This window comes from Zosterops lateralis (assembly GCF_965231275.1).
Source record: "Zosterops lateralis genome assembly, chromosome: 4".
Lineage (NCBI taxonomy): Eukaryota > Metazoa > Chordata > Aves > Passeriformes > Zosteropidae > Zosterops > Zosterops lateralis.
In genome coordinates this window covers 12,061,653-12,347,252 of record NC_139765.1, presented here as the reverse complement: position 1 = coordinate 12,347,252, position 285,600 = coordinate 12,061,653, and the positions used below count along the sequence as shown (strand labels likewise).

The 285,600-nt window shown below is 44.7% G+C and overlaps 9 protein-coding genes and 1 long non-coding RNA gene across 18 annotated transcripts; 4 read left to right on the top strand and 6 right to left on the bottom strand.

The window, feature by feature from the left end:
• The first annotated feature begins 32 nt into the window (after positions 1-32).
• Positions 33-45,436, top strand: STK38L (serine/threonine kinase 38 like). Of its 2 annotated transcripts, none has more exons than XM_083858837.1 (14): positions 33-85; positions 27,085-27,229; positions 28,981-29,032; positions 30,316-30,438; positions 30,999-31,082; positions 32,700-32,823; positions 33,366-33,520; positions 34,384-34,486; positions 35,097-35,158; positions 36,463-36,580; positions 36,758-36,881; positions 39,138-39,233; positions 40,140-40,231; positions 41,384-45,436. In XM_083858837.1, the coding sequence occupies exons 2-14, from the start codon at positions 27,096-27,098 to the stop codon at positions 41,509-41,511; spliced, it is 1,395 nt and encodes a 464-aa protein (XP_083714963.1). In that variant the 5' UTR covers positions 33-85; positions 27,085-27,095; the 3' UTR covers positions 41,512-45,436. The 2 variants fall into 2 exon arrangements, with proteins under 2 accessions (XP_083714963.1, XP_083714964.1); XM_083858838.1 differs by lacking the exon at positions 33-85 and adding an exon at positions 578-760.
• Positions 45,437-53,837: 8,401 nt separating this feature from the next.
• On the top strand, positions 53,838-84,112 carry BMAL2 (basic helix-loop-helix ARNT like 2). The gene is made up of 17 exons (XM_083859873.1): positions 53,838-53,908; positions 61,952-62,099; positions 63,340-63,381; positions 66,184-66,222; positions 68,661-68,818; positions 70,474-70,553; positions 71,524-71,616; positions 73,452-73,569; positions 74,388-74,531; positions 76,138-76,378; positions 77,299-77,405; positions 77,949-78,099; positions 79,281-79,336; positions 80,132-80,240; positions 80,695-80,782; positions 82,074-82,182; positions 83,175-84,112. The coding sequence occupies exons 1-17, from the start codon at positions 53,848-53,850 to the stop codon at positions 83,309-83,311; spliced, it is 1,881 nt and encodes a 626-aa protein (XP_083715999.1). The 5' UTR covers positions 53,838-53,847; the 3' UTR covers positions 83,312-84,112.
• Positions 84,113-87,113: 3,001 nt separating this feature from the next.
• On the top strand, positions 87,114-92,322 carry LOC310908640. Of its 2 annotated transcripts, none has more exons than XR_014589922.1 (3): positions 87,114-87,169; positions 87,777-87,840; positions 91,871-92,322. It is a non-coding gene; the product is annotated as an uncharacterized lncRNA (long non-coding RNA). The 2 variants fall into 2 exon arrangements; XR_014589923.1 differs by having other exon boundaries at positions 87,777-87,849.
• Positions 92,323-102,156: 9,834 nt separating this feature from the next.
• Positions 102,157-104,877, bottom strand: REP15 (RAB15 effector protein). The gene is given in 5 exon segments (XM_083858836.1): positions 102,157-103,709; positions 103,712-103,769; positions 103,773-103,957; positions 103,960-104,257; positions 104,259-104,877. Coding segments are annotated over 5 exon segments (732 nt in total). The 5' UTR covers positions 104,370-104,877; the 3' UTR covers positions 102,157-103,629.
• A 274-nt stretch (positions 104,878-105,151) lies between these two features.
• PPFIBP1 (PPFIA binding protein 1) lies at positions 105,152-209,253 on the bottom strand. 6 transcript variants are annotated; one of them, XM_083858832.1, is made up of 30 exons: positions 209,165-209,253; positions 178,647-178,722; positions 152,487-152,647; positions 150,319-150,524; positions 139,482-139,568; positions 138,188-138,301; positions 137,510-137,641; positions 132,963-133,055; positions 130,471-130,585; positions 129,245-129,277; positions 127,860-127,921; positions 127,066-127,141; positions 125,827-125,981; positions 124,769-124,899; positions 123,423-123,476; positions 122,732-122,792; positions 121,650-121,679; positions 119,669-119,843; positions 118,161-118,193; positions 115,853-115,994; positions 115,448-115,576; positions 114,716-114,866; positions 113,391-113,502; positions 113,161-113,249; positions 111,249-111,371; positions 110,362-110,487; positions 109,362-109,550; positions 108,655-108,834; positions 107,961-108,026; positions 105,152-107,492 (listed from the first exon to the last, which is right to left on the bottom strand). In XM_083858832.1, exons 3-30 carry the CDS (start codon positions 152,548-152,550, stop codon positions 107,406-107,408), a joined length of 3,015 nt encoding a protein of 1,004 aa, XP_083714958.1. In that variant the 5' UTR covers positions 152,551-152,647; positions 178,647-178,722; positions 209,165-209,253; the 3' UTR covers positions 105,152-107,405. The 6 variants fall into 6 exon arrangements, with proteins under 6 accessions (XP_083714958.1, XP_083714956.1, XP_083714957.1 ...); XM_083858830.1 differs by having other exon boundaries at positions 105,155-107,492; positions 127,057-127,141; positions 209,165-209,252; XM_083858831.1 differs by having other exon boundaries at positions 105,155-107,492; positions 119,669-119,840; positions 127,057-127,141; positions 209,165-209,251.
• Positions 209,254-231,377: 22,124 nt separating this feature from the next.
• CYB5R3 (cytochrome b5 reductase 3) lies at positions 231,378-243,629 on the bottom strand. Its single transcript, XM_083858961.1, has 9 exons — positions 243,523-243,629; positions 240,041-240,172; positions 239,475-239,547; positions 237,142-237,248; positions 236,216-236,345; positions 235,243-235,326; positions 235,033-235,118; positions 232,638-232,737; positions 231,378-231,602 (listed from the first exon to the last, which is right to left on the bottom strand). The coding sequence occupies exons 1-9, from the start codon at positions 243,541-243,543 to the stop codon at positions 231,430-231,432; spliced, it is 906 nt and encodes a 301-aa protein (XP_083715087.1). The 5' UTR covers positions 243,544-243,629; the 3' UTR covers positions 231,378-231,429.
• Positions 243,630-246,827: 3,198 nt separating this feature from the next.
• LOC310908990 (poly(U)-specific endoribonuclease-like) lies at positions 246,828-257,297 on the top strand. The gene is made up of 7 exons (XM_083860489.1): positions 246,828-247,460; positions 252,422-252,521; positions 254,075-254,186; positions 255,737-255,858; positions 255,943-256,055; positions 256,448-256,601; positions 257,025-257,297. The coding sequence occupies exons 1-7, from the start codon at positions 247,450-247,452 to the stop codon at positions 257,274-257,276; spliced, it is 864 nt and encodes a 287-aa protein (XP_083716615.1). The 5' UTR covers positions 246,828-247,449; the 3' UTR covers positions 257,277-257,297.
• Positions 257,298-260,548: 3,251 nt separating this feature from the next.
• On the bottom strand, positions 260,549-283,544 carry LOC310908988 (lactosylceramide 4-alpha-galactosyltransferase-like). Its single transcript, XM_083860486.1, has 3 exons — positions 283,449-283,544; positions 263,215-263,325; positions 260,549-261,695 (listed from the first exon to the last, which is right to left on the bottom strand). Exon 3 carries the CDS (start codon positions 261,690-261,692, stop codon positions 260,559-260,561), a length of 1,134 nt encoding a protein of 377 aa, XP_083716612.1. The 5' UTR covers positions 261,693-261,695; positions 263,215-263,325; positions 283,449-283,544; the 3' UTR covers positions 260,549-260,558.
• Positions 266,507-269,279, bottom strand: LOC310908047 (lactosylceramide 4-alpha-galactosyltransferase-like; the record flags this gene model as incomplete). Its single annotated transcript, XM_083858710.1, has 1 exon — positions 266,507-269,279. The coding sequence occupies one exon, from the start codon at positions 269,277-269,279 to the stop codon at positions 268,146-268,148; it is 1,134 nt and encodes a 377-aa protein (XP_083714836.1). The 3' UTR covers positions 266,507-268,145.
• Positions 272,363-283,554, bottom strand: LOC310908989 (lactosylceramide 4-alpha-galactosyltransferase-like). 2 transcript variants are annotated; one of them, XM_083860487.1, is made up of 2 exons: positions 283,449-283,554; positions 272,363-277,183 (listed from the first exon to the last, which is right to left on the bottom strand). In XM_083860487.1, exon 2 carries the CDS (start codon positions 277,145-277,147, stop codon positions 276,056-276,058), a length of 1,092 nt encoding a protein of 363 aa, XP_083716613.1. In that variant the 5' UTR covers positions 277,148-277,183; positions 283,449-283,554; the 3' UTR covers positions 272,363-276,055. The 2 variants fall into 2 exon arrangements, with proteins under 2 accessions (XP_083716613.1, XP_083716614.1); XM_083860488.1 differs by lacking the exon at positions 283,449-283,554 and adding an exon at positions 277,807-278,942.
• Between the last annotated feature and the right edge of the window lie 2,046 nt (positions 283,555-285,600).

The window sequence follows — 285,600 nt, the reverse complement described above, 5'->3', positions numbered from 1 at the left end:
GCCGGCGGGTAAACATCGGCCCCCGCCGCGGGCCCGCCCGCTGCCATTAGCGCGGGGGCGGCGCCGCGCTCGGACCGGGCGGGAGGTGAGTCCTGAGGGGAGCCGGGTCCCGAGGGCAGGCGGGCGCCCTCCGCCCCGGCGCTGCCCGCGGAAACGGCTCCGGCACGCTGCCGCCGGGGACTAGGAATTTCCCCCTGCCTTCCCTCTTTCCTCCCCCCGCACCGTGAGGCAGCAGGAGCAGCCATCGCCGTGGAGGCTACGGGAGCGCAGCCTCAGCCCCGGCTGCGGGGAGCATCGGGGGTGGCACCGGCTGCGGGCTGGTTCGCCCGCCTGTCCCTCGGGTGGCTCGTCCCCCTGCCCCCGGGGCGACCTGTGAGTCGTCCCGCAGCCCCTGGGGTGGCTCGTCCCCCTGCCCCCGGGGTGCCGTGTCCCCTTGGCGCCGGGTGTCGGTGCGGGGACAGAGCGGGGCCGGGCTGTGCCGAGACCCCGCCGGCTGCTCAGGGCTGGGCTGTGCTCGTGCTACAGAACGTGCCTCTGGGCTTAAGACTGTCCTGCCTTCTTTAGAAATAAATAAATAAACAAAGGGACGAAATTATCTCCCTAATGCGCTTAGAAAAGCAAACAACCTTCGCAAGTTTCCCCTCGCGGGAGGAGCAAATCTCAAACCTTGTGCCGAGCCGGAGGACTTCGGGATTGAGGCCCCCGTGGTTTGTCTGTCCGGCTCATGCTCTGCGTCTTTAGACGGTTCTCATTGACTCGGGTAAAAGTTAAATGCTAAGAACTTAGAGAGGTCTCGCGGTTGTTTGGTTTTACTTGATCTGTAACGCCTTGGGATAGAATAGCAGAGCTCACACGCTGCCTCCGCTGGTGTACCTGCCTTCCTCCTGCAAAATCCACACTGGGAATAAGGAGCCTTGCTGTAGCCTCTCAATCAAAAGCAATGCCGACATTTGATTTTTTTTTTTTTTTTTTTTGAGAGACATTCCCTGTAAGATATTTGGTGGGATGTATTGGTTTTGCTTTTACCTTCTTTTTGGAGAGCCGTGGGGGTTTTGTTGACTGTAGATCTTGGGATTTGTCAGGTGTGCTGATTCAGTGTTTTGATTACAGTTTTTTAAAGTCACTTAAAGGAGAGGCATCTTTTTTATGAGTGTTTATAAGGCTAATAAATCTCACTAAGTTGTTGTGCCGGCTCCATAAAAGACGCCTGAATATATACAGGAATCTGAAAAAATGTTTTCATTCCTTATGCTTCAGGAATGAAAGAATATCAGCTTTAATTTTACTCTGAAAAATGAAAAGAAATAGGAGCCCACAGGCTACTGACCTGAGAGGTGATGATCGGTGGGCTCCTTCATTGCATGTGAGAACTCTGTTACTGTATCCGATAGAATTGCTGCAGTTTTACCTTCTGTGCCGTATGTAGACATGTTTTCCTGGCTTTGTTGAGAAATGTCTTGGATAGGAAAAGTCAAATTTGCATAGCTCTGTCAACTCATTTGTTTTTCATAATGTACATGGCATACTGTATGTTCAATTTAAATACTTTTGCTTAACAGAGCTTAAAATTCTAAACATTTATTACTCAAACATTTCAGGGGAAGACAAATGCCAAGGCACTAGCTAAGCAGAATTCAGAAGCAAATATTTACAAAGGACAGGTATCATGCTTTATTTCCTTCTGCCGTTTTTTTTCTCTCAAGAAGTTATCCTGTCTTACCAAACAGCAAACCCACACCCCAATGTTGACTTGCAGTGGGCTTGGAGCAGGCCCGTGCTCTTGGTGAGGGAATGTTCCCAGGAGAACAGAAATGTTGGGTTTCTGTCAGATGATGTGTTGTGGAGCTGCTTGTGTGAGTTTTTTGGGGCTGACCTCAGAGGGTCTGCTCTGCAGTGGAGTCCCCGGTGGGACTCTCCTGGATTGTGGGACAATGTGGGATGTCACACTGGAGTTCAGTGCATGCACAGTGCCTGGAGTTCTGTGTAGCCTCCCTTGGCTCCTCTGTCTTTTTGTCCCCAAAGTTTGAATGGTGGGTAGAAGTTTTTTAATCATTTGGGTTACTGCTGTGGTTTGGGATGGCTCTTGAATCCTGTGGTGACCGCAAGGAGCTTAGTCACTGTCTGTGTCCACTGGGTTTGTCTTGCTTCCAAAGCTTATCTTCTCCCTACAGATTCAATTTTTGCTCAGGCCGTGTTTATTCCAATAGAAATGTTGTTCTTCCCACCAAGTTTAAACTGAGCATTAGTTAAAATGTGAAGCCAGTTGATAAACTTTGATATTTGTATTCCAGGAGGTGCAGGGTAGACATGGAAATTGCAATGAAAAGAATTGCTTCTCTGAATGCAGTATTCATCAGCACAAAGCCTGCTAAGCTGATATTATATGGTAAATGGTTTGCTTTTAGTCTCCCAGAAAGAGGCTTTGTGTCTTAGGGTAATGGCAGTTGACATAAATCAAACATACAATTGTCCACAAAATCATTTAATCTTCTCTTGTTGCTCATTTGAACATATAGCTGCACTTAGAGCAGACCTGCCACCAGCAGTAATTGCATTGCTGTGCCTTGAAAATATGGGTTTGATAAATAACTGGAGTCTAATTTTTGAGATTGGTTGGTGCAGAATTTTTCAAAGTCTGGTGGTTAAATAACAGCTTTTGTTGTGCAAAAAAATTGTTACACTGGGGTAAGCCAATTTAATATTGTGGGGTAGGAACTCAGGGAACAGTTATTTCCTATTATGAATTTAAATAGTGAACTGTATTCAAGGTGGCAGAGTCGTCTTGAAGACTCAGAAATTAGTTGTCAAATGCAGCAGAGCAGACTTTATAATTCGATTGGTACAGAAAATGCTGTAAGTCTGTAGCATAAAACTACAAAATAACTTCTGGCAGTCCCACTGCTCCTGTATTTGCATGGGGAAGTAGTAGAACATTTTCATCTTAACCATATAGAACAAAACAGGAAGTAGGAGAAGAAATAAAGAAAAGCTCAGTTTCCTTGTCATAAATTATTTGATCAGTAGGGGAAGCATTAAAATGGGCTTAATAGTAATAGTTAATAGTAAAATGTAAAATGTAGTTATTAGTGCCTTACTTGTGAAGTCAGGTAATCTTGTAAGGCATGCACTGATAGCTCATTAAATACTTTTTACAGATTAAAAAAGCAAATGAAAACAGATCAAGAATGAATATTAATTTTTATGCTTCAAATATCTGACTTTCTGATTTCTTGGTAATTTAGGTTTTTTTGGATTTTATATTCTGGTTTGAACTGTAGACTTGAAACTTAGTTTGTGCTGTATGCCTTTAATATTTATACCTACAAACTTGCAAATGTGTAGCTGACCCATGGTTTTATGAGGGTTACACTGATCAGACTGTGAAGAAAAGAGATACCTAGAATTTGGAAGACTACTTTTAGGGGATTTTGATTGTCTAAGGAACAGTTGTCTTCGTGTTTTCACTAGTAAAAGGAGCAGTTTTGGTTAAAGTGGTAGCCTGGGTTTATGGGATTTCCCAAGAGTGAGAATGTCCTGAAGGAGTAAAAAGGGAATCAACTCTTCACCTTTTAGTAACATGGAACAGCCAAGATGAAGCAATAGTTTGGTGTGTGCAGGTTGTGCAAACAGATGGAGTTTATCAGAGGTGGCAGAATGAATGGGAGGGAGAAGTAAAGGGATAAATCAAATCTATATGGGACAGGAAGAGTGTTCACTGTATTGCAACTTATATTAGCTATGTTTCTTATATTCCAGAGTGTGAGCCTGTGATCACTGACATGCTGTAGAGGAGCTCCAGTCTTAGCAAAGACCTTGGTATATTGGGTTGTGTTAAATTTCCTTCCACAGAAGGGGAAACAAAAAAATCTTATCTTTGACCAGATGAAAAGTTGTGAGACCTTTTTCTACTCTGTGTAATAAAGAGAGCTGTTTACAATTCTGAGAGCACTGTGTGTAATGTCACATTAAGTACTGCATTCAGAAAATGTGCCAAGGTATTTTAGCAATTAAATCTCCTGGTAGGAAAACAAAACCCAGCTGACCATCCCCCAGACAAAGACTTGGAAAACTTGGCCTTCCCAGAAAGTTGTACTTGGTTGAAGGCCCTTTTTATGAGCCACTGTAGTAGAATAATGCTTACAAGAAGCACAGTTGTGCATCAGTTGGTTGCAATTGAAAAGGAGATATTGGGTTGTGCCAAACCATAGGAGCTGCCAAGATTCTCAGCTTCTGTACACAGGAGTGTAGGGGAGGGGCAGGAGCCGTAACCTCCATTCTCATACCCAAGGCAGGAGGAGGGCAGGAGACTCATCACCAGTACACACCTGACTGCCCTGAGTGGCTGCTGAGGGCAGGAACAACAAAGGAGAGCGGCTTGTCACACGTGGGGAGCTGTGTGTGCTTAGGGGGCTCTGCTGGTGCTACAGCTCCATATCCCTGTCCCCAGTGGAACAGAGTGAGACTGCTTCCCTGGCATGGTTGTGCTTTGCCATGAGATTCCCTCAGGATCACTGAGAGCCCCCCAAAGGACACATGGGGGCTCTTCCTGCCAGATCACTGCCCCTGTAGAGATTCTCAAGTCTGTTCTGTGGGTAGGAAGTCTCAGTGTTTTTATGACTTCACTAGTAAACACCTACTTACAGCTGAACTGATAGGTAAATTCCAAAGGATATTTCCTTGTCTGCAGGAGGGCTGTTGTGTACAAACCAGCCAAGATCTGGATGACCTCACCACAGAGCCTCTTTACCCTTGTTTGAAGCTGAACTTGGAATTAGATGTCTTAGATTTCCATGGATCACAGCTGTGCACAGAGGAGGGGGCAGGATGCAGGGGTGCCGGTATTGCCCCTTTATTACTCAGTGCAGAGCTGCCTCTTTGGCTGATTAGGTAGATTTGAACCAGACTGGAGAGGGCAGGGGCAGTTCAAAGGCTTCAGTGTTCCACTCTTTCCTATAAAAACTGAGGAAAACCTTTCCTTTCAGGAGAAATTCCCTTTTCCCAGATTAGCCCAGTAAAAACGGCAGACCTTAGACCAATGGCATGTGGCTCCTTTGGCTTTTGCATATTGGAAAAGTGTTTATTACAGACTTTTCTTAAAATTTGTTTTAATTACTTTTTACAATGAACAGTTGCATAATGTGTTCCCTGCCCTTCCCTCTTGCTGGTGCCTTATAAGGGAGGTAACCAGAACGGCAGCCAAATATCAGCCTGATGATGAAAGAATTGTTCCACTTAAAATGTCACTAATTTTTAGCCTGCTGAGTCCTGTATGAGGAGGAGAGCTTATATTAGTAGCTCCCCAGACAAAAGCATTTCACTGCATTGTTTAAAGACAGCTGTTGTTTCTTGAAGTTTAAGATTCCTCTGTTCTGTGCTCTGTGGTGTTTGCAGAGCAGGAGAGGAGAACAAATTTAATCACAAGGTAAAGATATAGTGGGAGTACCTGTTTCTTCAAACAGTAGCAACTGGATATGTAGAATGAAGCAAGCCTGTTTAACAGTAATTAAAAGTACAATTTAACAAGCTGTAAAATCTGGAACTATAAGGGAATTTGTGTTCTGCATATGAGGTTCTCTGTGGGACTCAGTTATTCAGCCATGGCTGGTACAGACAGGTAACAGGCAGCTGTTAAAGCACATTCCTGTTTAGTGGAGTAATGGCTGTTGCTTATCAGACACTGGTGTAGCAAATGCTGTTGGTGAGACTTAGCAAAGCAGTTTAAAAGGCTGAGGGAATTGGGATTGTTCAGCCTGGAGAGGAGAAGGCTTTGGGGTGACCTCATTGTGGCCTTGCAGTGCCTGAAGGGAACCCACAGGAAAGATGGAGAGAGACTCTTGACAAGAGCCTGGAGTGACAGGACTAGGGGCAATGGCTTCACACTGACAGAGAAGAGGTTTTGATTGGATATTGGGAAAAAAGTTCTTTGTGAAGGTGGTGGGGCCCTGGCAAAGGGTGCCCAGAGCAGCTGTGGCTGCCCCTGGATCCCTGGCAGTGTCCAAGGCCAGGCTGGATGGGCTCTGGGCAAGCTGGGGTAGTGGAAGGTGTCCCTGCCCATGGCAGGGGGCTGGAACTGGGTGATCTTTCAGGTCCCTTCCAACCGCAGCCAGTCTGTGATCCTCTGAAGTAAGGGTTGCCTGTGGTGCAGATCCTATAGTTGCCTGTCTTGGAAGGCAGTCAGGTGCATCACAGCAAATCTGACTCTCAAGATAAGGTGAAAAAGGAATTTTATCTTTTCTGGTGTCATTAACATGCACCTTTCTCACTGGTTTTTATTGGTTTTGTTTGTGCTTGGTTGGTTCCACTAACGTGAAAACCAGCTCTGGTTGAACAGGTGAGTGGCTGTTCTTTGACTGACTTGCTGTATTGCACTTGTGTAAATCAGAAGTTTTATTGTGGCTAAAGAAAATTTCTCTTGCTAGACTAATCTGTCTGCTGATAGTTTAATTCATTTCCTTCACTTCATGAAATTAGTTATAGCATGTACCTCCATTTCCATTAATGCTGTAGGAAAGGAAATATTAATATTCAGGTTTATTGGGGGGCAGAGGAGAGAAACAAACCAACCAAACCTGATGATATTGTAAGCACAATTTCTAGTAAAGTCTTATTTTTTAGTCCTTCCCCCATCTTCACAGTCACAGGTAGTTTTAGGAAGTAGTGACTAAGGGCAGAGAATCCAGGTTTATTAAAACGGGAGTTCTTCATCAATTCATCTCTCAGATCTCCTCTTTGCAAAGAATATAAAAGGCCTCTTTATATTGAAGTGTATTAACTGGTTCCTCTTATGGTTAATTATTGTATGGACACTCCTGCTCTGTGTTTAATTTAACAGAGAAGGAGAGATTATATAAAGTCTTCATCACTTGAGCATCTTAGCACACTTGTAGTCTGGATGTGGTGACCTCACTGCACAATTGCCTAGCAATTAGAAACTTTTCTGTGGGTTTGGGATGTTTTTCCCTTCTTTAAAAAAAAATCAGATGAAAAACCACAACAGTTAATGTTAAGAACACCTGGAATAATCACCTGTAAGTTGCTCATTCTTTGTGAAATCAAAATGAAGTTGAAGTTGGACAAACTGACAATAAGCAACAGAGGTTGAGGCTGTTGTCTCCAGGTCTGGTGAAGCCCAGGCTGCTGTCAAGGCACATTCTTAGCCCATCACACACCTCCCAGCCCTCTGCACCACGGGTTGGAAACCACTAACTTTTGGTGAGCTGTGGTAGTAGGAACAAGCACCTTCAGAAATAGTTTCAGGTAAATGATTGAATTGCAAGAATTGCATTTTGAGAAGGAGATCTGGAAAAACAATTCCAGTTGTGTGGAAAATGAAGGGAATACAGAAGGAGATTCTTCTGACTGTTAAATCTTTTTCCTCTCTTTTCTCCTTGTCTTTTTTTTTCCCCATGAGCCAGTGATAAAGGGAAACAAACAAAGTGGAATGCTTTAAATTGTCAAGCTTTGCTGGCAAATCTTCAAAGAAATTGGATTTTTTTTTACCTTTCTTACATTGCACCAGTTGTTGACTGCTCTAGTTCTCAATAATTAACAGTGTTTACAGGCAACATTCATCCATTCCTTCAACAGAAAGCTATGGTAGTGTTACAGGAGAACAAATCTGTGAGATGAATCCTTGGATTCCAGCTGTGCTGGTGTGGTAGTCATATATAGAATGATGGAGGTGTCTGATGAGGATTATAATGTGTTTACCAGCTAATCAGTTTGAGCAGGTAAATCCTGGCACTTCCAAAGGGTTGGTTATACCTGGCATGTAACTTAGCTGCAAGTGGACTTGTGTAAAAGTTTCTGTGACAGGAATGAGATATGTTCTCTTGTCCTCCCAGCCTTGCTCTGGGCTTGTCACGATGAGGAGTGTGAAATGAATGCCATACTGATGTGATCAGTGCAGAGAATTTCAGGCCATGGATGTGTCAGTGGGACTGACCAATATGTGGATATTTAAGTTAATGTATTTCTGGTCTAATCCCAGCTCCTTCAGTGGGGATTGGTGGTGCTGATGCTGCTGTAGATGACCTAAAGGAACTTTCCACTGGGTTTTTCAGGAGGCATCTGAGTACAACCTGCCCTGTTCTCTCCTCCCAGGCCAGGCTGAAAGCATTGTAAGCATTGTCTCTGGCAGCTGGGGTTCATTCATAACTCCAGAGTCTTAGGCTCACACTTGGATACTTCTAAGCCCTATTTAATCCCAGAGGGCACCTGATTCATGTGAACTGCTTGCTTTTGCTCACAGACACGTAAGCCCCTTTTGTAGTGACACATGAAAAAAGAAATAACAAAATCCCTTTCAGAGTTCAGGAGAAAGAGATGAACGTTGTATCACCAAAACCAGGGAAGAGAGAGTTTCTCCTACACTGGCCTACAGCACTGGCTGGAGCTGCTGCTCACAGCTTGTGCTGCAGCCTGGCTGCTGACAGAATAATTTTGCTGAGCACCTCTGCTGCAAAGAGGTTCCTTGGAGCCTGCCAAAAATACTGCTATTTTACCTTTGGTCCTCAGTAAGATGCAAAACTCTGGCCTTTGTGAAGGTGCAAAGAAGAAATATGCTTGGCCTTTTTATGTTCAAATAAGCAAAATAACATTCTGCTCTGTAAAATAAATGTTCCTTTACAGTCGAAAGGGACATTTGGGGAATTGACCAATGGATACACTTTTTTAATGTGTTCTTTGGATCACTGCATTTGAAAGGATTTGAAATCATAGTGGAAAGTCAAAAAAGAAAAAGGAAGTAATTACGAAGTAATTGGGGGATGAAATTGTTATACTCTAATAAAGAGAAGTAGTTTTAGCTAATTTTCTCATGCATTTTTTTGTTAAACAAACAACAATATTTAGAAAGCCAGTTTCAGTTTTGTTTATGGTTCAGTCCAGTTCCAGGTGTTGAACCCCAGGCACGGAATGAGCTTGTGCCGCTCTAGGGAGCGAGGGCTGCAAGAGAAGAATTATAATGACAATTTTGCTTATAATGTTTTGCTTTAAGAGAAAAAAAAAAAAAAAAAAAAACCAAGAAACTGAAAGTTGTTAGTGTTATTTGTATTTTTTCCTTGTAGAACCTAATTTTTGAAATTAGTCCTGACAGTGTCTTTCTTATTTCTCTATCCCTGTAATTTTCTCAGTCTGAGAACCAGAGCATAAATGCATTTTCCTGGTCCTTTTGCTGAAGTGCTCCTCATCGGCCGTGTCATCTTTAAAGATGTACAGGCTGAGAAGATAAAAGCTTCTGTATCCATACTCAGGATATTAGGGAGAGTGAATCTGCATCTGCCTGTGTGCAGCTGGGGAATGCAGTGGCAGGATGAGATTTTCTTATGTCAGTGTGGAATCCAAGTGTTTTCCCTCCCTCACTTGCATGCCAAGGCCAGGCTGGGTTTTGCCACCCAGTTAAGGGCCACCCACCCGCCTTCTCCCTGAATCCTGAAGTAAATCCTCCTCAGATATTGCAAACTGATAAATCCCAAGTAGGAGCAATGCAGCTCAAGCTCCGTATTTGTCTTGGATAGAAGGCCAGACTTCTGTCTGGAACATGTGAATTGGTGCTTCAGGTGCAGCTTCCTTCTGTTCAGGAGTGGGGATGATCCTGTCAACAAAGCACCTGTTTTACAAGATGAAGTCACTGACACAAGTGGGTTGCCAGTATTTGTGTACATCAGGGCAGGGAAACGGGATTTTTGTCCTGTGCTATAGCAAGCACCTGCCTTTGCTTTTCCCTACAGTTTTCCCTTCCTTGGATAGCTCAGGAATGTAGTTTGTGTTTGACCTTGACTGTAGGGTCTTTAATGAAATAAAATTTAGCTAAGGACGCTTTACTGAATGCATTCCAATGGCTTTCCAGATTAACGGCATTGACTAATGTGCGAGTAAAATAAACACCTAAGAATTTCTTGTAATTCTTTAATTTCCTTTGGTACCTCCGTCAATACTAATTCTAACCAAGAAACCTCTTTTTTAAAAAATAAATCTACTACCCACATTGAGTTTGGTGGTATAATTCTTTGAGGGAGAATTTGAGCTTTGAGGGAGAGGACAAAGAATAATCCCGCCTCTGTTGTGGATACTTAGGACATTTTTTGAAGTGCTAGGCAGATAGAAGTGTACTGAGATGTTTTTCACGAGTGCTTTTTCAATATTGAAACATGGTACTCTTTGAGGTACTGACCGCATTTGACCCTGTGTACTTCACAGGCATCCTTCAATCAGTTTAGCAGCTGTTTACAAAGCACCAAAATTCAGAAGGCTTTCATCTGTGAATGAAACACATTCTTTTTGCTCAACTTGGCATCTCTGAATTTACTGAGCAGCCCCAATCCCCTAATATTGTGTGATTAGATTCAGTTACCTCGTGCCATCCCAATGCAAAAAGTTCCAGTTATTAATGGACTCGACTGCCCCTTTCAAAGCTATTGCTCTGTGACACATCCAGTTAAAATTACTTGGTTTTCTTAAAGCAGAGTCTAAAATATTGTTACTTAGTTCTCTAAATTTGTATCACTTGCTTCGTGCCCTTTTCCTGGCAAGATACAAAGCAAATACAACTAATTATTGATTTCTTTGAAATGATGTGGTTGGTTCAAGGTGTACCTCTGTTTCTGTGCTAAATTTTCTTAAAGATAAGTGCTTGAGAGCTCTGAAACTTCTGTTGGCTCCAGAAAGAAATGCAGTTAGAATGTGGGCTAGGAATATTCCTGCTCTCCTTTTGCATGGCTCTAGCATGTTGGAGGCCTGCAGGTCATGGGCTTTACTACTTGTAAAGTGTTGGGTTTCAGGTATTACTTAAAGGAATACTTAGATTAGTTCATATTTAGTACGAATGCAGTGGGATGCTTCCACAGAAGATGCTGGAAAAAAGCAGTTTGTGTTTTGAAGGAGAGTGCTATTTTGAGGGAGGATAATTCTTTCTCCCTACCTTATTCAGTCCTTGCCCTTTAGAATGGTATCAGCAAAGGAAGTGACTCTCACAGATGCTTTTGTGGTTCCTAATTTGCTGAGAGCTGGACTGAGATCCCTTGATTCATTTCACGGAAGGCACCAAAGAGCTATTTCCAGTCACTGCCTGGACCAGGTCTTGGAGCTGAAAGATGCTGCCAGCCATGCCTCACAAGAATCATAACAACTTGCATTTCAAATATTTCAACATGATAATTCAGCCTTTGAAGTTTTGGCACCTATTTGGCAAGGGATGTCTCCAAAGAGGTATTTTTAGCAAACACTATATATAGAGCTTCAGATCTTCATCTTCTTTATGTGGAGAATATTTTTACTGTCTGTGAGGTGCCCATGTAAAAATGACAAGATGTTCAAGCCACAGTTGGATTCAAATTGTCTTAAATTTGGTGGAAGCTGTGCCTATCCACATTACAGACTTGCCTGGCCCTCTTCTGCTGGAGAGTCCAGTGTCCTGTGGTGCAAATGAGGATGAGGGGAGGAGGGATGCCACCTTTTTGTTTGCTTCATTGGGCTTTTGGAACGTAATTTAACTGAAAGTGGGATCTGTTTGCTAGAGGACTGTTTGCCGAGGATGGGTCTCTTAAAGTGCTTGAGAAACTTTGAGAAACTGTAGGCATAGCCAACAGTTAGAGGCTTTGGAGATTATGAGGAGAAGCAACCTGCTAGATCCAAAGACTTGTTCCAGATATCCTCATCACAATGAGGGTTGGCATTGTGTCAGATGCCAGGCAGAATTCATCTACCTGTCCTTGGGTGTTTAAAAGTTGCACATCCAAGGTAGCTTGACTTCTTTACCATGCTGGGTAGTCAGTGGACTTGGAAAAGCACTGGCAGGAGATGTTTGCTTCTTCCTCCTGCAAGGGTGACTACAGATGGAGAAAAATCCAGGTGCAGGGAAGGCCTGAGTGGACTTGCAGTCAGGCTGCCTCCAATGAACACCCTGATACTGCTGTGTGACTTCTGAGTAGCTCCCTGTGGCAGATGAAATGTCAACAGTAACAGGATCTATTGGCTTTACTTTTGTCAAATATCCCTGCATGTGCATGCAGGAACTTGTGAATTCCCAGCCTCCTTTTGTTTTGCCAGCAGCGTGGTCAGGATCTGTTTGTTTTTCTCCAGAAGAGCGTGAAGAATGTGCTCCCTCAACAGCAGCTGTGAGAGCCCCAGGGCTCCTGTGATCCTCTGCAGTTGCACATCTGAAAAATCCCCAGGCTCGGGTCAACTGAGCTTTTTCTTCTGTTTCCTGCTGTCATTCTAGATTTTCCCATAGTTCATTGTGGCATTTAGTGTTAAACATAGGATTCCATAAAGCATTTTTATGTTCCTGAAGTGCACACACTTTATTTTTCAAACGTGTGTCTGTGAAGCATTGCCAGAGCAGCAGTGTGTCTTTGCCCAGCACTAACCTGATCTGACTGTAATACTAAACTCAAGGTGAGAATCAGGACTGATGCACTGATTCTGGGTCTCAACTCTTCCTTCAGGTTTTTGGCAGCTTCTGCAAGTTACTCTTTGTGCCTCAGATGCTGGTGCTGCATAGTTAACTTTTGATTTAATATATGTTTTGGTGTCTCTGATAAATTTTGTTACACCTTGTTTTCTGCATTTCTGAAATCAGGCTGAAATTGTCTGCATGGTTTGAGAACTGTGTATGGAGGGTGCTATGTCAGCATGTGTGGCTCAACATCCCTGGAAGTGTTCAAGAAATGATTTTAGGTGGCACTTAATGCTGTGGATGAGTTGATGTGGTGGTGTTTGGTCAAGGACTAGACTTGATCTTGCAGATGTTTTCCAACCATGATGACTCAAGGATTCTTTGCTATCTTGGATATATTTCTGTTGCTGAATGAAGGGGTCTGTTCCCTGGGAGCTGCTGTGGATTCTTGTTACCAGTCAGGAATCTTCCCTTGCTCATACACCTTCAAAATCCTGCTGGGTCTGAAGGCTGGGTTTACTTAATTTCCTTCTCAGGTGATACAGTTGCTGACTTGCATTATCAAGATCATGTGTTTCTATGTTTCAGTTTTGGGAAGTACCTCCAGATCTAGTCGGAAAATATTTTAAAGGGGCAAAACATAATTTGCTTGAAGGGTGGTAGGAAGGTACATGACACAGGGAAGCAGAATAAAGCTGGCAGCTCCAGTTCATTGCAAGATGGAGATCCTTTGTGGCATTATTAACATGAGGGATAACCCAGAGGAGAGGAAAGCAGCTTGAGGCTTGCTAGCAACCCCAAGAGACCTTTGCAGCTTTGGGCATGCTGGGAAGAGGGAGGGCACACCTTCCCTCCTGGAGGCTGCCAGCAGAGCAGCTTCCCTGTCTTTCAGGATTTGCTGAATTTCCATAATTTATTTTGCAAAATTTTACTCAAGGGGATGCAAAAAAAAAAAAAAAAAAAAAAAAAAGGTCAACTTGCCTCCAGATCTTGCTTCCAACCCTGAGTTACCATCTTAGATCTGGGGAGAGCAATGAATTTTTTATTATGAATCTAGGCTAGGGAGGTAGGGCTCAGTATCAATGGAGCATAATCTGTGGAGTAAAAAGTGTTAGTTTTTCCCAGATCTTTTCTGACTGCCAGGGGTAGTCCTAAAATAAGGGATTTCACTTGCTTTTCATTTTGTAAATGAATGCAAGTTAAAAAATATTTTAAGGGTCAATTGAAGCAATAATTAATCATCTGAGGAATCACAGATGTAAATGTTTTTGATTCTATGCCAATACTACTTTATTAGACTACTTTGTCTTTATTTTTTGGTGCTCCTTACATTTTCAGAAGTGAAGAGAATAGAGCAGAGCTGACGCTTCCTTGTGATTTGTGAAATTGGGACATATTCTCTCTTACCCTGTGCTATATCAATGTGACTAACCACATTCCTGATACTGCATGTGGCTTTACTGGGAAGCTGTAAAACTTTCCAAAGGTTACCTATTTATCAGTGCTTTAAAAGGCAGCTGAATAATGTTATTTGCATATGAGCAACAGAAAATGTAAACACTGACTGGGGAGTCAGTGGAGGAATGCTCTCAGCTGGACTCACAAAAGCAGCATTTCTCCAAGGCTGTTGTAGCTCAGCTTGGGAATGCTGTCACCAAATTTGGCCTCTTGCAGAGCATTGATGGCCAGTGGTCCTTCCTGTTGCTCTTTCCCATATATTTCCCCCGTGTTTCTGAATTCACAGTGAGATTTCAGCCCGGTCTTGGAGCAGTGCAAGCCGCCTCAGGTGCTTATCTTGCCACACACCCTTCCAAACCTGCAATACACAGATCCATGCTTGACTGCAGCCTTCAAATGGGCAGCTCACACAAGTGCACTTACAAAGGAGGGCCCACATGTTATTACTAGGTTAAATAATGAATTTTCAGAATGAATTAATAACTTTTTAGTACTTGAGAACCCAGCCCTTTATGCTTGTGAACTCCTAACATGATCTGCTGGCTACAGGAATGATGTTTGCTTTCTTTTAGGGTAACTGGGGCACACCCTAAGTACATGTTTTCTTTTTTCTTTCTGTATGGTTTGTTTTTGCACATAGGAAATAAAACAGAATCCAGATCATCTGTTACTTAATGCAGTTTCCTGTGTTGTAGCCACAAGAGCGTCCTTCTTTTGTGCATACATCATCTGCAATTAGAAACAGAAAACTCCAGATATTCATGACTTCAATGCTTGCATCACTGGCAAATGACAGGAATTTAATGTGGTTTTATTTTGCAGGATTTGTCCACTTGAAGTCACCTTTAGAGGTTTTATTGGGGCTGAGCTGATAACTCTTCTGGGAGAGTGGTTGAGTGGACTGAGAGGAGATGCATTAAGGAATGAGTGAGAGATTAGGATGGGCCTTTCGGTGGATGTTCCTGATGTGTTCCCATAGATCAAGTGCCGGGCATTGCTGTAAGTCTTAGAGTGACCATACAACTATTCAGATTCAAGTACAGGTTGTGTCTGTGTCTGCTGCAGAGTGGGCTTCTGCTGCAGCTCAGCATTGCTCTTGGAGCTTGCTGTCCATGCTGGGCTTTGCAGGAATCAAGCAGTGCCCCAGGAGGAGAATCTGGGAGAGCTCATGAGACAAACGAGAGCAGCACATGGTACCAACCTTTCCTGGGCTTTGTAAATGTGGCTGGGGTGATCCATGGAGAGTGCAGCACATGGATGGGTGCTCAGCTCTTCATCATGGTTAGCCTCACCTTGACCATTTCCATCAGAGTCAAATGGATTGTGTTCTGTACTGTTGCAGCCTGAAGTAAAGGGAATGTCAGAAAGTAGATACAGCCTGTGTTTTGAGAGCTTTGCACAGCTCTGCTCTCCACCAGCCCATTTCCAAACTGAGCCAGCCAAAGTGGGGGCAAGAGGGATGTGACTCATTGGTGAGAGTCAATGTTTGTGTAACAGTTGCCACCATTGGGCTCTGGGGTTTCTGTTGCACCCAATCTGACATAAATGGCCTCTGTCCAAAGGGACAGCCCTGTCCTCCCACTGCTACAAGTGTATCCAAATTTTACTGGGATGTAATCCAAGTCTGGCTGCCTGCAAAAGGGACAGTGCTGTTCTCCCCCTTGTCCTCTGTGCCTGTCCCTATTTAATTGCTCCTCTTTCACCAAATTTGTGGAGTTGGAGGATGGGACAAACCAATTTGCTGATCTTATGGAAGAGTGGTCTCGTTTTCACAAGAGCATGGGCTGGTTGGCAGCTTAATTTTGTCAGGCTGCTGAGTTGCCCTAACTGGCCTGTGGCTGCATTATTAGGAAAACTATGGGAATGTGTGGCTGAGACTTGAGGGTTCAGCCCAGTGGAGAGGAAGGGACTTTTCTTTCTAAGAACCAATTGTAGACCTGCACTGACAAGTCCTTGAAGCAGGGCTTGGCAGCAATGTCTGTCCTTTCTGTGTAAGGGCCTTGAGCATAGGGCCCATCCCCATAAGGAAATGTTAGCATTAAATAATATTTCAAAAGTGGAAATGATCTCATTCTTCCTACGGCTTATTTGGGTTTTTCTCTGGTTACTATTTATGGGAAATAGCTGCTTGTATGCAACTTATCAAGCAATTCAGATCACTGCCTGAAAGTCGTCTTTATTTGCCACTCCACCAGTCTCCATCTTGACACATTGTTTGTACAAAACTGGTATTTCCGTTCAGATTTCCTGCAGGTAACTCCACTTGTATTTATCTGCACTTGACAGATAAAGAAATGGAGGCACAATGACACTTGGTCACTTTACAGGGCAGTAGAGACTTTCACCTTGAAAAGGAACCATGAGAACCATTCTGTGGGAACACAAGTGTTTCTTCTCCTTTGCTTGAGGTGACCCCTGTTCCATGAAGAGTCCTCCTTTTACTGATGAGTCCTGCTCCTTTTCTCAGTCAAGAGAGTGCTTAGCCCTCAGGACATGCTCCAAGGCTTTCTGTTCTGAAGGCTTCCTTGGTGGGAAAGGTTTGCTCCTAGAGACTTTGTCATCTTTTTCTGCTTTTCTTGCCATAATCTATTTCATCTTGAAAGCATAGGAAACTGGGCTCTTTAAATTTTATTTATTTTTTTTAATCTGGAAATTTACCCTTTCATGCATGTTTAACATACAGCCTTAATATCTTATAGAAACTTAAGCAGATGTCTTCTGTTCCTTTTCCCTCTTCCTCCCTTGCAGCTGGATATAGCCAGAGCTTTTATCCCTGGTTTGTTTCTCTTTTCCTTTAACTTGGAAACCAGATATGGAATCAAATATCTGAGATTAATTTAAAGGAAAACAGCACCCATTCTGAGTGAACTTTCCCAGGCCAAGGCTGGAGAATTACTACTCAGACGAACCTAATCCTCATCACAAACCTTATCATCATCTATGTGCAATTCCTTCTTTGCCTTTCTCTTCTCATCCTAGAAGGGTGAATATGCAGTTATGTAGGAAGGATCATGTGGACATACAGACTGTCATAACAAAGCATTCCTGGTGCCCTTCAGCCCTGGAGGAGATGGGCAGTTGGGACGGGAAAGAAAGGCTGCAGGAAGACTCCTGCATTTCACAAGGCAGTCTGCCTCTGCAAGAGCTGTTTCCTCTCTACCTAAACCTCTAAGTCTCAGAAGGATGAGCCCCAGCTACCTACTTGCTGTGTTTTTGTCATATATACATTCTCAGTGTGATGGAAATGTTGAAATACAAGACCACAGTTGTATTGACTGTTCTCCCCTAAACCAGTCTGATAATAAGGCATAAGGATAAAGCTTTCTCTTCTCAGTTACCCTTATTGTCACTGTGGGGGTTAGGTGTTGTCCTTATGGTTCCTTTATGAGATAATGCTGCATTCTCCACCTCTGGTGCTGGTGATTTGGTGGTAAGAGCATGGCTCAGCTCCATCCCCACCATGCCAAATCTGTTTCCCAGCTTCAGGCGCCTCTCTTACGTCAAGAAACCACACACATCTCTCTATCTCTGGGCCCTCACCAAGTTAGTCTGCTCTGTGTGCCAACAGCTGTCTGCTGCTCCAAATATCCCAGCTAAAGGAATGAAGTGCTGTAGGGGAATTTGAATGGGCAAACATCTGTTCTTCAGTGTTGTGTACACTGACAACAGACACTACCTGCATTTACAGTTTTGCAGGGCCAGAGGGATCTGTCGTGCTCATTGACCCTGACTGGAGGCACTGCACAGGCCATGGCCGGGCACTCATGTTCTGCATCTCATTTAGCACTCGGCTCCTTTGCTGGCACAGACTTGCCACGTGTAATTACTTAATTTGATTGATGTGATCTAAAAAGAGCCTGGCAAGAGTCAGGGATTTGAATATACATCAGTGAAAAAGGAAAGCAAACTTGGTGCCTTCTTCTCCAGCATTCTTCAGTGCCGGAGTCCCTCCTAATTCCCAAAGGTCCTGCTTCCCTAGGCTCCTTAGGAAGTAAAAGGGCTTAACAAAATACCTAAAATCCAAGAGCAGAGCATCTTGGATGACATCTGAAAAAGTTTCAAGGAAACTTGTACTGGTGCTGTGTTAAAAGCTTCTTTGCTTATTCTTTGCTTCTGTCCTAACTTTTGCCTTTTGGCCACAAAAGATGTAGAGAAATTCTCTGTGACTGAATGTTACCTTTGGGCAGTTGTACATGTTTTAGAGTCGGACGTATTTTTCATTGGACATGAGTAGGACTTTATCTAGAAAACCAATAACTCAGGAGGAAGCAGATTTATGATTGTTGACCTTGCCCTGTTTATAATTATTTCATGATCCAAAACATTGCAGTGAGATATTTAGCACGGGGGTTTTTTATGTCAGTTAATTTAACAGGTCTTAAAACAATGTTTTCTTATGCCTGGATGCAAGTACCTCCTAAAAGCTGTGAAAATGCTTAAGTGCACAGGAATGCAATTACTCTAGTAAATAGAAGAGCTTCCTGTTTTTAGATACTTCTGAGAGAACAAAGATTTACAGCACTGTGAAACTTGGGGAGAGCCAGGAGAAAGGACAGATACAAGTGAGTTGAAGCAAGGTATGAATTGCTATTTCACTGCAGAGCACTGTTGGCTTTCCAGCAAGCTACTGATTTCTCTTGTCCCCAGGAAATTAAAATGCACCCAGTGGTAAACACTGGAAGAAAGGAGTGGCTGCTTGGGACTGCAGGTCTGGTTCCCTCATCAGGTCTCATGCTTCATTTAGTCATCCAGAGTGCTGTCCTGAGCTGACCTCCCCCCTGGAGTGCTTCTTGGAAGATAGCAGTGAGTGGAGACACCAGCACCTCTGTTCCCTCCCTGTTCCTGGCTCCAGCCCTCCATCCTCGCTGGGGGAGCAGAAGTACAACCCTGTGTGTCCCCTCTCTGTGAGGCTGGGGTGGGTGGGGGAGTCCTGCCCACAGCCACACACACATGAGGAGTGCACAGTGAGGCAGTTTGAGTGGGTACTGCTAAACCCCAATGGCTGGATTGTCTTAAGAGGTTAAGAAAATAAAATTAGTTATTTGAAAGAACCGAGCTCTGGAAGGTTTTGGTAAGTCCTTGCGTGTCCTTCAGTGCTGAGTGCTTTAAGTACAGAATGTCTCAGAATGTGCTCCTCACTTTGGGACAGAGCTATTGACAGTAGAGCTTAAAGAATGTAATTGTATCACCAAAGGCTGAGGCAAGTGGAGCTGAGATGGAAGTGACCTTATTAGTGGATTTGCTTTTCTAAACTTCAGGTGGCCAGTCTCCCATTGTTTGTGAAAGCCAAGATCGTGACGTTTGGATCAAAAGTTTCTTTGCTACTTGAAATGGACAAAAGATTAACTCTCAAGGGACATAAACATAGTTTATGGTTCTTACATAGGTGTAGGTAGACTTAGTTTATGCATATATTCCCCTGCATTTTCTTGTATACTCATACATAGTTTCAGCCTGTACCTTTTCCTGTCAGGGAAATGAATTTGCGTTCGCTGCTCGTCGAAAGCAGCAGAGAGCTGGATCTCGGCCGCTGTTCATGGGAGACTTCTGCTGCTCAGCTGTGTTGAATAGCAGGAAATCCTGGAGTGCAGCACAACTCCAATATTCAGTTTTTATTCCATATTAGGAAATATTTCCTTATCATTACTGCGGGTGTGTTGGAATGATTTCTGAGATTAATTTTTGCGAGCCAAATTAAAAGACAAGGAGGCCTTGCCCGTTTATTTCCCGCTTTCAGGCTGACTCCATGGGAAGGACCAAGCAGGCTCAGCCTGGGCAGAGCGGCCCTTGTCAATCCCTGTGGGTGAAACCAGCCTCACCCAAACTATTTTTAAGATTATTTTTTTCAGCCTGGTAATGGTTCCTCAGTGTGGGTCGTGCAGCTTCTTGTCCTGGCACAAAGCATGGAGCAGCAGCGGGAGGGAAACAAACAGATGGTTGGATGGAAAATGGGATGGCTCCTTTCAGAGACAGTCCTGGCTCATGCCAGCCTACAGCACACACAGCCCTGGCCTGGGCTGGGAGATGTTCCTGCTGTTTGGCAGAGGGATTTTTTGCCTGCTCTAATCAGAGCCCCACACTGCTATTTTTGAATGTTTTTAGGTTTAGGAATCTACCTCAAGGCAGGAAAGCACCTTCCTTCATCTTGAAAACATCTCTTTTGGGTACATTAAGATCTTCAGGGGTTTAGGGATTATGTTGGAGCTGGCTGCTGACACCTCAAAATGCTCTCTGAGTCTCGCTGTCCCCGGGTTTCCCTGGTGTCATCATCATTGCCACCATCACCACAGTGGCTGCAGAACTCGTGCAGTGTTTGCATCCCGAGTCCTGTGTGCCTGGCAGTGTCTCCCAGGGTTTTCTCACAGCCCTGGGGATCAGGGACTGGGAGTGTCGAGTCATGGAGCACTTTCTGCTTTTAGCTGGGGCTGTAACAGGCGCCTCACACAGATGCCCCATGGGGAAAGAATGACTGAAAATGGCTAAAACATTTGAGCATCTTTGGCTTTTAAATAGCAAAGCCTGTTCCAATGGGGCTAATTTTACCTGGTTTCTTAGTGGTGCTTTAAATAGAACAAATATAACTAATTCTGTAACTTTAAAGTAACAAAACTTACTCAACGTTGGGGAAGGAAAGCTGAAGGAGATGAAGTAAATAAACAAGATAAATGAAATGCTCAAGTGTCGGTGATGCCATGTTGCAGACTTATTTCATTTTCCCTTCCCAAAGGGAGACTTGTAAAAACTGAAGGATGTCAGAAGGATCTGGTCATGGCAATAATGTTGAAGAAGAATCTGCACGTGAAATATCTGATTTGTTTTATTTGGCAGGGAATGTTGCTACCTTTAGGTAACAAATTAAATAAACAGGGACTTTTGAATGGTGATATTACTGAAAACATGAATTATGGAGGAATGAAATATTTATTTTTCTGTCTGAAACATACCCCAGAGCAGTGCTTGGCAAACATGCTGATCTGATAATTATGAACCTCAGTAAGAGCAGCTAGCATCATCCTGAGGCTGGAATGGGATTATTAGGTCAAAACCTATTGAGCTGAAGGGTTTTTTTGTTGACATGAGTGAACTTTAGACAAGGTTCTGTTCTAAGCACAGAAAGCTGCATTTCTGCAAAAAATACTAAGATCACACCCCAAGAGTTAAAAAATACCAGCCCGTGATTGACATAGATGGGACTAGTGGGGTTTTCTTGTCAGCTTGCTGCTCAGAGACTTCAGGGTCCTGTCAAGTTTTAGGTGTTTCTGGAGGTTAATTGAGGAAAAAAAAAATTGGATTTAAAGTGGTTTATAGAAGACAGAACCACCCTCCCTGCCCTGCCCCACCCTGTGCTGGGCTGCACCTAGGGCAGTAGAGGAGGGGGGATTCTGCCCCTCTGTCCCGCTCTGCTGAGATTCCCCCCTGCAGGGCTGCATCCAGCCCTGGGCCCAGCACAGGAAGGACAGGGAGCTGCTGGAGCCAGGCCAGAGCAGGGACACCAAGGGCATCAGAGGGATGGAGCAGCTCTGCTGGGAGGAAAGGCTCAGGGAATTGGGATTGTTCAGCCTGGAGAGGAGAAGGCCTTGGGGTGACCACATTGTGGCCTTGCAGTGCCTGAAGGGAACCCACAGGAAAGATGGAGAGAGACTCTTGACAAGGGGCTGGAGTGACAGGACAAGGGGAAAGGGCTTCACACTGACAGAGAGGAGGTTTAGATGGGATGTGAGGATGAAATTCTTTACTCTGAGGGTGGTGAGGCCCTGGCACAGGTTGCCCAGGGAAGCTGTGGCTGCCCCATCCCTGGCAGTGTTCATGGCTGGATGGGGCTCTGAGCAACCTGAGATAGTGGCAGGTGTCCCTGCCCATGGCAGGGGGCTGTAACTGGATGATTTTCAAGGTCCCTTCCAGCCCAGGCCATTCTGTGATCCTCAGTATAAACTGGCTGGTGGAAATATGCACAGCACAGGTGCCAAACCTGTGCTAGCAGAAACTGTAGTACAGAAAGTCATTTTCCCTCTGGGCTGATGGTACTTTCTCCTTCTGTTCCCTCACTGGAACTATCAGCTGTTGTACAGCACGTTTATCTTTGTTCTCTGTTTGCTTGCCCCACATATGGGTGCTTGTCTCAGTAGCTGCTCAGAATATGTCCCACCACATCATCCTGCTGAGCCTTGGGCTGTGTTTTTCATTTGTCTGGCCCTGCCCACTGCCCCTTGGTGTGAATCATGCTGTTATTTGTGTATGGTGGGATGGTTTTTTTCAGTTTTATATATATCCTGTTTCTCTTTAGGAGAATCCAAACAATTTGGAGACGGCAGGGCTGGCGCTTGTGCTCGAAGCTTTGCCGTGTCTGTGCTGCTTTCCTAGATAGCACCTCATTTTAAAAATATAATCCTTGACATTTTTTGAATATAATCCTTGTCAGCCGTGGGTTTTAGTGCCCAGCTTGGTGGAGCTGCTGGGCTGTGTTGTCTGGAAGGAGCCAAGCAGAATCTGCTCTCACTTCTCACCCAGAAGAACCCAGCTCTGGGCACAGTGGTGAAAGCTAGAATTTCTGAAGGTACCCACTTTATTGTGCTCTATTGTGTTTGCTTCATCTCTCTTCTCTTTTACTTCCTAATTCTTGAAAAATGCCCTTCGTATACTTCATTTCAGGAGCAAGTTCAATGTCATGCTCAAACAGTGGGAATTTTGAAAGGCAGAAATATGTTTTGGTATCTGTCTTATCCAGAGGCTTCGATTCAAGAGGCAAATTCTCTTGGAATGTTAATAAATGGAAACTTCATAAAACTTGGCAGTTTTTACTGTAATAGCAAACTGCCTTCCTAACTGCTGGGCTTTAGGGGTATGCTTGGGTGGATAAATTAAAATTATTATCAGTCTTTCTGTGAATTGGTGTCATTTTGGAGGGACGATTGCTCTTCCCTATCCTGCTGAACGTGTGTGTAGCTTGATATTGTAAATCCAAATTGGAGACCCCGCAGCATCCTTTTGTCATGTGGGAAAAGGATGTTTTTCTCTGGCAGAATTGGATGTGGGGTTTGCTCCCTAACTTAAATACTCACTGAGTCCTGATTAAATTTATTCTAGGGCTACTGTATAGCTACTACACACATAGCTTCAAAAAGAAAAATGATGGTTCCATTGTGTGACTCAGGTTCAGATTAGTTTGATAGTATAGAACCAGCCTGATTTGGTATATCCTGTGGCTTTTCTTACTGACCCAGCTGTGCCAGAGACTTGCCTGTGTAGGGGGGTTGGATTCTATCTTCTTATCCCTTCCTGATTAGAAAGTGATCCCACAAAGGGCTGTGTTTAAGGGTAGAGCAAAGTGCTGTGTTTCAGTTCTCCATTTGCTTTGATTCCTTCCATCTCTCCTCTTTGGAGTTGCTGCAGCAGGTGGGATTGGATGCTTCAGTGATTTTTGCACTCATTAAGAAGAGATGTAATCCAATAGTTTAATGAAAACATTAATAACAGGCTGTGGGAGCTGCCAAGAGGTGCCCCAGAGAGGATGTGGGGTTTGGAGTTACCAGTGGTGTAGCAGAATCTGGGTGTGGGAGTTTAAATGGTAGAAACTCCAGGCAAACAGATGCAGAGTTTGATTTAGAGCTATTGTGACAAATGGGAGTGCAGACTGAAGTTGTAGTCAATGCTGCTTGGCCTTTCTCTGCTTCCCAGTCAGGAAAGATCTAGGAACAAAAAGGTCAAATGTATATTTTGATTAGGCAACATTTTTCTCCTAGGAGGGAGAGGACCCTTCCAAATGACATATTCTATTCAGTGATGGATCAGGAGAGACTTGCTTCCAGACATCTCTTGAAAACTCCAGTTCAGTAGCATTTGGTTGCTCTCCCCCTTCTGTAGCTGGTTCCTGCTCTCCCTCATCCTTCAGGGACATCCCTCTTCTCCTCCTGTCTGTGCTGTTCTCCCTCCTGCCTCTGGTGGCAAGATTTTCCCTGGCTGCTGCACATCCATAACTCCTTATCCCTGTGCTGCAGGTGCCGAGCTGGCATCAGGAGAGCTCAGGCTGGGATTTGAGCCATCCCTGCGGGAGGCAGGGGCTCATTTCCTGGGCCAGGCAGCACATATGGCATCTCTGGTCCCGCGGGCTCAGCGCCTCCTGTCGATTCCATCCGTTTGATGTCTTTCTTCCTCACGCTTGGGGATGTTCCAGGCCCTTCAGAAAGATCCCACAATGCCGGAGGAGTTCTGGCTCAACATGGCCAGCTGGTTAAATATGACCTTCTTCATGGTCCAGGGAGCCTAAAGTAATTCCGGTGATGCAGCAGGAGTGGAATGGTTCCACTATGGAAGTGGCACGAATTTGGGTGAACTGTAGGCTTGTGAGGGCATTTCCAAGAATTATGGGTGGCACCTTTTCAAAGCATTCCCGTTAATGTGGTGAGGTCAGAATAAGGAGTGTGCTGTCAATAAAAGGTCCTATTTTGGAGCTCCTTCCTTCCTGCCCCCATCCCTCTGCATCATTTGTTTTTAAAGGTCATGCTTAAGGACTATACTTGGTGACTCCAAGCTGAATATTTTGTCTGGGATGTGGATTTGTGCTGTGTGTGGAGGCTCCTTAGTGGAAGCAGAGACACAGGAGGAAAAAGGCTGAAGAGGTTTTCTTGGCTGTGAGTTCACGTAGGATTTTGTGGGATATCTCTCGCCTCCTGCCAGGTCTGTGCTATTTTTCATTCGCTTTGGGGACTCTGGAGAGCTTGAGGCTTGTCGTGGTTTTACAAATATTTTCTTTGTGGTGGTTTTGGGTGGTTTTTTTCCCCACAGTGGCAGAGTTACCTGGGCACACTCATCTGTATTTCCCTCCTGTGAAGTATGTGAGGGCCAGCCCTGCGGTTCTTAGTCTGGGGTGCCAGTGCTGGAATTGGGATCTCCTTTTTACAAGTTTCATGGAGCTCAATGACTTGGATTTGCTGGCTGGCAGTGCCTGCATTTGTGAGTGTAGAGCATGGGGAAAACAAATGAAGAGGAAATCAAGTTGCAGCATTGTTTTATCCTACCAGGAAAACAAGACGTGCAAAGGAGAAATATCCAGTGTGAGAGTGTGCCCGCCCTACCTTAAGTAAAGGTTAATCCATTTCAAGCCTGGGTTAATGCTGCTCTATCCTGATGTTCCAAAATTATCAGAAGGCAGGTTTTTGCTCTGTTAGGTCATTTCTTGAAATAACTTATCACAGATGCCAATGTGTGGTCAGCAGTTGCTCTGTTTGATTTGCTCTTATCAACTGTTTTGTGTTTATCGTTTCCCTCCTATTGAGGGAAAAAGTGTAAAGTAAATTGTACAACAAACACAACAGTGAGATCAGTGCTAAGTTCTCCCAGCCTTTGGAGACGCATCCAGCACGAGGGATGTCTCTGTGTGAAAAACAGAACTGCCTAATTTTTAGTAAACACTAGCAGAAATTGACAGGTCTCATCTTTCTTTAGTAGAAAACTGTAGGGGATAAAAGATTAATTAAAAAATAGAAATATTGGCATACTTTGAAGCAGCTGTAGTGCTATTAAAACCTCTTTGTGCCTTTATTGAGAGATATATTTTTATTCTCATAATTCTGGTGTCTTGTGCACTTTAAACAGCTAAAATAATATCTACATGATGCTATAAAACGCCTTTATTTGCAACACAGCAGCTGCGTTTCTGGCAACAAATATCCTATTGTCACATCAGATCCCATGAAAAATCCACAGGCTAAAATCCCACCCTCTCAGAGTGCAGCAGGCAGAATAAAAATCAAGAGCCTGGAGCAGAGTTCAGCAATCCTCCTACCCCAGTGTGGACGTGCGAGTTTTCTTCTGTTTGAAACCCCTAATCAGTTCACCTTAAAAGCTATTAGGATCTGCTTAAATTAAGCCTAATGTGGGATTTGTCTTCTGCACAAGCCTCTGGTGAAATGGAAGGATTAAGTAAATAATAAAAAGGAAGCCCAGTGCCTGAAGGGAACCCACAGGAAAGATGCAGAAAGACTCTTGACAAGGGCCTGGAGTGACAGGACAAGGGGGAAAGGCTTCACACTGACAAAGAGATTTAGATTGGATATAAGAAGGAATTCTTTACTCTGAGGGTGGTGAGGCCCTGGCACAGGTTGCCCAGAGAAGCTGTGGCTGCCCCATCCCTGGCAGTGTCCAAGGCCAGAAGGGGCCCTGAGCAACCTGAGATAGTGGAATGTGTCCCTGCCCATGGCAGGGGAGTGGAGAACACGGTATTTGAGGTCCCTTCCAACCCAGGCCATTCCATGGTTCTGTGATGTATACTTCTGTGTAATTTTTCAAAACTAACCTCAAAACAACCTGACCAAATGAGAGTGGGGCTGAGGTGCTGCTTTTCATGCTTTTCTTCCACGAGGCTCTCCTAAAGTGCCTCAACCCACTTCCAGGCAGGGCATGCATCTTAGAACAAACTGTACTGTAGTTCTGGTTTTTTTTATTCTTCCCTGGCTTTCCTGGATCAGCTGCAGAGCACTCAGAGCTGCCCTGAGATGTCTTTTTTCCAGCATTAAAAAGTGTTCCAGTACATCCAGGTTTTTTGGGTTCAGGATGAAAGCTCCCAAGGAGAGCAACCTTTCTTCTTGCTTTCTCTCTTCATTCTTCCCAGTTTTTAGGTGCCCAGTGACCATGTACCCTGAGCCATAAGTACCACCTGGCCACGTGTAACTTTGTGGAGCAGCTCTAAAATTCAAATATATTTGATGGTTATCTTATCCTTGAAATAACTTCTCCTCTGGACTGGGGTTAGGGGTTGGTCCATTTGATGTCTCATTTTATCCCATCCTTTTTTTAAAACACTTAGAATTTTTGGAGAAATTGTCACAGAGTTGTGACAAGTCCACCTCTGGGAGCTGCCTGATCCTTCTCTCTCCTTCCCCTTTTCCTTTTCCCTCCCCTAGGCTGGGCCCAGGTCTGCCAGAGGGACATTTTCCTTATTTGTGGACAAGCACAGCTGGGTTAGCTGCCCGGAGCATGCAGTGCTCTTTGCTATGATTCACTCTCTGTTTTGCCAACATGTTGTTATTTTAGAGTGGGTAGCACATTCTCCTGCTATCTTGGGATGATTTTATAAGGCAGCTTTAATAGGGTTTCTTATATCTAAAGAGCAGTGCTTTTACTCTGAATTCTGGAGAGCCTAAGAATTTGGAGATGGAGGGTGGGAAAGAGGAATATATATTTCTCTAATTTTCTTTTTGAAGTGAGTAATGATTTGACCTGCTCTGTTCCAGTACATGTTACCATGGCGATGACTGCAGGGACTACAACATCCTTTCCCATGAGTAACCACACCCGGGAGAGAGTGACGGTGGCCAAACTCACGCTGGAGAACTTCTACAGCAACCTAATTATACAGCACGAGGAGAGGGAAACCAGGTACTGCCTCTGCTTCCTCTCTCCCCTCTGCAGCTTTTCAGGCTGTTTGTTCAAGGGCACTTCAATCCCCAGGGATGGGGCAGCTCTGGAAAGTTTCTCTTTATGTGATGGCAGGGAATGAATTCCTAGAGGGCACAGGCTGTCTTTGGGGGGACCTGTGAACATCCCAGTCACTGAGTGATCAAGGAGCTCCGCTTCTGATTTTTTTCATGCAATTTACCTCCTCATCATTCACGCTGGGAAGCTGCTCTGTGCAGGGTGTTATTTTGCAGTACATGGGAGGTTTCTCCTTCTGTGTGAGGTTGGTGACCTCTGATCCCTCTGGATGTGCCCCAGGGAATGAACTCTGCAGAGCTGTGGAGGGGTGGGAGCTTGGTCTGGGGTAAGGCACTGGCTTGTGTTGTCTGTTCCTGCTCTGCACCATGGAGCCCATGATAAGACTCCCAAACCCTGCAGGAGGGAGTGTATAGGACATAGGGAACAGGACTGAGAGGTGTTTGATGGAGTAAGGAAAGGAGGAAAAGAGCTGGCATGGAAATAAGGGGCAGCAAAGAAATAAGGGGTTCATGGTGGAGGGTTTGAGAGGCTCTCAGGTGGGCAGGATGACTTTTGGGGATAATGTAATCCCCATCTGTAAATTCTGCTTGGGTGGTGCTGCCTTGTACTCCTTGCATGGTGTAGGGGATGGTCATCACCACTCAGCTTCTCCCAGCAGTGCCCAGTCCTGTCTCTGAGGTGGTGAAGTGCCACTTGAATTAGGTGTCAAAGCACCAAGTGTTTGATTATAATGAATGTTGTGTTGGATAGTCATTAGTGTGTGAAATTATCATTTGCCTGGTAATATGTTTTTAATTGAAGAGTTTTCAGTCAAGCAGCAGGGTTTCTCTCTTCATCATATTTAGTCATTATTCCATGTAATGAAGTTGCTTCTAGTTAGGAGAATTGACTGTCTATCAGGGGCCTGTAATTTAGAGCATGCTGCTGTACTTCCCAAAGTGCAGAAAGGCACCAGCAGCTTGGCTTCAAGTCTTTGAGTTCTTGCCTGCTGCAAGGGGGTAACCAGCCTTCAGAAAGCTGCACCCTGGCAGCTGTAAAAGAGCATTCTTTGGGTGGACAGAAAGGAGTCCTGCGGCCACATTGCCATGTGCTGACTCCCTGCCACATGTGGGGTATTCCTAAGCTTTGCTCCCCACTCAGAGCCTCCCAGCCTGGCATGGCACCAGTGGAAGAGTTGGATGGAGCTGTGAGCCCTGGCCTGGGCAGGACACTGGAAGGGAGAGGATGGTGAATCCACCATCAGAGTTTAGTTGGCAGGGGAGGAAGGGGGACAAGATGAGGGGGAGGTGGTCACACAGAGGGGATGGAAGCTGGAGCTGACTGACATGTGGGAGATGAAGCTGAGATAGAAATGGTGAAAAAATCCATTTTTATTCTGGTTTGTAATCCTAACTGATAAAAACAGCCTTAATTCAACAAGATATAATCACTCTAATGACATACTTTGTCATGTATGTTTAATGCCTGATTCTGCAAGTACACAAGCATATGCTTAAATTTGCTTCTGCATTTTCCTCAGCTTTGTTCACAAATGAGTAACTGGGTGGAGCAGGGCTGTCTGCCTTTAAATTTCCATTTGAGGCAAATTCTTCAGTATTTGGAGGATGTGAAGCAAAGGTGTTGACTTGCTGTGGTGTTACGTTTGGTTTTAATAAATAATAAAAGGTGCAATCCCCTCTTTCTCTCCTTGGCAGGCAGAAGAAGCTGGAAGTGGCTATGGAAGAGGAAGGCCTTGCAGATGAGGAGGTAAATACTGCTTAAGTAACCTTACAAACTGCTTTGCTTTTGTCCCAGTGCTTCAAATGGGCATTTGAAGAACTCACAGAAACATCAGCCAGCACGACTGAAGGTTTTAGTTTGCACATGAATGTTGCCCCTGTTAATAACCTGTTTATTAGAGAAGCTGGGAATATGCTTGACTGATACTTGCAACAGCTATCCAAGGCTTTTCATGCTACCTGTAGTTCTTAAGAGACATGGCCACAGCAAGTATCTAGCAAGCTTTCCAAAGATTAAAACTGTTTGCTGTTGTATTTGGCAAGAAAAAAGCAGTGGCCTGGCATTAGAAGTGGGTAGAAAGCAAAATGCTGAACCATTTTTTCTTGATTTAAACAATAAGCCATCACACCTTTGTTCTGTTTGGATACAGATGAGGAGGGATCTCAGTCTGGTTGCCACCTCTCAGAGTTTTGGTCAATAAGTTGCTTTACTGAGGTCCATTATACCATGTCTGCCTTCAGCATAGGCTGGGAAATAAGTAGGAAGAGTGTCTCATTCCTTTTGGAGATTTTGTGGCTGCTGTAACTCCTGAGAAGTGGGAAAATGTGGGTGTGTATTGCCATCTTGTGGCGTTAAAGGATGCTGTAATCCCAGTATGGAGTCTGGCAGGTGCCTGATCTGGGAACCTCCTCAGCCGTCTTCGAGATCTCAGCATCTTTGGGAGCAGCATTTGTCTTCTCTCGGGGTGAATCCCGGTGACATTTCCATCAGACCAAATAGATGATGGAATTTGGACAGATGTTTATTTCAGAATTGAGTGCTTGCCTGCCATGAACCAAATGGATTTTGTGGTAGATCTGTAACCAGGGCCTCTGCTGCTTGCTAAGCTCCTTGTTGCCTGTCATCACTCTTTTTGATGGGGTACAAGTTTCAGCTTTTATTGATCCTTCACACTGCCCAAAATGAAGAGTCCTTCCCTCATGCAGTGACATTGGCCTTGGGACTGATACACTTTGTTTGAACCAGTATGATAGTTTTTCTTCATTATTTTCCTCTTTTTTTTTTTTTTAAATAACTAAGTAATAAAAATAAAATACCACCACCCACCAAAAAAAGATGAAACTGTGCCTGAGGCTTCTATAGAAAAGACCATACTTGAGGATCACACTTGGAGAAATTCAGAAAGAAATGTAAAAGGAGAAGTCTTTCTCCTGTTGGGATTGCAGAGACGAACTTCCCAGGGAGGGAGGGTGCATGTCCTGACTCTCTACTGCCAAACAAGTGACAGATTGCTGTGCCTGTGTCCCCAGAAAAAGCTGCGCCGGTCACAGCACGCTCGCAAGGAAACAGAGTTCCTGCGCCTCAAGAGGACCAGGCTTGGCTTGGATGACTTCGAGTCTTTGAAAGTCATAGGAAGAGGAGCATTTGGAGAGGTTTGTGGCATTATTGCTTGAACAGGAGATTGAAATGGAATTGACCACTGTAAGGAAACATTCTAATTACAGTTTAATGAATTGTTTTATTGCAGAATGGCAGCTATTTGGGCCATTCTCCAAGTGTGATAACTCTACTGATTAATCACATGCATTGATTTCCCAAGGCTTCTGGAAAGATGCTTAGTTTTCCATGGCTGCCCACACTGATGTTGCCCACATGGCCCTCTAAATTACGGATTTGCAGTGGCACAGCTCCTCTTGATAAAACCCCCTTTCCGCCCTGTGTCGCATCAGTTATTTCTCCTGCTGAATTTTAACCTACGTAGTCCAGCCTACCTGGAATTCACTGTGCCTGCTGGCTTTTCCTAAAACAAAAACTCTTCCTCACTAATGTTAGTGTTGTACATGGTGCAGAATAATTCTTTTTTCAATGTTTAACATATGTAAGTGTGCTTTTAAATATTTAACGAGAGAACTTTTCCATGTCTGACAATTGGGAGCTTTCCAGTGGATTCCTGAGACAGAGAAGGCTGACTGGGTTCTTTCTCTTGGTAAAGGTTCGCCTCGTTCAGAAGAAGGATACAGGTCACATTTATGCGATGAAGATACTGAGAAAAGCAGATATGCTGGAGAAAGAGCAGGTTTGTGATCTATACAACCCCTAAATCTCAAATTTGCCCTGTCTAGAAAATGCTTTCCACCTCTGAAAGCCGCTGCAATGGTCTGGCAGTCCAGAGGGCCTGTGGCATTGCTACCACAGCACAAAAGCAGCAGAAGTTAGAAAATAAGGTCATGTAACTTCATTGACAACCCATTTAGAATAGTGACAAAGATTTTATTTTTCTCCCCTTATCGACACGGACCTTATAGTATTGAATGTGTAGAACTGCATTTGAAGGAAAAGTTCTGGAAAATAATCCTGTCCCAAAGTAAAAATGGAGGTATTCAATGTTTTCTTTTAAAGAAAACCAGCAGAAATCACATTGTTCATCAGCTTTGTATTCCTTGGATTTGCCTTATAGTTGGGTCTAATCTTGCTGGGGAGGTTTTTGCTTTGATTTTGTTAGTTTGGTTTGGTTTTTGCTTTTACCTTTTAGCTATCAATTCACTGTCAGGACACAGCAAGTACTTTAGCAACACAAAGCAAAGAAATCAAGAGTAGGTGTCTCAAGAGATGAAAGAGGACTTTTTTCATACTAGTTAAAACCTTACCCATCATTTGCACAGCATTTCCCTGCAGTAGTGGTATTTTTTTTTTCCTGGCACAGATTATTATGTCTCTTGCAGCCCATGCCCTGAATTTATGGAACCAGAGGAGCAGCAGGGTGTGCAGAGCAGCCAGGATTTGTGTGGTGCTGCCCCCATTTCAGAACCTGATGTGGGAAGGAGTCTGAGCTGATGCTCTACATTCAGTTTGGGACAGTGATCTTCCCTGGAGAGTGTTTGTCTGCTGGAATTGTCATTGCATGGCTTGTTCCATGGAGAGCAAGAGGACACACATGAAAAAAAGAGAAATCTTCTAGTATTTTTTTTTCCCCCAAGCCTGGTAGCACCTGGGAGAAATCCTGGCTATTTTTAAGCAAGGTTTTCATGTTGTATTTTAGAGCTGGATTGAGGAGTGGAGGGTGGAAAGAAATACTTTCTAATGAGACCAAATAAAGCCAGATAAAGATAAATCCCAGTTGGAGTGTCCCCTGCAGAGGGAGAACCTTTGCCCTATGCAACCCCCTGACAAGATTCATGTGAAGATGTTCCTCACCAGTACAACTGGGGAACAGATGCAGAAGAACTGTTTGCTGCTTCTCTTACAGCAGTCAGGAAATATTTTTACATGCATATGTCTTTAATTTTTCCTCCAGGATAAGAATGCATTGTAGTGAAAACACACACCACTTCTCCAATCTCCCTTATTCTTCATTTCCAGCAAATTATGGGGTAACTGCTTTCCATATATTTTCCAGAGCCTTAGCTGGAACTGGAATATCCTGAGCAAGGTCAGATATTCCTGAACTCACTTGCACTTTTTCCACCAGCTTTGTCAGTTCTTTCAAACAAACAGAACCAGCTTAACAAGCTGTGCTTTGTGTTTCTAGAGAAACCCTAGGATCTTAAAAAAAACAAAAAGGAAAATATGAGTATGGAAAGAGCTAGAAAAATATTTCCTTTGCTAAAAGTCATGAAAATATGCTGTAGGGCTGTGATGTACTTTGTTGAAATATTTCAATATTTGCCCAATAAAAATATTTTAAAAATTTTAGGTGGCCCATATCAGAGCAGAAAGAGATATTTTGGTTGAAGCAGATGGAGCCTGGGTAGTGAAAATGTTTTACAGTTTCCAGGATAAGAGGAACCTTTACCTGATCATGGAGTTTTTACCTGGAGGTAAGCTGGGTGCTGTGGCATCAGGTGATGCAGGTACTTCTTCCTTAGCTTTTGCTGGCAGCTGTATAAAATATTAGAAACAAACACGTTGTATAATTTGTGAAAATAAAACTGTTAACGCTCTTTTAAATTAAGTTCCAATCATGTGACCATTCCTGATTTTTAGGGGAAGGAAAAAGGTTGAAGGGGTATTAAATAGGCTTGAATTAAATAATTATTCTAATAGAAATTTCTGCTTTTACAACTGAAGCTGTTAACAGTAATAACAAAACAGAAGAAAAGCCCTTTTGCAAACAGTTTGTGCAATAAATTTAACGTGTGTAAAAATCCACTCTGTTTTCCTGGGCCGTTCAATTAAAAGTCCTGCTTAGGATTTTCAGCTAAAAAAGTAAGTTGGGTTTGTAGGTCCTTGCAGTAATAGTTTTATGATTAGTAACTGTAAGGCCATTACAAGGTTAAATTTAGATTCTACTGAGGTTTCTTACAGTTTTATGATTTAAAATGTGCTGATCCCTAAGGTGTATTTTCTTTTCTTTGATGAGGTGACATGATGACCTTACTAATGAAGAAGGACACTTTATCAGAGGAGGAGACCCAGTTTTACATTTCTGAGACAGTGTTGGCCATTGATGCCATTCACCAGCTGGGATTTATCCACAGGGACATCAAGCCAGACAATCTCCTGCTGGATGCCAAGGCATGTACTGGGCTCACCAACTGCTGATGCTTCCAAGATCCCAGGCACATCCTGCTGCTGAGCACTGGGAGCCACTGGTGCCACCCCAGAGGTTTAGATTGGCTGGAGGGAAGGCAGAGGGTGGCCACTGTATTTTCCTTAAAGCCAAATCTTAATCAAAAGTCTTTTAACCATTTTAAGGCAAGGCTTTTAAGGGAGAAAACCCACTCAGAGTGACCAGCTGATGATATTCATACACAATAAAAGGTGGTACCCTTCCTTTCCTGCATCTTGAAGTAGCTGTGGACAATTCAGACAATGCTAAGTGCTCAATTCCTACAGTTACATTTATTTCATCACCCACTCACCTGTGGAAACTCCCTCAGTTAGACTGACCATTCTGGCCACGAAATGCACCCAGTAAGCATCACCAAATCAGGGAATTATCTAGGCTGGAGAAGATCTTTAAGATCATGGAGGCCAGGCATTATCACAGCATGCACAGGTCTGTCAGGTTTGATGGGTTCTGTCTGCACTGATGTCTGGAAACCTGATTAAAGCCAAGGTTACCATCAAAACAAAGCAAAGGAATTTTGTCCTGGAGGCTTTCTCAGTCACAGTGGTATCCAGTTAAAACAAAACCAGCCAAAGTAGCTGCTGCCCTCAACTGTTGAGAAATTGTAGATACAACCATTCCTGGGAGGCCATAGCCTGTTGGAGAGAAAATAGACCCTTCCAGTACACCAACGTTTCTCTGTTTCCCTGCTTGTCCTGTGCCAGTCCATCATGGCCTGAGAGGGCATGTGAAGTGATTGAAACTCTTTTCTTTTACCAAGCACTACCTATCTAAATAATGGTTTCATGTTCTCTGATTATTTTTTTAGGGTCATGTAAAGCTGTCTGATTTTGGGCTCTGCACAGGTTTAAAGAAAGCCCACAGAACAGAGTTCTACAGGAACCTCACACACAACCCACCAAGTGACTTCTGTGAGTATGAGCTGTCCTAGTTTAACATGTAAATGGTCTTGAGCTGCAGCTGTACCTTGTACCTGTGTTTCTGCTGGGATAAGCAAGATGGGGCAGGCTGATTGCATTTAACTGGAAAACTGGAAATGCTTGTTCCCTGGGTCATGGAAGCATTTCAGAGACAAGAAATGATGATTTCTGCATTGGTCATGTATTTTTGCACATTCATACACAGATATGAATACACATTACATAATGTATTTATATTTTAATGTATTTTTCATAATGTCAGTGAAGTTACAGAACTGCTCTTTCAGGAGGGACATGGGTTCCATGTGCTAAAGGACTGAAGTCAGTGACAGTCTCATTAAACTTTTCAGAAGATGATCTAAAAATTTTAGCAAGTTCTAATTTTGAATTGCTGGTATATGTCCTACTTACACGAATTTCAGCTGTGCATTGGACAGTAGTTATCTTCATGTTCCCATTTTCAGTTATAGTAAAGTATTTGTTTCTAGACTAAAGGATTCTAAATACACAAAACAGTTATTTAAAACTGAAGCCTTATAAATCTTTTTTCTCTTCATTCTCACACATGCATTTGTTATTTAATAACTACTTTGTAAATTAGCATTTCAGAATATGAACTCAAAGAGGAAAGCAGAAACATGGAAGAAGAACAGGCGACAGCTGGTGAGTTAATTAAATAATGTATAATTCTTGTTTTGCTTTTAAACTATTTACAGAAAGTATTAAATTAAAACTCCTGGTTTGTAAAACCTGCAAGGCCCTCATATGTGGCTCTCTACAAGCTCTCAAAATCACAAATAGAAGGGAGTCCAGATTGGAATAGCAAGACTCTGCTCTTCTCTGTGCCTTTGTTTGCCTTGTGAGCATCTGGCCCAACCCCGTGGCCAAGGTGTGTCTGGAGCCCTCTGAGCACAGAGCTGGTGTGGGCATTGTGGACTCCTGGCTCTGGTTCCTGCAGCTCAGGCACAAGCAGATGTGTGGTTGCAGCATTCCTGTTCAGAGAATTGTGGGGAGCTCCCATTCTGCTCCAAACCCAGCCTGGGTTTGTGATGAGGAGTGGTCATAGAACAGGGGGACTTGTGGCACGAACTGAACCAAAGCAAAGTGTCTGTCAGCCATGGGATTTCAAACTTCTATCCCTGCCCATGATTTTCACCAAAAAACTTTGGCTGTCAAATTTTGCAACCTTTTATTTTTCCACACCTTCTTTAAAAACTGATCTACTGCAGTATTCCCCAAAAGTTTTAGGGTGGTCTCTTCTTTCCTCATGAGACAAAATGAGGTTAAATTGCAGCCACCATGGTGCCTCATGGGGCTGTATTTCACAGCCTTATTCCAGCCTGGAATTAGATCCCTAAAAAGACTTTATCTCAAGTCCAGTAAAGGCTGGTGTGGCAGAAGTGTGTGTTGAAGAACAGTCCCACAGAGAGAATAAAAGGCCAAAATGACAACTTGCATCAACACTGTTGGAAAAGGAGCCATGTTTTTGTTTTCCATTGGTTCTATCCTAAATCTTTTGGGTCTGTTTGATCAAACAAAGTGTTTCTTTATGGTCAGACAAATAAAAGTAAAATATTTTTGTGGAAAAACTGTTTTTGGGGGACTTTTTAGGCCTTTAAGGGTTTTTTTTTGTTGGATTTTGGGTTTTTTCCTCTGCCCAGAACTTCTTGGGTATTTTTGTAATGCAGCTACCTGAAACTTTAACTAAGATGACCTTCTGATATTGCAGTTGCAATAGTCTATGATTTCATCACATTTAAGAGGATAATTTCCTTATTTTTTAGGTCCTCTATGTTTATTAATATAAAAGAAAAATAATCTTGATATTTCACTTCCTGTGAATTCTCAAATTAAGCATTCTTGCTCACCCAAACAACAAGATTCTGTGTGTAAATCCCCAGGAAAAGGTATTGCAAAGTGTAAAACCACTGTATTTCTCTTTTAAAGAGATGATTTCTTTTTTCCAGGCATATTCTACTGTGGGAACCCCAGACTATATTGCTCCAGAAGTGTTTATGCAGACTGGGTACAACAAGCTGTGTGACTGGTGGTCCTTGGGAGTGATTATGTATGAAATGCTAATAGGTATGTTAAAAACCCCAGCTTAAGAGTTGTTCAAAGGTAACAGGTTCCTTTTATTCAGAAGAGAAAACCTCTGGCTAATACGTGTTGTTAAATTTGGGAGCCCCAGTGACAAAAGCAGAGGCCCAGGTCACTGCTCTCCTGGAAGAAGTTTATTAATTTTTTTATTTGTTTGTGCAGGGTATCCACCTTTCTGCTCAGAAACACCACAAGAGACATACAGGAAAGTTATGAACTGGAAAGAAACATTGGTCTTTCCTCCAGAGGTTCCCATTTCAGAGAAAGCAAAGGATTTAATTCTAAGGTCAGTAAGAAAAACCCAGTTCTGGCCCCTTGCCCAGCCGGGGTCATCTTCCATCACAGTGAATTCCTGTTCTGTGTGAAGGAAGCTTTATGTTGGAGGAAAGGCTGGTTTCTTCTGTCACCATCCTTGATGGATATTTTCTCTTTTTCCCTTTGCCATTTGTTTAACATGAAGGAATAAGCTGGCATGATCTTGATTTGTACCAAGGTATAAGGAGAAACAGAGCAGACCAAAAATAAAGTGATCAACACAGATTTTTTTTCTTCTCAGAGGAGGCAAGAAAATAACTGCTCACCAGCATTTAATGCACTGAACAGAAATTTTGGGGTATTTTGGATTTATTCACTTCTTTCAAAACCTCAGTTTTTAGTTTGCATTGAGATTTTTGGGATTCTTTTGGTGACAAGGTCAGGTAGAAATGCTCTCTTGTCCTGGGAGGGTTTGGGGGGCACACTGGTTTTGGGTCTGATATTTTTTCCTTTTTTTTTTCCTTTTCAAAGCTAAGGTTATAGCCTTACACAATTTTGTTGCAGGCAAAAAGGGGAATGTACTTCACAAAACTAGAATTTATTATTAGCTCCAGCAGTGCTCCAGTAACCTACAGAAATATAACAAACAGTTATCCTGCATCCAGCTAGTGATACTAACAGCTCAAATAATTGAATTGTTGCTAACCCTCATGAATAAGGCTGTGTAAAACAGTTATATTGCATTTTCAGTATCTATTTCTCTACTGTTCTGCTCAACCTTTCTTGTCAGCATCCCAAGTTTTTTGCTGAACAGAGTGCAGCATTACTGCTGAGGATTTATTCCTCCTCAATCCTGGCTGTTTTTGGGAAATTTTTAGAGATTTCAGTGAGAATTTTGGAGATTTCAGTGTATTTTGTTAGCATGTCTGGCTCACGCATCTACTTACACAACGACTACTTGAATTTATCAGTTTGCCTCCACAAGGAAAAGGGTTTATATTGGGGTAAAGCATTTTAGTTGTAATTAATCTATTAAAATGAGGCTGAAACAGATTGGACAACAAAACTACCTGGGCATTTTGGGTACTTTGTCCATTACAGTTTGGACAAGTTGGGCAACATGTTTTAGCTTACAGGGAGATGCAGACAAAACTAAAGGGTTATGGATAGAGATAAATCCAAACTAAAATAAGCTCAAGTTCAGACAAAGCCTGACAAATCCTGTGGCTGAGTGTCGTTACAGGGTTTGAGGTCTGTTGTTAGTTCTTGGCACCACCCAGACTGCCAGGCTGCAATACAAATACAGGCAGGTTTTCTTCCCCACTGACACCCAACTACAAGCAAAAGAATGTTAATTTATAATTGGAGACAGTTGATAGCCTAACCTGCTGTGCTACACATGCAGAAGATGGCTGGGGTTTAATGAATTCCTAGGCAAATGTTGGTATTCCCATCTCCTGGATGAGATAATTGACAGGCTTTTCCCATCCAGAGGAGAAGGGGCAACCTCTGCTGCTCCCTGGAACAAAGCCCTGAGGTCACTGAGTTGCTGTCAGAGAGCTTCCACCTCCCTGTTCTCCTTCTTTAGGATTTTAGGCTTTTCCTGTCTGGCCTACTGGAGCAGGTAACAGTCCTCATCTCACCAATCCTGTCTCTGTCTCCAATTTCACCTTTTTCTTCCTGCTATTTCATGGCTGCTTCTCATAAACTGACAATTTCTCTTGGGGTCTGAGCTGAGGTTATGCAGCAGGGCTGTATCAAAAACAGGCCCTGGGTCTTTGTACCACCTGCACATCTGAGGAGAGGGAAAGGGGGAGAATAGGGCCATGGTATGTTTGGAATGGGCTGGCTCACTGGGATTCCAAAATATGACATGAGAGAGCAGTCCTGATTTACTAAGTATATCTATTCTTCTTAGTTTGACTTTGAAACAGGGATGTTTAAGTAGTTGAGAACATGCCAGAGGAGTTCTCAGTAGTAGGGATTTAAGCCTCCATTCCAAACTGATCTTACAAGACCAGAGTATGCAGCAGCTTTTCACAAACCTGGAAGATGGAGATGCAGCAAGAAAAGGTTTCAGTTATTGGCATCATAGCTTTTTGTTTAAGGATTTAACAATGTTCTGCTTCTACTATTTCCCTTCTCTCCTAGAGGCAATGGGCTGCTTTGATGCTACTCCAACTGATGGAACAATTTGACAGAACTTCTCAAAATTCATGATACTGGACACTGTTGCTTCTGTTTGAATTTAGTGTAACATTCCCTTTGTTTTTTTCCTCTTTTCCAGGTTTTGTATCGACTCAGAAAATAGAATTGGTAGCAATGGAGTAGAGGAAATAAAAAGTCATCCATTTTTTGAAGGAGTAGACTGGGGACATATCAGGTATGTATATACACACGTTTTACAGGGAGAATGAAAACCTTGAAAGCAAGAATTTCATGTAGTGTGATGTCAAGGACAATTATTTCCAATTTGTCTTTCATTTTGAAAGGCAGCTACTGCCTATAGCCTGTAGGCTGTAGATGGGTGACACTGAAGGTTTCCAGGCCTTGCTGACATTCAAAGAAATTATTAGAGTTTAACTGTCTTGAGATACCTTAGATTGCTCCAGAATGCCCAGAATGGAAAGAAATTGTTGTAGGGTGTCTGTGGATTTAATTGTAAGTGTAGTAATTAGAACTGTGGTAAGTTTACAGGTGTAAACCACTGCCTTTCCCACAGTGCTGTGTCTCAGTGTGAACGTTTTGGTGGCACAGATTCCTGGGGCAGTTTGAAAAGCCACCTTAAAACTCCTTCAAAGGCTCCCTGACTGTGGAGGTGCTGAAGCAGAGCCAGCCTGGTTTGGGAGAGAGATGCTGAGTGTCACAAAGAGGAGCTACAGTCCAGAGGTTTTGGATGAGGTCCAGGCTGATAAGCACAGGAGTTGTAAAGCTCTGGGTGCAAGTGCAATCCTGCTGGGCTGGGTTTGTGAAACAGGGTAACCACAGTGGTGGCTGGTGACAAGATCACAGTGATAGCTGTGTGGCAGATAAGTGTGGGATGCTCTCTCACTTTATGGGAAAATGATGTTTGCCCCAAGCCTGCCAGGAAGACACTAATGGGGATAGGGAACCAAACAATCTCCCAATGGTGTCAGCAAACAAGAGTCAGATTCATCTGTAATGCACTCAGTGGAACCCTTGTGCTCTGCATTAAGGGAAATTGTCAGTGTAAAAAGCTAAGTTAAAACTGGAACTTAATGTCACATTTCCCAATATTCACTCTGCTGGCATTTATTTTTATTTGCAGGGAAAGACCAGCTGCAATCCCTATAGAAATCAAAAGTATTGATGATACTTCCAACTTTGATGAGTTTCCTGAATCGGACATTTTACAGCCAGGTGAGAATGCCATTGTGAATTCTAAATCTCTATGACGTGCCAGAACACTGCACAGATGCCTTTGTTGTTGTTGCTTATATTAATTTTTCTGATGCTCCAATCAGGTTAGTCTCTATGTTTTCTTTGAAGTATGAGTGTAAACCTGTGATCTCTCATAGCTGCAAAACCCAGAGATTTTAAGAGTCGAGCCATTGATAGAAATGGTTTGCACAGGTAGTGAGCACAGAAAGCAGTGGAGTTTTCTGCCAGGCTCTCTGTCTAACCACATTCTGGTAAAACATCATGCATTGATTTGCTTTTCATCTTCAGTGATTTTTGAGGTTTGTGCCAAACATAATTTTTGAGATATTTGTGGGTAAGAATTTTCAGATAGTTGTTTGCTTAACACAATAATTCATGAACCTGAATCCTGAATGGTTCTGTAAATCACTTCAGGGTTTTTTTCACTTGTTGATTTCTCTTAGCAAGTTACAGGAAATTTTCATATGTGAAAGGCTTGGTTCTGTGACAATACAAATAGTCCCAGGTCCCACTGTTTTCAGTTACTTGAAGATTGGCAGATGTTTAACAGTGATTAATTGCTGTCTGCTAAGTGAAGCTGTGTTAACAGCCATAAGAATTATCCAAAAGCTGTTGATTAGTTTTTTTTCTGAAATGGCTTTTATTTACTGGTGAGGAATTTGTCCTTTTGATACAAAGCAGCCCATCTCTAGTGCCTAAGCTGGTTAAGTCCATATTTGGACAGTGCCAAGAACATTTTTATTATTTTGGCGTTTCAGACCCACTGAAAATGGTACTGTACATGTAGATACCTAAAAATCAGAACATCAGAAATGTCACGGGGTTTGTAACTGTGTATCCTGTGGGTGTCTTAGAGGCTTCTGTCAAGGTATGGAAATCTGGTAAAGGTAATTTTAAAAAAGGCAAAACAAAGCCCCTTTTTCCCCTTCAGAGTTCTATCCTGAAGTTATAACTCAGACCATTGACAAAAGACAACTGACCTGATTAGAAACAGGATTTCTTCCAGGAGTTTCTGCTGACTAAGGAAATAAGAGTTCAGAGCTGTTCAGCTCTGTGAAAAGTCCTCTCAAAAGCAGCCTTAAAAGGGTTTAACTGTTTTAATGTGTGTTTGCTTTTGTTTCTGAATTCTAGTGCCAAACACGACGGAACCTGACTACAAATCCAAAGACTGGGTTTTCCTCAATTACACCTACAAGAGGTTTGAAGGGCTCACCCAACGTGGCTCCATCCCTTCCTACATGAAAGCTGGGAAGTTGTGAAGCAGAACACAACCCCCCAAAGGAGATAGCAAACACAAACCTCAGGTAGCTGCATCACCAGGCCCGCTTGGCGTTAGTTATCAACACATCGACTCTGGTGCGCATCGATTTCACACGGAAATTCTACAGGATTAGGATTTCTAAGACTACTACAGGAATTAGTTGGCAGTGCCAGCTGGCTTTTTTTTCCTTTCTTTTTCTTTTTCTTTTTTTTTTTTAATATTTGAATATTTTTGTTAACTTTATTATACAAAGGTACTGGAATAAAAGGAACGTGCATCCCTTTTCCTGCACTGCCTACGTGTGGATAACGGTTAATTATGCCTCTCTGTACTGTGGCTTTGTTTGTACTGTAAACCATCTATTCCACCCAGGAGGGAAACATCATTTGATGCAGCATTGTTGTACTGCTCACCTGGTGGGGTTTAGATATGCAGTATAAAGAAAACTGTCCACATTTGCAAACCTCTCTGAGCAGTTACTCAAGGGTGTTCCATTTGTGGTCTGCAGATCTCCCATGAGTGTAGCACATGGAATTATTTTAAATAGCAGTGTCCTCTGGGCCTCCTTATGTCCTGTGTGGCCTCTCTTGCCCCCAGTGCAGGACTTTATCAGCCTTTTATCATTATCCCTTTTGTCCCTCTTCCCACAGTGGCAGTGAGGCAGTCCCTGTGATCTGTTTAGTGATATTTCTGCTTTAAAGGATGGTTGGCTGTTAGTATTGCTGTTAGAGGTGATGATGCCTACTGGCAATTTCAGAAGAAAAAAGGAATCTGAATAAAAAGTATCAATATTTTTAGCAGAAGGGAAACGTTCTGATACGAAGTTTTGAGGAGGTGGTGGAGTTTCCAAGACTGCATTCCTGCCTCTGCTCTAAAGCAGATCATCTTTGAGCTGCTCATAATTCAAACATTCTCTTCTTTCTGTGCAAAATGTGTTCTGGAGGAGTGATCAGATTGTTCTTTTTCTGTTTTTTTCCTCCCTGAGCAGCTGCAGGCAGAAGGGATCCTGCTCTAACCTCTCCAGAATTGCAGCCTCTGGTCACGTAGAGGAAATGGAGTGTCTCACTACACTCAGACTCTCCAGTGGGCTCCTTTTCTTCCAGGATCTCCACCTGGCTTGGCCATGGGATTAGAAGGGATAAACTGAGCCTGCAGCCCAATTTCCAGGGATCACCTAAATGTTCTTGTGGCCAGTCTGCAGGATGGTGACATCCTGACAGCTGAGCCAGGTCTCCTTTCCCCAGGCAGAGGAACCAGAAGCAGAAATACTTCCACGTGCAGGCTCTGGTTTTATATACCAGCTCAGCAGCAGTTCAGGACTGAGTTGCACTCCCTGAGTAGTTTGCAGTTTCCTGGTCACTGATGACTTTCTCTGCCTGTACTCACAGCTTATCTGCAGGGCTTTGAATCTGTCACAGTACAGCAGAGATCTCTGCTGTCACTTTCTAGTCAAAAGAGATGTACAGCAATGAACAATTCCCCAGTGGCTGACCAAGCAGAGTCACTGCTGATGTCTCCCTCCTCTGCACACCAGTGAAAGGCACCCTAAAACCTCTGCTCTGACTGGAGCACAGAATGTTTTGGTATACAGCAGGAAAGATTCCACTGGACAGACTTTTGCAGCAATATGGAAGCTTACTGTTATAAAGCCATTAGAGAAATATTTATTGCTGTTAGGCACTGTGGTATCAGCTGTTCTGAATTATTTGTATGCTCTGAAAAACATACTGGGATGTTCATCTGTTGCATAAGAGCCCATTTGCCAGCAAGATTTCCGTGCATCAGTGCCTGTGATGGGCAGGTAGTCTGCCCTGATGCAGCCTTTCCTCCATGCTTTTGTCTCCCTTGAAGCATCTAATATCTGTTATTTATACCAAACAGTTTTAGTCTTCAGCTCCTCCAAGAGGAGCAGCCAGTGCCTGAGGCCCATCCAGTGTTCTATCAGAGCAAAGCTAAGCTGAACTTCTGCCTTGAATGCTGGACTGAGGTGGGAACAGCTCCTTGATCTCCCAGATTTGCTTCCCAGACCTTACACTAATTAACATCCCTGTACTGCTGTTGGGGCAAGGTCCTTAAAAATTCTCCAGTGTTGTTCTTAGCCTTGTCAGTGTACTGAGGTTCAACCTCTGGCCATCCAAAGGCTGTACAAAAACAATAACTCACTTAAATCCACCTTTCAGGCATCATTCTGCCAGTGCCCCAACAGCTCCTGGGGCTTCTCAGGAAAGGAAATGCCTTTCCTAAGGCCTTGACTCCAACAGGGAAGCTCAGGCAGAAAAAAAAAATCCTGGGATGCAAACTTGGCCTCAAAGGACACTGCTATTCAAAACAATTTTCTTTGGTTTTCATTTCCAGTCTCATCCATGGGGCACTGTGTGCACTGGAATTGGAATTCCTGCTAACACCACCTTTCAGAAGAGCACAGTAACCCCATTAACGTGACCTACAAAGAAGTCTTTGCTCAAACTTGTTGAGACAAGCTCAGTTTCATGGAAACTGCAAATGCTCAGTGATACTGGTGATTTTTTTTCCTGTGGGGCTTAGGGGAGGGCAGAGAAATACACACTTAATTTAAAGCTATCTATTAAACAACTATGTCTGTACATACTCACTGGTTTACAAACTTGGGAAAAAAGCTCAACCCTTCTATTTGCAACACTAAAGATAATACTAATTTAAAACTGCAGATGATTAATCATATCAGTGCTCACATAGGAGTTATATCCATAAGGAAACAGCCTGCAGCCTATCTAGCATAAACTCCTGTATTGTGATAGTTGACTTTTTAAATTTTTTTTTGTAAACATAGCATTATTTTAATCAGTAAGTCAAGTTAAACAATATTAACTACTGCTTTTAGGATGATAGGGTTTTTTTAAAAGGTGAAACTGTGACACTGTAATGGATTAAAGAGAACAGCAGGTTACTCTACACTGGCTTTCAAAAAAAATGGAAGTGCAACATATCTTTAATTTTGTTATTTCTGTCTGATTCCTTTGGATGGTTGAGTGTTTTCCTTTGGCAATTTTAGTAACTGTGCCATTTATTTTTCTTATTCTTGGAGTACCAAAGATCCTGAAATGGCTTGATGATTGCAACCATGTGAAAATTTATTTTCTGGAAGTGTGTTTTGTTAAACTTTTGTTAAAACGTGAAATTGTGTATGCAGATTGTTATCAGAGGTTTGCTGGGTCGTTTGCCTATTCCGGCAGGGAAAACTTGAGTGCGTCGATGGAAGTGGAGAGCCTGAATCCAAATTCTGGATTGGAATTCCCTGAAAGTGGGGAGGAAGCTTGGATTGGGAACTGCAGCTGAGCTTTTGCACTTCGTTCCATCTCCAATCAGCATGAGTGAGTGGCCTTAGGTACAGGACATCAGCAGAGGTTGTCTTATGTGCAAAAGGAGTTAAAAAAAAAATTGCCAGCATTCAGAAATCAAATCTTGTTGACACTGCATTTGCACTGTTCAATTTGCCTTGCTGGAGAGTTACAGAAGTGTTATTTTTATAGGTCAATCGTTCCCCACCTGAGCCGTTGGAGACAGTCTGGGATAAGGGCACCTGCCGGGGGGAGCTCAGCCAGGGGGCACCAGGAATGGGCACCAGGAACAGCACACAGCTCTGCTGTCAGCTCCTTCCTCAGGGGTGACATTCCTCCTGTGCCCAGCAAGCAGGGAATGCTGCAGTCTAGCCCAGGTAATGCTTAGGAAGTGCTCTCACTTTCTCAGTAACACGAGCAAATACAGGCGTTGTAACACACTGCACCTTGTCCTTTTACTGTTGGGATCTCACAGCAGCTCGTTCTTGGAGTCAAAATGGCAACTGTTATATTTTTCCTAGACTGTTTCATTAGTTGTGGTTGGGAAAGTTACATAGAAGCATTATAAAAATTTATATGAGGCTTTTTACAGCATTTGAAAATAAAAGTAGCATTCTTTTTGTAAAGTTGCAGTTTTCATTTCTTTTATCTTGGTGTACCGGATTTTTCTTCCAGAATGGGAGACATCTAAGGAATTGAGATCCCATTTTGTGGATTCTCATCTTGAATTTCACAGACAATGAAGCATCCCAGTATTGTTACACTCAATCAGAAAGTAGAAAAAGCAAATATTGTTTGACTTGTCCCACCTGCAGTCACGTGAAGAAGCTACTTCTCAAATGGTTACTGATCTTCTCCGGAGTCTTACCTTCCCTATAGGCTGTAATTTTTCCAGGAAAGACTTCCAAGGGCAGTTGTGTCCTTTGATCCACTATAGAATCCTTTCTGTCCTACTGTTCTGCATTCCCTGCCAAGTTCAGAGCAGCAGAAGCAGTGAAAGTTGTGTAAGAAAAAGATCAGAGTGGAGCAGCTGAAAGCCAGGAGAAGAGAGCAGGCACTGCCTGGCCTTGTCTGGAGCCCTCCTGAGAAGAACAGGAGGCCTCCCTCCCTCCACTCCAGAATTTCTGCTCTCAGTAAAGGTAAAAATAAAACAGATTTTTTGCAAATTCTATTTAATAGGATCACCCTTTTCTTCCGTTGACACTGTACATGATTGTATGGCAGGGCTACACATCATAAGAAAATACAGGTTTAGTTCTTTACCTCCTTGCATTACCAAATCAGGTTTTCCTCAGAAAAAGCACTTGAATGGCAAATATGAAGGCTATGCCTTTAGCATGAATAAATCTCTTTTTAAATCTTAGTTTAGAGTTTATAAGACATACTGAGAATATCTATGTTTTTCATTTCTTTGTTCTTGTACAAAGTGTGCCTGGTACGTAAGCAAAACAATAATGCTTTGGGCAATAAAAGTCTTTTTCTGACAATCTTCCTAAGGAAGGAGAAGGGAGGAGTATCCTAAACAGTCTGTCTGTCGCGGGAGCGAGGACAATAGTGGCTCCCAGCTCTGGACTAGGCAAGGATATATTTGCAGTTCAGGAAGTGCTTAATGTATTTGGAAATGTAGAAGGCTGTCAGGCACTGGAAGGGGCTGCCCAGGGAGATTTGGAGTCCCCATCCCTGGAGGTTTTTAAGGAAGAACTGGACATGGCACTCAATGCTCTGGTCAGGGTGACAAGGTGGGGATCAGTCACAAGTTGGACCCAACAATCTTGGAGGTCTTCTCCAACCTTCATGGTTCTGTGATTTCATTTCTCTAAGGTAATATGATTCATCACACATGTAAATTTTAAATATTGGAGAGGTACTGAAATGCCTGTCCCAGAGCTGAATTTCCCAGGTGAAAGCAGGTTCTAAAGGTGGGTGCAAGCCCTGTTCCTTGTGAGCCATGCCAGGCTCTGCAGCATGGAATGCCTGCTCCTAAAATCCACCAGGTTCTGGGTGCATTAATACTGGCACAGCTCAAGGGCAAATTGGTCTGTCTGTCACACACTGAACTGGCCCTAGGGTTTGGACGCTTCATCACTCAGGATCACTGCTGCAGTGGGTGTGAGGGGAAATGAATCTCTGCAACGCAGAGGGAGCTCATCCCTCCGCCTCCTGCTTCTCCCAGCGCCACTCCTCAGGTTATCCGAGCCCTTGGAGGTGCCTGTTCCCGGGGGAGATGGGGCACCCAGACCTCAATCTCCTCATTTTGAGGAGGGGATGAGCACAGGTTTCTCCTTCCCCAGCCAAGCCCGAGCTCTGCTAGGAACAGTTTGTTTCAGATCTGAACCGACCCTTGGTGCCACGTCTTGGTTCCGTACCAGCTGCTTAAATCTGTTTCTAGTGAGCCACCATCTGCTGCAGCTTCTCCCTCCTCCAGGAATATGTGCTGGCTCTCCGTGCTGTCCCCAGGCAGTTCACTTCCACTGGCAGCAGCTCCTTCCCCTCCAGGTGCCTCTGCCCATCCTTCCTGCTCCAAAGACAAAATCTTTGCCCTTGCCTCTACATTCCCTGCCCTTGGAATTGAATGAGAGGGTGGCTCATCAGCAGAGTGAGCGTGGAGCCCTTGGAGCTGTGGTGTAAAAGTGTAACCACAGCCTCTGCTCCACATCTTGCAAGAGAGACTGCAGCTACAGAAAGTGTTACAGACATATGGAGGAAACAGCTTCCTTCCAGACCTGTGTGCAGGATCTGCCCTCAGTGTGGCTGTAATGGCCAGGAGAGGGAGGTGATGGAGCTCCAACAGGATACCAAAATATTCCCCCCGACCTCATCTGGGTACGTGTGGCCATGCACAAAACCAACTGGAAATGGGAGCACTGATGTACTGGGAGGGCAAAACTGCAACAGTTTTGGACACTTCATTTCCCCAGTTCTACTTCTGGCTTCACTATGTCTATTTAATACTAGTGAATGATCAGATAAGAACTTCAGTGACTTTCTTGGTCAAGACAGGGTGAAATCACTGGCAATCTAGACACACACGTCAAGATCTTCAGTCCAGCAGGCTTTCTTTGAGGTGTCATCCAACACCCATTGACGTCAGCAAAAGATCCCTATCTAAAGCCCAAAGAAACCAGGAACAAGGATGGTCTTCAAAGCAAACTGGTTGCTGATGCCATGCTTTGGTATTCCTTACAAATGAGACAAAAAGATTTCACTACCTGTACAACTCAACTGGTTGAAAAGCAGTGTGTGGAGAAGAGGCCTTTTGGCTTCAAATAGTGGTGAGAAACTGGCATGGCACTTCTGCTGTTAAACAGGACAATATTAGCTGGCTTTTAATAACTAAAATCAAACTAATGCCTGGAGGAAATTTTGCAAAATGTACAATTTATTTAAATGCCACTTTCAGGCTCTCATTAGGCATTCAGAAACTACCAGTTTCTGCCAGGAACAAAAAGGCTATTTCAAAACTGAAGATTATTTTGTTTTTAAATCAGTAGTGGCACCATCAAATTGAGAGATTTTGGGGTAAGAGATTTACAAGCAAGTCAATTATTTTGTGTGAATTTGTGTGAACTATTTTCACCAGCCTGGACTCCAAAATGAAGCAGGCACTTTGGAAAATGTTAATCCTTTTGACTGCCTTTAGTTTTGTCAGAAAATCACATACTAAATTATCATCCTGCTGGCTCCAATACTGAGATTAGAGAGGAAGAGCAAGTAGGATTCAGATGCTCTTCTCCAGTTAAACTTGTTTCATCATGCAAGGAATTTGTCCATGATTCCCAGATGTCCAAGGCTGGACTATATCCTGTCACAATCCACTTGGATATTGCAGAACCTAATCCATGCTCCTGGTGTTGTGCCAGTACAGCACAGTTCATTGTTAGTGAAGCCTGATTTTTTTTTTTTTTTTTTTTTTTTTTTTTTTTTTTTGGTTTTGTTTTGTTATTATTATTACCTTTTTTTTTTTTTTTTTTTTTAAATTTTTGTGCTGTTTTTTGCTTCTTTGAGGGGCTTCTGCAGTAATTCTGGACCACAAATAAAGAGCTTATTTTTACTATTGGCCAAGGACAGTATGATTATGCTATTTATATAATTTTTGAAGCAAAAGACTCTCTGATTTGGGGAAGAACTTTTGCTTTAAAGTGACAGCAGATTTTACCAATACATGGACACAGAATTTGTAGCAAAGTCAGTAAATTGCTTGTGGTGACCAAGTGACCTTCAAGCAGAATAAAACAAATGACAGACTGAAATAGATTTTAAAAAAAGTTTCATTCTTATAACCAGCTAACTTGTTCACATGTCCAGTACAAAACCACACTTAATTCTGTACTTCCAGCCATGTAACACCACAGTCTGAGGGGAAACCATAAACATTTGTGTTCTGGGAGAGAAGGTTATGAAAAATCTCTGTACTCAAAAAGCTGAGTCACTTCAGTTTCCTGCTATTAAGTTTCAGCAGAATAAAGTTCTCTGGCTCGCCCTGAGCAGTCACCTGGGGGTGTTTTTGTGAGAGGTAACACAAGTCACCCTGATAATGGAGAGTGACTCCCAGTGCTCCCTCTCCCAGGTCTCATCAGTGAGGTGTGTGTGGGGCCAGCTTGGCCCCAGCAAATACACAGAGAAATCCACATCTTCAGGACAGCATCTCCCATGTCCTGGCAAACAGCTAAGACATGCTATGCTTTGGATGTGACAGAAGAGAAAAAAAGGAGGAATAATACAGACACTTTAACTGCTCAGTCTCAGGCTATTATTTAACTGCCCCGAGGTTTGACTGTTATTTTTACCCCTTTTGCACATTGTTGTATAAGTTGTTTGGAGAAAAGAGGCTATCTGTGGCTTACATAAAGTGTTCTGTTCCCTATTTTATTGCTGAAAGCTACTCAAGGGAAAGTGCTCACCTTAAAATGGTGCAAAAATATCAAGTGTGGCCTACTCAAAATCAGTGTCTTATATAAAATGGGATCCTGCTCTGCCAAGACTGAAGGCAAACTGTGCTATAAACACCAGTTACTGTCATGTATTAAAGGTTCAGCAAAGAGCCCAATCATCACATTTGAATAAGAAATGAATATAAGAAATGATGTCTCAAATCTCTGTTAATGATCTGGCAGTGCTTTCTGTTTGTAGGAATTATCCAAGTGCCGGCTGACACGACACTGACCACGGATGAGGAACACGACAGGCAGAAATGCTGCCAAGAGAATGATCTGATTTTCTGACCCGGTGCCAAAAACTTCCTCAGTGAATTGCAACTGCACTAAAAAATATGAAATAAAATGCAAATCAGGTACAGTAGTTCTGTTTCTAGTGAGTCAGTTAAAAAAAAAAAAAAGATTTTAAATGTCTTCATTAATGTTTCCATGTGGAAAGAGTTTGTATTAATAGCTGTTTAGCTATTAAGCTTGTTAAAACAGTTTTGGGGAACTATTTAAATGTTTAACTCATCAAGCTTTATAACAACAGCCATCTTCAGCTTTCTGTGGTTCCACAGTCGCTGAAACATTTTCAGTCAGTGTGGCTGACTCACTTCTGAAATCTCCTTAACATTTGGGTGTCCACTGATGATGCAAACCTGGAGGAGGGAGCTCCCAGCTTCAAAACTGGGGCAAGATAGTATTTTAGCAGGACAAAAGATGATATTTAATCTTCTTGGGAATAAATCCTTAGAAAATTTTCTCAGTATCAATTGTGGTATATGAATAAAATAAGTGTGCATTAATGCTAGTGATTTTCTCAAAGACAGTGACAGCATCTCAACTTCTGATTTTCAGCTCTCCCTTCTGTTTTCTATTTCATTTAGGGCAGAAAGGGTTTGTAATTCCTTCTGTTCAATGCAAACTCTGCAAGACTAACTGAACCCAGCATGATGGAGATATACATACATATATAGATATAGATAGATATAATTGCAGTGGTAACAGTGGGATTACATAGAACATAAAACTCTAAAATGAAAAGTCAGATTTCCAAGGGAAAAACATACCTTAAGAATAAGTGTGCATTGAGACTGTCACAGAAACACCAGGGGATTTCTTCAGCAGCATCCCCAGCTGGGACCCATGATTCCCTGGCCTGCTCCCTGGAATATTCTGTGAGAGCCATGCACCCACTCCTTCCATGTGCTCTAACCCTTGGGCTCTGCCATGGGCAAGATGCTGAGCTGCCCACTCCCACACAGACAGGGAGCTTCCACATCAGATGGGAAATGTGTTGGGAGCTTCCAATTATAAAAGATGTCACGAATGGAGTTCAGGATTGCGTCTGAGGAACCATCCTCAAGATTACAGTTTGGTGTTTAGACAAGTGAATTCTGCCCAGATCACTGAAAGCTATGAAGGAAACACATCCTTGTTTTCTGGCTGGGTGTTTTCCCCTAGCTCTACCTAACTAGGTGAGTTGCTGATTTTCCACCACATTACATAAAATTCATAGCTGTTCAAAGGCATTTAGCTCACAGTGTTTTGTGAGGATTTACTTACTCAAGCCCTTAGAACCGCAGAATCATTTCACTTGGAGAAGACCCTGGAGATCATTGAGTAAGTGTTAGCTCTGCACTGGCAAATCCACTGCTAAACCACATCCCCAAGTGCCGCATCCACACATGTTTTAAATACCTCTGGGTTGGTGGCTCCACCACTTTCCTGTGCTTGACAACACTTCAATGAAGAATTTTTCCTAATATCTAATCTAAACCTTCCCTTGCATAGCTTGAGGCTGTTCCCTCTCATCCTATTGCTTTTTAGTTGGGAGAAGAGACTGATCCCAACCGCCTTTTTGTGTGTATTTAGTCACATTTTCTTATTCACCTTTAGCAAAGGATGTTTTTATCTTAAGAGTCTGCTCCCAGATCTGAAAAAACTGATTCCTTGTCTGCAGCTCTAAAGAAACAAATTTTAACAACTTAGAAACTGACCACTAGAACTGATGATGAAAGAACATAATATCATTTGCAAAATATTACACCTACTCTTGCCAGCTCCACAGGATACCCATTACTAACAACAGAGAGGGGAAAGCCTCCAGAAGAGTAGGAGAAGAACACCTGCTGTAGGAGCTTTCTCCACATGTCACCAACTCTGTAGCTCTTGACTCACTACTGAGAAACACTAGCTGCACTTTAAGTTCCCTCGTGCCTGAGTTTGTAGAATCAAGGAGTATCCTGAGTTGGAAGGATCACTGAAGTCCAACTCTTGGCCCTGCACAGATACCCAAAAATCCTACGCTCTGCCTGAGAGGTTCGTCCAAACACTCTTGGAGCTCTGGCAGCCTTGGGGCTGTGACCATTCCCTGGGGAGCCTGTTCAGTGCTCACAACGTTCTGGGGGAAGAACCTTTTCCTGATATCCACCCCAACCCTCCCCTGACAGCTCCAGCTGTTCCCTCAGGTCCTGTCCCTGGTCACACAGAGCAGAGCTCAGGGCCTGCCCCTCCTCTTCCTCTTGTGAGGAAGCTGCAGAACTGCTGTGAGCTATGACCTCAGTCTCCTCCAGCTTGAACAGACCAAGTGCCCTCAGCTGCTCCTTGTGTGGCTTCTCCTTCAGGCCCTTCACCATCTCCAAAACCCTCCTTTGGACACTCCGTGAGAGCTTTAGATTTTTCTCCTATTGTGGTTCCCCAACAGAGAGAAGCAGCACCTGTGCAGCCCAAGGAGATGGCACAGGTCAGGATTTGTGCGCTTGAGCAAGAGCCTCTCCTGTCACAGCTGCAGGTGGAACTGGGTGGCACCAACAGGGCACAGGAGAGTGGGAGAAGCTCTGCTGAGATCCATATGTGTCTGCAGAGGTTTCATTTTGTGCTGGTTCTAGTGGGATCTGCTGGAGGGAAGGAATGCCTGGGAATAGCTGGAACACACTAATCACTTACAGGTGCACCTTGAGGTCTTTGTGCAAAAGGAACACACCTCCCTCACACCAGCAGAACACTGTGGTGGGCTGGTTCACTTCAGAAGTGTGCTCCTGCTACTGCCAAACACAGCTACAGATCTGCTGACACAATTCTATACACATGTGAACGTTATCCCTATTTTATGCTACTTTTCACTGATAGATGTGACTGCTCTCTGACCATAGAGGCCTCTGCCAACCAAAACTATTCCAAGATCCTGATGATTTCTCAGATGAAATATCCTCTATACAGCACCCAGAGAAAGGAACACCAGCCCTGCCCAGCCTGGGGACATGAGCAGGACGCCAGCCTGAGTGTTGCAAAATGGGGAATACGTCAAAATTATCTTAAATCAGAATAATCTTAAGGTTATTCTTTCATGTAAGATCTTCGCATATTTCTGAGCCTAACCAGCAAGAATGGAGCTCTAACCATTGGGAGAGGCAGCTGAGAGCATCCCTTACTCAAGGACATCCTGGAACTAACATGTTTTATGGATGTAGTAAATCAGTGTTGATGTATGTACATTGCTAACGGCAAAATACTGGAGGCCGATGTGTTCTACAGCTGAATTATATTCATTATAACACAAAAAAACCCCAAAAAACAAAAAAACCCCAAAAAACTCCTAACAACACGTCTATATGTCAAAAAGGCCCTGTCCAGGTGAAGACACGCAGAGAAGTCAGCTGCATGGGAAACTTACATGGCAAACCCTAAACAATCCTGCAAGAGGTGCTATGCCTGGAAACTTACTTAGTCTGAATTTCCGTGGATAAATAATGGGATGAAAAGTCTAGTGCGGTATTACGGCAGAGCAGCGAGGCCGGGGCAGCTCTGCAATGAGCCCTCGGTGTGTCCCGGCTCTCACCGCCCCCGCCACCTCCCGCCGCGGGGATCGAACCCGTGGTCCCCGGCCCCGTGAGCGGCGGGGGCGGTGCCGGCACTTCTCGCGAGAGGCGGCGCGGGGCCGGGGCGGGAGCATGGCGGGGCGGGGGCGCTGAGCGGGGCTGGCGGGGCGGCCCGCGGTCCCTCCCCGGCGCCGGCGGCTCCTCCTCGGCTCACCTCAGCTCACCCCTGCATGCCGGCGGTGCCGGGGGCGCTGTGGAGCGGGGCACGGGGCCGCCCGCCATGGCCGAGGCAGGAGCGGGAAGCGCCGAGGGCGCCGAGGAGGAGCGGCGGGCGGCGGAAGGTGGGAGCGGGTCCGGCCGGGCGCGGGCGGTGGGTGCCCCGGCTCCCTCTGCCCTCCCGCGCCTTGCTCCGTGCGGGGGGGATGGCGGGTGCCGTGCGTGGGGTGTGTCTGCCTGTCTGTTTGTGTCTGCCTGTGTGTGTGCCCGCCCGCCCGGCCGGCGGGGTGATGTGGCACGGGCGGTGTTGTTGCGGGGCTGGTCCCCGCGGGGCACGGCCGCCTGTCCCTCAGCGCCCCCAGGGCCGGGGCCGCTCGGGTTTGTGTCTCATCCCGCTGGGCGCTCCCGGCTCGCTGCTCCCGCTCGCTGGAGTTCAGTGCGGGTACCTGGAGCGCCCACACGGAAACAACCACGGCACGGGGCTGGAATAGACCTCTGGAGAGGGTCCGGTCCACAGCCGTGCCCGGGCAGGGTCACCTGGGGCAGGTGACACAGGAGCGTGTCCACTGGGCTGGGAATGTCCCCGGAGACTCCAGGCCCTCCCTGGGCAGCTGTTCCAGGGCTCTGCCACCCTCAGTGGACAGAAATTCCTCCTCACACTGAGGTGGAACTGCTTGTGTTTAGTTTGCCCATTGCTCCTTGTCCTGTCCCTGGGCAGCAAAGAGAGCCTGGCACCGTCCCCTTGGCACCCGCCGTGTGATGGTCACTGTGTGTGCTGTATTGCTGTGACAGATGTGTCGCCAGACTGATGCCATGTGTACCAAAAATCTGCTTGTTTTGGGGTTTTTTAAACTTAGTTTGTAGTTCACTGTTTCTGGTACACATGTAGCCTCGCCGTCCTAAAACTCTAGTATGATTTGATTTTGGTAGGTAAACGTAATTTAGTATTTTAGGTACAGTGAATCTGGCTTTTCTCTGTGTGTGTGCGTGCCCACGCTTGTATGGCGATCAAGGTTGGATCTTTCCGTGGTTTTAATCATAAGTTTCTGGTACTAAATCAAGGCTGGTTGTAAACCACCAGCTGCTGCTCGTGTTCCTGCTTGGAAACGAGTAGGGGCTCTTCCCTTCTCCGAGGAGAAGGGAGTGTTTTGCACGGTGTGGGGAAACAAAAATGGTCCAGTCCCTTCTAAGCCATCTCTGCAGTTCTGTGCAGTTAGCACCAATTCTTCCAGGTCTGATAGTTGTTTTCTAAATGCTCTTGGGTTAGGTGTGTTTTAATGTATGTGGAGATCCTGGTTGTCTCAAATCCTTGGCATGTTTCTTGTCTGTTTAAATACCGTTGTAAAATTTTGTGGCAAATAATGTAGTCTTTGCAAACAAAGTGTTGTTTCTGGGTTTGTTTTTTTTTTTTTTCATAGTGTTTTTGCAGTCTGTTAAACTCTGCTTAAAACTTAAGGTTTATTGTTTCTATATCATGCTTATACTGAAAGGAGAAAAAATCATCAAAATGAAGAAACCTCCAAATACACAGGCATTTCCATTTACAGGTAGATTTGGGAAATCAATGAACCATAGGCTTTCATGTTTTATTGTGAGATGAACCTCCATCCCTGCTTTCTTCTGCTGTCTGTGTTTATACCTGTTCTTCTAGTGGATTTTAAAGAAACAAGTTTGGGGTTTCTTTGTTTTTAAGACAAAAGTGTCTTAATTGTTTGTGGGATAGGGCCATGCTAAAGTTACCTGCCTAATAGTTTTTGGGTTGGTTTTGTTTCTTAGTTGAGTGTACACCTTATTGTTGGTACATTTGCACATTATGAAAAACAAACTAAACTGGACAGTTCACATCCAAGAATCAAATTCATTGTAAGAAGAAATAATTCGGTGGGTGATTTTTGAAGTGAATCATGGTGAACTTTTGAAAACTCCCTGTTTGGGATGCAGGGCCAGCTAAAACCATGGAAGTTCTGCAGCTGACTTGACAGGACTCAGCATTTTGCAATCATATGATTCCAAAACTTAAAAAGAAAACAACTATCCACCATTCCTCTAGGAGTATATAATTGGAGAGGATTTGTGGGTTTTTTGTTTGTTTTGGGTTTTTTTTTTTTTTTTTTTTCAGAAATGAACTATGATATTTGAGACTCCCGATTCCTATCAGTGCTTTCTACCTGGTGAGAACATGAAAGTCCCTGGGAAAGCAGAGTACCCTTTCCAGGCCTTGGGGAGGATTTTTTCATTAGCTGGTTCCTGCCTTATTTTACTTTTTAATACACTAATAGTTTTGGCCAAATGTTTCATGTTTGAAATCTGTTAAACAAACGTGTCACTTAAATGGTAAGTTGTGATTCTTGACTGCTTCTCTTCCAGGTGATGAAAACAAGTAAAAATAGAGGCAGAGAGTAATCAGTTGCCTGTGTTATTTGATTTAAATGTCTGTAATTCAGAGTGTTTTAATTTTTCCGTTTTTCATTTTGTGAGATTAAAACCAAATCCAGTGTTCTTAACACAGAAGAGTTTATTTATTCTCTGGATAATGTTGTTGATAAGATGGTTTCATTACTGAATTCTCTGTATCTTGCTCCTGCATTACACATGCTTATAAAATTTGGGGAAGGAATATGCTGCTTTAGTCCATACATTTTCTACTATTTTCAGAATTTCATTCCAAAGATTGTTGTCTCAGCTTTCAATAAGAGGTACTGTAGGCAATGATCTTGATGCCAGACTTGCTGTAAGTAGTCTGAAAATGCTTTTCATGACCTATTTTAAAGGTCTAAAATAAATGAATTCAAAGAAACATTCAGTACAACTCTCAGCTATGTGTAAAAAATATGGTTCTTTATTTTATAGGTGTTCAGATGTGCAGGACATTAAACTGATGTCACAGCACCTGTAATTTTATTTCTCATGCACTACTGTACAGTGTAGGCTGTATGTGTCATTTTCGTACTCTAATGCATATCTGCAGCAAGAATTCATTAAAACAAACTAAAATTTTAGAAAAGTAACTCCATAGTAAAATAAAACAATTTGGATGGTGTGGAGTTATTTGCTTCTGTCAGTGTGAAGCCATTCCCCCTTGTCCCATCACTCCAGGCCCTTGTCAAGAGTCTCTCTCCATCTTTCCTGTGGGTTCCCTTCAGGCACTGCAAGGCCACAATGAGGTCACCCCAAAGCCTTCTCCTCTCCAGGCTGAACAATCCCAATTCCCTCAGCCTTTCCTCCCAGCAGGGCTGCTCCATCTCACATCTTAAAAAAACCAAAAAACAACAAAACCCCGAACAAAAACCCAAAAAACAAGCCCACAAAAACCCCAAACAAACAACTCCCCCCCAAAAAAAAACCCTCAGAAAACCATGTTGATTGTGACAGAACTTTACAATCTAGAAGGAGCTGCTCTGGCTGGGCTGCACAACCCTCAGATGCCACTTCACCCTCACTTCTACCAGAATTTGGAGTTCTTTAAATTTGGCAAAGCTCAGATTCCTGTGAAGGGTTTTGTGTATACCAGGTACATACCTTTGGAAAATCCACATTTTAGTAGTCTGTGGTATCCATGATCTTAGAAATCTGAATTCAGAGCAGCCTCTTTCTTCTCCTTTCCTTTGAAAGTGTTTCAAAATTGGAAGCTGGATTAAAAGTTCTTTATTTTTGGAAAGGTTGTGCCAGTGTTAACACATTATTAATTTAGTTAGCTGCAGAGCTGCCACATTTCTCCAAGTCTCACTTATTCCCAGACTATGGAAAGTGTCACCATAAGCTTTATAAATGTACTTCTTCAATGATACTTTATTTCATGCCCATTTTGCTGTAATATCTTGGTAGCTGAATTTGGATGTTCTTTTTTAAACTGGCTAAATGAGGGCTGACTGACAGCTCTTTTAATTAATTAATTTATTTATTAATACTACATGACTTGTATCTTCCTGCTGATGTTTAGAGTGCTAATAGGTATCCTGCAAACCTAGACAGAAAAGCTGACCTTGCTAGGGGTGGGTGGTCTTGAGGTTGTCCTAATTAGGCTAATTAGATAATTTGGAAAGCCTGTCTTGAGCTTGAACTTGTTGCATGGGAGGCAAACAGGTGCTGTCTGTAGCTGTTAAAAGAATTTTGTGATATTTCTGTACTTGGGGTGGGTTTCATTTCATTTATCTTTAGATGTCCAAGTGTGAGGCAGTTCCTTTGGTCCCTGTGTAATTACTGACTGGAGACAGGCACTCTTGGGCTGCCTCTCATTGAACCAACTGTAGGAATCTATTTTAGATTGAGATGAATCACCCTAGAACTGTTTTATTTCATCTAGCCAAATGTAGGAATCTATTCTGGGGAGAGATGAATCACCCTAGCAATGTCTTCCTCCCTCCAAGAGGGACCAGAATGGCTACTTCAGATGTGGACATCATTATTGCTTCACATGAGTCTCCCTTTTTATGCCTGGTGGAGTTTGGCCATAAATCTTTTCTAAAAGCTCGTGTTTGCTTAGGAACTGAAAACCTTAGAACTGTTGGTAGAGAAAACTGCTCAGGAATGTGGCATGGGATTAGAAAATATTATTTGTCAGTAATTGGAAAAATGTGGAGTCTCCCAAGCCTCGTTTCTCAATGCACTGCATGGAATTGACACAGAAACTTTGCTGACACAGGAATATGGCTGATTTTGTTTGTCTTTATATCTCCCCCCCCCTAAGCAGCAGTTTCATGCAGCTCCTTTGCAGTTGTTCCCTTCTCTGCCAACCCCTTGGGGACTCTAATTATTATTTCTCTTTCATATAGAAAAACTCAAGGATAGGGGATGCTCTTGTTATGAGAAATATATACTGATAACCATCCCTTAAATATTTTGTTTGCCCAATTATGAAATATACTAAAATTAGTGTTGAAGTAACAGTTTTATAATTTCTGATACACTTACTGGCAAGGAACTCCTTTCCATATGTATTTGCACTGTTTGGATGGTCTTTGCTTTTTCATAGAAGGAATGATTCCGGGGGGAGTTCCTGAATTATTCTCATTATTTTCAGCTGTCCCAAATCAAAAATATTTTTGATTTAATATAGGCTTAATGCAGAGACACAGATATAGGTTATGATAGACATGTATTTGAAAAACTCTTCACTTGCCATTAAAATCTGGTTATCAGTATTTCAGGGCATCAGTAATGGAATGAGCAATAATAAAAATGTCATTTCTTAGCTGAAATTTTACTTGGCTTGCAAACCAGACAAGTGTAAGTAACAGCCTTTAGGGTGGTAAAACAAAACGTCTCTAGTTAAATTAAACTGTTTTGAGTAGTTTTAGAATTTACTAATGATTTTGATTTTATAGAAACATCCACTTGTAATAAAGATTGGTCTTTCTGGATATTATTTTTCATTAAGCAACTGTGCTATGAAATTGGGAATTATTTCATTTTGCTTCAATTGTGTTTAGAGGTGTTTGCTTTTATGTCAGTGGTATGAAAACATTCAGAGAAAATGCAAGTGTAAGAAATGCAGCCAGGTGCTCAAATGACGAGTAAAAATCCATCTTTTGCCTATCATAGAAGCCCACCCTGGGTGTTGGTGTACCTTCTAGACCATTCTCTTTGTGAACCCAAAGACTGTTAAATCCTTTATCCAGCTCTCCCAGAGTGATGTAGCCAGAGAGGGAAAGAAATCTTTCATCACAGCCTACACAAGTTTGGGACACTCTCCAGGGAGGGGGGGAGCACCCTGGAATCACCCAGTGTCACAGTGATGGCTGTTATGGAGCCCGCAGAGATTATTTTCCATCACCCTTCCTGACTCTCAAAGCTGTCTTGGCTTTAGGAGCTCTTTCTGCCCACTTCTTCCTCAGTGAGGGATGGGTATTAAAAAGATCTGCTCTCTTCTGTTAAACTCCTCATAATCACTGTTCGGTTTGGTTTGGTTGTTCTGAAGCTTTAAATTTATTTCTCTATTTGGTTTTTTTGTTTGTTTGTTTGGGGGTTTTTTTTGTTTTGTTTTTGTTGTTTTTTTTGTGGTTTTGTTTGTTGTTTTTTTTTTTGTTGTTGTTTGGTTTGGTTGTGTTTTTTTTTTTTTTTTGCATTGTTGATGAGGGTTTGGGTTTGGTTCATGGGTTTTTAAAGAATATATATATATATATAAAGTATATAAGCTGCATGCTGAGCATTTCAGGGATGAGTGCAGATTCTTAACTGTGTATTTTTGTCCAAGATCAGTCACCCCTCATCCTGGCATTTAATTTGTCCCAGGGTTAGTGTGAAGGATTCAATTTATCAGCTAATAATTGTAGTGCAGAAGGTCACTGTTACTGTTTTTTGTTTTCTCAGTTAAGAATAATGAAAATGGGTGTTGTTAGTAAAGGTAGAAGAGATAAGTCAGAAGCTGTTGCTTAGATGTGAGGGGAAAAAACTAGTTGTTTAATAATATTGAAGATACATTGGAAAACCTGTAAAAGAGGCCTTGGATTTTGTTCCTTTAAAGGGAAGTGTTTGGAAAGCAGGCTGGCCATCTGTGTGCAGAGCAGTATTTAGGTCAGTGGGTCTGTGCTGTCCTGCTTTGTTCCAGGACGAAAGGATCAGTTGTGCTGAAGGCATTCTGGTCTTGGCACCATGTAGGTTGCTGTTTAGTAAGTACTCTTTTATGAATATTCATCAAGACTGATTATACTTCAATAGCTTAATCAGGAATTATAGGATGCTGTGACCTGGGTGAATTAAACCTGCTCCTTTTAAATAAACAGTTCCTTTGGATCCGTCAGCATTTTTTTGTTTGTTTTGGAATTGTGTTAATAATAGAAATATAAAATGAGACTTCTAAGGAGACTCATCATAAAAAAATTTCAGACATCTACCACTGTCTTATATAAATACAGTATTTATCATGTAATTTCTTTTAATATATTTTTAGCATCCCTAATTTGAATGTGATTTGTATTTGAAATAACTGCATTTTCTTGGATGTTACAGATGTCCAAAGGTTGTCACTTATTTGTCAAGTATTTGTTGATTCTTTGTTTCCACCTCTTTTTTTGAAACTTCCTGTGTGACTTAATGAGTTAAAGAGCTTTCTAAAATAAAATAGGGGCTGACTTTGTGTTGTCTGATTTGATAGAGAGAGGATTAGTGGAAGACTGGGCAAGCTGTTGTTGGAGTATTAGCCTATTTTCATTTAACTCTCCAGAGCTGTATTCCAACACCAAATGAAAACCTAGAAGGTCATTTTTCTGGTGTGAGATGTGTTTACATCTAAGAGGGGAAAAATATCTTTTGTATAATTGTTTTTGCACATTTCTACATTTTTGCAAACAGCACAGATGCTAAAAGAAAGAGAGAAAGCTCCCAAGAAAGCGTCCAGTTTTTCTTCTTGCTGGATTTTCAAAGTACTCCTCTTGGTTTTTGCTGTCTGCTAGAAGCAGGAGATGCTCACTTCCTTAAATGACAACTCTTAATCTCTCATCTGTCCTCACTGGCACATGAAGCCTAAAGGAGTTCCTGCATTTGCTGAAACAGTTAATTCTGGCTCTTTGCCTAAACATCAGCAGGGCCATTCTTTGTCATAGCTGTGTTGAGACAGAAAAACAGTGTAATAATAGTGCTTATGTTCCTTTAGACTGTTCTCCTTTCCCAGTAGGTTGCTAGGATTCCTTTGGCTTGTGGCTTCTCTTCTGTCCTTCCCAGAAACAACAGTTTTCCTTAAGAGGAGAACTGTGAAGGGAACTTGACAACTTTTTGAGACTCATCCAACTTCCATGGCAGATGTTCTGTGTAATTGTGGATTTTATGTCAGGAATATGATTGCAGCACACTTCCATTTTTTGGATACCCCACTTGATTAAAAAAAACATAGTTCACAATATATTTTTAATTTTTATTTAGTTTGAGCCACAGTTTATTGATCTGCTGAGAAGTGGCACAGCTGTTGATTTTGCAGCAGGTTGTGTGAGGTGCTGGAGGATTTAATGCAAAGGTTGTGTGAGGGGAGAGCTGTTTCATATTGCCTTGGTGTGTGCTGGTTGGGTTGGTGAGATCATTGCAGTGCTGTGGGAAGGTGGTGCACTCTTTGCTGGACTTGGCTTTGCCAGAGACACAGCAGCCCCACACAGACAGCGTTTTGTTGCAGTGAGGATCAGGATGGATGCAGAGTGATGCAGCTCTTGCTGGCCACTGAGCCTCTATTCTCCTGACAGATCAGTTCTCCGTGGATGGGAGCCCGTGCGTTGGCTGTGGAGTGCCCAGCCTGATGAATCCCGTCCCTAAACCTGCCAGCACCGCTTCTTTCAACGCTGCTGTGCCTGACATTCCAAGGAAACGCAAGGGGAGTGACTCTGATAACCAGTAAGTGAACCAAAGCTCTGGGTCTCAACCGAAATCCGAGACGTTCCTCGTTATTTGTGCAACTTGGTCACTGTCTTTGCTTTGCCTCTTCCTTCCTCCTTTCTAATCCTCTTTCCTTTGTTTTTTACCATTACATTTGCACTGTCTTCCAAATGTATTCTTTGACAGTCTCCAATTATTAAAACTTAAATCCAAAGGATATATGTAGGATTCTGTAATGCCATTTCCTGCCCTCAAGTGTCTGGATAGTGCGTCTCTAATGCTGAAATTTCAATCCTAATTTTTTAGGTTTATATTTTCTCTTTCTTTGCCTGCTAGTAAAGGCAAGCTCTTAAGTTGCTTGAAGTCTCCCAGGCACAGACTAGAATTTTACCTGCAAGCATGAAACAAGATTACTGATTAAGTTGCTTGATCTAGAACTGCTGCTTCAGTGACCAGAGCAGCCATTTCCTTAAATGTAAAGACAGACCCATGACCTAAAAAGGGGGACTGTCCTCTTGTAGTGCTCAGTCTTTTTAAGTGGGTCATCCTTGACTGCTGAGGTGACACTGTCAACTGTTTTATCCTGTTCTGTAACTGCCAAACAGATGCCATTTAACCAAAAAAGTGTGCCATTTAACCAAAAAAGTGATCTGTTCAAAGCTGTCTAAATCAGGCAGAAGTAAGGGACACAAGGCACTACAAATATCTCTAAACTAGTGTGAAAAATCCATGTTTAAAAAGGTGGAGAATAGGGGATTTACATGTATTTGTGATTATTAAAGCAATTCTCTTTAATCACTGCTTCTTCCATATGTAGTCCATTGATCTACAGGGTGTAGCTGTGCTGTGGGAGTTGATGTAAATGTCAGCTTGGAGATCAGGATCAAGTGTATCATGTGGATAACTAAAAACTCCAGCAGTATGTTAGTTTCTGGGAAAAGAAAGTGTCTGCATTCTTTTTCAGTAGCACTTGTTGATTTTTACCTGTTCAGTAAAAGTGTTGGTTCCAGAGTAATGTTTCCCTGAAGTTTGGATCTCTCTGATAAGAAAAATTAATGTCCAAGTTGAAAAATTAATTGAAAAAGTACTGGCTTATAAGAAGTAGTAATTAGGTTCTAAGACTAATGATCTTGCTGAAAATAACCAATCAAGTGGAGTTGCCATTGAAATTTTCTGCGACTTTGTTTTTTTGGGTCTATCAAGTCATCTTATTGTGCTTCAAACTTCATTTTGTTTATTGTATGTCCTGTTTCTGCAGGGATGTTTCTGCAGTTGAAGTTGATGGTGATCTTCAGAAAAGGTACTTTGTATGAATGAATCCGTTTCTGTTTTGAGTTCTGAGAACTTGTCACACTTTGCTGTTTGGCTGGATGAGCTGTGGGGTTCCTTGAGGAGTGCTTCATCCCAGGGCAGGTCTGTGTACAGCACAAGGTGATAAACATCCAACTAAGGAACAGGATGGACAGGTCCATCCAATGTTAAGGATTCCTGATAGTTCTTCTAAGATGATGCTCTGCTTCCAGCTTTGCCAAACTTGTTAGTATTGAAGTTTAGAATGGGAAGGAGTGAAAAGTACCAGTTCAATCAGAAGACTCAGGGAGGCGAAGGAAAGCTCTCATATTCTTCTAGGACTGGTGAATGTAAACACTTTTGTTTGGTTGTTTTAACCTTTTCAAGTGTTTTTTAAATTAGATGTATAGTAACTATGTTAAAATAATGCTGTTACATGGTCGCTATGCAGCACAAGCATATGCTTTGTGGAATAGATCTGCCAGGAGGGTTGTTGATTACATGATTACTTTATTGCATTTTCTTTTTCTGTATCTGGATACTTTACTTGAGTAATATTTATTTGTAAGTAGCCATGCAGTGTTTTTATAGAATAGACTGTTTTACCTGGAAGGGACCTACCATGGTCATCCAGTCCAACAGCCTGAGCACTTCAGGGCTGACCAAAGGTTAAGGCAGGTTGTAAAGGGCATTGTCCAAACGCCTCTCAAACACTGACAGGCCTGGGGCATTGCCCACCTTTCTAGGAAGCCTTTTCCATTGTTTCCCCACCTTCTTGGTACAGAAATGCTTCCTTATGTCCAGTCTAGACCTCCCCTGCACAGCTTTAAAGTATTCCCTTGTGTCCTATCCTTGGATACCTGGGAGAAGAGCTCCGCACCTCTCTGTGCACTTCCCCCCTCAGGAAGCTGCCGAGAGCACAGAGGTGGCCTCAGCCTCCTTTTCTCCAAACTGGACAAACCAGGAGTCCTTGGCCACTCCCCACAGGGCACTCCTTCTATCCCTTTCATCAGCTTTGTTGCCTTCCTCTGAATTCCTTCAGGGCCCTTCCCATCTTCACCAAACACCTTCTCACGCTTTGGGGCCCAGAAGTGCACACAGTATTCGAGGTGAAGGCACACCAGCACTGAGGACAGCAGGGTAATCACCTCTTTGCCCGTCTGGTGTTTGAGGAGCCCAGGATGTGTTTTGCCCTCTGACTGCCTTAAACTGGGCCTGCTGTCAGCCAGCACCTCCAGGTTCTTTCTGCAGGGGGGTCACTCTTTGGTACACAGCTTAAAGGGTAGTGTAAAAATCTTTGGGGTTAAATTGCTTGTTTCTTTGTGGATTTTTTCCATAGTGTTCATGATGGAAAGTGTGACTAAAACCCCTCCTTTTCTGCCTTTAAAATATTTGTTTCCATTTTAGAAGAAATGGGGAAGTATATTTAATAAATCAATTGAGAAAGTAGAGAAAAGCTGGTATTCTTCATTATTTTTTCTGATTAATACCCATTCAGTCCTTTCTAGTACCAATTAAATATACCCACATTAGAGCCACAAAGTGGAATTTCACCCTCTGTTCCTGTAGTCAAGGTAGTTTTAATTTAGCTATTCATGTCAGCAACACCACAGCTGTTAGGACAGAGGCTATAAAAATCCATTGAAGGCTGGGACTGATTGCTTGAGCAGCACATTTGTGCTAGATTTTTTCCCCAAGTGGAGCTCCTGAGGGAGAAAGAAAGTTAATTAATGGGGCACATGCTGCATTGCAGCTGGTCTGGCTCCTCCTTACCTCTTCCCTTATGGTCAGAGAATGTAAATTCAGTTGGAATTCACAGTATATGGATATGTCTGGTAAGTTTCTTTTAAAATGGAAGGAAAATGTTAGTTATTGCTAACTTGTCTAAGTCTGGAACAATGAATGAAAGTCTTGGAGTGTTGTGAACCAAACCTCCTCCTGTGTTTGAGTTTATCAGGCTGTCTAGAAGATTGCTGGGTTCCAGTGATATCCCAGATTCTGCATTGTTAATTTGGCTTTTGGATCCTCACTGGAGTCAGTGCTCAGTTCCAGGTGGCAGCAGCTTTTGGCACCTTTCCTCAAGCTGTAATCTCCAAGGATCCTCCTGCTTCCATTTCCTCATGGGAGACAGCTGCTGCATGCTTGGCCTCTCCTCTTGATCCGCATGGGTACCAAGGCCAGGAACTCTTCACAAAGAGTGGTGAACAGTGCAGTGGTCATAGGGAAAGAAAAGCTCACTGCCCTTGTTTGAATCATCCTTTATAGTTTCCTGTTGCAGAGTGTTTATTGGGCTGCAGACACTCATGACTGTGTTTCATGTAGAATTTATTACTTTATGACTTCCCAGTCATTGCTGTAGGGTATGGGAAATAGCTGAGGTTTTTTGTTGTTTTGGTTTTTTTCTTAAATATAATTTAGGATTACTTATTTTCTAATTTGACAATGAGGTATTAGAAATAAAAGCATAAATTGATAATCTCTTTTATAATACTTTAAACAAAAAAATAAAATCAAGTCTAGTCTTAAGCTATTTGAATGCTCCAATAATGTTGTCTCCAGAATAAAAAAAGCCCCATAATTATGAGCTATCCCTTTAATATGTTCACACAACTGTGAATATTGCTAGTTGTGCTCTGGTCTCTTTCTGTTATGCATCACTTGCTAGGTCAGCTATGGTTTAGAGATTCTGTGGGTTTGCTTTTGCTGGAGCCACAGTCAATTTGTAGCATTTTCTATCTTCTGGAATTAGTGGGAGGAAAGAAGTTCCTAGATTTAATATGTAATGTAAAACTCTGTGTCTTGTTTTTTCTAGGAGTGAAGATGAAGAACATGTTAAAATAAAAGATTTCAGGTACTAATTTTCAATAGAAAGATGTTTTGCTAGTGAATACTGAGATTCACAATAGTAAAATAAGAGTTTGTGGGTAACATTAATTAAAATTATCAAGTATTTAACAGTAAGCTTCTCCTTTTCCTTGCTAAATTTATAGTAATTTTTAAAGCCTCCTTGAGGATTTTATTTGCTAATAATTTTGATTAAAGTTGCTGCAGGATACCTCATATGGTTTAGCAAAAACATGAAGTTGAAGTTTTTAAGGTGAGAATTAAATGCAGCACACCCAAGTCATGTATAAGGAGCTGATCCTTCTGATCTGTATGACTTTGAGAATTGTTTTTTTTAGATTTGTCTGCTTCTGGAGATATTTAGAATTTATTCCACGTGGAAATGGATTTGGCTAAAGCACAACAAAGTTTTCTTGTTCTAGAACAAGCTTTTGTATAGGGAATTATTCAAGTTTTGCCATTGAACTTTGAATTCACTTTGAATAAACTGAAGTTCACATAGAGCACTTGTAAGATTTGAAATGTTGTGTGACCACAGTTCAGCCAAACAAATATTTTAAACTACAGAGAAACCATGTAGTAAAACCAGAACGGTGCTGTAAAGTCAATTTAAAAACAAGTCTTTCATTTCTCCTGTGAGCAGAGATGTCAAACCAGAAATACATAATTCACTCAGCATGCTGACAGAAGTATTATTTATATAGTATGCTAGCTAGTAATTATGAAGTGTTCCTGTAATTGAAACAAAATTAAAGAAACTAAAATGTTCCAAGGTATATTTACAGTTTCACTTCAAAATTACTTTTTCTTCACAGAGTATGCCAGATTGCTCTATAAGATAGTTTTACATTGCTTTAATGGCTCTTATGTGGTATTGTTAGCTTTTTCCACCTTACTTTTTGATGCATATGTTGGAGAGAAAAAATCAGTACAAAGGTGTCTGGAGGTTTGCTTATCAGTTGTCTCCTTCCAGTATTTCTTGTCTCAAGCTTATCGTGGAACCTGCTTTTCTCCCTTTGCCTTTGTGGCTGGGGCAAGCAACAGAAGGCTTTTTCAATCATCCAGTCATCCCCTGAATTTCTGCACCCACTTGTTCAGTTTTTTATAACTCCTCATTGACCCTCAGAGATGTGGAAGGTTGTTCCCTCTCCTGGAATGCTCGTATTTGTTGTCCTGAGGTTCACAGTTCAAGGAGCATACACAGGATATTACTTGATTGTTCCTACCTGACATAAAGGAAGAGTTGGGTGAACCCACAGATCTGAGCATAACTCAAAAAATTAAGTCTAAAAAAAGGCTTTTGAGAGAGAAAAAGTGAATGCGTGGCAGAATGACCCAGAATTAGTTACTTGGTGAATACATTCAGTTTTTTTGAAAAAAAAAAAATTAAAATAATTGTCAGGTAGATCTTTAAAAGTGTACTTTGTTCTTTCTCAGCAGGCCAGGTGTAGTTAACTTTATTACCTTTAATAGCTTCTGTTGCAGCATGCCTATGAGGAAAAGATTTGGAGATCAATTAACCAAAACTTACTACTCGTTTTGCATAACTATACTCCTGCATCTGGCCTCTATTAGAAAGAAAAATCATCTGGATGTTAATTGAGTGGCTGGCTTGTCTTCTGGGTAAGGAGGAAAAGAGTGAAAGAAACTTTCCTTGATCTGCTGGAGGATGTTAGAGGGGAGGAGATGGGCTGAAAAGCTGACATAGTGCGCTAGAAAGAAGTAAAGAAGAGGTGAGCTGAGCTATAAACGCACTTGTGATGTGCAGTCATGTGCCCTAGAAGGAGTTTTCTGATGAGAACTGGCCGAGAAGAGAAGCTCTTTCTGTGGCTGAGTTGTTGACAGGCTTACCAAGAGATGAAACCTGAGACAGCCTTTATACCACCTTAGCAGGAAAGGGAAAGCTTTCTGAGATACTTCTCATAAATTACATGAGATGCAGCTTTTTCTTTCCATTTCCACTCCATCTCTTAAAAGCATGTGGAAAAGTAATGTTTATTGCTGTGGGTTTTTTTAAAGGCAGCAGAATGAACACCCCATCTTAGTTACACAGGCCAGGCAGAGGTGGGAGCAGGAATGTCTTTCATTGATTCCTGATGACATCCAGAGTTCTCTGGGATACACTGAGGTGTCAAAGTCATCACTTGCATGGCAAGGGTCACAAGAAGGGTTTAAATTTTATAAGTCTTCATAACCTCTTATTCCTGCCAAATGTAATCAAAATTGTTGCTTGAGATATCTCTTCTCTTCAGTATTTCACATCATTATTGCAACCGTTTCATCTTTGTTGAAGTGAATCAAACTCAATCATCTAGTACAAGTAGCATATGAAAAACTGTTTCAGTGCAATAGTACTGGTAATAGTTCCAGTCCCAAAATGGAATTGAATATTATAGGGAAATCATGTGTTCTACATCACTCTTTAAAAATATTTTTTCTTCTTAGAGAGGCTCATAGTCAAACAGAGAAAAGAAGAAGAGACAAAATGAATAATTTGATAGAGGAGTTGTCTGCCATGATACCACAGTGCAATCCCATGGCCAGAAAGCTGGACAAACTCACAGTGCTACGGATGGCTGTGCAGCACTTGAAGTCTTTAAAAGGTGAGTTCAGGGAACGTCATCCTGTAAATCCTTACTCAGTAGGAGTTACAGTGTGTATCTTCCTGAATTTTAAATCAAGTATTTTATTTTACATTTCCTGTGTTTAGTTCTGAGTCTACTCCTCATTTAAATGTACATGTCTGTAGCTGTCAGAACTTATTTTAAATTTTTTTTGTTTAGTATAGCAGAAAAAAAGCCACCCTTCAGGGTCTGATATTTTCTGTCTGCTCAGGGCATGCCTTGCTCTTGGGTCACTCCTTGATTCTTTTTAGAAAGTACAGGAGTCAAAAGGAAAGTTGCAAGAAAGAACATACTTTAACAGAACGGTCAGTGAGTTTGATTACATTAAAACCTTAAAGTCTTAAAAACCCTCACATGTTGGAGAGTAGCAAGAAACAGAAACTTCTGATAAGCCTCAGTCAGCGAGGAAAGTTAATTGTGGATCTTAGGGAATGGTATAGTGTGGGGATCAACCCAGGAAATATTCTTTGTTCTCCTTTTGCTATTGCTAGGTTTTGGGATTTTTTTTTCCTCCCCCCAAGAAAAATATATCCAAATACAAGTTGCATATTGCAGAGTCTATCAGCTGCACAGAACATTTGGGGATTTTGGCACCACTGTTTGAGAATAATAATTTGGTCAACTCTAAGCCAAGATCAAAGACCCTCTGCATTGCAAGCCCCACTGATTATGAATAGGCAGGTCTAATGAGAACCCACTTAGTTTTGGGTCAAAGAAGTGTAGAAAATCAATTATGTTGCTACCTTGGCAGTAATAGAATCATAGAATGGCTCAGGTGTAAAGGGTTTTGAGGGTTTTCTAAAGGCCCAAGCAGACTGAGAGTTTTGCATGAAGAGATAATGTGACAAACAGCAGGGCAGTAACTGCACTTGCAGTTCAACCAAAAAATCTTCCCCTCAAGCATTTGTATTTTAACAACAGGATGTGAAAACAGAACTTTACCCAGCACAGTTGTATTTACCTCAAAACAAATGGTTAAAGAGAATACAAGATGCTATGTGGAGTTATAGTGAATGATGAAATTGACTGAAATGTTCAACTGTTAGAAGAAATGTAACAAGAAAAAAATATAAAAATGTAATGGACAAAAGTTATTTTATAGAGTACTTGCCATGGGTGCTAGAACAGTACATGCAGTGAGTCAGTCTCACTATATTTAGTGAGACATTTGATTTAACTACAATAGTCTGTTTTTTTGATTGTTTGCTTTATAATATTAATGAAGCATGATTAATGGAAAAGATAATTGATAATACTGGAATTATTCTGTTTCAGCAAAGAAACTTTAGTTAAGAGGTCTGAAATATACCTATGAAATATTTCTAGAAAATTCAGCTCTTGTACTGCTAGAGAAATAATATTATATTAATGATATCTGAACAGAAATTTCCTTGGTTTGTGTTAATAAAAGGCAAGAAAAAAAAATGGTTATATGTCTGGTTTTGTTACCAGTGTATGTTTGAGATTTGTTTTAATTTTATTTTTAGAATTTCTAGAAGTTTGAATTATTTTTTTACATTCAGCTGTTGGGGTCATAGAGAAAAATTTTGAAAGACATAACAAGTATAACTCTGCTAAAAGTGAATTGAAAATGTAACTTTTGACATGATCTCTGTGAATCATCCATTTTCCAGGTTCCAGTAGCTCCTACTCAGAAGTCCGGTATAAACCTTCATTTTTGAAGGATGATGAACTGCGACAGTTAATCCTTAGGGTAAGTGGAAGGAAACTCTCAGATAAATCATGTCCTTGTTAAAGCTGTTAGTGGGACAGTGCTTTTTTCTCCCATCTTGTCCTTCAGGCAAGTGTTTTGTTGTACTGATTTCTAAACTCTGCACTACTCAGGTTTTCATGAACGTGTGCAGAGATGGTTTGGGAGTGTGGCAGGCAGCAGCCCTGGAAGGGACAATAATTTGTGTACAGTCTGCCTGTTTATACATCCATTCTTAAAATCTTCATGCAACTGCAGAGAATGCTGCCAATTATGCAGGAACATCCTCACAGTTTTTGGCTCTCCTTCATGTACATTTTTTAAGATGTACTTAGAAAAAGGTGCAGAAAATACCTGAATAAAATCTTCCCTCTTGTTTGCATACTTCATCATAAACCCACACATTTCATTCACAGCTAGGTTTGTGGTTTTTTCCTTTGCTGCAATAATGCTTTGCCAAGATCTGTAAATGGCTCCCAAAAGAAGCTGGTTTTTAGCTGGACTTTGGCCAAAGCTGTGTTTAAGAAACTTCAGCTGTGTGTGGTTGAAGGCCTCATTTGGTCCTTGCAATCTTAATTGCTTTTTTAATAGAATCACAGAATGCCCTAAGTTGGAAGGGACCTTGAAGATCATCTCATTCCAACTCCTGCCATGGGCAGGGACACCTCCCACTATCCCAGGTTGCTCAGAGCCCCATCCAGCCTGGCCTTGGACACTGCCAGGGATGGGGCAGCCACAGCTTCTCTGGGCAACCTGTGCCAGGGCCTCACCACCCTCACAGGGAACAATTTCTTCCTCATATCCAATCTAAACCTCCTCTCTGTCAATGTAAAGCCCTTTCCTCTTGTCCCTCTCCAGCTTTCTTGTATTTCATTTTAAAAAACAGGTTTAAAAGTGTGCTTCCTTGTAGTCATTAATATTTATAGTTTATTTTAATTGTGTGTTTTTAAAGACAGTATCTTTATATTTTCAGGCTGCAGATGGATTCCTGTTTGTGGTTGGATGCAACAGAGGAAAAATTCTGTTTGTCTCTGAATCAGTTTGCAAAATACTTAATTATGATCAGGTGGTTATTGTTGTTTCTTGTTTGCTTTTACCTTGCATTTTCTTAGGAATTTTAAAACTTATATTTTATGCTATCAAACCAGTCCTTGTGTATCATTTCTTGGAATTTCTTTGATTTTGTCTTATTCAGAGTAGAACTGAATATCCTGTAAGAAAAAATGTGCAAGTACATCAGTGTTCCCAACCTGAGGAACAGCACCAGATTTCAGCTGATTATCCTTAAGAAAACTGCCTGTCTGAGAGGAAAGGATAATTTGAAGATGTCCTAATTTCTGTGTGCAAGAGATTTTCTTTCACATAGTGAAATGATTTTGAGTGTTTTTTTAGGCCAAGGAAAATGGGTAGTTCAGCAGTGGAAGTTAATTAAAGCTTTCCTTGGTGATGCCTTTATGCTCGGATGCACCGCATAACACATCATCCACAATAAATATCTGAGTGTGTACCCTTAACCTGAAAGACACTGAATGGGAGCCAGCTTAGCCTGTAGAACAAGGGAAGTTGGAAAAATAGAAATACCTTCCATTAGCTGGTGTTTAACATGATGGGCAATTACCACAAATAATCGAGGGATGATAATTTGTTCTTCTGTCAATGACTTCTGTTTCACAAACAGAGGCTAAAACAGTTAGTGCTGCCATCTGTCTACTTTTGTAACTTTGAAACCATTTGTGCTGTCTTCTTTTTCTTTATAAATGTACAGATAACCAATCTGGACTCTTTCATAGATTTATTTTTATCTCTTTTTTTTTTTTTTTTAAAGAATCATCCTAGGGGAATAAGCATAAAGCAGAGTTTGTTTTTTTAACTTTTCCACTGATTTATTTCAAGAACAAAAAGTGGTTTCTAGAGTCACTCATGTTAGACGTACATTTTTCCAGACCCTTAAGATGTCTTTTATTCTAGACAAGGAGATTTAGAGGATGTGTCTTACTTTAATAAAACCCATGGATTTATTAGCTTATTTGGGAGTTGTTCTAGGTTCTGAATCCCATGCTGCAGCTTAATCTGGTTTGTTGCACCTGCATATTTTGGCACCTGTTAGGCTGTCTCAGCAGCACTCAGCATTTTCCCATTGCATTAGGATTAAATGGGGACTGGGAAAAGGCAGGAGACTAGGTGTTTATCCTGAGTTTGAGTCTGGAGTAGATCTTGTCAACACAGCTCCTTTCTATCCTTTGATTTGGCTGCTATGCTGAAAGTAAGAAGTGGAAAACCCAACCCAGCCCACTTCTGTGAGAATTCCTTCCTGTTCCAAAAGAAAGTGGTGCAGCAGGTCAGTTACTTGGGATGAACAGAGTGAGCAGGTGGGAGGCATCCCAGCTGGAGACATCCCTGTAAATATGCTCTGCTAAGGAGTGTTGTGGTGAGCTGAGCCCTGCTTCCAGCCTGCTCCTGGCTCAGTGGTGCCAGTTTGTCCAACCAAATTAGAGCTCAGAGTCATTAGGTAGTTGAATATTTCTTCCCTCCTTCCCCAATAATGTGAGAGTGTTACTTTGTGCATAACCTGCTTTGGCTGGGACCAGAAATTACATTATTTACATAAATAAAGCATTTAGTTGTACAGAACTTGTTTAATCTCCAACTAAATCTGCTGTTTTTAAGAGGAGATAATAAACTATGTTTTTATTACCCTTTAAAATAAAAACTATATTAAACAATGACAAATGAAATGTAAAACAAAATATTGATGTTTGGAGTAATTGTGGTATTGATGCTTTTTAGGGGTGTAGACAGTTGTTTTCCTGAGATAAATAATGTATGGGGTCCTGTTCCAAAACGGTGTCGTTCTCATCTCTTTTTTTGGGTTTTGTTGTTTTGGTTTTTTTTTTTAAATAGGCCAGTTTAATTGGACAAAGTTTATTTGATTACTTACATCCAAAAGATGTTGCAAAAGTTAAGGAGCAACTTTCTTCATCGGACATCTCGCCTAGGGAGAAGCTTGTAGATGGCAAAAGTAAGTCAGAGCTGGACATGCTCAGATTTTTTTAAAAGATGTTAATAAATTATTAGTCAGGATGCATTCAGGTGTTTATATGGATGTATGAATGAACAAACCTGAGGTATTTCTATGAAACAAACATTTGAATGTGTATCTGCTGCTTAAAATGCATTTAGAGTTGACAAGCTAGCCCAGAAAATACTTGATTTTAGATCATAAGAATTACTGACATTCTGTTAGATAAATGAAATCACTGTTAAGCATTTACCAAGATGTGGTCTGACATTCTTCCTACCAGCATACTACTTTTTTTTCTTGTATTTGCTAGATCTTGTCAATACAAAAGACCTGATGTAGTCGAACATGGGATAAAATACTTCAATATCAAGAATCACTGTCTCCTCTGAAAATGCTAAGTGTCAATCCCAATGTAACCAAGTCTTCTTTAGTTTGCAGTTGTTCCTAATAAGGAAAGCATTGTGTACTATACAGCTAATGCGTATTTTATAGCTGGCTTTTGCAAGCATCTTTGCAGTTCTTCCTTGTACCAAATATAAGGTGAAAGTTGGTAAAGCATAGGTAGTAAAATTCTATTAAGAATATCAAGAAGGGTTTAAAAATAGTTGAATAGTTCTTTCTAATTTTGGGATCTGTGTCAATCGTGTTTTCTTTGCCCTATTTAAACTATTAGACTTTTTTAATTGTAAGGACAAAATTTAGGCAGCTAAACAGTAAGGATAATGTGCTGGAGGTAAATGCAGAAAACATGTTGTTTTCTGAAGTTTTATTGCTTGGTTTTGGTTTTTTAAACTACTTTACTCAATCTTTGTAAGCTGGCTTGCAAGTACACACAGATTTCCAAGCTGGACCAGCTCGGCTGAACTCTGGTGCTCGACGTTCCTTCTTCTGTCGGATAAAGTGTAGCAGGACCACAGTGAAAGAGGAGAAGGAGTGTTTGCCCAACCCAAAGAAGAAAGGTATTCAAAGAGTGAAGTGGGGGCTTTCTCTCTTGAAACTTGTTTAAATTCTGAGTCACTAATGGCTTTTTATTTCCTACTGATCTCACTGTGTAGCTGTAGAGCAGTGTAAATATGAACCAGGGACACCTTTTGAAAAACAGTCTAATTGTACTCTTTCTCCTCCTGGTGCCCTCCTGGAAAGAGGGAAGGAGGAACCTGAGGTACAGTGGCTCTGTAGGAGCATGTGCTCTGTTACGGTCAAATTTGAGAGACGTCTCAGGGAAATGAGACTGGAGCAGATCAGAAGAATGAAACTAAATAACTTATGTCTTGAAGATAACTGAGTGACTAAAGCCTGCAAACTCTACTATTTTGAAGGGAAAAAGCAAGTAAACCAACTTTATTTTCTGATTTACTTTTTGTGTTGTGTGTATTTAAAAGTATGAATTTTCCTTTTTTTCCCCTTTTCATAGTAAAGTTAATTTATCAGTGTAATTCCATTAATTTTCCCAGTAATTTTACTTAAGTTCATTTTTTGGTAAGCCCGTAGAGCAGTATAATCTTGTCAAGTTTCTAGTGAAAATTTAAATTTCAATTTTAAAATGCAATTTCCAGCTTGTGTTTTAATACTTTAGTATTGATTTTTGCAAAAGTGTGCTGAAATTGTTTGATCCTGAAAAAATCCTTCAAGTTCTGTTTTTCACTGTAACCTGTTACTGTTGAGATACACCACAAATTTTAAGAGGCCCATGATTGTAAGTAAATAGAATTTGGTATCCCTTGATGTGTCAGATAACTCAGTGAGACAAGAATTTACCTTCTGTAAATGTTTTTTAGGAAAGCAGTTTTGAGGGAAGGCACCTGAGCAACTGTGACAAAATCATAGTAGGATAGCTCAGTTTCTCATTTTGTAGAGTTGATCCCTGTTTTTTGTGATAGAGAGGAAAATCAAAGCTATGGAAAGCATCCTGTTCAGCATAGAGGTGTCAAGAATGCTTTGGCATTTTTTGGAAAGATAGCTATTGTAGGACATATAATGTCAAAATTATGCTTATGAGGGTATTTTCATGTTATTTAGAGAGTAAAGAGGGCTGAATGACAGTGTATGCTAGAATTTAAGATATTTAAAATATTTGTATTCCCATAAAACTTAAGAAACCTGAGATAAATAGAAAATAAGCTGAATTGCTTTGGGTTGTTCTTAAATGATTCTTCCAACAACTGCAGTGAGCATATATTCAGATCACTGCTCACTAAAGGTAAATTTATTTGGAAGCTACAGAGGGCCAAAGGTTAATTTTAATTCACAATCCATATGAAACCACACAAAACCAAAGTGATCTGTGGGTTATTGCTTTCCTTTCTTTCTAACTTGTGTTTGAACTGCCAACACCCATAATGCATCTTCCTAAATCTTACTTAGGGTTAGAAGTTCTCTCTGCAGGTAAGCCCAAATTGAATAGAACAAAATTAATTGAAAAATATTCTGTAAAATGATCTATAGCTTTGTACACTTGGTGTAAGTAGGCATGAAATATAGTTGCTGGTCTCATGGCCAACAGAAAAAAATCAGTAGTTTGGTTTACTCTTTGCACAATAACTGCTTCTTATTTCTTTCTGTTAGATCACAGAAAATACTGCACCATTCACTGTACTGGGTATTTGAAGAACTGGCCTCCTAATGAGGTGGGAGTAGAAGAGGAAAATGATGTAGAAAAGGACAGTAGTAACTTTAACTGTCTTGTTGCAATTGGGAGGTTACACCCTTATATTGTTCCACAAAACAGTGGAGAGATAAAAGTCAAAGCAACAGAATTTGTTACACGATTTGCCATGGATGGAAAATTTGTTTATGTAGATCAGCGGTAAGCATTTTGTTCTTTAATGAAGAGAAATGACACAACGGTTTCCATTTTCTGATACTCTGTCAAAACTGTAATTTCTCCAGCAGGGTAGAAGTTCTAACTTAAATTCTCGAATTTTGAGAATTTTTTGAGAAATCTCAAAAATTCTAATTTCCAGAATGTTTTTCTGCTCTACACAAGAAGCAGCTAATTCTTAAACTATGTGTACTTGAGCTTTGTTTTTTGTCAAATAATACATAATGTATAGAGGTGTATTGGCATATAGAAAATGGACTCATTTATTCATAAAGAAAAATCTCAAGTTAGAGCTTCATAGCTCTGCACATGACTGAAGTAATAAACCAAAAGTTGTTACTTCTGAGACTTACCATTTGTAACAAATACATTCTATCTAAATGAAGTACCAAATTATTTCATTAGAAGTGAGAACTAAGTTCCCATTTTCTGTACTTTCTGAACCAGACTTCTATTTGTTGTAGAGACCCAGGTACCACTTTTCATTTTGAATTTCATTGTCACTGGAAATGTTACTGCTTTCAGTTTTCTTTCAACTAAAATCGTCAGTTTAAAACTAATTCCTTTTAGTGGAAGAGCAAAATTCAAGTACTGAGCTTTTTATTGACTCTTACATGTGACCAGTACTGTGTCTGGCTAAGGGGAAGCCACTAAACAGAAGTACTTTGTGTGTACATGTGGCTTGCATGTTTAAACACTTACTTTACCTTTGAATTGTCATTCATTGCAAAGGGATAATTTGCTGTGAAAATATTTCCTGTTGTTTTAGAGCTGTACTAATGCTGTATTTTCCCCCCAAACACAAATACAGGCATCTGTTTGTTTAAATATTAATGTTCTGCTTTATTTGATACTGAAGAAAACAGCTTTGAATCCGCTGTAGTTCATGTTTTTATTTCTAACAGCGCAACAGCAATTTTAGGGTATCTGCCACAAGAGCTTCTAGGAACTTCTTGTTATGAGTACTGCCATCAAGATGATCACAATCACCTAGCTGAAAAACACAAAGAAGGTACAAAATAGTTGGTCCTCCCAGACTACTTGTAACTGCAAGTGAAAACACTACAAACCCAAAGTACCCAACCTCAGCATTGCCTTTTGTGGTGTCTGTGTTAAGAAAGCCTGTGTAAGGCTTGTAATAAAATCGGGGAGAAACTTGTGTTGTCTTGGCTCCTGATGCAGGGCCTTAATTGTGGGGGAATAATGTCAGCACATCCATCAAACCCTCTGCTTCCATTCTTTGTAAGGAAGGGGAAGGAATCCTGAAGAGCAGATGTGCCTGCTAACATAATTAAAGACAAAAGTTAAAGCTCACTAAGTCATGAGTCTCCTGGTGGTTTGCACAAACTTAGTGTTTGCTTTCTAATGTAAGATTTATGACCCTGCTGAAATAATTTGATTTTAGAACAGATCCCAGTTTGTTCTGGCATGTTAATTCTGTGTCTGGCCAACAGAAACATTTTGATTTTATGATGCTATAAAACAGATTTATTATTTCTAACTTTACCTTTCTAAACTTAAATATGGTAATTATAACTTTCCTTTTCTTATCTAGTGTTGCAGAATAAAGAAAAAGTATTTACAAATTCCTACAAATTTAGAGCGAAAGATGGGAGTTTTGTTACTTTAAAGAGCCAGTGGTTTAGTTTCATGAATCCTTGGACCAAAGAGCTGGAGTACATTGTATCAAACAACACTGTGGTATTGTAAGTAATTTATATGACTCTCCATCTATTTTATGTCATAATTACAGTTAGCAATGACAGAAAATAACCTGCTTAGAAAGCAGAACAAGGCTAGAAAACATCAACCCTGCATAAAAAGGGGCTGAACAGCCTGGACAAGCATCTTTTTGGCATTTACCAGCTATTTTTGTTTCAGGCCTAAATTGTGGATTCGACTCTGGAAACTGTGTTGTTTCCCATTTGGAAAAAATGAGGTGAAAGGGTTTCTTGTTAAAGGAAAAAGGGAAGGATCCTTAAGAAAAGTAGATTTGACTAAATGGAACTGTCAAGTTAATTCTGCTTTTCCTTCTGGTCTTTACAACCCTCTGTGTGTCAGTTGACCCAATTCCAAGTGCTGCCCTACCCCCAGGTGTCAGAAGGTGGAGAAGCACAAGTGATAGATGGTGGAAATGCAAGGCAGGACAGAAAGATCCTCTCCAAACTGATTGCAAGGGTGGAGCCTAGGGGACAGTAAATGCATGTGTTTAATTCTTTTTATTTGTAGTTCTTTTTCATTCTCTGCACCTTGCAATGGAGCTGTAATTGGGACTGTTCCAGTGCTACTGAGGATCTTTGCCAATGATGGGGATTTTGAGCGAGGACAGAGGGGATTTTATTTCCATTAAACAAAGTTGTCAAGGGAGCCCTTTGCCCATCTTGCATCTGGTTCATGCCTTAAGTCAACATCACCCACCTCTTTAGCTCATGTCCTTTTTCCCCAAGAGGACAGAGAAGAGCAGTTCAGACCATCTGTGCTGTTGCCCAAGGACATTTTTTTGCCTGCCCTGGAGATGTGGGCATTTGCAGCTGTCTGCAGGAGGGCAACAGCAGATGACCTGTCCTTGTTCCTGGTTCCCTCCTAACACTAAAAATGACAGTCCTATTCCCCTGTCATGGAACACAGACAATCCTACTGGCTTTCTTTTTCACTTGGAGAGTAAGTGGAAATTAGTATTTCACCCACTGCTCAGAAACTGAACATGGAAAGAACTGAAACATGGAAATGTGTGAGGAATATCTTATATTTCCCTACTTTGAGGATGTTAGCTTTGGTTCTGTGTAAAGTATTACTGAAATTCAATATATGTTGGATTTTGGTCTTGGAAAAAAAAACCTGCTGACTTTTTGTGGTTTTGGATTTTTTAAATTTCTTTAAATCTCAGAGGTCATAAGGAATCAGCTGAAGAAGAGGTCCTCTACAGTTCCCAGCCTACAGAAGGCAAGTATCACTTCTTACAGTTATCACAGCTGCATCTCCTGATCAGTTTGGATTTATCCAGTCCAGGGATTTTTTTATTCTATGTTGTGTGCAAGGAAGAATTCATTTTTTTAAAGCTACTTCTTTTTCAGTGTCTAGTTACTTACAGAGCCCTAATTGATATAACTCACAGAACTATAAAAAGAAGTGTATATAACCTACTTTTAATTTCCAGCAGCTTCTGTTAGAGCTGGGGATTTGGTTGGTAGGATATTGTGCTTCTGTCACAGGCCTTTCATATTTTGTCCAGTTTACTGAACAGATCGTGCTGAGTTTATCTATAATATACAGGGCAATACTGATACAGAACACATTTTGTTACTGTTTTTCTGCTATGCAGAGATTCTGCTTTCTGCATGCTGTTCTATCATCTTGCTGTCAAGGCTTTATATTTGCTTTTCAAAATGTTCTTTCAATAACTCATTTCAGTTGGTGAGAAATCCAAGGGGTTTTTTAAACTCATGTTTAATGAGTTGCAATGCCTGTGAGAGACAGTGGAGGTGGCAGTGATTAAATATATTTCACTACTGGGGCACAACAATGTTCACAAACAGATTATTCACTTTACATTGCAACACCCTCTGCCATGAATCAGTATTTAAATGAATATAATTTCTGAATATATATATATGAAAATATATACTTACATAGTGCATATAAGTATATCTAGAACAAAAGCTGCTTTAAAATAAATCCTTGCTCTGCACTGAAACTGCTCTGTGTTTAAGGTTTTGTTTGGGCTTTTCTTATCTCCAGATGCTGTAAAACAGTCTTTAGTAAGTGTACCTGGAATGTCCTCTGGAACAGTTCTTGGTGCTGGAAGTATAGGAACCGAAATTGCAAATGAAATATTAGAATTACAAAGGTAATAAATGCATAACATCTTCATTAGGCTTTTAAGTAAAGATCGGGATGAGAGATATGTGATGATGAGAGGGTTGCTCCAGTTTCACTTTTATTGTATTATATGTATAACGTTTTTTAGGTTGAGCAATAGCATTATGAGCTACCATTATAATTAATATCAGTCTCATGCCTGGCAGAGCCCATCACTGTATTGGGGATTCAACAGAGAAAGAAAAATGTGCTCAAGGAATTGTGACCCCATGGCCTTTTCTGATCTCTTCTCTGTTTTCTGCTACCAAAACTTGGAGCAGGATGATTTAGAATCTCCAGGAGAATTTAAGGCATTATTGTTTCAAATTATCAGATTTATGCTTTGTCACTGGGGAGGTCTGGTGGGTTCTGTAACACACAGTTTGTTTTTCAGTGTTTCATTAATGTGACCTGGTAAATCAACTAATCCTGTGCAATTTTAGGTTGCATTCTTCACCCTCTGGAGAGTTAAGTCCGTCACATCTCCTCAGAAAGTCACCTTCTCCAGCTTTAACTATAAACTGCAGTGATGTGAGTACACCCCTGCCTGTAAAAATCCAAAATGAAACAGTTAATGTCAGCTGAAAACCTGTGTTTGAGCCAGACTGCCCTGATTTGGTTTGGTGTGAGAATGTGTACTTTTAATGTTTTTGAAGAGACTTTTAAAAAAACCTATGCTGTTTTGAAATGTTTAAAATTGTGACTTTGAAGGTATTTCATTACTCTTCTAAAAATGGATAGTTATGCTAATCTAGTAGTGCTTGTAAATCTGCTAGTGCTTGTAACACCACAAACCTTAACTAACATAGTTACTTCCCTTAGCTATGAAATAATTAACGCATCTTCTTACCCAAAGATGTTGTATGTTTTGTATTGGACACTGCATGAACAAACTTCTCCAGCAGCTCTTCTTTGAATGCAAATTTCTTTCTTGTTAAAAACTGTTTATCATTTCACTGCAATCCTCATTTTGTATGAAAAAACCCCACTATTCTGGTCTAGGAACTGCTTTGGCTTCACCCTTTCTTTAATGATCTCTTCTTCTCTGTGTTACCACAGATCTTTCTCCTTAGAAGTTGTTTGACTTATATATGCTGAACTCTCTAAATTATGTAATGTCTCATCATGAAGATAATTTCATCATAATAATTGAAGATATTTCTTGATTCTGGGCTTTGGTATCTCATTTGTTCCTAAAATACTTTTGGAAAGCATTTCACCTTTATCAATTTCCTGATAGAATATAAGGAAGTCAGGCCATCCTAGGAATCTCTCCTGCTAAGTTGCACGGGTGTGTTTAAAACAAGTATTAGGGGGAAAAATTTTTAGGTGGTGTTTTGTGTTTGTTTGTTTGGATGACTTCCATCTCTATTGCTATCATCAATGTAGTTTAATGCATATAGAACCAAGGAGGTATGAGGGCTTTTTTAATCTCTTAACTGGAGTGTTTTGACAGTAACAAACATGAGGTCACTGGGAATTTGTAGTTTATGGTAGTAGCTGTGGAAAGTGCAAACCAGTACATTTGGTGCTGGATTTATTTACTGAACACTGGCACTGCTTCAGGGTCTAACTCATCATTGTGAAGTACCTTTGACAGCTGTGTAAGTCACACAACTTTTTTTTAAGCCAGGTCCAGTGCTATATGAACTTCTAAAAATTTGTTTCTAAATGCAAAATATCTGCCTGATGATGTATATTTTTCAATTTCTCTATTTAGTTCTTAATAATTTGACAGCAGTATATGATGTTTCTGTAATGTAATATTTGTGACTAAATTCAGGATCTAATTCTGTCCTTTCTACCAATTCTGCTCTTTCAGGTGCCAAATAAAGAATTAATTCAATTATGTCCTTCAGAAACAGAAGCTCTAGAGAATTCAGAACAAACCCAGAGTGCTATTCCATTTCCCAGTAATGAACCTCTCCTCAGTAAGATTTATTTCTCTTGGGGATATTCTTGGAGTTGCAGGGGCTGACATTTCTGATCAATGGTGTCATTTCTGAGTGCACCACTTTACAAGCATGTATAAATTGTAAAGAGATTTGGCTGGCTGAAGATGAGAGCACTCTGAAAACAGATGGGTTATTGCTGCAAGGCAAACATCAGAATTTGATCAGTGAGGCAATCTAATGACAAAAACCAACATCTGTAACTGAAGTTTACCATTACATTCTTAAACTTTTCATGAGGCACTTTACTGTTCTCTCTCCAGGACGGAGATGGAGAGGGAAAAATATTTCAATTCAATGTCAGGGAACTTCTTGGAATTTGTGAATTATTGTCCTTTAGCACTTTACCTCTTTCTTAGCTGCAAGCTGGGAGTAGTTGATACAAAGGGCTGCTCAAAACGGTTCAGAAAGAATTTTTTTTGTCTTTCCCTTGTTAAGTTTGTCTGGATACAGGATTCCCTGGCCCTGTAAGAGGAAAATGCCACTGCATTAGGTTTAACATGAAAGGCAAAATGCTGTAAAAGCCATGTTCATGCTGATCCTGTATTTCAGCTCTTAGAAACTTTTCCATCTCTTTTTTTCTCCCTCATTTACCAGGGCTTTGTTTATATATAACCTACAGCTTTCTTCAAGTTGAACTATGAGCCTTTTCAAAAAAAAAAAAAATTAAAACCCAAACATGGACAACCCCAAACCAACCAAACAAAAACTAAAAACTCTGAAAAAGAAACACAAAGGAAAAAAAAGCTAATAGTCTAATAAGAGTTTGGGAAAAAATAATTAAAAACAACCCCAAAAACACAGAACAAGGAGCAATGATTTTTAAACCAAAAGGGAGTCAAGTTGGGGGGTTTTTAACATAGAAATATTTGCCTTCAAAACAGACCAATTCTGTTTTGCAAGTTGCCATGTTCTCCGTGCTTCATAGTGTTCATACCTGCTCCAAAGCGCCTGTTTTAATCCCTGTGCAGGTGGGAATTCTCAGCTGGACTTCGATGCCATCTGTGAGAACGATGACACTGCAATGACGGCTCTGATGAATTACCTGGAGGCTGACGGAGGCCTGGGAGACCCCGCTGACCTCAGTGACATCCAGTGGGCTCTCTAGAGCTGCTGCTGGGAGTGAGGAGTGTCAAACCCCCTCATGCACAAGAACCCTACATCCTCAGTACTGTATTGGAGTTTTGTAATGGTTCCTTTGAATTCAGACTTGCTGTCTCTGGATTTTTCAAGACTGAAGCCTTGTTCAGAGAGAGACATCTTCTGCTGCACCTACAGACAAATGCAATATTTTTTTCATGATGAGGAAACCTTGAAGTTTTAATATTGAACCATCTGTAACTGGAATGCTTAGAACACATTAGTATATTTTTGCTAAGAAGCTTTAACCAAAAGGTACTGTACAATGTACAGGATTACTTTTTCTTAGTTTTAATACTTCAAACTTTTATTTATTGTTTTTGTTTCAAATTGCAGAATATTGGTTATTCATGTTACTTTCTGTAGAACCTACTGTACTTATATGGTTTGAGAATATTAGTAACTATTGAATTTAACTGAAATAACAATTTGCACACACTACAGTTGTAAAATAAGGTATTGTAATTCTCAAATGATGCAGTTTGTGATTCCTTGCGCTTCTCAGCAGTGCAGTTTTTGCAGTCAAAGGTGAAAATAAAGCCTACAGTTCTGGGAGCAAGGATTGGGGTTGGATCACCCTAATAAACAGAAGATAATGTTTTGAGAAAACCACTCATTTTCCCAATACACAAACATGAGAAGGGTATAAGAAAAGAGCAACAAACTCTTAATTACTGTTTTGTATTATTTGCAATGTATTATTAGAGAGGAAGTGCATAGAGGCAGAGAAGAATAATGTTCTATTTGTAATAAAGCACTTTGGTCTTGTCCCAGGTTCTTTACTAACTAGAAAAGTTTGAATGGATAATCTTGGCTCCAGAGTGAGGCTTGCACTGTCTGTTGTTGAAAAAATGTTAAAATTCTAGAGCATCATTTATGTTTTTGGAGAGATTGGGAGAATTTTCTACTGCTTGAGTGTGTGACTTTTTAAAATCTCTTTGTACTATAGCTGTGTAAGTAAATGCTATGCAGGATGATCTTTTGGGAACAGCTTTTGCAAGGATTGTATCCCAGTTACAGCAAACAACTCAAGAACATGGCACTTTAGAGGTTGCATTAGAACAACAAAGCACTAATATAGCAAGAGGATCTTTTTATCTCTGGTATTGAAGGTTTAAACACATTTTTGTACAAATTATATATCATAAATTTACACATTTTTTCATGTTTTCTTCATGTTTGGGTGGGGTTTTTTTGGTTTGGTTTTTTGTTTGGTTTTGTTTGTTTTTGTTTTTTGTTTTTTGTTTTTTTTTTTTTTTTTTTTTTTAATTCAGGTAATGAAAGGAAAGCATTTGAAGATATCTGGTACATGTGCATCTTTTTAATACAGACATGTAAACACAGGTACAACCCTAACCTCCCTCACTCAGGTGAAGATGGCAGCCTGGGCTGGTGTTTTTAGGAAGGCTGGAGTTGGGAACAGATGGATGTGGCTGTCACTAGATGTCATCCTTGTGCTGCTGGGGAGCCACCCCGTCCTCACAAGGACACGATATGGACACGAAGTGGTTTCCTCTGCTTGACAGAGCAGCTCTGCATCTTACAGATAATTTGACTCCTTTTGCAAACAATGCATTTTTTGTGATGGCGATTTGCTAGAATGGCTTCTTGGATTAATTTTTCTTTTTTTTTAAACTCTGTCGACCTTTTTTTTTTTTTCCCCATTTAATTTGGATGTCATTTCCTGCATTCAGATCTCTTTTTTACAGACATGGGGCCAAAATCATCAGTTCTCTTGCTTTATTAGAATAAACTTTTCTGCTTTTTCTGAATTTTGGGCTGTATGATGGAGCAAAATGGGAGAAATAGAGGCACTTTCTAAGAACTGAAAATAATCTATTTGTGTAAATGAAATTTGAGAATTTGAGATTCTGCCATTGTAAAATGCATTTTCTCTTTTCTATTCTAGAAATAAATTCTAAATAAACCAGCAAATACTGTAGCTCATAGAAAAATGACTACATAAATAACTTAAAATTATACAGACTTTATTAGAACAAGTTTTTTTTAACTGAATTACTTTGGAAATGGGGCAGCTGTTATTACTGCAGGAGCAGATTAATTCTTTCACAAGATTTATATAAGTGTCTAGACTCAAACCACTATTTTTGGATTCTTGGCTAACCCTGAAAAAACCCCAAAAATGTAACCTTGATTCTTTTGCAGTCAAAGACAAGCATTGTGACTTTCAATTAATTTATTACATTCTCCCTTCACTATTTGTAAATTTTTTTTCTGGCTTAAAGCAGCCTTTTCAAGAAAAAGTGTCACTTGTAAATATTTCTGGTGAAATTAATAGATATTTTTGAATACAATTGAGCTAGTATGTGCTTATCTTTGTTTGTATAACCACACAATTCTGGTAAGATACTGACAGTTTGTTCCTGGCATGGTGCAGGTAATGGTAGGATGTGGTTAAACCAGGTCAATAAATACTATTTTGATGCCCTGCTGTTAGTCTGCTGGCAATTCTGTCTAGTACTGAACTGAAATATAAAGTACTTGTTCTTTCAGATCTCAGGCTTCTTTCCTACAAACATTAACAGGGATGTGGAACTCCTATGGATTTTGGTAGCTCAGTGTGATGCTCCCCAGGCAGGGAGAGCCTGTAATCCAAGCTAATGTGCATTTTTGAGGATTCAAACAGGGCTTCAGAACACCCTCGTGCCCTCCAGGGATGAACTCTGAAGGTGTCCACACATTACCCCTGAAGTTTTCCATTTCCTGTTGCAAACATGAGGCCTGTGAGGAGCAGCTGAGGGAGCTGGGAATGCTCAGCCAGGAGAAAAGGAGGCTCAGGGAGACCTCAGCACTCTACAACTCCCTGGCTGGAGGTAGGTGGGGTCAGGCTCTGCTCCCAAGGGACAGGATGAGAGGAACTGGCCTCAAGTTGTGCCAGGGGGTTAGATTGGATATTGGGGCAAAAAAAAAAAAAGGTTATTAAGCATTGGCAGAGGCTGCCCAGGGAAGTGGAGAAATCACTATTCCTGGAGATGTTTAAAAGATGTGCAGGTGTGGCACTGATGAACAGGGGGTAGTGGTGGATTTGGTTGTCCTGGATTATAGCTGGACTTGATCTCTGAGGGGTTTTTTGGCCTAAACAGTTGTGTACTATGAGTATTTGTCACTTGATGTTCTGGGGGCAGGGAGGATCCTTTCTATGCTTTTGGAATTCCCTTGTAGGGTATGGTCGAGTCCAGTGCTGTTGCATGGATATAAAGCAGAGATTAACTCTAGGTTTCTTTCCTGTGGTGCTTTGTAGTTCTGGTTTTTATGTGGGGCTCTTACACTATTTTAGAATACTGGAAAATTTGGTTTGCTCACAAGCACAAAAGGCTAAAGTCATTTTAGTAACTGCTCACAACAAGGTTTCTGTTCATGATCCAAAGTGGGACAGAAAAGAATACAGTACCTCAGCCTGCCTGATGTGTTAAAGGTAAGTTCAGGTATGTGGGCACTGCACATAACTTTTTATTATTTGTTCGTTTTCACGTCAAAACCATCAGAAATAATCACACAATCTTTGGAAATGGTAAAAAGTTTTGTGGGGAAGCTGCCTTGGCTGTTGCTGCTGCAGTGGTGACCCTGTCTGGTTGGTAACTTTTCTTCCCTGGCATTTGCAGATTTCAAGTGTACATCACCCAATGTCTGTAACGTGTCCTACACAACTCAGGGAACCTTGGCACAACGGAGAGGAAGTCACATAATTAATGGGCTCTTGGGTAACACTGTTAATGGGCAACACTGAGGGTTTTGCAGTCAGAGTCCAAATCAGGGTGTTCCTGGAAGGTGCTGTAAGGTGACTCTGAACTCTACAACAGCTCAGGTAACATGCAATGCTTTTAAACAAAACAATCTGACTCCAAACATTGCTGCTTTCATAAACCTTAGAGAAAGGGCTGTATTGCAGAAAAGGCAATACCACTGGGTCTTTAATATCTGGCAAAATACTTTCAGGTGAGTGAATAGAAATTCTTTGAGAGGAGTGGTTGCATCCTTAGACTTCATCCTGTCACAATAGGATAAGCAAATTGATTTCCTAATTATACAATCACAGAATCTCCTGAGTTTCCTGTGATTCATCAGGATCACAGAGTCCCAACTCATGGTCCTGCACAGATACCCAAAAATCCTACTCTCTGCCTGAGAGGTTCGTCCAAACACTCTTGGAGCTCTGGCAGCCTTGAGGCTGTGACCATTCTCTGGGGAGCCTGTTCAGTGCTTGACACCCTCTGAGGGAAGAACCTTTTCCTGATCTCCAGCCTAACCCTGCCCTGGCCCAGCTCCATTTCCCTGGGTCTTGTCACTGGTCACCAGAGAGAAAAGATCACTGCCTGCCCCTCCTTTTCCCTTGTGCTTTATATATATTTGACTTGCCAGGTCCTTAAGAATTTTAAGAATTCTTTTTTTTTTTTTTTCATCTGCAAATGCAGTTCTGGTATCAGATCCTGTTTTCATTATCATCGAAGAGATGAGAAATCCCTTATCAAACAAAAGGCAGGTGAGGTTAGTGTTGTTCCAGCAAGCTACAATCAGCTTCTAAAGATTTGCTCTGAACAGCTCTGGGCTGCCCGTGCTTCATTCCCCATGGAATTCCTGTTCCAGCCCCTCTGTGCTCAGGATGCCCGTTCTGCTGGGGGCAGCAATGCGCCCAGGCTGCCTCCTGAGACAACTGCTGCAGGAGAAGCTGCTGCTCCTCTTCTGGGCTCCTGCTAATTTCATTTGCACATTTCTATTGGATTTGTGGATTGCTGCCTCTGGAGCTGGAGGAGCCAGCAAAGCGTTGCTTCTTATCTTCTGTTTCTCTGTTCCTCATGACCACTTAGGTCTTTGTAACAGTGAACCTCCAGGTTTAGAACTTTTTAAATCACAAGTTTTCAAGCCTGTCTCGCTTGTGGGTATTACAGTAATTTACTACCTGCTCCTAGATTGTCTTTAAAAAAACCAAAACAGGTTCCTCAAAGTGTAACCTTTCCTGTCCTGCTTTTGATGACGGCAATGATTCAAAGTAATTGGGAAGACAATGGTCTGGAACACCAAATCTTTTCAAGCAGCTGTGCCATTGCCATGGAATGGATTCCTCCAGCTGAGCCTGATGTGATTCCTGCTCATGTCAGGAGGTTTTCTCTTGCTCACATTTTACATAAACTATGCAGCATCTTCTGATTTGTAACACTGCTCTTTGTGATTTCCAGATCCACCCTGACTCATCTCTGAGGTTCATGCTCAGTGTTCCTGCTGGAGAGGTTTCTGTAGCTAATTACATTTTCACCCTCATGGGTGTGTGAAATTTTATGGAAATCTTCCTTGTCCACTGGAAAAGGAACTAGAGTTTGTTTTTTCTTGATTTGCAGGGGCTAATTACACAAAGTTCCAGATCAAATACATGAGACTGATCATCTGAAACTGGACACTTGCAGGAGTCCCAAGCACTGGGGCAGATTGGTCACTTCTTAAATGGCCACCTGCTTTTGGGGGGCTTAAAGCACAAACTTCAGGACAGAGAAATTTTAGACCAGAAACTTTGCAGCAAGACAGGACAGCATCTCTTCCGTCCGTTCAGCAGCACGTTCAGTGTGCAGGGCTTTTCTTTGTGTTTTCAAATACTGTGGGAAGAGCCAGGGATGCGACAGCCAAGGTCAGAAGTTTGACTGTTTCAGGGACAGTTTGGGAGCATTTTGTACTTCAGCTGCTCTGGATTATGAATCCTTTGGGCACCAAATCTCTCCTGCTCTTTTGAGGAAGGGAATTTACACATGAGGAGAAAGGTTCAGGTATGGATTTGACAGCTAGAAAGTGTTTGTGTAGTGCTTTGTCCCAGGACTGAACGTGGTGGTGTCAGCAGCGGTGGTGGAAAGGGAGGAGCAGAATTCACTTGCAGGCCAGAACGGCGTGAGCCAGTGTGGAGGGAGAGGTTTGCTCCCTGAAACACCTCTTGAATTAAAATGTGCCTTGGGGGCAAATATTTTGGAAAAGAAAAGCCTTGGCATTAGGTTCTCAGCCCTGCATTCGAAGCTGCTCCCCTTTGGGCTTAGAAGCTTAATGCTGGTTTGGGGCTTTTTAAGTATGACTAATCTTAGGTTGAAAGCTTGCTGTATGGAACCCCGTTTTCTCTTAAGATATCCTTCTTGTAAAACCATCGAACAAATCTAGTAGTAAACAAGCTCCTTTCTTTTTAGCCTTAAAATCATACCAGAGAATAGAAAAAAGGACTTGATTCTACTCAAAACCTCAGTAAGTTGGTGGAACAAGTGCACAGGAGAAACAGCATGCTCTATTTAATAGGATTTTTCTTACTAATTAATTAGCAGGTTTTTTCTCACTAAGGGGCCTTATTCTTTTCCTCATTAATAGTGCCCATCTAAAAAAAAAAAAAAAAAAAAAAAAAAAAAAGAAAGGCGCCCTTGTATTGTGTAGTTTACCAGCCCCAGGCTCGTAGGAAGGAGCGGGACGGCGGCGGGGGAGCTGCCCCGGCACATCCCGCCGGGCTCTGCCCCCTCTGAGTGTCCCTTTCCCTGTGCCCGGCACATCCCTCCAGCCTCTGTCCCCTCTTCGTGTCTCTGTCCCCTCTCCGTGTCCCGGGATTTCGGCACTCCCGGCCTCCTGTGCCTTGTTTCTGGACCTGAGGTAACTTTTGGGGCAGTTTTAGGGAGAGGTTGGCGGCTCTGGTTTGATCTTTTCAGACTCCCGTAGGACGCTTCGGGCACTGGTGCCGTGAAACTGCAGTGAGGAGTTTGATCTGGAGCGAACAAATGTGGTTTGATTTAAGGCCTGGGGTTCTTACATCCTGTAATTATTTAGCCGAGGTCTGTTCCTGGGGTCAGTGAGGAGCACAGGAGAGTTCTGGGCTGTGTGTAACTGGTGTGAGCTCCTGGTGTCAGTGAGAGCACAGGAGAGTTCCGGGCTGTGTGTAACCCGTGTGTGCTCCTGGTGTCAGTGAGGAGCACAGGAGAGTTCCCGGCTGTGTGTAACTGGTGTGAGCTCCTGGTGTCAGTGAGAGCACAGGAGAGTTCTGGGCTGTGTGTAACCCGTGTGTGCTCCTGGGGTCAGTGAGGAGCACAGGAGAGTTCCGGGCTGTGTGTAACCCGTGTGTGCTCCTGGTGTCAGTGAGGAGCACAGGAGAGTTCCCGGCTGTGTGTAACTGGTGTGAGCTCCTGGTGTCAGTGAGAGCACAGGAGAGTTCCGGGCTGTGTGTAACCCGTGTGTGCTCCTGGGGTCAGTGAGGAGCACAGGAGAGTTCCAGGCTGTGTGTCACTGGTGTGAGCTCCTGGTGTCAGTGAGGAGCACAGGAGAGTTCCAGGCTGTGTGTAACTGGTGTGAGCTCCTGGTGTCAGTGAGGAGCACAGGACAGTTCCAGGCTGTGTGTAACTGGTGTGTGCTCCTGGTGTCAGTGAGGAGCACAGGAGAGTTCTGGGCTGTGTGTAACCCGTGTGAGCTCCTGGTGTCAGTGAGGAGCACAGGAAAGTTCTGGGCTGTGTGTAACTGGTGTGTGCTCCTGGTGTCAGTGAGGAGCACAGGAAAGTTCTGGGCTGTGTGTAACTGGTGTGAGCTCCTGGTGTCAGTGAGGAGCACAGGAGAGTTCCAGGCTGGGCTGAGCCTGCAGAGGCTCTGCTGGGTGTCCTTGTTGTGGCCCGAGCAGCGCCGTGTGTAGCTCTGTGTGCATTGCCCTGGCAGCTCATTGAGCAATAGGAGTGTCGCTGCATTCCAAAAAGTAAACAGCAGAAATAGGTCACGGAGTGGGAATATTCTCCATGCTTACACCGTGGAGCTTTGGGAAGGAAGATGTCCCAGAGTGTCAGCTTGGGATTTACTGCCTCTGTTAAAGGGAGCAGCTGTATCTTGAGGATTTGCATTTCTGTGAGTAGAGGTTTCAGTGAAACTGGTGCTCTCGGTGAGGCAGCATGGCAGGTTGGTTTGAGAGGCATTCTGGAAAGTGGGAAAGCAGAAATCTGCTTCAACTCTGTTTCAAGTGCAGCAAAGATTTTGGGCACTTAACTTCTTCACATCACTAAGAAATGAAGAGCCAGAGCACTCCCAAATCAGTTTAGTGGCCAAATCAGTGGAGTTGGAGAAAGAATCTTTACTTGGATGGATTAAAGAGACTAAACCTCCTAAAGGACACTGGACAGAGCTCCTACCAACCCCTCAACTGCCTCATTCTCAGATCTTTTCCTTGTTGTGCTCTGATTACACATGCATTTACTCAATCAGCACCAGGACATGTTCTGGGGATGAGGGAGGGCAGTTCCTTTCCTTGGTCCTTTGGGAAGCAGAGGGTGTGGGAACAGGAGCCTTGCCCACTGCCTTGGAGGAGTCTCTATGTCCCAAAGCCCCCCCAGAGCAAGTGTTTGTGGTTTAACATCTTAAGGATGATAAAGGGAGATGCCAAGCCAGGAACAGGAATGGACTGCAGAGCAGGGATGGAGCTCAGCAGAGGGGTGATTGTGAAGAGGGTGTCACCAGTCCGTCCCTGCTGCCCAGGTTTGGGATTACCAGGCTGCTGACTGTCTCTGTGTTTGCTCTGCAGGATGAGGAAGCCAACCCTGCCAAGGAGGAAGATGAGGAGGTGTGGGAGGATGGAGACAGTGGCCACCAAAGGCTGGGGAAGGCACAGGGCCAGGTAGGAGATGTTACCTTCCAAGGAAAGGGACTTGTCTGTCCCGTTGGAATTCAGTTTATATTCCACAGAACTTGCTGTTTATACCTCTCATCCCCCAGCCCCACCAATGTCCCTGGGGGACACTTGACAGAGTTCTCTGGAATTCAGCCCATTTCTCCCTCCCTGAGGTCAGGCTCCAGTTGATATTTCAGAGCAGGAGAAGGCGCTGGCCGGACACGCTCCCAGCCCGTGCTGAGGCAGCTCCTGTGCCCAGGGGAGGACAGGACATCTCTCCCTGCAGGAGCAGAGTTCATTTCAGAGCCTCAGGAGAGGCCTGTGGAAGTTCTTTTCCCTGAGGAAAGGGATGCACATCCCCGCTTCCAGCACACCTTCAGTGGGACTCACCTGTGAAATTTTTCCATCAGTTCTGTAGTTCCAGCTGGTGCCCTAAAAAACTCCAAACTTAATCCAAACAAAACTTCACCTGACTCTAACCTTTTAAGGCATCTCTGAGGGATATTACTTGGGGTTTAATTTCTATGAGAGAAGATTCCCTTGACTTCAACACTGCTGATGGATGATGTCCCCAGGCTGGAAGGGAAGGGATTTGGGGTGGCTGGGACATACCTGGGGGTGTGTGGGAGCTCCGGGAGGTCGGCACAGGGAATTGCTGTCTGAACCCCTCCCAAACACACCCTGCCAACATTCCCGGGCAATGCCAGCTGTTCCTTGGGGTCATTTTGGGGTGTGGGTGGGGCCTGTCCAGGCTGAAGCATCTCCAGGTGCCTGTTCAGAGCAGCCCCAGGCTGAGGAACCACAGGCAGCCCTTTATCCACATCCATCCCAGCACTGCCCAGGAATCCCAGTGCCCCTCCCCGGATGTGTTTGGGACGCTGGGAGCCACGGGCAGGACACTGCAGGCACAGCTCCTCCCCTGCAAACACCGAGGACAGGAGGTGCTGGTTCCCTTCCTGGGGCTCCCGGCCTCCTCCCAGCCCGCATTCCCGGCCAGCTGGGACACACAGAGGGAACACCAAGGAACATTCCTGGCAGTGAGCAGGAGTCACCCAGGGCTCTGTGCAGCTCTGGGCCAGGAAAGTGGCCCCAGCCTCAGCACCTGCTGTGATTCTGGGCTGTGAACACTCACCTGCAGGAAACGCCCCTCTGCAGGCAGGACCAGCTCTGACACTCTCCAGAAGAACTTTGGCCATAGACCAGGTGAACCCTCAGGACTTGTCCTGCTCATTTCTCCCTGGAAAAGGACATGGAACGAGCACCTTTACAGCTGTTGGGTAAATTCTGGAAAGGGTGGGAAACCAGGGTTATTAGAAGGGTTTTGTGCTGTCATGTCAGGTACCAACCAGTTCTGCTCTAGAGCCTTTCTAGGGGCTGGTGTGTAAAGCAGCGTTAACAGGAAAGGAGGAGCTGCATTTCCATAGGAATTCCCTTGCTGGTAACAGCCATTCCCATCCCAGGCAGGACCTTCCTCATGACCCTGAGACTGGCTCAGGTGCTTGGAGCAGGTGCTCAGAAGGCCAAGATTCTGAATTCATTCCCTACATGGGCAAATCGCTTATCACCATTTGACCTGATGATCCTCCTGGCTCTTTTCAGCTCAGAATCTCCTGTGCTCTGGAAATAAAGAGTAAACAGTTTTCCCAGGCGTTTTAAACCTACAGGTTTTTCCATTGGAGAATGCGAACCACAGGGAAAGGGGGGAGAGGAGGGAGAGCATCAAGGCTCACCCGGGAGGTGCCGGATGAGGCCGGAGCAGGACCGAGCCCCGGTCCCGGACCGGGCGCACTCGGGGCAGGAGCGGCAGCGCCGGACTCGGCCCCAGCGCCCGGCCCGGAGCGGCTCCTCCCGCCCGCGGCCATCCCGGGCCCCATCCCGGGCCCCATCCCGCATCCGCCCGCCGAGAAAAAAGCGGCTCCGCCCGGGACCCCCAGCAGACACCGGCAGGACCCGGACCCGAATTCCTGGGCCCGGACCCCGGTCCCGCCCCAGCGCCTCGGGCTCGCGCAGCGCTCCGGGCGACGGTCCCGCCGCGCCCCGGGATGAGCATCCACCGCACCGAGCGGAGCGGGCGCGGACCCGCCGGGATTTATGGGCGGGGCGGGGCCGGCACAGGTGTGAGGACGGGGCTGGCACAGGTGTGAGAGGCACAGGTGTGAGGGGCGGGGCCGGTACAGGTGTGAGGGGCACAGGTGTGTGGGCGGGGCCGGCACAGGTGTGAGGGGCACGGGTATGAGGGGCGGGGCCGGCACAGGTGTGAGGGCGGGGCCGCACAGGTGTGAGGATGGGGCGGGCACAGGTGTGAGTGGCACAGGTGTGAGGGCGGGGCGGGCACAGGTGTGAGGGGCACAGGTGTGAGGGGCACAGGTGCGCGGGGCCCCAGAGCGGCTGCGCGGGGCGGGGCCGAGGGGATTTAAGCCCCGGGAATTAGCTTTGGAACCATTTGCCCCTCGGCGCGGGAGCCTGCGGCTGGGCCGGGCTCTGTATCTCTCTAGATCTCTTTTCTTCTACACTACTTTTCTTCTGTACTTCTTTTCTGCTATACCTTTCTTTCCTCCCCTCCCCCCCCCCCCCCGGCCCAGTCCTCTCCTACCCCCCCTCCCTGTGCCCCATCACGCCTCAACCCTACCCTGCCTCTCCATCCTCTCCCTCTTCCTTCCACCCTTCCTTCCCTCCCCAGCCCGGCTCCCCCCTGTCCCTGCTCCCCTTCCCCCCCCAGTCTCCCCCCACCTGCCTTCAATCCTCCCCCTCCCCCTCCACTTTTCCTTCCCCCACCCCAGCTCCTCCTGCCCCCTTTCCATGATACCTTCCCTCCACACCTTCCTCCTCCTTCCCCCCAACCTGCCGTCAATACTTCCCCTCCCTCCTCCCCCCTGCCTTCCCTCCAGTTCCCTCCCCTGCCGCCCTGCCCACCCCGACCCCCCGCCTGCCCTCTGTCCTTGTCACCCTCCTCCCGACCGTCCCCTCTGCCCCTATTCCCATTCTCCATTCCCCGCTCTCCTTTCCCGCAGCCGCGGGGAATTCTCGGGGCGCCGGAGAACAAAGCCCAGGGGGCTGGAGTCCCCCCGTGCCGGTCACAAACACCGCCCAGGGACCCCTCTTCCCTACCCCACCCCCCTGACGGGCCCCTCCCTGACCCCCGACCCCCTCCCGACCCCCGGTGTGGTGTGTGGAAAGCCGAGTGCCGGCGGGGTCTGTGAACAACCCGCCGAGCGGGCCCGGCCCCGTGTGGGGCTCCAGCGAGGGCGGGGGGCTCCGGCCCCCTCTGGGCTTTGTTCTCCGGCGCCCCGAGAATTCCCCGCGGCTGCGGGAAAGGAGAGCGGGGAGGACGGGAAGAGAGGAGAGATCGGGGGGAGAGGAGGGGTAGGGAGGCGGTCGGGGTGAGGAGGGAAACGGGAGGCGAAGGGAAAGGCCAGGTCGGGGGAAATGGGAGAGTGGACAGAGGAGGGGGAGAGGGGAACAGAAGAGGGTAGCGGGGTAGGGACAGGAGAGGAAGGAGTGTGGGGGGGATGGGGTTTGGGGGAAGGAGGGAAGGGTTTCGGGGAGAGGGAAGGGGGAAAGGGGGGAGAAAAGAGGAGAATACGGGGAGAAGGAAGGAAGGGTAGAGCGGAGGGGACAGGAGGCGAGGCCGAAGCACCTGTGCAGCCCGCACAAGGAGCGCCCACACCCCCCGTGCTCGGGGTGAGCAAGTGGCCGGAAGGGCGATTTCCAGGACTTAAATCACCTCGGCCCCGCCCCGCGCAGCCGCCCTGAGGCCCCGCGCCCCTGAGCCCGCCCCGCCCCTGGAGGCCCCGCCTCAGGAAACCCCGGCTCCCCCCCGGGCTCCCCCGAGCCCCGCGCTGCCCGGGCTGGGGCCGGATCCGTCGCTCGCGGCCCCGCCGGTCACCCCTGGGCCGAACCGGGGCCGGGACCGGGGCGGGATCGGCGCCGGGACGGGCCTGGGCTCGCCGCGGGCGGGAGGGGCCGCTCCGGGCCGGGCGCTGCCGCTCCTGCCCCACTGCGGCCCCGCCCGTCCCTGCAGCGCCAGGGGAATTTGTTCTGAGTTCTTTATCCAGCATAGGCAGGTAATTGCCATGGAGAAACCCCAAAAATAAAGGATATGCGGTCGGGGCGCGGACAGTGCTCTGCTTTAAATTAAAAACCCGTTGGGAAACCCATTCCACGTCTGTGGAACAGCTCATTTCCAATCCTGGACCGGCCTCTGTGTGACTGGCTGCGATTCCAGCTGCTCCCACGGGATTTTCAGCCCGTGGGACTCTAATGAAATGCCAGGTGCTGAGCACGACAGAAAGTAACGGGAAAACTCTCTGGATCAGGCAGTGTCCCAAAGGGCGCCCAGCACTCCTGGCTGGAATCTGGGGATCCCAGCACAGCCCCTCCATAGTTCCTGTGTCTCTGGCACTGCCCAGCATCCCTGCCCAGGGCTTGGGGGTTCCAGCACAGCCCCCCAGCACATCCCGCTGCCTCCTCAAGTCCCCTTTAACCAGGATCATTACTGGGGTGGGGGCACACAAACCCAGAACTGGCTTTAAGCATTTTTGGGGAATCTCCTCTCCTCACTGAATTCCCGCTGACAAAACCCAGCCTGAGGCTCAGCTCCCCTCAATCTCTCTGAGGAATTAATTTGGATTTCCCAATCTGGCAGGGCAGTGGTGCTGTTCTCCTCATTGTGTGTCGTGATAGCAGTAACTGCTTAAGAAATAATTCAGAGAAATTCAGAGGATGAAGAGACAATAAGGAAGAGCTGCCAGCTCCAAACAAGGGGTGCTCAAACCCCTTCTCAATGATTTGCTTTAATTAACCAATGCAAATTAACAAATCCAAACAGCACTGATACAGTTTTATTCTTTTTAATCGAGTTCTAGAGAACTATTGCCGATTATAAAAGAACATTTTTAACCCCAAAACTCTTCTAGGAGATACAGAGGGCAGGGCTGCACTGCACCCCCAAGCCTGGGAGAACTGTGAGAAAAGACAAATCCAGACTGACATTCCTGGGAGGTTGGTGCAGCTTCTGCCAGCCAGAGCAATCCTTGGTCTGAACACACACCTGTGAATCCCAGGAACCAGGGACATCATCAAAATCGTCCTGGGCCTTTTCATTACAATCAGATTTCCACGGAGAATTAATGAAATACAGAAAATTAAATGGAAATGGAAAGGAGCAGCTCCCCCAGCCCATCAGGCTGCAGCATCCAAAAGAAAATGAACATAAAGATTATGGACTGGGACCATCCTCAATCCCAAAACCCTGGTGTGGAATACCACTCTGCTTTGGTTTATAAATCACCACTTCTCTCTTAGTGGACAAACCCTTCAGCTTTGCTTCCAATTCACCGAGTTCCCAACTGTGGCCACCGGGATTCTGCTGCAGACCCAGGAGAGCACGCAGGGTGTGATCCCATGGGAATGCTGCCCAGGGGACACAGGGACCTGATCTCTTCCCAACAGCTCCGGTGTGCTCTGTGTGTCCCCACAGCTCCAGGGTAACACGCCACAGCTCCCTGTGCCCGCTGCCCTGGGGAGTGTCCCTGAGGTGCCGCCAGGAAAGGGCCTCTTGGGGACACGAGCCCAGGGCCCCAGGGGAACAAAGGAGGTTTCAGTCTTTAGCTGATCCAGCAGCTGCCCTGGCGGTCGCTGTCACAGCTCCGGCAGAGGCCACCTTGTCCAGGGCATTGCTGCCAGAGGCCATTCCTGCAAAATCAGGGAAAAAAGGGATGAACCTTGGAGCTCCTGGAGATAGCCAGGAGCTTTGCCAAAAGACTGGAAGAAAAACTCACATCCCTGGCAGAGATAAAAACAGAGGGGAAAAATGGGATCACCCGTGGTGATGAAAAGGGAACAGAATAATTGGAACCATTTGAGATGGATAATGGGAAATGGCCACCCGTGATCCCAGGGGAGGCTTAGGTAGGAAGTCTTACAGTGGAAAGGCTCTCTAGCCCTGGCACAGCTGCCCAGGGCAGTGCAGCACTGAGCAATGGTTGGGCACCCTCACCTCAGAGGGCTCCTGAAGGATTCCGTCATTCCAAGGACACCCTGTACACACCTGTGCCTGCTGCAAACATCATTTCACTTCCTCTCCTTCACCTGGCTGCCAAATATTCCCTGGTGACAGGGGACATGGGAGCAGTCCTTGCTGCAGGGGAAGCCAGCAGGATTAGACCAAATTCCCTTCAGAAAGAGCTGAGAGGATCCAGCCAGTCCTGTCCCCAGCCCCAGTCCCTTCCAGTGGCAAGAGAGGGAAATCACCTGGTGCCAAGGGACAATGACACAAGAGCTGCAGCGAGAGAGTGGCAGAGATGGGAGAGGAACAACACCAGAGCTTTCCAAAGGGAACACCTGCCAAATCAACCTCCAGGACCTGTGGAAAACAGGTCCAGCTGGGCTGTGAGACCGTCTATTCCTGTCTTCCACTCACTGACCTTTCAGCCACAGGCCAGAGCCACTCTGGATGGAAGGTCCCCTCTGTGTCCATGGATGTGGCTCTTCCCTCACTACCCCCATGGTCCATGGGGAGCTGAAGGAGAAGGAAAGGAATGAACAGGGAATAAAGTATCCATAATACAGCAGATATGGCCACATGCCCTCACCAAGCTCATATAACAAATAATATCCAAAGTAATTGTGACTGAAGTTCTTTTTAGCTGGGAAAAGCAAGAGGAAACATTCCTGGTCTCCATCTCTGACACCTTCCTGACACCTGAAGTGCCAGGACAAGGGGGAATGACTTCCCACTGACACAGGGCAGGGATAGATGGGGTATTGGGAAGAATTTTTTCCCTGTGAGGGTGGGGAGGCCCTGGCACAGGGTGCCCCAGGGAAGCTGTGGCTGCCCCTGGATCCCTGGCAGTGTCCAAGGTCAGGCTGGATGGGGCTTGGAGCAAGCTGGGATATGGAAGCTGTCCCTGCCCATGGTAGGGTTGGAGCAGGATGAGTTTTTAAGGTCCCATCCAGCCCAGCCCATCCCGGCATTTCACAGCTCCAGCTTTAGCGGGGCCCTGCCGGAGCCAGCGGTGCCTCCCGGGCCCCCCGCCCGCGGTCTGGAGTTCCCCGCCCCTCAGGGTGCCCAATTCCTGCCCTCTGTCCCCTGCCCCTCACGGCCCTGCACTTGTCACAGTCCCTCACCAAAGCCGCCTCCCCTGCTCTCCTCGGGCTGTGCCGGCCCTTCCCGAGCCCCCGCCCTGCCCTGACACCCTTTGCTTTGCTCCAGGGGCCACCCCATTGATTGTGCCCGCTGGAACATCCCCCCACTCTGCTGTGTGGCTGCTGGAAGCCGGGACGTGCCTCGGGGTTGAGTTTTTGGAAAGATGATTGGGATTTAGCACCTACTGCAAGCACTTGAGGGACTGCACACATTTGTACAAAAATGCTGATTTGTACCCGAACACCCACCGTGCAGAATTCCAGGGCTTCTTCCTTCTTTCTCCACTACCATTCGGTTAAACTGGAACCTCTGGGAGACAGAAGGCTCCCACGGAGAGCTGGAGAGCAGGGATTCATCTAATCCCACTTGACCTCTGGTTCTTCAGCTCCTCAGCCTAGATCCATTAAAGACACAGGTGCTGGGGAGCCGGGGCTGGCAGGGCTCTGCTGGCTGCTCCTCCTAATCCATCCCTGTCTGCAGCTGAGAGCAGCCAGGGGATGGACACGGGGCTGGCAGGGGATGGACACGGGGCTGGCAGGGGATGGACACGGGGCAGGCAGGGATGGACATGGGGCAGGCAGGGGATGGACATGGGGCAGGCAGGGGATGGACACGGGGCAGGCAGGGATGGACACAGGACTGGCAGAGGATGGACACAGGACTGGCAGGGGATGGACACGGGGCCTGCAGGGATGGACACAGGACTGGCAGGGGATGGACACAGGACTGGCAGGGGATGGACACGGGGCCTGCAGGGGATGGACACGGGGCAGGCAGGGATGGACACAGGACTGGCAGGGGATGGACACGGGGCCTGCAGGGGATGGACACGGGGCCTGCAGGGGATGGACACGGGACAGGCAGGGGATGGACACGGAGCCTGCAGGGGATGGACACGGAGCCTGCAGGGGATGGACACGGGGCAGGCAGGGATGGACACAGGACTGGCAGGGGATGGACACGGGGCTGGCAGGTGGGTGCTGTGCCCCCGCAGCATTTAATCAGCAACTCCAGTTGCCTCCTGCTTCTTGGGCTGTCCCGAGGTGCCCTCACAAACCAGAACAAACACCCAAGCCGGGAGCTACCATCCCTTGGATCCCTGCCTTTCGGGGAGCGTGTTTCCAACCTCTGAGAGAAAATGCAGTTTTCTGTCCCTCCTTTGCAGACCCTGAACAACAAAGCTCCGGCTCTGGTGAGCACAAGGAGTCTGGAGCCACGTTAGCACAGGAGATGGCAAAGGAAACTGTGGGAAACAAGGACACTGCACAGTCCACAGGCAGGAGCAGAGGGGGAAGGGAGGCAGGGAGCAAGGGGCTCCTCCCTGAGCAGGTATTTAATGCATCCTCTGGCCATTTTTCCAACTGATACCTGCTGTGCCCAAAGATAAGGTGGCCAAAAGCAGATCTCCATCACTGGGTCACTGCAAATGTCCTCTGACCCGAGGCAGCTCTGCTGATTCCAGCTCTGCTCCTCCCCACCCCACCTGGGTTATTTTCCAGCCATCCATGAGCAGGGGTCACTTGTCCCATTGGTAAGGACAGCACACAGCCAGGCCCACCAGCTCTTTGCTTGCAGAGGGATGCATTCAGCTCTGTTTCACTCCTGTGCATCCTCCTGGGAAATGCAGCAGGCCCTGGGATTTGGGCTCCCAGCTGGGCCCAGCCTGGGCTCACTTTCACCTCGATCCTCTGGGTTTCTGCCCTCACAGCAAATCCTGAACTGCACCCCAGATGACTTCCAAGGGTTCCTCAGCCAGCTCCAGAAGGCTGCAGAGACATTCCCACAGCTCAGGCAAAGGAAGAAAGGGAGGCAGAACCAGAAGAAAGGGTTAGCAGGGGCAGTGCAGCAGCCAGAATGAACGGGGAGCACGGGGGACAGGGATGAATGTGGGGGGACACCTCAGGGTCCCAAGCAGGGCGGGATCGATGCCGCGGCACAGCCACGGCTCAGGCACAGCAGGTCGGGAGGTGCCGCTGCCCCGGGGGCAGCTCTGGCAGAGCACACGGAGCCTCCGGCACACAGAGCGGGTTTGCCTTTCCCTGAACCCCCCATTCTCAGCAGTTCTGGTCTCAACACCCATTTCTGCTGAGCCTTCTGCACGGCAGGTGGATGGACCCTTCCCAAAGGGGATTCTCTCACCAAGGTGTCCTTCTCTGCCCCTTCTCTGGGCAGAGGGGATGCTGACCCTCCGAGCAAGACCCTGAGAGAGGCTGAGTTCATCAGCTGCTTCCAGAAAACCAAACGGGCTTTGAACCTCTTGGTGAGAATGGAGGAGTTTCCATCCCATGCAGGGACAGAACTTTTCCCTGTGTATCCCAGCAGCAAGTGTTCAGAGGGAAATCTGAACAGAAAACACTGCCAAGGGACAAAGGTGTGAATTCCAGGATGAACATTGTGTCAGGTTACTACACAAACTGCCCTGGGAATTCACAGCCTGGAGGCTGCACCTTACCCAGTCCATCAGCAAGTGCACTCACAGAAGCCTGGGGATGGCTGTGAGTCACCTGGGCTGAGGCTCCAGCTTGGCTGAGTGGATGAACATAGCCAGAGTTACATGGTTAAATACTTTTCACTGTTGTTAGCCAGAATCCAGAGCCTTGGCCAATTCCCACCATGGCTGAGAGCCCAGGGGCTTGAGCTAAAGCCCACAGGGGAAAGGGCTAGAGTGTGGTGCAGCTTGGGCAATATAAACCAGCTCCCAAAATAACATACCAAGCCTATGTGACATCTCTGAGATACCAGAGCCCTTTGAGGGACACAAATCAAATCAACAACTGTCCCACTGCGTAACTCTCATTGTTCAAACTCTCTACAGTCAAGGCATTTTGATTTTTCCCTTCCCTTTCTATTGTTGAGAAAGTGTACAATGGAAAAAAGTCCAGTTTTCAAGTGAACCAGCTTTTCTAAAGAACTGGAGAGGTGAAGTCATGCTAGTTATAATATACCAATTTAATGCAAAATTAAAGTTTTCTGCAGGTCTTGTATAAACCAGTATCAATCCTGCTGCAGTGTTGATTATTCTGTTAAAGAGGAAAAAAACCCAAAACCCAAACCCCCGCAGCTATGCAGGTTCTCTATGCAACACACCAGAACTGTCTCCTCCCCACCAAACCCAGACATACAGCACACAGAGAAAATAAAGTGACAGCAGCTCTTTAACAACAATTCTATCTCAATGAACTGTTTCAGGACTGAAAGGTTACCCTTCTCCAAATCCATCTATGTTTGTGACTCAGCAAAAATGTCACAGTTCTCTGTGTTTGTTTTTTATTTCAGTTCCCCTTTCAGACTCCCAGCCTCTGCCATGGAATGCTGCTAACACTCATGAGGCACTGACGCCTCAGCCTCTTAAGGCTCTTTTTTAATGGCTCTTTAAGTAACAGCCTCTGATTCTCAGCTCTCACAGCTGCCCCCATCTTACATCTCCTAGAGTAAATATTAAAAGATGAATGTGTTTTCAAAATTATTTTTGTTGTTAAATGACTGAATTCATATGAAAATTAGAGGCAGATGTGCTGACAAAGCTATTCAGACAGCCATAACCAAGGTGAGTTTACTAGTTTGAATATGGATCATGTCCTGCTTCACTGGTTAACAGTAAAGCAAGTAATTATAATTGTATAACCAACCCAAAAGCCTCTTAATCCAGTAAAAGCTGAGGGAAATAGAATAAATCAGGTCCATAAATGCCATCAGCTGCTGAGCTACTGAAAAGAAATTCCAAGTGAAATAATCTTGCTTCCTCCAAATTTGCTCTCTGCTGTGAATGGTCAGGGTGCCTCTGTTGCTATGAAAAGGTCCCACTCAGATCAGGCCTGGTTTTTGTCCCCATTGCTCGATTTTTCCCAAGTGTTGAACACCTGCCCCTAGCTTGTGCCATACCTTGCCCTCACACAGCCACTCGGTGAGAAAAACTTTGTAGCTGGCCCCAACCCTGCCTTTTGTTCACAGCTCCAAGGCCCTGTGGAGCCTGGCACCAATTAGGGGGCAGGTAATTACTAAGTCTCTCTCAGAGCCCATTTCTAGCACTGGGAAGGGCTTTTCCTCTTAATTGAAAACAGCTCACTCCTTCAAATCAGTAATTTTAAAGCCTGGTATTGTCCTTCACACTCATTGCAACTCTTCTGAGCACCACCAGCACATTTCCATTATTACAGACTCACCCTCCTAGGACAGAAAAAAAAATGCCCCACAGCAAACAAAGGCTCCGAGTCAAATCCACCAGGACCTCCCCAGAGCTCTGGCTGATAAAGCTTTCAGCAGCTCCAGCCAAGACTTAATGTCTGGCGAACAAAATGTTCTGGAAAAACGTCATGCCTTCTATAAACACATTTTTCTGGAAGGTCTGTCCTGTTGTTTTAAAACCTGGAGAGGCTGACTCAGCCTGCCTTCTTCAGGAGCTAAGGGAACGCCATGGGTCGAGGGGAAGGTGGAGGGAATGCAGTGTGGGGAGGAAAGAGAGGAGCAGAGCTGAGCCCCACGCAGCCCCCGGTGGTGCACGGAGCCACTGCTCCTGCCCAGCTGCTCACACAAAGTTTATGTACACGTTGCCCACATCCTTCAGCCCGTTTTTGGTGCCCAGGCAATTTTCCAGCATGTCTTTGTGGGCAGGGAGCTGTCAGTGCCGGTGACAAATTGCCGCAGGGCGTTCCTGCCTGACAGGTGTCATTTCTGCTCCTCCCTGGCAATGCTGTCCAGCAGGACTCCTTGGATGTCCTTGGGCTTCCCTGGCACGCCGAACATGCCGAACAAGCCCAGGCAGTCCCGTCCCACCAGGCGGCAGAACTTGGCCAGCTCCTCACACCTGCTCAAGCTCTGGAAACGCGGGTCGGCCAGCGCTGTGTCCCGGCACCATCCTCGGCAGAGCCCTCGCCATGGAGGAGCTCAGCCAGCTGCAGGGCCTGCAGGGCCATCTGGAGCTTGATCTGCCTGACAGACCCACACAGAGTCCAGACCCAGTCCGCTCCCAACAGGGAGGACTGCTGCTTGGTCATTTGGCTAGTCATGATCTGCTCCTCCACACCCTTTCCCACGCAGAAGCCAATGAAGTTGACCAGGAAGATCTCGCTCAGCTTGTTTGTGGCTGGCTGGAATTTGCTTTGAGGATCCACAAAACTGAGATAGTCCTGCAGCCTTTGAGATGCATGGAGCTTCACCCTGGCTGAAGACTTCACAGATGACCAGAGTATCAGCCTTGTTCTCCTGGTTGTCCTCCTGGGAGACCTTCTGGCCCATTTTCTCTGCCAGAGGAGGTCGTTTCCACATGCAGATTGCCTCCGGGCAAATCTTTATTTCCCAGCAAAGTGCTGGGCTCAGCCAGGCCTATTCAGCTGCACATGGATACCTGCAGCCTTCCCGGTGAAGGTGATGGCAGAGCTGAGCTCTGTGAGCCTGCGGGGCAGCCAGGCTTTCTCCTGGGTGTGTTTCTCCACAGCTGCCTGAGCAGGGACCAGCCCAACAGGCCCCGTAGCTTTCACACTTACTGAATTCATCTCTGCTCGTCTTCCTTGTTGGTAATTCCAGCACCATTTCTTTGGCTGATGTTATCTCATTCCAGTCTGATCTTATCTCCTTAGATCTCCTTTCTAGGACTATTGCACAGAAACCATTTTTTTGGCACAGGGTGTTGCCTGGAGATGAAATCATCTTTTTCTTTTAATCTCCCAGAGAAAGGAGACCAGAGAGAGAGAGTCTCTTTCACTGCAAGAAGGGACAAAGCACCCTGGGAGGGCTTCCTGTGGAGCACACATTGAGCAGTGATGATGCCACTTCTCACCACACCAAACAACCCCAGATGGTTCAAATCTGGACCTGAGAAATAACTAGAAAGTCTTGATATAGTTGATTTCTTAGCTGTTAGTCGAGCCCTGCTGCAGGCACTACTGACAAACAAATTAATGAGTCAACAAAAAAAGGTGTGATTTTGCCCATTTTCCCTCCTTTGTTTTTTGAATAAAACAGAAGAAGCTTCCTTGAAAAATTAAAAGGAAAAAAAAAAAGAGGACATGTGAAAAAGGGAACCAGCTTCCAGAAACACTTGGCATTTTCCACAGACTTTATTGGATTTCACATGGCAATACATGGCAGTTATGTTTGCCCTCTCCAAACCAATTAAACACCCTGATGGCATTGATAGTGTGCACACATACACACATAAAAACCTCCTGACTTCATCACCTCTCTCATGTCCCCACCCCACAAGAGAACCAGGGTTCAGATCCGAGGGGATGACCTGGCTGCCAGGAAAGGCTTGTTTGGAGCAGAATGCTGCTTACCCTGCACTTAAATAAACCATCACTGCCCTCACTGATAACACTCCAGAGAAACTGCAGAGTGTTTGTGGCTGTTTCAGCACACACTACTGTGTCACTAGCTCCCTTTTTCTCCCCTGTGAATACCAGTGCTGTCCAGTAGCTGGTGACTAGTGAGAGCCAGCCAGAGCAACGTTTTTGTTTGGAAGCCTGCACCACATTTCCCAGTGCTTCCACAGAGTTTTACGTTCAACTTCCATGTAAATAATAACAATATTGCAGAGTATTCACAGAAAGGGAAGCCTGAATCCACATCCCAAGCATCTGCACCCTAAACCTGCCCACATTAAATTTTGCATCTTGGTACATCAATAATCACCTACACTGCACAACCTTCAAAGGTCCAGGTTATCAACTTACATCATTCTAATGCTGGAATATGCCTCTAATCTGAGGAGAATTCCCTGAAAATCCTGGGAAGAACCTGTCTTCCTTTCCTAGCTTTGTTAACAGTGTTTTAGAAACACCCCCAAAGCCAGCACAAACCCCAAATCCCCTGCACGACACCAGGAATGGTCTCACTTCCAGCAAGGAGAGCGACAAAACGCCTGACAAACGCTTGGCAAAGCAGCACCACCGCAAGGAACAATTCCAGCTGGACTTTAGTTTGCCTTTACAGAGCAAAGCAGCTTCATGCCATTGTGCTAAAATACATGCAACGTTCAACACCATACAAATGACCACTGGAATAAAAAGTTACTTTTGTTTGTTTGTTTGCTTTTGGCTAGGACACCTCGCAATATGGAAGTCTGACACAAGATTCCCACTGGCTAGTTAGGAATTTTAAAACCTGATGATCCTCAAGAGCAGAGGAGCTGTGCTTTAAGAAGGTAAAATGATGAGCAACACATTTGATATCTGAATTTTGGAGGAAAAGTCCCACCTTAGGCTTAATAATATGAAATAATATATTTCCTATACAGTTCTCTATATAACTTTATTTTTTTGCAACTACACCATCTTCACATTAGTCACAGCACAGAAATATCCCTTCCATATGCAGGGAGTACTCTCAACTTAAAGGAAAATTTTTAAGTCATGGAAGTGTTAATAACCTTGCTGAATGCACTAGCTACTACTGCTGGGGACAAGAAAGAAGACATTTTAAAATGTGCAGTTTCTGGATGAGTCACTGCTAGAAGAAACATGCTTTAGAATTGTTTCATTTCAAATGGAAGATCATTAAACTGTGCACTCAGTAAAAAGCAACGAAAGCAAACAGTTCCAAAGGTCAGCCTGCCTTTCCCAGTAACCAGCTGGTTTGCAAACTGGCATAATTTTTTTACAACCATCTCCCTTTCCCTCACACACCTTCAACTTTCCATCACTCTATCTCACAAAATTTAAATTTTTGCTTTTATACGTACTTCGTATACTTATTTTTTTTCATTTTTCTTTTTCTTTTTTTTTTTTTTAATATAAAACAGTATAAAAATAGGAGCAACAGTCAAGAGCTACCGGGGAGCTTACACAGGGCACAGATCTCTAAAATCCTACATTGGATAGGGCTGAACTGGTGTTTGTGCCAAAGAAAAGGCAGTAACTTCTTAGAAAAGAGCAGTAACTTCTATTTCTCAGCTGAGAGTGCAGAGAGAGCTGATGTGCGGTATCTACAGAAGCAACACTTCCACCTAACATCTTCTGTTCTTTTCAAACAGTGTAAAGGATTATCTGAGACCATGAATAAGCAAAAGGAGCACTTTCATACCACATCAATTTCAATGCAACACTCTGAAACATATCACCAGTTTGTACATTAAATAGAGTTAAAACGATTACCATTCACCAGTGTCTGGGTGGTTTTTATGGCAACTTAAGTAGGCACCTTGTTTTTTCTCCTTTTCTCTTTAGAATTCTCCACCCCTCAGTGTTACTTCTAACAAACAGAAGCAAGAGCAATGTAAAGTCCATGATCTGCTGCCTGTCACGTGGAACAGGGATGTCCTTGCACGCAGGAGAACGAGCCTTTGTCAGTGCCTGGTGGTGACTGTCACACGTTGGAGTCCTCATCTGTTATACTGGTGCTAGGAGAGCGAGTGGCAAAGTCTTTGAACATTTCATCTTCCTTCAGCATGTGCTGGAAAGGAAAGGAGGGAAGAGTCAAGGATTCTCACACCTGGTGGCAGTCACTTGTCCTGTGCTGGGCAGTAAACACTGCCTGCCAGCCACTGCTTTGTTCTGCTGAGGGAGGTTTTCACCCACCCTGCTGCAAAACCAGCTCACTGCTGTCTGCTGGCTCCAGTGGCCTGGGGCTTCCACCCAGAAAATGCAGCCTGACTCCCAGCTGGAAACCCACCAACCATGGGGAATGGGGGCTGTGTCCCCTGCCCTCCCTGGTGTGTGGCGAGCCAGCACAGGCCACCAGACCTCCCCACCAAGATGGGCAGGTACCTTCCTGAGCCACTTGGTTTTCTTGTGCCCTCTGTCCTGGCAGAACATCCAAAGGACCTCACTGACACTGTTTAACACGAGTGACTGCCCAGGAGTTCACACCCGTCCCACAGAAACAGAGACCTTCCTGCAAAGACCCCATTCACAGACTTACTGTCAAGTTGTTGATGCCTTCAGAAAACGCTCCTATTTGCCTCACTGTCCCTTCTGAATCTTCCATCTATAAAAGAGAGAATGAATAATGAATTAATAATAACTTATTTGTATCACAGAGTGGAATTATAGAATGGATTAGGCTAGAAAAGACCTTAAAAATCATCTTGGTCCAATCCCATGCTATGGGCAGGGACATGCTCCACTATCCCAGGTTGCTCAGAGCCCCATCCAGCCTGGCCTTGGACACTTCCAGGGATGGGGCAGCCACAGCTTCTCTGGGCAACCTGCTAGGGCCTCACCACCCTCACAGGGAAGAACATTTTTCTAATATCCTAAACCTCTTAAGATCTAAACCCACTATCTGTCAGTGTGAAGCCATTCCCCTTTGTCCTGCTACAACAGAGTGACAATTAAGTGCAGTACACAATTTAATGATTACACCTGAGATGTTCAGACCAAGGGAGAAGCATGGCCTGCCAGGAGAGGAGAGTTATTCCAGAGCAGGCCCTAAAGGTGCTGCATTCAGAGCTTCAACCTCCTTGGGAGCAGACCCTTTTGTCACTAATGCTGTGTGACAGCAAGAAATCAGGGCCTTTATGGGCCAAAGCAAAAGGAAGACTTCCCTGGGAAATGGAAGGTTTTCCCACCAAACCTGACAGCTCAAAGACTCAGAATTGTTAGAAGTGACTTACCTGCTCCAGTCTGTCCAAATCATCATCATCATATACTCTGATATCCAGGCCAGGCTTAAAGCCCTTCTTCGATCCACTGCCAGATGTCCGTCCCAGCTCCATAGGACACACATACTCCTCCACATCATCCTGCTTCTTCTTCCTCAGGCTCCCAAAATTGCTGAAGGTAAGTTTCTTTGGCTTAAAAGTGAAGAGAAATTTGCGAAGGAGTTAGAGAATCAGCAAAGAATTAATGAGCCTACTTGTGCCCTCTTGTGTTTCCATGACAAAGGGCCAAAACCCCAGTGCTCTCCTACGCAGATTTTCTGAATTTCATGACAGTGGCATCTGAAAGGACAATGTGTCCTCTCATTCTACCACTGTTAAGACACCACCATTTAACAGATCCCAAATGAGGTGAAAATTCCACATTAAACCATGTGTTTGTGAAGAGTAAGGGACAGTCTCCCTCCCAAACATCTCTCAGTACAGACAGAAGGACAACACAAGTGCTACCTCTTGTCTGTGCATGTCAGAGAGGCTGAGAAGTGGCCTGTTCATGGTAGACACAGGTGTCCCAGGTCTGCCAGGTCCTGCTCTCATGCTTCTTTCTTAAGGAACTAAGCCCTTTTCTCATACCTTACTGAAGTGCCCTCCCAGCACGGATAAAACCCGAGATCCAAATGCCTCCCTGGAACCTCCCACCCCTCCCAGAACAAGTGGCCTACCTTGACTTTGGCAGTTGCTGTCAGGAGGACATAGTCTGGGGACTCCATGGCTTCACGTTTCTGCTGCTGGGCCTCCTGCCCCACCAGGATGTTGAAATGAGTGGCCAAGTGCCGCCTCAGCAGCGTCTTGTTGGGTGGGATGTTCAGCAGCTGGGCCATGGTTTCTACATTGAAACGGGGCTCCAGAACCTGGGAATGCAATCACAGAGAACCCAGCTGAGGCCAGTGCTCTCTCATGAGATCTCAAGGACATCCAGGCCTATCTTGGTCACTCCCTAAGGCTGCTTTGGGATTTTTGTTTGTATTTTAGAGGGAATATACAACAAAGAAGGAGGAAAGTTAACTAGTTAGAAGATTCCTAAAATCCTACCTCCAGGCTTTCCTTCTGGAGTTATAAATAGGAACAAATTGACAGGTAAGAAGAAATGAACAGATAAATCCCCCCTTAACTGAAGTACTGTGTGAAGCTATCACAAAATGTTTACCCAGCAGCATCTTCTAATTCTGGAAAAGGCAGCCAGAGGAATGATGAAAAATAAACAGACACAAAATGTCTGGAGCAGGGATATACCTCATAATTGCCACAACAAACCTCTGCAGGTATAAGTTTCTTGTCTGGAGTATGTGATGCTAGAGCATTAAAAACAATCCTGGTTTGACAGTGTAATCTCAAATTTTACAAAAGTAACAAGCTTTCCCCACAAAAGAAAACCATATCCAGGTTAGGAAGGCAGGAAGTAGCTGTTCAACAGCATGGCAGCACTGTAAGACAGGAGGTGGAGAACGCCATACCAAAATAGAATTCTGAAGGGAATACAGAGTATTAAACCACACTGCTTCCCCTCAAGACATTCATATCCTTTAAACCATAAGGTAAGAAACTTCCTATAATAAGCAGAAAAGGTGCGTGCAGCAAAGACAATGTCAGAACACTGACCTAGTGATTCCCAGCCATCTTTTTTTTTCCCATAAAATGGACAAAGCCCCCCCGAGAGCTCACCATGAGCCCCCCATGCACGCCGCTGCCCCGCAGGTTGGGCGCGTATTCCGCCAGATCCACGGAGCGCAGCCACTCCATCACACGGTGGTTGGTCCACTGCGTCACCTCCGAAGGGGTCACGTTATTCTGCCAACAGGAGGGACAGGCAGGTGAGGAGATGTCACAAATCAGCTGAATCCCAGCCCCAATCTTTACTGAAACATACCTCTCCTGCCCTTAAGGAATACAATCCTACTGTGCACTTGAGGAAAAAATCTTTTTTTGGATTGTTGCCTTGGGCAGGAGTGTGGTGTCAGGTCATTTGATTATTGTGCTGTGCACTAGGGTTATTTGCCATTTCTACCAGTAGAGCTGAAAATTCAGCCGGTTCCATGAGCTGCTCTGCTGTTCTTGCAGATACACATTGTGAACCTAAATCCAAGTGTCTGGGTTGTTTTGTCATCCATTGCCCTATCCAGCATTCACTGCTTCCAAAACACAATGATGGCAATCTCCTGCCTGGTAATGTGGCCAAGCTCCTTTTACACAGAAAATTTTGACATGGCCATCAGTTTTCCAGAGAGTTGCACAAGACTCATGGTAACAGTGTTCTGAGTTCAAAATGATTTGCATTCCAGACAGCACATCAGAGACTGGGCCAAAACAGCCAGCTGTTGGCTTGGAGGAGAAATGGGAGACTTGGAAAGGGGGACATGAGTTTGGGGTCATGGCAGATAGAGGAAGGAAAGTGATGTCAGAGCTTGAGGTTAAAAGAACAACATGAGAAACAGGAAACTAAAAAGGAAGCAGAATGAGGAGAGAGGAGGAGAGAGCAGAACAGGAAGAATCAAACACCAGGGATAAAAGCCTAGAGGATTCCTCTTCACAGCTTCCTCATAAAGTGGTACCTCATCAGATGGTCTCCTGCGCAGGCAGTTGGGCTCAAAGTTGTTTATTCTCAAAACCTGAATGGCTCTTTTGATGCTGAGGTGGTGAAGTACACTGATGACCTTCAAGGATAGCAGGTCATCCTGTCAAAGAGCAAGAGGGAGTTAATAAACACAGACATGCTTATTCATGGGACCAGCATCCTCCTGGAGGGGACTGCTTTAGCCCCTGGCTTAGAATGGTACATCTGACACATCTGGGGGAAGATTTTTGATATGTCAGATAGATGATTCATATCAAACCATCGGTCCCAAAATAAAAACTTCCTGTGTTGCACTGTACTAGCTCCTGGGGGATGTTTTTCACACAGGGTATAGAGCTTAGCACAAGAAATGTGGGCTAACAAGGAGGGAAAAAGGGTGAAATACACATCCTCAGGGATAGGATGAGAGTCAATAGGACAGGACAGCACCAACACACTACACTAGACTCACCTGCCATTTAATCCTGCCAGAAGTTCTAATACCTCAAATGTCCAGATAGAAGTTTAACTGAAAACAATAAATTACCCTGAAAATTGGGACATTCTCTACGGTTAGAATAAAAATAAAAATAAAAAAAAAAAAGGAGGAAGAAGAAAAGTGTCTCAAAGTCCAAGTGCAATTTGGCTAACTTAAATAAATTTATGCACCCTTGTTAGGGTTAAGCCAGGGTTAGCCTAGCTTAATCTTTCAGTTTTACTCATATGTTATGAGCACCGGAATCTATTTTGTCAGATATTTAAGACAAGATTCTTTGCTCACTCAAACATCCCACTGTGTTCAGCTAACTTTGTGATGAATCTGACAGTAGGTTACTATGTCATGGTTTGCCATTTCATTTATTATAAAATAATAAATGTTTGCTATTATTTATTTTGTAGTGGAGTAACTTCAAAAGACTGTAACAAGTATTAGTTTAATACTTTGAATATTTTGTTGGCTATTTATGGCAAATCTGTTGTCATAATTTGATGGTTAAATATGCTCTAAAAATATCCCTAGTGATCTACAATTAAAGGGCAGTGACAATGGTAGTAAAGTCTCCCAACACAACATCAAACTCAATGGAGGCTGCTGGCATCACACCTCCCAGGGTTAAGAAGGAGAAGAAACAATCTTATAATAAATAAAATTGCAAACCATGACATAAAACCTATGCAAAACACATGCAAGTGTGGCATGAAAAGGTAACTCATGGTTCATGAGAGAGCAGGGCTGTGATTGATTTCTTCTTTGTTGTACAGAAAGAATTAGTATTAGAGATGTTCAATTTGCATTTGTGTCCCCAGAGAAGGAAGGTCTTATCTCATCTTACCTGAGCCCTTACACAAAGGAAACCTGACTGGCAGTGAAGTGGGGAGGTGATGCCTGTGCTAAGCACTTTGAAATGCAAAAGCTGTTAAAATGTAGCCTGCTTCCAAACAAGCTGGCTCTTAGAACTGCAATTTTCTTCAAAGGAAATTGCTTGGGTTTTCTTCACCTAAGCATCCACATAAATAAACAAACCGATAGAATGCTTGCTCACTGAAGAAAAAGATTCCATCTCCTTCTATTAATTAATAACAACACGAACAGCAAAAGCATGAATGGCAACCACAGCATTTGCAGACCTTTACAAGGTGCACAAGCCCTGCCTGAGCACACCACTGTGACACACAGCTGTTACACTCAGCATTGTCCATTTCTCATGCAGAAGTCCAAATTCTTGCTTACTGTATTTGCTCTTCCACCTGAATCTAGTAGCTCTAAAAATGGAAAGAACTTCGGAAATGCTTGGTTACAGCTACTGGCATTAACACAGAACACTCACTAGAGTTTAAGGGGTCCTTTGAACACTGAGAAGCCAAGAACATGGAAAGGATGCCAGAAAAGGAAGAAACCATTTACTCACCACGCTCATGTAATGGAGCATGCGGCCATCCACCTTCCCCTCATCAAACTGGGTCTTGTACTGGGGCAGACCAATGTCATCCAGCCACCCTAGGGCAGGACAGACACTCCTGTTAGAGTGGCAGCACGTCACCTAGCACCACTTACTGTTCCCATCCTCAGAGCCCCAAATTAGCCACCATTAGGGACCCCTATCCAAAGCCACTGCTTCAGCATGCAGTAAAATCTTACTGGTAACCCAGTGGTAATCCAGTTTTCCATGGTTGTTTTCCTCTTCAGATCCCAGTGCCTGCAGAGCAAGCTGGAGCTTCTTCCGATGCAAAGGGTGCTTTATCCCAAGCTCCTGTGAAAGGAAGAAAAGCAGTAAATGTGGAGACAATACTATTTTATTCATCCTCCTGCTGAATAACAGGGGTTTTGAGAGTTACACTTCCACAGCACTGCTGGTGACCTGGCAGGTGCATTTTCTATTTGCTGAATTTCAGTGTTGTTTTAGCACACTTTCAGCACTAGGGAAAGGCCCATTTACTGGGGTGGGTTAGTTTCACAGTATGCTGGATTAATTTCAAGGAGTGATGGATTCCAAATTGAATTAAAATGTTGGCCACGATATTCCCATACCAGATTAAGAAAAATCCCACCATATACTAAAAATGCTAGCATTCAAAAAAATACTTGCTGGGACTAATTCCTCACCTCCCAGGTAAAGTTAAAATAATTATTTAGTTAAGAGCACAGGAATGTCCCAAGAATTACTGAAATTCATTAATGGTTCCAAATGTGTAACATTATTCCCCAGTTCAGTTGCAAATGCAGCCATTCCAGGATCTCTTTAATCCCATTTTCACTTTCAGGAGTGCCTGCTGGTTAATGTTACTTCTGGTAACACTATTACAAGCCATTACTTCTCTTATTCCAGTTGTAGTGTAACTACCCAATTGAGAAAACAGCCTTATTATTTGGTGAAGAGAGTGATTTTTTAAAAGCTGAAAATTCAAACTTTAGCAAATACTATGGATTATAAGTGTAAATCAAATTAGTTTCTTCTATGTTTCTCATTTTTAAAAACAGACAAGCAATTCTGTGACAATTAAAGACAGAGACTGATCAACCTGTGTGTAACAAATTCTCATTCCTCTTTGTATGAAATGGACAGAAAATATAATTAGCACCTTTTTACACCCTTCTCACATAGGCATAAAATAACTGTAGCACATATGAGTGCTAATGAAGCAGGGCTACAAACCCATGTGATAATGAGGCAGTCTCACATGCCTATTTTTAGAGTGCTACAGTCAATTGGTGTGTCCATGCTTAATGAAGTTAAATCCTGTATTTGTAATTATTAGCTTCATTACAGAGCATTAAATTTCTACAAAACTTCAGCTAAAAAGAAATGGATTTGGCATCACTGCAGATGTCAGTATTTTGAAAACTCATCTAGTTTACATTTTTTTACGAGGTGCACTTTACAGACATGATTTACATGCACAGAAATTGTGATTTTTTTTTTTTTTGTACCTTTATTTGAAAGGAGTGTTTCTGGTATTCCTCACCTTTTCCAGATCCTGCTGAGAAGCCTGCAGAAGTGTTTGCCCAGACAATATCCAGTGCCTGCCATTATTGATGTAAGAGCCAAGCCCTTGGTCCTGCAGCCAGTTGCAAACCTGCTCCTTGGTCCACTTTGCAAATGGCATGTCCAGCTCACTGCGGGAGATTTTACCCAAAAAAGACTAATAAATCCTGTGCTTCCAATCTCCTGTTCTCATAAATAATGAGAAAGCCAAAAACCAAGCCTAATTCACATCTTGTGGGAGCTAGGACAAGCTCTGAAGGGGAACCATCAGCAGGATGAAGTGCTGGGCACTGCTGATCTGTTGCCACTGTCACTATAAACATGGGCTCCCTTAATCCTACTGAAAAGAGCCACCTTTGCTCTAGCCTAGTGTGGCTACAGCTCTGAAGTGAGACTGGAATGTTTCACTTTCTCCTTTAATCCCTGGAAGTGCAGCAGCAAAGGATGAGAGGAGTATTTGTCACTGCCACATGAGGGCTCACACGCTGCCTGACAGCCCCATCCTGCAAAGGCAAGTGCTCAGCAGCAGGATCCCACCACCCAGCCCACTCCAGCCCTGCAGAGAGCCTCTCTCAGAGGAGGAGGCAGCCTGGATCTGCCTGGTTTTGCTCAGACAGGAGAGGGGATGTTTCATTTTGGCACTGCTCTCCTCCTTTGGGCCCCATGCTTGGGGGATCCAAGTACCAACACACTGGCCCCACCCGTGTCTTACTTGTGGGACTGCCCCAGGTCCCGAGACCAGCCCAGCCGGGGCCCTGCAGTCGCTCTTGTCCCTCCTCTTTTGAACTCTGTCTCCGACATGTCCTCTGGGTTGAAGGTGGTGGACTGGCTTCTTCTGAGTCTGAAGGAAGAAAGAACATTCACATTTGGCTAAGGAAAAGGTGTGCCTCTGCTGCCACTGCAACCAACACAGGCAAGATCTCCCCTAGGGCTTGTAGCTCCTCTTCTACCTGCCCCCAGCCTGCTGTTATCTCCCAAATACCACACGGGCTTCTGCTTTTGTGATACTACACCACAGAGCCACACACTGGCAAGGGAGAAAGAGAAGGTGTGTCCCCAGCAAACCCCTGCCCAAACCCCAGCTCTGAAGAATGGTCATCTCTCATCTTTCACTTACCTTCCAAACAACTTCTTGATTCCCCTGGCCTTTTTCCTGGAATCTGGAGAAGGTGGTGCCATCTGCAGACTATCTGCTTCTTTTGGGCGAGGGGGCAAGCCAGCCAGATCCAAGTGGTCTGCAGATCCCTTCTCCGTTTCAGCTGTTAGAAAACAAAAACTCTGTCAAGACCCTCTTGTGCTGCACTGTACAGACATGCTCCTGACCTTGGGAATGACTCCTGCTAAATTATTGACAGTCACCATGTCAAGAAAATAGCATAAAAGGGATGGGAAAATCCACGAGAAACGTCACATGTTCCTCCTTCATGGGCCTGGCTGGTAACACTCCAAGGCAATGCTCTGCTCAGTTAAGTGCCTTCTATCCAAGGTGGGAAAATCCACCTCATGAATCAGCAGTGAATTAAATCTCAAATTTACTCTTCCTCAGGGAGTGCTCCTACAGTGCTTTCACAGACAGAGCCAAGGCATGTGGGTACTCAGAAACAATTCAGTGCAGTGACAGGGAACTAAACCAAGAGTCCCCAAAGCACAGAAAGACAAATAACTTCCCTGCAGATATCTTTCCCAATAACCTGTAGTATTTCATTCCCTGGCCAGGAAATTCCAGCAACAAAACTCCTGTCCCAGAAGGAGGGTCCTCTTTCCCTCACTTATGCAAACTGTGGAATATTTTATTCCTCAGAGGAACACCATGGAGTTTAGGCTCTGTCTGAACTGTATCTTCTGAGTGAACAAAACCACCCACTCTAAAAGCATTAAATCCTTGATCTGTAGCTGTTTTCCATGACAACAAACCTGAGGGCTCTTGTCCCCAAAGGGGAAGTTGCCACGAAAGCTAAACTATTAAAGGAAAAACAATTTTAAGGTAATTTAAAAAGAAAACTAAAAGAATTGCAGTATCTACTAGACTACATAAGCAGAGATGTGCCAGCAAGTGCCATATAGCTGAATTAAACTACAATGTGGAGTTTATGCCAGTTGCTTGCTGGGGAAGAGAGAGAGCACGAGCTTGTTCAGCTGAAGCAGCTGTGGCAAGGCAGTCAGGCCTGGAATCACTTGCAGCATCTTTTAATATAGCTCTGTAATTAAATTAGCATCACTTGTGTTTGAAACAGACTTTCAGACTTCCAGGAGAAAAGTAATGCATCATTGCTGGGACATGTGGTCTCAAGCCACAGAGTTAATGCTGAGATGGCCACAAAAGGACCATGACCAGTAACAAACTCTAGGCTCTGCCAGTGTATCCTTCTGCTGGGCAAACTTTAGATGATTCAGCCAGAATACCTATGAATATGTCCCATTTTCCACCTTGTCAAACCTCACAGTGAAGCAACAAGGTCACACCAAAGACCATTTCCAGGCACTTTGGTTTGGTCACTATCGAGCACAGGGATCCTGCCAGTGACAGAGACAGCAATAACATCGAACCAGGCTGTGGCATTCGTGGCTTTTGCTTTACTTGTAGAAGATAAAGTGAAAAAAAACAAAAACATGTAAATGGCATACTAGAGAGAGACCACCAGGACAAGGCTGGATGCATTAGTAGCAGAGATTTGTGGGAATTGTGCTGTTTGCTCCTCATACCTGGCTCCTTTTCATGCACTGACACAACCCCATAGAATAGATAACATTTAGGGGCCCATGTGAGAAAAAGAGAGGGCCCAGAGTCCTTGGTCTTTTTGCCACCTCACATGGCTGTGCCACCACCCACTGAAACAGCTCTGCTTCCTAAGGCAGGACTCACCTCCCTTGCCAGAACCACCCAGGGAATGCTCACATCAAAAGACTATCTTTTTAACTATATGAATGGCTCCTTCCTCATCTGCCCCAGTTATTTCTCATTTGTTTTATTGCATCTTAAATACAACTACATCTAGAAGACAAATTACACATGCTTTCCCTCAGAACTCCCTTAAATGAATACCTGGGAAATACAGCTCATTCCTTACTTCACCACTCTTTAAACTCTTCCACTGGATCCAGGACAGGTGGCAGCACAACAGTAACTAAGCATCACTAATTCTCACTTGGTACCTCGGTCTGTGGTAACTTTGTGCTCAAAGTTACAGCAAAAGTCTCTGCAAATTGACCCGCAATCTCTCATTAGTAGCAGCTACTCAGGAACAGCACAGCTAACTTTTAGCAGAGGGCAGATGTTACATGGAAACTCCTTTTAGTGATGGGCAGAAGTTCCGATGCAGAGCTCTGGTGCCTGGCTGTGGTTTGGGAAGTGTGTGGCCACAGGCAGCCGTTAGCAGCAGTCAGGGCACAGGGCTGGCACGGGCAGACATGCAGCATTACTGTACCTAAAGTAGGTGCACTGGCACTTCGACTGCGATCTTCAGATATCCACACAAGGCACAAACCCACACGCAGCACAACGGGAGAGAACACGCAGAGGCACAAGGTCAAACACAATTCAAAACTCACAGTGACAAAGTACGGGACAAAAGGAGGGAGGGACATGAGACACAAGCGCCACACAAATGCTGAAGTCACATGGGATTAGGGTCACCAATCCACTGGGAAATTCCTTTTCCTAACAAAGGAGAGCTCTGTAGTGGGGAGAGAAAAGCAGCACCGCAGTCACTTTGGTGCAAGAAGGTCACTTGCTCCAGGACCCACTGCTCCTATGAGGTGGCAAACATCTGGACAGCAGCTTTACAGAAGGAAGCATTGAAATCTGGATAACATAAATAATTTACTCAAAGTCACAGGCCCCTGATTTAGATGGTCCATCTTCCACTCCTTTATGACAGCCACAAGTGCTGCACTTTGTTAGACAAATTAATTTCAGGACAAAACAGGGGATTACACAAAAGCAAACATGAAATAAACCAAAGTGAAGAGTCTAACCCTCAGAGTAGATTGTACATCTATTCCAAGTAAGCTAGCAATTTCCCAGGCTGTATGTCACAGGCAAGAATGGGCAACATATCATCAATGTGTAGGTATGTTACTTGTTTTGACCAAAAATCTAAAATTCTCTTGGAGTAAGTAACAAAGCAGAAGCTATCCCCCTTCAGGCTTCTGAAATAGAGAGCTAAATTCCTAAATCTCGTGCAAGAGAAAAACAAAACCCTCAGATGTCTGGCAGAAGATCTAATGCAGGGACTCACTGGATGCTTGAACTGAATCACTGGAAAGACTGCTAGGGCAGAGCAGTAAACATAAGTGGAATTCCAGTTCATGACAACAGTGATTTCTTCATTAAACAGAACATTTTATTTCTTTGTCGTATGCAAATGTCACCAAATGACAATACCAAAATACGCCCCCCTCCCCCTGCCAACACTACAGCTAAAAAATCAACATCAGCTTGAATGACTTGTCAATCCTGTTCCTGTTGTCACCACCTCTTTTGCAAGGCTGCTTAAGTACAAAAAAAAAAAAAAAAAAAAAAAAAAAAAAAAAAAAAAAAAAAAAAGGAGACTGAGTGCTGCTGTCCTATTTCTGTATATCTGAAAATCTTATGAAAGATAAACCGAGGATGGAGCCAGGGGAAAAAAAGAAAAAAAAGGCCCACAAATCCCATGTGTGAACTACTGCCACACAGCCAGCATTTAATACAGCAGCAAGCCCCTACGAGGTCCCAGGGGAGATACAACAGCAGAGTCTGAACAACACCAAATACTTCCTTACATCAGTGATTGTTTTTTCTTGCTGTTTGATATTTTCCAAACATTCTACTGTCAGAATTGCCACCAAGTCAGGGTGAGACTAAGGCTGGCTTTCCTGCTTCTTAAGGCAGGTACAGCTGTTTTTAAGATGCTTCAAAATGCACAGAATCTAAATGCAGAGACACAGTACCTACCCAGATTGGGGGCACTTGCAGTCCTCTTGTTATTTTTTATCTTGAAAAAGCCTCGGCCAAAGGAAGATCTGGCCTTGCGGGTGCCAAAACTGTCCTCGTCGCCTATGCCACCGTGAGAAGGAGATTTGGGAGGCAGGGTTGCAAAATTATTGCCTTCCACAGGAGGTTTAGCCTGCTTGAATTAGGGAAATAAACAGTCAATATAAGGGAATTGCAGAAGGCCTTTTGAGAGCCTGCAAAGTGACTGCTGGCAGATAATCTGGGAAATCCTTCTCATCTGTCACTACAAGAATACAGAAGGTAAAAAACATAAAGAAAAACATAAACAAGATCTTCATTTGAATATGTTGTCCTGGTTTGGTCTGGGATGGAATTAACTTTTTCTTAGTTCAACACCGTGTACTGGTTCAGTGATGTGTTTTGGATTTAGTAGCGAATAAGGTGCATAACACTGGGATGATGTTTGCATTGTTGCTGAATAGTGCTTGCCCTGAGTCAAGGACTTTGCATTTTCCCATGCTCTGTCAGTAAGGAAATGCACAAGAAGCTGGGATGGAGCATGTCCAGGACAGCTGACCTGAGCTACCAAAGGAGTATTCCACACCACAGAATTCCATGCCCAGTATATAAACTGGGGAGGTTACTGGGAAGGGGAGCCAATCATAGCTTGGAGATGGGCTAGGCATTGGTCAGTGGGGGATGAGTGATAGTATTGTGGGGCATCACTTGTCTTCTTTGGGTTTTCACTCTGTCTTCCTCTCCCTTTTATTCTTAGGTTTTTTTATCATTATTATATTATTGCGTAAAATGTTTGTATCTCAACCCTCAATTTTTTTTTTTTTTTTTTTTTTTTTTTTTTTTTTTTTTTTTTTTTTTTTTTTTTTTTTTTTTTTTTTTTTGATTCTCCTCTCCATTCCACAGGGGCAGGGATGGGGACCAGCTGTGGGGTCCTTTGTTGTCAGCCAGGATTAAACCCTGACATATGTTTAGCATCCAGGATGACTATCACTAGCTGCTAAGAGTAAATTGTGTTCTTTAAGATGTTCTTCAATTTCTGTAAGGCTGACTTAAAGGTATGGAAAAGGTAAAAAGAGAGGCAAGGCTTTGAAATTCTCCAGTTTTTCAGTGTCTGTCTCCCCCCTTGGAAGCTGTAGGGGCACAGTAAGTGGGAAGCGGAGAGACAACACCCCACAGTACATTGGTTCTCTGCCAAGAGTCAGAGAGCTCTTTCTGTCTGTCACTGTTCTGCAATTTCTTAATTAATGGATTAATTGACTGTGTCCACTGCCAAAGCAAAGAGGAAATTACATATTAAGCAAGGAGTATAAATGCCAAGAGAGATATCAGACACTCCAGTTAGCCAATTTAAAGCAGTACTTTAACCTTGCCAGCTCTTTCACTGTCTTTTTGAAAGAAGGAAGCAAAACCATTCACAGCCCAAATAAAATCCTTTGGCTTTTGCTGAACCAATACAGCATTCATCCTACGAGTGGTATCTGAGGTCTGTCACCTCTGCTCAGGTGTTCCTAGAGGTAAGAACTGCAAGATGTGGCCTTAAGGTACCACAGGGTGACTGTTCTGCAATGACAGGCTTTTCAGACACACACTTGCTACTCACAGGAGACAACTGAGAAACCCAAAGGTTTTTAAAGATACACTAATCAAAAACAATTACAGAGTTAGTAAAATGCTCACTGGTTAGCTTTGCTAATTATCTGGCGGGGGGAAACATTAGCTTAGCTGGTAACCTCATCCTCAGTCAGACTGGAAGATAATCCATGTGTGAGGAGGCAAGGACATCCTGAGCACTGAGCAGTGCCACTGATGGCAACACACACCAGAGATTCCTCACTGTCCTGTCTGCAGGACTTCCATTCCCCGTCTGGAACTGTGTGTGGCAATTCCACACCTCCCAGCCTCCCAACACCTCCTCACTGCCCGTGTTTCTCCAAGGACACACACCACCACACACGCACATTACCTCTGATGGCTTCTGTGCACAGTCTCTGTCCTGTTTGGGAAAGATTAAGACATTTAAAAAGGTCATGGTTTATAGCCAGTATTCAATTCATTATGATTACCCGACTTAAGTTCTGACTGCTCCTTTTCCCCAAAATAAATCTCTTCAGAGCTGTATTTCACACAGATTAAGCCTTGCTTGCTTTAGGTCAGTGAGCTGACATGGAAATAGGGTTGCTTTGGTTCACTTTGTCAAGGATTAGCTGTGCATATGATTAGTGACACACAGAATGTTAAGGCACTCACGGGCAGAGCTGCCTGAGGGGACCCAGAGCAGGAACCAGAGAGGGTAGAAGCCAAGTAAATAAAACATCCACAGCCTCTACTCCTTGTCTGTCCAAACAAACAAAAAACCAAAGACCCTCCAACCCATGAACTCCAGCTCTTATCAGATTCTGGTGACATTTTCAGTCCTGTCAGGCCCCCCCTACACTGCAAGGCACAGGAGGTATCAGGGAATGCAGGAGCTTCTGGGAGTTCAGGCTGCCACAAAAGAGCACATGAACTGCACTGATTTGATGGTATTGATAGAGATTAGCTGCTTTTGGTCACTTCCACAGAAACCTAAACTAAAGCTATCCCCAGACATCTAAAAGCTCAGTATTTTGTTTCTGACTACCTAAAACATACAGTCAACCCAGACTATATTTTATAGTGCATTAATTGCACGGCCTTCCAAAATTATTCACCTTAAACACAAGTATCAAGTGGTGGTGGGTGTTATTTTTTTCTTGTCTTAAATCAGAAAAGCATAACAAGTAAAGAAGTCCCATCTCATTATCTGAGCAAAACTACAGCAAGAGAGTCTCAGGTAAAAGCCTCATACAAACAGGGGGAAAAAAAAAAGCACCTGTGTTTTCAAGGACAGATTTCCTCTTTAAGAGAATATGGAAGATGTCACATGTGTGTAACCATTGCCAACACATGCCACAAGGAGCCCTGCTTTGATTCAGAATTTCTCAGAAGGCAACACAACACCCACAGAGTCACAACAGAGATGTCACACCTATGTGCAAGGAGATGGAAGTAGGAGACCAAACCTACCACTTCAGATGCCTCTTTCCTCAAACTGCTCAGACTGCTGGACTTCTGCAGTGTCGAAGTTCTGAAACAACAACATAAAAACCAAGCTCAATTACTAGAATTAAACTTGCTAAGATAAAGACGCTAAAAGGAATCACCTTTAAAAACAGCATTATAATACATGATGAAATATACTAAACCAAATGATATTTTGAATTAAGATGCAGTAATCAGTGCAGTAAATGCAGTAATCAGAGCCCATGCAATTTAATGAGATACTGGAAGAACTTCCACACTGGAATAACTGCTGCTTTAGGGAATATGGATATGTCGCAGAAACTAAAATTATTTTCTCATTATAGTGAGCTGATCACTTTCCCCCCACTATTAAAAAAAAAAAAAGCAAATCATGTGTGCATGCAATGTGGAAAACTATAAATTTCAAAGTATACTGACAGTCTACCACCAAATTAGAGATGCTTCACAATGTAACAGGAAGTACCATGTGCCCAAATAAAGCATTGGAAAATAATGATCATGAAAGCATGGGACATGAGCAGACACCTACCATCACCAAATACCATCTTGGCTAGAATTAACTGACCTATTTACAAGTGTATGTAAAATACGGGGGGTGCTTTGTGAGGGTTCAAGTGACCATCAAGTGACCATTTAAATCTGTCCCCTGAACAGTTTTGATTGTAGCACTTACACTGGACTATCACACAGATGAGTTTCAGGGGAGGAACCTGTTGATCTTCCTTCACTGTAAAAACAAAAAAGATATGAAAAAAGGCTGAGACAGAAATCCTATTACCTCAGTCTGCTTTAATTTTGTTTTCACTTCAGCTTTTATGGTACTAACACATGGCAAATTTTCCCTGCTATGGTGGCAAGTCTTGTAAAAGATAAAAAAACAAAAGGTGAGCTCAAGAGCCCCAGGAAAGACAACTCTCACTGCAAGATGGTGACAATACTGAACTATTCAGCTCCAGTAAATGCAGAGGTTCCAGCAGGGTCTGCAGCAGCACAGGGAGTGGCGGTCACCATCTCCTGGTCACCACCCACAGCACAGGGCACTTTGCTGCAGTTTAGTGCTTGTTTTGGTTTTTTCCAAGAGGAGACACACAAATTCCTGCTGGTGATGGCTTGAGCTGCATGAGGAACACGCACAGCACAAACTGAGCAAAGCTGGGCTTCTGGACAGGATCTTTTCCTTGACTGGAACTGGAAAACTCACATATCAAATTGAGCTTGCACTGATATTTCACATGTTTCAAAGTCAACATCTCCTTGCCTCTGGATTCTTAGTGTTTGATACTCCTTAAGACAAAGCCAGGGATTTGGACCCAGAAGGGAAAAAAACAAGTACAGCCTTTGTTGAGCCTGGGGTGCTTTTCTGTAGTCCCTGCAGTGCCAGTGCAAGTCTTCAGGGATTGGGTTTCCTCTCAGGACAAGGAGGGTGCAGGATTAGAAATGCTGGTGAAAGGTGACAGCCACTCTTCACCCAGCAGCTGTCACTGGTTCCAAGCATGGGGACTCCTGGGTGCCACAGCTCAGCCACAGCCCCAGGCTTTAGCCACACATCTCTTGGGTTTCCTCTCCTCCCTGGGTTAGAGGTGGAAGCCCTTTTGTTCTGGCAGTGCCTTACAACCATCTTTAGCAGCTGTGAAAAATGTCTGACACAAATCACTAGGGTAGGCAGAGCCAATGCTGTGCCAGCCAGACTTCCATGATGCAAACCTAGACAAAAATAATGATTGTGTGGCCTTGATTGCATTAGATCAGCTTCCCTCTCCTTCTGTTCATTCCTTGGGAAGCAGCTGGTACAGACCATGAGTGCTGCTACAACAGCAACCAAACCAGCCTTTGCTTACTCAGGATTTAATCAATGCACTTCAGGAACATGAGCTTGGTTTGCTGCAGCTAGGCAAGGGAATCCTAGCCTTGTTTACCTGGCCAATGGCTTGATAATTCAGTGACTGACAGATTATTGCTCCCCTTAAACATCATAGAATATTGGGTTTACAACTGAAAAATACATGGAAACCATAATACCTCATTTCATTTGCAGGATCTGGCCTAGAGTGTGTTTTCAGTCTCTCTGCAACAGTTTCTGAGCTTTTGGATGTCGACGAAAAGGAAGGGATTGAAATCTGTAAAATGCTGGTGTGGATCTGTAAGGAATTCTGAAAAGAAGGAAGAATATGTGTTACAATCTTCTGAGCTGAAATTAAGCAATCATAACTGAAAAAAGGGTAACAGATAAACCACGAAGAGAAGGATCTGAAATAAGGCTTCAAAAGTGTTTTTTTCCTTATTGTAGTAGAATGATTTACTCCTTGAAAGATAGCACTGCAGATAAAACATGAATCATTGCACAGCTAAGCTACAGCATACACAAAAATCTCACAAGTCTCCCAAGGCTTCCTGCTAAATCTGTCTCTACCACAGACACCATGAAGAGTATCCACATTTCAGGTTTAATCCTGTCCTCAGACACTCAGAGAGTACAAATAATCTGCTAAACATTTAATTTAATTTCATTTTCTTCATAGCATGTTCTTGCTGATAGTAGAGTCAAGACCCTGCTCTGACTTGGAGCTTAGAGAAGAGATCTATAGTTTCTTTACTGGAAAATCTGATTGCAAAAATCAGAGATTGAACCACAACCTACGTATCATTTAACTGAATGGATGCAATTATGATTGTATCCTTTTAAATACAGCAAGATATATCTAGTAAGTCACAAAATATTTACTTCAGGTTCATGCCAAAGTAAATGTAGCTCCTAAAACAGTTACATTTGCTAAGAAAAATAATTTCTATGTCTTAAAGAAAAAGTAATTTAGATCTGTTGTCATGATAAATACAACTATTTGCTGTCTCCTGATCCCATCTGAGGATTAAGAAAAATAAGTTTAATTGAAATTCCTCAGCAACTATCACAAGAAAACTACTTTCTCCAAAAGGATATGAGACACTACAAAAAACTGTGAAACCCAGAAAAAAATCTTTTCAGAAACTTGCATTTTGTCATCTGCAATAGGAATCCAGCACAAGCAGTGTTTTCAAGGAACAATGGCATTAAATAAAGCAAAGAATCCATAACCTACCTCTTCATGAATATTTACGTTGAACTCATCATGGATTGGAGATGCTGTCACTGGGGTTGGGGATGGGCTTTTCTCTTGGTCAGTCACACTTGGTGTGTCCAATAAACCCATGGAAACAGACCCTGAATTCAAGTCTTCACTTTCACTCTCCTTGCCTGAAGGGAGAGAACATGAAACTTGCTGGTTCTACAACCCTTTCTCCCACACTGGCTGCAGCCAGCATGCTCAGTTATGGGCCAAAAGTGGAAGGAATTGATTGCTGGGGGTTTTTAGCACAGACTACAATAAGAGAAAGAGAGTCACGGCCAAGTGCCACTTCTCAATTCAACCATCACAACGCAGCAGCGTTGGAACAGAGGGAGGTCAAAAAGCCCAGCAAACACCCTCAGGACATTGAGTGGCATCAGTTTCAACAAGCTGAATAAACTGGAGTACTTCTTTCCTGTCTGTTCTGGAATTTCATTCTAAACACTTTTGTTTCCCTTATTTACTAAGGAAAAGACCAGAAGGTTGAGTCTGCCTGAAACTTAATATGTCTCTGTGGTACCTTCAAGGTACCCTGAGGAAAAACGCAGCCCATTGCTCAGGAATCTATCACCAGCCTAGAAGTGACCACATCAGGTCTGTAGCCTGCCACAAACTGAGTGTGTCACATTTAGGTAGTGCTGAAGCCATGCCAGTGTTGCCATACTCTGCTCCTTCCACCCTGGATGCTCCTGAACTGCCTCAGGGCTACCAAAAGGCTTGGACTGGTTGTGAAAGACAACCAATACTTTCTAAAAGGTGAGCCAAAATCCAATCCTTGTTGCCACAGAACTGAGACAAACACAAACCAAAGTCTGTTCACAGCAAAAACCTCTCTTGCCCATTTTTTACTGCCCGAAATCTCTGTCCATGCTCCATGAAGTGATCATGGAGCACAGTTCCCAGAGAATCAAGGTCTGCTCTAACACCCTCCTGTGCTTGAAAGAAAGGGCAATACTTATGTAAAAATTGCTCCCCCTTCAACACTCAGCATGGTGTGAACCCAACACCACAAAAATACATATTTTGATTCATCACTCTTGTTGGGCTATTGACAATCTTCACCCTAGAGAATATGGAATGGGCCATTACATGTTGTGGTATAGATACAGCCGCTGCTTGAGTCACACAGTTAAGCTCACCACCACAACACACCTTGAGTTTAAATGAAACAGCAGGTTTTCTTTTTATTTGGTTGTACAATACCTTTTTTACCTTGAGCCAGTATCACCATGTCTTGGACTTTCTTGTACCTATTCAGAGATTGCCGAAGCTCTTCTATCTTCCGATCCTAAAATAAAAGGAAGCTGTGACCATGCTTCCTCCCCCAGAAATAAGAAGTACAAATACTAGATCCTTTAGTTTAACTGGCTGTGAGACTAAAAGAAATGGAAAGTGTGGATGGGACAGGACTCAGAATGCTGAGTGGCTTTGAAATATCAAAAGTTGTATTTAGCAAAAACTATCATCTGATTAATCACCAGAACTGTCCCAGCCTTGAAAGTAGATTTTAGCTCTCTTATTAAGTCAAAGGTAGAGCATAATAAATTTGCCATGTACAAAGGATTTAGGGCTTTGGTGATCAAAAGAAAACATCCTACAAAATGCATATTAAAGCATAAAATCATGTATGAAAATAATTCATACTTCACAGAAAAGCCCTTTTGGAAACATAGCCTGTGATCTGGCACTTGTATGGAGATCTTTACATTTGCAGAACACAAATTAATCACACTGAATTCAACAAAATAACAGTGTAAGGATCCTGGGCAGATCCTGTGCAGATGCAGAGAGCTCATAAATCCTTATAGCCCCTTAAAGGCACTGCAATGCTTCTGATTGCAGATGATCATCAATTTGTACAAATCTGATTTTTCTCACTTGCAGAAAATAATTGATTCTTACAAATCTGATTTTTAATTGAATTGTGAAAAGCTCACATGTGAAGGTTTTCTTAGAGATTTAAATCAATCTGATGAATGATTACTGAAAAATAATGACTTTGCTACCTTCTCTTCATTTGCTGCCATTAGAGATTCTACCGCCTTCTTCATTTTCTGTACCTCTACATCTAAAAACACAATACAGTTCTCCAAGTCAATTTACATAAGATCATGTAAGGAAATAAGAAAAACAAAAAATCTAGAAGCAACTCAGTAATATCTGAAAGTAGATTAACAAATTTACAGACAAAACATAAGCCATTTAAATACTTTTTAAAATGCAAACACAAAGAAGGAAGCTATTTTTCTTAAAAACCTCTTCTCTGACATTTTTATCAAGGAATTTATGAAATCCAGAAAATTTCCTTCCTCTTCCCACCCCTCTCCAAGCCTTACAAGAATGGAAAAGTCAAGAGTAAAACTACTGCTTGACTTTCACTATCTCTATCTTTAAAATAACCAAATACCTGCAAAACAAGAAGTCCAAAATAATAATAATAGCAATAATAATAATTAAGAAATATTACATTTGGAATGCAATAAAACACATCTCCAGTACAACAGTCAATGACCACCCCAAATGGCATCTCACAAACGCACTCGACAAAGCCATGGGATTAATGGATGTGATGAAGGAAGCACCGTGCAGTGATGCTCAGCCCTAATCCAGCATGGATAGAGCAATGAGGAGGGAACAATGGAATGATATAGGTATTTGCTGTGATGAGCAGTCATGCTGGAATATTACACTGCAGTTCAGGCCTGGGAAAAGTTCCTAACACAGACAACAGTGCTTCATCTATAATCCTTATTTACCAAGTAGTAGAAATACATGGGAACATGTATGTTCTGGAGGTGTTGTGGAGTAGGAATTAAAAAAGAATGGAAATTATCTCCATTTTTTCCTAAAGATCTACCTTGCATAAATGAAGTAAAATTCAAATTTTACTACAAAGGTAGGCAGGTGGCCAAACTCACAAGCAAAAAAGCCTTGCTTCAACTCCCTAAAAATTAATGGAAAGCAAACAGAGCAGGAAGAACAATCTCCTCCTTAATGAAATACACAAAGAAAAGAATCTGCCCAGCTGGCTTTCTAGATGAAAGACATTTAGACACATCGGGCTAAACCAGCAACTGATCCAGTTCCAGTGATTTTCCCTCAGTTATGCTGGCTGAAAATCTGGTCTACTGGATTGCAACTGCATTTCACTGAAAGGCAACTGCCTTGTGAGCCTTCCCGAGACCCAGTGTTCCTTCATCTATCAGGTTTTCTTCAAAAACTTTGTGTTTCAAGTGTGATGTACTCACCCTTGCTCTCCACTCTTACTGTAAGTGTAACTAAGGGTTATAGATGATGCAACCTAACAATGTTTGTTAAAGCAGTTTTGCAAACACATGCAGAAAGCTATTCTGGAATGCAAATGCTCATGGAAAGACACCAGGAACCTTACTTTTATCTTTGAGCTTCTTTTTACAATTTTCATCTGTGCAGGGAAAATCCATTGGATTGGAAATTAGCATGAAGGTTATGACATGAAATAACTTTTAAGACATTATGGATACTTAATGAGTCAACTCTTCCTCACTTCATTCAGCTAATGAGGCAGATAATTTGTTATCTGCAAACAGAATTTTTAATATCAGTCAGTCCAAGGCAGATAAACATGTTTCATCACAGCAAAAGATCTTCTGCTGAGCTACACTGAAAACCATAAAGCTGAGGACCAGAGGGTAATGAGAGTTCAAGTAGTTCCCCAGGGAAAAAAGCCCTATATAAGTAGTCACGAATGCAATGAAGTCAGACCCTGTTCACATTTAAATGTTCTTTAAAAAAAAAATAGAATCACAGTTCATTGTGATCACTTTTAGTGATCTTAGGCAGTGGTTTTGAAAACACCATGTCATGAAATAAAATGTGACAATCTACACACAGCATATTCCTCCTCAGGTCAGGGGAGGAGATTCATCTCTCACGCATTTCTTTTTCTAAAAAACATACTTCAAAAGTACAATCTTAAAATCAGCAATAACTCTCAGTAAGATATATTTAAAATTGAAATTACATCAGGTCAAAAAAGTCTGTAGAAAATTTTTGTGATGTTATGACAAAAAAATTCTGGTTTTAAATAAGTCCTCAATCTAAGATTCCCTCAAAGAAATACTAATACTAATAATTTCTAATACTAATACTAATAATTTCTTCTTTACAAGCAAATAAAAGAATTACCCAGCATGTAAAATTTTTGTGCTAATCCAACCTTAATTAAAGTTTAGACTTAATGAGCACACAAATCCAGAATCAATCCTTGATACTTTGGTCTGCAGGATAGATTTCCTCCTCCCTTACCAAGAAGTTTCCTTTTCAACACAATGTTTTTGGAGCATTTGTTGAAATTAGTTTAAAATTTTCTCAGCCAGTATAAACTGTATCTTTTGAGGCCCCATGCAGGAGCTAATTAGGGATTTTTTTGTCTTGTTTAAATTTGACCAAGACCTTCCTGTGACAGTAAGCTCAGCACTTGCATCATCAACACCCTCTAAATATATTTCAAGAGGTAAACATCAAAACAAAGTTCAGGAAAATTGAGGCTTTTATCAGCTATTTCCTCTTCAAGGAAACATGACCCCAGATGAGGCAACTGGGGAGGACATGGTGACAGAGCCTTGCTTGTCTTACCTCTGTCCAGTATTTCAATCCCTTCTCCTTTCAGCTTGCAAACCAATTTTTCATGCAACCTTTTCACCTCAGCTTCCTTCTGCTCTAGTTTGTCTTTCAGAGCTGACAGTTCATCCTGTAAAGACACAGAGCCACTCAGTGACAGCTTCCACAGGCAACTGAGATGTTCCTACAATTCCCTCCTAGGAAGCACAGTGGACAGGTCCTCAGCTGGTGGAAGTGACTGAGGGCCCCTGACATTTAACACTGCCTGAGGGTGCACCCACCAAAGTGACTCTGAACATCCCAACAGACCTCTGAGCCCATGACAGAGCAAAATCAGGGGGTCTGTAGTCTGAAATTGTTGGTCTCATGTATAATTGGAAAGAAACTTCACATCAAAATTTAAAAACAAAAGAGCAAAAGGAAAAAAAAAAACAAAACAAAGCAGTTTTTTTAATTGTTTAACCTTGCAGAGATAGAAAAAAATGCAGGTGAAAATGCAGGCTGAATGCTATTATTTCCATACATTTTTCTTTTGTATTTATAGGGCATTTTGCATGTTTTGAGCCAAACAATTCCAAAACTGTGCTTATACCAGGCTGAGGAGAGTTTCAGAAATTAACCACTGCTTCTATGGAAGAAAAATCAATCACAACACCAGCAAGCACATGGACACATACTGGAAAGCAGTTCAGACAAAAATGTGGTACCTCCACCACAGTTTGGGTTTGCTGATCAAGCATTAAGAGAGAAAGCTTGGAGCTGAGATTCCTGGGAATAAGACAGATGGTGTTTGGGGGAGTTGGGGTGTATTAGAAAAACGCTGTTAAGTTTTAACTTAGATCTAACCATCTGCACTAGCAAGTGACTGGCACAGATCCATGCATTTAACTTTTTAAAATTTGAGTCAAATCCTACCCAGTTTAGTAACATGTTTCTTTGATGTCCGAGGATATCTTGTGCAACAGCATCATCAAGACAGGACCCTCACTGCAACTGTACCCAACACTGAAAATTTTATTTGTTCAGTTTGTAAACAAAGCAAAACAAGGCAAGACTCATCATTTTGGCATTTACAGCTTCTAAATGACATTTTAAATCCTTAATGAAATAAACCAAACTAGAATAGTGTGGGTTAGGTGTTTTCCTGAGCTACCCTCAGATGATCTGTTGCAAATACAAAGTGATGTTTGCAACCCAAACTATTGCCCAGCTATGCAATCTCCTGAAATTGGTTCCTGTTTGCTCTAAAGCATCATTAAAAAAATAGATCAATCTTAAAATTGCCAAGAAATCAAAGCTTTTTCCACAAGAATGGCTGGGCAATAATTACAATTCCACAGTGCTCCAATTTGGCACTGATTATGATGAGATTTCTGCCAGTGTAGGATCCATGCTACTTCAAAACAAGACCATTTATTGGTCACTTGAGAAGCTGCTGTTATACCCACAGGCATCTAGAGCTGCATGTGGTTGCCAATGTGTATTTCTTCCCCTGAATTAGAAGCACAATGTGCAAATTTACATGTGGGAGAGGGGACAGTATAAAAGAATCACTCTTTCCCAGATAGTTTTCATGAATGCATTTTCTATAAAAGGGTGATAAAAAGTTCTGTTTGAATTATGGATGTAAGCTGCAGATGAGGCAATCTTCCCTTGGAAGGGGAGTGATTTTAACCCAAGTCTAATGTCATTATGTGTAACCTACGCAAGCTTCAGAGCAGGAAAATCCTCTCCCCTGCAACATAAAAGCTGTTTACAAGGAATACCTACATAAAGAGCTTTCCGCATCTAATGAGGAAGGGCACATTGCATAGCAACACACAGCAATTAATGAAGAACAGAGCATGACAGCACAGTGCAGGACAGACCAGTAAAGGGTGGAACATGAAGGATTCAAAACAGGCCCAGCATTACCCAGAAACTACCACACCTTTAGCATCTGGCTTTTTTGCTCCATCCGCTGCTTTTCATACTGCATCTGACCCACTTTGATTTTCATGCTAGAAAGTTTGGCCATTAAAGACTGGTAACAGAGACAGAGGAGTGAGAGAGAACTAAAGGTAGAAAAGAGACAAGGCTAAATGGCAAAGAGAAGTTAGACACTTAGAGAAACAGGCTGCTAGAAATACTTGTGAATGCTTTCTCCTCAGAAAGGGTTTATTTTTAGCACATTTAGGAGAAAATAAATGCTGTTTTTAATCTGTGGCATACACCTTACATACTGCAACTGGTATTTCTTGACACACGTGTGAAACAAAGGTCTAAACAGGTAATAAATTTACTGTTAACAGCATGGTAAATTACCCTTCATAAAAAAACCAATGCTCAAGCTGAAAATCACAGCATGAAATCTGGAAACAGCCGCTGTTGGTAAGTGAAAACCATGAAACCCCAGAACCTGAGAGTGCTCGGGATTTTGCAGGGTGCAGGCAAGGATTAGGGAAAAGAGTAAATTCCTAAAGCCTCATTTACACCCATCTCTGCTTCTTCCTCTCAGCCTCACTTACTTTGGTTGTTTTCAGTTTTTTCTCATACTGGAGTCTTTCATTGTCCATTTCTCCTACCCTCAACCGCAACTCATTTATTTCTTGGATCAAATCCTGAGTGAAGGGAAAAAGACAACCAGAAACAACAAAGAACTTTAGTGAAGAGAACAGAAGAATAGCTAAGACTGTAACAACGAGAAAAGCAGAAACAAAAGGAACTCAGTACACAAAACCACACCACTCAAATCTATCACTAAGTCAAGCAACTCAGAGCTTCCTAAATATCCAGGGACTGAGCTTCTCAATTTCTGTGTTGCTGTACCGAATGTAAGAGGGCAGAGGACAAAGGGAGACATAAATTGAACTTGTGTTCCCCATGCTGAGGGCCAGGAAAGGCCCCTGCTTCTCTGTTCAGCTGCCTGGAGCCCATACTAAGGATGGGCAATGAAAAACAGTGGCAGACATCCTTCAACACATAGCAGCCACATCCTCCCCTCTACAGTCCCTCCTGCCCCAGGCTCACCAGCCATCACCTGCTTTTTCAAAATATGAAGTGATTACACTGTAAAAATCCATGTTTCCACCACTTAGAAGAGCCCTCTCACTGAGGGCTGAACAGAAGAGCCATCACAGGTTTCTACAAGCAAAGGCACCTGTGTTTAAGCATCAATGGCACCACTTCATCTGGGCTTTGCAAATTCAGCCTGTCTTGGAAGAAACTTGGAGCCATCACAAACTCACATCTGAGCTCTTCAGGAGACCAGTGCAACCTCCCTGGCCATCCTGATGGATCCTGACAGGCTTGGGGGTCAGACCTGAGTTACCCAGCCCCCTTGGTCAAACAAACCCCGAGTCTGACTGCTCCACCAAGCCTCCTCATCCTCGAGGTCAGAGAATAGTTTGGGTTGGGAGGGACCTTAAAGCCCATCCAGGTCCAACCCCTACCATGGGCAAGAACACCTGCCACTATCCCAGCTTGCTCAGAGCCCCATTCAACCTGGTCTTGGACACTTACAAGGATCCAGGGGAAGCCACAGCTTCTCTGAAAAACCTGTGCCAGGGCTTCAGCACCCTCAAAAAAGGAATTTTTATGGTCCTTAGGTTTGCTTTCCTTCCTACATCTGAGACAAACCCTACCCATGTCAAGCAATGCTGCACGTTGAGCTAACAGCTCAAAGCACAATTTTTCAGAGCTAATAGTATAATTAATAGAGATTTATATTTATAAATTAACAAGCCAGAAGCTGACATTTAGAGGGTATTCATGGGTCCCTGGTAACACCTGCCTTCCAGCCCCACACCACACTTCCTGAGCTTACAAGCCTCTGGTTATTATTTTGTGCTTAATGAACCTGATGCTAAGAGAGCAGCATCTGTATTTCTTCAGAAAGATCCAAGTTCAATTCTCAGAACTACAAGGAAAGTGAAAATACAGAATGTTTTCATGCTTTGAGTAAATACAAATAATCTATGACTTTGTAATTCAGATACACCTGAAATTCCTCAACAATTGATTTGTTTGGGGCTTTTTCTCCTGCAGCATGATGCACTGTCAAAATATGCTGTGTGGAACTCATTGCTGAGGTTCTTTGCCACATATTTGTCACTAACTATGTGATTTTTAAAATACTCAGTGTGATACAGAACACAGAACAATCCTGCAAACAGACTGGAGGTGATGGTGGATAAATCCCAAAGAGTTCCTGGTGAGTGAGCCAGTTTTATGCTCTGGCTGCTGCTTCAAAGGCCCGGTCTGGCTATGGACTCCCTCCTAAATAAACTCCCTTGCAGGGTATTTTCTTACATAAACTCAGCCCAACTCAGACCACCCATGTTCCTCAAGGAAAATAATGCTGGCGTCTGCTGAGAAAGTGGAAATACTGGAATAATTCAAAGAACAGAACAATTACAAATCTCCATTAAGTACACAATTAGCTTTGAAAAAGCTAGGTGTTTGTGAACATCTAGACAGCAAATCCTGGAGCACAAAGATCTAGTGAGACATCTGTTTAGACAAAGAATGGGAAATATGAGCAACCAACCAAGCTGGAATGGGAAGTTGCAACAACAGACATAAGTAACAAATGGATAATATGAAGGATTTAATCAGAATGGTAATTTTGTAGGAGACAGTCGCTCCACAAGTTGTCAGACATAATTTTTTTTCTTTTCCCTAAATAAAACCAGAAGCAAAATTCATAGTTTTGCTTTCCTAGTCTGGGTATGAATCTTTTTCCATTTCAATCACTCCACATAAATCCCATAATGTATTTTAGGATAAAATATTTTAAATATTCATTTAAATACTCAGCTCTTCTAAAATAACTGATAAACAGCAATATAATTAGATCAACACTGAATAAAATACTGTGTACTTCTGAATAAGTACTGCCTGCAAAATGTCTCTTAGAGATTTTGTAAGGCCCTTATAACTAGTTAGACATTCATATTTTCACTGAACCAAATGGAAATTAAGATATAATATCCTTTCCAGTGTTTAAGTCGAAGTATTTTTACAGCTATAAAGTGTTGAAATAAAGAAGAAACAATATAATAATATATATCACACTAAACTACATCATTCTGGTTTTCAAATGGAGGGAGAAACATTTTAGTAATAGTTCATTAGTTCTGGCATAAATTCCCCTAATATAAATCCACACAGTCCCTAATTACAGTAACTACTATTTAAATAACATTCAGGTTATTTTTATCAAAGGCATTTAGTGTATTTCAAAGTATTTCAGAGAGGGAGGTCTTCACAGAAGATAAGCCTCGTGCACAGAGATTACAGATTTGCAGTTTGTGGTATACTCTCCACAGTGGAACCATTTTTCTAAGAACCTGCAGCTCCATGTCCACCTTCTCTGTATGCTGAGCTGTGCAATGAAGTTATGGAGAGCCTGCAGTTCAGGAGGGGAAACAAAGAAAAGGGCAGTCCGGGAGAATCTACCATATTCAGTAAAAATAGGGATAGATATAGAGGAAGCAAACCACTCAAAGTCCAGTCACATTTGTTATCAGTTCTGGGAAGCACAAGAAACCACAGGGTGTTTGCAAATGAAGATACAATAGAGCTCAGGTTGGAAAGCACCTGCTCCCTGTGGTCGTCTGGACCAAACCTTGTCTCCCCACAGGCATTTACTGCTGGTGGCAGCTTGTTTATCCCTCATTTGGGCTGCTTAGAGTAAATGTCAGCCCACAGAGAGTTATTTGTTGTGTGCTGTAATTCATGAAAGAGCTGAGCTCTGTGTGGGCAGAGCCCCAGGAGAGCTGTGAGAGCAGCCAGCTCTCATACACACCTCCTACGGATGTAGGAGACCTTCAGTGATTCCTTCCACCCTCTCACCTGCCAGTTTCTCCAGCAATGCCATGCACAGAGCTCATCTGCACTGCAAAATCAGCTGCTTTGAAGGCAGTGCTGGGATCCTCCATGTAACACCTGTTACCAAACTAGAGGGAAAGGTAACAGGAGGCAACAGGAATCCATCCCACAGCTTGGCAGCACCTAAGCAGGAATGAATACTGCTGTCACTACCTAAAGAATCACTTTCAAATCTGAAAGTGACACAAGTTGTTAGTTTTCAACCTGTAGACTTCTTTGGGTCTGCAGATTACTTCAGACAGGTCCAAAGAGCAATTCCAAAGCAAGTCTGACTTTTGTTCTTGTGCTTGCAATACAAGTGAGGAAGGTACTTTACTGGAAACTGCGGAGTTGGGAAAACACCGGCAGAAGCGGAAAGGGCAATTTTGTGTCCTGTCATGGCAATATGGCTTATTTCCTTCTAGAAACAAATGACATCTGAAACATCCACAATCATAACAAACACCCAACATTTCAGCTTATTTACATAGCCAGAACTGGAAACTTCATTCTGCTTCACAGGCAGACTCTGAGGTATTTCTGATATGGGCTCTATCATCCTGTCAGGACAGCTTAGCTGATAATTGGGGTTTCCTGTGTTTGCCTACCTGCTTTGAAGCTTTCTGCCTTCCAACATGACCGAGCTACAGGTCCAGCTACACAGACCTGCAGCACAGAGGGAAATGTCCCTGGAGAGCACTGCCAGGGATGGCAGATGCACCTGGCTCTGTTCCCCTCAGCCTCTGGTCCTGGGCTCCTGTAAGGCTGCGGTCTGAAGTCAGGATTCCCCACAGCCCCACGCTGAGTCAGCTCAGTCTCTGTTACCAACCCCAAAAGTCCTTTTACTGTGCTGTGTCTCTGCACATGGGTGCTTTTTGTGCTCACACCAAGCTGAAGCACTTGCCTCAGACATGCCTTACTCAGAAGGTGACAGTTTTATGTGGGGTGAGGAGAGTGCAGTACGTCCATGATTTTATTTAAATCCAACCTAAGTCCATCTCTCCATGTTCTAACTTTAAATACAAGTCCCCTTTTGGTCTGCCAAAAAAACCAAAACCAAAAACAAAACCAAACCAAAACAAACCAAACCAAAACAAAAAAAAAACACAAAAACAAACAAAAAAAAAAACCACAAACAGAAAATGTTCAGGTAATGTGAAGACACACACAGCTTTCACAATTTATCCTGTTGGGTTTTACTCACCTCTGTGTCTCTGAATCTGTCCTCATAGTCCAATCTATCCTTCTCTACAGATGTAAGCTTTAATTTCAGAGTGGAAATCTCTGCCATAAGATCCAGCTTCTGAGTTTCAAGGGTTGTTCTGCTTAAAAGCTCCTGATTTAAGATAAAGAGGAAGAGAACAGAATTATTTACCCAAGGGGAAGAAACCAGTAATTTATTTTGACAGCTAAAGGTCTCTTTCATGGGGAATAGCATCACCCTCATCCTTGCACTATGTAAAGCCCTGAGACACAGCTATTATCCATCTGACAGATTCCAGGCACCTAGGATGCATCTGAGATCATGGGGCACTATCACGGGCTGGCTGCCAGGACAAGAAAAAAGCCTGTCTGTCATCACAGTTGCTCTGGACAGCAAGGAGCTGTAAGGGGAATCCACCCATCCATCCAGAGGCTTTAATCTAAGGTTCTTTGAAGTTCAGTGGGGAAGGACTCAAAGGAGAGTAGAACTAGATTCTTGCAGCATAAAGCAGCACTGACATTACTAAGTACAAAGATTTTAAAGCCAATATGGTAGAAAATTATCCCTTAGTTAAGAGACATCAAGGGCTGCAACACCTTGAAGGGCACTGGTCTCACCAAAGTTTGTTAAGACAGAAGGAAGACAAGACAGCAAGACAGACATGGAGCTGTGAAATACCTGCTGCAGCATCTCCTCCGTGGCATTCAGCTTCTCCCTGTGCTCCTCCAGGCAGAACTCCAGATCCCGGATCTTTTCTCCTTGGGCCTCCACCTGGTCTGTAAGCACACTTACCTGGAGAGCAGGAAGAAAGTGATGCATGTTTAACACCTTGCACCTGTGCCATATGTGTCAGCTAAAGAACTGCAGGTGAGCAACAGTGCTGGCTGGGCCAAAGATTAACTGGGACCATGCAGGGAGGAAGAGGAGCAGCAGAGCTCTGCAGTGAACACAACACTTGGCAAGGGAAAAGGAGAACAGGCAAGGCTCTCCCCTCACACTTACTAGAATTTCAGCCAAAGTTCTGGCAGACATGTTGCAATTCTGCAGCTCCCCTCCTCACTGAAAGTTTTCACAGGGGGTGGCTGCTGCATTTCACTACCAGTAGTTATGCTTTTGCTATGACAATACCTTAACCCATTAGCTCCTACCTTAACCACCACATAAACCTTGCTGCTTAGGATTTATTCTCCTTCCCAAGTGATTGCACGCAGTGTACCATAACAAGCACTTTCCCCTTTTCAGAACAATGAAAGCAAAGGAGGTTAAAACACACAGCCAGAGGCTGGATAAGACCAAGACAACATTTTTAAGACTGCAGACAGATTCCCATTTTGCCTTTTCTGAATTAATTTTATTGTTTTCAACAGGCTCTTCCTGCAGTACTGCTGGGAAGGAGGGTGAGCTGCCTAAAGCAGAGCTCAGTGCTGCCAGAGTCCCTAGGCTGGATCCACATCAGGGAATGCCACCTGTGCAGTCCAAGGAGTGCAGGTATTCCTGGCTCCAACAGCAAGAGGAAGCAGCATCCAGGGCTGACCCCATCCAGCCCAGCAGCAGGTGAGCAGGAGACCAAGGAGCTGCTTCTCTCCTTCTGCCCACAGGCCAGTCCTGCAGCTTTTGTCATCTTTCCTAAGGACAGGACAACTGTCTCCTGATGCAGACATCATGTGAATGGCCCTGGGAAATGGTGATCTTAAGGATACACATGGATGTAGGTAGGTGGCTGCTCTACAGACCTGCTCCGCTAACAAAATTCAAAGAGAACAGATACACAGACAGAAAGACCTTTAGATTTTTCCTGCAATCTAAATTCACACCTTTCCCTAATCTGGGTTAATTCTCATATACCAGCAAGTCCTCTGAACACAGTCCAAGACATCACAACTCCAAATAAATCCTCAGAGGTTTTATCACATACTATCAGACAGTCTTGTGAATGCAAGAGCAGAAAAAAATAATTTGGGTGACAACTCACTTGCAGAACAAGAGATTCCTTATCATTTTCCAGACGAGCCAGCCTTTCTTGATAAACATCTCCATTCCCAGATATGTGTCCATTAGTCTGGAAAAGACAACAAATATTGCATAGTCAGCTATTGTGCCACAGTGTCATCCAACATTATCAAAACACTCCATGAGCATTTTTAGCATCTGCACAGTTTAAGAACAGGTTTGAAGTATTCTCCAGCCTCCTAAGGGTTACAAATCAAATAAACTGTCAACAAAGGACACACCACCACCATTCAGGAGAGAATTGTTCAGGGGCTTAAAGATGAGAAAGGAAGAACCTTCTGGTGACCCAGTTCTGCAAAATTCACTTACTGTGCATTCAGCATTTTGCTAACAAAACTTGGGCTCATTGCTATACAACACTAAGCCATACTTGCAAAGAGACAAATACCCTGAGACATTCAGCAAGTGAAAAAAGCCGAACATACAATCTACAAAATGTGTATTATGCTTCTTGCAAGTCATATACACAGTTAGAGACATCCTTTTACATCAGGCACATTCTGCTGGGTATGGGTGAACGTCTGCACTCTAAACACATCTCTTTGTAAAGCTGCCTGAGGCTAGAGAGAAAACAAGAATACATGTTAATGCTATCAGAGAGTTCAGAGGAATCAGCAACTTTCTTCATAATAACTTCAATGCTCATGAGCAGTGGGAAGGATTTTATTCTATCCATATTCAAAGCTGTCTCAAAGCACTTCGTGATCCACACCATAATCAGATCTCGGCCCAGAAAAGGATATCTTGTTCCCATCATGGCATAAATCGCTTACAGGAGTCTGAGAAGCTGCTCTGAAATCCTGGGTGCTCAGCAGAGACACCCAACAACATAGAGGGGCCCTGATTTCCTCCTGAATATGTGATAAAAAGAAACTGGGTGACTGATCTTTGTGTCTCCGTAAGCCTGCAGCACAAGCTTGCCTTGGGAGGCCACCACCACTCAGGAGCTCCAAGCCTCCAGTTCCTGCTTTGAATCTCCCCTGATTACAGAGGATACCTCAGGAAACCTCCTGGCTAAAACTCCTTTTCTAAGTTACTCCTTTTTAAAGTCTGACCATGGGTGGTGAGAGAAAACTGCCTTGTTTGACCCTGAAACAAAACTCCCTCCAGCATCACTTCAAGATCTGACATAGAGTAAACAGGAGGAGGAAAAAGTGTTTGACCTCACCTCAGTGCTCTCAAGAAAGCAGGTTGTGTCCTGGCAAGTCTTAAATCACTGAGCAGTACCAAAAGTGTCTCCCAAGCATGAAATTTCACTTGGTGACCATAATATCTCCCCTGAAATTTGCTCCAGCAGACCAAAAAAGGAAGCTCTCTAGTAATTTCTACCAGTACCTCATCACAATGATCTGAATTATGACCTTGTATCTGAATTATTTAGCAGCACAATACTAAGACACCCAGACACTAAACCCCAGGGTAAAATTCTCCTAAACTTCTGAGTTTGCCATATTTTCCCCCGACCTCTACCAGAATTTAGCTCATGCCATTCAAGATCAGTGAGATCTGTTTTGTAACACTTCAATTTAGGTGAAAAAAAATCAAAATTAAATAAACCTTTTAGCTGTTCAACTAGTAGAATATGCTTCAGATTTTGTGACCTGAGTTATTTGTGAAAACAGGACTGAGGGTTTTGTCTACTTCTGCTGCTTTGCAACTCCCTTGTCCTTTAAGTCCTCCAGTAAATCTCAAGCACTTACTCAGCCTGCATAAGAACAGCATCTGTATTTTGTAATATACAACACATTTATCAGTCTGGTGCATGTGTCTGATGTAGGAAAGTGGTATCTATCCCTCACTATAGGGAGCAGAGCTGCAAAGACACCTCTCCATGCTGCTGAGGCTAACATGGAATTCCTTGCCAAAGCACAGACTTGACTCCCTGCCTCCCAACCACCACATCAACATCTGAACCACTGACCCCCCGCCCCCCCAATAGCTCCAGTCAGCGTAATCAGACACAAATTAACTGAAACCAAAGACTGCAGGAAGAAAATGTGGGGAGGGAAGTCTTGGTTTCACAGCATGATTAAAATGTCTGTGAAAACCAACGAGGTGTGAAAGCAGAACTTAGTCATTGTGCACAGCATCTTGCCAAGACACCTTTGTTGTTAAACTCCGTTCACATTTCTCAGGAAAAATCCACTTGGCTCAGCACCTCAGCCTTGGTTTTAAAGCAGGAGCGTTTGGAGAGGGAGAGTTCAGACTGCAGCTGCACCCCACCTTTAGAAAGGTGTGAGAGGAACTCCAAACAGGACAAGTACAAAGGCTCCCACAAAACAAAAATTAGTGCTAATAGAATCACACTCATTAAGGCTGGGAAATACCTCTGAAATCATCAAGCCCAACCATAAACCCAGCAGCACCACCACCATGTTCACCATTAAACCATGCCATCAAGTGCCATATCCACACATTTTTTAACTTCCTCCAGGGAGGGTGACTCCACCACATCTCTGGGCAGCCTGTTCCAATGTTCAATAACCCCTTCAAGAAAGAAATTTTTCATAATATCCCATCCTAATCCCATCCCTGGCACAACTTGAGGCCATTTCATCTCATCCTGTCAAACACTTAGGGCAGTATATCTATTCTTTGGGAGAAACCTTGCAGAGATGTCTTAGTTCTGCAAGCTGTATGTACTGAGTGCAAAGATCTCTTTTCTTGGTGTTGGCAGAAATATTTTCTAAAATGTGCATAAAACTAGACCTCCTGTAGCACAGCAAACCCAGAAAATTTTGTGTACAACACAAGAATGGTTTGCTTTTTGCCTGAAGTGTTGTAACTTCTGTATAATACCTGTGATTGACTCTTAATTTGAGGTATGAAAATGCAAGAAAGCCCCTGACTTTAATTTCAGTGGAGAAAATTATGATAGTTGGAGAATGGATGATAAAAAAGGACCATGGCAGCTATTTCCAAGGGCAGCAGCCTGAGCACTGCTTACAGTGGTGCACACACCCAGGGCCTGCAGCACAACACCTTCCCAGATCTTTGCTCTGGACTGTCTTTAAAGGTAAAAAGTTGATTCCTGGCATGATATTCTTCCCAGAGAGATGAAGAAGGAAGAAGGGAGATGAAACATATGAAAAGAACAGAGCAATAATGCTAGTGAGCAGGACAGAAGAGAAATGGAGTGGGAATATGCTCAAACACTGGATTTAGGAAAGTAGTGCATCAGGAGAGAGAGTGGAGGGAGCCCCAACGGGAAGGAATGGGCTGCAGGGAGGTCTGAAAAATGCCAGGAGAACTGGTGTGTGCAAAACCCGGGTGAGCAACTCTCAGTGTGTCCCTCAGGAGCATGTCCTCACCAGGGAATCTGCATCTTCCTCTGGGACTGAGCCTGGCAACTACTCACCCTGCAAGCAATAGCTCTGCTTTGGGGGGGAAAGGAAAGAAATAAAACAGTAAGAGAAGCAAAAAAGAAAATCAAATTGAACAGCAAACTGATTTTTGGAACAGCAAATTGATTGAACAGCAACTGCAAGCATATTTAGGGCATTTGGTAGTTCTGGATCAAATTTGTATCATTTAAGTCAAAAAAGGATTAACATACTTTATTAGTTGTGTAAGAAAAGCTTTCCATTTCCCAAAGAAGGCTCTTTTCATCAGCAACTTAAAATCCATCTTCAATTAAGCAGCTAGATTTTACTTGTGTTTTCAGTCTTAGTGACTAATTGCAAAGCACTATATGAGAAGAGAATGCAGATTTACCAATACTGATTTTAATCCTAAAAACAAAAGAACAGTTGTCACAATGCCACTGAGGCTTCGCAGAAGTTTGAGGTCAAGCATTTACTTAAAATGCCTTGTAAGATCAGACCCAGTGCACTTATAAACTCTGCAAGATCAATACACAGCTAATCTGATAAACACGTGTGTAAAGCTTTGTCTGTAATCATCTAAGTGTAAAAATCCATGCTGCTCTGGAGGGAATTATTCTTGTAGTAAGTAGATGGATCACCAAACTTCCACAGCTTGCCTGCCTTCAGTCTTTAATTCCTTTTTCCTGGAAGTGAGCTAGCATTCCAAACTGCAGGAATGTTTCTAGTAGCTGCTGGTTTAAACCTCCTAATAATAATAGTAATAAAAAAAAAAAAAAAAAAAAAAAAAATCTGTTTCCTCTCAGTTGCTGAATTCTCCTTTCAAAAATAAACCTCTTCTTTAGCCTACTCCAGCTGATACCCTCATTTTCCTTCATTTTCTCTTCTGCTTTGGAGATGAAATAAGCAGCACAAATCACACTGCTCTTGCTGTATGTGCAGTTTGGTTTGTATAGAAGGAGCTGCCACTCCACAGCATCATTTCCCTGTACAGCAGATTGCACTGACTGCTTTGACCACCACAGTCAAGTCAACAGTTGGGCAAGTGAGCCTTTCCCAACACCTCTTTCCTGACCATCTGGAGTTAAATTGGAGCTCATCAACATGCTTACTGGTTCAGATCATTACAATACACATTACCTCTGCTCAGTTAAACAAAGCTGCTGCTGTTCTGCTTGTTCCCTGAGCTTTAGAGCCCCTTGCAAGAGGGTTCCTCTGGCCTCAGATACCTCAGCATCACTTGGTGTGCCTTGGGCTGAGTATCCCAAGCTGAGTATCCACCACCTGTGATACAGACCTGTGACAGCTCTACCCTCTGTCAGCATCAACCCCAACCCAAATTCATACTGGTCATACTGTCTGAGCTGGTGTGTAACAAGTTCATGTGGGAGCCCACCTCTGCCCTCCCAAACCAGCCTCTCCTGCATTTCCCACTTCCCTGATCAGAATATTTGCAGCCTGTTCAACATACTCCAGCAGCAGACCTGCTGCTAAGCTTTTCCTAAAGTTTACAGCTTACTTCCTCTGCAGAGAATGACAAGGGGAGAAATAAAAACAACCACGAACCCACTCAAAGCCCTCCACACTGTATTTTAAAGACTTCACTACAATAAAGGTGAATTCTGAAAGAAAAGCAGCTAAACACAGCCCTTCACTCCGGCATTTACCTGAAACATTTTGTAAGCATAAATAACACGCTGCTGAACAGAGAAGATGCAACCTTTCCACAAGACTCCGTTTGCTCCACAGCAGCCCAGCTGGTGCCTGGTACAGTAGAAGGATGAGAGGCTCATTCCCAGCTATGGCTTGTCACCGGGAGAAATGCAGGAGCCGGCACTAGCAGAGCTCTCCTTACCTTATTTAGCCAGACGCAGTGCCCGTGAATGTCCCAGCTATACTCCATGCTGGTCATGACTGTTTTCATGCATTCACGGACGCCAGAAGCCGAGGCTGAGGGCTCCGGGCTGCTCTGAGCCGAGGTGAAGTGACAGCAGGTCCCCTCGCCCAGCCGAGGATGGAGGCGAGCGGAGACGTGGGAAGCAGCCGGGCTCCTCAGGCGGAGCAAGCAGCTCCGGGAATTAACACATCAAAGCCCGGCACCAAACTCCTCCAAGCCGGCACACACAGGAGGAGGATACAGGCAGGGAGGGGCAGAGCAGCACAAACCTGACCGGGAGTAAGGACAGCCCCACGCAGGTGCCACCCTGTTCTCCTGTCACCAGCGCAGCCCCCTCCTCCAGAGCCCCCCGGAAAGCATCCGACCCAAAAACACAGGAGAAAAGAGCAATTCCCACCCCTTCTGCCGACCACAAAATAAACAGGAGGGGCTTTCCTAGCAATTGTAAAAGCTGCAGGAGCACATGTAATTAATTCCGTTTTAGACGCCAAGGAAAAATGGAAGAAAAAGTTGACTCAACTGTCCCAGGTCTCACAAGTGGCTTGTCCCATGTTTATGTCATACTTCAGAATGATGTATCAAGCAACAGTAACCAACCTCTGTCCTAGGGTTCAAGTTTCAATTGACCCACTACCAGCAGCAGCATGACAAATTCTTAATATTTTTGACCACAGAACTCAGCTCCGAGAGTCCTGTAATTACCTCACAAATCAGTTTTATTATTATAATGATCAAATCTCAAAAATCAGTTTTATTATTATAATGAAACGTCTAGAACTACCATTGATAGAGAAAAATCTCAAATCCATGAATGCTGAATAACTCAGGAAATATCAGGAGAGCTGTGCTTTTTAAGCCAAACTGATTCATTTTAGATGGGGAATGGTGATTTTTGATGGGTTGTTCTCACTGCCAAAGAACTCATCCTCGATGTACGAAGATGCCACGCTGAGGCATAACTGAGCCCCTATTATCATCCAGTGTTAAAAACACACCAATCTGGATGATCACCTCTAGCAAGGAGCAGGGTCCTGTGTTTCCAGAACTTTGGGAGGTGGATCTCTCATGGACAAAACACATTGCCAGCAGGGAGTGGATGATGACAGGCTGACACAGTATCACAAGACTCCTTTCATATTCCAATTTGAGGAGAGATCTCAAACTGTTTGACGATAACACCTTGGTGCCACACATTAGCATAAGACCTTTTGATACCTAAACTCAACATAAAACAGAAGCTGAATCAAATGACTGCACTGTACACCCACACCAGGATAATCAAACAACAAACTTGGGATTGAAGACAAGATTTTATTTTTTTTTTCCCATGAGTAAGAGATGATTCCTGGTTAACCAAACCGCTCCCTCCACTTGGGAATCACCTTCTTGTCCAAACAGGTGAGCACATCTCTGAAAGATTACAAGCTATGTCCATCCAGCAAGGAAAATTTCTCTGCAAAAGCTAATAGCATCCTATTAACTCTCATCACTCACAGCTACTCTCTGGAAGAATCAACTTAAAGAAAAAATGTGAAAATCTGAAGCCGGTCTGTGAGGCAGCAGTAACACACTGGATTGCATGAGCCACGATGGATACCTCAGCCCAACCATCATCCTCAGATGAGCTGAAAATGTTCTGTGGTTGAACTTGATGATGATCTTAAAGGTCTTTTCCAACCTTAATGATTCTATGATTCTGTATGATTCAAGAAACCTTTGGAGGCCACAAAGTTTTGCTTGATCCCAAAGTCCATTTCAGAAACTCACTTATGGAGTTAAAATAATTATTAAAATATGCCTTGTAATACATATATTTAAATTCAGAAAGTCACTTCCAAAGCTAAAGCCACAGCTGCACTTGCTGTGGGTTTTAAAGAAAAAAATATTACGTTATTGTGGCTCTTTCCCTTCAGGGGCACATCCTTTAAAGAGGAAAAGGCACACACCAGGACCCACAAACACAAGTTCAGATGAGGAGCATGGGGAAAATGGCTCAGAGCTGTGGGAAGGCACTGTCCACCCACTCCTACTCTTCACTCTTGTTTTTAACAAGACACAGTTGGTTTCTTCTTTCTGGGAAGGTTGTTGCATAAGATGTATTTTTAAAAAAATGCAAAAAAACCTCCCAACCACTTTCAAGAAAAGTAATAACCAGAAGGAAAACTGTCTCTTATTTGTTTCTACTGAAGAAAAACTGGAACAACGTCCATGGCTGGGAGCAAGGTTTTAGAGAATTACTCTTCAAGAGATGGATCTATCAGCTTCCAGCTGGACACAACAGGGCTGCCTTGGTCTTGCAAAATGTGGAATTTTGTTTAAAATGCTTTTGCTACTGGTGCTGATGTTAGAGATTACTCAAACACTGCCTGTACTGAAGCCAGAAGCTCCATTTTCACAGAGTACAGCACATGCCTTATTAAGGCGCACACTGAAATATACTAAACATTTCTGCTGACCAAGAGTATTCTGAAAAAACTCCAGAACTTTGGAACAGTTATGACCTGGCTATGGATTTCAGGCCTGGTTCCCAGCGAAAGCATGGAGTCCAAACACGTTTGAGCTCAAAAAAGGTGTCAGTCCCTTTCCAGACTTGGAACAAACGGCCTCGCCTGTAGTTTCACCCATGACATTCACCATTTGCATATGGAGACACGAGATCAGTTTTGAGCTGCAATCACATGTTACAGTTAAACTGACTTCTTTGTGCAGCAGAGAGCTGCATGTACAACTTTTCCCAGCTCCCCTTGGGGAGCACACGAAGGATTCTGTTGGAAGAGTTGTGCCAGATGTCCGGGTGCTGTATGTGTGCTCTGGTGTCACGTGGCCATCTGGCACCCACCCGTTAAAAAAACAAAAAGCAGCATGAGGTGTTTTAATCCACTGGCCCTTTTTGAATGCTTGCACACACACTGAGAGGAGCAGAAAGGAAGAGGATCAAGGACACATGGCAGCTCATTCTGGCATGGCAGGACTGAATGCTCTGCCCTATTTTACAGAAACTTTGGGTGACTGCTGTCATCCCCTTTTCCCAATGTGGCCACCAGTGGCTTGGCTGCAGGAGCCAGGGGTGGATTCTTCTCCTGTGACACACTGTCTGGCAGCAGCAAAAACTATTTTTGTTTTCCTCTGAGACATAGAAGGCTTGCTTACAGCCCCACATGGGATGTCACACCAGTTCCAGCATCCTAGGGGATGCAACTTCATGGATGGAGGATTAAACCAGTTTCAAACAAAGAAAGGGTCTGCCCTTCCTCTCTAAGGAGGGGCACAGTTGCAAAAAACCTTCCTGCAAATCACTCAGGCACTTCATGTGACACCTCTCTGCTCAGACAGGGACTGGTGACACTGGTGACACCTGCAAACCCTGTAGCTGTAGCACACTATAAGTGGAATGTTAAGTTTTTCCTACAAGGGGCTTTAAGGATGACAGAGAATACAGGGTAATAATTTGAGGCAGAATAAAGAGTAATTGAAGCATAGATGGAACAGCAATTTTCTGCAATCTTTGGTACTTACAATCCCTGCACATCTTTTCCAGCAGTTGGGAGGTACTAAACTGAACAGTACAACAGAGCCCTTCCTCTCCTTCTAAGCCCATGAGTGCAATAAAAACCCACTGCTGTCTCACTGCCATTACATGATCCACATTGTGCTGGTCTAAAGGGCCTCATTCCAGACCCCACCAGCCAGGCCTCCCAAAATCACACATATGCCATCACAAGGGGCAGTGACTGGTCTCCACCTCATTAATCTCAGCAGGCACTGCAGCCTCAGCCATGCTGCTGGGCCCCTTTACTCCAGAATAACCTGCAAGGGATCAGCACCATTAAACATGGCCTACAGATGACTGTGAACACCATAGGAGAGTGCAGTTTCCAAGACTGTTTATCTGGCATATTTTTTTTTGTTTGTTTATCAAGGCCATAGTTGCAGGAAACCTGTTATGGCCACAGAGAGCAGTGAGTAGTTACAGCGATGTTCACAGCTGTATGTTACACAGGGAATGCTGATGTTAGCAGGAACTCTGCCTGTTTTAAAGATCTGACTTCAATGTCACTCCTGTCTCCTCCTGATCTCAGCGCTGGCTGCCACACTTTGACAGTGGGGGCGAGATCCAAATCCCACTGGAGGCAGTGGGAGGGCTCCCACGTGCTTCATTAAGTTTCAAGCATTTCCAAATGAGTAGTTCAAAGCAAAGATTTTAAAAAAAGGAAAAAGAAGGCTCTCCCTTCAGATCTTTCTGCAAGGGCTACAGTAGCAAGTCCAAGGTGCCCATCTGTCCCTGCATTGCTGTGCTCAGCTCCCACGACAGCAGATGGCACGAAGGGTTGTCCAGCGCCAGCCGCAGCAAACGCTGCCCTGCACCCAGCAGTCCTCTGGGCTGGGACTGAGCACTGAGATCAATCCATTTGTTGAGATAAAAGTGTTTTCTGCGAGATCAGCCATGACTCCAGCAAGATTGAGTCCATCCCAGGGGCTGCAGTGCCCATCCTGGGAAGGGAGCAGGCGATGGTGGCTGTCTGTCCCAACAGCAGGGGCACATGGGGCACACAGAACACGGAGCTACCACAGTCCTGCAGCAGCCCCAGTCTTCACCAGGGTTGGCACCCCAATTTCAGCACCACGGCGTCACCTTGGCCAACACCCAGTGTGTGACACAGCAGGACCTGACCACGGCTCCAGGGTGGATTTGACAGAATATGCAGAAGTGCCCACCCACTGCCACCACTGTGACAGCTGTGGTGAGGCTGGCTTAAGTGTGGCCCCTGGGAGCAACTCCTGACTTCCACTGCTGGAGCTTCCCCAAAACCTGCACACACCTGAGCCTCCACAACACAAACCCTGCCACACACCATGAGCACAATGACTCTCCCTTGGCCCTACTTGGAAGTCACCAGTCACAGGGCATCTAGAGGCAAACCCAGCAGCTTCTTCAAAAATGATACTGTTTTAACTCACCTTCTGGTAAGTAAAACATTTTATTTCCCAGAGCAGTCTTCGGGTAACCTACTCTCAGATAGTCTTTGATGTTTTGGGAAAACCAAGTCTTGGGGAAAGAACTGCCTTGTCCATTGTATTTCTGTGTATTTTTCAAGTAAGGTGACAAAAACTGGCTGATTCACAAACACAGAAAATAAAAGTTTGGTTTGATAGCCAAATTGAAGGGAGGCAGAGCTTACACCACTCCCTTATGTTATAAATCAACTAAGGAAGCTCAGTAATAACACTGATCTCCACAGAAAAAATGCTGCCAAAATGCTTTTTAACTGAAAAGTATTCAAAACACTGTTTTTCCCCACTTAAGCATCTGATTCTTAAACAAAAGTCTTTCCCCAGCCCTCTGAGACGAAACTGCAGTTACCAAGTACTGTTTGCTCCCTACATCAAAGTACAGCAAAGGCCAACCCACTGCACAAGACATTTGAACAACAGCTTTTCCAAGACTCCACAGCAGTATCTCCAAACCAAAAACTCTTCCCTGATACCCACTCTAAGCTTTACAAACAGCTGTGTGAAACAGTCAGTCTAGCCAACACCTAAAATGAGCCTGGTAGAAGTAAAACAAGGTGACAGTGTACCATTTGACTCTGGAGCCACTCGATGAGAGCCTCTGCCGTGGAGTCGGGGACCTGGCAGCGCAGCCCCTCCCTCTCGTCTGCTTCCATCATCTCCAGCAAACCCCGCAAGTCCTCCACGAGGTGCAGCGCTCGCAGGCTCCCCATGAACGGAGAGGTGGGGGACTGGCAGTCAAAGATGCCATTGGAGTATTCCAGCGCCTTGGAACCTGCAGGGAGCAAAATCATACAGGGTCAGGCACGGGAGGAGTGCTGGGCACATCCCGAGGCTGAGGGTTGTTCCTGGCAGGGTTCATCCCAACCAAACTCAGCACTGGTGCTTGGGGAGGGAAGCTCCAGCAGGAACGGGGTGGGCTGGTCCTCAGGGAATGGGAATGCCACAACCTGCCCCTGGGGTTGAGGCATGGGCTGGGTTCCTGCTCCCTGGGATGAATTCCCAAGGCAGAAGGTGCTGCCAAGGATGGAACATCCTCCGCCAATTCCCTGAGTCACCCTGCAGGCACTGAATGATCCAAGGTCACATTCCAATGACGGTGTCTAGTGGAAACCATGCCCTGTGTTTTCCATGCAGGAATATGTTATACTGCTCCAAGGCACCGGGAATTTTTTAAAATAATAAAGATGAAGATAAATTATAAGACCAAATCACTTCTGCATGGGAATAAATTTTAAATCCAGCAATTTGACACAGTAGCACTGATATTTGCATGTTAATAAAGAGAAAAATCTCTCATTTGCATAAACTCACAGGATGCATATTTGACCTACATTAGAAGTTGCTATATATTAAGTAAGAAAGGAAATGATGAATTTAGGATTAAGGTTGATTTAAGCCAACCTAGCTAATTCCAACTGTAATTCCAGTACACTGATTTGTGACCTTAATTCTGTAATACCTCGGCACAATGAGACATGTTGATGACAGACCTTCATTTGTGCTGTCAACTTTTAGAAACTACAAGGATATGCCATATTCCATGAACTTTCATTCACCCCATCTGGCAATTCACTAAAATCCAAGTATTCTGCTAAATTCCCACTGAAAACAATAAAGAGAAAAATAACCTCAACAGCACAAGAGCTGATATCCCTTTGTTATATTCCCTTATAGATCTATTCATAGACATGGGTAAATGAAGTCTGTGGTGACTTAAATCTTCCAACATCACATTTTGTTTTTATATTAAACCTCATCCTGCCATAACTAACTTGGGCTCTTGGAAACACAAACACATGATCAGATCCAAATACCAGTGTCTACTTATGGCAATTACTGAAGTCACAGCTTACATGTATTTTTGGAGACCATCATGATCAAACTGAATCCCCTTTACATGTGTTCCTGCTATATGTCCTTAATATCTTAGGCAGAGAAGAGTCATTGTTCAAACAAAGCATACACTGTATGATTATCTTTTCCCTAAGGAAAACTGCTTAAGTGGAACTACTAAAAATTTTATAACTGTGTTGCTATACTTGCGAGAGTGTTTTTGACTATTGACTTCTTAATCTTTCCCTCCTATGTGTTGGGTATTCATATTATTTTCTAACTCACTAGACTCAGCTTAAAAGTAGAGGTTGTATTCTTTGTGATGCCTCTCACTGGGCAACTTACAATTTACAGGTACTTATAAAAAATCCAAAAGTTCAAGGCAGTTCCAAACAAAACTTTTGGACTCAAGGCATTCCAATTTTGAAAAGAAAAAAAGAAAAAAGAAAAAAGAAACAAAGAAAAAAAAAGAAACAAAGAAAAAAGAAAAAAAGAAACAAAGAAAAAGAGAAAAAAGAAAAAAAGAAACAAAGAAAAAAAAGAAAAAAAAAGAAAAAAGAAAAAAAGAAAAATTCAATTAATGTTTTAACTTTTCCAAGCTGAGGGAAGTTCAGAGTAGCCACTTTTGTCCTTGACTCTCCTGGTGCTCCATGCAGGAGCTGAACTGCATCACTCAGGCACTTCCAGCAGCCCTTTGGGAGAGGGTAGGCAAAAACACAATACATGGAGCCTGTGAGAGTCTGTGGAATCCCTCCACTCCAGTTATTTGTTAACTCTAGGCTATAATGGAAGGCACTGAAAGCAATTCCCAGCATATTCACTTCTCCACCTGGAACTCTGTCCTCCTGGTGAGAAAAGGAGGACCCAAAAAGCAGAATAAACACCTGCCCCAGATGCTTACCTGCTATAATGCCATCCATCTGCTCCAGGGCTGCAGCGAGCATGTCACTTGCATCACTCATCATCTTCTCTCTTCCCAGGAACAATCACCAGCTGCACTCTAAGGAGGAGTAAAACCTCGATGATGTGAGTTGGTCCAGAGCCTCAAGTCTGCAATTTAATCTGCAAAAGAAAATTTTATTTCACTGCATGTTCTCTGAATTCAGGCATCACTGTTTTCAGACCAGAAAGAAGATTTGGTGACAACAATAAAACCCAGAGGTATTCACCATGAGCCATGGACTGAGATCAAGGAATCAAAGCACCGACCTGTTGATCCAGTGTTTAGTGGCCCATGGTCTGCTCTGCCCACAGGTCCATGCCACTGACAGGCCATCCCACAGAATACCTCCAAAATCCCACATGGCACTTCCAGGAAGCTCACAGAGAAGACAAAGGCCTTCTATCACTAAAAGGGAGCTGCAACTCAGCAGTAAAGCATATGTGTGTCCGCTGTAATTTTCTCCCCAAGAAATAGAAAAAGTGAAGTCTGACCACTTGTCTGAGATTTTTGGATGTCTGACAATCCAGAAATTCCTGGTGTGGAACTTGCCTGTCCTACAGGCAGGATCTCTCAGATGCCCTCAACTCACTGGATGCACTGTGTGTGCATGGACTATCCCTGCTCTGAGTTTAGCAGATTCACATCGTTACAATGCAATGTGATCTCACTCCCAAACTTCTACAAGCCAGAAGTGGTCCCCAAAGGAGTATTTCCAGCAGGCTGGAAAAGCAAGCCTGCCCAACGTGCTGCCTGTAGGTGAGCTAGTAAACCAGAAATCCTGATGGACTACAAGTTAAGTTAAGCAGGTGCTTAGGAACATGGCTGAAATGGAGCTGCAGGGGTCAGAAGCATCTCCAATCCCTCCAGCCCACCACAACAGACACACAAACCACCAACACTGCCCAGACTGCCTTGGCTTTAATCTAATACACATGAGACTGCTTCTGCTATAAATACGGCTAGGGAACAAAGCTAAACAAACACCAGGAAGGAAAACTCGCTTTAACCTTTGCATGCCCTGCCATTTGGGTTTTGTATTAGGCCACACCACTGCTGACATTTGCCCCAACATGAGCAATTAAGAAAGCAGTTCACCGTATCTCTGGCATAAGTCCTGGAAAAGAATCTACTAAAAAACAAACTTAAACAAAAATCCCTGTTAATTTTTCCCTCCTACGAGTCACCTTATTGGTTTGACCCAGCTGGGAAGTAGCTCTTATTGGAGGCTGCCAGCCAGCTTGCTGAAATGTTATCCTTAAAATGCCAACAAACATTTCATCTTCCACAACAACCTTTTTTTTATATGAAGTAGGTCCAAACCCTAAGGTAACCTTTGAATAACAGCACAAAGACTGCTGCGCTTTTGGCAAATGCCTGGTTTTATTACATGGTTGTCAGAGTCAGAAAAACCAAGAGAACTTTAAACAGTCAAAATACCTATAAGTGAAGATGTTGCAAATCTTAAAAAATGCAGTAGCATCGTAACTAAAGACCTTCAGCCTTCAAGGAGGAACCCCCCAGTTTTAAACACAATGTAAACATTCAGCTTCAATCAGAATAAGACCTGCCAGAATATGCAGATCCTACAAGACAACTGGTTTGGTGCCTCCACATCTGACAAAAATGAGCAGAAAATGCAGCTTTTGCATACACATTCATTTGGAAAACACTATAGTCCTTTTTTTTTTTTTTACTGCTTAAGATTTTCTGGCTCTGATATCAGGTCCTGCTCAAATATGGGTGTCTATGAAGGCAGAGTGTGAACAATCTGCTGTGGATTTCCCTCAAAGGGCAAAGAACAGACGAGAAAGCCCGGGGGCTTCTACAGCCCCAGGCAAAACATTGATTCCTCACAGCTCTAAGTGGAAAAAGACCAAGAGCAGAAAGCAACCACAAACCCACAGAAACCAACCAATGTTTGGGAATCAGAAGTGCACATGAGCTTTTCAAAGTGCAGAAACACCTCATGGGGCGAGTAAAGCACACAGTCAGGCTCTTCTCAGTGGTGCCCAGTGTCATGGCAAGAGGCAATGGGCACACGTAAAAACACAGGGAAGTTCACCTTAGAATTAAAAAGGGGGGACAAAAAAAAGCCTAAACAAAAAGGAATTATTTTTAAAAGTTGTTTTTACTACGAGGATGGCAAGTAATAGAAAGGGTTGCCTTTTTGGGGTCTCCAACCTTGGAGCTACCCACAGCCCAAATGGATCCTGCATGGCACAGCCTGTCCTGGGCATCCCTGCTTTGGGCAGGGGCTGGGCTGGAGACCTCCAGTGGTGCCTTTCCACCTCAGCATCAGTAAGATTAGTGCAGCTCATGATCAAGCATTAAACACAGTCCTGGAGGCTGGTAGGAAAAGCCTATGTAGGCTAAAAACACACAAAGGAACAGAGTGCTCCCTAACCACACTTGTTCACAATGCACCCCTTAATTCTCATCCTTCTGGCTAGGAAATGCATGAACTGGGGACAAAGAACTGCTAATTTGTACTTGCACAATACAGCCATGGCTTGTAGGCACAGAAAAATCACCACCCTTGCACTTCATCCAGGTACAACCAACCCTCAGTTTTGCAAAAAGCACTCCTTGCTTTCCTAAACAAGGGGTTTGTCCGTGGTTGTCAGAAATCCCTAAGACAGCTCTACTGATGGGAGCAGACAGTGGTACCAACAGCATCCAAGAGACTTCCAGCTTACCTGGCTCTGCCTCCAAGGAAAGGCACATTGCTTTGCATAGAGCTTCCTCCACTGCTACTCCCAAAGGAGCTGCACAGCTGAGAGCAGCAGGGAGAAATTTTAAGATAAAACTTACTGAAGCAAGACCCTGCAAACACACAGCTCTCCAAAAACTCTTTCACCACTCATGGAGCATCTGTTAGCAGCCTGACCAAGCCCACAGCCCACAGCTGAGAAAGTTGGAGAGGTGAAATCAAAAAGAACATAAAGCCCCCAAGCTGAACAGCTGGGGATGACGCAACAAAATCCTATTTCCCTGGTTATTTGGTCCTAAAAGTGGTCATTGAAAACTAGCCTGGAACAGCACATCCTGCTCTGGCCACCTTCCCAGCACAGTGCAGCACATCCAGCAGTCAGGAAGTAAAATTGCTGCAACAGAAAAATAATATTGGAAGTATCCTTCCCTAGCAAAGGCATAGAATTGTTTTTGGTCTTTGCACAATTATCACTGGCATGTGGGGAGGGGGTGGGCAGAGGGCAAAGAGGACCTCATACACTAGGGGATCAATGGAACCAGAAAAGACAACAAACCCCTGGAGGAAGAGGGTGGAAAGGGTAGGTGCAGCAGGAGCCAAAGAAACATGAATTAGCAATCAACAGCCCTCTGTGGACTATAGGAAAGGGGACAACAATAAAACACCAGCAGATTAATCCTTGTGCCTCCTGAAGGGCACCCTCTGACTTCACAAACTTTGAGAGAAGCCTCAGCTGGCCACTGATGCAACAGAGCTTTTCCAATATGTATGTTCCACTCTTTCCTCTTTATGGCTTTGGCTTAATACAAATAAAACCTAAGAGAAAACCCAAGGCTTTGGGGTTTTTTCTTGGCCGTGATTATGGAAAACCACACAAACAAAAATAACACAAACAAAAATCCATCCTGGAGGAGTGCAATGGAGCTCCTTAGGAAAATAATGCATAGCTAATGATGACAAGCAGTTTAAATTCCCTTTATCCACAAAAGCAGGAAGGAGAAAAATCATAATTTTAACTCAGATGGATCTATGGCATGGCAGATAAATGAGATATCAAGGTGCACACAGGAGACAGAGAGGCAGACTCATGAAATCCACCCCGGCATAACGTCACTGACAACACACCTGAGAGGAAAGTACTGACAGTGCCCTGCCTGACAGACAATTTAAAATAAGTTTTCTCTTGCTTTCCAAGAAAATGACAACACTTACCTTCCTGTGTGCACAACCAGTGCCAGGTGGGGGGTGGGGGGCTGTTTGCACAGAGGCAGATCCCCCTTTTAGAGCTCCCAGCAGAATACCTTGCTCATGTTGACAAGAATAAGCATTGCTTCGTCAAGCCTGTATTTACAACCCACCATTAAAAAAACCCAAAAATAAAACAAACAAACAAAAAAATGCAGCTCTTTCCATTATAATTTATGATTAATCTTATCACTATCTGGCATTTCTACCACATCCCTGGCTGTAACAGAGAAGATATGATGTGGTCTTACTTGTTTAATGTCCCTTCCTCTAGTTCAAACGCACCAGCCGGTTGCTAGGGCTGTGCTGTTCACTTTTCAGTAGGTGGAGATTTTTTATTTTTATTTTTGAATGACATACAAACCCTCTGGCTACAGCACTAGTGAAGACGTGTTCCAAACGGCTTACAGAGAAAACAAAATGCTGCCCTGCAAATAAACACAAGGAAAGCTGGAAAAAAAAAACCAACAAGGGGCTCTGTGAATGGAAGTGCAGTCTGTTGGATGCAAACAGGAAAGCTGCCTGGATATGGATTTCAAAATCTCCTATTTAATTAAGATGGCAGACTTCAAAAAAGAAGGGGGAATAAAAAAGTGCCTAAGCCTTTTACATATGTAGCAAATTACAGTTTTCCCACCCAGAGGCTGCCTCTTTCCTAGATCAAACAGCACACACAGAGGCATCAAGGGGCAACATCTTCAAGCCCATTTTTTTGTTATTTTGGGGGTGGTCTCATTCTGGATCTCCACCTGCAAAGCACAGCATGCTTTAAAGCCCAGAAGTTCGCCGAGTTAAAGGGAATCAGCTGCCTGCTGGCAGGTCTGAAGGCCCAGAGGACACACCATGCCCTGGATGTCACCACTCTGAGGAAGGGAGGGCTGGCCTTTTGTCCCACTCACCTTCCTCTGTGTGCACATGGGCTGCAAACGCTCAACGTTGGGAAATAAAGCATCAACTACAGATTATTTTTATGACATGACGCAATAAGATGGATGACTTCAGTTTCCCAGCTCTCTCATTCACACATAACACTCCTTAAGCCAGGAAATTTTGATGCATAGAAATTAAAAAAACCACATTGATTAGGGCTTGTTTCTGAGAGCTCCTGAAAGTAAAAGGGGACCCCCAAGAGCTGGCTGTCACCCCAGAGCAGCCTACCACGAAAGCAAAATGAAAAAGCTAAGAAGTTGCAGACATCTTTTCTGGGGAAAGTGCAGGGAAAGAACCTGTTCAACTGCAAAAGTAAGACCCTACATGCTGTCAAAATCCATACCCTGCATTTCAGTCCTACATGTACCAGATTGAGTGCACAAGAGGTCTAAAGCAACTTCTGAATTCATCTCTCTTGCCTCACTGAACTAAGAGAACACATCCTTAGCAATTAACTTTTTTAAATAAAGCTCTATTTCATGAAGAAAAATGCCATTTCAGACACATCTATTTCTGCTTTTTCTGGCAGGCCAGAAGAGAAACACAAACACACAGAGACTTATTTACAAAATACATTTCAATCACAATTGCAAACAGTTTCAAATGAATTCAATCCAAATCCCTGGCACAGTTACTCATGGGATGTTTTGAAGATGCTCAACAACAGTGCCACCAGTCAGTAGCAGTTTAACACTTACTAATGAATATATTCGGGTAATTTACACTTGGAGTCATTAACATTTCTTCTAATGTAAATGACGACTCCATTTCATTCCTTCCAGGCCTGGGAGAAGAAACTAAAAAAGAAAATGGATCCTAGTTGAATACATTGCTCTGGTGTTTTGAAATAATACAACAAATTAAATTTAAAAAGTCAAATTAGGAAATGCTGGAAATGCCTCAATGGGACTGACATAGAGAAATATCTTAGTTTGAGGCAGGGATGGGAATCTAGTGAGGTCCCAGATATGCTTTTGGCCAAGTAATTCAGACAATTGTCTCCCTTACCTGAGGTCACCATGTGGAACCAGGTGTATCCATAACATTATTTAGGATAAAAACAACCCAAATGTTGGCAAAGGCTTACTTTAAACTGATAATGTCTTTTTATTTTTATAAATAAAATTCTGTTTGAATTTGCTGAGCTGTAGTCAATGACATCAAAGCAATACTGCTCTCCTATTACGCAGGACTACAAAAAAAAGCAACAAATGTCCCTTTGTTCCCTAAGTCTAGATCCTTTCTTTGTTCCCTGAATTTCATTATTTCTTTCTTATACAACAAACGCTATTTATTTCCTGTAACTGATAAAAATGAATGGGAGCAGACTGAGGATAAAAGCCCATCCCATAGCACGTAAGAAACGTCTCAAGATAAAAGCTTTCAAGCCGTACAAATTACTTTAAAGTACTTTAAGAGCACAAAACACAGAATCCCATCCAAAATGTAAATGTTTATACCTGGGAAAAACTTACCTCAAATCACACAACTTTTACTACAAACCAGTTGAGTCGCATTCTGCACTTTCCCCTAAAATTTGTTAAACACTCTGGTTGTAAATCAAAAGCTCAGCCTCGACAAGATAAGCACCCTTGAGATCCTTTGACAGAGATGCATAGACAGCAAACAGCTTATGTAAACACCAAAGTCTCTGAGTCAAGGTTTATGGCTTAGATTCATATCCAATTACAAAACAAACCCTTTATTTGGGTCTCCAGCATTGAAATCATTCTGGTTGCTTATCTCTGCCACCCTACTCCAGCAACTCTTTTGTTGTTGTTGTTGCAATTGAAAGGAAATTTAAAAACCCGGGTTTCACACTGCCAGGTGATGCTGTTTTGTGGGCTCTGGGTGCTGGGAGACAGGCAGGCAGCTCCTCACCTGCACAGCAGCTCTGTGATGCTAATACCTGTCTGCACACCCTCTTCAGACTCACTTTCACTCTTGTCTCACAAGCAAACCAAGGTCAAATGAAGTCTTGAAAAAACCAAACCAAACCAAACCAAACAACACCCCCCACAGACCACTTCAGGCTGTTCCTGTTTCACTGGTTAACTATTCAATAGTCTTCAACTTCTCACCTCAGAGAGCCTGAGAACCAATACATTATTTTCTCACTTGTTTTGCTTTGGGTGTACTGATTAGAAAAACAAATGAGATATTCATCCCTGACTCCAAGACTGCTAATGCAAGCAAGGAAATGCCTCACATTCCCCAGCAACATGTTACTGACAGACTGTGGCCACACAGGCTACAAAACAAAAGGGGCACTGTTGGGTGACAGGCCAAAAGGTAGTTCTTAAAAATACCTTAAAACCCACCTAGTCTTGAGCACTGACCCACATTTAGATCCCACTTCATAACTTGTGCCGCTTTCTTTCAACGAGCTGCATCCAAAGGTCAGACTCACAGGCCTTCAGATTTGAAAGGATTTGGCTCTAGATTTTGGACCTTAAGGTCTAAGGGTTTCCAGATGCACAACTTTCAGAGTTGATATTGCACAAAGCAGAAGTAGAGGGCATCACCCATAAAAAGTCCATAAATAAATATGTTTAGCCTGAATGGTGTTTTAATACTTGTCTGTAGAAAACAACAAAAAAATCCAATGCCTTGTAATTTTTCAGCATCAACTGTTACATGTGGAAAATCTGTGTATATATTGCATCCTTCCCCTTTTATCTGCCTCTGATTTTGCTGTGTTAAGATCTACCTTTCAGGAGTAATATGTGAAACAAGAACGTGATATCTGATGCACACATTTGTGTGTAAGGATACTTTTGTTTTTCAAAGACTCATAATCTCTGAGAACGTAAGGCTGCCAGTACCAGCCCTGCACCACTGCCACAACATGATTTGCCACCTCAACTCTCCTGGCATTTTAAAAATGAAGCAGGGTAAAATTCAACTTGGTTAAGGAATCCTTTTTTACCATGTAAGAGAATGAGACTGAATTTTAATGAGTAAAAAATAAGGGAAAAGTGAAAAACAATAAATCGTTGGCTGACTTTCCCTCCGATTTCCTCTTTTTCTCCTCAAAAATTTGTGGACCTCTTCATTCTCTCCTAAACTGAAGCCCTTTGCCAATAACTTGCACTGGAACTTTGCCAACAGCCTTTGTTTAGGTAGCACAATTGGGAATCTGAGAGAGTCCACATCAAGACAAGCTGCTTTAGGCAGCACAAGGACTTTAATCACTATTAAAAATGGATATTCTATCTCTGACACGCCTGAAATACTCAATGTGGGTTCAAAACACAGGCTTCAAATTTTGCATTAGTTCTCAGCTTTGAAAAGGGACAAGTGGCTCATAGGCAAAACACTCTGAAAAGTATGTTTGTTCTCCTCAAAGAGTGACCTCCGATGTTTGATAACTGTGGAGTGTGCTATCCCAGAGCCAGCCAGAGCTGCCACAGGCACTGCCCCATGCACAACAGTGGGATGCCTCTTTGCCCAGGCAGCACCCCATCTCTGCTGGGATGCACTCCTCCATCACCTCACAAGCATCCTCTCCTTACTCTGGGACACAGCCCTGTGCTGACTGCACAGCTGCAGAGCCACTGGATGTGGGCACACACACACACAGGGCATTTTCCCAGCACTGCCCTTCCCACACTTTCTCTCAACCACTTCTCTTCCCCATATTCCTTCTCCAATCTCTAGGGAAAGCACAGCCCCAGGGATTTCAGTAACGCTGGAGTAAGCAAAGTTTTAAAATTCTTTTTTATTTTCAGCCAGGGAGCCGAGTGCTGTTGATTTTGTCTTGCTTTTTCAACATCGAAGTCCCAGTGCCAAGAGATGAAGGACAAAAGATGTGTGCTCTCAGCTCCAAGAGAGGGCCTTTCTCTTCTGAATGCTGCACTGGTGAGTAGCAGGCAAACAAATCCCAAAACCCCCACTACTACTACAGGGCAGCTTTAAGGAACCATATGCTTGGCCAGGGAGGCATGTGTCCTGCCTACCCTTGTGCCAGCTTTGCTCCTTAGCACAGAAGCAATTTAGTAGCCAGGACACAGGAATCAGCTCTTTTGCTGCTCATTCCTTTCTCCTGAAAACCTGCAGATGATTCTTCAGGGTACAGATGTTGTCCTCTCCGTGCCATCTCAGCCTCTCTTCCTCTTGCACGACTGAAACCTCTGCACCATCCCTTGCAGAAAGATGGTTTCAGTCCTGGTCCTTGTAGCTTCCAAGCAGCATCACCCAAGGTTAAAAAACTTGGTGAAGCAGGACCTGAGCTGGGCCTGGGGCTCAGAGGAGCTCACAAGACAAAGACATCAGTGCTAGGGGAATGGAAACAATGCTGGGGTGGGCTAGAGGGCTACACAGGTAAGGATAATATGTTTGTGGTTGATACTGAAGGGTAGGAGGGCTTCACCAGCAAGAAGAAAGTGTCTTCTTTCTGCTGCTTCCCCAGTAAGAAAGAAAGGTCTAGGGATGGAAGGGAGCAGCCACTTCCCAACTCATGGCCAAGCATCTGGGCAGATGTAGGAGGAGGGAATGTCCCACCCCTCATCCCATCAGCAAGATGAGCAGAAAGTGCTGGATTTGCAACTAAGGAAGATGCAGTCCATGAGATGAAGACAAATCTTAGCACTCAGAAAATTAATATGCTTGCATTGAGAGATGTCTGATACCCACCTGGGGCAGAACTGCAGCTGCTGCAATCATACATGGATTGCTCTGGGATAACAAGGTACTGAGACTGAAGTTATTACCTACAGGTATTCTAAGTGTGAAACCTTTTTTTTATTATTACATAGAACAATGAAAAATGCCTGTTTCTTTAGATATAGCAGGAAACTGTACTTCATTATTGACCTTACCAATAGTGGGCTGCCTTTAGCAGACAGAGCTATAACACATTAAAATGGAAAAGAAGATAACTTTTAAGAGCAGTTTACAGTGCAACTGTAGCAGTTCAGTGTGAATATATGTCCTGGGTTGTAGTGTAGAATGTACACAAAGTATTTATTCTATCACCATCTTCATGAACTGTTAAACCAGGTGGGGCAGTGTTTTCCCAGGCCCCCTGCCTTTGGGCTCTTCTGCTCATGGCCCATCAATGCCTTGCCCAGGACTCACCGGTAACTCCCTCCAGGAGTTATCTCTGTTTAATGGGCCATCAAGGACCCACTGCACGACTCCTCATCCCATTGTGAGATGCTCCACCCAAGGGGAGGAGCCAAGCATTCTCACCTGGATATAAGCTGGTATTTGGGACAGGACAAGCAGCCCTTACCTACTGGATTCCCAGAGGACCAGAGCTACCAGACCTTTCTACAGGATCACTGCTTCAGGAAGACCACCTCATCTGGACTGCTTCCACCATCCTGCTCAGGTTGTATTCTGACTCTGTCAGTGGTCTTTTGTATTATTGCATTTATTTTATTTTATTTTACTTTTTTTTCCTTTCTTCTTATTAAATTGTATTTCTGACTCGGAGCCTCTCACTCGTTTTGCTTTCAAACCATGACAATACACCTATAAAACACCTGGTTTGGGTACCCAGAACAGTCTAATTGAACCAAGGGGCTACAAAACTTTCTTTGTAGGCACAGAGTCGGAGGTGGATGCATTAGCACACAGCACCAGTGGGGCCACAATCCAAGTCAACAAGTCTGAAGCAAACTTAGGTGTGGCTAAATCCCATGACAACAACAATGTAGAAATACATGGAAGAGCTGAACTGCTCCTCTTCATTATTAACTATCTGCCACATGTTTAAGCCAGTCAGGTTTACAGACATTCTGAAAGCCAGTTTTACCCCACAAACTCTCTTAAAACTCGAGGTCTTCCAGAGGAGTCATTCCACTGGGATATTAGTTTTCATTAAGAAAAAACAGCATTATTGAGGTACACGGTTGCTGAAGGAAGCTTTGGACTCTACAAATATCCTGAGAGTTTGAACACAGAAAGGCCCTTATTTGACATGAAATACAGTAAGGAATAGAAGGGAAGGAAGGCATGGGGAAGCAAGATCACCTGACTTTTTTTAAAGTCTGTAATAGAGAAAAAAAAATCCTAGACTGCTTAACTGTTTCCGTTCCCCCAACCTACAGCTCTAATTAAAACAAACCTTCAAAAACAATATAAATTTTTTTAATAATATCTTAAAATGTTTTTATTAAAACACTGAATAAATTAAAATATGTTTTTATGACACAGAAAGACCAAAAGTAACCTCACTGATGTTTCAAAGTTGTATTGGGAAAAAGTGGCTCTTGTGTATCTTCATAGTTTCTCACTTTCCACAATTCCACTGTAAGAGATGATAGCAAGGATGGAACAATACATCTAGGATTAAAAGCTCCCAAGCCCATTATTTATACACATCTAATTAGGTCCTCCTGCACACATACACACACACCTCCCCCCCTTGAGCACTGGGAACTGCTAATATAATTCCTGCAATTAAAAACTTCAATGCCAGAATCCTTGCCTGCCAAAAGGAAAAACAACAACCACTCTCCTCCAGCACAGCTGGGCATGTTTGTACAAGAGTGGATGCCTAACCCTAAAACAAAGCTCAACTCCAAGATCTGAACTCTCCCAAAGTTCAAAGTATTTATTAGAAACCTGTAATCCACCACCAGAGACCACCTTGGACTCCAGCAGAGGAACCAGTGCAAATCAGAAATCTGGGGAGCTTACACACCGTGGTTTTGTTCAGCCCTACCAGAGATCTCTGCTGATCATGGGATAACAGTGCTGAACATGCCTCACTCTGTACCAGCTTTTGCTTTGGTTTCTCCCTCAGAGACCACATTAACTTTTATTGTGTCAGGGACACTGGCAGTGCAGACAGATGGGTGAAGGACCACTCGCCTGCCACCATGTGAAAGCACCTAGCACAGAATAGTTCAAGGCCAACATTCATGAAAGCTTGGATGTATTGATGACCCTCAGTATTTCCATACAAATCTTACTCTAAATACGAAATCTCAAGATAAAGCTTCAAAAACCTTGAGGGATCAGATACACTTAAAATGTTGCATTTCTTTGAAGTACATTCCCTTTGTATTTTGACCACACTTCAAAGTTTTCCTACTTACATACAAATCAAATTAGACATCTGATGCTAAAAGAAGCAGACAATGAAAGCATTTCACACTTTCCCAACCTTTGGGGGTGGTGGGGCAAGACTCAGTCCCATAGAAAGAAAGGTATCTATTAACCATAGCCTGATTTTCACTATACCACCTGGCCAAGGAGAAGCTATTAATGAATCAAAGGTCAAACAGAACCAGGTCAAATAGAACCTCCAGTCCCCCACTGTGGCTGAAGACCCTGGTCCCAAAGAACAACACAGATTTAACCTGTAGGATGCAACCTGACATGCTGCCATCAAGTGGGAATTTGTGATTAATAGAAGTGCCCAGTGCATGAAGGCCACAGGAGGGAGGAGGCTGGGACGAAACCAAGGTAACAACAGCATTGGCAAAGCCCTTATGTGGTTTAATTGGAGTGAGCTGATCATCTCCAGTGGTTCTCTTAAGAGGCAAAGGGAAAAACTCAACCCAACTTCCAGACACTGCAAAAGTTGCCATGGAAAGCAATAGGGGGTGGCTAGCAAGATGTACCAAGTTTTCTGCTTCAATCAAAAACCTTTTTGGAACCACTGAAATAAAAGGATGATCCTAGAGCTGTCCTCTACTACCATGCCAAAAACTCCGACAGGAAACAAACCAACCAAAAGAATGCAAACCCCACCCCAAATAACAGAAGAAAACAAATTATTGCATTTTCTCATCATGAACTGGCAGCTTCCTCAGCAACCATGCAAACATGTGGGGCCAAATCCTTTATGGTATACATGGAAACACTGGAGTTACCTGGAGATAATCTTCCATGCTCTCAAACACTAAGTAAGTTTTTAAATGTTGGCTCTTGTTTCATATATAACAGACCTATACAAATAACTACTTAAAACTATTGCCTCCTGTGCTTCCCTTTTTGGGGCTGAGTGTTTTTCCATGTGAGCCATCACTGGAGGGATGGTTTCTGGGAGGTTATATTTAGCTCCAAAGGACTAAAGATGTTTTTTTCCTGGCTAAAGTTAGGAAGGGATCCTCCCTTAGAGGAGGAACTTTGCTGAACATAAAAAAACACTGACACAAGTCCAGTTAGGGCTTGCAGAAGACAGTGGTGCTGCCAAAGCCTCAGCCATGATGATCCTTCTGCTTAACATGGGAAAAATAAATCCAAAACTGGCATGAATGTTTGCTTTACATATACAACAGAACTATAGTTTCATCCCTGTTTAGGAAAAGAAACATCGCTTATTTCAGGATGGAAATTGTCGCACATTTTCACGCAGGGCTGGTGTCCCAGTACAGCCCCTCTCAGGGATAACTCAATGTTTATTTACCAGTCCATGGAAACAGGCTGCATCAGGGGCATTTTGGCAGCTCTGTACGGCTGCCACTTCAGTCACTGGACAGAAATGGGGACAACTCTACATCACAAGCACATTGAAATGCTCACAGAAAAATCCATTGCTGCAGCCACCCCTCTAGTAGTGCTACAAAACCCCTTCAGACACCACCCTCCTTACAGTGCCAAACTACCACTTACCTACATGGATTCATCCACTTCAAGGTTTTGCTGGTAAGACACAGCTACCCATGGTGATTTACCTCCCACGGGTTCAGGTCTTGTTGATAAACTGTTATTTTTGCAAATTAATTCCTATCATAGAATCAGAGAATGGCTAAGGTTGGAAGGGACATCAGAGTCCATCTCATTGCAACCCCACTGCCATGGGCAGGGACACCTGCCACTATCTCAGGTTTCTCAGAGCCGCATCCAGCCTGGCCTTGGACACTGCCAGGGATGGGGCAGCCACAGCTTCTCTGGGCAACCTGTGCCAGGGCCTCACCACTCTCAGAGTAAAGAATTTCTTCCTCATATCCAATCTAAACCTCCTCTCTGTCAGTGTGAAGCCATTCCCCCTTGTCCTGTCATTCCAGGCCCTTGTCCAGAGTCTCTCTCCATCTTTCCTGTGGGTTCCCTTCAGGCACTGCAAGGCCACAATGTGGTCACCCCAAAGCCTTCTCCTCTCCAGGCTGAACAATCCCAATTCCCTGAGTCTTTCCTCCCAGCAGAGCTGCTCCATCCCTCTGATGCCCTTGGTGTCCCTGCTCTGGCCTGGCTCCAGCAGCTCCCTGTCCTTCCTGTGCTGGGCCCAGGGCTGGATGCAGCCCTGCAGGGGGGTCTCAGCAGAGCGGGGCAGAGGGGCAGAATCCCCCCTCCCCTGCTGCCCTGGGTGCAGCCCAGGATGCATCCCTTAACTCCACTGTGCTCCCTCCTGGTACACTACAGCTTTGGAAGTACTGAAATACCTTGGAAATCCTGCACTACTGAAATATTATTTGGTTTGTTTCAGACAAACAAACCAAACTGATCTATTCTCTCTGGTGACCAGGGACAGGAGCTGAGGGAGCACCACAGACCTGTGCTGGGAAGTTCAGGCTGTGGCTTTTACAAGCACACACAGAACAAGAAGGGAAAAAAAAAAAAAAAAAAAAAGCCAGAACAGGTATCTCTCTATGTGGTAACAAGCAGAGATCTCTGGCAGAGGAAATATCTGAGCCATGCTGTTGGATTTTAGGATTTTTTTTTTTGCCCTTTATTAAAGCTTTTGGCAGTCCTAAGCTTCTGTTTCCTGCAAATGTCTCAATGATCATAAATGCATTTAGGCCTCTCCTAGTATTTTAATGAAATATCAGTTCCTGCTCCTCTACTTGACTTGCAGGCAAAATCTGCCATTTTAAGAAGATAATCCTAAGCAGCTTTCTGAAAAATGTCAAGAATTCTAAATTGCCATTTCTGTGCTCTGGTTTGGGTGGATTTTTTTTTTTCCTCTCCTCTAATATTCTATTTAAATTGTCTTTAAAAAGAAAATGGAGCATTGCCCAAGATGTAGTAGTATGATGTGCAGTATTTTACAGATATCTTAATGAATACTGTCAGCTAATTAAAAACCTTCCAAAAAGTAGGGGTTTAATTCCCTTTCACAGTATTGCATCTAAAAAAAAAATAAAAATCAAGACTTAGGAAAGTAACATGAACAAGACAATTACTTCCACGGCATCCTGTTTTTCTAAACTAAGTCTCAGTATCAATGGAACAAGAGCTGATGTCTTGTCACACTCATGACCATTGATGAGGAACGGAAGCAAGTGATTTAGCACAAGTGTGCACTTGGCAGGGAAGAAAGTGCTGTGAGTAGGGTGCCTGGGATATCTCCTAAGGCAGCCTGCTGAGTAAACAGGACACAAAGCCAACCTGATCTCACGATGCACCCGAGGGCTTGAGGAGGAGACATTTACCACCAGCCTTACAGTGAGTGTCTTGTGCCCAGAGAGCAGTGCTCCAGCTACCTGGGCTGCCCAGGGAGCCTGCAGGGGAAAGGAGGAAAACCAACAGATATGGGACAGAGGAATTCTGCAGGCCTGAAACCAATACTGAGGAGCCAAATCACGGCCAGACAGCTGCAATCTTCCTTCCAGCCAGAGGAAACAATTCCACACAGTTGCTGGCGAGTTTCCATGCCACAGGCACTCCTCGGGCTGTACTCAGCAGTGGTTCTGACAGCTGAGACCACCTGCCCTGTACTCACACAACGCCTCAACCTGTGGCAACCCTGCCCAAGAAACTCTCTTGGTACTGCAGCACTGTGGGCCAAGGTAGGAAACCTCCATCTTAGGTGGGGTCAACAATTGTGAACTTGTACACAGCAGTGTGCCAATAATATGCTGTAAAACAGCCATTATTTTCCTAATTCCAGCTGCCAAACTCAAGGGAGCTAACCTGACTGAAGACAGACATGAAGGTGAAGTAAACTGGGTATTAAATCAAAATAAACAGCTTAGCTAAACCAGTCACCCTGAAGGGCTTAGGTTAAAAGTTGCTCACCTGAGCTGGAGCTCCTGTTACTCTGGTCTTCATGGCTATATTAAGGGTTGAGCCTACCCAGGTAGAGCACACATTCCACTTAGTGCAAAATTCTCACCAGTGGGAACTTCTCATTCATGGGAACTTTGCACCAGTGAGGCAAAAAGACAGCACTCCATCTGGCAGTAACATCCAGGAATCTGAAGCCCAGCTCCACACTGCTGCTAAAGCCAAGCTCAGTGTAAGTGGATATTCAACTTGTGCCTCAGCAATTTTTATCTCATAAACAATCAACGCTATACCCCTCTGCAGATTTCAAAACACTCATTTCAAATCCTTTACAACTGGCCATGAAATGGGAGAGAGGAGAATCAGCTTACTTCTCACTGACACTAGAGCTGTAGTAGTATTCTTTTGAGGTCAGAAAATACTAAGTAACAACAGAAAAGAGAAGCACACCCAGCATGCCTGTCAGAATGTGCAGGGCACCACAAGGACTTCTGTGGTATCTCTGCATCAGCAGCCTGTTCCCTGGGAAGCTTCTTGTCCAAGAACTGTGACCTAGCCTGGTGCTCCTTTGCTTGCAAGATCTGACAAGATCCCAAGATGCCAGTGTGGCTGTGGGCCAGCAACCTGGTGCTCCAAGGAGGCACATGCAAATGTCTGCTGAGGGTAACATGACCACACACGTTCCCTCCCCTGCTGTAACACCAGCAAGGCTCCAAACTCCTCCTGGATAACACAGAAGATAACACAGCCATATCCCACTGCTCCCTGGCACGGATCACAGCACTCACTACGGCTGTCACAACACTCTGTGAATTATACACAGCACACACCCTTACCAACACAAACCTCAGAGCTGTCTCCATGTTCCATGGCAGCAGAGATTAACAGATGCTGACAACTGATCAGATAGGGAAAGCATTAGAGGAGACAGACACAGCCCATTACTACTGTTTGTTGTGTACCTACACAGTTTCCCAATGTCAGAACTGACTGCACTCATAGTTTCTCCTGATGGAGCAATGTAGTTGAGCTTCCCTTTCCCACCCTCCCAACAGGCAGCTATTTCTGCCCCTGCCTTTAATGACAGGGGGATAATCACTCTCTGACAACATCCTGCTAACAGAAAAACACAACTTAACACTGCATCCAGGCACCAGGAAACCGCTTGGCACCAGGCATCTGATCCAGGTGAGCGCTTGCAAAAACTATCCAGAGGACACAACACCATGCTCGTGCTGGACTGTGCACATCACTTCTCCCAATTCCCTGCCCAGAGCACTGCAGCACAGCTGGCAGAGAGATTCTGTGAATGGCAGCACAGCTGCAAAGAAGGTCCTAAGGGAAATAATGAGATAGGCTACAGAGGAGTGGGAACATGCAAGTATAGCTACTCTAGATACTCACAGGATGCAAAGGTGTTATGTTTATATATGATAAGAAAAATATGAGAAGAGAAGGTTTCATACAGATCTCATAGCAGCCCTCTGGTATCTGATGAGGGCCTACAAGGAAGCTGGAGAGGGAGTCTTCATTAGGAACTGGAGTGACAGATAAGGGGGAATGGCTTCACACTGACAGAGAGCAGGGTTAGATTGGATATTGGGAAAAAAATTGTTCCCTGTGAGGGTGGGGAGGCCCTGGCACAGGGTGCCCAGACAAGCTGTGGCTTCCCCTGGATCCCTGGCAGTGTCTAAGGCCAGGTTGGATGGGGCTCTGAGCAAGCTGGGATAGTGGCAGGTGTCCCTGCCCATGGCAGGGGGCTGAAATGAAATAGTTTTTGAGGTCCTTTCTAACTCAAACCATTCTACAAGTCTATAAACTCCATTAGTGCCCAAAATCTGCAAGGGAAGCAATAAAACACTAGCACATTGTTGCACTGTGAAAGAGAGGGTGAGAAAGGGCAAAGGCCAGGACAAGGGCAAGGGAGGAACTGTGGAAATCTCTGCTGAGGTCTTGGAGCAAAAAGCAACAAAATCCACAAAGAAGCTCCTGCAAGCACTTGCAAGCTGCCAATTTGCTCTGCTGCCAGACTATTCTGGGGCTGAAACACTGACAGTCAACAAAGCTCTTCCTTAGACAGGGATGCAGCATTCCCACCTATCAGAATTTCATCTCCTGTTGGGAGCTGGGAACAGATACAGGGAGACCAGAGCTGCCGTAAGGTCAGTTTTGGTATTCCCGGCCACGCTGCAGCACCCCATGGGATGCACCACTCTTGTTTTCTGCCCCCACAGGGACAGACAGCTGTTCACTGCCCAGATGGCAGAGCCAGGATGGCTGCTTTACCACTGCCATCCCCCAGTGTCCCTCGGGCACAGTGACACCCAGGGCACGTCAAGCCTCGGCCATTGGGCATCCAGCCAAGCAGGGAAACCAGCCAAGACACCCCTGGCACTGAGCCCTGGCACTGCAGCCAGGAATGATTGCCCAGTCCTGCAGCAGAGTTGAACTTTCCAAATATTTTGAACAGCTCCTTATCAGCAAAGCAGCTTTGCACCAGCTCAGCATTTCACAGTGTTTATAATCTGGTCTCCTTAAATTGGATTGACAGCTGAACAGAACCACAGCCTGAAATAGCGACAGTCTCTCTGTCGGCACAGGAGCTTTTCAGCAAGACCCACCCAGCCTGAGATCAGCAAGTTGCACAAGCCCACATTTGATGTCAAGCATGTTTCTAATGCCACTGAAGTCAATGCTGCTGAGAACACGCTTAACACTGGCTGCCTGTTTGACCAAATGACCAAAACAGGACCTCAAAATACAGATGCTGGCAGCTTTGCGCAACCTGTGGGTGCTATCAGTAATAAATAGCAGCCCTCTCCTCACCCTGACTGACTTTAGACCATCTGCCAGACATGGCCTCTGCCACAAACACAACATGAGCAGGTCTCCATAAACATCCTGATCATTTTGGTGACAATATGCCTTCCTTCCCCACTTAGAGGCACCACCAGAGCACAGATCTGTGGTATGGGTGTTTGGGACCACGGGAAACACAGAAGTTCCAAAACTCACACCATGTCTGCAACAAAGACACATTCACTTCCAATATGAATCTTGCTCCACATCACTCTGGTTCAATGTGACACCACCATCATATAGAAAAGCAGCTTGTTTACCAAGGTGCTTCAAGGCAAAATTTACCTAGGGCTACACAGAGCCACTGTTACTGCATACAGAACACAAACCAAAACTCACTCAGTGAATCAGGCAAAGTGCTGCTCTGTTGCACTGAGGGAGTTCACAGGGTGGGAGAGCAGGCTGTGTCTGGGAAAAGGAATGAGTCACAGAAAGCCTCCACTGAACAAAGTTCACCCATCTGCTCAGCACTCAGGCAGCACCTGAGCTAAAAGTTAACAGCCTGTGCCCCTCATGGTGAGGAGAAAACAAGCACTGGCCCCTGAGTCATCATCCCATGGGGACATCCTGCAGTATTACCATCCTTAGTGTATCAGGGACTGACTTTATTAGCCACTCATGCTTATATGACTATTGTTCCACTGCTGTTACTTAAGAACAGTTGCTAAGGGAAAAAGAAAAAGCACCTCCTTCAGGTGTAGGACTGTTGGCTTGGAAAGTGCTCCAGACATTAGAGATCTTGGATGATGCCCACCTGCCACAGCAAGGATGACTCCACTTCCAAATTCTCATCTTGTCCCAGCCAGTGCTGCCTACTGTAGGTCTCAGAGGAACAACTTCATCTCCCTCAAATAGGGTGTTGGAGGGCATAAGCCTAAATCCCTACTGCTTTATGTACCTCTAATTGGTGGGAACTGACCTACTCAGGGTAAGAAGTGTGTTTTCCAACTACACCTTTACACGGCTCAGAAGAGGTTTACCAGAGGAGAATCAGGCCTTTGGAATCTGGCAATTGTGCCATCCTAAGGAAACAGATTGAATTCTCTGGCCTTACCATTACACTAAACACTAGATGATTCAACTGAATTTGCACTCCCCTCATGAGGTAAGGCCATTTCTTACTTTCTTCCAGTAACTCAGATTTGTCTATGTCCTATTTTTGGTTTCTAAATTAAGAATATTGCTCATTACCAGATTATATGGCATTTATTCTGAGGAGCAAGAGATACTGATGCAGCTAAAAATTCAATATAAACACCCTGCGGATGTAACCCATGACATTTATATACTGGATTAATAAGCACTAAGAGGAATTTCTGATGTAGGGCACATGACCTTCCCTTCATTTCAAAGGCAATTATTTTAACACCACAATTTCAAAGTGTGATGTGTCCTTGAAAACACTGGTAGACAGACAGCTTTATCAAAAAAGCTTCCAAATCCTTGGAAGGACAATTTCAGGTGCATCTCTGGGTTTGAGATAAAAGAATATCTGGAGCGAGTGTGTGGGCTGGCCAGCAGATAAGCAGGCTGGGACAAACACCAATTTAATGCAGAGTGAGTCTGAGCCTCCCTTAGAAAGAGGAGAAAGACTGGACACAGAGCTCCTGCTCCAGTCCATCTCCAGCTGCATCCAGCACTGCTCCTACTGCTGTCACTGCCAGGTTTCCAGAGCTCTCTCACTGCTCAGAGTGGCCCTTGCCTTTCACACCTTGTCACCTACCCCTTGATATTTTCCAGATATCTCAGCCTGGAAGCCACTTCCTTGCTCATTTTAGATGGCCAGTTTACAGCTGGAATCCCTGCAGAGAACACAGCCAGGTTCCCCAGTTATCACTTGTCAGACTTGGGCTGCACCACTTCAGCCTTTCAAACACAGGAGAAATGGGGAGCCTGCCAATGTGCACTGAGGAGAGCTGAAAAAATGTCAACAGCTGGATTTCCACTGAAGATCTCAGTGTTTTCTGACAGTGGTTTGATGCCTCAGGGAAAATAAAAAAAAGCACCATCCAATCCTCCCTGGGCAATCACCTTCCAGCCCTTCCAGCCAGTTGGTCCCTTCCTCTTAATTTCAAACACCCAAGAATACCCAGAGATCCTAAAGGATCTCAACAAAACTCCTTGGGTATCAGCATGATCCAAACAATCCACCCTGGGTGCATTCTTGGAGGTGCTCACCAGTTTTGAATGCAATACCTCAAAAAAAAATTACAGAACACGAAATTAAAACAAACACAACAGAACAACCCCAGATGAACAAGCAGTTCCCCACAAGCTGAGCTGCTGCCATTTTTCCTAAGCAGCTGAAATCAACCTAGTGAGAGAAGCTATCAGATGACAAAGGAAAGACACCAAGACCCCACCACAAGTACTCACACTCTGCAAGCAAGGCATGAAAGCCTTCACCAGTTGCTGCTAAGTCCAGGTCCCGACTCAGCCCTGAGGGCTTCCCAAGCCCAGTGAGGGAAAAACATCCAGATTCATGAAATGCCACATCCAGATCCTTAAAAAGTCAGCAGACAAGTAATCAGCAATTTGGGTGTCATGAGAAGCAGAGGATGAAACCAGAGCCCTGGGAGCATAGAGTGGTTCAGGACAGCTCTGCCCAACACTGGGAAGGAGCATGCACAAATGAGGTATTAACTATATAAGAAAGTCAAAGAAAAATGAAAATTAAAGTACTGGCTGTGATACCTTGGTGCTGCTGTCCATCGCTGAAGGTCTCATCTAAGGCATCAGGATATCTGTCCCACCCATCAGAAACAGAAAACTAAATATAATCTTGGAACTAAATATTGAGCCCCTAAAAAAGGCTCTGTAAAGTCCAGCATCCCCAAAAAGAGCACACGGCTGGAGACAGCTGCTTTCTCTGCTGCCTTCACTAGCACGGCGTGCCCAGAATAAAGTTGTGTTAAGCCATGCAAGGCTTTTTGTCTGAAAGTTTATCAAACAAATCATCTGAAGCCACTCAGAAGGTGGCCAGGGAACCTCAGAGCCTGCAGAGAAGCCACGAGATTTTCCTAAGGAAGATGAAGGAATTCTTCATGTGATTTCCATGCTCCTCTGCACCAGATTATTTGTTCTCCCAAAGAGGACTGCCCTGTCCTAATACTGACCAGTGCTCCCAAGCAACTTTGTAAAAAGCCAGAATTCCTGAAAAAAAAAAAAAAAGTTTTAACTAACTTCTAGCAAGTAGGCAACAAAATTGTTACCATGACTTCCTCTGTAACAGGGTGCCTAATTCCTCAGTTTACTGCCCACAGCACTCACCTTTTCTATATGCCATGCAACACATTCGGGGGTCTTGTGAGTTCATTAAGCAGCTGTAATCAAGGCCTATAGCCTAGTACAGTTGTATGAAATTATTTCTGCAAATAACATAATTCCAGACACTGCTTTGAGCCAACAGCTTCCACTACAGTCCATGGGAGAGGAAAAAATATATTAGCATGGCATGTGGTGGACAAAACAAGAAAGATCAGCTGCTGTGTGTTGACACAGTTCCCATTTTGAGGCTCATTTTTCCCATCTTAGTCCATCTTAGATGGAAAACAAGATGAGGAAAAAAGCATTCCCAAATAGTACAGAAAATGTCTCCCCTGCTTCTGGTTTGAGAGGAAAGAGGAGGGAAGGAGTAGAGAGATCGCCCAGAGAGCAATGAGTGACACTCCACAAACCTAACCCCATTAGCATGCTGCTTCACCTTTACAGAACTTCAGACAATTCCTCACACACCTCCAACCACTCACTAAGAAGGGACAACCACATCAGTCAGTGAGAAAACTTATTTATGAGGAAAAAAACCAAGCCACCAAAAAACACCACCAGCAAATGCACTTAAATAAGTAGTTAAGAAGGTTAGGACAGATCATTACATTTCCCTTTGTGTCAACCTGAATCAAACTTTCTTTTTCTCTAGTAGAAGTCAGGAAGGTGAGAACTCAAATTGACCTTGTTTCTCTTTCCATGGCCTAAGCTCACTTGACTTCTTGTTCACTTTCCCATCTGTAAAATGGGGGAAATGAGGAGAAACTAATACATGATCTTATAGGAATTATTCAATCCATAGCCACAGAGTTCTTTGAAGATGCAAAGTGCCAAGCATTATCACTAGATGAAGAAATGATAGATTTTCTCCCCCAAGCTATACAGAGAGTAAGAAAAAAGCCATGCAAACAGCCAACTGTATTCCTAATGAGATGCAATACTCAAAAAGTGGGGCATCTTAAAACAGACTGGACAATCTCTTTCCAGCTCACAAAGATTATTCCCAATACATAAACCTCAGAGGATTATAAATGCAAGCAAAGAAACTTAGCTTTTGACAAGATTTCTGCAGACAAAATAAGCTTGTCTAAATAAACAGGGAAAATGTGCATTTTTGGTCTTAAAGAGAGCAAAAGGAGTTTTTCAAAGAAGAGGGGAAGAACTGAAATCAGGTTTGCAAGCTTTGTGAGGGATGAATTAATGTTTTCCAAATATAAACCAATTTCCAGTACTGGGAAAGTCAATAAAATAGGAAGAACCGGATGGGAGGGAGGCAGAAAAATGCCGTGTGCAGCAGAGGGGTCACATGCTGAATAAACAGATAAATACTGCTGTTTACAGATAAATACATCCCCCTCTCTGCAGAGATTTATGTGTATTAGAGAGCCACCATCAGAACTGTGGGTGAGCTGAACTTTAAGTTACATCAAAGTTACCCAAACCACATCATATAAAACGTGAGGAACAAAAGCACAATAACATACTTCTTTCCTGCAAGCAGCAGTATTTCCTCTCAAATGAAGGTGAGGAAAAAGACACCAGAAAAAGCCTCATCACAGCCTTCCTGGGGACCCTCCCGTGCTCCAACCATGGGCAGTGCTGCACCTCCCATAAACATGCAGAACAGCCACAAGCTCTGGGGAAATGTTTGAAATTATTACTATTTTGAGCACAATTTAGTTTAGCACAACTATTAAAAGCCCAAGAAAAGCTGTGTGTGGGCTGGGCCCTGCAGGACAAGTCATCAAGTGCTAATAAATGGAATACACAGAAGTAGCCTTGTGCTTCTTTCCCCCCATATTCAATGCGACATTGAGGGGGGAAAACCCAACAAATACTGATTTTTGCCTCTTGCACACAGGCACTGTATGAGGGTGGACTGGACACTATTTCAGTGCTGCATATGAGGCTCTGTCTCAGCTTTAGACACACCACAGATCTGCTGCCACCAAGCACAGACCTAACTTGGAGCAGGTGTAGGAGGGTGAAGACACACCTGCAAACCTGCAGGGTTTTGCTAGGAAAGAGCAGGAGCTGCAGGGAGTACGACTGACTCTGGCTACGTGGACTTAGCCAGGTTTCTGTGTCTTCATGGCAACATACTGAAGCAGCTGTCTCTGCTAAGGCTTATTTTAAAAGCCTTATTTAGCTTTTCTGGATTATTTATACATGTGGCCTTACTGTGGGGCAAGGCTGAACTGGCAGCAGCATGTTTAACATGGAACGAGCAAGGGAGGGAACAGTGGGATGGAAATCCATACTTTTATGGATAAACAGAGGCCGTGGGCAGAGGCACTGAAACTCCAGTCTAAACACATTGGTGTATTCTGTGTGCTGAGACTGGAGGTCAGACATCTGTGGTGAGCTCCAGCAAAGAAGCCCATGTTCCTCTCCATCTGGGAGAAGCAGCCAGCACCCCGAAACACATTCCCCTGCCTTGTCAGTCAGCGCTGAGTCAGGCACGGGAATTTCCTGCCATCTCATTAGAAGAGGCTCTTATTTATCTGTTTAATGGGGAAAGCAAGCAGCAGCTGGAGAAATCAGGCTTTTCACACTGATTGCTGAGGGCAACAGGTCTGACTCCTCCAAATGGCTGAGACCTGCCAGTACTGGAGCCACAGGAATGGAGAAAGGAGGACTGAGTACCTGCTACTACAGCCCTGGATGGACATGGACGGACACACCCCCTCAGGAAGCAGCAGCACTGGTGGCAGGGAAAACCAGGCAGATTTATGTCCCAGGCCTTCTGCTGCTCCCAGGGAGAGGGGATCAGCACAGCATCTGGGGAGCAAACAGGGAGAGACTTCCAGCAAAGGCAAGACATTCTCATGATGCTGGCAGTAGATTGAAGGTCTCCAAACACACATCCAGCAGAATGTGGCTGCCAGCCAGCATCGGACCCTTAACCATGTTTTTACAACCAAGTCCAGCTGGACTATAATCCCACCAACCCTGATAAGCAGTGATAAAACTGAACAAATGTGACCAGGATGGAAGACAATAGGTGACAACCACTCCTGGAGCCAGCAGACCTCTGATTAAAAACCCAGGGAATAAAAACTTTTGGCAGTGGAGTTTAGGGCTTCTGACAAACAAGGAGCAACAACACTCACTTTTTTCCAGGTCTGGTGCAAGACCTTGGGCAGCTGTGAATCCCAGAGAGAGCTCATGCACAGTGATTTAGTGTGGGAAGGGTTGGAGAGCCACAAAGAAGCACTCCAAGGGCTATGGAGAGGGTAAGGGAGTAAATAAGGGAAATGGTATTTTAAATGAGACACCAGTCCTCACATCCTGTGGGACTGGGAGCCCAGCTGTGGAGTTATGGGATGAGCACATCCCAGCCACAGGGTGCACGGATCAAGTGCAGGGGTCAGCAGCCTGACCCAGCTCTCCAGCTGGAATTTAGGATGCTAAATCATACCACAATATCTAAAACAAAGTAGATGAGGGATAACCATTCCCAAAACAAGACTGCTAGCTCTGACATGCACTAGGCTACTTGGATCAAACCAGTCTAGACCAAATGCAAAACGCTGTTCCTTGAAGCCAACAGAACTGGGACACTTCCAAAGGATCTCATAACACATACTCTGCTTTGCTGAATGCATTTTCTCATAAACTTACCCCAGTAATCTGAAAGCTCTTGGCTGTTTCACTGCCCATTGCCATAGACCTGCTGAGTCAGATTACCTGCACATGCACAGCCGCATCACTCAGTCACAGCATGTCCAGGGGGATCTTGTGCTGGAGCTGAACCCTCCAAACTGGGGTGCACTGGCACTGCTTGAACCCTTCATATGCCACAGAACAGCTCCAGTGGTCATTTCAGTTTTGCTTCTTGGATAATCTAAATATACTCTATTACTCTGCCACAGTCCACACCTCAACCCTAAATCCACTGTCATTAAAATGTGGAAACACAGTTTCCACATTTCTCTGACTCTAAATGGCAGCTAAGACTGTGTTAAGGACCATCCTTTAAAAGATACAAAACCAATGGAGATCTGCAGAAGCAGACTGACATTCTTTTACAACTCTTACTGGAAATCATATACAGCATCATTTTAATTACATTTGAAATGAAAGCCCAAAGTCTTTGTTTGATACACAAATGTTGTGTAAGATATCAAAAAGCAAAAAAAAACCCCAAGAAAGCAGATAGTAGATAATAGACATTAGCAGTGCAGTGGGTTTAGATTACTCACCTACAGGAGCAGACTTTGTGTTGATCTCAGCTGTCACTCTTAAGCAAGTACCACTGATCCATATAAATTTCCAACACTGAGAAAAAGAGAAATAGAGATTTTGATTAATCACTCAAAGCCTGAGATGACTTAACTGTGACATCTTGTAAAAGTTTATTATCAAGTGACACAGGATATAGGAAGCATTGTGGATGATGTACATAACAGCATTTAAAAAAAAGCTAATACCAAAAGATTAAAGGATGACAACTGGTGTACAAAAAGGAAATGAGCTTGTTAATTCCAAATAATTCCCAGTAACATTATTTCTCAGTATCTCTACATTACACAGTTGGCCCCTGCCTGCCCTTGACCTCCCCAGCTGATCCCACACATACAGCACAAAACAAAGGTGAAAAATGCCTGGCAAGGCTTCCTTCTCACTACTGCGACCTAAACAAACCCCAGACAAGCACCCAACGTTGCTGAACATCTGAAAATCAGGGTGTGGAGGAAAGCCATTGGGAGTCAGAGCAGCCCATAGCACTGAACCAGCCCCACAACTCAAGTTCCCAAGTCTCTTTGCTATGACTATTTTGGTAAATCAAAGATGTTCTCTGTTCCTGTGGTTTGACAGGAAGTTTTAGTCTCGGATACTCCCATCTACAGACTGTGGACAAAAGAGGAGCTATTTGGTATGGGAAATGTGACAAAACTCTTCCAGGAGAAGGTTCTGAGTGAGCTTTGAATCTGAAATGCAAAAGAGAAGTTTGGGGAATAAAACTTCAGGCTAATAACTAAAAACTTCCAAACCTATGCAGTTACACGAGCTCCCATTAGAAGAGGCTTAAGAATAAGTGACTCAGATACAAGTGCTCAGTGAAATACGGTTGGTAGAAGGATGGAAACAACCAGGAACATCCCAGTGTTCCCCTGCCTGCAACACTTCACTGGCACACTGAGACACTGCTCTCCAAACAAAAATCATGCCAAGAGCAGGAGTTTAAGACAAGCAAGTAACATGATCAGAAAGCAAAGAATCAGCCCGAAAATGTAGGAATAAAGGCACATTGATTAGTTGTTGACTTGTAGCAACAAACTGCAAATATCCAAAGGCTGTAAACTGGAAGAGAGAGAATTCAGCCCTTGTATGACCAGGAGGGGAAAAAAGCCCCAAATATTTTCAGGGCTATACACTAAAAAGCTATAATAGACGATCTCAAGGCACACAAATGATTAGGTGCTTGTTACTTCTCAGAACAATTTTTAAGAGTAGATTGAATAAAACCACCAGGGGGAAAAAAAAAATGACACAGAACCAGCAGGACATAGGAGCCTGTGCAAGCAGACTCTGTCACAGGACTGGGGCTCCAGGCTATTGCAACAGAATAATTATGTACTGAGCCCTGTGCAATGCAGGGAAAAAACATCTGCCAGATGGAAAAAGACACAAAATGTGGTAGGCAGGGAAAAAAAATATTTGAGGTTTCTATAAAGGGCACTGCAGAATGTCATGTATGAAACTGCAAAGCCAGAGAAACAAAGTTAGTTAACGGTGTTATTTTAAGCCTGCCTAAAGTAATATGAAGGGCCGAAATGGAAAGCCTATAATTAGATGGAGCTTCTCCCCTTCATTACAAATATCTGACTGGAGCTGAGGCTCCCAGATTGGCAGGACCTTTGGGATTCCCGTTGCCCAGGCTGCCAGGACATGCAGGCAGCAGTTGGGCACGGAGAAGGAGCCATGGAGTGTGGCAGCTGTGGGATTCTGCAGCTACACCTTTGCTGCACTGGACTGGCCACCACTGTCCATCACAGCTGGCCTGGCCCTCCTGCAGCCACCAGTGCTGCCCCACTCCCTCAGTATCCTCTGCCACGCAGGGAAGCCCCAGCAGCTGCTCAGAACCAAGCTCCCTGCCAGGTTTTCCTTCCCTCCATCCCTGCAGGAGACTCACACACCCCACAAGGGCCATTCTCCAGACTGCAGCACCACAGCTATTCCCAAGCCTCTCCCCCATCACTATTTTGGTAAATCAAAGATGTTCTTTGTTACGCTGGTTTGACAGCAAGTTTAGTCATTTCCTTCTCGGCAGAGTCAGAGTCACACACACACAGCCCACACCTCGGGCAAGCTGTATGGCCACTGGCTGGCTGATGAGGAAGGGAGCGGGTCCCTGCATTCCTCAAAAGGGAACAGACTGCCTCTGTCAGACCCTGGCAACACAAGGATTCAGTTTGTTCCCAAGGCTGCTAAGGAAGTGGGCTTCATTTCCCATTCCCCCACTTCCTTCCTTCCTCAAACTCAATTTAATTTTGTCTAATGCACTTATGGTGCTGGTTTTGGCTGGGATAGAGTTAATTTTGGATTGGTGCTGCAGTGGGGATAACACAGGGATGTTTTAATTCTTGCTGAGCAGGGCTTGTACAGAGCCATGGCCTTTTCTGACTCTCAATCCACCCCAGTGAGGGGCTGGGGGTGCACAGGGAGCTGGGAGGGGACACAGCTGGGACTGCTGACCCCAACTGACCAAAGGGACATTCCAGACCATATGTGGCTTCGTGCTCAGTATATAAAGCCCAGGGTGGATTCTCGGAGTGCTGGCGTTCATCTTTTCCAGTCACTGTTACCTGTGATGGGGCCCTGGTCTCCTGGGGATGGCTGAATCCCTGCCTGCCCATGGAAAGTGGAGAATGAATTCCTTGCCTTGCTTATGAATGAATTCCACAGCTTTTGCTCTCCCAATTGCACTACCTTTATCCCATCCCATAAACTTTGTTACTTCTACCCTTCCAATTCTCCCCCCGATCCCACCAGGAAAGGAGTGAATAAGTGACTTTTTGGGGTTCAGTTGCTGGTTGGGGTTGAACTCCAACTCTACCCCTACCAGACACCTTCTAACCCTAAGCTAAAGTAACCCCTCTTGCACACCCTCACCTCCGAAGACTGTTTACAGAAGAATTTCCTATAGGACTGACTGTGATTTCCTCCCAGCATTTCTCCAGCCTGAACAGGACAGGGGACATGGAGATCCAGGGGGCTTCACCCCGTGCCCTGCATTAGGATGCCAGGAAGGCTGACAGTCCCCAGGGAAAGTCTGGAGCTCAGGACCACGAGTGAAAACTGGGACTTGTCGGGACTTCTGGGAAAGGGTGGGGCTTTTCTGGTTTAACTGGAAGGGTAAATTATCAACTAAGAACAGGGAATAGCTGCTCCCATGTCACATGCAGCCTGGACCTGAGGGCACACAGGGCTCTGGGGGCTCTCCAGCCTCAGCAGCAAGAGCAAAGCCCTCCACCGAGTTCAACCCCAGTTCACTTTCAGCATGAAGAAGACAACCTCCCAGAAAACCACAATCACAAGCAAGGACCAGTTGTTAGGAATGATCATTTAAGAAGAGCAGGGCTAGGTAAACCAGGAGAGAGTTAATTGGGTTTTTGCTTTCATAGAGAGAGCATTGCAGAGTATAAACACCCTGGGGGAACCTCTCGAGTATCACCAGGAAAGAAAGGTGCATGATATGGCCTTCTTTTTCTTCTCCAGACTCTCATTTCATAACCAAGAAGAAAATGCAAATCCCAATCCTGCAATCTTGTATGTTCAGCAGTAATATTTTACCTTGCCAATCAAATGTTTTCTGCAAGCCACCCATTTCTTTTTCAAATTCAGAACACATAACTGCATGCAATTAATTACACGCTGTGTGAATTTAAAACAGGGCAGAGCCCTCTGCTGAAAGACCTGAAAAATTCACATGTTGTGTTGTGTTTAGGGGCACAGCTTAATGAGAAAGGTGCAGCACTATTTCTTTGCTTTGTGACTTCTAGAAGCTTTGTTTCAGGAACATGTCCAGAAGGATGCAAGAGCACTGCAGGCAAATAGTCTGATTCATGTCTGTCCTTTACTAGATAAAAATAAAGATCTGTTTGGCCTAATCATTTCTGATCAAGAAAAGCAGGGCTTTGAGATGTAAGATCTGAAAGAGCCCCTCCTCTCTACTAAAAGCTAAAAAATGACTCTGTAACATGGGACCCCAGTAGTCACAGCACATTTCAAATTACGGCTACTTCCCACACACTTGCCTCATGTCTGCCTGTTTGTGTTTCAATTAAAAATCTACTATGACATTCTTCCTACGTTTTAAAAAGAAATTTCCACAGGCAACAGGATTCAAAATTACTAAGGAAAAATTATTAACTTATACAATTCCAAGGAAGTCACTGATGCAAGCTGATTGTGTCCAGCTATCTTGCCTGGGAAAGGTGGGAGAAGGATTTAAAGCCAAGAAGCAAAGCAAGGAGGAAACGCTAACAGTTTGAATGATCTGGAGAGCTAATGGTTTTCCATGGAAAAAGCCATTGATGCACATCTTATTTTGGAACACTAATGGCACAATTTTTTGTAAAAGGCCTTTGGGCAAAGGCTGGTTTGAATCTGAATGGAAGCAATCAGGACTGCAGCTTGAATGGTTTCCTCACATCTGTATACACCATCCATCCACGCCAAGTGCCACCCACCAACACAGCCTCCTTCACCTTTACATCACCCTATCCCAGGATGCATTTTTCATCTGCTGCAGACCATGTAGCAGATCTCTTATTTATGCTGGGACAGGCTAGCTGCATTCAAACAAATTAGGCAAGAACTGAAAATACAGATGTTTGGGCCTTTATATTTATTTTTGGTTTCTGGAAGGCTGCAGACATTTTGACACAGGCAAAAGTCAAACAGCATCAATGGTAACAAGTCAGTCTGGGTTTGGGTCTTACTGCACCCACAGCTGAAACCCAAAACTTGTGCATTTACAAGTGCCAGCCTTGAGGATAAAAAATAAGTTTTGATCCAAACCCAGAGGGTCTGGCACAACTAAAGGGGCCTGAACAAAACTAACCACATCATTAACTCCAGTGACCCAACCAGCTGATAGCTCACACATCTCCTACCACAAAACAGCACTTTTGAACAATGTACATGCACAGAAGTCGCTTAAACAACAAAGCAGCACTGACAACATAGCCAATCACCACAGTAAAGAAACACTTTCTGGAAGCATAATAAAATATTCTGAATAATCTCATGAGTCAGAGATGAATAACACAAGATAGACCATTCAATGAAGTACTAGTAAGACCAGCAGCAAGAACAAACTGAAGAAGGTTTAAATAAAAGCTTTCAAACCACTAACTTATCAGATATTAAGTGAAACGAGACATGATTTACACAAAGAAAAAATATTACTAATCTATGACTAATTTTATATTAATCACTGTGTCCATCTCTGAAATTGGAGTGCCACTGCATGAAGTTTCTGTCAGCTAGTGCTTTGTTTTAATTCTACAAGCCAAAGCAACAGATTATGCAGTTCATCACCTATGAAAATGCAGATGTAAGTTGATGGAAGATGTAGAACTGCCTGAAAAGCACGGAAGACTACTTCATTAATTTAACTGAAGATCTCATGCCCCAAAAGCCATGTTATTGACACAGGGTGATGATAAGTGTGTGGAATCAGATATAAGAGAAGGACAGACCTGAGAGCACCAAGTGCTGGTGCTGTCAGTGTTCTCCCCTCACAGTTGTGTCACGTTTGCTGACACTGAGGTGACTAAAGCCATGGATCCTGTTAATCAGACAGCAACCCAACGAATGCAGAGGCTGCAAGAGTTCTGTTAGAGGAGACTTCTTTTTCTTTAGGGCAAGATATCACAGTGAAGCACTGCTATTACTAAATCAACACAAAAAGATTATCAAAATGTTTTCTCTCTCAGGCACCAGTTTGGTTTTATTCTACTACATATGCAAAAGAGCCAGGAAAAGCCTCCATGTCCCTCATCCCTTCAACCCTGGCACATTCCATCAAATGCAAAAGGCACTGCTCTATCAGTGGTGTTCATCTCCTAAACCCCACAGTGTTGCCACACTGTTTTCTGTCCTCCTTCCCAACTCTGCTCAAAACAAGCACAAGATATGCCTTGACAAAAAGGCATCAGGCTCTCACATAAGGTCCCCCATAACACTTTCCAGGAAAATGCCTGCCCTTCAATTACCCTTAATTGTTCTGGGCATCCTTCACATTCACAGCAATATTTTGACGTTCCTAAGAGGAACTTAAACAGCTCCAATCACCACAAACTTACAGAATCCTGTTATTGAAGCACACATAGCCCAACTCTGTGTTTCCAGAGCTGGGAAGTGAGGAGGAAGCTTTGCAAGAAGCAAAACCCAAAAGCACTCACCAAGAAAAGGAACAAAATGACATCTATTTGCTGCTGTCAAGAGGAGGCAGCCAAAGAATTAGAGCTGAAAACCCTAGAAATTAGGATCAACTTAACTAGATGTTTCACCAGCTTCAGAAAAAAAGTTTTATACATGTCTTTTGTTTTCTCTCTATGCAGACACCTAGGTTGTTTCAGCCCTTTTAAACTGGTTACATGCTAATACACATACACACAACAGGATTCAGCTGTTGTGCTTTCATATGCACTGTAAATGATCCTGAAAAATATCATTTCTACTAATCACATTGTTCCACACAGTTTTAAAGCACATGACTGCACAACAAAACCCTCAGCACATATTTCTGACCTGGATTCTTAAAGAAATAAAGCTTATGTGGTGATAGTGTTGCTTGTCAGCCCTATTAAATTTTCAGCTTTCTTTTGACCACATTTGGCAGAAGGCAAAGAGATCCAAACAGGTATCACATTCCTACACCTTTGGGGGAAATTACTATGCAGGTAGAGGAGACACATCCAATTCAGCTTCTCACAGGATCAGATTCTGCTGCAGGAACTCAGCAATTCCCTCCTTTGGCTGGCCCAGCAGCTGCTCCATCAGCAACCTCAGTCCCACTTCCTAATTTTATTCAGGAATCTGCTTTATAACTAATCTATTATAGCACTTCAGTTAAAGAACAAACAAGGATGTTGCCACCAGTATTAAAAGCCATTTCACTAACAATTAGAGAGCATTATTCTCAGAGGAAAAACTTCATTAGCTTTCAGTCTGCCCTTTTAAAAGAGGGTCAGTGTCTTGCAACAATAGAAAAAAACAGCTTTTCTCTCAGAGAAAATAGCAAGGAGGCAGCTCATGACACAGAAAATGTGCAGGCAGAGTAAAAGACTCAGGGGCTAAACAAGATGCAAAATCATTTTCCATTTCCAGACCACCACTTCAAGTGCAGACCAATTATACAGTGAGTTAAAAAGTCACCAGCAGCAGCCTCCCCCCAAGCTCTCCAGGGTCATAATATACAAACCCACATCCACCACTTGACAGAGAGCACTTTAGGCAGCCTCCAGGCAGGAGGGCAGCCACAACAGCTCCATCGCTCCTGCAAACACCCCAGGTCCAGAGCAACCCGTGTCCTGATGGCAGCAAGGTGAAAATGCTGGTCCTGCCAGGAGCACAGATGTGTCCTGTGATGTGAGGATCCCTCTCCAGTTGGGATAGTCTGGCTCCTCTTATTAACAGCAGCTGCTGGCATCCACAGCCCAGGGCTGAGTCAAGCACTGCAGTCTGGAGCAAGGTGGTGAGGTTTATGGAAAAGAGTTTCCAAACACTGCGGCTGGGAACAAGACAGAGCCTGGGCAGAGAAGTAAAGTTACCCCACAAAAAACAATAAGCCTTAAATCACAATGAATTTCAACCAACAGAATTCATTGTACCACATCCTGAAACAGTCAGATGCGGATATCAAGGCCAGGCTGGATGGGGATCTGAGCAACCTGCAATAGTGAGAAGTGTCCCTGCCCACAGCAGGGGGTTGGAACTGGATGATCTTTGAGGTCTCTACAAACCCCAGCCAGTTTCTATTTGTATATCTGACCCCAGAAAGCAGTACCTTCACCTATGAGCTTTCCACTCAACTTAGTCCAATAAACTCTCCTACTTCATCCCCCCAGTTTTCACTCTCGTGGAAAAACAAGGCCTAGCTACTATAGGAGCCAAGCAGAAACCAGCTCAGTGAGAGCCACTTTCATATTTCACATGAAATATGGAGAATTAAATATTTCATACTTAACTGGTTGGTTTGTTTTGTGGAAGAGCAGTCATTGGGGTTTTTTAAGGAAAGAGGTGAAGTTTGCTTAGACTCCAAAATGAAAGGTCAGCTGAAAGAACTACTTAGAAGATGCTGAGGGTAAACAAGTGCACCATTAAGTATTGGTTGTGTTATATCTTCATTTAGAAATCACCTAATAACCATCTTTCCCACAGAGAAGAGCTAATATTAGAAGCAGGATATATCCCACACAAGAATGCTTCTATTAAACATCCTACAAACAGATGTTCCTAAAATCCAACAATTCAGCCAAACAGATTTTTAACTGCTGAGTAAAATTTGGGACACAGCAAACATCACTTAAAGTGATTATTTTCCACCAGGGGAACTGGGGAAGGGACCACCTTCAGGAGAGGTAGTGGAGCACAGGGAGATCCATCCCCTGTGCAGAAGGGCTGGGTGAAACCTAAGCCTCCCACTGGAAGGCTGCAGGGTCTTGTCCCTTTGAGCCACACCCAGGAGCACGTGCTGCTGTCCCATGGAGGCGATGGTGGGAGCAATGGAGATGGGAGAAGGTCTTTCCAAGAGGTCTCACTTCCTGCAATCCAAACCCACCCTCATTACTGTACATAGTCATTTAGTCTCAGAGACCGCTCCACACAAAACGTGAGAGACTTATTCAGTGATGGAACTTCTGTCTCAGTTCCTTTTATTCTGAAATTTCCTCTAAGAATCCTATAAACTTATGAGGAAAGAAAATAGCCTTCCATACCTGACCAAATAGTAAAACAACTCCTGCATTATCTACAGGGCAAGTCATCATTTGCAAAAACATTGCAAAAACTTTGATTTCTATGAAACCCCTGAGCTGCTGAGCTGCAACACAACCTTCACTTCCCATACATTCCTTGTTTACCGTCCTTAGGTACCTAGCCATCTCTCTAACCCAGCAAAGACAAGGTCTAGGAGACATTGAACTGGCACCCTCTTCTAAATCTGCAGGGCTCTGCAGGTCAAGACCAGTGTAAGAGAGGACTACATCAATGCAGTGCTCTACAGAAGGTGGTATTGATGAACCAGGAGAGCACAAGAAATGAAGTGCAGGGAAGAGAAGGACAAATTGGGAAGATCTGTATCAGCTGTGTGCTGTGCAGCACCACACAAGTTGCCACATGGAGATGCCTGCTACTTCTCCTCTGCAGAAAAGGCACCTCAAGCACAGGGCTCCCAACATGCAACACCACATTGTTTTTTAATTCAGGATTTCATCTGCTCTTCACGCAAGCTGGGGACTGCAGGCTGAGAGATCACTTCCTGCACGATGGAATTACTGAAAGAGCTTCCCTCAGGTCCTCATTAAACCCCAGTAATCCTCACAGACATGGCAGCAATGGTGATAATGCATTTCCCTTCTGCTTGCATCACTGATTATTACTCATTAGGGCACTTATAATCTTTATATAGAATTCTTTTATGTAGTCTAATTTCCTAAGAAGTAATCACTCTCCTCCTCCCCTGGTAATACAAAAGAGGGATGTGATTTCATTTGCTGTTTATTCCAAGGCTCTCCTTCCCAGAAGTTTCTTTCAGATGCTCAGTCTGAAGCCAGATACATTTAATCATAAGAAAATGTCTGAGACAAGCCCTATGTTTTACCCAGTTTTTTGTGGAAAAGATGAGTAATTTAGGAAGCTTTACATCTCCGAGTTTACTCCAAGTTGCTTGCCAAAAGAAATCTGTGAACTTCCTTCTTAAAAAAAAAAATCCACCACTGCGGCACTAAAGAATTCGACTCTCCACACAGAGCAGGGTAAATGGAGTTTGCCTAATGCTCAGAATGAGCACAGGACAGGGGAGCAGGACAGACACCTGCACCACAAGCAGCAGGAGAGCAAGGCACTTCTCTGTCTGCCCAGAGCTGTGGCTCCAGAATTGCTGTCTGGTGATCACACTGGTGACCACACTACAGCATGCTTTGGTGTGTGCTGATCACGCTACAGCATGCTCTGGTGTGTGCTGATCACACTACAGCATGCTCTGGCTTCTGGCTTTGGCTTCAGGGCTCTGCTGCCAACCCATTCAGGAGCTCCAGCACATCTCTTCATCCCATTGTTCCAGGCTTCCCTCAGGGAAAGCAACAAAGGACAGCCTAAACCCAGAGCTGCTATTCTGTGTTTAGACTCCAGTCCTGTGCATGCAATCTAAACTTTAAAGACTATAGCTTTTCCAACAGTTTTTGGACAATAAATATGCTGGATGCTGAAAAGGTCACTGCTGAAATAATCACTGTCTTGCACTAACTACCACTCCCTACAAGTTAGTTGAAAACAGGGAATACAGATTTGTATCCAGCCTTCCCTGTAATCCAAGAGTGTTCATGACAGACGCTTTTGCTTCTGGATGAGTCCAAATCCTCGCTGAACCCTCAAAATTTCCGTAAACACTCAGCAAGGAAGAGAAAATGAATGACTGATTGCAGTACCTCATGACACACAAACCTCAAAGCTTTAGCTGTTTAAAACCACCCATGCCAAGCAAAGGAATAGGCTGTAGTTACAAACTCCAAGCAGCAAAAACAGTACTATTTAAGACAAAAGGGAGAAAATGGTTTTTTAAGAGTAGAACAATTCAAGGCTGTTGGTATTTGCAAAAACGTCCTTCTATATGCCTCTATGCTTCTGTTTCCAAACAATCTTTCCATGCTGAAATGAATTTTGTGTAATTACTAGCTAGGTACTGAGAAACTTAATTGTACTTTATTAACAATAGAGGTTTTGACTTCCTATCCAAAGGCTCTACTACCTTTAATTAAACTTGTGCATTGTAACCTTGTTAAGCCTATGCAAATCCAACACTGTGAAGTTGGTTGTAATAAATCCAGAGGTAATACTGGAGCCACCATACAAGGACGCTGATACTGAGTTTAAAATAAGCTTTGTTAGTACAGATAAAACCAAACAAACACACCCGACTGCAGGATATGGTTTTGAAGACTGAACTTTGCACAATCCATCCTCTGTGTTTTCAAAAGGTCAGTGAGCCACTGCAAGTCTCCTCAACTTCTTGTTTAAGCTGAACAACAGAGTTTTCCATGAGATTTGCAGCAGATTGAGGATTGCAGCTGATTTCCCATGGCAGCCATGCAAACCACAGGGCCCAAGTGAGGTGTGACCTGACAGCACTGTAAAGTCAAGGAGGGAAGAGAGCACTGAACAATATAAGCAGGAGAGTCTGCCAGCCCAGGCCAACACTGATCATTCTCTCTGTCTCAGCCTAAAGGAACCAGGTGTGATTCAAAGGGCACTTTTTACAACATTATAGCACTTAACGGAGTGCTATTATAGACTTAACGGAGCACCACCTAAATATCCATTTCCTCAAGCCAAGGCTGTATTAGTCCCAGAGAGCCAAGTTCTGATGCTCACACACTTGCATATCATGAAAGCAGAAGGTGCCAGGGCAGAGCTAAACCAATTTTTACTGTTTTTCAAGTCCTTTCACGTCAGTCACAAATCCTTTATAGTCGGCGTTGTGAAGACATAGTCTAGTCCCAAACCCTGAGGGAGAAAGATCTAGACATGCATGTGCCCACTGATTCAGCAGCTGGAGCTCTCTGCTCCCCAAACAGCTGCAATTATCCCCAAGATGATGTGAGGGGGCAGGGTGAGGTGGGAAAAGGAAGGAAGGTGGCTGTATGGCCACCTGAGAACCCTCCCCAAGGATGCTGCCCTTAACCTGGGCTGCAAGGAGAGGTTATCCCCAGGGCCCACAGCCCTCCTGCTCCAGACTGCCTGGCCAGGGGGAAGAAGGGCTGTGCTGCAGGCAGGCACATCTGGCAGGCAGCTCCAGTGGGGTGAGATTGTTCTGGGACAGATGGGGCAGCAGGGAACTCTGCTGCAGCCCCTCACCAGTTGTCCCCTCTGCTTTTGCTCAGTCTAACTTTGATGGAACCGATCATTTGGGTAAGGGCAGATATCAAAGTAAACTTAAACCCCCAAAACTGGCACTACAGTTGCACTGGCTAAGAACCAATTTTGGCAAAGCATGGAGCTTTCTGGAAAGCAGAGCCAGGAGAACAACAAGTAAAGGGCCATGTGATTGTTCCCACTGATCCTTCTCAATAGCCATTTCATTACCTCACCATTTTCCTAACTAATAAAGGTCAAACTGTAATTTTTGTCATTTCAGATTTATAGTTTCTCTTAAAGGTATTCTTAAGCAGGAAGAAGCAAAAAGGAGATTATTTGCCCTACAGCTATCACAGCAAACTTAGTTCAGAATTAAAGAAACAAGGAAACCATTATTTCTCCAGCCTCCTTAAAAAGGGAGAGAACAGTGAACAAGAAGCCAAGATTATTAGCAAGCAGAAGAAGAAAAAACCCAAAACCCCAAAACAACAAATTGAAAAAGAGCAATAAGAGCCTTTGTTCCCAGGAAATCCTTTTCAAGAATTGAGGAGATTCCAAGCAATGCAGCTGTACTTCCTGTGACCTGCAGCTTTCAGTTCAGGAACACTGGAGGGTCACAGCCTGGGGACAGCTGGGTACAGCCATGCTACACACAGAGAGCTCAGCACAGGAACCCCTCACTCCAACTGAGACATCCTGGGCTGCAGGGGCAGGGACATTTGGAGCTCTCCTGCAAAGGGGACCTGCTGAAGTCACATGTGGTACCAGGATTCTCTCAGGACTCAGAGCTGGGGCTCCTCAGCCCCGAGAAAAGATGGCTCCAGGGAGACCTTAAGGCACCTTCTGGGGCTACAGGAGAGCTGGAGAGGGACTTTTGACAAGGGCATGTACTGACAGGGCGAGGGGGAATGGCTTTAAACTGAAAGAGTATGGGGTTACACAGGAAATTAGGAAGAAACTGTTCCCTGTGAGGGTGCTCAGGCCCTGGCACAGGTTGCCCAGAGAAGCTGTGGCTGCCCCATCCCTGGCAGTGTCCAAGGCCAGGCTGGAAGGGCTTGGAGCAATCTGGGATACTGGAAGGTGTCCACTTGGCAGGAGAGTTGGAACTGGGTGATGTTTAAGATCCCTCCTAACCCAGGCCATTCTTTGACTCCTTTAGAGCAGAGTCAGCAGCAACAGGACACAGCAAAGCTCTTTAACAACACACAGTTAATAAAACACCACCTGGATGCACACACCAACCTCACTCCCAGGGTCAAGTATCTGTAAGAGAAATAACACTAAATGATAAATTCAGTTCACAACGAACCACACTGCATTAACAGGCTTCTTTGCAAGGAAAAGAATTTGGAAATGATACAAGCAGCTATCCACACAATACACTTAATAAAGCACACACAGCCCCAGGAACATCATTTGATGTATTATTGATGGGCAGAGCCGCTTCTGAGGCCAGATGGACTTTGAACAGCAGTGCAACAGGAGGGGAGAGTACAGGCAAAGGGAACAACAGAACGGGAATGCTAAACTGCTGCAGGACTTAGATAAACAGACTGATTACCAGACAGTTTGTCTATATCAAAGAATTAACTTGAGCACTATCCCTGACTTGCCCTCCCATCTACATCTTGAGTTCGAGCATGACATATAACTTCAACTGGCAGGGGACACAGGCAAATGTTTGATTAAGCACATTTAAGCAGTGCCTAAGCATCACTGCAGGCAACCAACACTCAGGGACCCCAAAGCTCTCCAAGTATTTCCCACTGTTTTCAACACAACTCCATCATACCCTATGGACAAACTCAGAAAACAACACAACATTTGTATATATATATATTTTAATATATTTGTTTTAAAAGTTTAGGGCTGTAAATAATTACAGCAGAGCTTTCAGACCCCTTGGCATCCTTAAAAGCACAGCTACTGCTATCCAGAGCAGCACCCTTCCTTCAAAGGATGCCTTTGAAGAGATGGCTCATGTTTGGCTCATTTGAGAGGGGCTAGCTCCACTGGGACACGCAGCTGAGAACACCTCTCCTCAGCCTCTCACCACGGGAAGAGTGGCCAGATAATCGTTCAGCATTTTGGGCACATGAGCCCTTCACTGCTGGCAGGAGCCAAGTTCAATATAGGTGGGTGAGATCACTCGAGCTTAACTGGATTCTGAGGGACATCAGCATGAAAAAAATGGGAGGAGAGGCTGCCGGTCCCTGAGGAACAGGAAGAGGAGGCAACAGTTATGCTTGCCTATAACAAGGAGGTATTTCACCCCAGCTGAGATCCCTTGGGCTGGAACCCAGCCAGAAAGCCCAAATAATAGCCCTTCTGCTCACAAAACCACCCCTGAATCCTGATTGTTCATAAGCTGTCTGGAACACAGCTTTAAACTCATTTAAAATACAATGAGGGGAAAATTTCCTGCTTTTCATCACTCAGAAGATATTAAACCAATGTTTTCTTCATTCTTGCTTTGCCTGGGTTTCATTACTCATTTTCTAGCTTTCTTCAAAACTGACAAATTTTAAAGTACAGGGAGTTTATGTATCTTTTTTTACTTTGTCCCTGCACAGGATGCCATTGGAAGTATACAATATTCAAGCATTGCATATGCACAGATATGAAACTTCTGCTTTTACCTTGATTAAGCATTTGCTTTGTTTCTTTAAATCACCAAGCTTGTGTCTTTTACAGGAAATTAAATTAACACAAAGTATCTTTTAATAATCATAAGAGCTTTCCAGCAATTCAATTTGCAAAATGACAGACTAGCATTCTGCATCACAGTAAGCAGTTTATCAAGCTGTTCTGACAGCAGACCTTGTTCAAAGCCTTGTCCAGAAATGTAACACCACCTCCTACTATTCCAGGCGTGCAGTCAGTGACACAAAACAGTTATGAAGACACAGCCAAGCACAGGCTCTCTCTTCACAACATTAAAATCTGGAAGTCTCTCTCTCTACCAGCTATGACCCAGCTAAGCTGCAGCCAGGATCAGCTCTGTGAAGACAAGTTAATGCCGACCTGCTTTATCTGTTTTCCTGAAAACGGAGCCAGCTCTGCACTGCCGGAGGCCCCAGCCTTGTGTAGGAGGCAGCCTGGCAGTTCCACTCCCAAAACCTGCACGAGCTCTTGGCAGGGACTCCTTGGCACAGGTCAGTTCAAAGGATGCACACACGAGAGGAAGAGATGCAGGGAAAGACAGCACCAAGGTATGGAAAAGACTGGAGGCCACAAAGCAGCTCAGGGGCAAAGGCTGCTGTGTGTGTGTGAGGAATTGCCCCCACCAAACCCATAAAACATGCCCAGCAGCCCGAATGACAGGAAAGGCCTTGCTATGACACACTGACCTCTTCACGCGCCACTTGACTGGCAGTGCCTCCCAAAAAGTGTTGCTCCTCCTCAGAGAGGACTTCTGTCTGCCCTCATACAGCACAAAGCCTTCAAGAAGCCAGACAAAAGCCCTGACAACAGGAAAGCAGTGAAGACAAGGAAGGCAACTTATCCCAGCCTCAAAGGCAATGAGTGGTGTAGTTAAAAGCTCAGTCTGGCGTTGTCCACACAGCACCTCCAGCATGAACACAGCTGGCTTTTCTGCAAATGCTGAGACATGGAGCATACTCCAAACAAATATTCCTCAGGGCAGAAAAAACCCAAAGATGCATCAAGTGAGACTTAGGGGACAACTACTTTCACTCCCAGGCTCATGGGCTTTAGCCTATTTTTCGTAAGCTGCCTTTGCAGATGCCAAAATAACATCTCTCCTCCTCTGCATATACACAGCTGGACATGAATCTCCACAGCCTGGCTGGCAGCATCTACATTCATCTTCACAGATGTAAACTGCAACAAGAAGTCTAGAGGGGAAGCCTCTTCTTTGGAATTCCAAACACAAGTAGTTAATATGGTCCAAGTGCTAAGCATACAGCCCATGGGAAGGAGGGACCCACAAGCACGGAGTTAGAAAGTTCCTTCCTTGCCACCAGCAGTATTTCCTTGACCCTTTATTCCTAAGCAGTGTTGAAAGAGATCTATATGCGTGGCTTAAAGACTGTAATACAGAATTGCTCCTTTTCTCCAGGCTGTGTTTGCACACAGGATCACAGCTAAGAATCAGTGTCACTCAGAAGCTGCCTCTCCTCAGCCATCAGAGCTCTGCAGAAAGGCTGCAGGTCTATTTACAGCCACCAGAGCAACACAAGCTCCATGTGGGCAGATGTCACCCTGATTCTTTAGCCTTCTGATCTTGTTTACATACTTTGTACTGGAGTCTCTCACACATATAACTTAAACAAAAGTAGATTGTTTTCATTCCTCTCTGTGATAGACTGCTAGTTTGACCACTGGGGTCAGAGGAGTGTTCCCCTCATCTCCCAATCCTTGATCAAATCCCAAATCCTATTGAAACTCCAAATCATAATAAACTTCCTCTTTCTCTGCTCACCTCTGAACCTGATGTGAGTGTCGTTCCTTCATGTTGTGCAGTGTGACAGGCAGGAGAGGCAGCTCCTTCCCTTGGAGAAGCATTGCTGCATTCCTGGGCTGGCCTGCAGTTTCAAATTCCCTGGCAGCATCCAGCCCTCCCCACTCCTAGCCCTAAAAGAAGCAGGTGGCACTGCTAACCCTCCAGAGGAGCACGGTTCAAGGCCAGAACAAACTCACCTGCAAAATCACACTGGTCCACCTCTTGCTTCCACTGCTCCCAGCACACCTTCCAGAGCAGGCACATCTTTGTACACCTTTTGTTCTTCGAGGGGCCTAAAAACCTCATTGGCAGAAATCTGTCCACTCCAAAGACACGAGCCAGCAAAGGCCCATGCCTCTGGGAGTTGTCTCTGGCTCCATCCAGGGAAAATCATTCCAGCCTACAATGGCTCCTTAATGCCACCACTGCTGGGAGGCCCAAACACCCTCATCCCAGTGCTTGGAAAGGGGGGCAAGGGCCAGAGCAAGTCCCAGGAACACATTTTCCCACTGCCCAGGGGAATGCCAAGCTACCCACCAAGAACCTGGCCATTAATCAAACTCCAGCATTTCCTGAGCCCCACCAGAGGCTCTGCAACAAGAACAAGGGCTGTCATCCACTCACTGGAAAGCTGCCCTGTCCAGACTGTCCTCCCTTGCCTTCCACATCCCTGCCACATGCTCCAAGGCTGTGGAGCACCAGGAGGAAGCTGGGATACAGACTGGTCTACAAAATCCCATCATGTAGGCAAAAGCAGCTCCAGTTTGGCCCACACTAGCAGGACACACAACCGGACCTCTCGCTCCTCCATACAGAGGAGTTTGCAGGTCCACAGATTCACTGTGAGCAGCCCCATAGATTTTTAGTTATTTTAGTTCATCTCCAGCACTCCTCTGCCTCCCTGTACCCATAGTCCCCTCCCAGAAATCTGCCTCATCTCCCACAAACGCCTACACAGTGAGCTTGGCGTACTGGCTTGTCTCAAAACCTCATCAGGCCTCAAACAGGGACAGCCAACTTTTAGAGGAGGATTCCTGCTTCATTTTTCATAGTCTCAACGCTATGCAACATGTTGAGTCTGTGGTGTAACCTCCTGTTTATCAGGGAATGACTAACAGTTTAATTTGGATTAATTTCATGTATGGCTTCTATCAGACCCTGCAGAACCTCTGGCTGCCCTCACCCTTCTGTCTAAACATCAACAAAATCCAGGCAAGAGGACCAAGATACCAGAGGAAAACGACTGCCTCAAAACTTTGCAGCACAAGGCAAGACAGGAAGGATTGAAGGAAGGACACCACGAATTACAGCACTCTGAATTTCCCTGTGTGCCTGTGGGAGGGCAGGGACATGCACTGAGAGGATGGACCCTATGGCAGGTAGTACTGTCAACTCCAAGAGCCAGCAGGGTTCCCTGCTCTGCAGCAGCTCAGGTGGGGCTCTCACCCCCAAAACAAGCCCAGTCCAGTCCCCCTAGATTCCCTGGGGGACCTATTTCCTTGCCCCTCACTTCCATGCCCAAGGACTTCAGCAGCAGAAACCCAACACCCCTTCCATACCAGGGTGTCCTCCTCCCTTCCCCATCCCTCTAACAGCTTGCCCAGGCAAAAGGGACATCAGCAAAGGCATCTCCATTTAGACTATCACTATCTCCACCTCCAACCACCTCTATCTTCCAAAAACACACGGCAAGTCAAACAATGCAAAGTGGAACTCTGGCAAAAAGCAGAAATTGTACTTTCATTGGCTCTAGCAGGTATTTAATGGAAAGCACTTCTATTTCTCACTCTGCTGACAGCAAGTAACACCTCACCCACAAATGACTCCACATCTTAGGGCAAAGAGACAACAAAGTAAGGCTCAGAGGGAAGGTGGTAGAACCCCATTCCTTTCTTTTAACACAGACAGAGACAGATCTCCTGTTTTACTCCTAAATGCACGCTCTGCAGGAGCTACACGAACACAGCTGGATCTGAGGAACGGAAATGTTCCTCACCATGTGCAACCACAAAGCCAGGCCTAATTACCACAGCCATAGGAAAATTATACAGAACATTTTTAGCAAGAAGAGAAATTAACTGCAGTATCACAGCCAAATTCCAATTTAGCATCAGCAGTCCAGCTGGGTACACTGTCCTAAACAACTGGGTAGCTGATCCCAAGTTACCACAGGTGCTGTAGCTTCCGTACCCTTCTTAGTCATACAGTAAGTCAATGAGCTGAGTAGGGAGGGACCCACAAGGATCATCAAAGTCCAATTCCTGGCCTGCACAGGACAGCTCCAAGAATACCCCCCCTGCACCTGAGGTTGTTGTCCAAATGCTCCTGGAGCTCTGGCAGCCTTGGGGCTGTGACCATTCCCTGGGGAGCCTGTTCAGCACCCCAGCACCCTCAGGGGAAGAACTGTTTCCTGATATCCACCCTAACAAAACTCCAGCTGTTCCCTCAGGTCCTGTCCCTGGTCACATAGAGCAGAGCTCAGGGCCTGCCCCTCCTCTTCCCCTCGTGAGGAAGCTGCAGAACTGCTGTGAGCTCTGACCTCAGTCTGCTCCAGCTGAACAGAACAAGTGCCCTCAGCTGCCTCTCATGTGGCTTCCCCTTCAGGCCCTTCATCATCTCCATGTCTATCCTTTGGATATTCTCCGAGAGCTTCACATCCTTCTTATATTGTGGCTCTCAAAACTGCAGAGTCATTCCCCTCTGAAAGAGGCACAAAGATACACCAGTACATGAAGGCAAGCCCCTACAGAAACAACCCCTTGTTTCAACTCCTGCATTTCCAGGTGCTCCACAGTCAGCTCAGCCCTGCCTAAACAGGGCAGGCCCAACTCTGCTGCCATGCCCCAGAGTGAGGCATGCACACACGCCAAGCACAACACCTCTGTTCTGACAACTGCATTTCCACACCAGTGCCAGGTTCCACCAGGAGCAAAATGATTTCCTAGGAGAGCACAGGACAGAGTGTCAAACAGCTTCTCTGCTCAGAAACACAACAAGGAGGGACATCTGTTGCAAGAAAGCCAAACACACAGCAACTAGAGTTTTTGTTCATCTTTGTGGTATTTTCACTGGTGAATGAATAAATCATCATTTACAGCAAAAGCAAGATTTCCAGTTGGAGGTTATTTACTTTCACCTCAATCACAGCAGCCCTGGCAAGCTAGATGATGTACAAGCCAAGCAGCAAGTGCCTGCATGCTGGGAACTGTTCAAACAGGAATAATTCAATCTTTTTGTAGTCTCACCCTGGCTAATTTGCCACAAGCCGTCTCTTTTCAGATGCTACATGAAACACAAGAAAAAAAACCAAGCCGGATTAAGCTGGTCCATTTACAATCAGTTCATCTAAAGAGAGTTCAGGTCAGTTCGTTTTCTATGTAAAACAAATTCATTTTTTCAGCTTCACAGGGTTTAAGGAACAAAAATTTATTGCAGTAACCAAACATTGCTCACCGGACAAGCGTGCAGCGATTACTTAACTAATGCAAACGATTTTCAGTCTGCGTGCAAGGAATGCATGGGATAATTCCAGGGCACTCTCTTCCACCAGCATTTTACAAGTACTTTTTAGGTAGCTATGGAGACGTTACAGCCTTTTTCATTTTGCTGTCATAACTAGACAGTTATTGATTTCTTTGCAAAATTCCTTGGAACAGTGGGGAAGGGAGGGGGAGTTTCAAGCACCGTGAGGTCTGAGAGCAACAAGCTGAAGAAAATGGGAACAGATTTCAGATGGAGACATCAGCACGGAGGCTCCTTGCAAAAGACAGCCTTGAACCTGGTTCTGCTTTGGTACTTATGCAAAAAAGGAGGTAAACATACACACACACAACGGGGATTGTCTTCCAGCAAGCTCCACAAGGAAAAACATTTCCAGCTACCACTGCCATCATGCTGCACAAAAGGAGGCCCTACCCAAGGCTAGGCTGTGGTTTTGCTCCAACACAAATCTCTCTGGAGGCATGGTGAGCCTCCATCATTGCAGTCATGCTGGGCTACAAGATGTCTCTCTCTGCACAGGTTACATGGAAGTCTCATCCCTGACATGCCTTGCAGGTAATCAGTGCCTCCTCTCCATCCCCACCAGGCATTACCAGATTTATGGTGGACAGGATGGACAGTTCTGCATTTCACTCTCCTGCCAACAACAGCCCAAGAGCTGTCTGTGAGCTCAGCACTGCTGGTCCTCAGTGGCTGATTCTGCCCAAAATGATGCTGAGAGAAATGCCTTTCACCCTGTTGACCCTTTAAGATAAATCATTCCTGCATATGCAGATTTAGGACTGCACACCATGACAAGAGAGTCTGAAACACGAGATATCGACCTGGAAAACTCTGTGTCACACAGATAAGGACATGAAAATAATCATGGATTTAGATCTTGTTCAGAAACTCCCTTGGTAATGAGAACAACAGATCAGGGTCTGAACAGATACTTCCCTTTGTATAAAACAGAAAGAAAAGCCTGTTCAACCCAAACATTTTTCTTAAATTCACCTTAGACCCAGCCACAACAATAGAGCCAGAACCTACAGGATTATCTCGACCACAAGCTGCAGGAAGTTTACCAGCACCACCCTGAAAAAAAATCTCGACCTTCTCATCTCCACGCTGCATTAACAGCCTCATGACTGCTCACCAAAAGGACACTCTCGAGCTCTACTGCAAATGGAAAGAGCAAAATGCTGCTGCTGTAGAATAAACCTATGACTGCTGTGTCCACCTAATGCCCATCCAGATATGCAGCCATATCTTCAATGCAGCCTTTTAAACTCCTGTGAAGGCTTGAAAGGGTTGAAGAATTAATCATCCTCCAAGCTCCCCAAGAGGAAGCTGGCTGAGGACAGGCAATGCCAAGGGGAAGCCCCAGGACTCAGCCTGCTCCCAGATGTTTCCACTACCCCAACACTGCCAGCAGCATCCCAGCATTAGAGCAGGACAACAAGTCTGGTCACAGTACCCAACAGCTGCCAGCAGCAAGCCATGAGTCTGCAGTGTCCCCATGCCATGGGGCACAGTCCCAGCCTCAGCCACTGCTGCTGGATGGCTGCAAGCCTCCCCCAGGGCACTGAGGAGGGAGGGAGGCACACCTGCACCCCAAACCCAGCTGCAGTCCTCCCACTCACCCAGAGCAGGGCACACACCTCCCTAGGATCCCTCACCAACACAGGCTCCAGTCCTTCCAAGGAGGGGTCCAGGGAGTGGTGCAACTCCCACAGCATCCAAATTCCTGCTGCACATCCTAAAGGTATTCCAGAAAATACAGTTCTGTCCAGCACCATGAGAGATTGCAGTGGCCCTGCCCAGCACAGGAGGTCCAACACCAGCTCCACCATGAGTGTGGAAACCTCTGAGAAGATGCTTTTGGTTAGGACCTGTTAGTTACATGTTTCACATCCAAGAGAAGGTGGACACCAAGTCAAGCCACTATATGCTTCTTCTGGAGGAGAAGAAAACAAAAAATAACCAAACAATAATTGTGCAATATAGAAAAAAAAAAATAATCCAGCCTTTCTTTATAAAAATACAAAAACCAAATTCTTAGAGCCAATTTAAGCTCAGGCAAGAAATATAAATATACATTTCTGAACTTTCCCCTGTGATGTTTCCTTTACAAACATAACAAATTAAAAGTGCTGTCACAAATTAAACCAGCTTTCATTAAGTGGAGGGGAAAAAAATGCTGATGGTTCTAAGATCCAACTGACAAGCCTTTTCAAGTCTGCTCTGATGCAAAACCAACTTCCCAGGGATTTAAATTAAGAGTAAAGAAATATTTTCCTTGGCTTAATCCTGGTTTGGAAGCAGGACAGAGGATACTACAACAAAGCCAGCACCTGAACCCACCAGGAGCCACCCAGCTGCCACAAGCCTTTCCTGGAGATCAGCTGCTCAACATACCCACCTCTTTTTCAGCAAGACCCTTCTCCACTGTGCCAACAGCTGTGGGCAGCAATGGGGAACACTCCATGTGCCCTGGCTGTTCCAACACGTCCCCCCCCTCCCTCTCTGTAGGCCACTGATGCAATGACACTGCCTATGATGCACATCCAGGTCCAGGAGAACAGACATTTGAACCTGGATCTTGAGGGAAGTCACCAGGGATGGCTACTTCAGCCTCCAGCTGCAATGTGGAGGTTCCCCCTCACAGCACAGAGGTCCCCAGGGTGTAGATCACACAAAGGATCTGTCAGTTGTGGGATGGAGCACCTTGCTTTTCCTGGGGAGGATAAAATTTCTGTCTGGTTCTTTCAAAGGGAGCTCTGTATACCATCCCTCCCCCACCACTGAACAAAAGTCTAACAGAGATGCTTCCAGTGCACAAGGGAGAGTAAAAAGTTTGAGCATCATGGCCATCAAACCAGCACCTCCCACGTGTTTTCCAGCTTGGAATGCAGGTTCCAGCACCAGGAATGTTCCCTGTTCCTACACAGCCACACCCACACCCCAGCCCTTCCCTGCCTCAGCATCCTGCATGCAGCAGCTCTCACAGCACACTCTCCCCAAGGCTGGGGATGGACAAAGATGAATCCATCCTACTTTTAGCATGGGTCCAAAACCTAAACCAGGAAAACAGAGGAGATGGATACTTCAAAGACACAAGAACATGTTCCAAAATCAGGCAAAACACAACCACAAAGCTGACATTTATGAGTATCCCCTCACTCTCACACTGAGAAGATCCCAAGGCATTTGCTCCCTTTCCCTGTCTCCACAGCACTTCTCCCATAGGAGCAGCCCACCTGATCCAAGCCTAACAGAAAACAGAATCTGACAGTCTCCATACGGCTGGAGGGATTTTTACCAACCTATGACAGTTGTGTAAGGACACAGCAAAGCTGTGCAGAACCCAAGATCACAAGGGCTACAACCATGTGAGATCATAACTACTTTCAGAAACACACCAACAGCTCAAGGTGTTTTTACAAAAAATATGCTCTTCTCACCTGCTCTTCAAGACAGACATTAATTAGCAGCACTACATGCTGCAGAACCTTAATTTGATCCTACAGACATCTTCACATGCCAGCCTCACAACATCCAAAACCATGGAGACCAGCTGCCAAACAGCATGCAGGTTCTTCCCCCCATCCCTTACACTCTGCATGACCTGGGCTAGCTTGAATAGCTAACTTCCTTCAAAGGTGCTCACACTGTGTAGCTAGTACACACACTTTAGAGAGAAAATATGAAGTCCAGATTCAGTAAAACAGCCTTTGTCTTGACTCTTTGGACAGACTCAGCCCATGAACCACAAAGCTGGGAGAGAACCTGACCCCCATGGCCACGCCTGCTGACAGAGCAGATGGACAGCTGTGTGCACAGCTGCCACAGAAGCAAGGAAAGGAACTGCCCTCCCTCGTCCTCAAAACAGATCCTGGTGCTGATTGGGTAAATGCATGTGTGTTCTTGTACTGTCCTCCATAACAGGGCACAACGAGGGAAAGACTTGAAAATGAGGCAGCTGGGGGTTGGTAGTTAGGCAGTTTGTATACTTTTACAGTTTTTTTACAGTTATTTTTCTGTTACCAACCATAAATTGTGTGTGTTGTGTCCCTCTTCACAACAACTGCAGCGCCCATGAACTATCTGGGGTTAATCCAACAGTGACATATAAAACACACCCTGATTTTCCCTATGCTTTTGCTTCAGAACTGAACAGTCTGAGACAAGGAGGAGAAGACCAGACCATTATAATTTCCTCTTATTTTGATGCATCTGTAACAAAGCAAGAATGCAAAATTCTTCTCTCAAATCCATCACATTTGGAGCCATGAGAACTGCTGGATTTAAAAGATGCTGATTCACACTAGTGGTTATCAGATTTTTCCCATCTGTGACACAATTTGACAGCTGTCTGGCAGCACAGAGTTCTCCACTTTGGAGTTCAGATGCTGCAGCAGCTGGCTCAAGTCTCAGCCTTCAGTTCTCCACTAATATTTAGGGGAAAAGCCTATAAAAAGAGATGCAAGTGCAAACTAACTTTTGCATCAGCACACCTGACCTTGGAGCCTTCTATGCACAGACACCACTTGGAGTTTTTTAGTCATGCAAAAGTTACAACACTGTGCCTGCTGGAACAGGATTGCCACCAAAATGTATGCCAAGGGTTGCTTGAAGTCACTGGGTTTGTTACATTTATCTCCCCTAAAACACCACAAGCCAGAGACTGCTGAAGTGGCCTCTGATGCTGCTCCTTGACACAACTTGCACTGCTTAATGATGCAGAGGCACAGAAGGGAGCAGGAGCATTCTCACCTCACCAAAAACAATTCCTTCCAGCCAGCACCACTGGTGAGGAGGACTCTCCTGAAGTATCAGCTCTGACAGCCCAAAGGGACCGAGCGCTCCAGGGCAAGAGCTACCAGGACTCACAGCCAGCAGACATGTTAGTTTGGCAAGGCTGGACTCCACAGCCCAATCTCTCCTGAGTTCTCCACCTGCATCATTCCAGGCTGGGGCAGCGTGGCTGGAAAGTGCCCAGGAGGAAAGGACACAGGGTGCTGGTTGGCAATGGTTGAGCATGAGCCAGCACCTGTCCAGGTGGGCAAGAAGGCCAATGGCTCCTGGCCTGGGTCAGCAAGGGAGTGGCCAGCAGGACCAGGGCAGTGACTGTCCCCCTGTCGTGGGCACTGCTGAGGCACTGCTGAGCCCCAAGTGCACAGGAGGGGACAGCTGGGGAAATTTGGGCTCTGCTCCCAGGGAACAAGGGACAGGACAAGAGGAACAGCCTCAAGCTGTGCCAGAGGAGGTTCACGTTGGGCATCAGGAGGAATTTCCTCATGGAAAGGGTGCTCAGGCATTGGAAGGGGCTGCCCAGGGAGGTTTGGAATCCCCATCCCTGGAGGTGTCCAAGCAAGGACTGGACATGGCACTCAGTCCTCTGGGCTGGGTGACAAGGTGGGGATCAGTCAAAGGTTGGGCCCATTGACCTTGGAGGTCTTTTCCAACCTAACATATGCTGTAATTTCATGATTAATGATAAAGATGACCCAGGCAGGGGCAGGGAACGGAAAGGCTTTGCCTAACAATGGGCTGCAAAACCTGTATCTAAAAATAGTTCCACCAAGGAAAGAAATCAGCTTTTTATACAATTGGTTTATCTTGGCCTTTTAACAGAAACAGAAGAACAGCCAATGGAAAAAGGAGAAAACTTCAACCCAGTACACTTTCCTAGTGTACTGCAGAAGTCAGAGGAAAAAAGCGCTCTGGAAACTAAAGGACACCAAGAAATTGTATGTGCCAAGAACAATACACAACATGGGCAAGCAACTGTGAATCCAGTGTGATTGAATTATTAATTGAAAATTCCATCCTTTAAGCACAAATAAAGTACTATTTTGGCAGCAAGCACTAGTAGAAAAGTAACAAACAGTCACTGTCTTCAGTATGAGCTGAGTCAACACCCAGGTCAATTTGTGAGAGAGAGGAGGGGGAATAAAAAGGAGAGAATAGAAAAATGCATCATTCCCTACATCTCAAGGTACGTTCCAAGCTGAGCACCCTCCCAAGGGAGAGGGAGATCCAAGGCAAAGATCCCACCAGAGACCCACTGAGAGATGTCAGGACATATCATGATCTTTGCTGAAGGTGCCTCAAATTGGAAATGCACAAGTTCAGGTAACAAATCCACAGCAAGTGAAACACTGACCTCCAAGACGACCCAGTTTTCATTCTGGATTAGATGCTGACTTTTCCAAACACATAGCAAGAGATGTAATCTCTGAGGAATAGCACAGAGCCTTTTCTGTGTGATGAAAAGGTTAATGCTTGCAAGCCAAACATCTCCAAAGAGCTGCTTGTGATTTCTGAAGCTGTTATTAAATGACCACCCTGTCTTCACTCAGCCAGGGCGGGAACTTATAGCAAATGCTAAAAAAAAATGTGGGCATAACCACCAGCAGTAAGCATAAGGCAAGGAAACACAGTTCACCTCTCCTGGGCTGGATTCAAGAGCAAAGTCACTAATGGGATGACTAATGGGATGACTAATGGGATGTCACAATTACTAATGGGGGAAGGGGTTCACTATTCAGCCTAAGTACAGGAAGGTATTAAGTAGTTTTATTTATGAAGGTATTAAGTGTTTTTATGTATCCTTAATGCACAGCTGCATACACACGTTCCACACAATAAGAATGAACACAACAAAACTTGCCTGAACCTTCCAATAAACCTGTTCTTTGCTGTTGTAACTTTAGAGATGTGGTTTGGCCAGGCAGAAATAGGTCAGATCATAATTGCCCACTTTAAAGCAGCCACATAACTTCAGTTTTGCTTTGAAGCCCTGACAATCACCAAGGGAAGTATGAAAAGAAGCTGTCTTAGATATACCAACCTAACTTGCACATCACTATTTAGCAGCTCAGCATGCACACCCTTGAGGAAAGGCATGCAAATTCAGCAGTGGGACAGGGGCTTTACCGACCATCCCTAACACCACAGGATGTTCTATCACCCCCCTAAATCCTGCCTAATATCTGGGCTCCTACATTCTCTGCTGAAAACTACTGCAAAACAGCAGACTCCCCAGTCAGAGGCATCTGGGGGGGGTTGCACCCCTTTTGAACCACCTCAGGAGTCAGGGATATATTTTTGGAACATCTGTACCAGATTTGGGATCTGGTCTCCTCTCCATGCTCCCTCCACCCTCCCAGAAAAACACACACAAAGCTCAACCAAGAGAATCAGTCAGTTCCCCAAAGGAGTGTACATCAATGCCCTTGTGCTCAGCAAGCCAGAGGCCCGGTTTGATGCAATCACACCACAGACAAGAACGTGACTAAACCTTCGCTGGTTTCAAAGCTCTTCAGGGGAAGGATTTCCACTTCACTGAAAGTGTTCCTTTAAGTGGGGAAAGAAACATCAGAGAACCCCCATTTGGATGGATTAAAGAGGCTAAACCTCCTACAGGACACTGCAGCCAGCACCTCATCACACAGAGCTCTGCCTGTCCTCAGGCCACCCTGACCTGGCCACTGAGCAGTGACCACACTTTGTCCTGCTCACCACCAGGGACCAATGGCACCAGACAGGCCGGCAGCACCACCTGGGAACCTCGGTCTCCTGGGAATGGCTGTCATTTCAGGAATGTTAACAATTATCCTCCTGTTGCCACGGGTCACAGGCAAAGCCTCCCCATGCACCTCCACAAACACTTCCAGCGGCACCCTGCTCCTTCCTGCAACATGTGCAACACTGCACAACCCAGAAGGAAACAGGATTCACATCTAAGTAGGAAAAAAGATGAAATTCACCACGGTTCCCTGCCTCATGGGACATCTCTGGTTCCAAGGTGCTCCACCCTGTGTGTCAGGGACAAGCAGGAACGTTACTCACTGAGTTTCCTCCAGAGCTTGGACCTGCTGCAGACACACAGACACAGGACAAACCAACATCCCTCAGCACAACTCTTACACCCAGATGCAGCAAATAGATGAAATCCCAGGGCTCAAGGCAGGAGATGGGCTGCCCAAGAGGGAACTTGCTCCTCAAGGCCCCCCTCACAGCCAGGCAAACACAGGTGGGGTTCCTGCTGCCTTCAGGGAGGAGAGAAACACCAACTTCACACCCCTGGCATGGGAACATCAGCCCTCACGTGTGAGCATCACAGCACACCACTGACAGCCACTGTCACTGCCAGGAGCTGATCTCTGACACAGCTTCTCAAGAACCTGTGCTAAAGGCAAAACTCCACTGGGATGGTCACTAAACTGATCTAGGGAGTGCTCTGGCTCTTCATTTCTTAGTGATGTGAAGAAGTTAAGTGCCCAAAATCTTTGCTGCACTTGAAACAGAGTTGAAGCAGATTTCTGCTTTCCCACTTTCCAGAATGCCTCTCAAACCAACCTGCCATGCTGCCTCACCGAGAGCACCAGTTTCACTGAAACCTCTACTTACAGAAATGTAAATCCTCAAGATACAGCTGCTCCCTTTAACAGAGGCAGTAAATCCCAAGCTGACACTCTGGGACATCTTCCTTCCCAAAGCTCCACGGTGTAAGCATGGAGAATATTCCCACTCCATGACCCATTTCTGCTGTTTACTTTTTGGAATGCAGCGACACTCCTATTGCTCAATGAGCTGCCAGGGCAATGCACACAGAGCTACACACGGCGCTGCTCGGGCCACAACAAGGACACCCAGCAGAGCCTCTGCAGGCTCAGCCCAGCCTGGAACTGTCCTGTGCTCCTCACTGACACCAGGAGCACACACCAGTTACACACAGCCCAGAACTGTCCTGTGCTCCTCACTGACACCAGGAGCTCACACGGGTTACACACAGCCCAGAACTTTCCTGTGCTCCTCACTGACACCAGGAGCTCACACGGGTTACACACAGCCCAGAACTCTCCTGTGCTCCTCACTGACACCAGGAGCTCACACGGGTTACACACAGCCCAGAACTCTCCTGTGCTCCTCACTGACACCAGGAGCTCACACCAGTTACACACAGCCCAGAACTCTCCTGTGCTCCTCACTGACACCAGGAGCTCACACCAGTTACACACAGCCTGGAACTCTCCTGTGCTCCTCACTGACACCAGGAGCTCACACGGGTTACACACAGCCCAGAACTCTCCTGTGCTCCTCACTGACACCAGGAGCTCACACCAGTTACACACAGCCCAGAACTCTCCTGTGCTCCTCACTGACACCAGGAGCTCACACCAGTTACACACAGCCTGGAACTCTCCTGTGCTCCTCACTGACACCAGGAGCTCACACCAGTTACACACAGCCCAGAACTGTCCTGTGCTCCTCACTGACACCAGGAGCTCACACCAGTTACACACAGCCCAGAACTCTCCTGTGCTCCTCACTGACACCAGGAGCTCACACCAGTTACACACAGCCTGGAACTCTCCTGTGCTCCTCACTGACACCAGGAGCTCACACCAGTTACACACAGCCCAGAACTCTCCTGTGCTCCTCACTGACACCAGGAGCTCACACGGGTTACACACAGCCCAGAACTCTCCTGTGCTCCTCACTGACACCAGGAGCACACACCAGTTACACACAGCCTGGAACTCTCCTGTGCTCTCACTGACACCAGGAGCTCACACGGGTTACACACAGCCCAGAACTCTCCTGTGCTCCTCACTGACACCAGGAGCACACACCAGTTACACACAGCCTGGAACTCTCCTGTGCTCCTCACTGACCCCAGGAGCTCACACCAGTTACACACAGCCTGGAACTCTCCTGTGCTCCTCACTGACCCCAGGAGCTCACACCAGTTACACACAGCCTGGAACTCTCCTGTGCTCCTCACTGACCCCAGGAGCTCACACCAGTTACACACAGCCCAGAACTCTCCTGTGCTCCTCACTGACACCAGGAGCTCACACCAGTTACACACAGCCTGGAACTCTCCTGTGCTCCTCACTGACCCCAGGAGCTCACACCAGTTACACACAGCCTGGAACTCTCCTGTGCTCCTCACTGACCCCAGGAGCTCACACCAGTTACACACAGCCCAGCCTGTAACACCAAAGCCTCCCTTCCCCCAGGCACGGGCAGGGGGTGTAAAGCACCTTTTCACAGCTCCGGCTGCTCCCCGGCCCCGGTGTGAGCAAACACGGCCACTGCAGCTGTTGGAAGTCACGGCTCCAGCAGGAACAGACCTCGGCTAAATAATTACAGGATGTAAGAACCCCAGGCCTTAAATCAAACCACATTTGTTCGCTCCAGATCAAACTCCTCACTGCAGTTTCACGGCACCAGTGCCCGAAGCGTCCTACGGGAGTCTGAAAAGATCAAACCAGAGCCGCCAACCTCTCCCTAAAACTGCCCCAAAAGTTACCTCAGGTCCAGAAACAAGGCACAGGAGGCCGGGAGTGCCGAAATCCCGGGACACGGAGAGGGGACAGAGACACGAAGAGGGGACAGAGGCTGGAGGGATGTGCCGGGCACAGGGAAAGGGACACTCAGAGGGGGCAGAGCCCGGCGGGATGTGCCGGGGCAGCTCCCCCGTCCCGCCCGCCCCGGGCACAGGCGGCGCTCCCGGCTCCGGCCCCGCTGCCGGGGGGCCCCGGGCCATGGCGGCGGCCGAGGAGGAGCGGCCGGGGCCGGGCACGGCGGGGCTCGTCCCGCCGGGACACGGAGTTGCCGCGCTCGGCTCCGAGCGGTCCCGGGGCGGCTCCCGGGAACTTCCCTTACCTGCGGCCGAACCGCGCAGAGCCCTCCCGGGGCGGCCGCGCCTCCGCCGGCTCCGGGCAGCCCCCGCCGCCGTCCCGCTCCGCTCCGTGCCCGCCCCGCGGCTCCCGGTGCCCGCCCCGCTCCGCCCCCTCCGCCCGCGGCCCGGGACCGGCCCCAGCCCTCGCTCTGCCCCGCCCGGCCCAGGCACCGCCCGCCGCCGCTGCCGGCCCGGCCCGGCCCGGGGGGAGCCGGTGGGGGGGGGGCGGGTAGCGTGTTCCCGGGGCCGCCGACGGGCCCTCACGGCATCGCCGGGGCGGGAAGAGACCTCAGAGACCACCGAGTGCAGCCCTGACTGAACAGCCCGGCGGGAACCTCACCCTGGTACCGAGTAACGCGTCCGGGCTTAAAACACCTCAGGAGCCGTGACCCGCCAGCTCCCCGCGAACAGCCCGGGGTGCCCGCCCGGAGCCGGCCTTCCCGCCCACCTCGGGGCCCCGAGGAGTGCCCCGGTCTGCCGTGAGCAGAAGCTGCCTGGGATTGCCCCGGGTGGCTCCTCGGCCAGGGAAGGGCTCCCCCCGAGCAGCGAGCCCGGGGCTGAGCGGGCGGGAGGCGGCACCGAGTGTATGACCCCCGGTGAAACCTGCGGGGTGCCCAGGCCAGCGGCCCGCCTCAGGGCCCAGGGTAAACAGGGCACAGATTTAGTGCAGTGATGATCCTCGCTACACTCGCACGGGCATTACTGTCTCGTTATACAGCGTGAGGGGCTCTGTGCTCCATCAGCAGCCTCGCGGCCCCGCCAGGAACCGGCCTTTGCTGTACCAAGGCCACGGCAGAAAGGCCTGAGGTGCTGCTCTCTCAGGAGTGGAGCCACACAGATAACAGACTGTCCTGGGTTGTAGTGTAGGATGTACACAAAGTATTCATTCTATCACCATCTTCATGAACTGTTAAACCAGGTGGGGCAGTGTTTTCCCAGGCCCCCTGCCTTTGGGCTCTTCTGCTCATGGCCCATCAATGCCTTGCCCATGACTCACAGGTAACTCCCTCCAGGGGTTATCTCTGTTTAATGGGCCATCAAGGACACACTTCACAACTCATCATCCCATTGTGAGATGCTCTGCCCAAGGGGAGGAGCCAAGCATTCTCACCTGGATATAATCTGGAATTTGGGACAATACAAGCAGCCCTTACCTACTGGATTCCTAGAGGAGCAGAGCTCCCAGACCTCTCTACAGGATCACTGCTTCAGGAAGAGCACCTCATCTGGACTGCTTCCACCATCCCGCTTAGGTTGTATTCTGACTCTGTCAGTGGTCCTTTGTGTTATTGCATTTATTTTATTTTATTTTACCTTTTTACCTTTCTTCTTATAAAATTGTATTTCTGACTTGGAGCCTCTGATTCGTTTTGCTTTCAAACCACAACACAGACCAAGGGGTTCACCCAACCAACTCCTAGTTTTATTTGCAGTTGACTCACAGCTCTTCCTCCCATCCCTTCTCCAAGAGCTGGGTCAGAGAAAACTTCTCATGTTTTGTTCGTGGAATTGGTGACATGTCGAAAGCAAACATTTTGAGTTCCCAACAAAAATGGAAAGGTACCATTTGCTTTTAAAGCACAGTTTGCAAAGAGGACAAATCAATCCAAAACACTTTTTTTTTCCTGGCAAGTTACCAGCCTGTCATGCTGGCCACACAGCTCCACTGTGTCTCAGATTAAACAGCAGGACTGAGTTTTAGACTATGAGAAAAGAAAGGCAGTTTAAGAATACCTGGGTTTCTTTGGTATCTTCTATTTCTAGTACCTCTGTTTCAAAACTTTGGTGGCTACCTATGGTTCTGATGCTCCGCAGTTGGTCTTTTTGCCCATTTGCCTCAAATCTTCATCAGTTCTCCAGCAAATGTTACCAGTTTGCTGCCAGCTGATGAGTGAGTGCTGATCACACTCCAGGTCACTCCAGGGTGAATGACGGTGCTCCAGCACTCCATCCTTCCTCAAATGCCTGGATTGGACTTGCCCAATAACAAGCGCTCAGAACGAATATGGATCCGCTATTCTTCATCCTTTGTTCTTTGAATTGAATTTTCTGTTGATTGCATTTTTTGCACTTTGAATCTTTAATTGAGAAAGTAAAAATCTTTATTAAAAATCCTAATGCAGAAGGGCTTCATTTGTCAGGATGGCGTGAGAGAGATCTCTGAAAACAAATCTTAGCAGACAGAACATTTCAAACAACTGTTTGGATTCTTCCATCAAAGAAAATACCTTTGCAAGTTAAGACAAATCGCTGATAAGGCTTTCTGGTGTGCTTATCTGCCATCTCCCAGAATAGCTTAGCCCTTTTTGCTCCAGGCTGGTTTACAAGGAATGGTTGATTTTCTCCACCTTTGTGAAAATGCAACAACCTCTGAGCAGGCAAACAGTTTGCTGGTCCCTCCTTGTGAAGGGAGGGTTACAAGGGTGTAAGAGCATTTTCCAGAATTGTTCACTTCTTGAGGAGGTGGAGGAAAAGAGCTTTTCCCTCACTTTGCACTGGGAACACGCACTGTCTCCGTGGTTACAAATCAATAAATGGCATTAAGCCCAGTATTTCAAGAGCTGTCAGAGGCATTTTGAAGGAGCAGGATGCACTTTCTTACAGGATTTTCTTTGAGCAATACTTACCATCTCCCACACACTCACAGCATGGGACAGCCAGGAGTAGTGACCCAGTGGTTAATTTTCAGCTGGATCAGTGGGGTGAGAAGATGAGCTCCAAGATCCCTGGCACAAAGCAAGTGATTTTAAGAAAAAGTTCTTCCCTATCAGGGTGGTGAGGTCCTGGCACAGGGTGCCCAGAGAAGCTGTGGCTGCCCCATCCCTGGCAGTGTCCAAGGCCAGGCTGGACAAGGCTTGGAGCAAGCTGGGATAGTGGAAGGTGTCCCTGCCCATGGCAGGGGATGGGAACTGGATGATCCTTGAGGGGCCTTCCAATCCAACTCATGCTATAAGTCTATGATTCAATCAATGCTAGCTCACAGGAAAGGCACTGAAACACAGTAACAAGCCATGTACATCGCAGGCAATTTTTAACAATTTTTTGTAAATAAATTCAGCACTTTGTTGGGCCTCAAAGGTTTTCCTCTAGACCAAACCTGTTCCTCAAAATACGATAGCTGAAAGAGCTGAGGGATCTCCTTCCCAAAGAACAATGATTTCCCACCCAGGCTATGCATGGTTTTCACTTTAGGATAGCTCAGAAAATTGACTCAGTGAGTTCCTCTTCTTATTCCCAGCTGGGTATTAACCCTGCAGCTGAGACAGGGTGTTTTCAGGTCAGGGCTCCATCACCAACTCTCCCAGCACAGTTATGTCAGTCAGGGCTGTGATAAGATCCTCTGAAGGCAGAGCTGTGCCAGCAAAAGCACCTTGTGGAAATGGAGGTATAAGGAGAGAAAACAGTGCTTTTGTCCTGGGAGCTTCTTTCACATGAGGGAGCTGGAATTCACTCCCTCAGCACCAGCACAGTTTTACTGTTAGAAGCCATTATGTCAGAAATATTTGCTCTTCTGACCAACTATTGTAGCTGGGCTGTCAAAGGTGTCCTGGCTTTCAGCTACCTGAACTATCCTGGTTATTAAATACTCAACAGAGCAAACTGGTTTGGCCTTAAGCTTTGATATGACACCATCATGTTCAGTCCTGGAACAAAACACTGCACAAACAATTTCTAGCTGTCAAATCCATACTTGAACCTTTCTCCTCATGTTTAAATTCCTATCTAATCCCTTCCTAAAAAGAGCAGGAGAGATTTGGTGCCCAAAGGATTCATAATCCAGAGCAGCTGAAGTACAAAATGCTCCCAAACTGTCCCTGAAACAGTCAAACTTCTGACCTTGGCTGTCCCATCCCTGGCTCTTCCCACAGTGTTTGAAAACACAAAGAAAAGCCCTGCACACTGAACGTGCTGCTGAACGGACGGAAGAGATGCTGTCCTGTCTTGCTGCAAAGTTTCTGGTCTAAAATTTCTCTGTCCTGAAGTTTGTGCTTTAAGCCCCCCAAAAGCAGGTGGCCATTTAAGAAGTGACCAATCTGCCCCAGTGCTTGGGACTCCTGCAAGTGTCCAGTTTCAGATGATCAGTCTCATGTATTTGATCTGGAACTTTGTGTAATTAGCCCCTGCAAATCAAGAAAAAACAAACTCTAGTTCCTTTTCCAGTGGACAAGGAAGATTTCCATAAAATTTCACACACCCATGAGGGTGAAAATGTAATTAGCTACAGAAACCTCTCCAGCAGGAACACTGAGCATGAACCTCAGAGATGAGTCAGGGTGGATCTGGAAATCACAAAGAGCAGTGTTACAAATCAGAAGATGCTGCATAGTTTATGTAAAATGTGAGCAAGAGAAAACCTCCTGACATGAGCAGGAATCACATCAGGCTCAGCTGGAGGAATCCATTCCATGGCAATGGCACAGCTGCTTGAAAAGATTTGGTGTTCCAGACCATTGTCTTCCCGTTACTCTGAATCATTGCTGCTATCAAAAAGCAGGAAAGGAAAAGTTACAGTTCGACAAAGTTTTACATTCCTAAATTTCTGCAGGCCTACCAAACATTTTTTTTTCCTCTCCCTGGAGGTCTCCTACTCACTAATTTATGTATAAGTGCACCTTAACTGGGCTGAAATCCTCATTAGGTTCACATACATGCACTTGTTACAGCATTCTTTCAATTTCAGTATCAGCAGATAATTGTTGCTTACACTCAGGAGAGAATTTTTGGTACAGTCAGAACTCGATGGGGCTGAAGAGAAGCCCTTTGGGTACTCAAAGTGTTTAACTTCAAACACAGGACAAAATGTTCACCAGAGGAGTCAGGAACTGGCGTAGAGGAGCCAGCAATAACTTTTTCTGGTAGCCCTCACACTGGAATGTCCCAGATAAGCACCTCTCCACTGAAATACACACACAAGGCTGGCACAGCAAGGCACATACTCGAGTCTGTGAAGCACAGCAAAGTGTTATCAGAGCAAAGCAGGCATGCTGGATGCTGCAGGACATAACAACTCCAGCAGAAACTCCCTTTGTAGCATCTGCCTAATCTGGAGGAGACTTTCCTTCTAGCCACAGCCAAACTCATCCCTTGCGCAACTCACACTGTTAATCACGGCTGACCTCACTGCCACCCTTCATCCATCCATCCCTGGCTGCTGATGACATCCTACACCTAAGTTTTGCTCCCCAACCTCCAGGATAACTCCCACTTTTCACTTCCCACGCATTTGGAGCACATATTGCTTTCATTCCTTTCAGAATGCCTTTCCACATTCCCATTGCCTGGAGAATTGTGCAAATATTTTCCTTAAAATTTCCTGAAGTTTCTCAGATACCCAAGCATATCTCCTGGTTTGTTCTTGGCGTCAGCTTCTAGCTAGTGATGAAGAACCACCTGAAGTGCTGCTTAAGGCAGTCTTTCCACAGAACTAGGCTACCAGGCACTCCCCAAATCCCTCCAGCACTGGGACAGGCGTGAAGCACCTTTCTGCAGAGACTCTCAAACAGTGCGAGTACACAGCGGGGCTGTGATGCTGCAGAGCAGCCGGAGGGTTCACTCCCCCGTGCATTCCCTGCAGGAGCCGCAGGATGAGCGCGGATGTCGCTGCCCGGCACGCCGCGACACAACCGCAGCCACTCGGTGCAGCTCGCACAATGAAGCGCTGTCAGAGCCCGCCCGGCCAGCCCGGCTCCGGCTCTAAGTGGCCTTCAGGAGCGGAAAACAACGCGCTTCAGACATTCCTGAAATGTTCGGGCTGAGAGGCCACGGAGGAAGGCGACAGCATCCTGCCCAGACGGGAGCAGGAACTGCGTTTGCTTCCCATCTCCAAGACATGCGTTCACAGCATTTGTTCCTGGACTGACCTCTCTGGAAATGCCTTTTGCTGGTGACTCACTGAGGTGGGAAGCCAAACCAGGCTCCCCGGCTGAGTCAATCAGGTGGCAGGACCCAAGCAAGTTAATCACTTGAGATTACTGGAATCTTCTGCTCTGGAGAGACAAGAAGTGATAAGGAAAGTCTTAGGGGCTGACTGGAGTAGTCCCTGAGCTGTCTCACTCTATCAGTCAGCACAGTGCTTCCTATGCTCCAAGCAAAGTGACAGACAGCCAGAAAACGGGGAATATTTTTTCCTGAAAGAAGGGAGAAACATGGAAAATACAGCTCCAAGGGACCACAAAAAAATGGTGATCCTCAATGTAGGTACTATTGGTTTTAATCTCCCTCTCTCTCTCCCTCTCCACAGATATGGAGAATAAAGCTTTCATTCATGGAAGTTACCTATTTTTTAGGTTGAAAAAGACATCAAAATGATCTTTATTCTCCACTTCACTTGTGAGCCTGTCTTTTTGTGTTAAGGATAAGTAGAAGAAGAAACAAAGGGATTTTGTTTAAGTGGGGAGTAAGTAATGTCTGAGCGATTATGGATGATAGGAATAGTTTATAAATAGAACTTCACTAAACCTATAAAACTGTTTACATTACATACCTAAAACAAATGATTTGAAGGCCATCCATGAGACAAGCAATGGGGTAAAAACTAAAATCACCCTTCAGGATTCCTGCTGGAAGATGTGCAGGATGGACTGAATTTCAGTTGTCTGCTGGTGAATTGGAGAAATAGCTGCCTCTTTCCATTGAAAAGTGCCAGAATATCTCACTCAAGTCATTACACAATTGAAATCTGGATGTCACAGAATGGTTTGGGTTAGAAGGGATTTTAAAGCCCATCCAGTTCCAGCCCCCCACCATGGTCAGGGACACCTTCCACTCTCCCAGGTTGCTCAGAGCCCCATCCAGCCTGGCCTTGGACACTTCCAGGGATGGAGCATCCACAGCTTCTCAGAGCAACCTGTGCCAGGGCCTCACCACCCTCACAGAAAGAATTTCTGCTTTTTCAGATTGCACTTATTCAACAATGTCCTTGCTGATCAAACATTTTAACTTCCACCTCTGACAAAGCATTGACTTTAATATTTTGAGAGAAACAGAGCAATGCATTTGGGATGAAGAGGTGGATATTTAGGATTTTCATGAAAGTAAATATTCCAAGAACAGCAGCTAAACAAAGTAATACGAAAATCACAGTGTAAACATCAAGCTATTTCATGGGAACATGTGTTCATCCACAGATTAGCTTGGAAAAGGTGGTGGAGACCAAGTGAGGGGGGTGAGGCCTGGGACAAAGCACAGCAGTTCTGCCAGGCTGCAGGGTCCCTCTGTCTTGTTCAGCTGTATCTCCTGCATCCATTTAATGTGTCCTGCTGCCACTGCAGCTCCTGCACAGGGGCAAGAAGAACAGCCTGGAAGCAGCGCACATTGTGAGTGATAAAAGGTCAAACGCGCAGCAGAAAAAGGAAGGCACAGAAAGCAGGTGAGCACAACGTAAGGGCAGATGAGAAAACATGCATCTTAGGTGAGATTAATGACATCCTCACTGTGACTTTGCTGAGGATGAGAGGCACACCTCCTCTGGCAGCTTGGCTTCATGACGATACCTGCGGCAGTCACGTCTGCTTGGCTAAATGCCTCCTGCCGAACGTTCTACAAGCCCTATCAGTTCATTAGTGCCCAATTTGCTAATGCACAAGCACGAGGGATCCTGCATCAGCCGTCCTGTCCTGTTTTGTCTTTGTGCCAAAAACTCCTGAGAATTTCTTTAAAGAGACAGTGGTAAGAGTGCCTCAAGCAGGTTTCATCAAGGCCCCCCAGAGCAGGAGGTCTGCTTCAGTTTCAGAGAACAGCTGTGTCCATCTTCTAGAAAAGCAGCTTTGCTTCCTAAAAATCATTTTCTCTTACAAAGGTTCTTTAAAGAAGTTTCGAATGTAAGTGATCAAAGTCATCGCTGCAGGTTTTTTTTCTAGTCCTGGGTTCTGGGAAAAGTTATTTCAGCATTTCCAAATAATTTAGTCACCACTTCCCCTTACTCAGGTTACTTCTTGTGTACTTACATACAGCACTGCTATATTTGTGCACAAGCCACCTGAAATTAAAACAACAACAACAACAAAAAAAGGCAGGAAATTCAGATATGAGGCCTTTAATTTATACACAAAACACATGCAGGGGACATTAAAAGATGTTTCAGTCCATGTCAGGCATCTGAAGAATTATGTTTTCACATTTAAGATAAAATGGAAGTCAGAAGTAATCTTTATCTTCTGGCAAGTGTTTTTCAAACACAAAAGTCCCCCTTAATGTTTGGGAATCAGGACTTTAGACTGGATGATTTGGATGATTGTTAAAAATCTTGTCTTCTTTTAAAGTATATGTCTGTACTTTTACATATGCATAAAGAAATACTTCAGCTGGATTCACTGATAATTCAATAGTATACTTAAGATATAAACCTATTTAAAATAAAGCGTGAAATTCTTACACTGAGTATTAAAATTTAAGTTTAATATATATATTTAAAAATTAAATAAAATTCAAAGTGGAAATCATGAACATTTGCCACTAAAGTTTTAAAGAACATAAAATCAGCCCAACTGATGGAATTACCATCTGAACATCTGGAACAAGAATTGGCTGAAGTGAAGCAGCTTTTGATAAAAGGGATTTTTCTACATGTGCAGAAAGGATATTGGAGCTGAACAAGCTGAATAATCTGAAACAGAAACAGCAATAAGTTCAAAGCTGAGAAACTAACTGGGGACTACCCACCAAGAGCTTGTGTTTCTGGCTGAACTATGAATAAAAGCAGGGAATGGAAGTGCCATGTCTCTTCAAGATTACATTTTGAGGGATACTGACCAGCAGCAAGCACTTTGATTCACCACCTGTAAATGATCCGTTTAAATCAGCTACATTTTATGAAAAAGTGATGAACTTTGCATGGGTTCTTCTGTGGACAGCACACCTGTAGTGGTCTGCCAGGTTAGTCAGATACAATTAATAAACAAACATGTGATACATGGGCATGTCCCTGCAGGGGACAAACTGAGCTCTCCCTCTCCTGCAAACACAGGAGATCATGGGAATGTTCCAGTAACACAGGACAAACTATGTTGCATTTCTTATGATAAAATATGATGGAAAAAGGACTTAAAAATCACAGGCCTTTGCTGTCCCCCATTGTCACCCAGCCCACAGAATCCCCATGGGCTGCAGCAATCCATGTGAGTTACCAAAGCTGTATTAAGTGTGGGGGGGCATTTTTAAATTCAACATGTCATATTTTGCATGTAGGAAGACATTAAAGCAAGCTGCCCTCCTGCTTCCCATGAAAATTATGCAGCTGATTGCTCCTGCATTAGCAAGCTGGGAGACACACATTGAAGGAGAGCTGGAAGACCAACAGAGGCCCTCAGTGACTTCAACCAACACAAGTTTCAGGCAGTTTCAAAACATTTGTCTCATCCAACCCAAAGGCAGCCATGACATTCCCAAAAACGGGGTGTCAGAAGTTAGTTCTTGTTCTGCTCAGAGCTCACATCCCCTTCTCTGCCCTAGGTCTCAAGACTGATTCAACCTGGAATTTGCTTTCCTTAGGAAGGCAGCTGGCACAAGTGCTGTGCTGGCCTGGCAGCAGCTTTTGGAGTGTCACAGGGGGAAGTAATCTCTGTAAATAATGATCTGAACTTCCAGCATCAATACAGTGTTATTGTGAAATGGCTGAATGACACTCCACAGGCTATTGCTGTGGGAAGGATGAGAATGAAAGGAAGGAGACTGGGAAGAAGCCAGCAGGGGCGACAAGCAGACCACACTTCCAGACTGGGAGGGGTTGTGCTCACATGCACCTCAGATGGACACACACCCCTTCCAGGGACTCCAGCACTGTGGGAAAAGTTGGTTTACATGTCCTGATGTCCCTCACAAGGCCTGGGCCAGGGGCAGCAGGTTCTCTAGCAGGGCAGGTTAAGGAGGGGATTTGAGAGCACAGAGATAATGTAACTTTGAACAAAACCCAGAAACGAATCACAGCAAGAAGATGCTAAGAGACAAAATGACAACCTCCAGTCATATTATGCTTGTCTTTTCCCTCCATCCCTTGTGGTAACCTGTTGTAGGTATTTTTCTTAGGTTTGAATGTCTTAGGTTTGAAACCTACATAAGCAGCTTCCGAAGGCAAGAACCTACAGCTGCAGGACAGCAGAGTGCCTCTGTCTTGGTGAGGTAAATACCATGCTGGCGCAGGAGAAACAAGAACATCTCTCTGACAGCTGAAATTCCCATCTACACTCTGTTGGGTGAGGGCTGGTATCATTTATTTGTTGGTGCCCTGCAGCAGATCTGCCTCTCTGCTTGAATGCTCCCACTTCACCAAAAAAAAAAAAAAAAAAAAAAAAAAAAAAAAAAAAAAAAAGCCCCTCCAGCTTTGTAGACCAGCTCTGTAGCTGGCAGGAGGGGAAAATGTCAAACTAGCACAGAATGATATTTAAAGAGAAGCAATACCCAGCAGAGCAGGCAGGTCTGCAGGGGATGCTTCTGAACTGGAGCTAGGACAAACTCTGGAATAACATTTCTGCATGTGCACTGGTGCCCTCACTGGGGATTTACCTGTCTCTGTCAGTTAAACCAGAGGTTATCCATGGTGACAATACCAGGGCAGATTCTGAGGAACACAATGGCACTGCTGTGATTTCTGTGTCTCTACAAGCTGGGGAGCAGGTGCAGCACCCAGGAAAGATCTCCCTCCAAGACATTTGGGTTCCTTGCACATTCCCAGCTTCTGCTACTCACACCCATGGTGAATCTTCTGTTCCCACTTACTTTCTGGTAATCAGGACCACCATCTGGCCTAATCTGAGCTCTGTCTGGTGGGAATGTTCTGGAGGACTCTTTCAAAGGCAGCACTGATGAGCTCAGTGACTGGCTGTAAACACGGCACTGGAAGTCCTGACTTCAGGAATGTAATTTAATAAAAGCTGGGATATTTTTAAAGGATCCCTTAATCTGAGGTATATCTCACAGCAGTTGTCTGGACAGTAATAGCTGATGAGGAAGAATGGAGAAGAGACAACTGAGATGGGATATTACCAATATGTCCAAATATTTTAAGGGTGTGTGTCAGGAAGAGGGGAAAAGGCTCTTTTCAGTGGTGCCCAGTGATAAGAAAAGGGGCAATGGACACAAACTGGAACACAGAAAGTTCCATTTGAACACGAGGGAAAATTCTTTACTGTGTGGGTGACAGAGCTCTGGAAAAGGCTGCCCAGAGAGGGTGTGGAATCTCTTTCTCTAGAGAGATTCAAAATTCACCTGGATGTGATCCTGTGCAACCTGCTTCAAGGGAACCTGCTTGAGCAGGGGGCTTGGTCTGGGTGATCTCCAGTGGTCCCTTCCAGCTCCATCGATTCTGTGATCATCAAGGCCAGGAGCAAAACAGAGGTTAGCTCCATCCCCCTGAGAGAAGTGTGCACAATCAGGCATTTCTATATACAACCTTCTCCTAGAGATTTCAAGCCTCTCTCAGCCTGAGGGAATAACATCAATTTACACTTTGCACACCACAGGGAACATGCTAAAATCACCTGAGGGAACAATTACAAGAACAAGCCCAGGTACAAGAATGGCCCAGGTACACCTGCACAAAGGGCGTTTTGGCCACTCAATTCTTTGTAGTGGGAGACTAAAGCCTCTGTTTTCTGTACTAACATGGAGGGATAGCAAATCTACAGCTGCCATTGAAACTCTGCTGCATTGCAGAATTGCATCTTCTGTGCATCATTACTTGGGGATGAATATTCAGCTATAGAGAAGACAGCTGGGTGGGCTATTGTGAGACAGGAAATCCTATAGATAGCACAAAGCTCATCTCCACATGCCATTTTCTCCAAAGAACCTTCAAAAGTCAAGTCACAGTAAGAACTCAGACTCATTGTCAATCTGATGAGATTTAAATATAAACAGCGATTGATGTAACAGCAGTGCAGGGCCAATGTGTGCACAAGTTCTTATTTTCTTCAGACGATCCATATGGAGATCAGCCCCATATGCTGGTTTTCTAGTCAGCAGCTGTGTCCCAGCTATTGATTAAATTTTAATTAATCAAGCTGAAAAAGAGTGTCGCTGCTTGCAAGTTCAGCTTTTCAGACTCAAGTTTGGTTCATCATGCTTATTTTGCTTTTCAGGAAGAACTACCAACAAAATCACCACGGTGAGGCTGCTGCAGTATTCCTTGTCAGGCAAGGAGACCCAGCAGCAGGAGACAACTGACTTCTCCAGGCCTTGAAGTCCAGCCACTCCACTGTTCTCTGATACACCTCATTATTGTTTTATCCTAATGGTACAACAATTCATTAACAAATTGGCAAGAACTTTCCATCCCATACCTGAGCTACAGTACAAGCTGTGACACTGATTTCCTTATGGCATTAACTGTCTGCCCTGTACGTTGTTCAGAAATGCAGCCTCAGCTTGATAATAATTACATTTGGCAATTATTAACTCTCCATCTGTGCAGCCTTCCCATGTAGGAGAAGCCTTCCCAGGTAGGAGAAGCCTTCCTTCAGCTTTGAGCACTTTATGATTGTTCTTACTGTAACAGTGAATTTATTCTCCTCAAGGAAAGGCCTTTGAAGTGTGGAGTGCTTTGAGCTCTGTTTACACAGGTGGCAAACAGAGACAATATATGAAGTCCAAAGGTCACCCAGGATGCAAAGCTGAAGGACTAAACACAGAGATCCCAACACCAGGCTTGTTGTTTAAAATGCACAATGGCTGAACTCAGTATCCTTGTATATGTGATGTAAGGCAGAATAAAAATAGCAGTGGAAAGAGCTCCCTCCTATTTTCTTTTTCTTTCATGGATTTCAACAGCATCTGCACCAACATCCATCCTTGAATGCAAAGTGTGCCCAAGGAGCCTGCCCCAGCTCCTTATGAGGCTGAGGAACAGCTCTCAATAGCCATTGTGAGGCAAGTGATGTTGTAGACACTGATGTTAAAGCACTGAAGTTCATCCATCTCCCCAGTCACTGCCGGAAGCAAAGTTACTGCAGTCAGAACAGTTCACTCATACCCTGTACCCAAAATCATGGGATTTTATGAGAAACAAAGCTTTGCATGGTTGGTGGTTTCAGCCTTATCACGCCAATGAAAGCAGCAAATAGGTTTTTGATGTTAGCTCTATGGTCCTGACTGGTTTTCAAACAAAAATCTGAGGAATCTCAGTCCCAAGAGTTTTCCTAGCTTGTTTTGTCTCAGCTTGTTTTTTCTTTCTGTCTGCTCTCAGAAGTACCAGTGGCAGGGATCAGCCTTTACCTGGAGAGTCTCAGAACCAAGAATTTGCAAATTACTTCTCTGCACAGCACCCTTTGACTACCAACCTGCTGCATAAGTGAGTATCCAAACCAGGTTATTTCAGCATTAGTAACAGATTAAGAAGCAAAAACCTCCCTTTCCCAAACTCTTTGTAAACTCCACATCACCGGGATTTGGTGAGCTCCAAACAGCAGTAACACCAACACTATCTCAGATTTGATGGTCTAATTCCTATTCTCAGTGTTAAACTCATTTAAGTGATGTAATTCTGCCACTGACAAATCACCCTAAACAAAAAGCCAGATAATGAGATTTTGCAGATTAAGTCCAGGTTTCTCATTATAAAGACTAAGTAGAAACCCACTGGAATCCTCCTTATTTCAGAAGGCAGATGAGGTGAGACACTGAGTTACCACTGCTACACCACACAGTGAGGCTGGGAGTAGGACAACACTCAGACACAAAAGTGTCAGTCTGGTTGAGCTTGTGTCTATTTTAATTTGGGTTCATCTTTAAACCAAGACTTGCTGCATATGGAACAACACAGGTACATGGAAATGATTGGAGAGTGGGTATTTCTCAAATGTGAGAGGCTCAGGCCCTTCCTTCTCATGGAATTGTGGCCAGAGGCAGCACCTCCCTCCAGTAAACACTGAAAACGCAATCCAAGGGAGAGTACTGAACTAATCCTTTCCCACAGAAAGGCTTGAGGGATGTGTGAAGCAATCCCAGCTGGGTGACTCAAATCCCAACAGACTGAATTTTCCTCACAATTCACATGCACATAGAGATGTCACCTCTTTGTAAAAAAAACACCAACGTCAGCAGTCAGTGATCAGTTTTCACTCTGTGGAGAGCCTCATTCCTCCTCATGACCAGGAGTGTGCTGCCTTCCTCAGTCTCCTGGCCCCAGGAATCTTTCCTTTATTCCTACACATGGTGGCACTTTCAACAGGCAAGACCAGAAGACATTTTTGTTTCAGTCTGTGGGCTTTGGGAAAGTAAACTCATCACTAAAAATGTACAGCAATCATAAGAATGGCTATAACAATAAGAACCAATAGGCAAAGTTAAAAATCTGGAAGTGGTGTCCCAAGTTGACAGAAGTCACATCTGCTCAGTAAAGTTTGCAGCTATTTTTGTGTGGCTTTGCTTAAGCTAAACGATGGCTGAATCCACATGTTTATCCTGGCTTTGCTCTGCAGCCAAGTTTCCTATTTCCATAGTAGAAGCTCTGCTCAGCTCACCATTAATATTTGTCCTGGAATTTCAGCAAAAGGCCCTTGAACTCCCAAGTGCTGTCTCTGATGCAGAAAGAACTCAGCAATTTGTTAGTGTTTACATATTCTTAAGAAAGTGTTACTAATATTCTCCTATGTTAATGATCTTTTTTTGTTTCTTGGAGAAATATTTCAGCTATAATTGTTGCGTTAAAAATCAAAGTAGGTCTGCAATTGAGGTACAGATATCTTCTATTTAAGTTTTAATAGATCACTTATATTTAAGTTTCGTATAATTTTGCAAATATCTCAATATAGTTAAGAAGCTGTAAACATTTGCTAAAAAGCAAATAATTTTTTTTTGCCTGTGGCTCCACCTGTTTTTCTTATTTTGTCTCTTTTTGTACTTTCAGTGCAGAATTACTCTGCTGCCACGAGTTTCCACTTAACCACCAACTAATGCAGAAATCTAATTGTGGAGTTTAATTTTACCACGTACACTCCAAGTGTAAATATTTATTTCAACATGAGGATAATTCTAAACAGAGCTAGTCCAGAATAAAAGCTACTTACGTTAAAATGTCTGCCAGATTAAGCTTCTAGGCAATGTTTACACCATCCTGAGAGTGCTGTGTGGAGAATCCCAAGCTGTTACTGGAGGTAGGTGGAAGAGAAGCCAGTTAGGTTGGTCTGCTGGGCTTTGCTCCTGTAACTGGATTATTTCTGGGATTCACTGGTGTTGGTGCTGTACTGTACCAGACACAAACAGCCTGGTTTGAACCAGCCCTGGGCTTTCTCAAGACATGCTGCACAGCATTATCACATCATTTGTGGCATCAGGAGAGCAGGGATCTTTCTGCAAGAAAATTCTGCATAATTTTAAAAATAAACAACACCCTTCCATTCACAGCAGGTAATTTATAAGTGCTTGTTTATAAAAAATATTAGTTATACCATTTCCAGCTCTACGAAATAAACCATGTGAAATGTGAACTAATTTAATTGTTTTGACACAAACTTCTTGCCCAAATGCTGGTTTTGAATCTGACTTGTTCTCTGAGCATTGACCTGTGGCATTGACCTTGAGTGCAGTATGTGAGTATTGTTGCTTTTTTTTTTTCTGCTTCTTCGTTATTAACAGCTGTACATTACTTTAACCTCTCAGTTCCTAAGAAGCTCAACATTTAGAAACTTTGGATTATTAAGAGATGCATTACTGTGCCTACAAGTGACAAAGCAAGTTCTGTTACAATGACCTCATCTGCAGCCTGCGTGAATTAAATATATATTGATTTATATGTCTGAATGCCCACAAATCTGTGCAGTGATCACTGTAGAGGAAGAACAAGGGAAAAAATACAGCCTGTCTGCAGAGAGGATTTATACCTAGCCAATTTTTCTACCTTGAGCTTCAGTTTTAACAGCTACCTTGCAATTATTCTTAATATTGATCTTGGCCATGCTGAAGGCAAAGATTCTCCCTGACTGCAGTAGGGTCAAGTCTGCACTCAGTTTTTGCTAGTATAAATCAATTACAATGTGAAAGTTCACTTGGGACATACTAAAAGTCTTGTAAATTCTGGTCTGCATTCTCAGTGAAATTCAACTTTCAGAAGAAACAAAAGCTCATCCTCTCTTTGAATTTGAAGGGTTGGAAGATGTTTCCCAGGTTTTTTAATGTCAAGGAAGTGTCTAATAATTCATTGCTGTACACAAGATTAAGCTGGGCATTTCACAGAATTACAGATAACAGTGCCATAAAATTCTTTGCCCAACAGTGACCACATGAAATTACCTATAAAGGCCTGATCATTTGGGGGAAAAAGACAATCTGGCCATCCCACACCCACATCTGTAACCTATTCTTACAATTACAGAATCGTTTAGGTTAGAAAAGCCCTTCAAGATCATTGAGTCCAACTGTAAACATAACTCTGCTACGTCCCCATGTGCGTAAGTGCCACATCCAGAGATATCTAATGGACAGGTTTAGGATTACTGGAACAAGTTAGAAGTTCTGTCCTGTGAAAAGCATCCTGCAGTGAGACTGAAATGTCTGAACTCTGAATTTTTAAAGACTTACTCCCTCTGAGAATCACAGAATGGCTTGAGTTGGACAGGACCTTAAAGCCCATCCAGTTCCAACTCCCTGCAATGGACAGGGACACCTGCCACTATCCTAGGTTGCTCAGAGCCCCATCCAGCCTGGCCTTGGACACTTCCAGGGATGGGGCAGCCACAGCAGTTGTGTAATAGATTAAGTGGGAAAATAATCCCCTTGGAAATATCTTCCCCTCCAGCTGCTGTCAGGAAACCTTTTCATCATTCCACCAAGTTACTAACCTTTATCACCAAATCTGGAACACCAGAAAAGTTCCCCTGATGAGAAACCTTACCAAAATGAGTAAAAAGTTGGTTTAAATGCAGCAAAGATGGAGAGAGAGAGAGAGAAGAGCAAACAATCCATCCCCTTTTGCTTTATCCCAAAGGAGCTGAGGGAGCAGCATGCCACACACTCATACAAGTATCTTGCTTGCCGCATGAAATAGAATTGTGGTTTAGATTATTAATGTAAATAGTTGTCCTGATTTTCTGCCGCCTTTCCTCCCTTCTTTGTTTTGGTGAAAAATGTGTATTTCTTGCAGCTGCATCTGGAGTTTCATTCCATTTGATCTTTCTGTTTATCTGCAAGCTCCCACAACATGGGAGTGTTTCCCATGGCTCTGTACCAAAGCAACTGTAGGAATCCTGCAATAATGACCTTTGATTTCTGAGATACACAACACGTGTCTTTATATTGGAAACTTCACATTCCTGACAGAACTTGGATACAAAATGTCTAAAAATTACCACAGGAGACTAAATACATTGTTTTGTTTTTTTTAAAGACAATCTAGGAGCAGGCAGTAAATTACTGTAATAGCCCATAAGCGAGACAGGCCTGAAAACTGTTGTGATTTAAAAAGTTCTAAACCTGGGGGTTCACTGTTACAAAGACCTAAGTGGTCATGAGGAACAGAGAAACAGAAGAAACAACTCTTTGCTGGCTCCTCCAGCTCCAGAGGCAGCAATCCACAAATCCAACAGAAATGTGCAAATGAAATTAGCAGGAGCCCAGAAGAGGAGCAGCAGCTCCTCCTGCAGCAGTTGTCTCAGGAGGCAGCCTGGGCGCATTGCTGCCCCCAGCAGAACGGGCATCCTGAACACAGAGGGGCTGGAACAGGAATTCCATGGGGAATGAAGCACGGGCAGCCCAGAGCTGTTCAGAGCAAATCTTTAGAAGCTGATTGTAGCTTGCTGGAACAACACTAACCTCACCTGCCTTTTGTTTGATAAGGGATTTCTCATCTCTTCGATGATAATGAAAACAGGATCTGATACCGGAACTGCATTTGCAGGTGGAAAAAAAAGAATTCTTAAAATTCTTAAGGACCTGGCAAGTCAAATGTATATAAAACACAAGGAAAGAGGAGGGGCAGACACTGATCTTTTCTTTTCTCTCTGGTGACCAGTGACAAGACCCAGGGGAATGGAGCTGTGTATATATCTGTAGGGGACAGAATTATTATTTTGGGGGAAAAATTAGGAACTCTGTAGTGGACAGGTAGGGAAAATTTTGGAGGCAACACTTGACAAAATTTTTGGGGTATTGAATGAACATCTTTCTCTAGGGAAAGATGAGGTGATAAACGTTGGGCATGCAGGGGAAGTTGTGGGGGTAAAAATTGAGAAAAGCTCCATTAAATAAATATTTTGAAGTAAAAATGAAGGAAAATGGTGGGAAAGTAGGGTAATTTTTTCTTTCTACATTGTGGATAATTGGGGAAAATATTTGGGACAAAGAAATGAAATGCATGAGGGAAGCTTCATGTTCCCAAGGGAATGCTTTAGGGATATACATCTTCTGAACTGCACAAATAAGTCAGGCTCCCCAGAAACCTTCCAAAGCTAGAAGGTTTTTTCTTCCTAGGAAGAAAATTCCAAGAGTGGTGTGGGAAGTGCCTTCTCCCAGGTCTGGACACTGCTGAGGTTGGAATGACTTAAAAACATTCCTTGTCCCTCTCTTGTTCCCAGCCCAGGTCTAAGCTGGTGTTCCCTGAGTGGCTGCAGTTCCCTGGATGTGGAGGGAAGAGGTCTCTGCTGGAGAGTGGGAGAAATGTCCCTGGTGGGCAGAGAACTCTGATCTTGGCAAGATGGGTTTGTGAGTATTGAATCAACCCTACCTCCTTTTTAATGAGTTTTTTAATCAGTCATCAGCAGGGACCACTTTTAGCCAGGTTTTGTAGGGTTATTTCCAGGTTTCTGAGCTTCACAAGGCAGGAGAATGACTTGGCTTGGGAACTAAGCAGTCCTGAGTAATTTCCTGATAACATGTCCATGTTTGACAGCTGATCCTTGTACTGAAAGGATCCCTCTTTCTTCCCTTCAGACAATCCCAAGGCTCACTGCTCTCATCTGGGAACAGTCCCCAGTCTAGATCTCCTCATGGAGAATCCCAGGGGGTACAAATTTAGCAGTTAATTCTTCTCACTCCTGCTCAGTTCTAATTTCAAAGGATTTAAGTGTTTGCCTTACTTAGCTGGAGTCTGGTTCCAGCTCTGTTCTTACTGCTTCTGCTGCTTTCCATTTCCCATGAATTCCACCAATAGAGTGACAGCATTTTTCATATCCTCCAGGATTCCCTCTGTTGGGTTTGGTTGCTGGAGAATATCAAAACCTGGGCCCTCAGGGCTTTTCTATCAGGACTTACATACCCAGATTTGCTCATTTCCAAATATTATCTCTTCCCAACAAGGCATTGGGCATCCAAGGAATACAGAAATGGATGTGCTAACCACTCTGGAATGTGGTTACCCCTCTGGAATGTCAGAGCTTAGAAAAATTGGCAGTTTGGGCTTTTCCTGGTGGTACCCATGAGGTGTATTTTACCTATATCTTCCCCTGTATCCACTAAAAATCCACCTGCTCATTCCCCAGCTGCTCCCTCCCTCTCTTCCTTTATCCAACAGGTTTTAACAGGTGACTATTTCCCTCTGGAATAGCACCTTTCATTCCAAACCTAATAGCAAATAAATAATTTCCTTTGACTTTCATTATTAGGATTTCACCAAGAGCTGGTGGATGGAAAATGATCCTCTCCTGGCCCCTGCTGGATTCCTGGGGCAGGGATGCTTTCCCTCTTTATCCCCCCCCCTTTTCAAGCTTTGTTCCACAGCTTTTGCTTCCAATCCTTGGATGCTTTCCCTCACTCCAGGAGCTCCCAGCAGTTCCACATCCTCTTTTCTCCCATCCTGATCATTCCTCCAGGAATGGATCTGTGCATTTCAACTCCCTTCTCTTTCCTCCAACAATTCCCACCAATCCAGACCTAAAGCTGACATAAGGAGCTCTCGGTGCCCACAAATCCAAAAGAGCCCAAAAAGCAACTCTGAACACACAATCCTGGAAAATTTGCATTAATTCAAAACTAACATCTAGGATACACCAAATACTTCAAAATGCCCAACAAACATTGTGTTGCCTTCAACTCACATGGATTTGGGGATCAAGGGATTTCCCTGAAAAAAATCTGTGCAGTGCAGGCTGGAATGCCCAATGTGAATCCAGGGAGTGTTAAAAGCCCAGTCCAACCTGGGCCACCAGAAATTTTTACCAAACATCCCCCAAACCCTTGGGATAACAGAACCCTCTGGTACTGCATTTTTAGTGTCACAAAGCCAGTAATTACTTTATTATCCTACCTCCTTTTTAATGAGTTGTTTTAATTAGTCATCAGCAGGGACCAGTTTGAGCCAGCTTTAGTTAAGTTTCACAGAATTCTTCTTGTTTTGATCATGAAATTGCCAAAACCTTAAGTTTGCTAAATTAACCCTGAAAAGCTTCAATGAAAGATCTTGAGGGAACTGGGGATTGGATATCTTGGATCTTATGGCCCTTCAAGGACATGCTGGGTTTACCCACTGGTTTTGGTGCCAAGGGAAACTCCAAGTTAAGAATAATCCAAATACGAATCAGTTCTCATGAAACTCAGCTTTCCAAAACTTTATTCAGGATAAAAAAGGATGGGAATGACCTTGGCAAATACAATAATGAAAAAAATCTATGCATATCCCACAGTGATACAGACCAGCAGCAATATCACGTCTCTCATAATTCTGCTTTTTGCCTTCCAAAAAAGGGACTAAAACTTGAAAAATGGAGTAGTATTTCAACTTTGGAGCATAGTATCAAAGAACAAGTTTCATAAGCACATATCGAAAATTCAAGACTTGAGGCAAATGTCAAATTAATAAAATTAATAACAATATTATCTAGTTGAGGTTCCTTAAATTATCTGTAGTATCTTTGCCTTTTAAATTCTTGCTGAAAAATGAACTTTTAAATATACAGTATCCACCTGTTCTATGGGCACAAAAGAAAACACAGTGAGTTATAACCTCAAACTTCTACCCAATCTTTAAGAATTGCTATTATACATTGACACCTGTAGCTACCTCAGCACCCACAGTACTTCATACATGACTAAATATCCTTTCAGTCACTCTGATGTCATCACCAGAACAAGGTTTTTAGCTTCCTGGCCTCCTTGCAGGACACCTCTAACCTCAGCAGCATCTCTGCTGGTCAAAAGCAGAAGGCTGTGCATGCAAGATGTCTGCTGTGTCCTAAAAACTAGGTAAAAGGCTGCTGTAAAAAAAGGATATTAAAAACAAATAAGAATTGAAACTGTAGTAAACAGCTTCTAAGAAACAGTTTTAGACTCAGTGAGACACTTGAATTTGCTGTCAGTTTGGTGATTTAAGGCTGTTCCCACACATCCTTCCCAAGCAAACCCTGACTGAGACATGGAGGTGATCGGGTGCCCCTGCACCCACAGCAGGGCTGCCTGCCAAAACCCCCCTTGCAATGAAACCTGGGCTCCCTTCAGTCCAAATCCATCTCTGGGAAACAATTAACAAGAAAACCTCATCCAGTTTTCACCCAGCATTTTTTTTCACTGCACAGGACATGCAGAAGAACTGCTTTTGTACGCCTATGCCATCGCTCAGTACTTAGGAGCAAATACAAAATTAAGAATTTTTTTCAGTATCCCACACATTATCAAGCAAAAAATTCAAGGTACTTGTGGAACAGTACCCAAAGCCACCTTCTGTAGTTTCTTTCATTGCCCAGGGATGAGAACTGTGACCAGATGGAAAAGTGTTTGCACTTAAGAGAGGCTATTCCAAAATACAAAGGAAACCCATTTTTTATCCCTGCCTCTCTCTGTTTTGATTAACGAGGCTGCTGCAACACCTTCAGTCATAAGAGGTTAACTGGCATCCTTCAACTCAAGCATCTTTAAACTGGTGTTGCAAAGGTTATGGATACCAGGCAAACACTCCTGGCCCTCAGAGTTCTGTAAGGATTACAATTTGGCATAAGCAAGGTGAAGAATCCAACAATTTTCATTGTTTTCATAGTTCACACTGAATAAAATCCTGGGTATGCACAGTGTTAGGAAGTAGGATATTACTGCCACTTGATTACAGCACTAAGAAAAAGCATAAATGAGTGTGTGCTGCCCTGAGCAGCTGCACTGTCCTCCCTGGACATGGGGCACACAACACAGAGCACGAGGCATCACCACCTCTCCACACACAGGTTTAGCACAGTTATGTGTCTTACTTGCCAGAGAGTCTGAAAATAAGAAGCATTTTTAATGTAAATGTATTTTCCCAGCACTGTGCATCAGCCACCTCAGTAACTTTGCCCTGTTCCCTGTTACATGTTTGTTTTTTTTTTCTTCCCTTCTACACAAGATCTCTGAATAACAGTCATGTTTAGAAGGAGAACCTCATGTCCTTGGCATAGCCCAGTTTGTCCAGGTTGGGAATGCAAGCGTACTGGATCATTGGAGGAGGTCCACACATGAGGATCAGAACATCATTCTGAGGTGGGGGCAGGTGGTCTCTGATCATGTCTTGGTTCACAAATCCTTGGCTGTAATCCCAATCTGTTACAAAAAATGAAAGTAGGGAAAGGGGAATAAGGTTAAAAGGAGGAAAAGAAGGACACAAGTCACATTAGAAAGGAGAAATCCTGCTGATGAAGTCGTTCCCAGTTGGAACATTTACAGTCAGTTTTACTGGGATTCAGGTTTAACCATCACATTCCCAGCCCTGGATGCAGAACAAACTTTTGCTACTGCTGACCCAAACTTTTGGACACCAAAAGATTGACATGGTTTTTTTATCCCAGTTTTGGTCAGGTTTCACAGATGACAGTGAAAGTATGCAGAGTAGTGTTGAGGAGGTCCAAGGCAGAACTTTTATCCCCATTGCTAAGATCAGTTCACAATTTCCTCAAAGAAGGGATGGAAATCAGAAATTCCAGAACACTATTTTGCAGTGGATGACACAACAGCAACAGACTGTGGGGAAGGTAAGACATTCCCTCAGTGTACCAGAGGTGTGTATTCTTGGTCACAGGGATGAGGAGGCATATGGCTTTTCCTTCTCTGCCCCAAACTCCCACTGAATATGAGTGTGAATCTATCCTAACGTGGGTGGGCATGACAAGGAATGGTAAGAAAGGAAAACCATAAGGATTGACACTGTTTAGCCTTCTCTTCTTCAAGCTTGTTGAGCAAGCTCAGGCAGGGACCTGTGCCTGTGAGCTACACAGTGCCTCTGGCACTGCAGCTGCCTCAGGGCAGGCTCCAAACAAGGATAACATGTTATATTTACGTCTGTGGGGAAGGAGAAAAGAAGGTCACCCTCCACAGGAGACAATGGTAAATATTCAGGTGTAGCCATGGGAGGAACACTGCACTGCCACTGGCCTGAGGTGAGCTTTGGAAACACTTCTCTGCTTACACCTGAGCCTGTGTGAATCCCTGCATGGGGAATGATGCCACCAGATGCACTCGGACATTCACTAAGCAAGAAATGAATCATGGAGCTCAGAAATACACACATGACATGGCAGGTCTCTTGTAAAGCACATTAACACTCAGGAGTTTCACATGAAGGGGCACTTTGGGTCTTACTTTCAGGTGCTGTGTCCAGTGTGTACCAACACTTGAAGCGACCGGGATTCTGAGCCTGGATCTCATCGAGCTCGGACCGTAACAGGATATCCTTCTCAGTCTGCAGGACAAGGAAAACAATTATCACACCCTGCATGTGAGTGCAGCCCTCAGATGGCCACAGAGCAGCAGCTACTGCACAGTCCTGAGAGATGGAAGAGATGATTCAACTCTGTTTTAAAGGCTGAAGAGACCAAACCCAAGTTATTTCCATGCCTAGCCTGTGGCAGAGCTAATAAAAAGCTCATAATTTTCCCAAATCCTGACCATGCAATGCCTTCCCTCTAAAAATAATACAAAGCAGAACCATCACCTAATCAGAGAATCAGAAAAATAAAGCCCTTTTTAGCACTGTTACATCAAAAAGCTAATTGTGACTGCACAGAAATATCTCCCTACCCCTTCATACTGTGCCATCCAGACAGGGAAACGCCAGTTTTTTTCACCTTTGCCAATTCAAGGATCATCAGCACTGCCATATGGAGACTGCTTGGCTTTTGAAAAGCATGTGGAATAAACAACCAGAAGAGTATCAAGTTCTGGGTGGAACAATAAACATTACTCAGGGTATCAAGTTTGGCTCCTCCCTGATGCAGCATCACTGAAGGCCAAAGATTTCCCTAAGAGCAGCTGCAGTCTGGGCAGGAAGGAAAAGGGTAGGGACTGAAAGTGCTGCCATTCCCTGCAGCCATAGTAATTTGGCACAGAGGTCACCACTAAGTCCATAACTTAGTGGGGATAAGGAGGAATGTGCAGCAGCTATTCCAGAGAAGGTGCTATTCCTGGATCTGCAGCTGTGGGTGCTCCAGAAAAACTCCTACGGGCTCTGGCCAACTCAAAGTGTGCCAGCCAGAAACACAGTGAGAGCCCTTGCACATTGTTTTAAACACTTGAAAATATTTTTTAAAAACTGCTTTCTCTTTGTGGAGTTACTGGGTGCAAGGACTCTTTAAAGCCAGGGACTGATGTATCCTTAGGCTGTTGCTAACAGGCAGGAACTGCTCCCCAGGCTCTCTCTCCTTGCTGCAGTGGGTTTCCCACACTACTAAAGCAGCTCCAGCCCTGTGTCAGCCATTCTGAATCATTCCTAGCAAATCCTGGCCCTCCTGCCCTGATACCACTGCACTTTATGCCACACCCAAGGGCTCCAGCCAAGCAGCAGAAAGCACTGGCTGGGCTCCTCAGAACAGGGAATCTCAGCACTTGGATCATAGCTCCTGGGCAGAAAAACCTCAAGTTATAACTCAGGTATCACAGAACTGCCTGGGTTGGAAGGGTCCTTAAAGCCCATCCAGTTCCATCCCCCAGCTTGCTCAAAGCCCCATCCAACCTGGCCTTGGACACTTCCAGGGACCCAGGGGCAGCCACAGCTTCTCTGTGCCAGGGCCTCCCCACCCTCACAGGGAACAATTTTTTCCTCATATCCCATCTAAACCTCCTCTCTGTCAGCGTGAGGCCATTCCCCCTTGTCCTGTCACTCCAGGCCCTTGTCCAGTGACTCTCTTCATCTTTCCTGTAGGCCTAGATAGGGCACAAATGAAATGACCACAAAACTGAATATGAGAAGAAATAGGAATATGAGGAGAGCCTAAAGAAGCTAAAAAAACACAAGCATGAAGTGAAGCTTACCACAAATAATGACTCATAATCCACACAAAAATATTTATTAGAGGGAGAAATTAAAAAGCAGAAAGATTCACAGCAGAAGAACATCAGGCAAAGAAGGGGCATTGCCCAGCAACACCCCAACATCTGGCTTATCCAAGAAATCTCTCTTGCAAGGATTCCATGGATGAGAGAGCTTTCCTCTGGCCAGCATGCAGGATGCCACACCTCACGGAGCAAGAGAAGCACACGAAAAACTGACAGAGGGGATGGAAATGAAAGCAGAGAGCCAAGAAGAATCATAGCTCTGTAACTGAGGGATCTGCTGGAGACCACAGTTAGTTTTAGCCTCACCCAAGATGTCCTCAGACAGAAAGATTCCACAGACAAACACTACTGCAAAGCTGGGGAGTTAAAATTGCTGGAGGAGGCAAATGTCCACCCATTTCATGTTTCCACTAAGACAGACAACTCTGAAAGTCTGCCCAAAACATTAACAACTTGCACAAAGGAATGCAGGGCTTTAACATTAATGAACTAGATTAGAAACAGAGCAATGAGTCACAGGAAAGCAAACATTAGCAAACATTGCTGCAGTAATGCTAAACCCTCAATGTATCACAGTGCTTTTATATGGGAGGTTTACAACATTTCAGTTCACTTCTCCCCTCAGGGTTTGTGATTTCATTTGCTGAGTGGAGTCCTGCTAGGTAAGTAAAATACTACAAACAGAAAAAAAGGACAGAATTACCTGATTAGCAAACAGCAGCTGGCAAACAGTGGGGTCATCTTTGTCCTTTATGATTGCTCGAATGATCTGCAGCATAGGTGTTATCCCTGGAAGAGAGAGGCAGGTCAGTGATGTGAGGATGGGGAATAAAAGAAGGGACAAGTGGGAAAATGTGAGCAAATGCATCTACCAGCTGTCAGAAACCACAGATGAATCCTTACAGAAACCTACCAGTCCCCCCTGCAATCATCCCCACGTATTTCACTGTCTTGGTAATGGGTTCAGCTTTCTTTTCTGGCCGAATATCAAACTTGCCTGAAGAGAGAAAGAGATGGAAAACACTGAAGCAGTCAGGAAACACCTCCTGGTTATCCCTTTCCAGCCCATCCTGCTAAATTGACTTCATTTCAGCCCTGTCACCCTCCCTCCCAGAGAACAGAAAAGGTGACGATGCCCTGAATTAAAGCAATCATGAAAGAAGATTTTAAGACTTGAGTTTGTAACATCAGACACTGACATGGGTTATGACTTATCCCTGACCACAGCCTACATACACACCACCTGTATTTCAATTTGCTCACATCCCATACCCCCAGTGACATCTGGGCACAAGCCCAGATTCTGGAAACAGTTCTACACTAAGGAATTGTTCAAGAGAAATAAACTCACTAAGAGAGTTTATTTCCTCTGAGCAGGTTATTTTAATGGAAAACATAAAATATGCAGCGTGGTCGTGGTGGGTTTTTTAAATTTTTCTTCTTTTGAGCCAATTTTCCCATTTCAGCCAAACATAACAGTCTGAAACTCCCCAAAATGTTGTGTTGTATTCACAGCTCTCTTTATCCAGGATAACATGAATGCCACATACAAAGCTCTGGAAAACCACGTGTCAGAGTTCTGCTTCACATGAAACTGCCAGAAGGTTTTTGTGACACACTTGTGGCTGCATTATACTAACATGAGATATTCTACATTGACATAAAAGTAATGCCTACTCATAAAGTTCATTTTTACTTGGGAAATTAGCATTGGACAGTGCAAATACCCAGTGTTTTTGTCAGTGTATAAACTATGTCCATATAAGCATGGAAAAAACCCATCTCTTACTTGAGAACAGCAACAATAAAAAGCACTTCTATAGTAATAAGACATTTTTGCTGTACTGTTTACTCTGGGTAAATTCTATCTTCCAAACCAGCCTTGCCTTTTCCTTTGTACACAAGGAGGCCACTTGGTCCTCTGAAGTCAATGGTGTCTCCTATTTTCAGGCTGTCCAAGTATTGAGACATCTTCCCCCCATCAGGGAACTTGGGATGGACACCTCTGAAATAGACCTGTTAAAAACAATAACAAAGAAATTCAATCTCACAGCTCAGAGAAGAGCATTGCCCTCAATTTTTAGGTACAAATACTCTTCATGCAAAGCACTTAATTACTCCATAAAGAAATGCAATGTCTGACTGACAAATGTTCAAAATGCCACTCCTGCCCAAATTTTTGGGCAGAGACCAGTGATTTCTCCACTGTAGTTCTGCAACACAGAAAATATAGATAAGAATCACCACAATTTACACTCGAGTTTAAGAGGGTCTAGAGAAAAGTAAGAAAAGTAAGAAAAAACCCAAAACACTGTGATTCCAAAGAGCAAAATTCTAAGAGGAAATCCAGTGCAGATATTCTTATTTTAAATTCCTAACAGCTTTAAATGATAGGTAGTCTAGCTACCAAGAGACAAAAGGAAAGTGCATTATCACAAGAGTTAAAATCACATTCTTACCAATTAAATCAATCATTTCCACCACCTGGATCAGTAATGATAATGATCACCACTCTCAGTTATCATAATGACCAAATTCCATTAACAGAAGCAGCTGCCCATTCAGGCAAGGTTAATTCCTTATCCCAGAAGAATTAAAAACCATATGAACATCTGCAGGTCTACACAGAGGGTGGAAAATGATGCAGCATCTCATGAGACACCCTCACTAAAGAAGAGCCTGCAAAATGCCATGTGGACTGTAGGTAATGGCACATTCTTCAAGAGAAGCCAGCACACCAAAGTTCACATAAATGCACTGCAAAGGTGGCTCAGAAGATGCCCAGCCTGGGAACAGAGCGTGACATTCTCACCTTGACAACAAGATCCACAAAGCCCTTGTCATCATCACTGGAAACTGGAGTGTAAGGTCTGACAACCAGAGCTCCATCAATCCGTGCAGACAGGTAGATGTGCTGCCCTGTTGCAGGAAAAAAAAAAAAAAAAAAAACAAAAACAAACACAAAACTAGCTTTCTTTCAAAAGATTTTTCTTTCAGTAGATGTGCTGAGTTGGCATGGACTGAAATGCAACCTCAAAGCTTTAACTACCTTATTTTAGGGCATCACTTCTCCCTTTCTTATTTTCCTGACACTGCAACACCTTGTCAGAGTTGTTAGCCCTGCACAGATCTACCTGGAAGGACAGACAACTCCACTGCTAATTCTGTGTGTCAATCATAACTTCACACGTTTACATTTACCAAAGCATGAACTGTATCTGAGATCTTTCAAAAGATGGGATTAGTCTCTCCTGTACAGACAAATAAAAGGGACACAGCAGGGGAAAACTGTCCAATGCTGTTCACACATCCTAATTAATGTATTAGTTGTAAACTGCCAGTTTAGTTAAAACTGATATTGTAACTGCTCTTGCTTTGACCACAGATCCCTCACGTCTTCCAGGAGCTCTCCAGCTGCCTTTGCTAAGGCTACCTAGACACAAAGCACTTTTCTAACGCTCCTATTCCTCCAGCTTAACATGTGAATGCAGCAACCACATTTCCATCTGTCACACATCCTCTGGGCTCTCTACAACAGTTTCTCTTCTCAATGTCTACATATTTTTTTCTGAAAAAAACAAGAAAATAAATTCTATGGAAGGTTGTCCTATAAATTTCCAGCATTCTGAAGACACCCAAGTAAAGATTAATCAGGAGGGGAGGGAGAAGTTTTGATTTTTTTAATCACCATTAGGTCAACAGAAGAAAGCATCTCCAGTGATGGCACAGCTCCTCTGCCTGTTATGGGAACACAGAGAATAGATTTTGCCAGGAGCTAATTTGCAAATGATCATAATGACCACATTACATTAGTTCCAGAAGCAGTTGTCCCTCCAGGTATGGTTAATTCCTTACTTCAGAAGGATTACAAAGTCCTAGGTGAAGGAAGATGTGCTACCTGGTAACCTGGGGAATGAGCAACCACAACTCACCTGAAGCTGTACATGGACATCATATTCCAGTAACCCTCCCAGCAAAGCCTACAGATGTCTTGCTAGGGGAGACCTTGAGGGAGCTGCAGGAGGGAGCTCCTGTTCCTTCTCTAGGGCAGAATGGGCTGCAGACCCACAGACCACTGGTGGCTGGTGACCACTGCAGACTGTCATCCTGGACAGTGGGGCTGCTGCTGGGGCATATCTCACAAGAACTGGTAAACAGCAGAAAAGGTGCCCCTCCCAGAGAGAAAACATGCCTTATGGCCTCACCTGTTAGAACTGTACCCCACCCTGATAGGATGTAAGTTGGCAGCCTCTGCATGGGGCCACATACAACCCTCTCCTTCAGAATGAAGCTTTCAGTGGCTCTGGTGATAAAAGGCAAATGCTGGTGCTGGACTAAACAGCATCTGCCACCAAACTGCAGCTCTGCTGTTCCCAGCTGCTTTTCCATCCTCTGCAGCTTTTAGCTCTCTCTGCTTCCCAAGTCTTACGCTCAAATCACTCCTCAAAGTCCATTTTGGGCAAGTCATGGAAAGGAGCTTTGCTTTCATGGCTATTAAAAATGTCAAGAGATTTTTAATACCCCAAACAAGATGGAACTTAACACCTGGAAAAGGTGCTGACAGCAACCACAAAGCACAGAAGCCACAGATCACTGCAGCAGCTTGTTAAAGTGGAAGTCCTATTAAACACAAGTCACAATTAAATGCTCTTTATACAAGCAGGAGGAAACAATGGCACTAAGCTGTTATGGAAGGCACCAGACCACGTGGCAGGGTGTTTGGAAACAGCTACCTCTGGGTGATTCAAAAGTTCCATGAAATTCTGAAGTGAGTAGATCATCTGGTAAACCACATGTGTTAGAGAAGTGGATGACAGTGGTGCCTTAGGGCACAGAAAGGGACTGCAGGGATTCCGTCCCATAGGAATAACACATGTTGGAAAGCTGAGACTGGAAAAGTACAAGTGAAGACCTGTGTTTGTTCCTACCCTCTCCACAGAAACAAGATGGATGTTCACTCATGTACACTGCATTTCAGAGCCTGCAGATTACTCACAGCTTGAGGATAATCTTGCAGAGCTCTCAGTAACAGCTCCAGCCACATGAGCAGTATTCCAAATTCAAAACATAGGGAAAAAACCCCCACAGAATCTCCTATACTGTAACTAATGCAAGCAACACTTGGATTCTTCATAAGGAACGTACCTAGAGGGAGACCCAGAACGTGCTCCATGGAAGGGAGAGCAAATCGAAATCTCCTTGTGTCATGACTAACTTCCTGAAAGACAAAAATCAAAAGAACAGTCAGCTCTTTTGTTGGGATTTAATGTTTGCAATTTCACTTCTAAAACAAAACAAGTCTGGCATCCTGCAGGATTAAGAATTAACGATACTTAACAATACTTGTGTGCAGAGTAAGACTAGGTGATAACCTTCCAAATATGGACATTTACACTGCCTTCTCTGTCTGAGGGCAGGACTTGTGTCCCTTAGCCCAGCCAGTGGTGCAGAGTTTGGGAATTTCTGCTGATGTGCTCCACAACACGAGACACACATGACTGTGAGTTTGACCATTTCTAAGCAGCATTCTTCACTCTAAACTGCTTGCAAACAAGCTGCTTGCAAAACTGCAGAACTCAGTTATACCGCACAAAGAGCTTTTATAAAGTCCTTTCCTCAAGACAAAAGTATCCACCCAGGACTTTAGAAGCTGTAAGCATTTCACAACACCCATGGAGAGAGGTCACGCTCAGCACTGCACAGGCACCTACCTCCTTATCAATCAGCCTCAGTGCATACTTCACTTCTGGGTCCTTCAGGGTAATTGCAGGCTGGGGATTCCTGAAAAGCCTCATGATGGTGGTGTAGATCAGCCATACTGGGTATGTCACAACCTGACGCAACTGCAGCAGCACAGAAATAGCAACAGACACAAATGCAGAATGAGAGTGAGTTATTTGGGTGACAAGGAATAAGGTATTATGCCATGGCAATCTAACCACAAAAAAAACCCCATGTTTATTTGGGCAGGAAGAAGTAGCATTATTAAAAAAAAAAAACTAATCTCAAAACCCACAGGCTTGCTTTATGAAGACCTGGCATCATTCCTGTGTTGAGGCACTTGCACACCAGCACGGGGTTGCCATGCTGGTAGCTGGACAAAGTGAGGCTGTCACAGCTTCAGATCCCCAGGTCCCCTGAACACCCATCTCCAGCAGGCACACAGACATGTGTCACATGTGTCCTAATACACACAGAATCACAGAATATCCTGAGTTAGGAGGAGCCCATCAGGATCATCCAGTCCACCCCCTGGCCCTGCACAGGAAACCCCAACAAATACCACCCTGTGCCCGAGAACATTGTCCAAATGTTTGCTGCACTCTGACAGGCTTGGGGCTGTGGCCATTCCTTGGGGAGTTCCAGTGCCCAACCACTTCTTTGGGGTCAGAACCTTTTCCTAATATCCAACCTAAACATGTGGCTGACCACACTGATCGACACAGCCAAACACACAAACGGCATGGATGGGCTCATCCTGTTCCCCTCCCCAGTGATGGGGATGTAGGTCCATCACTGGGAATTCCATACACACACACACGTACGAGGTGGATCCCCAAGCCTGCTGGCTTTGCCCTGGCAGTGTGTGCCCACTCTCCAGGCTCCCCAATCCTGCCAGCTGCGCACAAGGCCCACTGGTGCACAGGGCTCCTCACAGGCCACCCCACACGCTGCAGACACCCCATAATTTGGGCTCTGGCACTTGCCCACAGACTCCCTCACTCCCTCTGGCAGCTGAGCAGGGCTTTGCCAGCTCTGCCAGGCTGCTGCTGGGTGCTGGCAGCAGGCACACCCCCTCCAGCTCACAGCTGGGGTGCACTGGCACTTCCAACACCACACAGAGCCGTGCACACAGAGCAGCACCCCTTCCCTGGGAAAGCAGATAAAGTGCAGGACACAACCAAGGGACAGCCCTTCTTGTCCCTTGACCATCGTTTTCCCCACATCTGAAGCCCTGTAAGACAGAACAATTATGCACTGACACCACACCACCCTCTTCACACTGGGGCAGGGGAATAAACTAGACAACTACTTATAAAAATCCTCTCTGACTCAGTAGCTTATTATTCAACACTTCTATAGAGGAGAGGGGAAAAGCACAACTACAGCAAAAAAAAAAAAAAAAATAGCTTAAAGGTCTGCCTGCTTAGCTTTCACTTTCATTTCATTTTAAAGGGATCTGAACAGTATTTTAGAATGGCATTTGTGTAACTGTGACAGTCCTTCAAAGGCTATAAAAGCTTTCTACATTATTAATAAGAGTACTGTGGGACAGCATAAATTCTCTCTTCTTAAAATGCTGCTGTACAGGTTTAAAGTGTATCATCACCACGTACAGCCTGAGGGCACAACCATGCCATACTGCATTTTTCACTTTTATTTGGGAATACTGAAATAGCTCCATACAGGCTGTTTCTGAAGAAGCTGAAGTTTACTGGAAAATTATTTCTTAACTCTCATAGATCCACCAGATTACTGCAGCTCTGGGAAGAATTTTTGTTGTTGAGTCACAAAAAAAAGGTCAGAGGGAGGGAAGTTGTTCAAGGTGACAGTGCAGCAAGTAAACTCCCTAATGAGAAATTAACATGTGAGTGAGGTCTGGTGGCAATAGCAAGCTGACTTTGCAGCAGATGTTCCATATGAGACATTAATAAGTTAAAACAGATCCATGTCTAAATGTGGCTGGCTAAAATGAACAACAAGCGCTGTTGTTGTCAGGCAATAACAAATAATTTTAACACAGTGTTAACCTTGTGGAAAGTAATTTGTTATTCATGGTCAATGAGTGCAAAAGTCTCGTGGGATTTGGCCTGGAAAGAAACAGCACACCCACTAATTCAGAAAACTATTTTAGTCCTTACTCAGATTTATCACCAGGTGGGCAGAAAAAAGAGGAAGAACTGAAGGTTGAATGACTACAAAAAGTCATGCTTGCTAATAAAAGCATTCTCTGGGTTAAAAGAGGCCTATATACTCTCACCGCAGGGCAGACCAAGATTTTAATAAAGATAATGCACAGCATCAGGTCTCCAGCAGCACAGAGCAACAGGGCCTGGGAATCACTAAATGGGGACCTTGTGACTCATCATTTCCAGCTGCACGAATCTTTGCAAACAGACAAGGCAGAATTAGTAACTGAGCAGGAATTTTTATTAATGGAAAGAGGCCTCTGTGTGATAACAAAGAGAAAAGCCATGGAGACTGCACTTCCAGGGCGTGGTGAGCACAGCAGGGTCCGACACACAAGCTCACGGCCCTGCCCTGCCCTACAAACACACAAACCAAACCCTGCTTTGGCCTGAGAAACCGTGTACCCTCGGCTTCGAAAACCCTGGGTTTGAGCTAATTTCAGCTGAACACTCTTCTCCTCTGTTTCAGAAACCAACGAAAGGATAACAGGATTTCTTCACTTCTGCAGCTTTAGCCTCATCTCCTCTGTTGAATGCACCTCAAGAGCGGCTGTTCCTAAACCAGCACATGTGGAATACAACTCCACCCACCCCTCTCACAAGTCCCGAGAAAAGTGTTTGGGCACAGGAGCCCAGAGCCCTAAGGGGCAGCTCGGGGGAACGATGCGTGGCAGAGATGACAGCGCCGCAGACCCACTGCTCAGCGTGATCGTAAATAGAATTGTGAAATGGTTTGTGCTGGAAGCGACCCTAAAGGTCATCTCGTTCCAACACTGTGGGCAGGCACCGTCCACCATCCCGGGCTGCTCAGAGCCACATCCAGCCTGGCCTTGCACCACGCCGGGGATGGGGCGGCCACAGCTCCGGGTAATCCTTGCCAGGGCCTCCCCACCCTCACAGGAGCAACCTCCTCCTCACAGCCACTCCAAACCTACGCTCCTACAGTCTGAGACTATTCCGGCGGGGGAAAACACCACAAGCGTTCACAGACCCCAACAACAGCGCGGGCCCCAATAACAACCACAATAGTAACAACAATAAACACCACAAATACGCGGAGCTGGCAGGGCAAACCCCCCCGGCCGGGCAGCAGCACAGGCACCAACACCGCCCAGCCGCGGGGCCCCGGAGCCTCCACAGCGCCAAGGGGGGACCGCGGGGGGACCGCGGGGACACGCGGGGACACCGGCACGCCCGGAGCGCTGCGGGTGGAGCCGGGCTGGGCAGGCAGGACCCCGCTGCCGGCCGCCCCCCGGCACTCACTCACTTCCTCCCTCACTCACCAGGCTGATCTGAGCCCCCATCGCTGCCGGACACACACCAGGCCGGGCCCCGCCCCGCCCCGCCCCGCCCGTCACACCCTGCGCTGCGCCCCGCCCCGCCTCGTGACGTCACGGCCGCGCCGAAGTGCGCCTGTGCCGCCCCGCCCCGTGACGTCACACAGCGCGCTGGCCCCCGCGCCCCGCCCCGTCGCGTGAGGCCGCGCCCCGTCCCGCCATGGCCGCCGCGCTGGCCCCGCCCCTTCCCGGCGCCCCCAGCGGGCCCCGAGCGCCCCTGTGCGGTTTATTGGTTGCCGGACAGTCACAATCCGCTCTGGGTTTGAAGGGATTTTCAAAGTCATCCAGTCCCACCCCTCCTGACATGGGTAGGGACACCTGCCACTGTCCCGGCTTGCTCAGAGCCCCATCCAGCCTGGCCTTGGACACTTCCAGGGATGGGGCAGCCACAGCTGCTCTGGGCAACCTGTGCCAGGGCCTCACCACCCTCACAGGGAAGAATTTCTTCCTCATATCCAATCTAAACCTCCTCTCTGTCAGTGTGAAGCCATTCCCCCTTGTCCTGTCACTCTGGGCCCTTGTCAAGAGTCTCTCTCCATCTTTCCTGTGGGTTCCCTTCAGGCGCTGCAAGGCCACAATGAGGTCACCCCAAAGCCTTCTCCTCTCCAGGCTGAACAATCCCAGTTTTTTCAGCTTTAAGGATTCCTTATTGGCAATGTTTGTCCAAAAAGCACTAGAACTGAGCTGTGCAATAAGATAACAATGTTTCAGCCAGGCTCCCTTAAATTTTGGTTTACACCTATGCGTGAAAATTAGTGACTAATAACCACATGTATCTTTGTGCTAAATGTGAAACACTTAAAATCTCTTTAATTAATATGTCTTCACATATTATGTCTTCATAATATGTCTTCAGTGATTCCTAGACAGTTTCTCCTTACAAAATCAAGACAGGTGTAAGCTTAGCAGTCCTAAAAGTAAAATAATAAAAAAATGTCCTCCCTTATCCCTTAGGCTGACACAGAGGTACCGAGCCCCCTGTGTGCCCAAGCAGATGTTTTCTTTCAGTCTCGTGGTTTGCTGAGTGTGCAGCTGGCTCACCTGGCTGTGAGAATATACCATAAGTCAGTAATGATTTACTTATTAAACCTGGGAATTAGCACTGGTTAGTTAAAGAATATTAACAGACCAATGGTAAGAAGGTTGTGTCACAGTCCAGGTACGCACATTTAGCTGCAGGGATGGAGTTATTTATTCCTGGCGTTACTATGACAAAAGCATTCCTGGCTCTGTAATCCTCATAGTTTTCTCTTTCAGGAGTACAGCTGCTGCACCAGAAACTCCCCAGTAGCTGGAGAGATTGTAACACCACTGGCTACAGAGGAGGACTCCAGGACTGAAAGGCTGAGGTTCAGGAAAAGGGAGATAACTGAGACAGGCACAGAGATCCTGGAGTTTGGTGGGAAACAATCTGTCAGGAGAGGCTCCAGCTTGAATATTAGTATTTAAGGAAGGGTGGAGACCTCAGTTCCCCCATGTTCTGCTTTCACTGACCTCTGACCTGGCTGGCTTCCAACTGAGCAGCCCAGGCTGTGTCTCCACTGCTTTTCAGTGTGGGTCACCTTGTGGGGACTTGGCAGCAATAGCCAAAGCTCCCACGGGAATGCCCAGCATCCTCAGTTTCTCATAAACTTTCCTCTTCTCTACATCCACATGGAAAATGTGGCCCAAAGACCTGCTCTGCCTTTTCCTGGGAAAGGACTGAGCATGCTATGGATCTGCAGGGTGTTTGTTCCAGCTGGCAGCTTTTACTCGGTCCCTCTGAGTGAGCCTGTCCAGTCCAAACGTGCCCTTTTGTGAAGGTGTGAGCCCTGGCTGCTTTGGTCTAGAAGCCTGTAAAACTCAGTGTTCTCAGTCACACCTCTCTAGATTAAACAAAGAGATTTAAATAACTCTGAATTAACCCTTTCTCCCCTCAGGGAAGTGTAGGCACCAGACTAGAGGTGACAAACCAGCATTTATCCATTGTGATAAGACAGACCTTGTCTGGAAAAGGAAAATATTAAGGCCAGAAATGTGCAGAGATGCCTACATGCTTTAGGAACATGTTTTATTTCCAGGATCTCCTTGATCCTTTACATTGGCAAAGGTCAGCATCTGATGCTTGAGGTGGTGGTTTTGTCAGGCAGAACACCACAAGTTCCTTGCCCCACTCTTTTGGAAATGCTGGTCACGTGTGAGTGACACAGCACCAAATGTTTCCTCCACGACCTTGTGACAAAAAAAGAGGAACAGAGCAGAGGCAGCCTAGCCTCAACTCTTGCACAAAAACCACATAAGCTACCCTGTGCAGTGGGTTTGACAAAGCACTGGCTGGGCTCTGCTGCAGGGGAAGCCAACCCATATAGCTCTCTGCACACTCTGTTTTTCTGCATTAGACCTGAGAATGATGCAGATTCTGTGCTGATCTAATTTGCCTTCAATCTGTGTTTTTTTCCTTTCACTCTCCTCAGGATCTTTGCATTTTTCTTAGCTCAGTGTCCAAATCAAAAGACAAAAGTTTTGAAATATATTCAAGTACACAGTTGGTGTGAAATTGCTGGTGATGCTACTGAGCTGTAATCTTATTAAAGATTAACTTTAAACCATTGACTCCAATGATGATGCTGTTTGTAAGTGAAAATTCCCTGGGCTCCCATCTGAGCTCTTTCTGCTAATGTGAGTAAAGAAGTTGCAACTTTTTTATAGACAGAATATGCCCACTGGCTTTTGTATTACATGAAAGCACAGAAGAAGAATTCCTGGGGCAGTTGACAAATCCAGGGCGCTGGATTTTTGTAATTTACCTTATTTATCCTGAACTGCAACAAATACTAACCAAAGATGATAAAAAAAAATTCTGTTAAAATTAAGGATATTCTATTTTGAGATACTTTAATTTCCCCTACCAGTGTTAGAAGGAAGCTTCACTTTTAAGTGTTTTAAGTGGGCTGCATGTCTTCATCACCAGGAGCTTTATTTGGCCCTAAATTGATTCTTTGAAGGGCTACATGGACCAGAAGTGCAGAATCATTTGTATGACTGGTAGCTAGCATTAAGCCATTCTGGCTTCTCTATGTACATATATCTAGTTTAGACCTAAAGCTATGCTTTTCAGAAATTAATTATGATGAAGAAGAAACTGTTACAAGTACCAACCAAGCAACAATAAGGTTTAAACCACCTGAAGGTTGATTTAGCCACATAATGAATGCAAGCTTCCCAGGCCAGGCACTGGAGTGGGTACCTGCACCTACCAGCACTGACCACCACTTGCTTCCAGTGGTACATACAGTGTTCTGCCTTTCTAAACCATTTCCTGTTTATAACACCTCCTAACATTCACAAGATCACACTTAGTAGTTTCAGCTCTAAATAGAGAAATATTTGTTGGGGTTTTTTTTCTTCTCCCGCTTATGATTATTTTTTTTTTTAAATCTCAGATTAATTATCATCTTCCCTTCTATTGTCAAATAATAGAGAATATCAATATTTCTATGGATACAGAATAACAAGACTAGAATGTCCTGTCCATTTCAAGGCTTTCAGACTTGCAGTGCTCCTTTCTGGGCGTAAACTTCATCCAGAGGCATAAAATCCGTTTGGCAAATAACCTGTGATTCAAGATAAGGTGAAGCAGGAGCTGCTACAGGTTCCTGCAATGTTCCTGCGCTGAGAGCAGCGTGAGTTGTGGTGTTGCCCTTAGACTCCTGTGGGAATTGGCACCTCCTGCCTCTCCTGTGCCTTCCTGTCAGGCTGAGTGACAGTCCTCATTGGGCAAGAGGAGTGAAAGGGAAACACAGCTCCGTGCCTTGGACTAAGGGAGCATTTCTGAGCTTCCGGCTGCCTTCTCCCTGCTCAGAATATTTCCCAAGAGAAAAACTTCTTCCTGGCATGGCAAGTGGGTAAGAGACAATCATAACTAATTCTCCTCTAACAGGAAGGGTGGGGGGATGGGATATATTTGTCTGTCAAAGGGTGAACATTATATATATGCAGCAGAGCAAGAACCCTCTTCCTCTTTCTGTTCAGTTTCACTGACTCACTACAGTGTGAAACATTGGTGAGGCCACTGCACCATTAGCTTAAAATAAAGGTGATGCTAAAATCAGCTTGTACCTAAACATAGCTGGTAACTTAGAATCAGTTCTTCAAACATCAGCTGCCACTAGCTTTAAATAAAAAAAAAAAAAAAAAAACATAAAATCACTGGACTCAAATAGAAGGCATAGACACTGGTGTAAAATGAAAATCTAGACAATTGTTTCTATCTTCTGTTAGCCATAAGAGCTTTTGCATGTATTTCACAACATTTGAACCAAGTTTTTTAAATGATTGGAAACTTCCTGTAAATGGCTGCTCATCAGGTATTCCAAATCCTTTTCATTTCTATGTAAAGATTAAAGGCTGTATAAAATTGCACGTTGTTGAAAGGATCTCTGAAAGTAAATTTACTTTGGAGAAGGTGTTCAATCAGACCTTATTTGTAAGGTTTCATATGACCCGTTTGCAATACCTGTTTTTCATGCTCTGACACTGTTGACTTGGTCACTTTATTTGCCACTGACCTTTAATTCTCTTCATGTCTTGAGTAATTTCTGATTTACAGCAATAAAGTCTTCTTCTTGGAGGATTGTTTTGGATAGAATGAAGAATAAAATGGAGATGTTAGGTTCTTTTGCTCTAAACACACTGCTGGTGCATCAGTTGCTATTGTAAAGAGCCTCCCTCAGGTTTTCTCAGCTCTTAAAAGTGCACACTGAGTGCTGTTACTGGGGTGGTGCTTTGCTCACACAAACACATTCAAGCAAGGCTCCAACTGGACAAAATCCAATTGGCCAGACTTCTTGCACAGAAATAATTAATTCTATGTGAAAGGATAAATCTAACAACTCAGAGCTTTCACCATAGGGAAGGGAACTGATGATAAAAATCTCTGTTTTGAGTCACCCATGCCACTGTGTTGAAAACCAGGGAGAAAATATGCAACACTGTTTTCCAGGACAACCTTATCTACATGCTGGTGTGTCACAGATTTGCATGAAGTGTTCGGCATATTCTTATTGAAGTTGTCTCACCTTGTATGTGTAAGCTAAGTTTATGGCCCTTTTTAAAGAAATACCAGTCCAGAAAGAGCTTTTACAAGATGACTGTGTACGTTGCTAGACAAGTTTTTTGCTTTGGCAAGGGTATATATATATTCTTTTAGTCTTCAGTTACAGCATAAGCAGGTGCTCTCTCTGTTTGGAAATTAAAAGGACGACAAAAAGGAGAGGAAAAGCCTATGATGATATTGTGGTAGCACCTAGCAGAAATAAAGGAGAGTAAAGGCTTTTACTTTGTAAAATTTAGTGATTTCAGTTTTTGGACAAGTTTCCTGAATGCAGGAATACATTTAGTAGAAGTATATTTATTGAACAAAAATGAGGATTGAAATCTGTAGGTACACTCTTGCTGTAACCCTCTCCTGAGTAGACACCCTGAGCTCATGCGATATTTCACAATATTTCTAAAGGAAGAAAGGTCAAACAGAGCCCTACAGTGCTTTATATACACAGGACAAATCTGCCAAGAGCAGACTGAGAGCAAGTGGGTATTGAAGAGATGACAGATCTCTTCTATATAGATGACTGTAACCAAAATACACACATACTAAAAGATAGGTATATAAAATACTGTATCTGTGGAACAAAATATTATAATAAAACCCAAATGACACCCTCCTTAATGTTCCACGTACCTTGGATGTTCAGGAGGTAGCAGACTCCTCTTCCACAGCAGTAGATCCTTCCAAAGTAAAAACTCTATTAAACATAATATGCTGGTTCTCAAACAGACAGGATAAGCTGATGCAGAGGAGCAGACAGCAGGAGGGTCCAGAATGCAGCACAGAATTGATCCAGTAAAATTAGGGCAGTCCAAGGTAAAGGCTTGAAGTTTGAAAATCATCTCCAGTACTGTTCTGTGAACTCACCGGTGCTGTCCTTGGGCCTTCAGCAGAGCTGCTGAAGTGAGCAGTTTTCTGTTTGGTGTTGGTTTGTCAGCTCTTTTGAGAAGGGCTTGCTCTTTGTAAGACTCCAGAAAGAATATGGAAGTATGTCTGGAAATAAATAAAACTGCTGCATTGGTGGCTTCTGAGGCAGCTCCATGGGACATTGAGCAGGGGCCTCATTTGGGCTGCCCAGCCAGTGTTGACAATGTGATACCACAAGCCCCACTTACTGTACAAGCAGAGCTTGGAGTTTGAGCAAGGGCTGAATGAAGCTCCTCTGTGACAGCCTCCTTCTTCTCCATCGTGAGATCCATGCAAGTACCTGTTCCAAGCACAAACCTTCCTTCACATTCCTGTTTAACTCTGACAACAAACATATCCTTTAGCCCCTAAACACTAGATTTTTAATCCTTTTCCTTTTCTCAGGTATTGACATCTGTTCAAGCCTAGTTAAAAATTCAGGTGATCTTTTAGATTTCCCATCCACAACTATCCCAAAGTACCAGAGAACCCAAGGGAAAATGGATTGTCAGTGCTTCCAGCGTCGCTCAGGAACACAGCGGCTCAGATCCACAGTTACAGGTGGGCTGAGGTTTGGCAGCTGCTGTAGTTACAGTTATCTGCCCTGCCCTTGTGCCCTTGCCACAATCTTTGTTTGCTCTTTCTGCTAGAGATCATGGAATTTGCCACTGGCAGGAGGATGCAGTGACTTGCCTCCATCCTGGCCAGAACAGAAGGAGAAGATGTAACACTAATCAGAGGTTCAGAGCTGGGCTTGAAGGTGCCTTGGTTCACTCTCGGAGAACTGGTTGTTAAAATCATGGCAAGTTGCCCCAAGAGCTATTTGAAAGAAATGCCAATTGTTGACAGATTTTTGTACTTTTCTTCTTTTCTGGAAAAACATCTCTTCAGGAGGAGAATTCAAAATTATCAAGCGGTTCTTCTCTAGGCTTTGATGCATGTGCTGGTTTGTAACCGACTGATTTCACTGTCGGTCATTTAAAAAATAATCCACTTCTCTTTTTCTCCACTCTCTTGTCCTTATGCCCTCTTAATGTGGACATAATGTACTTGAAACTGGAGCTTCCTGTGGGCTCTTCATCACAGTAACAACCTGTCCTGGTTTGACACTGGCCAAACGCCAGGCACCCAGAGTCATTCAGTCACCCTCCCCTGCCACACCTGGGCAGACGAGAGAAAAAAATTAACAAAGGGTTCATGAGTTGAGGACTGGGAGAAAACACTCCAAGGGCAAAACAGGCTCAACTTAGAAGTACAAAGTGAATTTATTACTAACAGAGTCAGAGGAGGATAATGAGAAGTAAAATAAGCCATTAAAACATATTTTTTCCCCCAGCCCCTCCCTTTTCCCCACCAACAGTGCAGGGAGACAGGGTAAGGGGTTTTGGTCAGTTTGTGACACAAGATGTCTTCTGCTGCTCAGGGAGAGGAGTCCTTCCTCTGCTACACCGTGGGGTCCCTCCCACAGGAGACAGTTCTCTGTGAACTTCTCCAGTGTGGCTAGAATTTCATGAGCAGCAGTCCTCCCAAAACTGCAGCAGCGTGAGTCTCTCTTTCCACGGGGTGCAGTCCTCCAAAGACAGGCTGCTCCAGCCTGGAAGCAGGGGCCCTCTCTTTCCACCAGGTCTCCCACTGGATCACAGCCTCCTCTAGGCATCTACCCCCTCCAGCATGAGCATCTCCCCCATGGGCTGCGAGTGGTTCTCTGCATTCCCTGTGGATCCCCATGGGCTGCAGGGATCCATGCTTCACCATGGTCTTCACCACAGCCTAGAGAAGAACCTCAGCTCTGGCACCTGGAGAACCTCCTTCCCCACTTCTCCACTGACCTTGGTGTCTCCATGTTGTTTCCCTCACATATTCTCACTTCCTTCTCTTCTCTGGTTAGGAAAAGAACTGTGCCCACTTTGTGTTGATTTTCTTCTTACATATATTATCACAGAGACATTACCATCATCTCTAATTAGCCCAGGCTTGGCCAGTGGCATGTCCATCTTCAGAGGCATCAGGGATTGACTCTGGTGGACACAGCAGAAGCTTCTAGCAGCTTCTCTCAGAAGCCACCTCTGTGTCCCCCCATCCCACGCTACCAAAAACCAGGCCATGCAAAACCAACACACAACTCTTCCTAAATCTTGTTGATAGATGAATGGACAGACTTCTGAAAACTGTACACTATTATGCAGGACAAGACTCCATTAAAAATAAGAGAAGAAGCAGCTTGGGTAGATGTGTGCATCAGAGATCAGTGCATAAGGGATTTTTATTGTATGCAGACATGGCATTTAGAGCCTTACTCACCCTTTGTCAGCGCTACCTTTATGCTGGGATAATCATATGGCAAAGGAAAACATTCTGTGTGGAATCTTGCTTGAAGGAAAAAGAGAAGAGTTTATAAGACTGCTGCTAGAAAAACATCATAGACAGAATTTTTTGCTTCCTGTTCTTTTGGCAGTGTTGCTGCATGCTGGTAACAATCTCCTGCTTTGCCTCTGGTTTGTGCACAGAATACTTGGGAATGAAGCACCACCATTGTCCTTTTTGTTTCATTACATGGAAAACCGTAGGAAGACTTATCAACAAGAATTTTGTTGTCTGACAATCTAAGGGAAGGCTCAGGTTTCCTTACAGGTTACCTGAATTCTTTAAAAAGGAATGTGGACCATAAGTGTTGTGGTCTTTACAGTGCCACTGACAGGAGGGTGTGGGGAGAAAGAGAAACTTTATGACAGGCCGATACCCAGAACATAGAGTGGCATTAGAAGACTCTAGAAGTAACTTGCAGAAATAACAGCAGGTGTTAATAACAGCAGCCTTTTTTACACATATGTATTTCTCTGTATTTCTTGACAGGAAGGCCTTAAATCATGAACTTTCTAAGCTTTTCAATGAGATGTGGGATGCGGATGTTCACCGCCTTAGACCTGGGAAAGACTACACCATTGAAGTGCAGGTAACCAATTGCCATGTCAGGATTAAGGGCAGTGTGGTGCTGCAGGAAAAGGTGCCTGCAAAAGTGTCTTTTGCTTAAAAAGTTGCCTGTGCTTTGTCATATCCAGTGAGGAAAGCATCCCTCAGGAGAGGGAACAGTACAGAGAACACAAATGGCTCACACTTATCTGTTCTTTGGTTACAAATGGAGTCTCTCTGGTGTCTGTATTTGGTCCTGTAATATTTCATCTCTCTATCTGTGAGCTGGAGGAGGTACTAGCATGCAATTCGTCCAGTTTTGCAGATGACTGCAGACTGTGGTGATGAAGCTGGTATTCTCAGGTGCAAGGTTTCTCTTCCACTGGGCATAGGCAGGCTGGAGGAATACATTAAGGAAGGAATACCATAAAATTCAACAAAAACAAAGGAACCGGATGCCCAGAGAAGCTGTGAAACCTCCATCTCTGGAGGTTTTCAAGACCAACAAGATGACACCCTGAGAAATAGTCTGAATTCAGTGTTAACCACACTTTGAGCAGCACTAGAGATGTCCTGCTCCATCCTGTGTGTTTCAGTGTGGGAATGACAGCTTGTGTATATGGTCTGGGTGGCTTGCTCAGGAGAAAGGGAAATAGGTCCCAAGTCATTCTTAGGGAAATAAGGGAGGAATTTGAGAAATCCTGAGTTTCTCTGAGAGAACAGAGAGTAGCAGAGAGGGGTGGGTGAAGATTTCAGGACTGTTACTTCCAGCCCTAGTGAAATGTGAGGGAGGAATGAGAGATTTCATAAGCAGCCAATTCATTCCTTGCTAGCTCAGTGCAGTGCAAACATGACCATATGTTTTGGCCACAAATTGCAACAGGTCAGAATATTCACAATCCAGTTTTGTACTCACACAAGAACTCACTTTATTTTGATGTTACTGAAACACTTTATTCCAATGCTGCTTCATATTATAACAGATAATTTCCTGGTGCTGATAAACTCAAAATAGTGGTACCTACCTCCAGCCAAAATGTGTGTGGGGAAAACTTCCCCCATATGGTTTCTCCATTTGTCAGAACAAGGCTTGAGGTACCCCTTGCCCATGTTAACAAGCTGCTACTCATCTTCTATCTTCTTTGCTTGAGAATGCCTTTTATGAAATAGAAATTTGAAAATTATGAGGAAAGCCTCCTTAAAACTGCAGAGACAGAAGGTACCCAAATGTCCTTTTTAATTATTTGTGGTAGGAGGGAGCCCTTGCTCTACATTACTTCTGTTTACCATTTGTGATGTATATAGCATAATAGCACAGCTGGTTACTGAGCAGAACTGAACTATTACACGAGCCATTACAATCATCTCTGAGTCAACAGAGAAATTTCAGGGTCTTACAGTTGTCAAAGATTGTTGTTTTTCTTTATGCTGGCAGTTCTGTAATATCATCTCTTGTTTCATAGGAAGAAGAAAATTCCTAGCAAAGACTCTTGATAGCATTACAGGGTTTGGTTTGATTATTACAAAGGTGGGTACTGTCTCCTCTAAGGACAGACATCTTACTCCTGACATTGTTTCCTCTGGTGTTTTCCCTAGGGAAAAGCAAGTCCAGTGCAGCAAGGTGACAGTGCTGTCCAGGACAACGCAGTCAGACATCTGTTTCACAATGTAAATGAGGAACGCCTGAGGAGCATAAAAACTTTTGCAAGTGAGACCTCTTATTCTGTTGTTAATGGTGGATGTGATATAAAAATCTGTGCTGCTTTTGACATGTTTGCCTAAAATATAATGTTGTATATAATTTGAAGGGAATTTTTGTAATAGTTGCTTTGAAATTACCTGTACCTGAGCCTCAGGAGGAACATCCTTTTGTGCTTCAGGCAAAATCTGAATTCTCTGGCTCTTCCACTACAAAGTAAAAGGGATGAAACACCACAGGCTCGAGAAGTGGCCCAAGGAATTTCACGTGGTTTTTAGCGAGACCAGGTGCTAATGCTGCACCTGGGTCAGGACAGCCCCTGGGATCAATCCAGGTGGGGATGAGCAGAGGGAGCAGCCCTGGCACAAGGACTTGGGGGTGCTGTGGGTGAGCTGGCCCTGCCCAGCCGTGTGTGCTGGGACCCAGAGCCTCAGGGCAGTAGGGGAGAGGGGATTCTGCCCCTCTGCCCCGCTCTGCTGAGACCCCCCTGCAGGGCTGCATCCAGCCCTGGGCCCAGCACAGGAAGGACAGGGAGCTGCTGGAGCCAGGCCAGAGCAGGGACACCAAGGGCATCAGAGGGATGGAGCAGCTCTGCTGGGAGGAAAGGCTGAGGGAATTGGGATTGTTCAGCCTGGAGAGGAGAAAGCCTTGGGGTGACCTCAGGTACTTATAGTACCTGAAGGGAACCCACAGGAAAGATGGAGAGAGACTCTGGACAAGACCTTGGAGTGACAGGACAAGAGGGAATGGCTTCACATTGACAGAGAGGAGGTTAGGATTAGAATTTAGAAAGAAATTCTTTCCTGTGAGGTCAGTTGAGACACAGTGCTGAACAGTTTGTCCAGAGAAGCTGTGGCTGCCCCATCCCTGGCAGTGTCCAAGGCCAGGCTGGATGGGGATCTGAGCAAGCTGGGATAGTGGAAGGGGTCCCTGCCCATGGCAGGGAGTTTGAACTGAATGATCTTAAAAGTCTCTTCCAACCCAAACCATTCTATGATTCTATGCATTGAAAAAGACACCAAATTCATCTTTACTCCTTTACTTACAGGTTCCAAGCCCTTTCAGATAGTACTAGACTACTACTAGTCCCACAGCTAGGTCTTGCATTTCTGTTGGGGGCTATACTTCAGCCATGTCTATGAATGTATGTTTCCTTCCCTAATTTTTCTCAAGCTCAAGACATCTGATATAGGTTTATGCCCTATTAGTCCTCTACTGAAATAATGCCCACAAAACCTTGTGCCAGCATAGCTCAAGGTCCTAAGCCTGTGTCTGTAATTGTGGTGGTCAGATGTGGTTTGTTTTGGTAGAAGGTCATTATTACTTCAGCACTTGGCTCCATAAGGAAGCTGTTTATCTTTAAAAAGATCTTTTAAAAGTACAGCAGTGATCTGACCTTGAGTCACCTTGAGGCCTGTGCTTAACAGTATACCTGAGAGTAGAATCTGACATGTAAAGGAATGGCTTTCTCTATAATATTCTATAGTGACTTTTTATGATGGCACTCCAATGCCTGGATCAGGCATATGAGCAGACTGAAAGTTTCTCTTTTTCTGCAGCCTTTATTTCCTTATTGGACAACTATGAGACATCAACTGGTGTAGCAGAAGTAGTAACTCCAGAAGAAATAGTTGAAAACAATTGTTTCCTTGATGCTATCTTAGCAACAGAAGTCATGGGAGTGAGTAACACATATCTTTGTTGTCACTGAAAACACTGAATATAAAAGTAAATTTTGTATGTATCTTGGTTTTCAATCCTTCAGCTAGCTCATGACTATCTGCTGAAAAGAAACCTAGCAAAGCCAAACCTTGTTGATTTCAAACATCAGCTTTATGACATCTGGTTCCAGCTCTATGCCAGGAAAGAAGGAGACAGGTATGTTTGATGGGTGTGGGCACTGATAATCTGTGCTATGCTGATTTAGGTAAATATAAGCCTGAGTGCCATCTGCTACACAGAACTGGAAGACAGCTTCAGAATGGCTTCAGACTGACAGAGAGCAGGTTTAGATTGGATATGAGGAAGAAATTGTTCCCTGTGAAGGCAGGGAGGTCCTGGCATGAGAAGCTGTGGCTGCCCCATCCCTGGAAGTGTCCAAAGCCAGGCTGGATGGAGCTTGCAGCAATCTGGGATACTGGAAGGTGTCCCTGGCCATGGCAGGGGGTTAGAATGAGATAAGCTTTAACATCCCTTCCAACCCAAACCATTATATGGCTTTATGAAACATATAAAAGACCCATATATTCTTTTTTTTTTCTTCATTACAGACCTGATTCTTGTGGTTTTGAACATGTTTTTGTTGGAGAAACGAGGCATGGTAAAGAGATCTTAGGTTTGCACAACTGGGTGCAATTTTACCTTCAGGAAAAGCACAACCAGATTGATTACAAGGGATATGTGGCTCGGAAGAACAAAACCAGGGTAAGAACAAGCCTTGGGGGCCTTTGCAAGTAAGGCAAATGGATCCAGAGGTAAAAGTTGTAATGAAACAAGTGTAATGATGCAATAATAAACTCAGTGTTTTGAACAGTAATAAGTATATACAGTGCATAACTATATAAGAAGAATGAATAATAACATCTTGCAGCTTCTTTTTTTGCAAAAGCTATTTTAAAATAAGTAGTGCTGCTGTTTACAGAATTGCAACACTGCTGAGGCTTAGTTGGGATAAATGGTCATGTATGCTCCAGAGGTCAGGGAAAAGATTGTGCTCCAGCTATAGCACTCAGGCACACCAAGGATAACTGAATCTTACAAAGCTCTCAAAACTCTGGAATCAGAAATCCTATCTGTCCAGTCACAGCTGTGTTGGAGATTATTCTGTTGTTTCATTTATTCTTTCAGCCTGACAAAGACGACCAAGTCTTGACCATCCAGTTCAGCTGGAAGGGCTCTGTCAAGCCAATTGGAAGCACCTTTATTGGTGTCAGCCCAGAGTTCGAATTCGCCCTTTACACGGTCATTTTCCTGCTGTCTGAAGAAAGAGTCACACGTGAAACAGTGAAGATAGATGAGTATGAGCTACAGATGGTTGTCTGGCGCCATGGGCACCACATTGGAACAGCATATCCAGTACTGCTCAGTACCACTCACTAGTGAAGACTAGTGGGGTGAGCAGGAAAGTTTTCTTTTTAAATCAGGGGAAAGGAGGAGTGGTTGAGAGAGGAGGAATGGATGGGGGGTGGACAGGACCAGACGTTGAAGTTAATATGTTGTTTTATACAACTAATTTCAAATAAAAATTGATGACTCTGTCTCTTTTGGTCTGCAATTGAGTGTTTAATCAGGAGTGTGCTGTGACACTGTCTGTGAAACAATGAAACATACTCCTGCTCACATTAATTTTTATCTAAATTACATCAGTCTTCCCTTGTGCATGGCAGGACTGTACTTTTCAGCAAATAATGGCATTTAGAAAAAGGTTGTATTAAAATTGATACACATATTTCTCTTATTTGATAGTCATTGCATATCTAAAAGAGCAATAACCACACATTGCTTACACTTTACCTTCCAGACAGAAGCTTTCATTTGGCACAGGCAGAGCTCCAGGATGTTTTAGTTCCCTCTTCTCATTTCATAAGAAGTTAATTTCAAATGCATTATTACAATACAATGACCTGGACACACAGGGAATACATTTAGGTGGGGAAATGGTCATCATATCCACAACAAAATATTTTCTGTTTCTGAAAATATTTTCTGTTTCTTAACACAATTTTCATATACTCCCTATGTATTTCTGAAACACTTGGATGGTAACTTCATGGTACAGGTACTAAGAGGGCTGACTTGGAAAGATGCCCTCCTTGATTTGTTGCTTGTCAACAGAGAGGATCTTGTGATGCTCTTGTGTGGTTGTCTTGGCCACAGCAACCATGAAGCCATCGAATTTAAAATCTCTGGCGACAGGAGGAAAAGTGCCAACAAAACTTCAATCCTGGACATAGGAAGAGCAGACTTCAGGCTGCTCAGGGAACCAGTAAGTAAAGTTCCCTGGAAAAATGCTTTTGAAGGTCCTGGGGTCCATCAGTGCTGGTCACTTTTTAAGCACCAGCTCCTGAGAGCACAGGAAGAGGAAATTCCTAAAAATTGGAAATCAAGTAGATGAGGCAGAAGGCCACCTTGGCTGAACAGGAATCTTCTTTTGAAGATAAGGTAAAAAAGGAAGGTGAATGCCCAGCAGAAGCAAGGCCAGGTGATGTGGAAGGAATACAGAGATGCTGCCCACCACTGTAGGGGGAGAATTTGTGTGGGCAAAGCTCCATTGCAATTGAAGCCACTAGAAATGTGGGAATTTTAAAAATACTTTAGTGGCAAAAAGCAGTGCTGAAATGACATCAGTTACAGGATGAGGATGGTCACCTCACAAACAAGGCCATGGACAAGGTAGAGATGTTTAATCCTTTCTTTGCCTTTGTCTTCAGCACTGGTGATGGACTAAGGAGGTCCCAGCACCCTGAGCTAGAAGACTGTGACTATGAGAATGATAAACTCTGAATTAATTCCGAAGGTGTGAGGAAACTGCTGCTCCAGCTGGATCTTTATAAATCTATTGGGTGTGATGGGATTAATCTGAGGAAACATAAAGAGCTGGTGATATCATCACGAGGCATCTCTTGATAATTTTTGAACAGTCTTAGGAATCTGGAGAGGTCCCAGTTTTCAAAGAGGGCAAGAAGGATGGCCCTGGAAGCTACAGGCCTGTCAGTCTAACTCCTGTGCCCGGTAAAATGATGGAGATGATGATTATTCTGGGAGGTATTGAAAAACACCTGAAGGACAACACAGTCATTGGTCACAGCCAGGATACCTTCATGAGAGGAAAGTCCTGCTTATCAAAACTAAATTCCTTTTATGTTAGGGTAACCCTCCAGCTGATCAAAAAACATCAGTAGATGTCATCTTTCTGGATTTAATCAAAGCTTTGGATGTAATCTATCTCAGTGTGGAGCCCACAGCTGGATTGACACATCATGTGATAGATGAGCAACCTGCCTAAGGGTCAAGCACAAAGAATGACAGTAACTGAGGTGAGAGCAGACTGGCAGTCTGCCACTAGTGGCCTTCACAGGGCACCATCTTAGGCCTCGTTCTCTTAAAAATCCTCATAAAAAGTTGGAAAACAGGAGAGGAAGGGATACTAAGTAAGCTTGCAGATGATACAAAACTAGGAGGAGCTGTTGACTCCCTCAAGGGTGAAGAGGCCCTGCAGAGAGCCCTGGATAAACGGCAGGGCTGGGCAAATCACCAACTGTGTGAGGTTTAAGAAAGACAAGGGCTGGATTCTGCACCTGGAACGGGACAGCCCTGGATGTACGGACAGACTGGGGAATGAGAGGCTGGAGAGCAGTGTTGAGGAAAGGGTCCTGAGGGTCCTGGCTGATGGCCAGTCAGACATGAGCCAGCAGTGCCCTGGCAGGCAGGAGGGACATCCCTGTCCTGGGGAAACCAGGCCCGGCATGACTGGCCAGGCCAGGGAGGGATTGTCCTGCTCTGCTCTGGGCTGGGCTGGCCTCATCTTGAATATTGTGTGTGGTTTAGAGTGCTGCAATATAAGAAAGACTTAAAGCTATTGGAGAGTGTCCAAAGGAGGGTTTTGGAGATGAAAAAGGGCCTGAAGGGGAAGCCACACAAGGAGCAGCTGAGGGCACTTGGTCTGTTCAGCTGGAGAAGAGGAAACAGAGGTCAGAGCTCACAGCAGTTCTGCAGCTTCCTCAGAGGGGAAGAGGAGGGCAGGCCCTGAGCTCTGCTCTGTGTGACCAGGGACAGCACCTGAGGGAACAGCTGGAGCTGTGTCAGGGGAAGGTTTGAGTGAATATCAGGAAAATGGTCATCGCCCAGAGGGTGCTGGGGCACTAAATAGGCTCCCCAGGGAAGCCCCAAAGAAGATGCTCTCTCACACAAGGCATGACTGCTGGAGTGCAATTTTCCCTGGCAGGGCCAGGGATGGACCCATGATGGTTGTGGGTATTAAAACACAAAATATTCTGTGAAAATTTCAAATGTGGCAGAGAACAAGGCAGGGGTTCATACAGCTGTTGGAACATCACAAGGAGCTGCTCAGCATGGCATGCACAGGAGGAGCCATTGGAGAACACCAAGAGAGGACCAGCTGAGAGACGCTGATGAACAAGTTGAAACTTCCCCTGCAGCAAAAGGTCTCCTGAAGAACAGCAAGAGAGGCTGACCTCAGGTTCTGCTGCTAATTTGAAAACACAAAGGATCTGAGGCAGATATCAGGAATATCAGGTACAAAACCACAGAGCTCTCACACAGAACACCTGTGCTGACGACTAGAAACCAACTCTGCCAACGGTCAAAGGCACTGGGTTTCCTTCAGTCTGGGGAACATCCCTGCAGCCAAGGGCCCACAGGTCACACTGCACGCCTCGACAACGCTTCAGAGTCCTGTTTCATCTTTGCGTAGGTGGCAGGGCAGAACTGGGAATAGAGCTGAGCCAGCAGAGCCTGGGAGGGGATCTCTAACTTGGTCTCATGGCTGAGTTTGTTCCATACGTGCACTGCATAGGTGTTCTTAAGGAGATTGTGAAGCTCCAAGGCACTGATGGCCTCAAACAACTTCTTCCAGTCCTGCCAGGGAATAGGATAGACAACTTCTGGGGCAAGAGCACTCACACCTTTGCACCTCATGCTCTTGATAGTCCTGAGGGAGCACCACTTCTTGAAGACACGAGTTAGGAGCTCTGGGCCCTGGTGGCCCCAGAGCCAGCCATTGTAGTTCTGCACAAAGTCCTGCATGCAAAGCTCCATGAATTCATGCCTGGGCTTAAAGGACAGAAAGGCCCCATTCAGTACATCATCGCCCTGAATCCCAAGGGCATTGGTGAGGTTCTGTAAGTTCTTAAGCACAATGAAGTCTGTATCCAGGTAGATGCCACCAAATTTCCACATGAGGACAATCCTGCAGGCATCAGACAGGACATGTAAAAAATGAGGCTCCTGGTGCCGCTTAGGCTGCAAGTACCACGGTGCCAGAGGTGTCCCAGAAAAGAGCTCTGTCATGTCCAGGGGCTGGATTTCCACATTGGGGAAGCAGCTCAGCAAGGAGAAAGCCCAGTGTTTGGGTAAGGAGGCGTTCCCTTTGGCCAAACCTTTCATGAGCACCACGACTCTTGATGCAGGATGTGTCCTGGCCGCTGACTCCACAGAGCACGAGAACAGGTAACTTGGGGTGGTCTGCTCCGAGGTCTCCACAAAAAACACATTTGCTGTGGAAGGAGAGTGCCCAGCAGCAGTGTTGAGGGAAGAAGGCACAGAGTGAGCACAGCTGATTTCAGCAGACAAGCTGTAGGGGAGGCCTCTGCCCTTCAGGTCCTCCCAGATGCCCCAGTACAACTTGTGATAGGCGAAGGATACAAACACAAAGATGAGGATGAGCAGGGCCCAGGGCTTGTGGCTCAGCACCACCCTGGTCAGCTTTAGGAGGCAGCTGGGCATCCTGAACATTCTCTCTCCAGCCAGAGCCTGCTCTCCTGAGACAGCCATCATGATCTGATGGAAAGGAAAGAAGAGAAAAAACCTAAGAGACGAGGCAGCAGAATATGAGCATTCCTTCACAGGTGTGTCCCACCTTCATAGCAATGCACAACAAACTCCATTAGAAACCTCATCTGTCACTCTCTAGGACTTCAGGTCACTGTGAACACGAGACATGAGACATGTACGCAAAGCCCCTGGCAGGAGGAAATAGGAATTCCTATTCCATTCCTACAGCCCTGTTAACATACACTGTGTGGAGCTGCTGCCCAGTGACAGCTGGTTTTCATGAGAGGAGTTGTTTTCTCCTGATACACAACGTGTCCTTCACCCAAACCAAACACAAGCCTCAGTCTTCCAGGTTGTTGATGCTGCAGTTGCTGCCTTTCCAAACCAACCACTTGCCCCTGCAGAGGGCCTGGCCCATTGTTCAGGGCACCACAGCCTGGCAGGATGGATGGAGGGTGGGGAAGGAATTGGTACACAGCAGCTCTGGAGGCAGATGCAGACAATAAGGTCCAGAACTGCCTTGGTAAAGGGAGTTCCAAGGCTGCTCCCCAACCCTGCACAGGCCACGCTGCCTCTGACCTGCTCAGCTCTCCCAGTGTATCCTGCTGGTGGACAGGCAATCTTTCCACTCCCTTGCCCTTACTTCCTCTCTTCTTTCGGCAGAAGAGAGGGATGGAGTGGAAGAGATGATTAATGAGGCAGCCAGAAACAGGTAAGCCAATCTAGCCGCATCTTCAGCATTAGCACCAGTACTGCTGCCCTTGCCTCTCTGTAAAGTGAAGGGCAGCAGAAGCTGTGCCCACCTCCTGTGCCCACCACCGGGTCCCAAAGGTCAACGGGAAAAAGCACATGAAGAAGCAGTGAGGAAGGCTGTGTCTTTTAGGACCAGAGGAAATGGTCTCAAGTTGAGCCAGGGGAGGTTAGAGTTACTCAGAATTTTACTCCCTGGAAGAGTTATCAGGCATTAGCACAGGCTGCCCAAGAAAGCAGTGGAGCCACCATTCCTGAAGGTACTTAACAGAAATAGAGACAAATGATCAGCTCTGCATCCCCAGAAGGTTTTCTCCTCCCACACAGAAATGCCAGCGCGTGCTGCCGGTGCTACAGACAGCAAAACCCAGCCCACCCTGCCTTTTACAGACCCTTTAGATTCCCCACGCTCCAGAGCACTGCTGGATAAACCATATAAATGATTTTTTGCTTTGCAAGCACAAGAAGTGAAAGTGGTAGAGGCTTGGTGAGAAGTTCCTGTGCAATAGAGCAACAAGAAAGCGCCACACTAATCTAACCACAACCAAGGTTTGAGGTTGTCTTTGCGTTTTGTGCAAAAGACAGAAGTTTACTTTATACCCTCACGTTTGTATAAAGTTGCAAATACATTTCAGCTTCTGGAGAGGATAAGCCAGCGCCCAGATGCTACATTAACCAGTTCAATTCTTTTACAAAACAAACACAGGAAGCCTGGCTCTATCTCTTCCTCTGAAAACACAACCGCCATTGCAAAGAGAATTCAAACACTACTCACCTATCCCTGCTTTCAAGATACCACTGAATTCACTGCTCATCTGGAGAAGAGTTTTAAGGGGATAATATCTGTGAGAGCGCCTGCAACTCTATGTTCTGGCACTTCCTCCTTCTGAAAAGAAATGACAAGAGAAAAAGTCTGAATACGTGGAAAAACCAATAAAGGAAGAAGGATGTGACATCATTAACCCAGTGAGTAGGACACAAAAAGGATGTATGTAGTGCTTCAAATAAGCCATCTAATTATAAAGTAATTATGGAAAAAAGGAGGAAGTTAGGACCTCATTGTCACTACAGTTTAAGCTTAATCTGTGCTGGAAAAATTTCTGGGTTTGTTTTCTCCTCCTTTGCTAAAATTTCCCAGTGACCACGCTGATCCTGGAGCTGCCACTGAATAACTGAGCTGACCCTTCCAGAGAGCTGCCTGCTCCCACCCCAAGCCCTAACTACAGAATGCCCCCGTGCAAATACACCCTTTTAAACAAATACTTTACTCGTTCATCAAGGAATACTCCCTCCTATGCCAGGGACCTCACTGAAGGACATTGCCACATCCAGCTGTCCCTCATTCTACGGGAGATCCCCCCTGCCCCGTGATCAAGGGTGACTGCCCTTCCCTTGCATAAGACATGCTGGCACACTCATAAATCCTTCCTTTATCAGTACAGCCACTGAATTGAAGGTTTACTGCAGCTCCTCCTCAGCTGCCTGAAACAAATACTGCTCTCTAGCGTCCCAGACCCCTCTCCTCTCCCCAAATCCTTCCATGAACAGCGCCACCATGGATGGACTCATGACAACTCTTGTCCCAGCACAGGGACTCCAAAATTGCTCTGGGCTACCTGATCCAGTGTCTCACCACCATTCCTTTCATTCTAACTTGCCCCAGTTCAATTTGTGCCCACTGTGTCTGCTGTCATCTCTGCACTGAACAGAGAAGAGTCTTGTTGTGTCCTTTACCCACCCACCTTCAGTCAAGTGTTTGCACACCATGACCAGACAGCCCAGCCTGCTCTGGTCCAAGAAAAGTCATCAGAGCTCTCCCAGCCTCCCCTCATGCACCGTGTGCTGCAGTGCCCTCCTCACCTTAGTGGCCTTTGCCAGACTTGCTCCAGTACGGACACGCCTCCCTCATCCTGGGATTCCAGAACCAACTGGCCCTCCAGGTGTGTAACACCAGTGCTGAGTGGTGGGCAAGGATTTCCTTTAGAAGTAGATGGATGGTGCCACACCATTCACTGTCTATATCCTCAGTGGCAACTTCACTTACCAGGTGTCTCCTGGACTCCCACCCAGCAGAGAGGAGACACTCCAGGAGGTTCCTGGAGCATGTGGAGCAGAACTTCCTGACACAGGTGGCAGGTGAGCCCACCAGGAGAGTTGTCCCAGGGGATCCGCTGTTTGCAAACAGAGGAGCACTGGTGGGAGATGAGGTTGCCAAAGGCCATCTTGGGTACAGTGACTGTGACAGGATTTCATTTCAGTACTCAGTGGAGTGGGGGAGGACGGAAGGGGGTCAGGAAAACCACTGCCTTGGAATTGTGGAGGACAGGCTTAGGTCTGTTCAGACCACTGGTTGAGAGAATCCCTTGGGAGGCAGTCCTGGGGGGCCAAGGAGCCCAGGAAGGCTGGACATTCCTCAGGAAGGAGGTCACACAGGAGGGAGAAGGAGCCCATTCCAATGTGCTGTAAGCTGGTTCAGGGAAGGCTGGCCAGGATGAACAGCAAGCTTCCGCTGGGACTCAGGGAAGAACAGAGAGTTTAGCAGCCCTGGAAGATGGGTCAGGCAACTCAGGAAGGCCACAAGAATGTTGTCAAGTTAATCACGACAGAGAAAAGAGAGAAAACTAGAAAGGTCAAAGTCCAGCTAGAAGTCAATCTGGCCACCAGCATAAAAGTTAAGAAAAAATGCTTTTCCAAAGGCATTAAAAACAAAAAGAGGCCAAGGAGATTCTCCATCCTTTATTGCATGCTGGGGTGGGAACACGACCTCCAGGGATGAGGAAAAGGCTGAGGTACTCAATGCCTTCTTTACCTCAGCCTTTACCAAAAGCCCAGTTTCCCTCTGCATATCCAACCCCTAGAGCTGGAAGACAGAAGCAGGGAGCAGAATGAAGTCCCCACACTGCAGGAGGAAGGTGTTAGTGAGCTGCTGTGCTGCCCAGACATGCAGCAGTCTAGGGAGATGCCATCCTTCCTCATAAGGCTACACAGGGAGCTGGTGAAGCAGCTCACAGAGCTCCACTCTCCATCATCAATCAGCAGTCCTGGTAAACTGGAGAGCTCCTGGGTGAATGGAGGTCGGCCAACGTGACACCCCACTGAGAAGGCTTGGAAGGACAGCTGGGGGAAGCACAGGCCTGTCAGCCTGCCCTGGGCACCTGGGAAGCCTATGGAACAGATTGCCTGGAGTGCATTCACACCATGTGTGCTGCTCCACTGGGGCATCAGGCCCAGCCAGCACGGCTTTACACAGGTCCTGCTTGGCTTCCCCAACCTCCTTCTATGAACACCTAATGGATGGGGAAAGGCTGTGGATGTTGTGTACCTGAGCCTTCAGTAAAGCCTTTGATCACTGCTCCCACATTGTTCCCCTGGAGAGCATTGTCCTTGCAGCCCACAGATTTAACAGGTTCCCTGTTTGCTGGGAAAAAACTGCCTGGATGGCCGGGCCCAGAGAGTGGTGGTGGAATGAATCCAGCTGGCAGCACGTCACTGGTGCTGTACCCCAGGGCCCACTGTCAGGGCCAGTCCTGTTTCATATCTTTGAGGTTCAACAAGGCCAAATGCCATGTCCTGTCCCTGGGTCACAATCCCCAGCAGCTCCAGGCTGGACAAGAGCCCAGCAGGAAAGGGCCTGGGGCTGCAGTTCCATAGTGCATGCCCACCATAGTGCATATCCAGGTGGGCAAGAAGGCCAATGGCTCCTGACCTGGGTCAGCAAGGGAGTGGCCAGCAGGACCAGGGCAGTGACTGTCCCCCTGTCGTGGGCACTGCTGAGGCCTCACCCCAAGTGCTGTGTCCAGTTCTGGGCCTGGCACAGCAGGATGGACATTGAGGGGCTGGAGCGTGTCCGGGGAAGGGAACGGAGCTGGGCAAGGCCAGCTGGGCATGAGTCTGATGGGGAGGGGCTGAGGGAGCTGGGGGTGTTTAACCTGGAGAAAAGGAGGCTCAGGGGAGCCTTATGGCTCTGCACAACTGCCTGAGAGGGAAGGAGGGTGCAGCCAGGTGGGGGTGAGGCTGTGCTCGCTGGGAACAAGGGACAGGATGAGGGGAAATCAATAGAATGGTTGGAAGGGACGTTAAAAATCATCTTGTTTCAGCCCTCCTGCCATGGGCAGGGACATCTTCCCACTATCCCAGCTTGCTCCAAGCCCTATCCAACCTGGTCTTGGACACTTCCAAGATGGGGTGGGGCAGCCACAATTGCTCTGGGCAACCTGTGCCAGGGCCTCACCATCCTCACAGGGAACAATTTCTTCCTCATATCCAATCTAAACCTCCTCCCTGTCAGTGTGAAGCCATTGCCCCTGGTCCTGTCACTCCATGCCTTTGCAAAGAGTCTCTCTCCATTTTTTCTTTAAGCTCCCTTCAGGCACTGCAAGGCTTCAATGAGGTCACCCCAAAGCCTTCTCCTCTCCAGGCTGAACAATCCCAGTTCCCTCAGCCTTTCCTCTCAGCAGAGCTGCTCCATCCCTCTGATCTCCTTGGTGTCCCTGCTCTGGCCTGGCTCCAGCAGCTCCCTGTCCTTCCTGTGCTGGGATCCCAGAGCTGGATGCAGAATTCCCTGTGCCATGGCAGATTCAGCTTGGATATGAGGAAAATTTTCAGAATACTTAAGAACTGTGTGCCACCGGCTCCCCAGGGAAGGAGTGGAGGCACCATCCCTGGAAGCGCTCCAAAAAATGAGAACACATGGCACTTTGGGATAAAGGCTAGTGGGTATGGTGATACTGAGTTGAAGGTTGGACTTGATGATCTTGGAGGTCTTTTCCAAACTTCATGTGCTTCTGAGTCTTTAGTTTTGTCCCTGGGGACACTGCTCTGAGTCCTGAACCAGGTCCTTCTGTTGATGCGGACATGTCGTCCTCGGGACTTCACAACGGGCTCAATATTCCAATGAAAGGCGTGTAATCCTCCTCAGAGCACTGAAGAAACAGGCAATGCTGAGAGCCTTCAGAGTGTGACAGTGGCTAGTTAGATGTTGTATCCTACAAGAATTACTGCAGCAGAGCATGGATCTCTATAAATTCCGCTCCTAAAGGAACTGCTTTTGTCTATTTGTTTTCCTGAGGAGTCCCAGAAAAGACAGCGCAAAGCTGTGGAACTGGAAACAGTAGGAGGCATCATTTGAACTTTTCTCAGTTTAGAAGTTTAGAAGAACTTCACACTGAGCCACGCAAGGATCTAAAATGTTTTCCGCTCCTTTAGGTAATTTTCATGTACTCTTGACGTATTTCCCCAGGCGTAAAGGATCTTTGCATGCCAGGGAGCTCTGTTCTGAGCTCCAGCAAACTGCGCCCTTTGGCACTGCCTGGCACTCATTTACAAACTCAGAAATGCCACAGAGAGGAAGCCAAGGGTCCATACAGCTGTTGGAACATCACAAGGAGCTGCTCAGCATGGCATGCACAGGAGGAGCCATTGGAGAACACCAAGAGCGGACCAGCTGAGAGATGCTGATGAACAAGCTGAACCTTCCCCTGCAGCAAAAGGTCTCCTGAAGAACAGCAAGAGAGGCTGACCTCAGGTTCTGCTGCTAATTTGAAAACACAAAGGATCTGAGGCAGATATCAGGAATATCAGGTACAAAACCACAGAGCTCTCACACAGAACACCTGTGCTGACGACTAGAAACCAACTCTGCCAACGGTCAAAGGCACTGGGTTTCCTTCAGTCTGGGGAACATCCCTGCAGCCAAGGGCCCACAGGTCACACTGCACGCCTCGACAACGCTTCAGAGTCCTGTTTCATCTTTGCGTAGGTGGCAGGGCAGAACTGGGAATAGAGCTGAGCCAGCAGAGCCTGGGAGGGGATCTCTAACTTGGTCTCATGGCTGAGTTTGTTCCATACGTGCACTGCATAGGTGTTCTTAAGGAGATTGTGAAGCTCCAAGGCACTGATGGCCTCAAACAACTTCTTCCAGTCCTGCCAGGGAATAGGATAGACAACTTCTGGGGCAAGAGCACTCACACCTTTGCACCTCATGCTCTTGATAGTCCTGAGGGAGCACCACTTCTTGAAGACACGAGTTAGGAGCTCTGGGCCCTGGTGGCCCCAGAGCCAGCCATTGTAGTTCTGCACAAAGTCCTGCATGCAAAGCTTCATGAACTTGTGTTTGGGCTTAAAGGACAGAAAGGCCCCATTCAGTACATCGTCGCCCTGAATCCCAAGGGCATTGGTGAGGTTCTGTAAGTTCTTAAGCACAATGAAGTCTGTATCCAGGTAGATGCCACCAAATTTCCACATGAGGACAATCCTGCAGGCATCAGACAGGACATGTAAAAAATGAGGCTCCTGGTGCCGCTTAGGCTGCAAGTACCACGGTGCCAGAGGTGTCCCAGAAAAGAGCTCTGTCATGTCCAGGGGCTGGATTTCCACATTGGGGAAGCAGCTCAGCAAGGAGAAAGCCCAGTGTTTGGGTAAGGAGGCGTTCCCTTTGGCCAAACCTTTCATGAGCACCACGACTCTTGATGCAGGATGTGTCCTGGCCGCTGACTCCACAGAGCACGAGAACAGGTAACTTGGGGTGGTCTGCTCCGAGGTCTCCACAAAAAACACATTTGCTGTGGAAGGAGAGTGCCCAGCAGCAATGTTGAGGGAAGAAGGCACAGAGTGAGCACAGCTGATTTCAGCAGACAAGCTGTAGGGGGGGCCTCTGCCCTTCAGGTCCTCCCAGATGCCCCAGTACAACTTGTGATAGGCGAAGGATACAAACACAAAGATGAGGATGAGCAGGGCCCAGGGCTTGTGGCTCAGCACCACCCTGGTCAGCTTTAGGAGGCAGCTGGGCATCCTGAACATTCTCTCTCCAGCCAGAGCCTGCTCTCCTGAGACAGCCATCATGATCTGATGGAAAGGAAAGAAGAGAAAAAACCTAAGAGACGAGGCAGCAGAATATGAGCATTCCTTCACAGGTGTGTCCCACCTTCATAGCAATGCACAACAAACTCCATTAGAAACCTCATCTGTCACTCTCTAGGACTTCAGGTCACTGTGAACACGAGACATGAGACATGTACGCAAAGCCCCTGGCAGGAGGAAATAGGAATTCCTATTCCATTCCTACAGCCCTGTTAACACACACTGTGTGGAGCTGCTGCCCAGTGACAGCTGGTTTTCATGAGAGGAGTTGTTTTCTCCTGATACACAACGTGTCCTTCACCCAAACCAAACACAAGCCTCAGTCTTCCAGGTTGTTGATGCTGCAGTTGCTGCCTTTCCAAACCAACCACTTGCCCCTGCAGAGGGCCTGGCCCATTGTTCAGGGCACCACAGCCTGGCAGGATGGATGGAGGGTGGGGAAGGAATTGGTACACAGCAGCTCTGGAGGCAGATGCAGACAATAAGGTCCAGAACTGCCTTGGTAAAGGGAGTTCCAAGGCTGCTCCCCAACCCTGCACAGGCCACGCTGCCTCTGACCTGCTCAGCTCTCCCAGTGTATCCTGCTGGTGGACAGGCAATCTTTCCACTCCCTTGCCCTTACTTCCTCTCTTCTTTTGGCAGAAGAGAGGGATGGAGTGGAAGAGATGATTAATGAGGCAGCCAGAAACAGGTAAGCCAATCTAGCCGCATCTTCAGCATTAGCATCAGTACTGCTGCCCTTGCCTCTCTGTAAAGTGAAGGGCAGCAGAAGCTGTGCCCACCTCCTGTGCCCACCACCAGGTCCCAAAGGTCAACGGGAAAAAGCACATGAAGAAGCAGTGAGGAAGGCTGTGTCTTTTAGGACCAGAGGAAATGGTCTCAAGTTGAGCCAGGGGAGGTTAGAATTACTCAGAATTTTACTCCCTGGAAGAGTTATCAGGCATTAGCACAGGCTGCCCAAGAAAGCAGTGGAGCCACTGTTCTCTGATAGAACTTAACAGACATGTCTCACTTAAGGAGTTGATTTAGTGGTGGACTTGTCAGAGCTGGCTTTGGGGTCAGACCCAGGCATTCAAAGATCTCTTCCATCCTAAAGGATTCCATCATTTCTCCTGCCTCCACGAGCTCCACCTCCAAAGACTCCTGCTCCAGGGCAAAATGGTTTAAGAAACAGTAAAAGCTTTAGCCCAACAGCTGTAACCAAAGTGGCAGGGAACACAAAGAGGACCCAGCTGGCCCAGTCCCATTTGTCACTGCTCTTTGATCACTGTGCCTGGGTCACATATGGAGCTTCCCCTGTGGGCAAAAACAACTTATCAGCCACACTGGGAGGCATCCAAACGTCAGAGCATGGAGCCACCACTCTGCACCAGGCACTGGGGGACAGAGGAGAGGCAGCCGATAGACAAATGATCAGCTCTGCATCCCCAGAAGGTTTTCTCCTCCCGCACAGAAATGCCAGTGTGTGCTGCCAGTGCTACAGGCAGCAAAACCCAGCCCACCCTGTTTTTACAGACCCCTTTACATTCCCCCCACCCCACAGTTGAGCTAACCCTGTAAATCATTTTTTACGCTGTAAGAGGGAAAGAGGAACAGATTTGGCAGAACAGAGCCAGTCCTGCAGAGAAGGCACAAAACTCACCTGTTCCCACTTTTAAGATACCACCGAATTCCCTGCTCAGCTGCAGAAGATATTTAAGAAATTAAAGACCGAGAGGATGACTACAGCTCTATAGTCTGGCATTTCATTTTTCTTCTGAAAGGAACGATGACAGAGGGAGCCTAAACACAAGGGGAATAGAGAAGGGAGGGGAGTGTGAGACAACGTTTACATAGCCTGTAACTGATGCAATGGTCACAGAGATGCCCCCTGAACAAAGCTGTAAGTTAAAATACAACTAAAATTAAGTTAAAACCCAGCAAATTGCAACTCTATTGGCACTACACTTTAAACCTAAGTCTGTGACAGGAAAATTTCTGGGTTTATTTTCTCCTCCTTTGCTGAAATTTCCCAGTGACCACGCTGATCCTGGGGCTGCCACTGAATAACTGAGCTGACCCTTCCAGAGAGCTGCCTGCTCCCACCCCAAGCCCTAACTACAGAATGTCCCCGTGCAAATACACCCTTTTAAACAAATACTTTACTCGTTCATCAAGGAATACTCCCTCCTATGCCAGGGACCTCACTGAAGGACATTGCCACATCCAGCTGTCCCTCATTCTACAGGAGATCCCCCCTGCCCCGTGATCAAGGGTGACTGCCCTTCCCTTGCATAAGACATGCTGGCACACTCATAAATCCTTCCTTTATCAGTACAGCCACTGAATTGAAGGTTTACTGCAGCTCCTCCTCAGCTGCCTGAAACAAATACTGCTCTCTAGCGTCCCAGACCCCTCTCCTCTCCCCAAATCCTTCCATGAACAGCGCCACCATGGATGGACTCATGACAACTCTTGTCCCAGCACAGGAACTCCAAAATTGCTCTGGGCTACCTGATCCAGTGTCTCACCACCATTCCTTTCATTCTAACTTGCCCCAGTTCAATTTGTGCCCACTGTGTCTGCTGTCATCTCTGCACTGAACAGAGAAGAGTCTTGTTGTGTCCTTTACCCACCCACCTTCAGTCAAGTGTTTGCACACCATGACCAGACAGCCCAGCCTGCTCTGGTCCAAGAAAAGTCATCAGAGCTCTCCCAGCCTCCCCTCATGCACCGTGTGCTGCAGTGTCCTCCTTACCTTAGTGGCCTTTGCCAGACTTGCTCCAGTACGGACACGCCTCCCTCATCCTGGGATTCCAGAACCAACTGGCCCTCCAGGTGTGTAACACCAGTGCTGAGTGGTGGGCAAGGATTTCCTTTAGAAGTAGATGGATGGTGCCACACCATTCACTGTCTATATCCTCAGTGGCAACTTCACTTACCAGGTGTCTCCTGGACTCCCACCCAGCAGAGAGGAGACACTCCAGGAGGTTCCTGGAGCATGTGGAGCAGAACTTCCCGACACAGGTGGCAGGTGAGCCCACCAGGAGAGTTGTCCCAGGGGATCCGCTGTTTGCAAACAGAGGAGCACTGGTGGGAGATGAGGTTGCCAAAGGCCATCTTGGGTACAGTGACTGTGACAGGATTTCATTTCAGTACTCAGTGGAGTGGGGGAGGACGGAAGGGGGTCAGGAAAACCACTGCCTTGGAATTGTGGAGGACAGGCTTAGGTCTGTTCAGACCACTGGTTGAGAGAATCCCTTGGGAGGCAGTCCTGGGGGGCCAAGGAGCCCAGGAAGGCTGGACATTCCTCAGGAAGGAGGTCACACAGGAGGGAGAAGGAGCCCATTCCAATGTGCTGTAAGCTGGTTCAGGGAAGGCTGGCCAGGATGAACAGCAAGCTTCCGCTGGGACTCAGGGAAGAACAGAGAGTTTAGCAGCCCTGGAAGATGGGTCAGGCAACTCAGGAAGGCCACAAGAATGTTGTCAAGTTAATCATGACAGAGAAAAGAGAGAAAACTAGAAAGGTCAAAGTCCAGCTAGAAGTCAATCTGGCCACCAGCATAAAAGTTAAGAAAAAATGCTTTTCCAAAGGCATTAAAAACAAAAAGAGGCCAAGGAGATTCTCCATCCTTTATTGCATGCTGGGGTGGGAACACGACCTCCAGGGATGAGGAAAAGGCTGAGGTACTCAATGCCTTCTTTACCTCAGCCTTTACCAAAAGCCCAGTTTCCCTCTGCATATCCAACCCCTGGAGCTGGAAGACAGAAGCAGGGAGCAGAATGAAGTCCCCACACTGCAGGAGGAAGGTGTTAGTGAGCTGCTGTGCTGCCCAGACATGCAGCAGTCTAGGGAGATGCCATCCTTCCTCATAAGGCTACACAGGGAGCTGGTGAAGCAGCTCACAGAGCTCCACTCTCCATCATCAATCAGCAGTCCTGGTAAACTGGAGAGCTCCTGGGTGAATGGAGGTCGGCCAACGTGACACCCCACTGAGAAGGCTTGGAAGGACAGCTGGGGGAAGCACAGGCCTGTCAGCCTGCCCTGGGCACCTGGGAAGCCTATGGAACAGATTGCCTGGAGTGCATTCACACCATGTGTGCTGCTCCACTGGGGCATCAGGCCCAGCCAGCATGGCTTTACACAGGTCCTGCTTGGCTTCCCCAACCTCCTTCTATGAACACCTAATGGATGGGGAAAGGCTGTGGATGTTGTGTACCTGAGCCTTCAGTAAAGCCTTTGATCACTGCTCCCACATTGTTCCCCTGGAGAGCATTGTCCTTGCAGCCCACAGATTTAACAGGTTCCCTGTTTGCTGGGAAAAAACTGCCTGGATGGCCGGGCCCAGAGAGTGGTGGTGGAATGAATCCAGCTGGCAGCACGTCACTGGTGCTGTACCCCAGGGCCCACTGTCAGGGCCAGTCCTGTTTCATATCTTTGAGGTTCAACAAGGCCAAATGCCATGTCCTGTCCCTGGGTCACAATCCCCAGCAGCTCCAGGCTGGACAAGAGCCCAGCAGGAAAGGGCCTGGGGCTGCAGGTCCATAGTGCATGCCCACCATAGTGCATATCCAGGTGGGCAAGAAGGCCAATGGCTCCTGGCCTGGGTCAGCAAGGGAGTGGCCAGCAGGACCAGGGCAGTGACTGTCCCCCTGTCGTGGGCACTGCTGAGGCCTCACCCCAAGTGCTGTGTCCAGTTCTGGGCCTGGCACAGCAGGATGGACATTGAGGGGCTGGAGCGTGTCCGGGGAAGGGAACGGAGCTGGGCAAGGCCAGCTGGGCATGAGTCTGATGGGGAGGGGCTGAGGGAGCTGGGGGTGTTTAACCTGGAGAAAAGGAGGCTCAGGGGAGCCTTATGGCTCTGCACAACTGCCTGAGAGGGAAGGAGGGTGCAGCCAGGTGGGGGTGAGGCTGTGCTCACAGGGAACAAGGGACAGGATGAGGGGAAATCAATAGAATGGTTTGGGTTGGAAGAGATGTAAAAAATCTCTCACATCAAGGGACCGGCACTGGAGGAGTTGAGCTGGGTCTGGCTGGAGGATCTGATGGAGATCTGATAGAATTTGTCATGAACATCTGGTCTTTGTGGGCTAAATGAAAGTACACTGTGGTATAACTTCACTTCTTTTTTTGTTTTATTACTGCTTGTTTTTGTGTATCTTGCTTCAGCCCTCCTGCCATGGGCAGGGACATCTTCCCACTATCCCAGCTTGCTCCAAGCCCTATCCAACCTGGTCTTGGACACTTCAAAGATGGGGTGGGGCAGCCACAATTGCTCTGGGCAACATGTGCCAGGGCCTCACCATCCTCACAGGGAACAATTTCTTCCTCATATCCAATCTAAACCTCCTCCCTGTCAGTGTGAAGCCATTGCCCCTGGTCCTGTCACTCCATGCCTTTGCAAAGAGTCTCTCTCCATTTTTTCTTTAAGCTCCCTTCAGGCACTGCAAGGCTTCAATGAGGTCACCCCAAAGCCTTCTCCTCTCCAGGCTGAACAATCCCAGTTCCCTCAGCCTTTCCTCTCAGCAGAGCTGCTCCATCCCTCTGATCTCCTTGGTGTCCCTGCTCTGGCCTGGCTCCAGCAGCTCCCTGTCCTTCCTGTGCTGGGATCCCAGAGCTGGATGCAGAATTCCCTGTGCCATGGCAGATTCAGCTTGGATATGAGGAAAATTTTCAGAATACTTAAGAACTGTGTGCCACCGGCTCCCCAGGGAAGGAGTGGAGGCACCATCCCTGGAAGCGCTCCAAAAAATGAGAACACATGGCACTTTGGGATAAAGGCTAGTGGGTATGGTGATACTGAGTTGAAGGTTGGACTTGATGATCTTGGAGGTCTTTTCCAAACTTCATGTGCTTCTGAGTCTTTAGTTTTGTCCCTGGGGACACTGCTCTGAGTCCTGAACCAGGTCCTTCTGTTGATGCGGACATGTCGTCCTCGGGACTTCACAACGGGCTCAATATTCCAATGAAAGGCGTGTAATCCTCCTCAGAGCACTGAAGAAACAGGCAATGCTGAGAGCCTTCAGAGTGTGACAGTGGCTAGTTAGATGTTGTATCCTACAAGAATTACTGCAGCAGAGCATGGATCTCTATAAATTCCGCTCCTAAAGGAACTGCTTTTGTCTATTTGTTTTCCTGAGGAGTCCCAGAAAAGACAGCGCAAAGCTGTGGAACTGGAAACAGTAGGAGGCATCATTTGAACTTTTCTCAGTTTAGAAGTTTAGAAGAACTTCACACTGAGCCACGCAAGGATCTAAAATGTTTTCCGCTCCTTTAGGTAATTTTCATGTACTCTTGACGTATTTCCCCAGGCGTAAAGGATCTTTGCATGCCAGGGAGCTCTGTTCTGAGCTCCAGCAAACTGCGCCCTTTGGCACTGCCTGGCACTCATTTACAAACTCAGAAATGCCACAGAGAGGAAGCCAAGGGTCCATACAGCTGTTGGAACATCACAAGGAGCTGCTCAGCATGGCATGCACAGGAGGAGCCATTGGAGAACACCAAGAGCGGACCAGCTGAGAGATGCTGATGAACAAGCTGAACCTTCCCCTGCAGCAAAAGGTCTCCTGAAGAACAGCAAGAGAGGCTGACCTCAGGTTCTGCTGCTAATTTGAAAACACAAAGGATCTGAGGCAGATATCAGGAATATCAGGTACAAAACCACAGAGCTCTCACACAGAACACCTGTGCTGACGACTAGAAACCAACTCTGCCAACGGTCAAAGGCACTGGGTTTCCTTCAGTCTGGGGAACATCCCTGCAGCCAAGGGCCCACAGGTCACACTGCACGCCTCGACAACGCTTCAGAGTCCTGTTTCATCTTTGCGTAGGTGGCAGGGCAGAACTGGGAATAGAGCTGAGCCAGCAGAGCCTGGGAGGGGATCTCTAACTTGGTCTCATGGCTGAGTTTGTTCCATACGTGCACTGCATAGGTGTTCTTAAGGAGATTGTGAAGCTCCAAGGCACTGATGGCCTCAAACAACTTCTTCCAGTCCTGCCAGGGAATAGGATAGACAACTTCTGGGGCAAGAGCACTCACACCTTTGCACCTCATGCTCTTGATAGTCCTGAGGGAGCACCACTTCTTGAAGACACGAGTTAGGAGCTCTGGGCCCTGGTGGCCCCAGAGCCAGCCATTGTAGTTCTGCACAAAGTCCTGCATGCAAAGCTTCATGAACTTGTGTTTGGGCTTAAAGGACAGAAAGGCCCCATTCAGTTCCTTTTCATCCTGAATCCCAAGGGCATTGGTGAGGTTCTGTAAGTTCTTAAGCACAATGAAGTCTGTATCCAGGTAGATGCCACCAAATTTCCACATGAGGACGATCCTGCAGGCATCAGATAGGACAGATAAAAAATGAGGTTCCCAGTGCCGCAGAGGCCACAGGTACCACCTTCTCAGAGGTGTCCCAGAAAAGAGCTCTGTCAAGTCCAGGGGCCGGATTTCCACATTGGGGAAGCAGCTCAGCAAGGAGAAAGCCCAGTGTTTGGGTAAGGAGGCGTTCCCTTTGGCCAAACCTTTCATGAGCACCATGACTCTTGATGCAGGATGTGTCCTGGCCGCTGACTCCACAGAGCACGAGAACAGGTAACTTGGGGTGGTCTGCTCCGAGGTCTCCACAAAAAACACATTTGCTGTGGAAGGAGAGTGCCCAGCAGCAATGTTGAGGGAAGAAGGCACAGAGTGAGCACAGCTGATTTCAGCAGACAAGCTGTAGGGGGGGCCTCTGCTCCTTGGGTCCTCCCAGACACTCGAATGCAACTTGATGTAGGCAAAGGATATGGACAGACAGATGAGGATGAGCAGGGCCCAGGGCTTGTGGCTCAGCACCACCCTGGTCAGCTTTAGGAGGCAGCTGGGCATCCTGAACATTCTCTCTCCAGCCAGAGCCTGCTCTCCTGAGACAGCCTGGAGGGAATGAAAGAAAAAACCTGACAGATGAGGTAGCAGAGGATCAGCTGTCCTTCACAGGTGTGTCCCACATTCACAGCAGTGCACAACAAACTCTGGGAACACCATTAGAAACTTTGTCTGTCACCCGCTAGAGGTTCCAGTTGTTCTGAATATGAGACACATATGCAAAAAACTCTGGGAGGAGGAAACCAAACAAGGAGGGAACAAAGTAGAGAATCCAGCTGGCACAATCCCATTTGTCATTTCTCCCTTAATCACTGTGCCTGGGTCACATATGGAACTTCTCATGTGCCCAGAAAATGGCTTGTTAGAGGCACTGCGAGGTAGCCGAATGCAAGGCACTGTGACCGGGGGACAGAGGAGAGGCAGCCGATAGACAAATGATCAGCTCTGCATCATCAGAAGGTTTTGTCCTCCCACATAGAAATGCCAGTGCGTGCTGCCGGTGCTACAGGCAGCAAAACCCAGACTACCCTGCCTTTTACAGACCCTTTACATTCTCAACCCTCCACATGACAGATGAGTTAACCTTGTAAATAATTTCTAACACTGTAGAAGGCAAAGAGGCACAGACTTGGCAGAACAGAGCCGGTGCTGTAGAGAAAACACAAACTCACCTGTTCTCGCTTTCAAGACACCACAGAATTCACTGCTCAGCTGAAAAGGTGTTTAAGAAATTCAAGTCTGTTAGAATGCCTACTACTCTATGGTCTGACACTTCCTTGTTCTGATGAGCACATGGGGGAAAAAAAGGGGAGGATGTGACATCATTCGTCCGTAGTGAGTCGCTGATACAAAGGTCATACATATGCACTGCAAACAAATCAGTGATTTGAAAAGTAATAAAAAAAAAAGGAGGAATTTGAAATCTCACTGTTGCTACATTTGAAGCTTTACAGTGGTGGGAAAATGGCTCATTTAGTTTTCTCCTTCTTTGCTGAAATTTCCCAGTGATCATGCTGATCCTGGGGCTGCCATCAAATAACTGAGCTGACCCTTCCAGAGAGCTGCCTGCTCCCACCCCAAGCCCTAACTACAGAATGTCCCCGTGCAAATACACCCTTTTAAACAAATACTTTACTCGTTCATCAAGGAATGATGATCCCCTCCTATGCCAGGGACCTCACTGAAGGACATTGCCACATCCAGCTGTCCCTCATCCTACGGGAGATCCCCCCTGCCCCATGATCAAGGGTGACTGCCCTTCCCTTGCATAAGACATGTTGGCACACTCATAAATCCTTCCTTTATCAGTACAGCCACTGAATTGAAGGTTTACTGCAGCTCCTCCTCAGCTGCCTGAAACAAATACTGCTCTCTAGCGTCCCAGACCCCTCTCCTCTCCCCAAATCCTTCCATGAACAGCACCACCATGGATGGACTCATGACAACTCTTGTCCCAGCACAGGAACTCCAAAATTGCTCTGGGCTACCTGATCCAGTGTCTCACCACCATTCCTTTCATTCTAACTTGCCCCAGTTCAATTTGTGCCCACTGTGTCTGCTGTCATCTCTGCACTGAACAGAGAAGAGTCTTGTTGTGTCCTTTACCCACCCACCTTCAGTCAAGTGTTTGCACACCATGACCAGACAGCCCAGCCTGCTCTGGTCCAAGAAAAGTCATCAGAGCTCTCCCAGCCTCCCCTCATGCACCGTGTGCTGCAGTGTCCTCCTCACCTTAGTGGCCTTTGCCAGACTTGCTCCAGTACGGACACGCCTCCCTCATCCTGGGATTCCAGAACCAACTGGCCCTCCAGGTGTGTAACACCAGTGCTGAGTAGTGGGCAAGGATCACTCCCCATGACCTTGCAGGCCATGACCCACAGGGTGTGGGAACATCTGTTGACTCCTGGTCAGCCTATGGTCCAGGAGACCATCAGGCCCTTTTCTGCCCAGGTGCTTTCCATGAAAATGCTGCCCATCCTTATCATGGCCCTGTTTATTAAATTTAAAAGCCAAGTTAACTGATACAGGGCTTGATATACACAAAGAAAAAATGTGTCCAAACAAAAATTGCAAAATGCGCAGAGACACCTCACTGCACAATGTAAAACCTGATACTGAAATATTATCAAGGATCCCTTGTTCCAAGCACAAAAGAGATACAACAAAGGAAACAGCCACAGGGCTGGCACCACAGATGATCTTGTAACTCCACCACGCAAGGACTGCCACCAGTCTGCTGCTGCTGGATCAGCACTTGCTCACACCCACTTTTAGTGCACCTTTCCCTGAGCAAAGCAATGTCCTGCACTACATGGCTAACAGTGCTTCACTGATATTTCCTTGGTAGCAAAATTATAGCAAAAAAGGAAACGACCCAAACTAGACGACAATTGAATGGCTGACTGATGATACAACATGAAACCAACTTACATGAAGCCAAAAAAGCATTCTGCAATCCTTAACTTTTCAAATTGTAACAGGAGATATTCAGAAGCCCCTGAAACCTTGCAAATCATTCCTAATAAGAATAAATTTTCATTATTGAGTGATAGTCTTATAAAACATTGTATGATCTACATGACAGTTCAAAGAGTGATAACAAAGAAATTAACTATTCTTTAAGGGCGTGAATTTAGTTATGTCAGAGAATGAAATGTTACATTCTCACTTCGCACTGAAAGCAATTAGAATTGTTTTTACATAATTACATTGGAACTGTGTAATTCTCAGAGTATGAGTTCTGCAAAAAGTCTCAAAACCTCCACGCCTAAATCTTACTATACCACGTAAAAACAAGTGTTTTAGCCAGAAGTGAACAGATGATTACAGGAAAATTGTGGTTGTCCATATTGCAGAAGTACAAGTGTTATTTCAAAAACAGAATAGAAATGATGGATTTCAATAAGGACTTTGCTATTGTTTCCCTTCAAGGATTTAATTGATACAGCTTATACCTGGGTAATTAGGAGATTCAGCATATGAAGCTGGATAGGCCTGCAAATTAGCAGAAGATTACAGGAAAGAAGGTTTAAACGGATGATCTAACTATTAGCAAATATATGTGTATCTATAATATACTATTAACTAAAATGGATTTGCAATGTAATTCTTTGTTGCACATCAGAACATGCAGAGAAAGTGGTTAGAGATGGTTTTGCATCTTAGGCTGGGCAAGACACTTTGGTTGATCTCAACGTTTTCCAGCAATAGCTGTGGCCTCTCGTGGCCAGGTCAACTGTCATTCCTGCAGTTCTGGGCACTAAAAAATATCCTTCTGCCTTTAAAGAAAGTACTGCTGGGGTAGCAAAGCAGAGAGTGGCAGCTCTTGCAGCAAGGGACCGGCACTGGAGGAGTTGAGCTGGGGCTGGCTGGAGGATCTGGTAGAGATCTGCCAGAATTTGTCATGAACATCTGATCTTTGTGGGCTAAATGAAAGTACACTGTGGTATAGCTTCACTTCTTTCTTTGTTTTATTCCTGCTTGTTGTCGTGTATTTTTATCAAGACTTCAACTACTTTATGGCATTACACTATGAAAGCTATGTTTGAATGTACATCCAGCACAAACATCTCAGGTTTTATATTTCTCTATCCGCCCGGGATTCCAATGCTGGTGGTTTGTGTTGGTCTGAGGGAGTGTTTTTCCCTCCTGACCTCTGAAGGTTGTGAGTCTGATTCTGTGTCTCTGTGCTTGGTGCAGTGCAAGAATGAAGGGAGTCTCAAGGTCTTGGTTTTCTTGGTTTCTTGCATTGTTTATTAATTCTTATATTACAATTCTCTGTGTCCAGCCAAGGTGTTCACAGCAGCTTGGACATGACATGACTCCCCCGTGATGGGAGGTCACTCTGCCTTTATACAGATAACTATGTGGCTGTTATTTACCATTTCATACCAATGCCTATCACCTATACTAAAAGAGTCATTTCTACTTTGACCCAATCCACTGAAACTATTTTGTGCCCACGTCACTGCAGAAGATGGATGCCAAGGGAGAAGAAGAACCCACGGCACCACCCTCAAATCTCCATCTTGTCCCTTTGCACCTACATTCTAAAAATCCAAAACTACAAAATCTTCCACACAGTGGAACTGTGGAACAAACTACTGTCTGTTACACATTTGTGACTTGCAATTCTTCTCTGTGTTGGAAGTTTTTCTCATGGACCAAAATCAAAGACTTTGTCTTCCTGGGCTCTGTGCCAGGCAAAACCCCCCTGCACAAACCCCAGACCCTTTTTTTCGGGTCCCAGGCCTCTCTACTGAGGTCTGTGACTTTCCAGGGCACCCAGAGGGATGCCCTGGACTCCAATACAAACACAGCAACACAGCTCTGGTTAGCCCTGGAAAAAGTGTTTGCACTAGCCCCTGTTGTCTTTAGGGGAACAAACCAAATACCCTTGAGATTAGTGATATCATTTCAAGCAAATGTGCGGGCATAGGAACTGCTAAACACCTGAGAAGGTGTTTGTAAATTTGCTACAAATTTGGTAACAAAAAACAGAGAAGAGGGGAAAATGTCCAGCAAAGTACTGCGGCATACCTAGGTAGCTGCTAAGAGTCTGGGAAAATAAGTATCACCCATCACAAGCAGCTAGGTAGAAATATTTTGGGGACCCACCAGAAAACAGCTCAAGATCTCTATTTTCTCCAGTTTTACATTACTAATGAGAGTAGAAGTGAGATTCGACAATAACAGCATAAACTGTATTTATCACCACTTCATCTTTCCAGAATGAACCCTGTAATATCCAGTTCACTTACAGTGGGTTTAGAACTAAGTTTTCTCTTGAAATAAAAAGTATAAACACCCTCTAGTACAGATGTAATGAAATGCTGGATAGACACTTTGTGGGATATGATGCATTAAAAGCAAGCCAAGCAAAAAGTCAGAGAATGAGATTAGCAAGTTTCTATACAAAAAACAGATTGTGGGAAGAAACTATAAGGCAGCTTTGATAGCTGCTGATTCTCAGATCACTGTACACAAAGCAGCCACAGATACGATAGCATCTCACTGAAGCTGTCCAGAAAAAAATATCTACAGGCTCTGTTATTTGCAACAGAGAATATCAATGATGTACCTAAGTAATGGCCCCAAACAGAAAATCAGAGAGTCAGACATGGCAACATCATTACATTTCAATCAGCTACCCTGAATAAAATAAGCAGTAGCCCAAGATGAAGGGGAAATAGTCAATAATGCTGTTACACTTAGACAATCAGAAATTTGTAGAATCAGGTTTGTCAAGCAGGACCTGCCTCTCATGAATGTGTGCTGGCTGGGCCTGGCCCCCAGGTTGGTCATGCTCAGTATGATCTGTTCCACAGCCTTCCTTGGAACTGAGGTCAGGCTCATGGGCTTGTGGCTCTCCAGATCCTCCTTTCAGCCTTCTTGTAGATGGGTGCACACTGGCTAACCCCCCATCTTCTAGGACTTCCCTAGTTCACCAGGGCTGCCAGTAAATGATGGAGAGCAGCTCCATGAGCTTGTCCACCAGCTCCCTCAGTCCCCTTGAGTGGATCCCACCTGGCCTCACAGATTGTGCAATTTTAAGTGGAGCAGCAAGTTACTGTTTCCTCCCGCATCACACGGGGGTTTATCCTGTCCCTATCTTCCAGCTCAGGCAGGGGCTTGACACCCTGATAATAACTGGTCTTTCACTTAAAGACTGAAGCAAAGAAGGCATCAAGTACCTCAGCCTTTTCCTCATCCTTGGTGGCAATGTTTCCCCTCACATGCAATAAAGGATGGAGAGTCTCCTTGGCTCTCTGTCATTAATGTATTTGGGAAAAAAAAAAATGTTATCTCTTGTGGCACTTGCCAGATTAAATTCTAGCTGGGCCTTTGGCCTTTCTGACTTTCTCCCTGCATAACCTAATGACACTCTTGTAATCCTCCTCAGTCACTTGCCCCTTCTTCCAAAGCTGGTAATTTTTCTTTTTCCCCTTGAGTTCAATCAAAAGCTCCCTGTTCATTCCAGGCCAGTTTTCTTCCCTGCTGGCTTGTCTTATGGCACATTGGGCTGGCCCGTTCCTGTGCCTTTCAGATGTTGTTCTTGGAGAATGTCCAGCCTTCCTGCACCCCTTGCTCCTCAGGACTGCTTCCCAAGGAACTGCCTCAACCAGTGCTCTGAACAGGCCAAAGTCTGGAAGTCCAAGGTAGAAGTTTTGTGACTCCGTTCCATATTTCTTCAAGAACTGAAAACTCTCATTTCAAGACCACTTGGCCCAAGTCAGACTCCAGCCATCACATCTCCCACCAGTCCTTCTCTGTTCACAAACAGCAGGGCCCAGCATCCCCAAGTTCCTCTTACCTGTAGCCAGATGCAGAAATTAATTTTGGGTTGTTTCAAAGTGATCGCTGAACTCCCAATCTTGTTCCCTACCGACCTTCTGCCTCTCTACCAGGCATCATGTTCCTTCTGTAACTGGAAAAAAAAGGATTAATAATATTGGTAGCTTTACTATCTTTTGTAAATTGTTTTCAAACAATGTTTTCTATAATCTCATGGTGTTGCCATATTCAACTTGCCAGACCTCATGTGCCTATTTAATTTTCCCCCTGGTTATAGATGCCATTTTGAAGAATGCTTTATACTTCTCATATCTCTGCCAGCATATTACAGAATGCTGCTTGGCTTCATCATTATACATAAATTTAAATGTCAAGATCTCAGCTTGGGCTGTAATGGCACAGTGCAGCTGAGTGACTTCCTCCTACAGTTCTCTCTTTTGGTCACTGCCTGTTCATCTGAGTTCCAGGAGTGGTTATAAAGCAAAAACCAGAGATCACGAGCCAAGTGAACAAGGGAATGGTCACAATCACTTGAGAGAGAGAGAAACCTGAAGTACCTATGAAAGACTGATGGGATGATGTTCATAAATGGCATATCCAAACAGAGCATGGGGAGAGCTTTGCTTCCCCTCTTCTTTCCTGCTGAGGACACACCAGCCCTAGGCAGAGCTCAGTCCCCAGCTTATATCAGATTAAGACAGGTAGCTGCACTTTCTCACAAGGATCTACTTTTCATTATGGTCTTCCCAGACTACACATTCTGGGAGGAGGGATATAAAACAAGGAGGAGAATAACAAGGGGGAAAAGAGTCCTACAAAGCATTACTCCTTACTCTGTGTCCTGGATGCCCCCAGCACAAGAGCTCCTGGCACAGAAGAGCTCTCAGGCAGCACAGAGAAAATAGTCATCCTTCAGTCACTTCCCAGGGGACTGGATCCAGGATTACCTTCCTGATCCTTTAATGCTCCTCTTCTGCTGCATTGGCCAGTTCTCCATCTCCAGCCCCATTCCTGGCTTCCCCCTTGATGTACAGCACCCACGTACCAGCTAAGCTTCATGAGCACAAGGACAGGAGACATGGCATGAAATAAGCTGTATAAATGCACAATTTAATTGAAGGGCACTGTTATCAGTGTGACAACACTTTTCTCAAAGTGCCTGGTTCTGAATAAAGTTAAAAACTGAGAAATATTTCACAAAGAATATATTCTTTGAAGAAATAGATAAAACATTGTCTGAAAGATGCAGAACATTTTAGTGTCTCCTCTGCTTTAATCCCTGTTTATCCTTTGGTAGAAGTCTGCATAATTTAAAAGAAATAAAATCAATATAATCCAACAGTAAAAACAGAAGTTCTGTCAGACAAAACAGAAATGTGCATAATGTAAAAAAGAACCATATTATGTCTCCTAAAGAGAGTGATGGGTCGGCTTGATAACAGGATTTTCCATTTCACATTAACCACTCTTCAGTCGAAAACAAAAAGAAAACTCTCTACTGAGAATTTTTTTTCTCTCTCATTTTCTTTCCCCTCTCTATTGAATAAAAGCCTTATTGTTCTATAACACCTTCAGCCTCTCAAGGCTGGCCACTTTGGAATGTTTCTACACCACCTGACACATCACCTGGTCAGCAGCCCTGGGAGCAGTCACCTCCTGGTTAGCTGCCCTCCCCTCCAGACCCTACTTGCCTTGGTACTCTGAAAGGGTAACACACACTTTCTGTCCCTACAGCTGCAAGAAACAGCAAGACCCCACCATCCTGTCCCTAGCAGCTTCCACCCTTTCTTAAAAACATTCAAGCAGAGGCAGAGTGTGCTGCTCTGACCAGCTGCAGTTTTGGAGTACAATGGGCTGGGTTTGTCTAGTTTGGAGCTGGTTGGAACCAGCTGGAATCATGGTCCCTTTCCACACAGGTGAGCCCTGCAGCCCCTGGCTCTCCAAACCCTGCTGGTTCTGCCTCATACAGAGTACTTTGCAATGTTTAAATACAGAGATTTTTTTTTTTTCTCATGTAAGGGTGAAACTTTGATTTGAATGTTGGATTACCAGCTGGTGAGTTGTTCTTCATTACCTAGTGCACACAAAACTGGTTATAAAAGAAATTAGGTGGTGAGGGTTACTGATTTCCTGAGTGACTCATATTTATTTCCTTTCCCTTTGTGGTAACA

What these genes read in the sequence shown, in the direction of transcription:
- CYB5R3 (XM_083858961.1), bottom strand. Translation starts at nt 243,543, where the DNA reads ATGGGGGCTCAGATCAGCCTG. An exon ending in AGCTGCTGTTTGCTAATCAG is followed by an intron (nt 232,738 to 235,032) that starts GTAATTCTGTCC and finishes CTTGTCCTGCAG; the next exon opens with ACTGAGAAGGATATCCTGTT. An exon ending in ACTGGACACAGCACCTGAAA is followed by an intron (nt 231,603 to 232,637) that starts GTAAGACCCAAA and finishes TTTTTGTAACAG; the next exon opens with ATTGGGATTACAGCCAAGGA.
- LOC310908989 (XM_083860487.1), bottom strand. Translation starts at nt 277,147, where the DNA reads ATGTTCAGGATGCCCAGCTGCCTCCTAAAGCTGACCAGGGTGGTGCTG.
- STK38L (XM_083858837.1), top strand. Translation starts at nt 27,096, where the DNA reads ATGGCGATGACTGCAGGGACTACAACATCCTTTCCCATGAGTAACCAC. An exon ending in CACGAGGAGAGGGAAACCAG is followed by an intron (nt 27,230 to 28,980) that starts GTACTGCCTCTG and finishes TCTCCTTGGCAG; the next exon opens with GCAGAAGAAGCTGGAAGTGG. An exon ending in GAAGAGGAGCATTTGGAGAG is followed by an intron (nt 30,439 to 30,998) that starts GTTTGTGGCATT and finishes CTCTTGGTAAAG; the next exon opens with GTTCGCCTCGTTCAGAAGAA.
- LOC310908990 (XM_083860489.1), top strand. An exon ending in ACTACACCATTGAAGTGCAG is followed by an intron (nt 252,522 to 254,074) that starts GTAACCAATTGC and finishes TGTTTTCCCTAG; the next exon opens with GGAAAAGCAAGTCCAGTGCA. An exon ending in CTCGGAAGAACAAAACCAGG is followed by an intron (nt 256,602 to 257,024) that starts GTAAGAACAAGC and finishes TTATTCTTTCAG; the next exon opens with CCTGACAAAGACGACCAAGT.
- LOC310908988 (XM_083860486.1), bottom strand. Translation starts at nt 261,692, where the DNA reads ATGATGGCTGTCTCAGGAGAGCAGGCTCTGGCTGGAGAGAGAATGTTC.
- PPFIBP1 (XM_083858830.1), bottom strand. Translation starts at nt 152,550, where the DNA reads ATGATGAGTGATGCAAGTGACATGCTCGCTGCAGCCCTGGAGCAGATG. An exon ending in GTGCACAGAAGCCATCAGAG is followed by an intron (nt 119,844 to 121,649) that starts GTAATGTGCGTG and finishes CCCTAATTCAAG; the next exon opens with CAGGCTAAACCTCCTGTGGA. An exon ending in GACCTGGGGCAGTCCCACAA is followed by an intron (nt 114,867 to 115,447) that starts GTAAGACACGGG and finishes AATCTCCCGCAG; the next exon opens with TGAGCTGGACATGCCATTTG.
- BMAL2 (XM_083859873.1), top strand. Translation starts at nt 53,848, where the DNA reads ATGGCCGAGGCAGGAGCGGGAAGCGCCGAGGGCGCCGAGGAGGAGCGG. An exon ending in GCACTTGAAGTCTTTAAAAG is followed by an intron (nt 68,819 to 70,473) that starts GTGAGTTCAGGG and finishes TCCATTTTCCAG; the next exon opens with GTTCCAGTAGCTCCTACTCA. An exon ending in AGCTGAAAAACACAAAGAAG is followed by an intron (nt 77,406 to 77,948) that starts GTACAAAATAGT and finishes TTTCTTATCTAG; the next exon opens with TGTTGCAGAATAAAGAAAAA.